At 40.2% G+C, this 288,358-nt stretch overlaps 11 protein-coding genes and 1 non-coding gene across 39 annotated transcripts; 3 read left to right on the plus strand and 9 right to left on the minus strand.

The window, feature by feature from the left end:
- Window positions 1-3,232: 3,232 nt before the first annotated feature.
- LOC131236704 (endoglucanase 3-like) lies at window positions 3,233-8,239 on the minus strand. Its single transcript, XM_058234071.1, has 6 exons — window positions 8,007-8,239; window positions 6,369-6,872; window positions 5,178-5,327; window positions 4,909-5,020; window positions 3,778-3,941; window positions 3,233-3,652 (listed from the first exon to the last, which is right to left on the minus strand). The coding sequence occupies exons 1-6, from the start codon at window positions 8,202-8,204 to the stop codon at window positions 3,323-3,325; spliced, it is 1,458 nt and encodes a 485-aa protein (XP_058090054.1). The 5' UTR covers window positions 8,205-8,239; the 3' UTR covers window positions 3,233-3,322.
- An 11,541-nt stretch (window positions 8,240-19,780) lies between these two features.
- On the plus strand, window positions 19,781-22,620 carry LOC131227702 (mannan endo-1,4-beta-mannosidase 5-like). Its single transcript, XM_058223506.1, has 5 exons — window positions 19,781-20,114; window positions 20,218-20,412; window positions 20,526-20,648; window positions 20,772-20,974; window positions 21,856-22,620. Exons 1-5 carry the CDS (start codon window positions 19,785-19,787, stop codon window positions 22,430-22,432), a joined length of 1,428 nt encoding a protein of 475 aa, XP_058079489.1. The 5' UTR covers window positions 19,781-19,784; the 3' UTR covers window positions 22,433-22,620.
- Window positions 22,621-24,903: 2,283 nt separating this feature from the next.
- TRNAS-AGA (transfer RNA serine (anticodon AGA)) lies at window positions 24,904-24,985 on the minus strand. Its single transcript has one exon. It is a non-coding gene; the product is annotated as a tRNA-Ser (tRNA).
- Window positions 24,986-28,093: 3,108 nt separating this feature from the next.
- On the minus strand, window positions 28,094-34,760 carry LOC131236705 (uncharacterized). Its single transcript, XM_058234072.1, has 2 exons — window positions 33,665-34,760; window positions 28,094-28,400 (listed from the first exon to the last, which is right to left on the minus strand). The coding sequence occupies exons 1-2, from the start codon at window positions 34,628-34,630 to the stop codon at window positions 28,266-28,268; spliced, it is 1,101 nt and encodes a 366-aa protein (XP_058090055.1). The 5' UTR covers window positions 34,631-34,760; the 3' UTR covers window positions 28,094-28,265.
- Window positions 34,761-56,753: 21,993 nt separating this feature from the next.
- LOC131236706 (probable protein phosphatase 2C 74) lies at window positions 56,754-63,818 on the minus strand. The gene is made up of 6 exons (XM_058234073.1): window positions 63,369-63,818; window positions 63,064-63,317; window positions 58,972-59,145; window positions 57,733-57,903; window positions 57,459-57,638; window positions 56,754-57,364 (listed from the first exon to the last, which is right to left on the minus strand). Exons 1-6 carry the CDS (start codon window positions 63,763-63,765, stop codon window positions 57,209-57,211), a joined length of 1,332 nt encoding a protein of 443 aa, XP_058090056.1. The 5' UTR covers window positions 63,766-63,818; the 3' UTR covers window positions 56,754-57,208.
- Window positions 63,819-84,697: 20,879 nt separating this feature from the next.
- On the plus strand, window positions 84,698-130,045 carry LOC131224422 (uncharacterized). The gene is made up of 8 exons (XM_058219882.1): window positions 84,698-84,724; window positions 96,374-96,674; window positions 96,908-96,960; window positions 98,426-98,518; window positions 98,613-98,836; window positions 121,473-121,539; window positions 129,257-129,367; window positions 129,720-130,045. Exons 1-8 carry the CDS (start codon window positions 84,698-84,700, stop codon window positions 129,741-129,743), a joined length of 900 nt encoding a protein of 299 aa, XP_058075865.1. The 3' UTR covers window positions 129,744-130,045.
- A 1,771-nt stretch (window positions 130,046-131,816) lies between these two features.
- Window positions 131,817-133,872, minus strand: LOC131224438 (mitogen-activated protein kinase kinase kinase 17-like). The gene has a single exon (XM_058219883.1). It carries the CDS (start codon window positions 132,873-132,875, stop codon window positions 131,817-131,819), a length of 1,059 nt encoding a protein of 352 aa, XP_058075866.1. The 5' UTR covers window positions 132,876-133,872.
- Window positions 133,873-136,054: 2,182 nt separating this feature from the next.
- Window positions 136,055-186,135, minus strand: LOC131236707 (phospholipase SGR2). Of its 16 annotated transcripts, none has more exons than XM_058234076.1 (22): window positions 185,700-186,132; window positions 185,168-185,532; window positions 184,547-184,647; window positions 183,895-184,086; window positions 183,547-183,702; window positions 181,019-181,090; window positions 180,785-180,937; window positions 179,623-179,673; window positions 173,893-174,063; window positions 170,027-170,176; window positions 153,412-153,477; window positions 152,711-153,310; window positions 148,937-149,036; window positions 148,703-148,824; window positions 148,116-148,188; window positions 143,506-143,608; window positions 141,011-141,104; window positions 140,863-140,925; window positions 137,413-137,461; window positions 137,219-137,319; window positions 136,693-136,739; window positions 136,055-136,544 (listed from the first exon to the last, which is right to left on the minus strand). In XM_058234076.1, the coding sequence occupies exons 2-22, from the start codon at window positions 185,448-185,450 to the stop codon at window positions 136,310-136,312; spliced, it is 2,982 nt and encodes a 993-aa protein (XP_058090059.1). In that variant the 5' UTR covers window positions 185,451-185,532; window positions 185,700-186,132; the 3' UTR covers window positions 136,055-136,309. The 16 variants fall into 16 exon arrangements, 10 of the variants coding, with proteins under 10 accessions (XP_058090059.1, XP_058090058.1, XP_058090060.1 ...); XM_058234075.1 differs by having other exon boundaries at window positions 185,168-185,595; XM_058234077.1 differs by having other exon boundaries at window positions 148,703-148,821; window positions 185,168-186,132.
- Window positions 186,136-198,249: 12,114 nt separating this feature from the next.
- LOC131224454 (uncharacterized) lies at window positions 198,250-200,120 on the plus strand. The gene is made up of 4 exons (XM_058219884.1): window positions 198,250-198,717; window positions 198,906-199,062; window positions 199,166-199,288; window positions 199,333-200,120. Exons 1-4 carry the CDS (start codon window positions 198,250-198,252, stop codon window positions 200,118-200,120), a joined length of 1,536 nt encoding a protein of 511 aa, XP_058075867.1.
- Window positions 200,121-207,726: 7,606 nt separating this feature from the next.
- LOC131236709 (tubulin-folding cofactor E) lies at window positions 207,727-230,998 on the minus strand. Of its 5 annotated transcripts, none has more exons than XM_058234085.1 (16): window positions 230,594-230,998; window positions 229,632-229,802; window positions 229,502-229,548; window positions 225,066-225,212; window positions 224,879-224,953; window positions 219,062-219,180; window positions 218,830-218,972; window positions 218,664-218,725; window positions 218,417-218,524; window positions 218,277-218,311; window positions 212,522-212,590; window positions 211,168-211,259; window positions 211,007-211,083; window positions 210,842-210,919; window positions 208,974-209,115; window positions 207,727-208,162 (listed from the first exon to the last, which is right to left on the minus strand). In XM_058234085.1, exons 1-15 carry the CDS (start codon window positions 230,949-230,951, stop codon window positions 209,017-209,019), a joined length of 1,680 nt encoding a protein of 559 aa, XP_058090068.1. In that variant the 5' UTR covers window positions 230,952-230,998; the 3' UTR covers window positions 207,727-208,162; window positions 208,974-209,016. The 5 variants fall into 5 exon arrangements, 3 of the variants coding, with proteins under 3 accessions (XP_058090068.1, XP_058090070.1, XP_058090069.1); XM_058234087.1 differs by having other exon boundaries at window positions 207,727-208,197; XM_058234086.1 differs by having other exon boundaries at window positions 207,727-208,241.
- An 11,891-nt stretch (window positions 230,999-242,889) lies between these two features.
- LOC131236710 (uncharacterized) lies at window positions 242,890-277,857 on the minus strand. Of its 9 annotated transcripts, none has more exons than XR_009166854.1 (21): window positions 277,768-277,848; window positions 275,622-275,682; window positions 274,042-274,152; window positions 269,834-269,890; window positions 269,627-269,700; window positions 263,565-263,664; window positions 263,294-263,364; window positions 263,022-263,122; window positions 260,963-261,066; window positions 260,779-260,832; window positions 260,496-260,551; window positions 260,274-260,312; window positions 260,011-260,155; window positions 258,465-258,646; window positions 258,318-258,385; window positions 254,288-254,360; window positions 254,157-254,218; window positions 253,143-254,070; window positions 252,550-252,840; window positions 251,048-251,622; window positions 242,890-243,401 (listed from the first exon to the last, which is right to left on the minus strand). XR_009166854.1 is itself a non-coding variant. In XM_058234088.1 (20 exons), the coding sequence occupies exons 2-20, from the start codon at window positions 275,673-275,675 to the stop codon at window positions 251,349-251,351; spliced, it is 2,844 nt and encodes a 947-aa protein (XP_058090071.1). In that variant the 5' UTR covers window positions 275,676-275,682; window positions 277,768-277,848; the 3' UTR covers window positions 250,895-251,348. The 9 variants fall into 9 exon arrangements, 6 of the variants coding, with proteins under 6 accessions (XP_058090071.1, XP_058090072.1, XP_058090073.1 ...); XR_009166853.1 differs by lacking the exon at window positions 242,890-243,401 and adding an exon at window positions 249,855-250,792; XR_009166852.1 differs by lacking the exon at window positions 242,890-243,401 and adding an exon at window positions 250,834-250,852.
- LOC131236712 (uncharacterized protein At2g29880-like) lies at window positions 243,620-245,627 on the minus strand. Its single transcript, XM_058234095.1, has 2 exons — window positions 244,659-245,627; window positions 243,620-244,543 (listed from the first exon to the last, which is right to left on the minus strand). The coding sequence occupies exons 1-2, from the start codon at window positions 244,932-244,934 to the stop codon at window positions 243,965-243,967; spliced, it is 855 nt and encodes a 284-aa protein (XP_058090078.1). The 5' UTR covers window positions 244,935-245,627; the 3' UTR covers window positions 243,620-243,964.
- Window positions 277,858-288,358: the final 10,501 nt, after the last annotated feature.

Below are 288,358 nucleotides of genomic sequence, written 5' to 3' on the forward strand. Positions count from 1 at the left end.
CTTTATTTGTGAGAGTGTACTTGCACTTGCGCCTTTTCGTTTTAAACCAGAGAGATGTATCCGTTCCGGTTGGTCGCACCTGTTGGGTTTAAACCCCACGGACCTAACCTTTTGTAAATGGTGCTTATGCACTGCTTCGAAGTCTATTTAAAAACTTCTGATTTATGTTTGCAAATACGAAAATTCCTTTTCTCATATAAAACTCTCTCTGATATTTCGTTTTTAAGAATTTTGATTGCTGAGTCAACTCAGCACTTTCAGGTTAAACTGCAAGTGGTTCGAGCCCATGTACAGTGAGTGTACCGCTGGGACCGGGTCATAGTCGTTGTATCCTGGAGGTCGATTGCTCTGGAAACCTGTTGCACTGGGGACGTTGTTCAAGGAGAGTAAATTCGATTTCAAGCCGAGTGACTCAATCACGCCTCGACTCAATTCAATAACCTTCTTTCTCAAAATTTTATTTTCTTTTTTGATTCTCGATTTTTTATACTCTATTTAATTCATCCAAATATTCCAACACTTCCTATATCGGATGGGCCGGTACAACCCCCGACCTGCATGCTTCACGACTCGACTCGAGACCCAACAATTCGATCTGAGTCTCGAGTCTACAAACAAACCATGTTCGGGTCTCATGAGTGCGCACATAAATACGTGCCCATGCATCCATACAAACTTATAATTGTAAAAAGGAAGCGATGGTTGCAACATATAAGTCATGGGCTCCATCCATGCATGGAAAGAGAAGATACATACATGCATGCATGCATGTGTAAGTGGAAATAGACATTAAAAAATGTCACCCAAGATCGAAGAAGATGAAATGGTGTTGAGATAAAACCTACATTATCCGAAGAGCCGTCATTGAGCCCGGAATCGGATCTCCATGATATGGTCTGGTTAGACGGAAGCTTTCCTGATCGTTGGCCTTCGAAGAAGATGATGGATTTCAAGAGTGCGTCCCGGTAGTCGGGGTGGCCGGAAACGCAAGCGGCGGTGAAAGAACAGATGAGGATCTGAAGAACTGCTCTCGGTCCCGGCGTCATTTTCCGGCTCATAATCATTGTTGCCGATGGTGATGGATGATTTGTGTTAGCTTTTCAAAGAAAGACAGAGAAGGTGAAGGTATATGAAGGTCAAAGGTGGTGAGAGAGAGAGAGAGAGGACCTGATGGCAACACGTGGCATGATGCTGTTGGATGACCGTTTCTTGCCTTGTTTAGCATTTGGTTTGTTACGATTAACAGCATACTCGGTTTTAGTGTGGGTCCCACCTGTAATGTGTATGTGGAAATTCAAACCGTGCCTCATCATTATCACCATACATCCCATGAATCATCCAGATCCAACACTGAGGTGGACCCACCACAGGAAGCTATGTAAGATCAATGCTCTAAAACATATACATTCACTTGTTGTGGCCTACCTGAGTTTTTGGAATTGCTTAAGGTTGCGTGTGTCCATTCATCCTAGTTGGTTGCACCTGATGAATGGGTCGGATCATGACCTATGAACAGACGGTGGACCCCACATTAAATCTTCAAATTTCTATGGTGGGCCTCCCTCGCTTTGTGTGGCCCACCTGAGTTGTGGATCATGATGTATTTTATGATCTTTTAGCGTGCGGGTATGGGTGCATGTGTTTGTGGGGTGGAGGGCTTATCACAGATGAGTTGGATGGCACTCGCACATCACGGTGGGCCTCACACAGCTCCAACTTATGGTAACTATCTCATGCTTGAACATCTGTGAAGGCCCAACTGAGTTGATGATTGTGATCTGGGATCTTGGGGTTAGGATGGGATGAGGCCGAGCACCTAATGACGTGTTAGATGGCATTTACATCACAGTGGGCCCCACACAGCTCGAACATATGATAATTATCACAAGCATGAACGTATGTGATCATTTCCCATTCATCAATCTTGAAATTCAGTCATAGGCCAAGCCCATTCATTCATCATAGACAACTGGGTGTGGACCCAACTCGGAATGGGCCCAATTAAAAACATGTTAAACATGGTAATCGGGCTGAAATTCCTGTCTCAAATCAACCTGCAGTAGTGGTGTCAATGGGTTGGGTGCTAGCCGGGTTGGGGTTAGCTCAAGCCAGGCCATTCACTAAACGGGCTAAGAATTATTGCCAAACCCAAAAGAACCACTTAAAATTTCATCAAACCAGACCCAGCCAATCCAATTCATGTTACTGTAAATAGGTCCTGCTCAGCTGATAGACTCAAGCTACCATGTGGCCCAATCAATTGATTAACCTATATCTGTGGGTTGGGGTCGAGTAGGGTTCAACCCAAACCTGACCCATTTCATTAAGTGGGTCATATTTCTAGCCCAAGACCGACCAACTGCCACACCTAACTTGTTGGTAGAGCTGGGAATTGAGTCCAGTCGGACTTGAGTTAGGGTTTATCCGACATGACCCGGTTTTGAAATAGACTTGACTCAAACATGAACCAACTCGGTAAAAAGTCCAGCATGGTTGACCCGATTCGAGTCCAGGTCTAGCCTGGACTAACCTGGACCAAGTCTAACCCAATCACAGATACAGAGTTCGGTCAAGTCAGCACCAAGTCAGGTTGGGTGCAGCGGGTATACGTGGGCTGAAATCACAGCTCAAAACCTAAGTGCTCATGACGGAATTGCACTTCTCCATCAGATACACCGCATCTTAGATCTAAAATGTCAAATCTTGAAAAAAAAAAATTCTTTGTAAGACTCAAGTTTTGGATTGAGTCATCTCAATAATGAGTCAGATTTTGGGTCAAGTTGAGTTGACTTACTGGGTGACCTGAACTCAACTCGATTTTAGTTCAGATTGAACAAAGCCTACACGGTTCAAATCGGCTCACCCGTTCAGTTACGGTCAAGTCAGGTCTGAACCAGCCGAATGAGTCAAGTCCTCCTGTGCCCAGTGCCCAATTCTACCTGTTGGTCTAAAGCCAAGCCCCAGTAGATCCCATAGAACATCGGGCCCAGTAGACACATGGGTCGTCCCAGACACAGCGGTCAAGCGATTTCCATATAGTCAATACCTGACCAAATGGAGTACAACACACGCTGGTCAGTGTGGCCAACCACATTCTCACAAAGTGTGGCCCACCAAACTGGTCAGTCCTTGTGCGGTGGTGGACCCCATCATCCAATCATTATCCTTACCGGGTGGTCATGAAATGCATACAGACAACTTAATGTGGACACAAATGTTAAATTCCTAGAAATTTAGATGCAAAACCATTATGGTTTTTCATTGATAGAGAAATGGTAGACAACAAAGCCAACACATTTCCAATTCAAATACAATTACATCATTAACCATAGCTCCCAACTAGGTATGCCAATGGGCCCACAAGTGCAGCGTTGATGTACGTGGCAGGCTCTGAATGGCTGTAATCAGTGCGGTCGTCCGAATATTTATCATTCTGATCTGGGCCCCCAACAACGGCCCCGGTCAAGATATTCGGGTTAGCTTTGCTTGTGTAGAAAAATGACTGGAAAGCTCCGTCGCAACCAAAGGCCTCCGGGTGACTGGACATCGAGGGAAGGGAAGATCCTCTGTGGTGAATCCGAGTAGGAAAGCGAGGCCCATATCCCACCATGTAGGACATCTGCAGGGGATTCTCCCCAAGAATGTAGTCCACCTAAGGAATGTCTCAGGGTTAGCCATGGAATAGAATATATATTCATATGGGCCTGGGCCATGTAATAGATACATGTTGTCCCTATATATCAAAGTATATATTAAGTTGGTTGAATCAAGAGTTACCTGTTTCTTGGCTAGGGTTCTGAGGACATTTGGGGTAACCAGAAGGCTACCACATCTGAAGGTCTGTCTAGATGACTGCATGTATTTTGCATAGGTTGAGAGAAGGAATGTTATGGATGTAACATATTGCAGATTGCTTTGGCCCATCTTGTACATTAGCCCCCCTGCAATTCAACCCCATCAACTTATAAATAATGAACCACATGTGGGAAAGATCAGAACCACTGATACCAACAACACAGACGGCACATCTTACCCATATGATCATTGGGGTTGGCCATACCTGGACTAAATAAATGAGCAGGTGAGAGAAATTGCCCTATGGTTTGAATTTTATGGACATGTGTGGTCCACCCAATGAATAAATTTGATTGGATGAGCTATGTCCCAAAATTCAGATCGGTGTGATTTTCTATGGTCGGGCCCAACTAAGGTAGACTCTCAGATGACCCGTTTAGATTTTGTACGCAAGTCAATGATAAGATAAGCATGCAAGAAAGTGAAAAACACGGTATTCCCGTCGTAAAGTGCAAGGAGCACCTGCCACAAAAGCACTGTGGGGGCACAACTTGACATCCATTCCATCCATCATTTCAGTCAGCTGATATTTTATTATAAGCCCAAAAATCAGATTGACCAATTACTCAATGATCCACAACACAGGAAATGGAGGGAACGGTGATGCCTACCATTGAAATCTTCCTAGGGCCCATCAGAATTTTAGGTCAGATTGATATTTGGTTTTTCCACTCATCTTAGTATGTTCACATTCCAAACAGTTTGGATGGAATAAAAACATCACGTTAGTCCAAGGAAGGTTTCAATGACGGGTCCCCATCCCTACTATTCCACGTGGTGTGGCCCACCTGAGTTTTGGATTTGCCTACGTCCCCACCTAACACGAGCTGCCAAGCTGCCGCAATTGGTGGACGGATTTGATGTTATAGTAAGCCGTACAAACTTCGGTGAGAGACATAACCAACTGGAATTGACAAATTTACCCTTACAGGGGTAATTTACTCCTCATTAGCATTTATTTTGAATGATTTTAACCATCTCTATAATGACCAGATAGCCTTTGTGATTATATGAAACTATGGTTTTAGTGGGTGTGAAAATATAATTTCTTACCAGGTGTGTATTGGGTAGTTGAAGAAGGAGAATTGGGTAGAATACTGCACATGAAATTCTCAGCTTGCAATCTGAACGGTTCAAATGCAGGGTCTTTGATGAGCAATGCTCGCTACACAGCAAAAGATGTGAATTTTACCATTAGTAATTGAGTCCCTTTTTTTAAAATGACCAAAATACCATTAGTATATCGGATTTCCATTTCCATTTCTTCTCATTGGATCATTGATGTTACTATGTTTGTGTGCCATTCAATCCCACTGACTTACCCTTGATAGAATAACTCGAGCACCGGCGAATTTGTTATCCCAGCTAAAGATGTCAGTCGAATCGTCTGCTCCAAGAGATTTCAAAAGACCGAAATAATAAGGATCGTTGGTTGCCCGTAAAAGCCATGAAGCTCCCCATAATAGCTCATCCTGTTTTATTTCAAAATCAGTTGTTGGATTAACAAATTTACGTAATGGGGTTATTATTGTAATTCAGCTCCATCTTATTGAGTAATAACCTTGAGCATATAGAAATATCAATGATGGGCATTACGGTCATTTACATAGAGAATAAATACTAATAACATGCAGACCAAGTACCAGAACTTGTGGTACTCCACCATCTTTCCTGCCAAAATTTCTCACTCGAGTAAAGACATCAGTGCCATGAAAAGGGTAGGCCCCACAATAAATACCATCAATAAGAGAAATCATGCAGTTTTGTATTAATGAACAACCATCAATCTGGCTCAACAAACAGGTCTAGTAGACCCACAAGTCATACTGATTTTCTGGAGGGTAGGAGTCCTTCATGTTGGGGCCTACCATTTTAATAGTACTGATAACCTACAAGAATCACCAACAGGCAAAGTTCCACTCCTTCCATCAACTTGCCTGGGGTCCATGATAAAGGTAGACAGCACCATTAATATAATTTTCCACGAAAATCGGGTTCGTCTATGCATGAGGTGACCAAATCATTGAAATCAATCAATGAAAAAGATCTAACCCAACATAAAAGGTGACCCACCTAGTGAATTTATCAGGCTTATATTCAAAATGGGAGCATGTAAGGTTTATAAGGCACCTCAATTGAAAATTCAACCATACTCATAAAAACTGCATGTCTACAGAAAAATGGTATGTTCGTTGAAAAGATAGTTTTAACGTATCTTCATCATTTCCTAAGCAATTATATACAAAACGATAGATGGGTAGCTGTAAAACTTAAATTCAACAAATAAAGATATACATTTCCACAGCTATACCTCTATCTATTTTGAAATAATTGGGGAGGGAAAGGTGTAGATATGTTAACGTATTACAAGTTGTGGGACCATTTAATGTAATGGTTTCTAATACTAAGGTTCCATTTAAATGATAGTTCAAAAATTAATATAAAAACTATATTTATATATAAAAAAAGGTACATATAGTATAATAAAGGATTTCCAGGAGCACATGTATTACCTTATATCCGGAATAAGAGCAATAGAAGGGACAGACAGCTGAGCCAAGCGAGTCACTGTAGGCTCCTCTATATCTAATTGCAAAATCCATCACCTTCTTTGAAGTGGTGAGCAGCACTTTTGAGTACGTTGGATCGACCTTCTGAAAAACCATAGATGCGGCGGCGAGTGCGGCGGCAGTCTCTGCAGCCACATCAGAGCCTGGTTTATCTGGAGAGACTGAGTAGACGGTTCGAGGAGTGTCCATGTCCTCTGCACGCTCCCAACAATGGTGATCGGCATTTGGGTCACCTACACCTACGTAGAGTTTTCCTGGAGTGGCTGTAGCGGCCTTAAGAAGGTAGTCCGTAGCCCAGCGGATTGCAGCCCTTGCATTACCGAGTTCTGGGCCCATGCGCTTGCCGTATTCGAGCACGCTCCATGATAACATAGTGGTGGTGAATGCCATAGGGAAGCCGAACTTCACATTGTCGCCGGCGTCGTAGTAACCACCGGACAGGTCCACCTATGGATGTAATTTTGAGAAGGCAATAGGGTTAGTTTGGTCCACTGAATTTGATAATTATATAAATAGTAGACAAGAGAAGGGGCCACCAAAGCATGGGGGGAGTAATTATGTGGTTTGACTGACTTGAAAACTCTGCATAATTGTTATTTGTTTAGTGCCTTTTAAAGTATAACTTATCTTGAGACTAGTTTCCCACGTGTGGGGCCCACGTGGTGATTGCTTGGGCTGATTTTTATGCAGGGGGTAATCTGTAGGTGGGTCTCAACTGATCATGGATTGGATGCCTTACACGTGTGAAGGTCAAGAAAACATGCTATAATTTTTTGTTTTTTTTTAAATAACCAAAATGCAAAACTGCCTAAAAAGACCAAAGCACCATTTCTTTCTAGTGCAGTCTAGTTTTCACATTCATCTACATGGATGAATGTGGGAATAGTTGCCAACTTCAGTAGCTGCATCAATCCGGTATCTCTTGGTCATGGGTCCACACCCAACTGAAAAATTCCTGGGCTGGCAGGCCAAAAAATGGAATTTTTGGACCATTGGTAATAACCAACGGTCCCCAATAGATGGACAGTCAGGTATGCTGGCAAAAAACAATCTCCCTAGTAACATGAAAGAACCATCCTTTTAGATCTAGTCCACTTGACCAGCTAAATAGCAGTTTACGACCGTACACCTGCTTAGACACTATCATAAATGGGCCATGGTTAAAAAGATATCCTGAATAGATGTTCCTAGCGCTTGGATTTGTGGCATTCAAATGTAAGTTAAAAAGCAATAAGAGGGAAAAATTTGTAATTCAAGGGAGAAGGCCAGAGCTAGCAATGGGCTTAGTACGGGCCAAGATAAAATGTCCAAGCCCATACAAAGTTGGGCCAGGTAGACCACCTCGCCTGCGACCACTCCTAATGATATTATCTCCCAAGTTAAGAATACCATTTAAGAATTTCAAAATCAAAATGATTAAAATACCCATATTTCTTTAAAACGAGCCCAACACCCTACCAGCTACAACCAAAACCAAACACAACACCGGTTCAACAAAGAAGATTCAATTTAGGAAAATAAAAACCAACCAATGTAAACACAATCATGGGTTGTAATGAGACGTGTATGGCATGAACATACGTGGGCAGTCGAGCCATCGGAGATCCCTGAGCTTGATCTCCAAGTCATTTTTTGGTTGGGTGGGAGTCTACCAGACCTTTGGCCTTGAAAGAAAAGAATCGATTTCGCCAAAGCATCACCATAGTTGGGGTGAGCCTGACCACAAACAGCAAGAAAGAATAAGAAGAAAAGGAAGAAGATGGAATTGAATGATGCCATTTCCACCCGAATATCTGTACGTCACTGAAATGGATTCATCTATGTCTTATATAGAGGAGGGAATACAAGGGAATCTCAATCACCTTCACGCAAAATTCGGCTTTTCTCATGCTATATTTATTGAATTTCTATAGACCTTTTTTTAAATATTTATATCCTTCTTGATTGATCGATACACCATTTTTTTCAAATTCTAGTAATGTGGTGGTATGAAGTTGGGTTTATTGTATTAACAAAATTAGAAAAATGGGTGTGTCTATCAATGGGGTTTGGGTGTAATTAGTGGCATCATTTTTTTTAAGTGTGGGAGTGTTTTGCGTGTTTCGTTTATACCCGACCGTTGGTTGCGGTCCGGATTGCCTGCGGTACCCTGTCGCTGAGGGAAGCGGATTGGCTGCTGTACCGCACACCAGCGATATGGCTAGTGTGGACACGTGTCGTGTGAAGACGAGCGTTGCAGCTCCTCGAGCTCCGAGTTGTACGAACGGTTCAAAGGAGATCAAAGTTACGTGGGCCCCAAAATGATGTATTTATTATATCCACACCGTTCATTCATTTTTTTGAGATCATTTTAGCATGATACCAAAAATGATTTATAGCCAAAGTTTAAATTGAACACACCAAAAATAGAAGTGGGGACAATGATTCTCACCGTTAAAACATTTGTAGGGCCCACCATAGCGTTTATTTTCCATCTAATCTGTTCATAATGTCACAGAGACCTAGATGAAGAGGAAAAAAATATATATCGATTAAAAACTTCTGTGACCCCAAAAGGGTTTTTCATTGGTAGAAGTTTAATCCCCCACAATTATTTGCAGTGTGGTCCACTTGATCTTTAGTTCTGTTTTACTTTTTCGGTTAAAGTCTTAGGACGAGTTCTCCAAACGAAAGGACGGTTGGGATCTAACACATAAATCATGATGGGACCTACAGAACTTGGTGACGTCAACACATCAGCCATTTCCCTGGTGTGCGGTACACCAGCCAATCCGCTTCCGTAGTGAGAGTTTTTGGCTCTAAAGCTAGGTGGGTCTACCATAATGTTTGTGAGGAATCCAACCCGTTTCATCCGTTTTTCAAGTAATGTTAGTATACGACCCCAAAAATGAGGCAGTGGACCGCACGACAGTAGAAGGTGGGCAGGGAAATTTCCTACGGTTGAGACCTCCCTGGGTCCCACCGTGATGTTTATTTTTCATCCAAACCGTTCATAAGGTCATTCCTACTGGATGATCTAAAAACAAAAATATTAGCCAGATCCAAAACTTCTGCGGGCCCACTAATGTTTCAACGGTGGACGTTCAATCCTCACTGTTTCCTGTCGTATGGTCTATGTGAGTTTTGGACTGCCTAAAGTTTGGTCCCATAACCTAACATGATGTGGAAAAACGGTTGGACAGCGTGGATTTCTCAAAAACATAACGGTGGGCCCCACCTAGCTTCCGAGCGCAGGAAAGCAATCCTTCTACGCTGCCTGCTTGCAAATGCCTCGTCTATGGGAAAAGGGAATTTTCTTTTTCTTTATTTTTTCTTTATTTTTTATAAAAAGGGAAGGAAATGGGACGTGAGACCAAACGGCTACTTTTTTTCCAAAGGGGGAGCGTTGATGGCGCGCTTTCAGCCTTGGATTATGCCAAGGAAACGGCGCCAAACTTTATTTTTATTGCAAGACTGCTTTTAGGGTTATGTTTGTCTCAGGAGATACTTATTCCTCCGCGATTACCGGTTGTTAACGCACAGCGATTTCACACATGTGAGAGATCTCGTACATACATCACGTGTCCCCTGGCACAAAAATAAAGCCAGTCGATTCATGACGTGGGACCCATGTAAGGGAAAAACGTGACTTCATCGATGGAACCGCCAGTGGTCACTGTTCCATATACCCGATCACGAAGCTATGTGATGGGACTCTTTTGTAGTGTAGCACACAGCACCTAGAAAGGCTACGTGGGCCCGACCATGACGTATGTGTTTTATCCAATCCGTCCATTCACTTTTACAGTTCATTTTAGAGAATGAGCTCAAAAATTAGGCAGATGCAAATCTCAGGTGGACCATACAACAGGAAACAGTAGTGATTGAATACCACCGTTAAAAACTTAACAGGGCCCACTGTAATGATTCCTTGCCTTCCAATATTTGGATTAGGTCACACGGACCTAGATTAAGGGAAACACAAGTATCAGCTTGATCCAAAACTTTTGTAGCTCCCGAGAAATTGGTAATGGTGGGCATTCAATCGCCACTGTCTCTTGTGGTGTGGTCCATCTGAGATTTGGGTGGGCTTCAGCGCTAAAATTGGTAGAAAAAATGGATGGACGGATTGGATAAGACACGTGCATTATGGTGGGGCTCATGTGGTGGGGCTCATATAGCTTTTCTAGCAGCACAGAGGCGCCAGTGTTGCGGACTACACCACGCAATCTGAGTCCTTATGGTGGCACCGGTCGGATGGGGACCCAATGATGTATTCACACCACCCAACCCATCCATCGGATCGGATGCATTACCTCAAAAAATCCCAAGGCCGAATGCTCAGATCAATCAAAACTGAAGTGGGCCATAAGGACGGAAACAAGTTGGGAGTGAGCGCCCATCAGTGATTAGAGTGGGGACCTACCATGTGGTATATGTAGAATCCAGTCCGTTCAGAGTCTAAAGGGTTTGGCTAAAAATTAGTCTGCTTAACCAGAGGAGAATATAGAGCCATTTGGCATTTTTGGATAATTTGAAGATGAGCTGCATTTGTAACAGGTCAAACGATTGTACCTGACCATTTGAGTTTTCTGTTTGTGTGTAAACGTGGGGCCAGTTTCTCAGGGACTGGGCTGGAATATTGGTGGTCCACCTACAAAATCTCTCAGAAGGAAATCCCAAATCCTAATTGTTGTTGTATAAATTATCTATGTTGGGTCCCACTATCTAAACCGTCTGATTACAATTTCTAAGTGTCCTCATACAAACCCTCACATCGCCAAAGTATGAAAATTTAATTCCAAGTAGAAACATTGAACCATAGATGCCCACAGGCCTTATCTATGGTATTAGTTATTACATAGAATTGAAGCGATGATCCATTAATTGGAACTTAAGCGGTGTTCAAGTGGGCCCAACCATGATCAAAGTCGACCATTTCCCAGGATGGGTCCACTGTGGATGGCATATGGCCCCAATAAGACTCTGATTAGCCGATCAAAGCCATTCAAATATGAGCCTGCAGCTGTCCATTCAACATCCACCACACGGCAATCTACAGTAAACTCCCACCGTCCATCGGTCTTTGTTGATAATAGATGGTTCACTTGGGGCACGTTAGGTATGAAAAGTCATAGCTCCGCGGAACTCGGAGAAATAGAATATCTTGACTTTGAGAATTCTGCCGTACTGATGATGCATCTTGGCTAAAATGCACCTGTTAGTTTCTCTGACCTATAAATAAATAAATAAAAGAGATGATGGATTTTTTTTAAAAACCTCTCTTGTAAGCAGGGATGGCAATTGATTAGATCTGCCCACACTGCTCAACTAGCCCATCCACTTTTTTATGTAGAGCGAGTCGCGGGCAATTTCATAACTAAGATGGATCATAAAAGGGTCGGTCTATGACAAAAGTGATTCAGACCGTCGGACCTTGAATCAGGCGTATCTCAAAATCTGGAATGAGTTATCGAGTGTAAAATATATGATTTTGGGGTAGAACGAGCTACTTTAGTCGACCAACCTGCAACCTCAGGTTGCGCAAGCTGAATTTGCAAAATACCCTTGGATCGACGATCATTTTCCTGTTTTAATTTCGTTTTTACTATAAATAGTAAGTTTTAGTTTGATTATAACTCTTCATCCGTCGGGCTTTAGGAGTTGCATCCAATGTGAAAAGAGCTTAGAATAATTAGGAGAACGGTTTGATGAAGCTAAATAGGACACTTACTATTTTTGGCCGAAAATCTTGTGCACTAGTAGATATCACGAACGTCTATAAATACTAAGTCGCGAATTCTAGGAGTTTCAGTTGTAGTTTGCTTCTGATTTCTCTCCCATTGCTTGGTATCTCTATTTAAAGGGTTGTGAACTCGTTTATTGGGATTAATTAATCAATTTTGAATTTATTAGAATTTATTTCTATTTTCTGCTTTCTTTTTTTGTGGGTTCGAGAAGTTTTTGTGAGGAGTCCAGAGAAGCTCCGTGGATTCATGGATTCGGAGTAGTTATCCTCTTGAGGAAGATGGCGATCAACCTCATCACGTTCATCCCAGCGTCACTTTTGAAGTGTTTTTGAGCCAAGCTAAATGGGTAGTGGGTTAGGCTCGGGCTAAAAATGTTTTCCATTTATACAAATGGGTTGGACTTGGGTTGAAGCCTACCTGACCCACCCATATAGGTTATCGATGGTTGGGCCAGATGATCTTACCCAACCTTAGCAACAACCCAAAACAAAATAAAGGGCAAAAAATAAGTATTGATGAACTGTCCATGTACTGACAAGGCTACATTGTATATAGCCTTAGCATTACACATGCACACCCACACACACACCCCAAATGGGCACTCAAACCATTAACCTCAATGTTAAAATGCACTATGTTTACCACTGAGCTATGAGTAATTGGAACCTCAATGTTGAGTCTAACCTATTAACAGTTAAAAAGGCCAGATTGAGTCAGGTTGCGTATATTGAGTTTAAGTGGGTTTGGTCAGATTACAGGGTAATGGATTGTTGATCAAGCTTGATCCGGCAACTTGGATTGTCTGGCTCGGTCCTGAGTTGAGCTGTGACCCAGGCCAAGTCAGGTGATCCTTGGTCTTGAGGAAATTAGGTGCTCGAAGATATTGTCCTATTTAAGTGAATGGAGTGGCAAGTTGGTCATTTTGTAATCAGAAACTAAGTGCTTCATAAGCAACACCATTTACAGATATTAAATTCATTTTCTTAGAAAGTTAGTTCCATGTCTTTGAAGTATCTCACAACGTTTCCAAGATTAGATTATAAAATATTGCCCTAAGATGCTAAAAAAATGAAGAGAAGATCACATACCATATGAGAAATGATATATGTATGAGGAAATTGCCATTCCAAGCCTTTTGGTTGAAAGAATATTCATTGAACTTAGTGAAAGATTGAATGGTTTGCTTCTTTTTATGCATTGATTGTAACAAGGGCTTCTTCTAATTTCAATAATTGCTATGCTTGCATACTACTTCCAAGATGCATGCTTCAACCATTGTACTCTTTTAAGTTAGAGAAAGCCTTTGATACTCTGGCTTAGTGGGATGGATGATATGCGGCCACTTATCAATTACTAAGAAACTTGGAGTGAGTGATTCAAATTAAACTGTGAAAATTAGGGTTTCAAATTTAGATGTAACATTAACTAAAAAAATTATGCTTATTTGATTATCTGAATATCAGATTGGTGGGCATTTATTGGACGGTTGGAAATGAAAAATATCTAATCATCCTATTAAGCAAACAAGTGTCCATGAATCAAAAGTTATGATCATTCAAACAATTTGATTTTGGAACCTTGACTCAGTGATATTGGGTTCTACAATTTATGCGGTTTAATTTAAGTTAATGCATGCCTTCCGTACTATATCTAGATGCCTGTGTATCAAGTGTCATACACTGCCAGAGGATTTTATAACTCCTCTTCAATTTATTAGGCTAAGCAATCTTGTATGAACTTGGGCTAAGTTCAATGGAATTTGCTTAGAAATAATCGAGCTAAGTCCACCTTATCAAGATAATTGGAATCCACTCCAATAGTTAGGGTTGGCGTGTTGAGAGGTCGCCCCCATAGATGTGTGATAGAGCGATTAGCGGTTTAGATGTGGCTGCGTGAGGTGATTGGGCCAGTTATGATTGACGGTCCACAAATGGCCAAGTGGAAAATGGAACGATCAGAACATAAAAGTTTTGGGTGCGTCTAAGAGGGTGGAAATTGCTCGCTGTTTTGACTGGGAATGAAGGTTTTTAGCAAGTTATTAAATACTCTGGCAGAGTGTGGTGGTTAATACTCAGACACTCAAAAGTTACACCCATGGACGAGATTCACTCAAATTAAATCACCCATGACATTTCATCATCCAAAAGTAACGTGGATTGAAAGATCCTAAGCTCTGATTAATGGGCAATTGTTTGTTGAACACAGACATGTCAGCAACTGCTGGCTTTTGTTTCTAACTCCCGTTTGTATGACACTGATCAGAGGGTTAGGAATGCCTAAACAGTATGACTTTTGAACTATGGTCCATCTACTATTTGATCTATCAAATAAACGGTTTACATTTAGTCCATGTATGCCACTTGGGAAGAAATGACGTGGAACTGCACTGCCTCTGGTGCTTACAGAGGCTCTGGATCCGGGAGGAAGCAACATGGCTTTATGACTCGGACAGTATGATGCACTCGTCCGAGTCTACTCAGAGTCAGTCAGACCTGATCGGGTTCAATACCATGAGTCATCCCTGACTCGGGCGAGCCAGGTTGATTGAGCCCCGACATGACTCAGGGCCAAACGAGTCGGGTCAAGTCCATGGGTCTGTAAACCATGAGACGAAGGCTCTGGGCTAAGTGCATGGAAACCTTCCCACACATATAGCTGTACTTAATTAGATTCATAGGCATTCACATCATCCATCTGGACCGTTCATTAGATACCATCCACTCTTCTTTTGGTACTGTTCAAATTGCAGTAATCAGATGGTCCTGAATGTCCGTGACTGGACATCTCTTCTAAGGATGATCTTGACCATCCATTTTTCAGGCCTCTGCAGTTTGTGTCATCTGGTCGGCATGAACTTTTTAATGCGGTCTATGGATAGTGGACTGGAGCTAATGGACTGCCAGGGCAGGTTCAACATCACTTCAAAAATATTGAATTTTAGTTATGAATTGCATGTAATGCACGTGAGGAATGAAATTTTGGAAATAAATGCTAGCTACATGTTTAGTGCCTGTTCGTTAGCCACTTGCTTCTAAGTAATAATTATTTTTTCTTTTAAATTCATATGAGCCGGTGGCGGGTTGCGTCCTGCCCCACCCGGATGGAAATCAGTCCAAGCACGGGCTCTATTGGGTTCACTGTAATGTATGGATTTTATATGCCGTTCATCTAATTTTTTCAGGTTGTTTTAGTGTCTTATAAGGCGAAAAATGAGGCAGATCCATGCTTAAACGGACATTCCATGGGAAGCAGCGGTGATAATGGTGACCACCGTTGAAACCTTCGTAGGGCCTATCATTATGCTTGTTTATCATTTAACAGTTAATAAAATCACATGGACCTGGATGAAGGGAAAATACAAATATCTGCTTGACCCAAAACTTCTAATGTCCTTAAGAAATTTTTTAATGGTGAGCATTCAATCCCCACTCTATGGTGGGCTTGAGCTTTTGATTTGCATCATTTTTAGGCTCCTAGCCAAATATAATCTTTCAAAATGTATGGACAGCATAGATGAAACCCATAAATCATGGTGGCCCTGCAGAGCCCTACTTGGATGGATTATCCTCCAGGTGGGGCATGACTCATTCTGCTGCCATCCTGCAGAGCCCCACTTTAATGTTTGTGTTTGATCCACACCATTCATTTATTTTTATCAGCTCATTTTAGGGCACAAGTCTAAAAACAAGGTAAATCCAAAGTGCATGTAAATCCAAAGTTCATGCAGACCACAACACATACTATAATTGAAATAGAACAATTACCGTTTGAAACTTTTTGGAGACCATGAAAGTTTTGGATCATGCTAATATTTTAATTTTTAGTTCATCAATTATTTCTAACCTTAAGAACAAGTATACACACCCATTTTAGTTTTTAATGGTGGACATCATTATTCGCATGTTTCTTGTGTTGTGGTCCACTTGAGCATACAATCTACTTCAGTTTTTTGTTTTGTAGTAAAATGAGCTGTAAAATGGATGCATGGATGGTGTGGATCAGAAACATATGGTGAGGCTCACAACTTTTACAAGGGCAACCTCGTCTATTACAGTTTTCCACTTTCGAGGCTGAAATACCTCCTGATTTTTCCTTCAATCCAAGCTGATATTAAAAATAATTATTATGATGTTTCCAGTAATGAGGTTCAGTTGATGTGGCAGGTGTAACCTACCTTAGTTTTGGTTGATGCTGCCTCCTCGCTCCATTGTTCCTTGTGGTGTGGCCCACTTGAGTTGCCAATCGATCAGGATTTTGGCTCTATGGCTTTGCAGTGAGTGGCGGAAGCAGATTGGGTAATGACCCCAACAGTATCCACTTATATGGTGGAAATCTTTCTGGCCCCACCTTAATGTTTGTGTTTTATCCCATCCATCCATTTGCCAACTCCCAAAAATGTGGTAGATCGGGCGGCTCAAGTAAACCACACCACAGGAATCATTGAATGTTTATTATTGAAAACTTCTTGAGAGCCCATAGCAATGTTTATTTGCCATTGAAACTACTCTTAAAACTGCATAAACATCTATTCATGGAAAATACAAAATTCGCTTGATTCAAAACTCCTGTGGCTTCTAAGAAGTTTTCAACATTGATAAATTAGAAAAAAGTAAAACGGTAAATAGTAACAAAGTCACTAGCCAAATACAACCATGATGCATGTGTTGTATCCATATTGTCCAACCATTTGTAGAGATCATTTTATAGCATTAGAAAGAGAATGAGATAGATCTAAATTTCAAATGGACCCACTACAGAAAACTGTGGGAGCATTCACACCCACCGTTGAAACATTTATAGGGCCCACCGTGATGTATTTTTGAGATCCGATCTATTCATAAGTTAACACAAACATAGACGAAGTGAAAACAAAATATCAGCTTGATCGGAAACTACTGTGGCGCCTAGGGAGTTTTGAACAATAGATGTCACTGTCCCCACTATTTTCTATAGCGGGGTCCACTTGAACTTTATATCTATCTCATTTTCTTTGTAATGTCATAAAATGGTCTCTACAAATGGTTAAACGGTATGGATACAACACATGCATCATGGTGGGTCTACAGAGCTTGGTGACATCACTTCATTAGCGATTTGGCTGCTGAACTTGTCATTAGTGCCTCAAGTTTGACCTGGACACGGCTTGGTTCATATTCACCATAACAATTTTATTTCATGATCCCAAAAATTGAAGTAGTACTAGATCTTACGTGGACCATACTATAGGAATCATTGGTGATTGAAAGCCTCACCGATAAAAAATTCCTAATGCCTACCTTAATTTTTCCTTGATGCATGTTTATTTCGTATCAGCTTCATCCAAAACTTTAATGGCCTACAATAAGTTTTTACTTGTCCGTCACCATCATGGTACACTTGAAATTTTCACATACTTCATTTTCGGTATAATGACTTAAAATGATACGTAGAAACAGATGGACGACGTTAAAATAAATATATCAATGTGGGGCCCACGGTAAGGACCGTACCGTCTTCGATGACGCCCGGGCCGCACGCTAGTCATAGGAGCATGTGATTGGTTTTGTCAAGCATGAAACTGTCATGAAATCTGCTGAGTCCCGTATCATGATAAAGTTCTGCCACGTGAGACATGCCGTAACTGTCGCCGTTCTTTCCCGCCAAGCATGCAAACGAGAAACGGAAAATCCGGCCTCGCTTCCACTTTTGCGGCCCCCACTGATAAGATTGCATCTTTACCATTCCACCCCTCGCTTTCAAAGTCTCATACGCCTACCTTTGATTTGGACCGTGTAGTTCACTTTTTTTCAGTAATCTGAGCCGTTGATCTGATGCTTCCACACATGGATGGAAGAGTTCTTGAAAATCTTCCAGTCTCATTCTTCCTAATGAGACAATGGAAGCTAAAACACAACAGTCATTGGAAAACAGTCCGGGATCAAAGCATCTGGATCCTCCACTTTGGGATTTATTCAAGCCATCCCCATCCATGTTGCATATGTCAGATTAACCGTCAGGATCACCGACTTACTGGGATCAGTGGTATATATGACTGAGATGCCCCAGGTCTTCAGATATTCGAAGATCATAGCCGTTCGATATTTCGTGTTTCTCAAGCTCTATGTTCTAGATCTTTCGTTAAGCATCCATTTGATATTGTAACATGGGACATTTCTGGGAATCCTTATCCACATTTCCAATGAATAGGATCGCCAAAGCATGGCCCACTTGTGCCACGTGTCATCATGCTGTTCATTTGACAGGCCTCACTTGTATGTGGCTGGCCTCAGACTGCATATCAATTAGGCCACATTTTCCATCCATTTTTTCAGATTATATCGAGCGATGAGTCTAAAATTAAAGTAGATCCAAACCTCAGGTGTAGCATGCTAAAGGAGAAAATGGTGATTAAATGCACCACCATTCAAAACTTAAGGACTCACATTAATGTTTCAATAATGCTTATTTGTCATCCAACCTATTGATAAGGTAACAAAAAAGTCCACGAGGGAAAAAATCAAGTATAGATCTCCTGTTTGTCTCAAATAGAAATGTTCTGTTTGATTGTATTTTGATTAGGCCATGTCATTACTGTCTACATCTAATGCAGTAAAATAAGGAATTTTTATTTGTGGCCCAATAATAATGTGGGAAAATGAAATGAAAAAAAATTCTGTGACAAGCAGAGGCTCCAAATTTAAAAAACAAAAAAAAGCTTACCCACTGGAAGCAAAAGTTTTTAAGTAGAAATTATCACCGTTTCCTAAAATATGGTTCACCTGAGATATGGATCTCCATTCCATAAAATGATCTATCAAAATGGATGGACTGCATGGATTTAGAATAAATACATCAAGGTAGGCCCCACCGTCTGGGTGAGGTGAGGCTTCACCTAAACGGCTCCCATTTCAGACCACCCACATGAGCCCACGTCAACACCCATCTATTTTTAGTGGATTACCTAATCGAGCCCACATCTACGTTGCCTTCTAATACACCAATCCCATGTTCACATCAACCACCACTTCATCAAACCATCTTTCCCATGCAAACTAATGATACGATATAGCCTTCCACATCATGATATGATACACGCCTCCTTCTAACCGTCCATGGGGAAGTGAATACGCTGGATCAGGACGGTTCACTTAGTGTGATCCTGATTAGATGGTCCATTGTTTTGAAAGATATACCAAAAGGAAAATCCTATCCATCCATTCTCTCACTTGTCCCTCCTAAATTGCATCCCTTGATCATCTTACTTCCTACGGCCTATTGGAAGGCCACAAATCTAATTTTTAGAAGAACCATCGCGGTGGATATTTTAACCAAGGGCCATTCATGGTAGTGTGCACTAGGCAGACTATCTTGATCACCGTACAACTGGTCGCATGGACGCTGAAAGGGGGCCATATCATGTCATGATAGAGATAGCGTATCGTATCATTTTCCCTCACGTGCAACCCATCATTTCCCATTGCCTAAAACCTCTACTAAATTTAGCTAACTTCCACAAATGTCCCCACCACACCGAAAGCTCTTCCAAATCAAGCAAAACCTTACTATTTCTAGCAACTTCTCTATCCATAATTCCCTATAAATAAACACCCAAACCCCATATGTGTGCCCCACACAAATCTCCTCTAACTCAATGGCTACATTTACTAGAATCAGCTACATTTGGGGTGTTTTTACTCTATTGGCTCTACTTTGTGAAGCTAAGGGTCCCCATCTTAGAGGCTTTGTTACAATAAAAAATACCCACTTTGTCGTGAATGGCTCTCCCTTTCTTTTCAATGGCTTCAATTCCTATTGGATGATGCATGTTGCATCTGATCCAAATGAACGGCACAAGATCACTGATGTGTTCCGCGAAGCGGCCACTGCGGGCCTCACCGTATGCCGGACGTGGGCCTTCAGCGATGGAGGTGATCGAGCTCTACAGATGTCGCCTGGGGTCTACGATGAATATATTTTCCAGGTTTGGGATACTGAATATATGAATTCCAGGTGCATTTTGATCATGTAATAATATGAATTATGAAATTTTGATTTTACTAATAATGTTACACTTAAAACAACAGGCACTAGATTTTGTCATTTCAGAGGCCCGAAAATACGGTATACATCTTATTTTGAGCTTTGTGAATAATTTCAATGACTATGGAGGAAGGCCACAGTATGTACAGTGGGCCAAAAATGCAGGTGCACCGATCCACGGTGACGATGATTTTTATACGAATCCAGTGGTGAAGAATTACTACAAGAATCATGTTAAGGTAAATTAAGAAAGCTAATCAATCATCCACGTGCATGGATCATACACATATATATAAATGCATGTACGTATGTGCGCGAGCTTTTGATCCAATACATACGTTTTGTGCTGCAGAGGGTTCTAACTAGGTTCAACACCATAACTAGAACATTGTACAAAGATGACCCCACGATCATGGCATGGGAGCTCATGAACGAACCGCGTTGCCAAGTGGACTACTCGGGAAGAACAGTGCATGTGAGTGTCATGGCCCATTTCGTACCAACGATCGAAATGTGTGCATGCATTTGATCTGTGCCGTTGGATTTCTATAAGCTTTTTACATAATTAATTAAAACTAATGTTAGTGTGCAAAAACAGGAATGGGTGGAAGAGATGGCCAAATATACAAAGTCTCTAGACAGGAAACACTTGCTTGAGATTGGGATGGAAGGTTTCTATGGGGATTCAATGCCAGAGAAGAAGATAAACAATCCTGGATATCAAGTTGGGACCGATTTTATAAGAAGTAATCTCATTAGAGAGATTGATTTTGCTACAATACATGCATATCCTGATATATGGTAAGTCTAGCTAATATCCCCATTTACACTAGAAAAGCTATGTTGGTATTTCATTTTATTTTTCATTGAATGCAAGAAGTGGACAGCTTTTTGCCACTAGGCGCACCATATATGGGTCATGACCCAAAAAAATATTGGCCATTAAGATGATACTAAACCTTCGAAACAGAGTGAAAATGGGATGTGGTCCTTTTTCTCAATTTGAGTGGTTAAGATTGTCTGATGGGCTTGATCTTTTCATGTGATGACCTGTATTTTGTTGCTCCGGGTAATTGAGAAAGTAGTAAATAAGTCTGTGGATTAAAATAACACGGGACATATATGTCATTGTGGAGTTCAATTCTCATTCGTTAAGGGTCATGGGAATGGCTCCTAGCCACTGTAAGGAGGGGATAAAGACCCTCTTTTACTTCCATTCTAATATATATATTGTATCTCTTATTTTATTGAATCATCTTCTCTATTGTATATAATATCAATAGTTGTGGACCTTTTTATCATTATAATTAGTCTATGTCAAAAGGATAAATTTATCATAAAAATATATTTGCTAATAAAAGAATAGTTGAAGTTTTGTCAATTGAAATGTAATATTTTTCACTTCTTTTAATGCATGTAGCTCACATTTACCTCTTCTCCATATATATAACCTATACAAAGTCATCTCATTAGAGAAATCATATGGTAAATGTTCTATGGGACCCATTTTGATGATTGTGTGACATCCCCTAAATACATTTATTGTTTAGGCTTATGTTAGGACTTTAATTAGCCCAAAAATTAGATAGTTTGCCAACTAAAGTCTCTCTCTCTCTCTCTCTCTCTCTCCTTGTTTCACTTGTGTCTAAATATTGCAAACATTGACATTCTACAATTTACAGGCTATCAGGACAAAGCGATGGCTCACAATTGGCATTCTTGCAACGGTGGATGGCAAGTCATTGGAGGGACTCGAAGAGTATACTAAAGAAGCCACTAGTTTTCGCTGAGTTTGGCAAATCGAAGAAAGACCCTAGCTTTACCATAAATGGTAGGAATGCATTCCTTAGCATCATTTATCAGAACATATACAACTTTGCCCGCAGCGGAGGAACCATCGCAGGTGGCTTAGTTTGGCAAATCATGGCAGAGGGGATGGATCCATACCATGATGGTTATGAGATTGTCCCTTCCTGGGATCCCGGCACAAATGCAGTTATTACAAGACAGTCCCACAAAATGTCAACTCTTGCCCATATAGTAAGTAGACCACACAATCATCTGTGGACTAGGCCTCATGGTGTGAAACATGGTCATAAGGTGAGCAAGACCCATGGTCACACACATGATCATGCACTACATGGGCCACACCATCATTCGTTGAGCGGGCCACATGGTCATTCTTCGAGGAGACCGCATGGTGGAACACATGGTCATTCATTGAGAAGGCATCACAAGGCGAGGAGGATGGCACCTTAGGGTTTTAGGGTTTAGCGTTTAGGGTTATTATACCATGCGTCTTTATTAATATGTTTTAAACTTCAAGTGAGAAAGATGGTTTCTTAGGGTTTAGGGTTCTGGATTTTTGTGATAGATGATTTTACGAATTTTCTTGAAATTGGAATGCATTGTATTAAATCTTTTAGCAAGTATCAATAAATTGTGATTTGTAGAAGAACCAAACACATAAAAAATTGTGATTAAGCATGGGAGTAAGGGACATGAATCTAAATGTGAAGATAGTTGGGGCTGTCATTTATCCTTATTTTCCATGCTCTTGGATTAACATTGCAAGTGGTGTCATGGTTCAATGACTTATTAACAAATATTAACCATTTGATAGATGGATTTTAATATTGACGATTAAAATTGCTTATGAAAAGATAAGTCCAATGAACAAGTTGATCCATCTATCTATCAGGGTCGATCATAGATTGCCTGTGATTTTAAGGAATGAATTTTGGTAGGCAACCACAGCTAACCATCCATGGCTTGGAAAAATGATGGCTAAAACGAATCATGCCAAATTAAGGAGGTGGATTGGATCATCTGACCAGTGTGATTTTTGCTTAGTGGACCATAAAAATGTGTATGGTTCGGGTTGATTGATTGGACTGTCCAAGTGAATGGATGCAACTAGGAACACTATAACTTATAACACACTAAGAGAAATGCAGCATCTCCCAGTTTTGAAACCACATGTAAAATAATGATTTATTGGCGATAATCATGGTAAAATATTGCAAGAAAAATGGAGTGATTGTGTGTTTGGTTGCACCAAATTTCATGAAATTTTTCATGAGTTAGGCTGATAAATCATGAAGTATCATGAAAGTTCATGATATTTGATGCAAACAAACGCCCTTACGTGTTGCAAGTTTGAAGCTATTGTTTGGATGAGAGAGAGAGAGAGAGAGAGAGAGAGAGAGAGAGAGAGAGAGAGCATTTTACAAAAACTTACCTACTTAAGCCGTCTCATTAATTTTAGTTATTATCATTAGAGTGCCTTGGATTGATTAAAGGAAAGGTTTGCGGCATGGGTGTGAAATCCACCCTGACCACCAAGTAAGTCACCTTATGTTAGGTGAATGGTACAAAAGTCACTCACTTCCATACTCCAGATGGACCTCTGATTGGAAACAGTGTATAGGGCAACTCTCACCCCTAAGTTGTTTTCCTTAATGGGGCAGATGATCATGGGTGGGCTTATTTTTTGGGCCTCAGGCTTAAATTTTAGTATGGCATCTATGCTTTGGAGCCAATTTCATAAAATCATCCTAATGAGCTCAGAAAAGGCAAGTGAAGATGTCTCTCTCCTGCATTAGCCCAGGGCAAAAAATGAAGCTGACCCATAATTCAGGTGGGCCATTCCAAAGAAGACATTTCGGAGAGAGACATCCACCCTCACAGTTTCCAGGCCTCATTGGGATGATTATAGAAATCCACTCTGATGCCACACAAAAAGTTAGTATGACCCCAAAATCAAAGCCTATCTGTAATTCAAGTGGGCCAAAGCAAGGGAAACAATTTGAAGATGAGTGTTATTTATATAGTGTTTCTAACCGTGCGGTCCACCCGAAGCAGGAATGGTGCTGAGTCTTAAGCTCTACACTTAATAGTAGGGGTGCACATCGAACCGGTGGAACTGACCAAATGGTCTGGTTTGGTCCGGTTTTATAGTGCACCGGTTTCGGTTCTGGTTCCGATTCCAAAAATCAAAGAACCGGTTCTCAATTTGAGGGTACATAGAATCAAACTGAACCGAACCGTGAATCGAACTATGGATCCAAACCATAGAACAAAATACCCTAAGTCCCAAACCAACCCCTATTCACACTAACCCGACCCTGCTACGGCTGTCTCCTCTCTCTCTCTCTCTCTCTCTCTCTCTCCATTCAATTGGGCTGTATTATTGCTACGGCTGTCCTCTCTCTCTCTCTTGCCATTCAATTGGGCTGTATTATTGCTACGGCTGTCCTCTCTCTCTCTCTCTCTCTCTCTCTTTCTTGCCATTCAATTGGGCTATATTATTGCTACGGCTGTCCTCTCTCTCTCTCTTGCTATTCAATTGGGCTGTATTATAAAAAGCTCACACTTGCCATTCAATTGGGCTGTATTATTGCTACGGCTGTCCTCTCTCTCTCTCTCTTGCTATTCAATTGGGCTGTATTATAAAAAGCTCACTCTCTCTCTTGCTATTCAATTGGGCTGTATTATAAAAAGCTCAGAACCATTGAACCGATCCAATTTTTACATTCTAGTTCCCTCATAGGGTGCTAACAGTCCGGTTGCAGTAACCAAACCGACCCGTTTAGACCCCTACTTAATAAGGGAATGACACACCTGATGGTAGGGTGGATTTCACATTAACATCAGGGACCCACCCAAGCTGGCTGACCCGCCGCTCGCATGTGCCCACCCGAACCGGGTTTACAAAAATCCACAAAAATCGTGGACGGCAGGATTCGAACCTGCGCGGGCAAAGCCCACATGATTTCTAGTCATGCCCGATAACCACTCCGGCACGTCCACCTCTCTCTGCCTATGGCTTTCAAAATTCTATATCTACACTGAGAAAGTGCATAACCAGATCTACACCGTTCAAACGGTGGGTCCACTATGGATGATCCATCATCCAACAATCGCATCAATCAAATGCTCTGAGTCCACGCTCTACGGAACATGGTCTACCACCGTTTGAACAAAGCGATGCTTTCCAATGCTCAAATGAGTCAAAAGGATCTGTTGGGCCCAGATTAAGGAGTGGTTAGATACAGTGCTCTTGCGGCCTAAGCATGGTTAGGACGCGTTGATGGTTTCATCTTAGATGGACGGTGTGGTTATTTGCTGTTGAAGTCACTCTTATATCATCCATCCATTGATCAGGGTGACGTGGTCCACTAGGCCTAGTCTGGGCCATCATAATAAGTACTCATATGGAATCATGTCCATGTTTGATTAATGAGGGATGCGATGAATCATGAGATGAGATCCAGAGCTTCTAGAGGCACATTGCGTGGCACTTATTCATCACACGGGCTCTACCATTGATTGGATGCTAGCCAAAAAATTTCCCTGATCAGATTATCCTGACCATCGAGAATGCCAGCACTGACTCCGCCAAAATTTGTATTGATCAGATTATCCGGACCATATCTTTTGACTGACCATTCATACACTGTCTATTAAAGTGCGACGACAGTCCCCATACGGTGTGATTTTTGGTCTATGGCCTATACCGTGTTGGAATTACCGAATGAATGGTTCTGATCTCATCATCCATGTATACGACGCATGCACAATAACATGGACGCACCATCCTCATATGCCTCCAGAGGCAGAGGCGTTGGTTGAGCTCCTGGAGGAGGTTCTTCGCTGCGTGAATGCTGACATCACAACAGGGTAGTGAGATCTGGGTCATTCATTATCTGGGGCCCATCATGAAATGCCGTGGCACAAAAGTTTAGACCGTACATTCACCGGCAGGGATTGAATATGGACGGTTAGTTGTCCACTCTTCTCACACAAGTGGCCCATCTGATGACACGGTCTGATTTATTTATTGACCAGGTCCAGCATTGTGGGCCACCTCATGCATGTGGCCCATCTGATGAAACTGGCCTGATTTATTAGCTAGGGTCAGCATTGTGACCCACCTCACACACGTGGGCCATCTAATGACAATGGCCTGATTGACTGCCCAGGGCCAGCATTGTGGGGTGCACCTGATGGTGTGGATCTCGTACCCGTACCACGTTGAATGTCTTGCGGAGAACCTCCACTCACGTACGCCAGACACTTGGAGGAAGATTAGCAAAGCATCGCCAGGACTTGAGTTTGTACAAGTTGGGCCCTTGGTTCACTGATCCTGGCCGCTGATATGCTGGGCCTCACCATGGATGAATCATTGCCCAAAAATCTCCAGCAATAGGAGAACTCGACCTCTTTGATTGGTGTCCTGCAAATTGGCTGGCTAAGAAAAGAAATACAGCAATCTAAGCATATTGCAAGATCCTAACCCTTCAATCAATGTCCTCCGAATGTACTGAATTGAAGAAAGGGAGCTGATCAGATGCGTACAATGGCATTGGGATGCGATTCATATCATTCACACAATACGGAAGTTATACGTGGATGATATCCAGATCATTCATCCCCACACGTTCCAACATTGGGTGGCCATCGTTTTAATTAAAACGAAGCTTTATTGGATTATCCAAACCATCTAATCCATGAAATTATGCCATTGTTAATCTATCTTTAGTTGGCATTTGTACCCCCAATGATTTAACAATCAGGACTGTCCGATCTTCTCTCTTTTTTTATGGCCCATTCATGGAACTGTTGAATAAACAGTCTGGATTTGGACTGGAAAGATTCGAGATTAAAGATAATCAACATCACCACCACCATCCAAACGCAAGAAACCCCATATCCTAGCCAGATAGATTGTTGGGTGGGTGGGTCCCAATAACCTCATAAACCTTTAAGGTCTATCCTTTTATTTCTTACCTATTGGTGTTATTTAGGGAGGTCTCACACACTAACTAGAGGGGCATTGACATTGTGAAGCTAGTAAATATTTGTCAATGTGAAATGGGTATGACATCCAACCCGTCCAAAAGGTTGACCCTGCCATAAGGAACGCCTGATGCAAGAATAAGACCGATCTGCTCATCATGTGGGCCACCATAAAAATCCAAGGAAAACGGAGGATCTGCTCCAAACGTCTGGTGCACCTGATGAGCAGAGATGTCTAATTTTTATGACAAACATTTTGACAGGTTACGTGCCATGCACACACGTCAAGTGTGCAACTATTGTTGGATCAAGAACATAAGGCCCTCTTGATCCTAGCCATTCATGGTGCAGATCCTAGGCATAATGGCCGTTACAGAGTAGTAAAGGCCATTACCGAAAAATGACTATAACGGGCAGTACAACCCCCATAACGGTCCACACGTTACGGGGTCACGGCCATTACAGAAAAAATGACCAGTAACAGCCGGTACATACCCCCGTATTGGTCCACTATAGGGCCAATACATTTATTTTTATTTTTATTTTTATTTTATTTTATTTTATTTTTGAGAGAGAGAGAGAGGGAGGGGATGTAATGGCCATTATGGAGGTTGTAAAAGCCATTACAACCCATATGGTAAAGGTAACGGTGGTGGCCGCGGCGACCACTGTTACTGTTACGAAATACCTTGATCCTGGGTAATTACCACAACCACCAGTTAGTCAAGCTTCCAATCAGAATCTTCTCCCACGAGTTATTATTATTTAATGTTATTTATTTTCTAAACAGCTAAAATTTGAGAATAAGAAGAGGATGAAAGGCCGGCGGCACCGTTACGATGGAGGATAAGAAGTCTGTGAAAAGGGATTAGCAATACCATTGCAAGCACAACAACAAATTAAAACTTGCGCAAAAACTGTTTCTGCAACATCATCATATAGACGAGCTGGTTTGTTTGCATTGTCAGATTGTCCAACGTCCCATGTTCGTCATTGTCCATGTCCCAATTTCATTAAAATGCTTGGTTGTAGAAGAGTATAGCAAATCAACTTTGGAAATTTACAAATCAACAACTCCAACTGGCGGAAAGGAAATCAACGGAATATAAATACAGAGTCTTGAAGAACACATGTTATTTAGCACAACATGTACCTACATGAAGGAAAGCTGTCGTGCACTGAAAGCAGATACCATATACATACATACATACATACATAAGGAAAGTGTGTGAGAGATGTTCTTGACTGACCTTGCCATCACGCATCTGTTTTTTGTGAGTGCCGTAACGTCTCATCTTAAACCCATTACAGGCCATGGGGTCACTCCCCCAACCGGCGGCAGTGATGCTCTGACAATGGGCGCTCGCTTCACCATTGAAAATGCTTCATTGAGACGCGCAGCACGAGTCATGAAGTGGGTCACCTTCTGCAGATTCACATTCATCAGCCAATAACATCAACATCATTATCTTAGGCCTTACTTGGTAAATGCCGAAAATTGAGTTAATCTCATTTTAGTTAACAGTAATTATGTACTAGAGATCAAGATCTCTAATAGATCATTGCTGATAATTAAATAAGATGGGACTCCTTTTTAGGCATCTCTGGTCTACTAAACATGGCCTTAGCCTCTCTCAGCAAATTGGGGTTGGCTTTTGAATGGTAGATTGGCAAAAGTTATTAAAATCTGCTGCCCACCAGACATCAACCTTCTTTTCTACCAACTCTCTGGCAATGGCAGAGGCTCACATTTACACCATTCACATGCCGAACATGGTCCCACCAAATAATGAACCCCAGCCCGACTATTACATGCACACCCAAAGATTGAGCAAGTAGGGTTGTGGTGGGGCAGTTGCCAATAAAACTGCTAAGCTCAAGGTACCCACACACATGACGGGTTGTGCTCGAGCAAGCAACCGATGCATGATTACTGACAAGATTCACATGTGAACACCATTAGGCCCCATACTAAACCTCAGCACCAGCTACTGCATTGGAAGTCACATGTAAACATATCCATACGAAAAATGCATTCACATATGTGGGCATGGTGTTATGAAAGCATGACAACTTGACCATTTGAAAGTATAAATCATGGAACAAACCATAATCATCTAATGGTAAAGCAGATTAAAATAATGGTGATTATCTGCCGCACATGATGGTGATTGTCTGATTGAAAGCAATGTTTAAAAACACAACTGAGCACTTGAGGACATTGACGGAAGTCAACTCTATAGGATCAAGACTTCAGTTTACTTTGAGCCCACTCAGTATTAGAATGGTCATCAAAATAATTCACACTCCCATCCACTTGTAGGACTGTCAATTGATACACGGATTCAAGGGTACCCAAAGGACCCAACTAGATTTAAACACCTGGATCCATTTTTTGGACCCATTTCAGGTCGTCCACCTTAGACCCAGTTAAGAATCAGGTTGGATTGGTAAAATAATCAAGTACCTGTCGGGTTCCCGACTACCCAGTTAATTTTAATATTTGATTATATTATATTACTATAACTTACCAATTAAAACTTAAGAGAACCCAAACCACCCGAATCTAACCTGGATGTGACCCAGCCAATCGAAGCTAGTACTCCTAATTCCCAACTCCCTACAGGTACCCAGACTACATCAGATTTGAGTTTGGAACCTCGAACGTCAACTCCAGGACCAAATACAACTCATTTAGGCAGGTCCAGCTGCAGGTACACCAGGACCCTGCACGTGGATAACCCTATCCTCTTGACAAGCTGGGTTTTTATTTTTTATTTTTTGGAAAATACAAGCAAAACATAACAATGAGATTTTCAAGCCCTACCCTGCCTTTTTTCCTTTTTTTTTGGATGATGACAGGGTGTCCCCACCCCTTTATAGCGAGACTATTCCCTGCGGATGCACGCAATCACCCGCCAATCTACCCTTTCTTTTAAACTTTTTAAATATTGGAATGGATTAGACCAAATGGAATCTCCACTCCAAACTCTTTCTATCCCTTGTTAAGTATTGGAATAGGTTAAAATAGACAATTATATAGTTTATTAGGTGTTATTTGTTAACTTGGGCTTAATTTTCAGGTTCTACCATTTCATAATGCCAACATAAGTTAATGCTCCAAAAGAAATAAAGAATGAAAGAAAGAAAGAAAAGAAAAAAAAGAAGAATGCGAACATAGATTGTTCTGTGCAGTATGATAGTTGTTTGACACAGGTCAACACAAGAAATTGTCTTTTAGAAGTATTTATGTTGAACTCTTCTTTTAATAGCAGATATTTAGAGCCCTTTTGGACAGGGAATCCTTCAAAATCAGGATTACCCCTTAATCCCAGTTTTGGCAAACCCTGTGAACTTCACGTCAGATTAGAGGCCATTAAGTGGCATGTCCCCCTGCATTATCACAATTTTCACACGTTCAATAACACAGGAGAAATCATCACTTAATGAGTGCAACTCTAACATGAATGCCATGGGCCCACCAAAATTGGAATTAAGGAAAAATCCCTATTTCGGAGTTTTCCTGCCCAAGGGACCCATAACTATCATTTGCATTAACTCAATTAACTACATCTAATCTCAACCAAGTCCCAAATCAAGTAGGATGACTGGTTGAGGTGGAATGATGTACCGACGCAACATATTAGTTAAACTCTAAAAAAGGCCACAATTTACAAGTATCATCATGTCAATAACAACTCCTATACTTTTAGTCTATGTTCCCCAAGTTGACGGTTTTGAATACACCAAAGTATCGAGTATGGCATATCCTCCAAAACCTGAAATTCTTGAAATATGGGTTGAAGCAATCAGGCCCTCTTCATGAGGGATCCTAAAGAGATTCAGGGTGGGACCCACATCCTCCAAAATCTGAAATTCTCAAAATATGGGTTGACGTAATGAGGCCCTCTTCATGAGGGAACCTAAAGAGATTCAGGGTGGGACCCATCTGATCCTACATGTTACATGTGTGGGTCCCGCACACTTCTGGGCCCTACTAATCACGCATGTTGACCTTGTGATGATAGATTTAGGGTTTTAATGTTCAGTCTTGTTTTTAATTCTATTTGGGCATTGGAATGACCAAAATACCCATCCTTATGGCAATTGTGGAATAATAATAAGCAATTGCAATTTGATCCCTTCCACAAGTTATTAGGATTCTCTTTGTTTAAGCCTACACAAGAGCCTTATTGGATGCGTGGCTTCATTATGCATTGGAGAATAAAAATTATGGCTTTGGCTTTGTCGTTATTAAATTCATCTCTAGTATTTAATTAGACACTTAGGATTCTACCACAACCATTATTTCCATTTCCTCTTTTGTTAAAATCTGGGTTTTCCTGGTTTTCGATTCAAAAACGACTCCAGGCTTCAAGATTGAAGAATTCAGATTGAAGAGATCAATTTTTCATGCCAAACAGCCTTTTACTTGCACCATTGGTGCAGCATGGACAGGTTTTATCTCATAAGTGCAATCATGTTGAAATATTTCCTAGAAAAAATATACATTAAAAAGCAAAGCTTGAAGCCCAATAGGTAATTTAGGGTATACTTCATTCTAAATTCCAAATAACTAGTAGGTATAGAGTTCAAAAGTGAGGAAGATTTAAAGCTCAAGCCTCAAGGAAGGAGGATCCATCATCCTTATTATCTGAGCTACTCCTTTTTACTCAAGCAACCACGTATCATAGATTTCAGAAATTAGAAGATGAATGATAATGTGAGAAGAAACCCAATATGCCTTGCCGAACAAATGTCAGAAATGAGAACGAAGAAACCTTGCCAATCGGCCATTAATACTGATCCCTATAATTGCATCAGTCTCCAAACATCAACTCGTGATGCATTCAAACAAAGTGCATATGTATACAAAAGTCATCAGAAATCCCGAATCATCTTGAATTTTTACATCAAATTAAAAAAAAAAAAATCTCAAATTATCTCAGAAGCAAAACAAAGTTTTCAGTTGAAATCATTTTCAGATGGGAGTCAACTGCTGTCATGAAATATCAGTTATCAAATCCAAAAAGAATCTCCATTCTAAAACCAAAAAAAAAAAAAAAAAAGGATCTGGCTGTCAATGGAGGAAAAGTCAGTCTTTAGGGAAAACGTACTGTTTTCCACCAGAATTTGAGAAATCTAGTTGAAACATTCCAGATCTAGATTATTTTTTTTCTTTGATATCCAGACAAATTTTATTATTACTACCCAGCATGGCTCATTACTGGCTCTAGTATCTTTCGTTGTATGTGAGAAAACTGACTCCTTTTTCATATGGAATCTCACATATCTGTCTGAAATCTTAAAGTGAGGGACATTGGTGCTACACAAACAAACACAGGCATCCACACACATCAATTAGAATTAAATGGAACCAGCAAAGACAGTCCAAGAGCAATGGATGTTTATGAAATGAGAAGAGAAGTACATGAGCCGCTGACCTTGAAGTGGAATCATTCAGAGTTCAAATGATGAAAGATCATTTTCATCATATAAGGTGGGAAAAAACATACTACAGCTCATCGAACATTCAGTCTGGGGAGGCGTGATGCTTAAAGAAGTAAAAGAGGAATGGAGAAGATAAAGTGACGTTCCGCTCACCTATTGCAATTTGCAACGGTCATGGCATGTAATCTGATTAAAGTAGTTAATATCTACACCAGACTTACCACCAGAAAATAAATATCTCAACTGCTTAATGATCGAAGTGTTATCACAGCAGCATATTTAGAGCTTTGCTACGCCCACATCCGTATACAAGTCATCTAATGCACACACCACCACATTCTTGCCCCACATGTTAAATATCCAAGCTATCCATCATGTGGACATCACTGTCTTGATGCAACTGCCGAAAAATAAAGGTTGTCCACTCAGTAGCTGTGCCATGATATTAGACATAAGTTGAAGGGTTAGAAAACTTCAGACAAAATTTTCACAGCCATACATTTGTTCAGTTAATTGTTACCCCACCTGACTAGCGACCAACTTGATTTATGGTATAGGGAATCTACATAGTGGTACCCTTAGTGCACCTGTCTTCCACGCAGGCATATGTGGTGGCGTGTTCATTAGCTGACTTGTACATGCCTATGAGCTCAGCAAAGCCCACATATTTATATTCAACAAACCCAACTCAAGGACCGAGATCACATCCAGCAGATAAACTATCTTTCAACTGATGAGCAAGATGATTAGAGCAAGTAAAAACCACACCATGAGCTTGATTTTGGACGCATGATTTAATTGAATTGTAATAACTAGTTCAACAGAGAGAAAATAACTAAATTGCAGCTACCTTCCATAGTATTCATAAAAGGAAGGAGCCTCAAATTACAGTCATATTCCTTCCAAGTCCAACTCGAAAGTATGATAACTGTAACTTGGAGCCTGCCCCTAGTATGAATACTGAGCAAGGAAATTGCAACTTTGTTATTTCCACTATATGCTGAATTAATTATTTCAATCCAATTCAATAGTGCATCCAAACACAAAACAATCACTCGATCGATTCTAGCAGTATCAGCATAACAAAAGATAAAAAGATAACAAAAAAATGCAAAGGCAGGATGTTCTATCACGCGCTGCACATTTTATAAAGATTAACGGAAAAGGAAGATTAGTAAAAAAATAAAAAATAAAATCGAAACACTCAATAAACATATTACCAGGTGGGTAGGAGCTCACCTTATCGTCGAGGCTAACCTTAAGTGGAATGCTCCGGCTCTTACGCTTCATCCTGTACAATCTCCGTCCCAGAATAACAAAGCCCATCACAGCTGCGGCGATGGAGAATGACCAAACAGGGCTAATCCGGAAAGCACAGAACTTCAGAAGCTCCAAAGGCAGCTTCCACCAAACCACCTTCTTCTTCTCCGCCTCAACCGATTTCACGTGGCTTGTAACAAGATTATCTGTTTCTCCACCTCCCTCTCCTTCAACAAACCCATCAGAATCCAACCTCTCTCCTTCCTCAACCTCCGCAACCCCACCAGACTCCGACCCATCTCCCATCTTGAGAAAATCACCAGAACCTAATTCAATTTCTTCATCCGTGCCCCTGAATTTGTCATCACCGCTCGAATCAGACCAAAATTCACTGGAATTAGTACGCTTGATTCCAATTCCCTCAAAACTCATTTCCCCTTTTCCCAAGAAGTCCTTGAATTTCAGAGTATCTGACCAAAAATCACCTGAGTTCTTCCTTGCAGCCCCAATCCCTTCGAAATCTACTTCTCTTCTCCCATCATCTCCACAATCCAGCTCGCCTTTTCCATCAAAATCCCCGAATTTCCGACCAACTGAACTGTCGCTGCCCGAATCCGACCAAAATTCACCCGAATTCCTGCATGACAGCTCGATTCCCCCAAAACCCACTTCCGATTTCGCACCACCTGCGTACCGAGGCTCTGATGCAGGATCAACCCAACTTGGATTATCCGATTCGACAGAACTCCCTTCTCGATCTCCCTCAGGGGCCTCCTTAGCGTATGAATTCTCGAGAGTGAAGTAATCCGACCTGATCGCACCTTCGGAATCCCCCTCAACTCCTTCAAAATCCCTGGAATTCTGAGACAAATAGGGCGTTTGAACGAGACCCATGTCGGTTTTTTGGAGCATTTCCCAATCCTGAAACTCTCCCGCTTCTGCCATGGCGATTTTGAGAGAGAAAATGAAGCTGCAGCACGCAGGAGAAAGAGTCTTGTCAGAGATACGAAGAAAGGAGGCAGAAAAGGAAAATTCTGCTCTGCTCTTGCCTGCCGAGAGAGAGAGAGAGAGAGAGAGAGCAGATGAGAAAAGCCAACAACTGTCAAACGAATGGAGAATAAGTGGCCATCTTCTCCTCCTGAGGACTCGAGGATTTGAACAGAATACTCGAGCTTTTGCTTGTGAAGGTGGGTCCCACCATTAACTGACCCATACCAACGGCCTATTGAGACCCATAAATTTCCTCCTCAGGATGATCCTCATCATTCATTTTATGGACCACAAATGGACGGTCAGAAAAAAATGTTGGATCCACATTCCACCCGAGAAAGGCCAAACACCGAGAGATTGGTAGTTATGAGCTCCTAGTGTAGGAGATTCTTCTATCGTGTTTGATCCAATATGTGGCCCAGAAAACCAATGGTCCGGATCACTAAATCATGGCCCGCTCATGTACAAACTGAAAACTCGAGTATTCTGTGCTCATCCTCGGGTGCGGGTATCAAATAATTCGTTCCTTCCCAGAGTGGAAAGGGCAGGTAATTTATCGCGGGAAATAATACCATAGAGCCGTCTCTATCAGCATAGAGTAATGTGGCATCGTCCACGTGGAAATTTGGACGGTGAATATGAACTTTCCACGAGGTGGTCTCTGAATTAGATTTTTTCAAAGCATTAAAATACGTTAAAATATAATCCTATCCATCAATATATTTCACCGTTATCTAATGAATGGCATATTTTATTTTTCAATTAAATGCAACTGATCGAAAGTTTTAAACATTATCTTTTTTCTGAAATTTCATACACAGTCCATCCAAGATACGTTTCACTAATTTTACGGTCAGGATCTTCTCTTTACCCTTCTAAGTTGACAATGAAATGGCAGCTCTATCAGTACCCTTTTTATTGTCCGGTGACGTATCACTTTTCTTATCGCGATCTATCGAGGATATGTTATTGAAAGAGGAAAAAACTTTGATACTCTTGCAGAGTTGGGTAGATGACACACAGGCACCTATAAATTTCACACATGGAATATAATAAATCCTAGTTAAATGGCCCAAGTTGTGGGTCCCTGTGTAGATGATTTATGGTGGAAAAAAATTACGCCTATTTGATTATCTGACTATAGGACTGGGGCACATTTATTGGACAATTGAAAATGAAAAATCCAACGGTCCTGTTTCAACCAACAAGTGTCCATGTCATGGAGATTAGTAACTCTCAATCAATGCTATCCTTGACTGTCATTTGGAAACAGTTGATTTCCATAATTTAGTCGGCTCAGTTTGATTTACGATATTCCAAGTGTAAAATTTATCAGTGTCTGCGTATCAAGCGATCGAAGCTGCCGGAGTATCAAGTAATCCCCTTCCTTTTATTTATAGAAGTGTGTTGCGTCCGAACTCCGATCAGACAATAAGCCGTCCGACCAGAGCTTCTCTAGGGCCCACCATGATGTATCTGTTTATCTATGCCGTCCATCCATTTTAACAGATCATTTTAAGGTATGATTCCAAAAATTAATTAAATAAAACTATCAAATGGACCACACCAAATAGTGAGCGTAGGTTGCATTAAGTGCATAAAGCGTTAAATGCAAGAGTTATCTATGGTGTGGTCTATTTTATTTTGTATCTTCTAATTTTCATACATTCAAAATATCTGAAAAAATGGATGGACGGAATGGATGAACAGATACATCAATATGGGACCCACAGGAGCTATGATCGGACGGCTTATTGTCCGACCGGGTTCGGACACAATCCGCTTCGCTCTTTTGCACGGTTTTATTTTATCGCGAGTGCTGATGCTGACGACATCTAAAGCGGATGAAAAATCGACAGATACCTGAAAAGGACCGAATCACCCGTGTAGCTGAGGTATCGAGGAATTACATCATAACACGGAAGAGATCTAATCCATACGCGTGGGAAGTGGATTGGCTGGTGTACCGCACACTACCAACCTTGTTGGTGTGTTGACGTCACCAAGTTATGTGGGTTCCATCTTGAGGTATGTCTTATATCCAAACCGTCCTTCCATTTTGTGAGCTCGTCGTGAGGCTTGATCCAGAAAATAAGACAGATCCAAAGATCAAGTGGACCGCACTGCAAAAAGCAGTGGGAGATTAAATGTCTACCATTGAAACCCTTTCGGGGGTCACAGAAGTTTTGGATCAGTACGATATTTGTTTTTCCTAGTCATTCAGGTCTTTATGACATCATGAGCAGATTAAATGAAAAATAAACATTATGTGGCCCTGTGAATGTTTTAATGGTGAGAGTCATCGTCTCCACTGCTATTTGTGGTGTGGTTCACTTGAGATTTGCATATGCATTTTCTATCTCATGATCTAAAATGATCTCGTCAAATGGATGAACGGTGTGGATATAGTAAATAGATTATTTTGGGGCCCATGTAACTTTGATCTCTCTGAACCGTTCGAATAACTAGGAGATCAAGCAGCTCGTTTGACGCTCCTGGAGCTCCTGTACAAACGGTTCAAAGGATATCAAAGAGAAAATTACCACTGTAGACTCCACCTTTAATCTAGCGTCTTTTATGAAGAATTCAAAACTTACCTTTTCAACTTAGACCTTACACGTACGGGCAGAGCATTTGAAGAGGAAAATATCCCTGCTTACGGCTCCAGTGGCTACGGTTATAATTCGTAGCCATAGGTCTAAGGAATCGACGTAACACTTTCCAAGGCAGAGATATTTTCGTCCTCAAATGCTCTGTCCGTACGTACAAGGTCTAAGTTGGGAAGATAAGTTTCGTATTCTCCAAAAAAAAAAGAAAAAAACGCTGGATAAAAGGTGGGTTCTACGGTGGTAATTTTTACTTTCAGACTCATTTGGGCCCCACTTTCAATGGTAGACGTTTAATCCCCCAATGCTTTTTTCAGTGGTCCAGTTGATCTTTAGATCTGTCTTATTTTCGGCTCAAACCTTACAATGAGCTCACCGAATGGATGAACAGTTTGGATATAACGCATACCTCATTATGGGACCCACAGAACTTGCTGACGTCAGCCACCTAGATAGCTGGTGTACACCAGCCAATCCACTTCCATACGCGTGTGGACACGTGGCATAACTTCTCGGATCCATGTTGGCCCACTGTACATGGGTCAGACCCCAAAATCACTCCAAAATAAAGGGTCGGAGTTAATCTAGTTCACTTGGACGGTTAAAATGTATAGTGCCATCCATCCAAATTTAAGATAATGTCCATTCATGAGAACTAGGATCGTCCAATCAGTCTGATATTGGGGTGATTCTCCACAGTTTAGACGGTTTGGATTGAGGTGCATGTCACTGAAATTACTCCATCCTATATTGGCCAAACCCAAGAATCTCACAAATCGGACAAACCTAACCATTAGCTTGAAAATTTTAGCTTCCATGGCTCACATCATTGCACATAAAAGCATTGTTCTCCATCTATAGTATGACTCACCGGATCCATGTTCTTGATTACCGAACCATGGCCCCAACTTGTTAGAAACGGAAGGCTTGTAAGCTTTGGATCTACTTCAATTTGAGGCCCATGCCCTAAAATGAGTTGGAAAAAATGAATGAAAGGCTGGGAAAAAACACATAAATCATCGTGGGGCCCATAAAGCTTTGACACCAGCTACCTGGTTGGGTCACCAGCCACACTGCGCCCCATGTTAACCGCGACGGGGTTAGGTATTAGCCCGTCTGTCCCGAGCTGGAAATAGGCTAGGCCCACCGTGATTTATTTGTTAATCATGACCGTCTATTCATTTTTTATTTTTTTTTATCATTTTATGATAAAAACCAAAAAAAAATAAAAAAGAAAAGAAAAGAAAAAACATCAGCTCGATCCAAAACTTGTGCAGCTCTTAAGAAGTTTTTGAAAGCAGGAGTTTAGTTTACACTGTGTGGTCCCCTTGAAACTTGAATTTACCTCATTTTTTAGCAGTCATCTAAATCTCCCAGAGTCAAAGTAGTGGCACTTGTTTGTTAAAGTGGGGTCAGCGTAGGTGGTGGGAACCCTGTGGGGGCCACTGTAATAATGTATGTGACTGCATCCACGCCGTCCATCCATATTAAAAGCTCATTTTAAAGCATGATCTAAAAATTGAAGCAGATCCAAATACGAAATGGGCCATAGTACAGGAAACAATAGTAATTGACCATTAAAAACTTCTTGTCAGCCACGTAAGGTTTGTATCATGATGATATTTATGTGACCTCTTCATCTAGGTGTTTGCAACCTTATCACTGAGGTGGAATCCAGGAAGTTTTTAATGGTAGGGATTTAATCATGACTATTTCATGTGGTGTGGTTCTCCTAATATTTGGGTCAGCTCATTTTAAGGCATGATCCCAAAAATGAAACTGTTAAAATAGTTGGACGGTGTAGATTTAAGTCAAATACAGCATTGTGAGCCCCACAGTTACGGGTCCTTCCACCTATGCGGATTCGCGGATCCACCGAAGCCACGCCCGTTGAAAGTAGAGCCAATGGTGCCTTTTTTTTTTTCTTATTTTTGTTTCAATACGTCTACTTGCGTGTACATGTGTGTCTCAACAACATGTACGGAGGGTTCGCTGGATTTCAGGGAGCAACTGATGAACAATCCAAAGGTGAAACATGGTGTGACATGTGTGACTCGCAGTTGCTACCGACCCAATTCCGTGATGGTTTGAATTGGAAAAGCTCCGTGGACCCACCATGCTGTATGCATTTTATCCTACCCGACCATCCATTTTGCTGGCTCATTTTCAGGCATAAGCTCAACAATGAGGCATATTCAAGTCTTAGTGGTAAGAGTGCACACAGGTTGGGTCAGTCCGGCTCTGGAAAGAAAATAGAATCGAACTGTTTCTAACAATTTTAGGATATTCGGAACCGGAACCGGAACCGGACATTAGCGCCCTAGAACTGAACCGGAACTGGACTATTAAAACTGGTTCGGTTCCACAGTTATAGGCTTTTTATAATCCTATTTTATAATCTAGCCTATTTCCATTCGTATTGTGATCCATTTGATGAATGGTTTGGATATTGTATAAGGTGTGCAAAAATACATTTATGGAAACAATCCAATAGTGCATTGTAAACCATAAATCATGAGTCAAATATGGAAACAATCAAAGAGTTCCTGGTTTGATTCCAAGTTCAGTTTTAGGTTCGGTTCCACGGTTCAGTTCCGTGGTTCAGATCCACAGATGGGTTCTACAGGTCGGATCACTGTTCTGTTCGGTTCTACATATCTCAAAACCGAGAACCGAACTGATATAATCAGTTCTTTGATATTTGGAACCGGAACTGAAACCGAAACCAGTGCATTCTAGAATCAGACCAAACTAGACTGTTTGATCAGTTCCGATCTAGTTCCATGGTTCTACCGGTTCGATGTGCACCCTTACACGGTGGGACTGCACCACAAGAAACAATGGTGATTGAATGCCCATAGTTAAAAACTTGCTAACCCTTTCTATGATGTTTCTTTGGCATCCAACTTGTTAATTAAGTCACATAGACCTAGAAATACCTCGTTTCAACACTTGAGGTCTTGGTATAGATCCCTAGCAGGGGTGGCTAACGTGGAGTGTGTGTACTGACATGGGTATGTACTAACAAGCTAACCCCAAAAAAAAAAAAAAAAAAATCGCACAGACCTGGATGAAAGGAAAACACAAATATAAGCTTAATTCAAAACATTTGCAGCGCTAGAAGTTCTTAATGGTGGCATTCTATGATCACTGTTTCTTATGGTGTGGTCCACTTGAAATTTGGATCTACCTCATTTTTGGACTCATGCTTTAAAATAAACTGTAAAATTTTATGGACAAAATAAATAAAACATATACATCATGGCAGGGTCCGCAAAGCTTTTCCAACAGAAAGTGCCTACTATAGGGGTCGCTTACGAATTCAAATCCGAATCCGAATCTGAGTCTAGTTGACAAATGTAACACTCATACTACGGAAAAAGGTAGGCTCAATAGATAATTGTGAGCAAAATAGAGCATATCCGTCCATCAGGTGGAGATCAATCATTTTGAACCACTTATCATAAAGGGAACACTAAATGGACAGTCCGGATTGTAACGTGTACCTCCTATGTTGTGTTTTTTAGAATTAAAATAAATTTTTAAAATAAAAGTTATTTTTAGAAAGTAAATAAATATATTAATTATTTAAACTTTCCATAAATAGTGTGTATAGCCGGTCAGTAAGAGAAGAGGTTTTTTGCTTATGTAACCATAGTTCAAATCTCCTCAAAGGTTGTAGGGCTGCTTAAGCGCACTTAGCACACAAGGAGCTAAGAGAAACTTAGTCTTTTTGGCACTCAGTTCAAACTTTTTGGGTCATGGCACCCTAATGTTTTATTACTTTTTTTGTTGATTGAGAGTAATTATGACATGATTATACATGTGGCACCTATGTCATGTGTCGCTTATATTGATACAGTTTTTCCTATTGGATAACTGCTTCTATCTGAATGGGTACAAAAACAACTATCATAGTACAAAGAATCATGTCGTTTCATGGAAGACAATTAGTTGTTGTGAATGGGTATGGATTTTTTGAAGAAGCACTTTAGCACCGCTTCAGAAAAAAATACATAACCTTTCAATTGATATAAATCTTGGATACTATAATGTAGAAGAAGATACTCTTAATCCTTAAGATTATATCATCTTCTTTGCGATTACTATTGATTTGATCTCTTGCTGAGTTTTTTCTGAATGTCTTCAGGCATATCAGTGTCAAAACTAAAGATCTATTCAACACTTAAATGTACAAATTTTCGTGTTAAAAATCTGATTGAGAGTTCATTATATCCTGAATACAATTTGCAGATTTCCTTCGTTTGCATTTGCTAGAACTTCCAAAAAAAAGACAGCAAATTTATCTTGAGAAATTGACTATTCAAGTTAAGCCTTGAACCTGATAAATCTAATCATTTCGTTATCATTTTCTTCTAATCCGCCGTTGTGTACAAGAAACACTTATATATCTAACATCCAGTTTTTCATTCAAATCAATGGTGGGAAAGGAAAACAGTTAATGGTCAACATCAAATTGCTGGAAAGTAAAGATGTCTCGTTATGCATATGATCTTGAAAACATTCCTCATCCATAACGAGGCCCACTAGCTGGACAGCTCAGAATGATGAATTACCCTTTGCACGTGTTATGTAATGGGATAGCTCTACCGTATTATCTCCTCCTGAAGATTCATGGGACGCACATAAAATCTGGCCTCTGGACTTACAGATCACCTGACTATGGTTGGAAAATGGAACCCACTTAACTATTTCAGAAACCAGAACATCTCTACCTGTATCCATCTTCACACCTTCAAAAATGTGCAACGGTTTTTTTATTTCCCTTCTTGGTAAAGGCTAGATGTGGATTTTTCTCATACTGCATGTTGAGAATTCAACGGTTGGATGGTCATGTAACTTGTAATCAACGAGTCCTATTGTATTTGATGCGGTGCAACAAATGACCTCTAGAGAGCTTTCTCTATGTATCATATATGTTTCCACACACGGCAAATTCTTCAAAATTATCTAATCCTGTGATGTGTCACATGGAGTAATGCCACATGGTGTGGTTTGATTATGAGCAATTAGTGTGTAGAGTATGATATAGGTGGAGAAAGGAGGGAAGAGAGAGGGACCTGATGGAAAAGGTGTGGTAAGAGATGGAGAGAGAGGAAATGGGCCATGTTGGTTTCAATGGTGGTCATCCCATCCCATCGTTTCTAGTTCTATGGTTCGTTTGAGCTTTGGATCTGCCTTATTTTGAATTAAAAACCTTGTGTGTTGAAAATTGATGAATGGACTGAATATCATGAGAACATGATGGTGGGCTTATAGGGCTTTTTGTTGTCTCAGCGAGGAGTTTCGCCAGGGGTAGCTATACATGAAGGGAGAGAAGTGCAATAGTGAAACTAGCTGGATTTGGAACCCCTGGATTTGAAATCCTGCTGTTATATTTGGCACCCAGGATTCAAAATCCATATAATCCAAAAGTAACCATGTATAGTGTATTTATAGGGGTTTGATTTTAATTACAAAATTTGCTAGGAACTTAATATAGCCTCTCCTTTTCTTTGTGTATAAGTATGTTTAGAGCTGTACACGAGCAGACTAAGGCTCGAGTACTCGCTCGACTCGACTCGGAATACTCGACTCGTACTCAACTCGTGTGATTTTGAGCCGAGTACGAGCGGGTTTATAAGGCTCGTTTAGAAAACGAGTAGAGTACGAGTTGAGAAGTACTCAGACTCGGTACTCGACTCGTGTACCGGTATATATAACACGCTTTAAAAAAAAACCCTACTCGTCTGGGTCGTTTTCAAACAGCGCCCGTTCAAAAACGAAAACCCCCTTCCCTCTCTCTCTCTCTCTCTCTCTCTCTCTCTCTCTCTCTCTCTCTCCCCCAGCGACCGGCCGGCCGTCCCTCTTCTTCCCTCTCTCTCTCTCTCACTCCTCCCCTGTCCCCTGTCCGGCCGTCCCTCTTCTTCCCTCTCTCTCTCTCGTCCCTGTGGCCTGTCCGGTGCCCTGCACCGCTGGTCCGCTGCACGCAAAGGGTGGAGATACTCGTCCGTCGTCCCTGCCCTGCACGCTCGTCCCTGCCCTACTCATCCGTCGTCCTTGCCCTGCACGCTCGTCCCTGCCCTACTCGTCCGCAAAGAGTATGAGTCCCTAATCCTTATCCATACTTTCTTTTTCTTTTTATTATTGTATGCCTAATGTGATTCAAATCTGCCCAATTTTTTGCCATGAGAAAGGCCCACAATCTGTCCATTTTGGACAGCGAGGATGGCCTTAAATCTGTCCAATTTTTGGACTGTTAGACGGCCCACAAATTTGTCCAAAATATGGACCTTGGATGGCCTTAAATCTGGCCAATTTCTGCTCGTACTCGAACTCACCTCAAAAACTTGGACTCTACTCGACTCGTTTTCTACTCATACTCGGCTTGTACTCGGGCGAGTAGAGTACGAGCAAGGAGTCCATGCTCGTTGGCCGAGTAGAGTCGAGTACGAGCATGATCGGGCATTAAGAGCCGAGTACGAGTAGTGTGATACTCGGCTCGACTCGACTCGTGTACAGCTCTACATATCATTCATTGAAATATATACTTTGCCCGCAAATGATGAAATTACAGGTCTCGGATGGGCCACAAGCACAAAATCACATCCGAGTGACTAAGCAACCATTTTTAACCGTCGATTTACATGGACAATGTTTGGACGGCATAGATCATTGTATTAAAGTAATTATACTGATGCAATTGACAATCTGATTGTTTTGGAATGTCATTAGTGGGCTACGTGTCTAATAGATTAATAGCCTAGTGACACACATATTACACATGTAACTCAATCTTGGAAGGATTTATATATAATCCAAGCTTTCGTTTTGGATTTAGAACCCTTTCTTTGAGGGGATTTGAAACCCAGGTTACTTTATGTGCCAAATATACTAGGGGATTTGAAATCCCCTCGAACCATTGTGCCAAATGATCCCTTAAGATAAGCTATTATACCTCAAGTTATCTTAGTTATTAAGAAGATGAATGTATTCGGTAAACAACAAACTTACCAACATCTTCTCTTTCGTCTGTCCTTAGGAAGCGGATTGCGTACTGAGTAAACTCTGTGGAATTTACCATGATCTATGTATTTTATCCACTCCGTCCATCTATTTTATTAGATACTTTTATAACACGGTTCCAAAATTTAAGGATATCCAAATCTCAAATGCACCACACCACATGAAACAGTGTGAATTGAACTTATACCGTTGCATAATTCTTGATGTCACAGAATTTTTATATTAATCTTATATTTGTTTTTTTCCCTTCATCCATGTCTTTGTGATATTATTAACAGCTTGGATGACAAATAGACATCACTGTAGGGCCTAGGAAGGTTTCAACGGTGGAAATCATTATTCCCACTGTTTCCTGTGGTATGATCCACTTGAGAGTTGGATATGCTTCAACTTTGGGCTCAACGCCTTAAATGAGCTGAAAAAACGTATGGACGGTGTGGATAAACCACTTATTTTCACGGTGGGCCCAACAGAGTTTACTCAGTACGATAAGAGCGTACTGAGTAACTCAGTACGCAATCCGATTCCCTATCCTTATGGCTCTCTTGAAGGTAACTTATGAAAGCAAAAAAACTAAAAATAAATAATTAAAGTAATTAGGTACTTTTGAGTAAAATATAACTTATAACTAATCATAAAACAAACTTACTTACCTGAAATAAGTCACTTACCTACTATTGTAAGTAAAAGAAATAACTTATTTAGTGGTATTCGAGCCCATTTGGATACTACCAAATAAGTTACTTTTCAACTGATATAAAGTAATTAAGTTATTTTTTTCACTTAGGTTAGTTTTGTAAGTATTATTATAAAAGTAATTTATTAGTTAAAAGCTACTTATCTTAATAAGTTTTTTTTTTAACTTTTTTACTTTTTTCACTCTCATGGTACATGTCTAAGGAAGGTCACTCTCACAATCCATATCCAAGATGGGCCTCCATGATAGATGACCTCATGTATAAATATGGCTCAAATGGATGGTCCACATCAAAGGTCGGCTCATAATGATAAAAGGCCGACATCTAAAGCGAGCTGATATGATAGACAACCCACTTTAAAGGTGAGGCCTACATGGTAGATGATCCATATCAAAGGTGGGGTCCGCATAATGGGCATTGGACATTAAAGTTGGGCCCCACATGATGGATGACCCATATTGAGGTGGCCCCACATGATGGACGATCCATATCAAAGATCAACCCCTAATAATGAATGACCCATATCCAAGGCAAGCTCTGAAGGATGGGCGACCCATATAAAAGGTGGGGCACATATGATGAATAGTCCACATCAAAGTTGGGCTCCACATAATGGGCAATTAATAATGGTATGCCTCACATGATGAATGGTTCACTTCAATGTGAGCTCCACATGATGGATGGTCCACATCAAAGGCCCACACTAATTATGAGTAGCCCATATTGAAGGCAAGTTCCGCATGATGGATGGCCGACATCAGAGGTGGGGCCACCTCAATATGGATCATCAATCATGTGGGGCCCAACATCAATGTCCATTGCCCATTATGTGGAGCTCGCCTTTATGTAAACCATCTATCATGCAAGCCCCACCTTCGAAGTAGGTCGTCCATTATGCATGCCCACTTTGGATATGGGTTATTTCTCAGTATGGGCTTACCTTTAATATGGACCATCCATTACATGGGCCCGCATTGATATGGGTTCATCCAACATGTGGGACCCACTTTTGATGTGGATCATCTATCATGTTAGCCACACCTTTGATGGGGAGGGTCCGATATGTGGGGCCATGTTTGATATTGACCAAGAGAGCTCTTTTAACATGGATACAAAGAAAGGAAAGTGAAAAAATAATAACTACAAAAGCTAAAACTAAAAAACTTATTGAAATAAGTAACTTTTGGCACATAAGTTACTTTTACAATAATGTATACTAAACTAACTTAAGTGCAAAAAAAGAGTAAATAAGTTAAAACCTAACTTATTTGGTGGTATGCCCTTAAATCTATTTTAAAACCCAAAGTTATAACTCTTCCACTGATTAATTACATAGATAAAATTGTCATAGATACTTACCTTATATATAAATAAAAATTGGACTTGATTATCAAAACTAATTTTTGTCTTAATTTCGGTTTATGATGTGGCCACGGATGAAGCCTTTGAGTTTCCCAGTTTCCTGCGTCTGTGGTCCTGGTTTCCTCACCTCCAAAAGAGAAGAACTTTGATACTCTTTAGAGTGTGACGGATGGTACGCAATCATACAAAAGTTTCACACATGCCACCTTAAACTATATAGGCTTGGATAGTGGGGCCCACTTTTTAGATGGTTTATAAAACACTTAACTGGTCGATTACTTGATATCTAATGGACCTAAACATGAAAAATAATCATTGGCTTTGAATTTTTAGAAGAGATTTCTCATTATTATTAATAGTAATTTAGGGGGTGTTTGGAGCATGGTATTGGGAAGGATTAGGTGGGATGAGATTAGAAAAACCTAATTATTATGTATGGCAGCAATTGTCCCCTGTCACTATGGGATAAGCTAAGCTTAACTCCATGCTATGTTTGTAATACAGTGGTACATTGAATGGATATACTCAGTATCATTTCAAACTATTGAGAATAACACATGTTATATCTAAATAGTTCATCTGTTTTGTAACCTCATTTTATGGCATGAGCCTAAAAACGAGGCAGATCCAAAACTTATGTAGTCCCAAAGAAGTTTTCAACGGTAGGTATTCAATGCCCACTGCTTTCTATGGTGGGGTCCACTTGAGCTTTAGATCTATCTGACTTTTTGGCCCATGCTCTAAAATGATTTCAAAAAATGGGTGGACAGTGTAGATATAGCCCACACATTATGGTGGGACCTATACAACTTGTTAACATTGAGTGGAATTGGCACAAGACCAATGCAATTCCATCTAATCTAATTCCAAGCTTTTTCATTTTTCACGATGAGAGGAATCGGCACTTGGCCAAATGCAATTCCATCCCACCTAATCCCATCTAATACAATGGGCCAAACGCCTCCTTAGGGCTTGTTTGCCCGGGCAGATCCCTTGATATTAGGTGGGATGAGATCAATTTTAAGGCAATGATGGTGGTATCAAGGGATTGTCTTAAGATCCATGGGATTGCTTATATTCGTTACAAGTTCATTGGGTCCGTTTGGCCCGCCGTGCATATCTCAAGATTTTACTTTCCAATCCATCCAACCAAGGGATAGGATCAATTTTAAGGTAATGATGGTGACGTCAGTGGATTGTCTTAGGATCCATGGGATTGCTCATTTCCCGAGACAAGTTCACCGGATCTGTTTGGCTGGTCCTGCCTATCCCAGAATATTGCCGATCCCATCCCTCCTAATACCGTGGGATCTGCCTGGCCAAACAGGCCCTTAGGTTATGAGCTATCTACGGCGGCTTCCATGAGTTAGACGGTTCAATTTGAGTTACATATATGCACGTGAACAAATGCAAGCGCCTGCATATTATCCATCATACTCTGCCAGAGTATCAATTAACTCCACAAAAGTCAGGGTTGTTGAGGCTTGAGAGTTTGGGCCTACAACTATTTATAGCTGTAGTATCTGATCACGTTGATTTGTCCTTTCATTTTCAACCAAGTGGGAGGTTTTGAGTTTGGACGGTTGGATCCGGAAGGGATGTTTACGTTCGACGGCTAAAATGCGGGAGGTGGTTTGGTGAATCCAAACCGTCCATGTAGTGAAACATTACCATTGACGGTGGTTTCCTACCACAAACAATAGTATGGATTACATTATCCATATGAACAGAAGCCTTTAAATGGAGGGTCAACGTGAAAATGGATTCAACCGAAGAAATTCATCAGTTCGATGTGATTTTCAACCTAGCGCCACTCACTTTACCACTAGAGGCAGAGATCGGATCCAGGACGCGGATTTCCCGCGAAAGCATTCCGCAGGAAAGTATGCTGGGTGGGGCGCACCGCCATGTTTGTGGGAAATCTACACCGTTCATTCGTTTTTTGAGATCAATTTAAGCTAAGAGAAAAAAAAAAGGAGGTGATACAAAACTCAAGTAGGCCACACGAGAGGGAAATTTGGGGAAAGAAATGCCTACCGTTGAAACCTTTCTGGGCTCCACCTTGATGTTTATGTACCATCCAAACCGATCCACCTCCGTCACTTGTATGTGTCCCTTCCTGATCCAGTAGATCATAGTGGGCCCCTTTGTACTAACTCCCTGGCCATTTTTATTTAATAGGAAGGAGGAATTTATGACGTTGGGCCACCTTCTAAAACGTTATCGACTTTGGGAGCTATTTATAGCCCGCTATCCATTTTTATTTAATAGGGAAGAGGAATTTAAGACGTTGGATGGTGATCCACTTTGGCAGCTATTTATACCCATGCAGCGTATGAGGCTTGATACTCAGGCCCAAAATCAGATTGGTTGAGCAAATGGTAACTTCTGGAGTTTGAGCTGGGGGACAGCTTGACTCGACTTGGATCAAACCGAGCTCAAATCGTGTGCATATGAAACAAATATCATTTTTTTTCTTAATTTTTATGTTCCTTAATCTTTAAACCTATTGCTTTTGTTTTACAAACAGTGGGCGAAGGTCAGCCTAACTCTAGCCCTAGTTCACACTTCACTGTTAGCACCGCCACTAGGGAATCAATACCAAGACCTCAGTGTTGAAACTAGGTATATTTCACTTAGTTTACCACTTGAGCCATGGATCAGCTGTATGCTGCATTTGTAGTTATACAATCAAATAGGCATAAAATTTGGTTCGTGGTACATCTAAAATTGGACCGAACATTTAAATATAGTTTAATCTTAATTACTCATATACCACGTGCACAATGTCTAAGTGCCTGCGTATCACCATCACCCTATGCAAGAGTATCAAAGTTTATCAACTTAGTCTGCGTGAGTTAAAGCACTTTAAGTGTTTCGAACAACCTAACACGTGGTGGTCATCTGTCTCTCTCTCTGGCATGACATCTACGTTAATAGTTAGGTGGGGCCCAACGTAAATAATGCCCTGACCCATAGCTCATGTTAGTCCTCTCATCTTGTGGAACTCGGATTGCGTCCTACCCCGCCGTCTCCGGCTGGGAACGGGCAGGAGCTTTGAGTGGCCACCGTGATGCACTGGTCTTATCCACACCGTCCACCCATTCTTCCGTGTCGTTTCATGATATAACATCAAAATTTAGGCATATCCAAGGCTCAGGTGGATCACACCACAGGAAGCAGTAGTGATAATGGTTCTAACCGTTGAACACTTTTTTAGCACCCACCGTGATGTTTATTTTCCATTTAACCTGTTCATAAAGTTACATAGACTTGATGAAGAGAAAACTCAAATATCAGCTTCATCCAAAACTTATGTGGCCTTTAGAAAATATCAACAGTAGGAATTTAATCTCTATTGTGTATTCCACATCTGTCTTGGATCTGCCTCAACTTTCAGCTTATATCCTAAATGTTGGGGGCCTTGCACAAAACCTTAGGATCTAGCCTCCCAAAACAAATCAGAATTATGGGATAATAAAGCAATAAAATAAATCAAAGCATAAACCATACCACACAAGAGATTTTTACGTAGAAAACCCTCAAAGAGGTAAAAATCATAGGACCTAGTCTAAATCAACAATCCACTATAAAGTAGAACGTTACAACCTTCTTCACTCACGTAGAAGTAGATAAATAATAAAAGAATAGAAGAAAAATGGAGAGATCTAACTAATTACGAGGACGTAAAAGCGCTGAGATATCGAGTGCACAATAGATCACCTATATGAGCACAATCTCCCTTACACAAGCTTCCTCTCTCTTTTTCTCTATCTCTCTTTCTCTCTCTCACATTTGATAGCTTTAATCTCTTTAGTAAACCCTTGCAAAGCTTTAGAAAACTCTCTTACATTGCTTAGAAAGGCCCTAAGCACCCCTATTTATAGTTTAGGAAACTCCCTTTCGCACCCCTTGCGAAAGGGCCTCAGATTTCCGTAGTTCGTGCAAGATCTAGACTCAAATCTGTGTAGCCTCGACTGGTTAAGCAGGCTGCTCGACTGGTCGAGACTATTCACTCGACCTGTCGAGTCAAGCCCTCGATTGGTCGAGCACTGTTCACTGAGCTCGCTGGACTTTGAGTCGAGTGACCCTCGACTAGTCAAGCACTGTTCACTCGACCGGTCGAGCAGTCCACTCGATTGGTCGAGCAACACAGTGAAACACTCCAATTTTCAACCGCCTGCACTATCCCTCCTCTGAACTGAGGAGGAAAACCCCATCAAATCTCCCCCTTTCCGACTAAGGAGGGATTCACTTTCTTCAAGCCAGCCTGGTTTCTACAAACCTCAAACTTACCCTTGAGCAAAGCCTTGGTCATCATGTCTGACCCATTATCGTCTGTATGGACCTTCTCAAGTTGTAACACCTTTTGTTCTAAAGTATCCCTGATCCAGTGATACCGAATCTCTATGGGCTTCAACTTGCAATACTGACTTGGATTCTTACTCAAGTGTATAGTACTTTGACTATCGCAATAGACCACGTGTTGCTCCTGCTTCAGGCTAAATTCATGTAGGAACCTTTTCATTCAAAGCATCTCTTTACATGCCTCTGTGACTGTAATGTATTCGGCCTCTGTTGTCAACAATGCTATGACCTTCTGTAGCTTGCTCTGCCAAGAAACCGCTCCCCCCACAAATGTGAACATGAACCCCGATGTAGACTTCCTGGAGTCTGTGTCGCCTGCCATATCTACATCTGTGTAGCCCTCTAACACAGGTTTTTCGTCACCATAGTATAGGCTCAACCTGGATGAGCCTCTTAGATACCGCAGTATCCATTTCACCGTTGCTTAATGCTCTTTGCTAGGATTGGCAAGATACCGGTTGACAACACCAACCGCATATGTTATGTCTAGGCATGTACACACCATAACATACATTAAACTTCCTACTGCTGACGTGTAGGGTATCTTCTACATCTCTTCCACCTCTGTCTTCGTCCTGGGACACTGCCTGTCGCTCAATCTGAAGTGACAATCCAGTGGAGTACTGACCGGCTTCGCTGCATTCATATTAAACCGCTCTAGGACTTTCTCAATATACCCCTCTTGTGACAGCCAAAGCTTCCTGCTGCTTCTGTCACGAGTTATCTTCATGCCTAAGATCTGTTTAGCCAGGTCCAAGTCTTTCATCGCAAACGACTTGCCCAGCTCCTGTTTCAACCTGTCGATCTTCTTGATGTCTTTTCCCATGATGAGTATATCATCAACGTATAATGGCAAAACTAAGAAATCACCATCTAAAAATTTACGCGTGAACACACAGTGATCCGACTCCGTTTTGTCATACCCATGCTTCAACATAAACGAGTCGAACTTCTTGTACCATTGTCGTGGAGCTTGTTTCAGCCCATACAAGCTCTTCCTCAGCCTACACACCATATGCTCTTTGCCCTTGACTTCGAACCCCTCTGGTTGGTGCATGTAGATCTCTTCTTCCAGCTCACCATGGAGAAAAGTAGTTTTAACATTTAACTGCTCTATCTCTAGATCCATGCTAATCGCCAACCCAAGCAACACCCGTATGGATGTTATCTTCACCACTGGTGAGAATATTTTCTCGAAGTCTATGCCTTTCCTCTGACCAAACCCATTCACCACAAGTCTGGCTTTGAACCTCGTTTGTGAATTCTTCTTCTCAACCTTCTTTCCGAACACCCACTTGTTGCTCAAAGCTTTCTTGCCCTTAGGCAATTTCACCATTTCATAGGTGTGGTTATTATGCAAAGATTTCATATCTTCTTGCACAGCTTTCAACCACTCCCCCTTATGCTCCTCGACTATGACCTCAGAATAATCTTCTGGCTCTCCCCCATCAATGAGCATAATGTACTCATGCGGCGAGTATCTCTTGGACAGCTGTCCGTCCCTAGATGATTTCCTCACCTATGCCTCAAGAAGTGGATCAAGTGGGGGCTGCTCCCCTGGTCCATCTTCTAAAGGAACTCCCTTGTCCTCTACACCTTGTTGTACTCTCCCGTCATCAGACACTACGGGAGGAATAATCGGATCTGTCCTCTAACTCACCTGAACTAGGCTGGTTCTTCTCTGACTTACCAATTTCTTCTATATAGTGATCTTCAAAGAAAACCACATTTCTGCTCCTCACGAGTTTCTTTTCGGTCGAATTCCACAATCTGTAACCGAACTTTTCATCACCGTACCCCAAGAATACACACTACATGATCTTCATATCGAGCTTGGACCTCTCGTCCTTTGGTACGTGAACAGATGCCCTGCATCCAAACACCCTGAGATGACTGTACAATGGATCATGTCCGGTTCACACCTTCTCAGGCACTTCTCCATTCAACGGGGCTAATGAAGACCTGTTTATCAGATACACTGCTGTATACATTGCTTTTCCTCAGAACGTCTTGGGCAATTTCGTATGGGATAACATGTATCTGATTCTCTCTACAATGGTGCGATTCATTCGCTCAGCTACATCATTATGTTGGGGGGTCTTGGGAACCGTCTATTCATGTCGTATATCCAGGGACTTACAATACTCATAAAAGTCGCCAATGTATTCACTACCATTGTCAGTGCGGATGCACTTCAATGATCTGCCTATCTCTCTCTCGACCATAGCATGAAATAATTTAAATACACCAAAGACCTCGTCCTTAGATTTCAAAGCATAAACTCAAACCTTCTTAGATGCATCATCTATAAAAGTGACAAAATACAATGCCCCACCCAAGATTTTTATCCTCATAGGACCACAAACATCAGAATAAACAAAATCTAATGCATGCACTTTATTAATAAGAGAAACAGTTTTAACAAATGAAACTCTATACTATTTTCCTGATAAACAATTAATACAAGTTTTGAGAGGTATACATGCCACGTCTGTAAGGAGCCGCTTCCTCGCTAGTACCTGAAGCCCTTTTCCACTCATGTGACCTAAATGCCTGTGCCACATGTCAATAGTTGAATCTTCCACTACGTTCAACCCACCCTTGCACACACTGACACTTGCCTTGTAAAAGATGCAACAATTCTTTCCTCAGACTGCAATCAACGAACCCTTGATGAGCTTCCAGCGCCCACAAGCAAACCGGCTTTCATAGCCATCATTATTCAACCTTCCCGTCGACATCAAGTTGAAGCGAAGGTCTGGGATATGCCTCACATCCCTGAGAACCAATGTGCAGCCCACATCGGTCTTCACACAAATATCATCGACCCCTGCGATCTTCGATACGTCATAATTTTTCATCTTCATGGTCCCATAGTCACCTAACTTATAGCTTGTGAAGAAGTCTCTACGTGGAGTCACATGAAAAGAGGCTCCCGAGTCAATCACCCAGTCAGTATCTTAACTCGTAGCCGTAAGACATATTGTGATCCGCTGAAAGAATAACTACAATGTCGCCATCAGAAGCGACCGTAGTAGAGTCTGATTCATCTTCCTTCTCCTTTCATTTTCCTTTCTTGTCGTTCTTATTCTTACGACATTCATGCTTATAGTGGTCATTCTTGCCACAATTCCAGCATTCAACATCTTTCCTAGTACTCGACTTGTCTCTTGATTTATCTCGAACCTTCCTGCCCTTCCTGTTCTTTCCTCTCTCCCGTTCTTGTGTCACAAGGGCCTCTTGCTGAGTAGACCCCTAAGACTTCCTCCTTGTCTCCTCATTAAAGAGACAGCTAGTTACCTGTTTCATGAATATCTTTCTGTCTGGCGCGGAGTTACTTAGAGACATCACCAATGTCTCCCAACTGTCAGGCAACGAACTAAGCAATAGTAAAGTCTGCAATTCATCATCCAAGACCATCTTCATAGCTGAGAGCTGGTTCACTATATTGCTGACCTTATTCATGTGCTCGGCCACAGAATCAACATCTTTGAACTTAAGATTCACAAGTCGTCTAATCAGAAAAATCTTATTACCGGCTGTCTTCCTCTCATACAGCCCTTGTAATTTCCATTATAAGCTAGCGGCTGAGGTCTCTGTAGACACATGGTGGAATACAGAATCGTCCAACCATTGTCTAATAAACTCCACCACCTTTCAGTCCATCTTCTTCCAATCATCATCATACATATTCTTAAATTTTGTTGATATGCCTAAAATTGGAAAATATAAGTCTTTGTAATAAAGGAAGACATCCATTTTAGCCTTCCATATGGTCCAGTTAGAACCGTTGAGGCTGATCATCCTTGATGAGCCACCTTCCATAATTCAAAACTGATCCTACCCGTTCAATGAACTTAGCTTTGATACCACTTTTTTAGGGGCCTTGCACAAAACCTTGGGATCTAGCATCCCAAAACAAATCAGAATTATGAAATAATAAAGCAATGAAATAAATCAAAGCATAAATCACACCACACAAGAGATTTTTACGTGGAAAACCCTCAAAGAGGTAAAACCTACGGGACCTAGTCCATATCAACAATCCACTATAAAGTAGAACGTTACAACCTTCTTCACTCACGCAGGAGTGGATAAACAATAAGAGAATAGAAGAAAAACGGAGAGATTTAACCGATTACGAGGACGTTGAAGCGCTGAGATATCGAGTACACAATAGATCACTTATATGAGCATAACCTCCCTTCCACAAGCTTCCTCTCTCTCTTTCTCTCTCTCTCTCTTACACCTTTGATAGCCCTAAACCCTTTAGCAAACCATTGCAAAGATTTAGGGAACCCTTTTGCATTGCTTAGAAAAGTCATAGGCACCCCTATTTATAGTTTAGGAAACTCCCTTTCGCACCCCTTGCGAAAGGGCCTCGGATTTCCGCAGTCCGCACAAGATCCGGACTCAAATCTACGTAAGCTCAGCTGGTTGAGCCGAGTCCTCGATCGGTTGAGCTCCTCTCTCGACTAGTCAACCACCTCGGAGAAAATACATCAATTGGTCGCTGGACTTTAAGTCGAACCCCACTCGACTGGTCGAGCGTCACCCACAACCGGTCGAGCAGCCCACTCGACCGATCGAGCAACGCGATGAACTACTCTGAATTTTCAACTCGCTACACCGTATCTCCCCTGAACTGAGGAGGAAACCCCATCACTAAAACAATAGAAAGTGTGGATAAGACCCATACATCGGAATAGGACGCAATCCACGTCCTCATCTTGTTAGCTATATTCAATGAGAGAAGCTGATTGGCATGAGACCCAATACAATTCCAGCTAATCTAATTCAAAGCTTTTCCATTCTTCCCAAGCATGGAGTGAAATTAGCGCGGGAACAAATACAATTCTATCCCACTTAATCCCATCTGATACCATGCGCCAAACGCCGGCCAGATCTGTATGAGGCCCGCAGTAATGAATCTGCTTACGCCATTCATTTCTTTTCTGTGTTATGTATAGTATGCGCCCAGAAATAGGAGGCGGAACAGGTTCGGTAGCTAGACGTAACCAGGTTACGTGGGCTTAATATAATGTATGTGTTATATCCACACCGTACATCCATTTGGAGATATCATTTTAGGGCATGAGCTAAAGAATTAGACAGATCCAAAGCTTTAGTGGACCCACCACAGAAAATAATGAGGAGATTGATGCCTACTGTTGAAACCTTTCTAAGGCCCACCATGATGTTTATTTGAAATCCAACCTGTTCACAAGTTACAAAAGATATGAAAGAAGGGAAAACACATATATCAGCTTGATCGAAAAACTTTCATAACTTTTAAAAGTTTTTAATTGTGGCCGTTACTCTCCCCATTATTTTCTATGGCGGGTCTACTGGAGCTTTAGATTTGACTCATTCTTTTTCTCTTGACCTAAAATGATCTCTTTAAATGGATGGACGGCGGTGGATACAAAATATACATGATGGTGGAGCCCACCAAACTTGGTGACATAGAGTATTCTACTCAACCTGTCAGTAGCTAATCCGCGTCCCAAAAAATGAGATATATCCGGCGCTCAAATAATAAATTTAGGCAGCATTAAATGCACAAAGTAAAGTTTCAAAATGTGAGAGTCCAGCGTTGGATCTACCTCACGGTCCTGATGAGTCGAATGACCTGAATTTTGAAAAAGAACATGTTTACATGGAGCCCCTACTGACACATGGTCTGGATCTCACACAAGCATACCTTTTCAATTGGTACCCTCTAAAATAATAGCATGCGGCAGAGGAGCTTTCATGAACTCGCACCCATCATCCGGGCGCTGTTGCAGGTGGGCCATGATCCAATCGATAACTGTGAAGTGAATGTGAACCTTTGAATTTTTATTTTTTTTTTCTAACTGTAAATATCAATGCTCTGAATTTCAGCATGAGCTTGCAATATGGCCCATCCGCTAGTAGTGCCCGAAGATGGACAGCTCTGATCGGTCTAGATTTGATTTGGACCTAGTAATTTTTGAAAAACTCAGTCTGGGCCCATCCATTGGCAGCTAACCAAGATCAAGCTAAATAAAGGGTTTTTCATTAAATAAAAATATACATGCTATGAAATAAAATTTTACTTGTTGTTGGAACCTTTTAATTGCATCCTTGTCCAAAATGCACCAGCTTTCTTCTACCACTGCCCCATGATTTAGATCTCCTAACCCTTTTATCAAAGGCGTGTCATCTCTTTACACAATCCGAGCCGTTCATCTACAAAGTCTCACTATAGATAGGCCATAATGCAAAAAAAAAACATCACTGATCAAAGATCCTTACCATACATAGCAAGGTAAGCTACAACAAATTAAGGCACAGATCTCAACATATGTAAGAACAAGAACAATCGCGAGTCAGTGGATTTTGCAATGTGGGTCATCCACAATGGGGCCTACTTAATGAACAGCCTAGATTGCCATTTGGAAGGGCAGAAGGGGCCACCCTAGTAAAAACTCATGTTTGAACTGTAACATTCAACCACCCATATGTGTGAAATGTTGTAGGTGGACCACAATCACTGTTATATCATCCTCACTGCCTCTACCCCAAGAAAGATCCACAAGCTTCTTGCATGATTCAATGGAGTTCTTGTTTCTCAAGACCACATCAACAGCCTCTTGATTAGTGACCTGATTTTCCCAAACTAATGAAAATTAGAGGTATTGTAACATTTAAACGAATTTCTCTAATTGAAATAAAACAAAATATTAGAATTAATCATACCTTCTCCCATAACCCATCAGAAGCCATAATTAAAAACTCGCAATCGGATGTTAATCGAATCTTATTAGTTTCCGGTTCCGAAATTATCCATTCTTTCATATGCATGTCGCCGATCGCTCTCGAAACTGCCAGTGAGCCTTGAACTCTCCATACTCCCTTGCAACATGCCACATACCCTCCCTATAACAGAATTTGAGTACAATGTATGTGATTTTCAAACTCTACTAGAAACTTGTTGCGTAAAAAACATTAACATTGATTACTTAAAGCTCACCGTTCTTTCGATTCGCAGCCGTTCATCTTCTCTTCCGGCACTGTGGTCGTTCGTTAGGGCTTCAGCTATGCCCTTCCTACTCAAAATCACTCTACAATCACCCACATTTGCTACATTTAGCTCCCCATCCTTCAAAATCACAGTAGCTACACAAGCCCCACTGCCTAGTGCCTGTTAATGACAAATCCCATCAATGCATATATATAAATCACACAATCTTTTCTTTGGTGGGTCAGATGGGATCGAACCAATGATGCCAAAACTGCAGCCATTGGTTCAAGCCACTGGCTCACAAAGCTCGATCACAAGATGTAATAAGTAGAAATTGCATACATGTAAGCCAATCTAGAGCATCCAAATCATGGACCCGAATGTGGATGGAGCATGGCCTTAAATGACATCTATTGTTGTTTGTCTTAAATCCCTAAACAATAGGGTCTATCAATGCTATTGAGTAGAGGACGATGTGATCGACAATTGCTTGATGCCTTAGGAAAATTTTGAAAGAAATTCATGTTGGTTGCTAGGATGTTTTGGTGTTAACACTCAACGTAATCGAAAGTATTCGATGCCATCGACATACTGTCGATGCCATCGAAGTCCCATTGAAGTCTCATCGAGCAGGCACAGAGTTGCGTAGGTGCGAAATTTGTTTCTTATTTCAGTTGTAATACTTTATATATTAGGTGTAATCGGAATTTGAAAGTATGTGAGGGCTTTCTAAATCGTTCCTAAAGGTTTTAAGGGCATAGATAGGGCTTGTGAAGTGGATTTGAGGCTTTTTCGAACTGGTAATGTTCTACCTCTTATAATTTTTACTTTTATAGTGCATACTTGTCGTTTTGTGCCATAATTTTTTTCCCCACAAAGATTTTTCTATATAAAATTTGAATTATGTGTGTTTGAACTTTGTGCAATTGTGTATACTTTACTTGATTCATTTATGTGTGCTTCTGCAATTCCCCAACATTTATAAGTCAGTCCTCACCAGCCAATTGATGAATATTGAGTGTCCATCTAAAAAACTTGGTATGAGTGATCCAATTTAAAAAGGGAATGTGTGTTCAAACTATGCTCCAACTAGAATGGGCCCACCAATACCGTGGACGGACCATAACCCGCATTCATACATATATAGCACGTGTAGAGTGGATGAATTTTAGAATAGGACCAACATTCTTTTAATATTAAACATCTAGTAAACATTTCAAGATGCATTTGATTCAAGTTATATTATACCTTACTAAGAAAATTCTTGTCTGTAGTAAGGTAGCCTGCCCTAATTGCTTCCTCGAGCTGGCTGTCTCCCCTCTCAGTCTCTCCAAGAGCTGCTATAATGTTTTTTCCCAGCTTTTCAGTAACATAGTCTACGGCAGCACGGCCTCCGTGACCATCAAACACACCAAAATATGCCTGGTACAAAACACACAAGATACTTAGGGCACGTTTGGATGATAAGTTACTTAATATAAGTAACTTATGACTCGATTAAGTAATGGTTTCTACCTAACCAGCAGATAAATACATTTTTAAAACACCTTAACAGAAAGCCTCATATTGAGTTAGGTAATGCCATAGGGCCCCACTTTAATATGTGTGTGTGTGTTTGATATCAACTCTATTCATATGTTTTGTTAGCTCATTTTAAAGTTTTGGCCCAATAATGAGCTCGATTCAAATCTAAGGTCCACTGCACCACGGGAAATAGTGGTAATTAATGCTCACCATTAAAAACCGCCGAAGGCCCGCTAGCTGTAATATTTATTTTCCATCCAACCTATTGATAAGGTCACATAGACTAAGATGAAGGGAAACACAAATACCAGCTTGCTCCAAAACTTTTGTGGCCAGAAGAAGTTTTTAATGGTGGGCGTTCATTGACGATGTTTCCTATGGTGTGGTCCACCTGAGAGTTGGATTTGCTTCATTTTTGGGCCACGCCCTAAAATAAACTAGCAAAATGGATGGAAGGCATGGATATGCAACACAAACACCAAGGTGGGTCCACAATCACACCCTGACTCAACAGGTTACTTCCCCGTTGGTCTTCTGGCTAGAGGTGGATTGGTGGGTGAACCTAATTCCACGTGTGTAGGTTGATCATGATGCTTCTTAGAAATCCAACCTGTCCATCCATCTTTCTAGGTTATGTTAAGAAGTGAGCCAAAAATTGAGACAGATCCAAAGCTCTTTGGGCCACATTGAAGGAAACAATGGAGATTAAACGACCACCATTGAAATCTTCCCGGGGCCTACTATTTTGATTATACGACATCATATGTCATAAAGTTATTCCTACACCCATAAAATCATATGAAGAAACCGGTGCATGGCTGTACCTTTCAAAAAATTAATGTAGGCCGTGACTATTTCAACAGTGGAAGTTCAATACCATGGTTTCAAGTAATGTGGGCCACTTGAGTGTTAGATCTGTCTCGTATTTGGGCCCACAGCCTACAATGAGCTGACAAAAATGGTGGACAGGGTGGATTTCTCAAAAAGATCAAGGTGGGAATTCTAGTTTTTTTAGCTCCTTCTGTCCAATGCAGTGGTTCAATAACACTGTTTCAAGTTGCTTGGTTTATTTGAGTTTCTGATCTTCATTATATTTTGTTCCACCCATTAAAATCAGCTTAAAAAATTGGTGGACGGGTTGGATTATCAGAAACATCGTGGCGGGCCACACAACAATGGATGCAGTTCAATGGTGAGCATTCAATACCACTGATGAAAGTCATGTGGATCACTTAGTAATGGATCTAAAACATATTTGGGTCCACCTTCTAAAATGAGATGAATAAAAGTATCAACAGTGTACATTTCTCAAAAACATCAAGGATGGATTTTGCAACATGGCACATCCATTCATGACAATTAGAGCACACTGCTCACAATAACGATGGTTTTAGTTACTTTTCATAAGTTAAAAAGCAATAAAAATAATTTAAGAAAATAAGTTATTTTATTGAATAAACTACTTATTTAAAATGATCAATCAAACTAAATTAAGACATTTTCTTTAATAAACTACTTATTTAAAATTATTAATCAAACTAGCTTAATTAAGAAAATTACTTATTGACTTCCATAAGTTTTACATATATATTCTGGTATCCAAACGGGCCTGTAATATCCTTCTCCAAAAGCTGAAATTCCAACGGTATAGTTTTTAAATTAAGAAAAAGGTATTGTAGTCTGCGGACTACCAAGTAGTCTCCAAGTTGGGTCATCCAATTGGATGATCGGAACCGTTGAAGAGTTAGATCCAACCATGAATAGGCCACAGGCAGAGAATCAGTTATGGACTGATGAAGCATAAAATGGTTAGTTGTTTGCGTTTAAGTTCCATTCGTTTATGTTTAGGATACTCTTTATAAACAGAGGACCATCATGACCTATGGATGAGGACTACCTCCTGAAGTGGCTCCTTCACTGATCCACATAGCCCGGTTGGAGGACTTGCCATTTCACTTCAGTAGTCCCAGGATCACCTTCCTTTCTACCCTCGGTTTTAACACCATACTTGTTTGATAGTTTTGTAATTTTTACATAATGGAATGTTTTTCTACTTTGGGTTATGAAAGAGTGCAACCTCATACTTCTGTGTTACCAAAAGTAGTAAAAAAAAAACAAGTTGCATCTATCAAAAGGAAATGGATTGTGTACTGAGTGAGTAAACTGTGTGAGGTTCACCATTATTTATATATTTTATCCCCTCCGTCCAGCCATTTTACCAGATAATTTTAGTGCTTGAGTCCAAAAATGAAGCATATCTAAAAATTAAATGGACCACACCATAGGAAACATCATAAATTGAACATCTACTGTTGAAAATTTATTGAGAGCCACGGAAGTTTTGGATCAAGCTTATATTTGTGTTTTCCCTTCATCAATATTTGTATGATCTTATGAATAGGTTGGATGACAAGAAACATCACTGTGGGGCTCATAAAGGTTTCAGCGTTGGAAATCATTATTTCCACTGTTTCCTGTGGTATGATTCACTTGAGGATATGCTTAAATTTTGTATTCAACCTTTGATGTGGTCCATCCACCATGCAGGGCCCACCTTTGATGTGGTCCATCCATCATTAGGGGCCGACCTTTAGGGCCTGTTTGGCCAGGCGAATCCCATGGGATTAGGAGGGATGGGATGGATTTTAAGGTAATGATGGTGGTGTTAGTGGATTGGTTTAAGATCCATGGGATTGCTATATCCCGGGACAAGTTCACTGGGTCTGTTTGGCATGCCCGGCATATCCCGGGATTTTACCTTCCAATCCGTCCAACCAAACATGTCCCAGGCACGATTGAACGAGATTGGGCAGGATGGGATTGTTTTAAGATCCATGGGATTGCTTATATCCCAGGACAAGTTCACCGAGTCTGTTTGGCTCGTCATGCATATCCTGGGATATCGCGATCCCATCCCTCTTAATACCGTCGGATCAGTCTGGCCAAACAGGCCCTGAGTAACCTAGTACGCATTCTGATTTCCTGTAAAACGTCGATGTGTGGCATCTTGTTTAGCATAAAATCGTCTGGAATATATATCATCAATTCAGACCATCTATTTTCTCATGCAATCATGTACAAGCCATGGTGCAAAATTGATACCAATCGGATGATGTAAGCACCTTATTAATAGCATGGAAAAGGGACAGTTGAACGGATAAACAACATAGGTCTAATCATCCTCTTTAAAATAATTCCACTTTGTATTGTTTATGATCTTAAACTAGCACTTTAATTGGTTTGATGACTCTAATGATAAGATCTATAACTAACAAAAAGCAAACGGTTAAAACAAATTGATCCGAGCATGAACTGAAACATTTTAGAGCTACAAGGATAGTTATTGAATCATTAATGCCGTGTAAAAACATTCCTCCTAGAGTAATTGATAAAATAAAGAGGTACTCTGTGTGAATCACTCACATATTCTTCTAAATTATATGTACCCACAAGGTTAATTTGGAAAACCAACATAGATATGCAAGAACAGACCATATTTATTGGAAACATTTTTCTAATGAATTCCCTAAGAACTTCTTATAATAAATAGAATATACAGAATTGTGATCAGTCAGATATTGCAAAGCCCCGGTATTCATAGAGTTATGATCATTCAACCAGTATGTTTCAAGCACCATGGCTTTCTTCCAATGATACTAAAAAATGAACTGTCTGAATTAATGATTGGGCATCCCCATGAATAAATTGAAAGCTTTAGAGAATAAGGTGAGAAAAATTGGCAAAACCCATATATGCATACACGTACACATATAAATATATAAATATATATGCACATATAATTGAATATGCTCTTACCTGCTTAGAGTCTCCATGAATATTGGTTATGACTTCATAGCCATCTTCCATCACCATTCTTCTTCCTCTCTTACTTGCAACATAATAATCTTTCCCTTCAACCAGACATTCCTTCTCTGCCAAATCCAATCCCACTTGATCGAAAATAAAATCTGGTTGACATTGCGGTATGATGATTCTAGCCGGCCTTTTCCGTGCATTGCTCGACACTTTAACTTCTCCTCCTTTGCATGTGCCCATAGAATTCAATCCTTCTACCACTGGAACACTGGATTTCTCTAGTAGGATCGGACTCTTTATAAAACTTATGTCTTTATCAATGAAATTCTGCCGCCGAAAGTGCGAATTCTCTTGTGGGTTTTCCTCAATATCAAAGATGGTGGCTTTCGTTGTTAAATCTTGCGGCTGGAAACGTAAATTCTGTAATGGGTACTTCCCAGATGCGAAAACAAGACCTTCCGGAACTGGCACTTGACACTTAGAATGTGAATTCCCTTGCAGGCATTTCTCAGACGCAGAGATACAATGCTTTAGAGCGGAATCTGGGGACTGAAGATGCATCCATGGTAAAGAAGGAGATGAAGAAGGAAGAGGAGAACTAGAGCTTAGAGTCATGGAGATGATCTTTCTAAGCATTTGAGGAAAGCGTAAAAGGAAAGAAATAAGAGAGAGATTCCATGGAAACTCAGTCATGTCTATCATCTTTGAATTCTTTGCTTTGTTGAAATTGGCTTTTAGATACTTCCACACTAATGCTATGGTCAGGGGGTTTTTGTAGGATTGCGAAGGGTGGAAGGAGTGTTATCATCTAATGAGACATGGATGCATGAGAACTTAAACAGACTACACTTTCTTTCCCACCAACCTGTCCCTTTTTTATAACATCTGAACCGTTCAAAAGTGGGAAACACCATAAAGTTGAAACTAAAATAAGAATTTCATCAAACAGCCTAAATCACTAAAATAAATGAACAGCCAATGGTCCGACTATTGTATTTCTGTAGCCCTATCAACGTTGGATCGTTCCAATTTTTGTTCCAGATGATCCTAATTAGATGGACCACCATTTTAACGGATCAGATTTTCCAAAATATCAATACATCACTAGAAAATAAAAAGTTGTATATTAAAATTTCCATACACGCTTTACGTGAATATTTCACGGATGTAACGTGATCATGTCATTATTTTGACTAGTCAACCTAAATATCTAAATGACACCGAACAGTTTCTTAATCGTAAAAAGTAGAACTTGAATATAGTCTGGCAGAGTACCATACAAAATACACATGCATGACCCTAATCTGGCATACATTTACTTTAATCGGAAATTTACACATCATGGGCCCCGCTTGTGAGTGGGGCATAACATAAAGATCATACAGATCAGACAGTTGAAAGTGAATTTGACTGTTCTTGGAGAATATCAGCCGTTGATCATTTTTTAGCCGTATATTTGATGATGACTAATTTAAGGCTGTGATCAAACCGCTCTGGAATAATGTGGTATCAGTGGTGGAGCCCATGACATGGAAGGCCTGGATTGAGCTACATGCAAGACATGATCACTCAAAATGCATGTACGTACGGCCTACAACACTCATCCGTGTATGATATAATTCCTTTTGTAGACAACACGCAACGGTGTTGGAAGCGTTCAATGCGGAGAAAGGGATTGCGAGGAAACGCCCAGGAAGTCCATTCTCATCGCCGATTATTTACCAATTGGTTTAACATGATTGTGGTTACCCCGAGAAAAACTTTGATACTCTGTCAGAGTGTGATAGTTGGTACGCAGGCACTGCCAAACTGCGAATATGAAATATCAGAAACTTAAGTTAAACCGTTAACATCGTGGGCCCCAGTTTAGATGGCTCTGAGGTTGAAAATTACACTGACTTAATTTTCTAATTTATTCGAACCAAGATATTTAATGGATGGTCGAAATGAAAAATCATAAACGGTCCAATTTTGACCAAAAAAAAAATCATTAATCAGAGGCTAAGATCGTTTGATCAATCTGAGTTTCAGAAAACTGGACGGCTTAAATTGAGTTAATGCATTCTACATGTCAACCATCGAATGACTCCCTTGTTAGAATTAATCACAGGATACAAGTACTAAAAGCATGCTGATCAAGCAATCCTGACCACCCAATAGATGCTAAAAATAATATAGTAAGCGTTCTAAACTCCAAGGGAAAAATCCTATGGTCACGATTATCTTCTCACTGTAATTTCTAGGGGTTTGGATGGTCTGAAATGACGTATTGAAAAGTGACCATCATTAGAAGAAACAAAAGAAAAAAAAATAAAAATAAAAATAAAAATCTCTCTTATGGCATTTGGTATTGGGCGGTTGCTGAGAAAAGAGGGGGCCAAAAAAAAGACTTTGATACTGTGGCGCAGTGGGACCTTTCATACGCATGCCTTCAGAACTCGTACGCTTGGTGTATACGTTGCTCAAACTAAACCGTCCAAATTGTGGGCCACATGTTAGATGAATTACAAACCATCAACTAGACAGAACTAGCGTCTTAACTAGTATATTTATGGACATCTGATGGACGGTTAAAATGAAATCTAGGCAAAATTTTGAAGCCAACACGAAAATTGTCCATCAATCATAGGCTTGGGCCGTCGAATCAATCTGATTTTGGGGTTAAGACCCATCTAAAGTAGTAATCAAGACCGTCTAATACGAGTTAATTGGTGCCATTTGTACAATTCCTTAGTACATGCGTATGAACCATCGGACTTCCAGAGCATCAAATAAACCTCCCCATTCTAGCGTGCAATAGCCGCTAGAAAGCATCGTTTTAGGAATAATATGACCGGAATCCGAGGATATGTACACTGTACTTTAGGCTTTGAGTTTGTGCAGGTGGGCCCATGGTTTAGTTATCCAGACCATTGATCTGTCAGAGGATGGACGTTCCTTCTTTTAAAAAAATCTCTTGGATTGGAAAATCATGGCCTCTATTCTCTGTGCTTTTGTAAGTTGCATTTCTCTTCTTGTTTGATTATTTGGTAGGACATGAATTAAAGGTTAAAACTGTTCATTCAAATTGATTTTCAGCCCACGGTTCATCTGGGAAAGGGCCCAACAAACCGTTGATCCGGATCACTTATCCATGCATGGGACCCACTTTTACAACTGAAAACCCAAATATTATGCTACTACAATTGGGTAGGATCATGTAACACCTCTCGTTCGTTGCCTAACTTCTCTTTCGGCTGATTAAGATAGGCAATTAGACTAGTTTTGAGATCATAAAGATTATAAAAAGGGGAGTTATTTGATACTCTAACAGCGTATGATCCTCGTTGCGGGTGCATTTGGAAGTATAACACATGCCACGTATTAATTCAAATTAAATTGACTAAATTATGGAACTATTTGAGCTAAGTTATAGTCCAAAAAATTAAATTGGTTTAACGATGCAAACCTCTGAATTATAGGCACTTATTTGTAGAAATAAAGATCATTGGATATTTTTTATTCTTTTTCATCTAATAAATGCCCCCCAATATGATAGCTAGATAATAAAATCTTTTTTTGTTTATAATATCTAAACTAGTAGCTATAATTTAAACAATTTAATTTTAATTACTTATATGTCATTTGTTGAAATTTATATTCTTGTAGTTGTTATTTTAGTTGAATAAATTATATTTTTTCTTCATTAATGCTTTGTGTATCTCTCATTATTATTATAAATATATAGAATAGATATAATTGGAATGTATTGTTAGCGACTCCGTCAAGGTCTCTGTATCTCTAGAAAATGAAGTAGATTTGAAATACATTGGCAAGGCCTAATTTGTATAATTCTTCATGGACCTAAAATATTTGATTGGTGGTTGAGTTAGAATAGCTTAATCGAGGGGCTACTGTATATAGTATGGTTGTTATGTGTGTGATGATATTCTATCATGGGCTAGTGTCCTCACACATGTATAGGTGTGTACGTGTATGCACATTAACTGCAGTAGAAATTATCTAAGTTAAATTTAATTGTTTAATATTAGCTTGTACTTATTATGCTTATTTTTAGACTAGAGAGAATTTAATTTCCTAAAAAAAATTTAATTGATTACTTTGATTTATTGATATTTGAGCTTATTAGATAGATTATGATAAGTTAGGTGGTCGAATATATCTAACGAATACTAAAATTCTCATTGAATGATCTGCAGCCCTAATGAGTTTTGTCCAATATTAAGATTGAAATAATTGAACAATATGATTCTTTAAATGAATTTTGTAAATTGTTGAGTACTTAATTGATTTCAAAATTATCATATACATTGTTTTATAGAAGTATATGTATATAATAACATTATGGTTGTGGGATATGGTGAGCTTAAGATAATAAGCCTTAAAATCTACATAGAAGTATATGTATATGATAACATATAAGACTGGATAATCACGTATATCCATGCAGTTTATACATGAAAATAGCCAAACTTGAAAAGGTTTGATTAGGTCAAAAGTTTTGAGTGATTATGCAATCACATTATGAGTGTTGCATAGGCAACCTATAAAGATAAGAGATCTATTTATAATAGAAAAGCTTAATAGTAAAAGTTTACAAGTTTATAAATGTTGAAAAGCATCTTAGTAAGTCTCATAAAATTCCACACCACCAAAAAACTTTCTTTATGCATAAAGTAGAAGCCTAAAAGTATATCTAATTTAATTTGTTTCTTCCATGCTTAAATACCTTCAACATATATATATATATATAGACACACACACACACACACACACACACAACAAATGTTGCTAAGATTTTAAACATCTCACAATAATATCATGAGAAATACACTTTTATAGTATTATTTTGATGTCATTGCAAGATTTTTGCAAATTTTAAAATATCAAGGTCTTATCACGATGTTATTGCCATATTAACTCAAAATTAGTAAAAATATTAAGGAATTTGCTATATTAACAAATATTTGAATTTTAAATTTATTTAATAATTTAAAATAAGTATTTTTGGCAAGATTTTCTCGACATTTGAAATCTCCGGATACTTTCCAGCGACAAATTTCTACCACAACGAGGACAGTTCCTCGCATCACTTCTACTATATTGGAAAATGGTATAACCCTAACAACTGACAAAATGAAAGAATGTGCAATCAATCCGATTGGACCAACCGATCTCCATCTCATGTATGGGCCAATGTTCAAAAATTATACTGATTGAATGTTTCTAACTATATATATATATATATATATATATATATATATATATATATATATATATATATATATATATATATGATTGCTCCCAACTTTTCCTAACCGTCCAAAGGTGGCCATGGAATGTATAAGTATGAAGTTGTACTAGGATAAATCTATATGACTTGTCCCGGAGGTGACCCACTAATTGGGTGGTCGAGATTCTTTGCCTAAGTAGTGCACCGACCAAGTACTTGTACGGTTGATATTATTTACTAAATGATATTGGACGCACACTTGATCCAATTCTAGTAATTTTCATCGTGTAATCGCCGATGTTGTGACGACTAATCGCGAGTAAAAGGCAAAGGAGAGTTATTTGATACTCTGGCCGCATAGAACGCGTGATACGCAAGCACTTTGAAATGATATACGTGGCATGCATTAACTTTAAAAAAACGTATAAACTATGGAAACGACTAGATCAAAGATATAGTCCCTAACCTCTGATTCATGGCACTTGTTGAAAAATCACCATTGGATATTTTTCGTTTTTACTTTTAATAAACGTTCGCTAATCTGATGGTCGAGTAATAAAATAACGGTAATTTTTTGTTTATAACACGGATGAACTGATACCCATTGTTTGAACGGTTTAATTTGAATTAAATGTATCTCACATAATCAATTTTTAAGTGCTTGAGTATCATCCATCACACTCCACCAGAGTATCAAAGTTTTTCTCAAAGGAAATATATTCTAGAACGATGACGTAGTTCCAGGGGGTTTCTGTCACTTTCGATCTATTCGTTTGGGTGGCTGACGTGGCACGTGCCGTTACCGCAAACTAGTTTGACGCCCGTATAATGGCATAAGAGAGGTCGGTTTGACCATTGGTTGCATGGCCGGCCCGGCAGATGAACCGGTCACCGACATTTGATTAGTTTCACCTGTGCCTCTTATGGTGATCTAGAAACTTCTTTTCGGTTGCGGATTGAGTAGTCTAAACCTATGTCGGCATTGTCTGTTACTGGAAAAGATCCATGGGCCTCAACATGATGTGATTATCCACATTGTCTATGTATTTTTCAGGATAATTTTATGATATGAGCGCAAAAAAGCATATCTAAATCTTTGGTGGACCGACAAGAAACAGTAGTGATTCAACACCCACCATTAGAAATGTTTATTTGTCATTTAGTATATTAATTAAGTTATGAATGGAGGGAAAATGCAAATATCAACTTCATCCAAAACTTTCATAACTCAAGAAGTTTTGAATGGTGGGCATCTAATGGCTAATACTTCCTATGGTGTGGCCTCTGATATTTTAATCCGACTCACTTTCAGAATAGTGAATCGCATACTTAAATTTAATGTGGACCATTGTGATGTGTGTGTCTTATCCACACCCTCTACTCATTTTATCACCTCATTTTATAGCGTGAAATATCGTAAATTAGACTTCTACCATTGAAAATTTCCCTACAGGTAAAAGATGTTCTGGAGGAAGTTTTCAGTCATATAAGTCTAATTTGTATGGCAAATAAATATCATGGTTTTAATGGTGAATGTTGTTATTTTTCTTTTTCTTTTTTGTTTTTGGTGTGGTCTACTTGTGCTTTTTATATGCTTCAATTTTGGATTCCACTGATCATAAATTGAGCTGGTAAAAGAGATGAATGGCGTGCATAAGACAACCCACGGAATTTATTTGATACACTATAAAATACTGAGTTACTTAGTATGCAATTCGCTTCTTAATTTTGGATTTGTGCCCTAACTTAAATTCAGAGGTAAAATGGATGGACAACATAGATAAAACGCATACATCATTGTGGCTTTGTGGAGATTTTCTAGCAGCACATTGTACTGATGTCAGTGTTCCATGCTACATTAGGCAAATCCCCGATCCTTCTTTTCCTTAGATATTCGATTGGCTCCCCTGGCCAACCCCCTGTCTAATATGTTGGTTTGATCTTCGAAAATAGATTTCCAACCCAGTCATCTTAGCCATCCAAGTTCAAATATGAACTTTGAACAGTGTGTTTCTTCACCGGACAATTTGCAGGGAGCTTTGAGCCACATGCATCTACAGACATGCCAGCACATGCGCCATCATGTCACATAGGTACAAGTTCCAAGCCATCAAATGCAGGGAGCAGATTCGGTGAGGCCCAAAAAACAATGGTCTAATTGAATGCCCACTGTCAAAAACTTCGTATGGACTACAAAAGTTAGAGGTAGATTTTGTAGACAACACCCTCAGCAGTGGTGTGTGATGCTTTGGGTGTTGTGGGGATCACCATGACATGTACGTTTTATATTCATACTATGTATCTGTTTTCCAAGCTCATTTTAGGGAATGAAGTCAAAAATTAACTAGATTTGAAGTTCAAGTGGACCACACTACTGAAAACCATGGTGATTGAATGCCCACTATAAAACAAAATATTTGAATTTAGTAGATATTTGTATTTTCAGTTCATCTAGGTTTGTCTGAACTTATTAATAGGTTGGATGGAAAATAAACATTATGACAAGCCCTTGGAAGGTTTCAAAGATGGGCGTCATTGTCCCCACTTTTTGTGTGGTGTGGTCCACCTGAGCTTTGGTTCTGGTTCATTTTTGGATTCGTATCTTAAATTGAGCGGGTAAAATAGATGGACACCGTGGATATAAAATACATACATTAGGGTATGCCCCAAAGCACCCAATACATCATGCACACTGTTGAGGTGGGGCAACACCACCTAATCCATGTCCACAAAAGTTTCCTTTGAAGTGGATATTTGTGTTTTGCCTTTATCGAGGTAGGTCCGTGTGAACTTATGAACAGGTTCGATGGGAAATAAGTATTATGGTGGGCCTACAAAGTCAAATGATGAGTGTTCAATCGCCATGGTTTACTGTAGTGAGTTCACCTTAATTAGATTTGTATCAACTTCATATTTTGGCTCATGCCCTAAAATATACTGGCAACACGAATCTACAGCATGGTGGGCCATGGTCACAATCTCACAGAAGTTGTGTTTCCCAGCCTCACTGAATCCGCCCTATCAAATGCAGGGATAATACTATGTAGTTTGGCTCACCAGTCAAGTGGACCACAGTTACACTCTGATCCATAGTTCAAGTGATAGAATGAGTGAAGATACCGACGTTTCAACATTGAGGTCTTGGCACCCTGGTGGAGTGGCAAACAGTGGAGTGTGAACTGACAGTGGGGTGCGTGCTACCAGGTTAAACTAAAAGAAATAAATAAAATAAAATGTGGGACCACAGTTTATAAAAGGCATATGCCACCGGGAGGGTAAGTTTTTAGTATAAACCCGATGGAGCACCTACTTTTTTTTACTTTGACCCGGACAAAACCTACTAAATCAAAGTAACCTCTACCCATACAGATGAACCCATGAATATGAAAATACCTCCACTTTTCCAGCTGCTTTACCCTAAACGCTAAGGGTATTTTTGTCCATAACCCTATTTCTGTATCTTAAAAATGTCCGTAAGTAGCATAAGGTTTTGAGTGTCAAAAAAAAAGACAGTACGGAAGAGTCTACAGTGCTAATTTTTTCACTGAACATCTATACAGTCAAAACCACCCGATGGACGGGTTGGATTTTGCACCGAGATGCCAAGCTGCACGTGTGGTAGCGTGTGCACGAGCTGCCTTCTACACGCGAGTGGTCAAAACCAATCTCCTTGAGAAAAGCTTTTATACTCGGGAAGAGTACGATGGATGATATGCGGGCAATAAAAGCAATTCAAATTAAACCGTTCAAATTATACGTATCAGTTTAGATGTATCACGAGCCAGAAAATTAAAATTATTTGACCACGTGACTGTCAGATTAGTAGACATTGATTGGACAGTTAACACCGAAAAATATCGACCTGACATGTTTCAACCAACAAGAAACAAAAGGCCACGAATGAGGGTTTAGATTGCGGTAGAAATCTGATTTTGATTTCAGATGACGTACCCCACGTATACAATTTGTGGGTGCCTGCGCATCAGGCGTGATCAAATACGCTGCCAGAGTATTAAACAGCTACCCGAGCTCATTTGAAAGCTCTTGAAAAAACGGTCAGGATCTTTCCAGTTCGAGCAACTTCTGGCCATGGGCCATCTCAGGTGGGGCCGGTAGGCCCGTCATTTGTGTTGGATTTCATGCACTTACACACTATTTTCATGGCATAATTATTTGTGAATTTTCCTCTTAAACAAACGCCTTTCCAAAGTCATTATTAGTAATTATTTATTCCAATTTACATTTGTAATTGAAAAAACAAACACCCTTAGGAATCTTTATATTTTTTTAGACTTGAATTTCTAGGAAGGAAGATATTTTTCCATATTAGAGCTTAAGAGGTGAAAGAAATATGTCAAACAAAAGTCTTACACCCATCTTATGTACTTAAAGCCCTAATATGGAGACTAATTGTTGGACATACGCCAATGGGGCCCACTTGTGAGCAATCACTAGTGGGTGGGTCCCATGCATTTAGGCCTCTTCCAGCCTTTTCTTTTCATTTTTTTTTAACACACCCCACACACTCACACTAGTGGAATTTCACCACCTATGGCATCTTCTTTTCGGTTGGTTTTTAAATTCAAAATTGAATTTGATTTTAGACGGAGAGATGGGAATAAAATCAAATAACTTCTGGTGTCATTCAAACTTGAGACGATCTAAACCATAGATCGTAATTCGGGGCCATCTATATCGTTGAATCAGAGAGGTGAATAGACACATCTGCTCCAGTAGTAAATAGGCGGCCGCTGGATTTGGAGCGTTAATCTTCGACTTCGTGAGAATTCCATATCGTGTAGACCATCAGATATTGAGGCTCACACTTCTGCATTTTTTTCACTAATTACCACTTCTCTTAAGTTATGATGGTAATGAGGTATACTAAATTACATTGCTCCCTCCAATCAAGTAGATCTAAAGTGGGAGATTTAAGGTTGTAAATTATAATCCTTCGTAATAAAATGACACCTCATCAAAAACTCGACAGGTCGACACAAAATAATTTATTTCATTCTCTAACCACTTGTCCCATATCGTTGATTTGATCACACTCAATCAAACATGTTTGGTTCCATATATGCACTTATACAAATTTCAATGCTCTAATTATAACACACTCATCTACTTTTGAAATTGAATAGATTTTATCTTAACAAACTTGATCTATTGAAGCTCATTGAAAATATTAATATAATAATATATAAATATATATTTTTTTAAATGCTTGCAATAAAATTTGACCATAAATTCAATCTAACGCCTTAGATAAGTCTTTTATAGGGGGTATTTAGGGCTTCTAATCATTTACCCTTCTCTTTATAATATCATCTTATACGAGGAGGAGTTTGAATTTCAGGAGTACATGTAAGAATGGTGCATCTCCACTCTAAACCTTGATATATCCCACTATGAAGAAAAATCGTAAAAATACTTTTTTCATGCATATTCTGACAATCCAATCCTTCTACTATCATGACCGTCCACTAGATATCTCTATTCAATGATGATCAAATAGTGTACTATCAGATCTAGGTCATCGTGTCATCATTAAATGCAACCAAAAATGTTTTATCGATTATAATAAATTTCAATGGTTGAAAAGATTTGAAAACCAGTTAAAAACCTTTTAAGTATTAGGCTCAGTAATAAAATCACTTGATTAGTGTTGATCTGATTAAAATCTAGCCATATATATGCCCCTAAGTAAATCTAATAGATTCCTTATTGGCCTTTGCAAGAACTAATAGATTATAATGGAAGAACCCAACTACGTCTACTTTTAATGTCTTTGTATTAATCTTGTAAGAAGAGCTAAAATCAATCAATCAGAATCAAAAACCTTGCATATTATCAAGTTTAAGAGTTGATAGTCTTTTATGCACCATTAAGTTCACAATCACATTGATCATAGTATAAGCTAATCGGCCCCTCAAACCCATGACTTGATGTCGATTCAACAAATGTAAGTATCCAAAGGTCCACCATCAATCCTATATCATGGAACGCATACACTCCTATGTGGGTTAAAGGAAAAGGCACACCAACATCAAGTTGGTCATGATGGTGGAGAGTGCCCATCCTCACCCATTTGAGTCCACTCGCATAGGATAACCATACATCTCATAATATGATGCTTATAAGTGTGTCGTTAGTACATGTGTCAATTATAATATACTGGGGTACTAAGATTCATAGACCACAACTATTCTTAATAAAAAATCATAATGTCCAATCTCAAATTCCGAAGCACATTTTAAGAAATCGATGCTCTATATAATTTAACACATTATTTTAAACATTACATTGAATGAATGCTTATTTATTATAGTGTAATTTTTATGAAATTGTGGTTGTCATCGTTTGAAATTTAATCACAACTTTAAATTTGGAGTTGAGTTTAGCCAACTTCGGCACCGAATTTCAAGGCGTAATCGTTGAGATGGAAAAATGCCTCGAAATACATGAAAAGGTACTAACGAGAATTTTATTCTTGTTAGTTCCCAAAAAATGCACCTATCAACCAAGACAACTCTTATAACTCGATAGACCTTGAAAGGCACAAAAAGTTATAACATAAGCATTGGTCTATAATATAAAAGTGTAGCTTGTTTCCCTCATTTATCATGACTCCTCATGCCCAATAGAGGCCAGGGGAGATGGTAAGAGGTGAATAAGTGGGTTTAAGAGTGAGGGTATTTGGGTAAGAAGTGTGCTCATAGAGGTTTTACGGGAGATCTCCCTTCACTACACCATAAAGGTTGCCAGCTTCAAGAAAGAAAAAGAGAGAAAATTACAAGGAAAGAAAAGGCCCGCTAAAGTTTACGAGTAGGGTTAAGGTTGGAAATGCAAGATCATCTCTTTGAGATAAGAGTATCGAGCCTCCCATTCTCTTTCTCACATCTCAAATTAAGTTACATTTTAGTTCACACATTTTGTCTTCAATTTCTATTACTGATGTTTTCTTTTTCTTACTTATTTTTTATTTTAGGGTTTGTCCACTTAGACCATAGATGTAGGCCTGTTTGTTAACACTGAATTTTTTTTCACTTAATGCGGAATTTGGAAAGCATTCTATTTAATGGTGTTTGTTAACGCCGAACAAAGAAAGCACTCTCTAATTTTATGCTAACTTTTTTCGACAAACAAGGTCTAACTTAACAGTGAATCTAGAACGCACTCCACCAAATCTTTAAAAAATTCCAATATTGACATTAGTAAGAGAGATTTTCTTCTTTACTAATACACAACTAAACTTTTAATGCACCGCCCTTCTCTAGGCCCACTATAATTTATGTGTAACATCCATACCGCCTATCAATTTTTCTATATCATTCTAGAGCATGATCCCATAAAATAAGCACACCCAACGCTTAAGTCAGCCATATCACATAAAGTTGTGGGAATGGAATGGCTAACGTTAAAACCTTTTTGAAGTCCACATTGGAGCTTATTTGTCATCTAAACTCTTTATAAGGTCACACAAACATGTATTAAGGAAAAATACAAAAATCAGCTTGATTAGATCCTCACCTGGCCTCAAGAAGTTTTCAATGATAGGCACCCAATTCTCACGGTTTCTTGTAGTGTGCCCACTTAAGTCTTAGATCTACGTTATTTTTTGTGTTAATTTCTAAAGTGATATGAAAAAAATGGATTAACGGTGTGGATAAAATATATACATCACGGTAGGCCCCACAAAGCTCCTTTATAGGACCGTCTGTCTCTGGCTCGATTAGGGTGGAAACGGAGTGGCTAGTGTACCTGACGTAGGTACGTATCGTGCGAATACAAAGCTGCCGTACCAACAATTCAAAAGGATATTAAAGTTTCATGGCCCCAAAATGATGTATGTATCATATCCACACCATTCTGAGATCATTTTAGAGAATGGTACCAAAAATTATTCATATCCAAATCTTAAATGGACCATACCAGAAATAGCAGTGGGATGATAATTCTCACCGTTAAAACATTCATAGGGCCCACCATAGTGTTTATTTTCCATCCAATCTATTCATAAGGTCACAAAGACCTGGATGAAGAGGAAAAACAAATATCATATTAATCCAAAACTTCTGTGACCCTGGAAAGGGTTTCAATGGTAGACGATCAATCCCCCACAACTTTTTACAGTATGGTCCACTTGATCATTGGATATGTCTTAGTTTTCAGTTCAAGTTTAGGATGAGGTCTCCAAATGGAAGAACGGTTGGGATATAACACATACCTTATGATGGGAGCACGTCAACCCACCATCTCGATTGGCTATGTGTGGTACACCAGGCCTCCGGCTGGTGGGCGCAGCACGCAATTCCTATCTGGGGAGCAGATTAGGTGAGACCCTTGATCCACCGAGGTGGGTGGGATACCTGACTGTGGGGCCCACTGTGATGTTATGACTACATCCACACCCTTCATCGGTATTGAAAGCTCATTTCAGGGCATTGTAATAAAAAAAATTTATGCGAATCTAAATATCAAGTAGACCATAACATAGAAAACGGTGATGATTATCCATTAATGGGCCATGAAAGTTCTGTGCCATATGAGATTTGGATCATCTTCATTTTTGGGATAATTCCTTAAAATGATATGGAAAAATGAATGAATGGCATGAATAAAACACATACATTAAAAATTTATCATGGGCTACAAAAGCTTAGGATTAACATGATATTTATGTGGTCTCTTCATCAGGGTCTTTTTCACCATATCAACGGGTTAGATAGCAAATAAACATTCCAGAATCTATGAAAATTTTAATGTAGAAATTCAATTACAATTATTTTATATGGGTAAATATGTCAAATGATAATATTTCAAATATTCTCAACATTGCTCTAGATTCACTGCTACTTTTCCAACTTTAGATTCAAACTTCGAACTTTAAATTTAACCCATAGTCACTCTTGTAGAACCCTTTGAATTCCTAAAAAAATCAAAATAACGTAAAGACCAGACCCCAACACTATATATGAGAGAGTGCCTAACTCGTTCATTTTCGGCCACTGGGGCCCTTACGTAGAGTCTTCGCCAATAGACTAATTGTAGGAGTCATTTGAGTCGAAAGATCTTTTGTTCTTTCATTCCTTAAGAGATTATACAATTTCTATTTGACCATAAATTTTAATATTTCATATTGGTTAATGATGACTCTAAGTTAATTGCATTATCATATTTGAGTCAATAGTGCACCCCAATAGCATCCAACATCAAGAAGAAAACTAAGAGCGTGTAACACTTGCTCGCGGGGTAGCATTTATAGTCCACTCCATCCATCCATTTACACCAAATATGTAAGACATGAGGTAAAACATGAAGCAAATCCACAGCTCAAATGGGTCACACCACAAGAAACAATAAGGACAAAGACGACCACCGTAAAAGCCTTCTTAGCACCCACTGTGATTTTTATATGCCACCCAACCCATTCAAAAGGTGACTCCAATGGGGATGAGGGGAAAACATAAATATCAACTTGAGCTTAAAATTTTGTGGCCTCCAAGAAATTTCAGAGGTGGATGTTCAATCCCTACTATTTCTTATAGTGGGATCAACTTAATATTTGGATTTAATTCATGCTTGAGCTTATGTCTTAAAATGACATGATGAAATGGATGGACATAGTAGATAAAACACAAATCATGGTGGGCCCACCAACCCTCAGCTGCAAGGATTCAGAGACCCCTCCAGATCTCAGCATTGGTTGGTGATGGAAAAGCTTTGTGGGCCCTACCATGATGTATGTTTTCCATCCATGTTGTCCATCCATTTTTTCCGGCTCATTTTAGGGCATGAGCCAAAAAATGAGGTAGATCTAAATCTCGGGTGGATCACACAACATGAAATAGTGGTGATTGAACACCCACAATTAAAAAGTTCTTAGGGCCACTATAATGTTTATTTGCCATCCAACATGTTGATTAGGTCACCTAGATGAAGGAAAAACACAAATATCAGCTTGATCCAAAACTTTTATGGCCCCCAAATAGCTTTTAATGGTGGGTGTTCAATCACCACAATTTCCTATGGTGTTGTTCACTTGAGATTTGATTCTATCTCATTTTTGGGACAATGCCCTAAAATGAGGTGGCAAAAATGAATGGATGGCATTGTTAAAACACATACATCATTGTGGGGAGGCATCATTGACGTCGGTACTAGAGGGTCACTATCGAATCCTAGTCCTGTAGGCAGGTTACTAGAGGGTCACTTTCGAATCCTAGTCCTGTAGGCAATTCATGCCCCGACCGGGTTAGGTGCTGCCCCACCTCACCCAAGCCAGTGCAACCCTCATCGTGAAGCTCTTTTTTTTTTTCTTAGGTTGTTAGTACACCCCACTGTCAGTTGACACTTCACTGTTAGCCACCCCCTTATCGTGAAGCTCACACTGATGTATGTGTTATATATCCATATGATCTTTTCCAAGTCATTTTAGGATACAAGCCTAAAAAATGAAACATATCCAAATCTCAAGTGGACCATACAATAGGAAACAATGATGATTGAATGCCTCACCATTAAAAACTTCATAAGGCCCACCATAATGTTTACTTGCCATGCAGTCAGCTGATAAGGTCATATAAACCTGGATGAAGAGAAAAAACAAATATCATCTTGATCCAAAACATTCGTGGCCCACAATAAGTTTTTAATGGTCAATCACTCTCCTAAGGTATGGTCCACCTGAGATTTGGATTTGTTTCATTTTTTGGCTATTGCCCTAAAATGATCTAGAAAAACTGATGGGCAACTTGGATATTGAATACATCCATCAAGGTGGGCCCATGGTAAGGGCCGCACCTAATATGCTCCTATGCACCTGGCCTCACCAAAGATGGCATGGCTCTTGTGTGGGGCCCACCTTGATGTATGTATTCTATATCTACACCATCCATCTATTTTTTAGAAATCATTTTAGGACATGAGCCCAAAAATGAAGCAAATATGAATCTCAAGTGAACAATATTATAGGAAACAATGGTGATTGAACGACTCACCATTAAAAACTTCCTAGGGTCCACCTGAGTGTTTATTTGGCATCCAACATATTGAAAAGGTCACATAAACCTGGATGAAGGGAAAAAACAAATATTAGCTTGATCTAAAACTTATTATCAAAACTTTTGTGACATATGATAATAAGTTTTTAATGGTCAATCACCATTGTCTCATACAATATGATACACTTGAGATTTGGATGGACAACATGGATGTTGAATACATATATCAAGGTGGGCCCCAAGGCCACACCATCTTGGGTGAGTCTGGGTTGCACGGCCTCAGTGCGACCCTTACTGCAGGGCCCACCTTGATGTATGTATTTGATATCCACTTTGTCCATCCGTTTTGACAAATTATTTTAGGGCATAATCCAAAAAAATGAAATAGATCCAAAACTAAGGCAGACCATACTATTAGAAACATTGGTGAACAAATGGCCTACGTTTAAAAATTTCCTATGACCCATCGTAATGTTTCGGTAATGTTTATTTGCCATCCAACTGGTTGATGAGGTCACACTAATCCAGATGATGGGAAAAAACAAATATCAGCTTGATTTAAAACTTTTGTGGCCTACAGGAAGTTTTTTACGGTCAATCACCACTATTTCCTATACAAGGTATTCCGTATGTGTAATAGCCGTAGTAATGGTCACTATTATTATTGATATGGGTGTAATGGCCGTTATAAGTCCTATAATAGTTGAAATTTTTTCTTGCTTGAAAAATTCTGATTTTTTTTATTTTATTGTTTTACAGATTTTAGATTGATTTAAATATTTCAAATATGTATTTATTTATTGTTTTGAACAAGTTGATGCCAGTGTAACGGGCTACTCTTTTTTTAGAGTGTTGTATCAGGTTGTCTGGCAATTTTATGAACATATATAGTTATATGTCTCTAATATTTACACATCATAATCAAACATTAACACTAGAAATAAAAAACCGTATAAAATGCTACTTTTTTAATTTTTAAAAACAATGCCCCTTGGAGCTTCCATTCACTTAAATCGCTTCAATATACTGTTTTAATATTAAAAACTATAGTAAGATTGTCAAAATATGCTGTAAAATAATATAAAAAAAATTATAGAATGAGAAAATTGAAAAAATGAAGAGAAAAATGGATTTAAATAGAAATAAATGACATTTTTTTCCGGTCTTTACAGTATTGACAGTTGTGATGCCCCATAATAACCGCATAATGATCAATACAGTCCCAAAAAACTAACTGCCCCATTGAATCCCATACCGCATAACAGTAATGACCGTTACCTATGTGTATTGACTTCTATGGCCATTTCATAATAAACACAAAACACCTTATTTTTATATCATAATGTAGCTTAGATTTGGATATGTTTATTTTTAGTCTCATGCCCTTAAATAATATAGAAAAGCAGATGAACGACATGGACGTAGCATACACGCATCAATGCGAGCCTAACGGTAACGGTCTGATGGTCTTGGGTGAGGTCCAGCCACACCTAATCGGCTCCCGTTCGAAAAATGGGATAATGTGGGCATTGTATGGCACAAAGATATACTTATGCCGAAGCTATGTGGGGACACAAAGATGTTCTTGACAAATCTCCTCCGTCCATCTATTTTTAAAGGCTACAATAATATAGGAAACTAAAAATTAGGCATATCCAAAACTGACGTGGGACACACCACATAAAATAGCGGGGATTGAATGATTGGGGGTGATAGAAGTTTTGATCAGGATGATATTTGTTCCTATAGTTTATCTTATTGGTAATAACCATATGAACGATCTGGATGGAATATACACATAACGGTCAGTTCCAGGAAGGTTTCAACGGTGGATGTTTCCGTTCCCATTGTTTCATTTGTGGTGGCCCACATGAGCTTTGAATTTGCCTGATTTAAAAAAATTTAACCTATTGTGAGATTTAAAAACAGATGGATGAAGTGGATTTATCATGTGCATCTATGTGGGCCCACATAGCCCTGGGGACATGGATTTCGAAAGTTCTTGCGTTGGGATTGTAGATGGGTCCCAACGTGATGTTTCTGATAAATCCACACCATCTATCCATTTTGGGAGGTTATTTTAGAACATGTGACCAAAAATGAGGTGTATCCAAAAGCCAAGTGGGCCGTATGAGATGAAACAATGTAGATTCAGTGACCACCGTTTGAAACATTCTTATGGCCACAAAGTTTTATATCAGGTGAAGTTTCTGGTGATTTCACTACATCCGAGTGGGAATAGGGGTGTACATCAGGCTGAACCGAGTTGAACTGGGCTCAACCCAGTTCGCCCCGGTCACCAGCCAAACCAGCCCGAACTTGGCCCGGCCCGGTCACCGAGCCAACACATCCAGCCTAAATCCAGCCTGGTAAGCAATCGGGCGAGTTCGGGCCGAGTTCGGGCTAGTTTTGGACCCACGATTTGGACGGCCTTGATTTTTTGACTCTGCTCCATCTACTCCATAGGAAGAGCTTTGGCAGGTAACTTGAACGACCTTGATTTTTGGGAAGGGCTTTTGTCATAGATTTTTTGGACTTTGCTCCATCTATAAAGGGACCCACGATTTGGACGGCCTGGATTGTTGTAAATGGTTAGGGTAACTGGGTAAGAATTTAGGAAAAAGTATAATATATATAGGCAAAGTCGGGCCAAGTCGAGTTGGGTTTTGGGCCGAACTGGAACCTATCCAAACTCGACTTGAACTCAGTTTCAGGCTGAAGAAAATGGCCCGTCCCGACCTGAACTTAGCTCCAGGTCAGGCCGAGTCAAACTTTTTCGGGCCGAGTCGAGTGAGTTAATGGGGCTAGCCCGGTTCGTGTACAACCCTAAGTGGGAATGACCTTATAAAAGGTTTGGATGACATATAAATATCAAGGTAGATCCTAGGAAAGTTTCAACAGTAAGAAACTCTTTCCCCAGTTTCCCCTCTCGTCCGGTCCACTTGAGTCTTAGATCCACCTAATTATTGGTCTCATATTCGAGCTCCCACAACGGATGGACAGTGTGGATTTCTCAAAAACATTATTGGGGGCCCCCACCTAACATCCTAGCGCAGGAACTTACTGCAAAAGGCTTTCGCAGGAAGTTCCTGCGCTGGGATGCTAGATGGGTCCCAACGGGATATTTGTGATAAATCCACAACGTCCATCCGTTTTGGGAGGTTATTTTAGAACATGCGACCAAAAATGAGGTGTATCCAAAAGCCAAGTGGGCCGTATGAGAGGAAACAATGTAGATTCAGTGACCACCGTTTGAAACATTCCTATGGCCACAAAGTTTGATATCTGGTGAAGTTTCTGGTGATTTCATTACATCCGAGTGGGAATGACCTTATAAAAGGTTTGGATAACATATAAATATCAAGGTAGATCCCAAGAAAGTTTCAACGGTAGGAAACTCTTTCCCCAAATTCCCCTCTTGTTCGGTCCACTTGAGTCTTAGATCTACCTAATTATTGGTCTCATATTTTAAAATGAGCTCCCACAACGGATGGAGGGTATGAATTTCTCAAAAACATCATTGTGGTCCCCACCTAACATCCCAGCGCAGGAACTTACTGCAAAAGGCTTTCGCAGGAAGTTCTTGTGTTGGAATGCTAGATGGGTCCCAACGTGATGTTTATGATAAATCCACACCATCCATCTATTTTGGAAGGTTATTTTAGAACATGCAATAAAAAATGAGGTGTATCCAAAAGCCAAGTGGGCTGTACGAGAGGAAATAGTGTAGATTCAATGACCATCATTTGAAACATTCCTATGTCCACAAAGTTTGATATCCGGTAAAGTTTATGGTGATTTCACTACATCCGAGTGGGAATGACCTTATAAAAGGTTTGGATGACATATAAATATCAAGGTAGATTCCAGGAAAGTTTCAACGGTAGGAAACTCTTTCCCCAGTTTCCTCTCTCGTTCAGTCCACTTGAGTCTTAGATCCACCTAATTATTGGTCTCATATTCTAAAATGAGCTCCCATGATGGATGGACAGTGTGGATTTTTCAAAACCATCATTTTGGCCCCACCTAACATCCAGTGCAGAAACTTACTGCAAAAGGCTTTTGCTGGGATGCTATATGCGTCTCAACGTGATGCCCACATCGTCCATCCATTTTGGGAGGTTATTTTAGAACATGCTACCAAAAATGAGGTGTATCCAAAAGCTAAGTGAGCTGTGTGAGAGTAAGCATTGTAGATACAGTGACCACCGTTTGAAACATTCCCATGTCCACTAAGTTTGATATCAGGAATAGTATACATGTGAAATCCACCCTAGGTGATTGTTGGGGACAAAAATACAAGTCCGAAGACTCGGACTTAATGCCTCGAGACTCGGACTTAATACCTCGGGTCACCGAAGGATGTGTCAAATCCGAGGCATGGTTCGCTAAACCGAGACAACGGTTGAGTCGGTTCGGACGACTTATCAGCGTTCCGGGCATGTGTCGGGCGGACCACCTTACAAGACCGACCGTCGCTAGGTCAGATCTCATCCCGGATATCTTGGGATAAGATCTCCGACCCCGAAGCTCACGGGATCGGATGACGGCTCAAGATGGGCACGATCCTATCTCCGTGATACCAGGAGAAGATCCCGCGCTCAATATCAGGAGGACCCCAGCAGCTATAAAAGGAGGACCCCTGTCACCTTGAGAGGTACGAAACAAATTCCCTCTAAAAAAACCTTTCAATACTTTGAGACCCCGAGTCCAGGCCTGACTTTGGCATCGGAGGGTCCCCTGATCGAGTCAGGGTCTCCTTTGTCCTCTTTCTGTGCAGGCATACAAGGGTCAAAGGAGGACGAACCAGACATTTGCATCAACAGTTTGGCGCCGTCTGTGGGAACGTGCAAAAAGCCATCTCGTATCTCTATACTGAGTCCAATGGTGATGACTAGAAGGACGGTCCCAGAGGAAGATTTAAATGGGATTGAAGGACCGGTGGGTCCAGTCGCGGCCCCCGCGGCCCAGAACCCACCTAACAACCGCCAACGAGGAGCGACCCGGACAAGCAACAATCAGCGGGATCGCGACGATGGCCGGTTGGATAAGGAGGTTCAAGAAATCCGGTCTGATATGAATATGATGAAGCAGATGCTGGAACGAATGTATCAGCAACAAATGCAGCCGCTCCCTCATCCTCAAGGGGAGACGGCACGGGCTCCAGCTACGGCTACGGCGGTTGATCCTCAACCTCCCGCGCCGCAGTCTGTCCGCCCAAGCCAACCCCAAGGCGGATCAGAACCATCTCCGGCGCAGTCAGCCCCCCGACTGATCTTCGGCACGAAATAGAGCGAAGAAGGCGCAATCGCCCTTCCATGGAAGGCACGGTAGAAAGCAGCGAACCGACATTCAAAATTTCAAAAAAGAAGTGCGGGAAGAGATGGCAAAAGAGATGGCGGACATAAAGCACGGCAGGAATGTATAACCGGGTCCGAAGCGAAGGCATCCCCCTTTGTGGACTCGTTGAAGGCCCGATTGCCCGAGAGGTTTCGATTACCTCAAATCACTCCTTTCACCTGCAAGACCGACCCGACGGAGCATATCGGTGCTTCAGAACCTATATGGAACTTCACGACGCCTCGGATGCGAATGTGTCGGGCCTTTTCTCTTACATTGATCGATGTAGCTCGACCGTGGTTCAAACAGTTGAAAGTCCATCAGTTCATTCGTTGAGTTGAGCGACGCCTTCCTCACCAACTTCATCGGAAAGAAGAAATTGAAGCCCCCGGCACATCTGAATAAAGAAGAATCGGGAGAGCTATTGAAAGATTACATCAGCGTTTTAATTTCGAATCCCTTCAAGTTCGAAAACATTCGGAAGAAACGGCCCTCAATGCGCTCATGCAAGGAGTTAGGGATAAGCCATTCTTGGCATCTCTAGACAAAACTCCGCCCGATACACTGGCAGAGTTTATGGCCCGATCCGATAAATATGCCAACGCCGAGGAAGCGCGAATCCTGCGTGAAACAAAAACCTTGGCCAAAGAGTCGGCCAAAAAAGAGGCCGACTCGGCCGGAGGGAGGAAACGCAAAGAGGATCAAGCGCGTGACGAGCGAAGGTCAGGAAAACGGCCGGATCAAAGATTTTCCACATATACTCCCCTGAATAAGACTCGGGAAGAGGTACTGATGGAAATAAAAAACGAAGGCTTTGTTAGCTGGCCCAGTAAGCTCAGGAGTAATCCTAATCGGCGGGACAAGGATAAGTACTGCCATTATCACCGCGATCACGGGCATAACACAAGTGATTGCCGTCACTTAAAAGAAGAGATCGAACGACTCATAAAAGACGGCCGACTCAGAGAACATATGGTCAAAGCTGGGGCAGCTGAGGCGCGCCCGACCGAGAGTCAGCCCATGGAAGAAATCCGGACGATTATCGGCGGTCCACAATGTGGGGGCGACTCAAACAACGCGCGAAGGAATCATGCACGAAAGCTTAGTCAGCCTCAGTCCGAGCTCATGATTATTGATCGGCCATCAAAGGAAAAGAAAAGAGAAAAATATTGCATATCGTTCACTGAGGAAGACGCCCGAGGTATCCATCACCCCCACGATGATGCGTTGATCGTCTCCTTGGCGATCGCTAACCGAAAAGTGTTCCGAATACTCGTCGATACAGGATCATCTGCAGACGTATTGTTTACTGGGGCGTTCGACAAAATGGGGATCGAACGATCCACGTTACGCCGGTTCGGACCCCATTGATCGGTTTTTCCGGAGGATAAGTATTGCCCGAGGGGACTGTCTCATTACCACTCACTGCTGGCACTGCCCCACATCAGACGACGATGATGGTTGACTTGGTCGTCGATCAACCCTCGGTATACAACGCGATACTCGGCCGACCTTCATTGAGTCTCCTCCAGGCCGTGGTATCCACATACCATCTTACAATGAAATTCCCGACCGAGTCAGGAGTCGGAATTGTCAAGGGAGACTAGCAAGACATGATAGCTGTAAAAGGAGCCGCCGACAAGAATCCGACCAACATATTAACAATCGAATCATTGGACCCTCGGGGCGAGAATTATGAACGAGGACAGCCGGTCGAAGATCTTGTCTCAATCCCCTTAGTCGAAACAGATGAATCCAAGACAGTACGAATTGGCTCATCTCTGCAATCCCCTTTGAGAGAAAAGCTGATCGCCCTGCTCCGAAGGCACGCCGACGTATTTGCTTGGAGTCATGAAGATATGCAAGGGATCGACCCTTCCGTGGTGACTCACCGACTTAACGTCGATCCGTCATATCGACCGATCCGACAGAAGCGACGACCGCTCGGCCCCGAACGATACGCCATCATTGAGAAAGAAGTCAACAAACTACTCCAGGCTAATTTCATAGAAGAAATACACTATCCAGAGTGGGTCGCAAATGTCGTGCTTGTAAAGAAGTCCAACGGGAAGTGGCGAGTCTGTATTGACTATACCGACTTAAATAAAGCCTGCCCCAAAGATAGCTTTCCGCTTCCGAGGATAGACCTGTAGATAGTACAGCCTGACATGAGCTCCTTAGCTTCATGGATGCTTATTCGGATATAATCAAATTGTAATGCATCAAACAGGATAAATCAAAAACTACCTTTGTCACCGACAAAGGCCTTTATTGTTATTGAGTGATGCCATTTGGGTTAAGAATGCCGGCGCGACTTATCAAAGGTTAGTTAACAAAATCTTTGCTCGGCTTATAGTAGAACCATGGAAGTATACATCGACGACATGCTCGTCAAAAGCAACACGGCAGATCATGTGAATGATTTGGAAGAAATGTTTCTAATCCTCCGCGGAAGTTCCTGATGAAGATAAATAAAAGTAAATTTGCTTTTGGAGTAGGCTCAGGTAAATTCCTCGGTTTCTTGGTCAGTCAGAGAGGAATAGAGGCAAACCATGAGAAGATAAAGGCTCTGATTGATATGGAATCCCCCAAAACCATTAAGGACGTCCAAAGGTTGACCGGACGAGTCGCAGCACTTAATCGGTTCCTGTCCAGAGCAACGGATAAGTGTCTCCCTTTCTTCAAACAATTGAAAGGAAGACAAGCGATGGGTTGGACGGAAGAGTGTGAAGCAGCATTCCAGCAATTAAAATCATATCTCGGTTCTGCACCTCTCTTATCAAAACCCGAACCGGGGGAGTCGTTGCTCCTCTACCTAGCGGTATCCGAGGCAGCGGTGAGCTCGGCTTTGATACGAGAATCCGAAGAAAAGCAACTGCCGGTTTACTACGTCAGCAAAGCGTTATTGCCAGCAGAAACGAGATACCCAAGCTTGGAAAAAGTGGCCATGGCTTTAATAACTTCCTCTCGCCGACTCAGGCCGTATTTTCATGCCCATACCATCATCGTGATGACCGATCTTCCGCTCGGTGCTGCAGAAACCAGAAGCTTCCGGCCGACTCACCAAATGGGCTATCGAGCTGAGTGAGTTTGATATTCAATACCGACCAAAGGCAACAATCAAAGGGCAAGCCGTAGCTGATTTTATCGCCGAGGGAACGTCTTCAACCGAACTTTCAGTAAATGATACACCGAAGGACGGTGCAGTTCCGACCTCGACCGCTCCCCCTTGCCCTATTCCGTGGAATCTGTATGTCGACGGTTCTTCCAACTCGAAGGCCAGTGGGGCTGGGGTTGTGCTTGAAACCCCCGATCATACCTATATACAGTACGCCTTACGACTTGGGTTCCAAGCGTCGAACAATACGGCGGAATATGAAGCGTTGTTACTCGGCCTCCGACTCGCCGCTAGCATGGAAGTCACGCACCTAAGTGTTTTCAGCGACTCTCAGTTGGTTGTTAACCAAGTTACCGGTGTATACCAGACACGGAAAGACCGGCTAAGGGCTTACATGGAGAAAGCGAAAGAACTTATCAACGGATTTCAATTCTGTCGTGTGACTCGGATCCCTCGCACGGAAAACAGCAAAGCCGATTTGCTAGCGAAGCTCGCCTCGGCCAAAGAAGATGAAATACCCAGGTCCGTCCCTGTCGAATACGTTGACAAGCCAAGCATAGATGAGCCAATTAGCGAGGCTGTCAATACAATCGACTCGGAACCTTCCTGGATTGATCCAATCCGCCAATACCTTAACGAAGGAAAGTTGCCCGAGGATCGGGCCGAGGCTCGACGAATTAAGATTCGAGCCTCCCGTTATACCATATTCAACGGAACCCTCTACAAGAAAGGTTACTACGCCCCGTTGCTGCGGTGCCTCAAACCCAGCGAGGCAAACTATGTGTTACGGGAAATGAATCTGCGGAAACCACTCTGGAGGGCGATCCCTCGCCTACAAGGTCCTACGACAGGGATACTACTGGCCCACTATCCAACACGACGCTCGCGAGCTCGTTCAAAAATGCGACAGATGCCAACGGTTCGCGGCAATTCCGAGGCAAGCGCCCGAAGCACTAACGCCGATGACCGGTCCCTGGCCTTTCGCACAGTGGGGCATCGACATCATAGGACCGCTCCCTATGGGAAAAGGTCAGACCAAGTTTGCTGTGGTGGCGGTTGACTATTTCACGAAGTGGGCCGAGGCAGAACCATTAGCTAAAATAACCGAGCAGAGAATTTGTATGGAAAAACATTATCTGCCGATTCGGGGTACCCCGTACCATCGTTACAGACAATGGAAGGCAATTTGATAACAGAAGCTTTCGCGGGATGTGCGACAACCTCGGAATCAGAAACGTTTATTCTTCGCCTCATCATCCTCAAACCAACGGACAAGTTGAGGCGGTTAATAAGATTATCAAGCAACATCTTCGGACCAAGCTTGGCCGAGCCAAAGGAGCGTGGGCCGAAGAGCTCCCGAAAATTCTTTGGGCCTACCGAACCACCGCTCGAACAGCCACAGGGGAGACCCCATTTTCACTAGCCTATGGCTCGGAAGCCGTCACTCCCGTTGAAATCGGATTACCGTCGGCTCGGATCACCACGTTCAGTGCAGAAGCAAACGAAGAACTCCTTGCACTCGGACTTGACCTTCTGGACGAACAAAGAGAAGTGGCACGGCTGCGCACGGAGGCGCGGCAGCGACAAGTGGCTCGGTTCTACAACACCCGAGTTAGGATTAGAAGATTTCGAATGGGGGACATGGTTCTTCGAAAAGTGTTTTCTAACACCAAGGAATTTGGTTCGGGTACATTGGGACCCAACTGGGAAGGACCCTACATCGTCTCGGGCACCATTAGACCGGGAACGTATCAGCTAGAAGACCTAAACGGACAACCGTTGCCCCACCCTTGGAACGCTGAACACCTCAAAGTCTACTATCCCTAGTTCTGTCTTCAACGATTAAAGACTCTGGGAGATCTTTATGCCTACTTCAAAAATCATGGAACTTAAACTGAACTTCCTCTGATATAATTTTCAAAGAGATGAAAGGTATATGAATTAGAATGAATTTCATCACCAAACCATGCCCAGGAGACAAAGTAAATAACAGAATTAAACTAATTACCAACCAACCAACAATGTATGAAGATCGAGAAGGGTATTGTTATCCTACCATGCCCATGGAACAATGATGAACAACAGGGCTTCCTGACTTCATAACATAACAAGGGGAAAGAAATACTCAAAGCCATTGCAAACCCATTGTAATTTCAGTCACAACGGACCATTAAAGACTAAGAAAAATATTTCTTTAATAATTAACTAAAATCATATTCAGTGTATGAATTAAAAGCACAAAATATAATCTCCCATCTCGCTACAGGCTTCACCTCTTAGCCCTAGCTAAGAGGTTCAGCCACACACAGGCATGATGCGGCTGGACCCCTTAAACAAAGTAAAATAAAAATAAAAAGAAAAAGAAATAAACAGAAAAAAATACTAAACTCCACCACTTTTTCTCTTGTTCAATCGTCCAAGCCAAACCGTTGCTCACGTGCCACCCCTTCTTCTTTCTTTCTTTCCTTTTCTTATAGGTAAAGCAGGCCCTGGAGAGGTGTGCTGCCGTCCGTAATTGAGTTGGAGTTGGTTTCGCTTGAGTTTACGCAGCTGAGTTTGTATGCGTAGACAAAGCGCAAAACGACTTGTGTTTGGAGTGTATTTGCGGCATGATATCGACCTACCCATCAATTCTGAAATCTTGGCTAGGGTATTGGCCTCCCTGTGTCTCTTCTGGACGGTCCGGATCACATATTCGACCATGAGCAAGATCGCACAATGGCCCAACAGCGGCCGATTTTCTCGGACGCAGGCCTGCGAATTTTCTTGCGCTGTGAAGTGCAGTGGGCCCATGATCGCTGTCGGAGGAGAAATCTACGTCGTCCATTGATTTCCCCTCGAAAAACCGGTTGGGAATGGTCAGTTTTGGACTGATTTAGGTGTGGCCCACAGAATTTTCTCCCTACCGTTCGTCCTGCGTTTGGACTGTTAAAATCCGATCCATGCTTTTTTCAGGAAAAACTCCACCTAGGGGAGGGTCACGCCCTCCCTCTGGACTCAATGGTCGGTTCAGATGAACGATCTGGATGAAAGGTGGGCCCCACTACATGAGATCAGCGGACGCTGGTGCGTCCGCTAGTTGTCCGTGCTCTAGAAGGAGAGGGAGACGGGTCTCCGTCGTTGACTGGGAGACTCTGGTCCAGTGCACAGCGGGCGTACGCCTGCCGTGTGCACAGGCCATGTAAAGTGGGCCCCACCTTGATGTTTTATAGAAATCTGCTCCGTCCATCTGACTTCTCATCTACTTTAAGGAGATGAGACCAAAATCAAGGTATATCCAGAGATCAGGTGGGCCCCAAATCGCTGTTCTATGGGCTGATCTAACTATTGGGCCACTTCCATAGTGATCTGAGGGCTGAAATTTGACGTGTACGGTTAATTTGTGGTTCTTAGGCCATTTATGAAGTTTCAAGCCCAACGAATGGTGGGAACCCTGTGATCTAGCATTCTGGACCAATTTCGGGCCACTTGAGCTTCAGTTTTTCGATTTTCTCAAGTCTCTGGCATGTAAATTCGTCGATCTCAGTCCCTTGGAGTCCGTCCCTTGCCTTGGTGCATTCTGAATGTTAATTCCATGCTTTTAGCATCCCGATCCAGTCCCAGCTTACATCCCGCAACAAAAACACGATTAAAATGAGCTATTAAACGGTACCATGTTCATAAATCTAGGCAACACTGGGTTCGATATGCAATATTTGACCCTCAACAGTGAGTCTCAACGATGCATTAATTAAACCTAAAATTTAGGGTGTAAAGGTATGAATTATCCTACAAAATCCTCACAATATGGTGGGTTATACAACACATCAAGGTGGGCCCACGAAGCAGGCTGGATGGCCTTATGGGCCACTCCCAGCCGCACTACGGTCAGATCAAATGTCCGTTGGGTCTAAAATTTTGTAAGGTGACACTTTTGTGGGTGGACCAAACCCTTAAAAATTTTCAAGATTTTTGGACACCAAAAATAATTTAATTAATTTAAATAAAACAATCTGTCTAGAAGATCAAACTGACCTGGACGTCCCAACGTGGTGGGCCAGTCCGGCCTTTGCCACGGTGTGCATAGGGGTCTAATGGCCCCAAAAATTTGTAGGTGGGTCCCACCATGGGTAGGTCACATCTCTGTAAATTTTATAATTTTTAGAGACCCTAAAATATTTTAATCAATTTTAGAATTCCAACCGTCAAGGGTGGAATGCTGCTGGAAAAATAGATGTCCACTGTCCTGAATTTGGGTCATCCAAATGGGTGGGTTCTGGGCCTCCAAAATTCCTGAAATTTGGGCCCAAGGTCCCTCATCAAGCTTAAAACAAGTTGGGACCTAGAAATATGGCCCACCTTCTGAGAAAATATTTTTAAAATTTTATTTTTATGGAACTATGCTGCTGGACTGCACAGCAGGAATTTCTGGCAGCCCACTATGTTGGATGCCCAAATGGGGTCCATTGGCCTTAAAATTTTGCAGATAGGTCCTACCATGGATGGGACACCTTTCTGAAAAATTTTAAAAATTTTGAGTTAATATAAGTATTTTATTTAATTCATATAAAATATGGACAGCAAGGTCCAAATTTTATTTTTCTGCTGCAGCAATGCTGCTATCCCCTAATGGGGTGGGCCCTGGATGTCCAAAAATTGAGGAAATTAAATTTAAACATTCTTTTATATATGTAGTAAAGGTGGGGTTCACCAAAGTGTCCCACCTGATCAGAAACTATTTTAAAATTTTACATTTCCAAATTACAACCTTGTCGGAATTACAGTAGAAAACCCCGCAAGTACCCATATTGGCCCACCCTTTTGGGGACCCAAATGAGGTCAATTGGGGCTGAAATTTGGCATGCTTATAGGTGGGATACCCATATTCAAAAATCGTATTTCACTTGTTATACAATTCCCACCAAAAGCCCCAAATCGTGGCCTTAAGTCGGCCCAAATATCTGTCCAGACAGATTTGGACAACAACATGTAATAGAAAGAATTAAAATATAAACATTGTTTTCCATGGGATTTAACCCCAGGAATTTGTGTGGTGGACCACCCCAGTGGGCCCCACAAATGTCCAGACCTTCCCCATCATCAAATACCCTTTGCATGTGTCCCATTTAGGTGGATTTTGGGGCCACATGTCTAAGGATGGACCGCTATGGGCGTCCAAGCTCCATGGTTGGTCTGGATTTTTGTTGGCCTACAAGGTGGGCCACACATGCAAGATCAGAATTCTATCATTAGAAAAATAAAGAATCGGCCACAAGAAGAGGGGCTCCGCCACATTGAGGCCCTCCCCTTCATCAATCACACCATACATTCCTTCTATTCATATGTTACAACAAAGATCCACCACATGCATGTCCTAGATTCAAGATCAATGGTTGGGATGCCATCCCAACCATGATTCTAAGGTCTAGATGACCTATCATGCCATGGAATCCAAGTAATCCTCCATAATGGGGGCCCATAGAGGGAAAACTCCATGCATGGGCATGCATGCATCAAATAGGCCATTTGGCCACAACTAAGGGATGATGTAGGATCTCCACCATTGATTGGTGGGTCCTACACTTCCCATAAAAAAAAAGAGATCTAAGAACATGAAAATAAAAATCCTAAATTCTAGGAACACACTCACCTTAGATTGCTCCAAACTTGGACCTCCTGGCTCCTAGTGCACCAAGGGATCCATATCAATGGGTGAGATTGGATTTAGATGGTTAAATTTAGAGGATTAAAGGGGAAATGAGGCTGGAATGGAGGGAGGATGGGATAGAATAATGGAGGGAAATTGCTAGGGAAGAAGAGAAGAGAGAGAGAAATGAGAGGAAAAGAGAGAGAAACTTCTTTTAAGCTAAGTAATCATTACTTTCTTACCTTGGTTAGAGAGGAGAGATGATTGTAAGTAGGGAGTTACAACCAAAATTGTAGGTTTAATAGGTTATAGTAGGCATGTGGGTGGTGTTTGGGTGGTGGTAGTGTAGGTTATGAAAATTTTAGGTGGTGTTGGGTAGTGTGTGTTGAAACTGTGCATTAGGGATTGGACCATATAGGAAAATTTGCACATCACTCCTAGGTGGGTCATGCGATCATGATCAAGGACTATAACATGAGATACACACAACTTATGATCTATACATCGGATGGACACATAAGACGCGTCGTTGGAACCGCAACGATGATGCGATCAGAATGGCATAGTTTTCACATCGATCCGAGTCGGGTCTACGTGACCGAACTCAAGGATGACCACAAACACTACTCGAAGGTCGCGGGTCGCTGAAATTTGACCGGTAGGACCGTGGGACCCAAATAAACGAAATGCATACTCACACACACACATGCATACATGCGAACTCGGGTCGGGTCTCAATGATGATCAAGTAGTGTACTATCAGATCTAGGTCATCGTGTCATCATTAAATGCAACCAAAAATGTTTTATCGATTATAATAAATTTCAATGGTTGAAAAGATTTGAAAACCAGTTAAAAACCTTTTAAGTATTAGGCTCAGTAATAAAATCACTTGATTAGTGTTGATCTGATTAAAATCTAGCCATATATATGCCCCTAAGTAAATCTAATAGATTCCTTATTGGCCTTTGCAAGAACTAATAGATTATAATGGAAGAACCCAACTGTCTACTTTTAATGTCTTTGTATTGATCTTGTAAGAAGAGCTAAAATCAATCAATCATAATCAAAAACCTTGCATATTATCAAGTTTAAGAGTTGATAGTCTTTTATGCACCATTAAGTTCACGATCACATTGATCATAGTATAAGCTAATCGGCCCCTCAAACCCATGACTTGATGTCAATTCAACAAATGTAAGTATCCAAAGGTCCACCATCAATCCTATATCATGGAACGCATACACTCCTATGTGGGTTAAAGGAAAAGGCACACCAACATCAAGTTGGTCATGATGGTGGAGAGTGCCCATCCTCACCCATTTGAGTCCACTCGCATAGGATAACCATACATCTCATAATATGATGCTTATAAGTGTGTCCTTAGTACATGTGTCAATTATAATATATTGGGGTACTAAGATTCATAGACCACAACTATTCTTAATAAAAAATCATAATGTCTAATCTCAAATTCCGAAGCACATTTTAAGAAATCGATGCTCTATATAATTTAACACATTATTTTAAACATTACATTGAATGAATGCTTATTTATTATAGTGTAATTTTTATGAAATTGCGGTTGTCATCGTTTGAAATTTAATCACAACTTTAAATTTGGAGTTGAGTTTGGCCAACTTCGGCACCGAATTTTGAGGCGTAACCGTTGAGATGGAAAAATGCCTCGAAATACATGAAAAGGTACTAACGAGAATTTTATTCTTGTTAGTCCCCAAAAAATGCACCTATCAACCAAGACAACTCTTATAACTCGATAGACCTTAAAAGGCACAAAAAGTTATAACATAAGCACTGGTCTATAATATAAAAGTGTAGCTTGTTTCCCTCATTTATCATGACTCCTCATGCCCAATAGAGGCCAGGGGAGATGGTAAGAGGTGAATAAGTGGGTTTAAGAGTGAGGGTATTTGGGTAAGAAGTGTGCTCATAGAGGTTTTACGGGAGATCTCCCTTCACTACACCATAAAGGTTGCCAGCTTCAAGAAAGAAAAAGAGAGAAAATTACAAGGAAAGAAAAGGCTCACTAAAGTTTACGAGTAGGGTTAAGGTTGGGAATGCAAGATCATCTCTTTGAGATAAGAGTATCGAGCCTCCCATTCTCTTTCTCACATCTCAAATTAAGTTACATTTTAGTTTACACATTTTGTCTTCAATTTCTATTACTGTTGTTTTCTTTTTCTTACTTATTTTTTATTTTGGGGTTTGTCCACTTAGACCATAGATGTAGGCCTGTTTGTTAACACTGAATTTTTTTTCACTTAATGCCCAGTGGGGAAAGTATTTCATTATTTTATTCCCAAAATTTTTGGTGAAGGAGGTCTAGCTTAACAGTGAATCCTAAAAGGGCTCTGCAAATATATTTTTTAATCCAATATTATCCTGTACAGAACAAATATTTTATTGTTTACATAATAAACAACCCAACTTTTAATCGTGTGACACTTTTCTGGGCCCACCGTGATTTATGTGTTACATGCACGGTGTCCATCAACTTTTTTATATCATTCTAAAGCACGATCCCAACAAAACATGTACTTCCAAAGTTGAAGTCAACCATCACACAAAAAGTAGTGGGAATGGAACGACTACCTCTAAAACTTTCCTAAGGTCCATCATGAGGTTATTTTCCATCTAACCTCTTCATAAGGTCATATAGACCTAGATGAAGGGAAAACACAAAAATCAGCTTGATCAGAGCCTTCTGTGTCGATAAGAAGTTTTTAATGGTAGACACCCAATTCCCATTGTTTCCTATAGTGTTGCCTACATGAGCCTTATAAACGGCCTGGATTTTTGGATTATTCCCTAAAATGATATGGAAAAATGGATGGACGGTGTGGATAAAACATACACATAACAATATACCCCACATAGCCCTAGACAGGACTGTTGTCTCTAGCTAGATCCTGACGGGGGTAGTGCTGAATCCCCACAGGGAAGAGGATTGTGTGGTGTGACACAAGCCAACTTTTAGACACAAGCGCTTTCATGTCTTCAAGCCGTGCTCTTCTCTCAAAGAATCCAAGAAAAAGACCCTCCAAAAGGCCTCCTTCATCCCCCAAAACCTCAGATTCAATAACCCCAAGAACGACGACGATGCCAACGACCAATCTGATGGCGGCTCCGAAGGGGAGACCGCCGTTAAAGGGACCATCTTGGCAGGCCTTCTGCTTGTCGGCGTCGTTGGAGGATTCGGATGGGCTGGGTACATTTACAAGGATCAGATTAACGCATTCTTGACGCAGTTATCGGGCTTCATCGAAGGTAGTTCCTGTCTCAGTTTCAAAGATCCGTCTGGGATTTCTTGAGAAATTTGGGCGGTTTTAGTTGAATTTCTGTTTGATTTCAAAATTTCGGCACTTTTTGGATTTGGGTTTATTCGGAAAGTTCTTCTTTCATAAATGAGAAATGGTTTTTGGGATTTATGTTGTTTTGGAATGAATTCTGATTGGGTGGTTTGGAATGTATGCTGGTGGTTCTGTTCTTTCCTCAAACAGGTTATGGGCCAGCTGGATATGCTTTATTTGTAGCTGTTTATGCCGGATTGGAGGTGAGATCTACATCTCAAAATCCGGTGCATTAATTTGGTTTGCAGCTCCCTTTAGCGTCAGCATTGTACCTTTTTAATAAACTCGGTGTCATACTATACTCTTATGTGCTATATTTTAAGGGCCTAACATCCCACAATCTGCAAACTGGAGCAAACTAAGTAGCTATTTCAAGCCATTCCTCTCTTTAACTTGACTGCAAATTTAGCTAGTTTCTGATCCTTTAGAGCAAGCGCACTGTGAAAAATGGATTACTGCGGCTTGGATGTAATGAAGTAGTTGGGTTTATTGGATCCTCTATCTCTGGTCCATATCAATGTCGATAGTGTTTCAGGTTGGGTTTGAAATGCTGTCTATATAATGATATGGGTTTAGAGCTGAAAAGGCAGAAAACTGAGGCCTGCAAAATGCGTCCTTTTGTTTCCCACGCTACGCCAAATGCAGAGAAGAAAGGTATCGTACAGCCCGCATAAATATCTGGTCATCTCCCAGTTTGGGTATATCTAGATGTTTGTTAGCTCCTCTCTCTCTCTCTCTCTCTCTCGCACAAATCAATGTTGATGGTATTTCAGGTTGGAATCACCATGCTGTTAATATTGATTTGGAGCAGAAAAGGGAGAAACTTGAAGCCGGCAATTTTATTTATTTATTTCAGTGCTGCATCATCAGAATACCATCCAATCCGTAGAAACATCTGGTATATACCTGGTTTTGGGTATGATCAGATGGGATCTAAAAACGTGTGCAGATTTATATTGCTATGTTGCAGACTAATAGTAGTTGATAAATTAAGGTTGCATTTGGAAGAACTTGCGATCTTTAGTCTATAAAGTGGAGATGACCAAATTGTATTTTCCTTCCCTTTGCTCCAAGTTGCCATTGCATTACTTTCAAGTTGGAGCTGAAAGAAACATGATTGTGATGTGAGGGCTACTTCCTCATTATTAATACTGGATACATCTTCAATTGTTTTTACCTGTAATTAAATTGGATTTTACATATTCAATTCACTTGTGCTTCCAAATGCAGCCTGGCACGTTCATTTTGCAGACGTGGTGGCATTTGGTGCATCCTGCAAAATTCAGATGGCTGGATTCACCAAATGCTCCCGTGCACAATCTCCAAAAATGATAATGTAATAATAGCGGGTTGGACCTGTAATCATGGCATTCTTGTTTTTTGTGGTGGACACATTGGTCTGCCCGTGTTTTTAGGTGCATCCAACTCGCCCAAAACTTTTAGCACTCTCTTGCATTGTCCAACAACTAGTAAGGATATGACTCTTTTTTGGTTATGAAATCCAGAACAATAGGAGAGGTTTTATCACCAGGCCTCCAATAATTTTGAAATCTGTGGGTAGAGTGGAAGACAGTTATTCCAGCATGCTTCTATTCTTTCATTCATTCAAAAAGAAGAAGAAGTGTTTCTTGTGCTCGCTATAACCTTGAATCATTCCCATTGTTGTAGGTCCTTGCAATTCCAGCTATTCCATTAACCATGTCGGCTGGTCTTCTCTTTGGCACTGTTACTGGAACTATAATAGTTTCTATCAGTGGAACGGTAAGATGGTCTTGTGTTATGGACTCCCTTCATCTTTGGTTCTGTTTTGTCATCAATTACAGGTACTAATGTTCTTGAGGCTCCCTTTTCTCAGGTGGCAGCAACTGTTGCCTTTCTTATTGCAAGATATTTTGCCCGTGAACGTATTCTGAAATTGGTCGAAGGAAACAAGAAATTTCTAGCCGTTGATAAAGCGATTGGAGAGAATGGTTTCAGAGTTGTCACCCTTCTGCGTTTGAGCCCTTTACTTCCGTTTTCTCTTGGCAACTATCTGTATGGATTGACATCAGTGAAGCTTGTACCCTATGTGTTGGGCAGGTATGTTTCTGAGCCTTTGATTATGCATCCCAATCCGAGTGCAGTTGTGGTGATCACTGGTGTTTATAGTCTGCAACTATTGCTACACACTTGAGCCATAAGTTGTTTGCTTCATTCTGCTTCTTATTATACACATGCCGTTTTAGATGTGCTTCATTCTTGGAAGAAACAGCAGGTGTGGCCTCAAAGTTGCAATTGCTGGTGAATGCAACTAGTTTTGATATTAGATTTTTATTGGTTTAATGTTGGATTGATGAAGGGTAGGTAATCAAGTAAGGGTGCATTAGGTGTTTTTTTTTTTCCATTCCTTTTCTTGCTCCACTTTTAGTGGCTGATTGGATATGCTCCCCCTCAGCATTGAGTTATTAATGGATAGTTCTCATTCTTAATCAAGTACAAATTTCAGCAGAAAAGGTCGGAAAATGAAGCCTTCCTAATATGTTGAGATTTAAAGCAGGATACCGAACTTAAAGAGGCATCATGGTTCTAACTCTGAGTCCTGACTTAGTCCAAATTGGGTCCTGACTCAGTCCAAATTCATCCACAACTGGGATAGTAACAACATATTGGTCTGACTCAGAGGTCCAACTCTGAGTCCTATTAATTGCGCCGATCAACTCAAAAAAGGAATAGGTTGATGGAATACATACACCATAGCGGACCCCACATGCAAACCTATTGTTGATGTTCCCTCTCCATTGTTCCATGTGGTAGCAGGTGGAACAAGATCCTTACCATTGATAATCTCCGTAAGTGAGGTTTAATACTAGTCAATGCATGCTTCCTTTGTTTGATGGATAGTGAGTTGGTCGGCCATTTATTTCTGCATTGTCCCTTCGCGAGGGGAATTTGGGATAAAATCTTCCTTTTATTTGGGGTTTCTTGGGTGCTGCCAAAATCTATATCTGATTTCTTCCGAGCATGGCAAGGAGGAGTGGGTAAAACAGGGATGAAAGTGTGATACTACCATTGCTTGCGGGATTATGGTTGATATGTCAAGAGAGGAATTCTCGATGTTTCAACCAGTAGGGTACTGTAGCAGGAGTCTTTGCTAAGGCAAAATACCATTGAATGGGCTAGGATTTGCCTTGCAATGCAGGACAGCCCTTTAGCTACAGAGGGTTGGGGAAAACTTGTAATTGTAAATATAAAATGAATAACCAGTAGGGAGATGTATATAGTTGTATATAGTTCTTTTTTCTACCTTTCTTGCTTTTTAGTTTCAACTGTATTTTAGCTGGCTATTCTGCCTTTTGAATAAAGTTTCTGTTCTCTCTTAAAAGAAAAAATAGAAATAAAAAACTGTTCCATGTGGCATGGTTCACATGAGATGTTCATCGAGCTTTTTTTGACCAGAGCCTAGGGTCTAGTGGCATACTAGATGGACGGAGTGGATGTTAAACACACAACATGATGTGCCCACAGAGATTGGGTGTTGTACCCAATGCCTACAAGGCTACAATACTTGTTGCAAATGGGAGGGAGGGAGGGAGGGAGTTTTGATGATTTGAACCCTCCCTCTCCTCAATTTATAAAAGTTTTCGCAGTGTGTGATGGTCCATATACATGCACTAAGAGATTGTACACATGATGTGTACCTCAAACTGTGCACATTACTGATCCAATTGTGGATGGAGTTTAAACCAAAACTTATACTAAGAAGATGACTGTAACCATCTAATTTTGCACTTAAAATTTTGACCACTAGCTATTTTACTTTTGGCTATCAATTTGATAGCCATCAATGGATGCTTAGGTTGCTTTGATCAGTGTGATTCTAGTAATATGCTCCATCCATGATGTGCCCGACAATTTTGATGATCTGTATAGCTGTACATGGGTAGTATGTGTGAGGAAGATGAGTCACCATCATTTTCATAATGGTGGTGAAACTATAATAGGAGTCTCACCCCACGCTTTCACATTAAGTGGACTGCGACCCCTCAATGGTTTGAGAAGAACTTTGATACTCTTTGAGATTACCACAGTTGGTATGCGGGCACTAAGAACTTTCACATTTTGTGCACATGTAACTTAAAATAAACCTTATAAATTCAGTGTCTCGAGTTAGTTGGATTCTAAATCGAAAATAGGACTGATTTAATCTTCTAAATGGTTGATTGGCGAATATTCAATGGATGTTAAAAATGAAAAGTACTGAAGGTTCTGAATTTTACAAACAAGTGCCTATCAATCAAAGGTTAGGATGGTTCAACTGATCTTAATTATGAATGATGGTCTACAGCGGATCCCATAGTTTGAGCAGTATAATTTGAGTTAGTGTATGCTATGTACCATTTTTTAGTGGCTGTATATCAACCATCAACCTTGTCTGAGTATCTAGTTACTCCCCTTCTGTAATTCGGAGAGAGGTATTCTCATTTTTTTAAAAATTATTTTTGAAAATATTAATCTTTTGATTATTTTCTAATTTCGTTTTGCAACTTGTCACATATTGGATGGCAATATGACTCAGTCCCATACTCAGATAAGTTGCAGACTGAAACCAATAATTAAATCCTTGCCCTAAGGTACGCACCATCACAGGGAATCACACAGCCCTGAATTCAGCCAACCACTTCAAAATATTGTGGAACAGTTCTACTGAAGAAGCCAAACCATCACCATTTTTGGCGCTGCATCCAAAGAGGCCATAAAAGTTGAAATGACTGCATATTTTGTTGTCGTTTCTACTGTGGACCTTAGTTTTACAAAGCATGATTGGGAAGTTGTATAAAATAATCCAAAATATGTATATATACATTTACTGCAATATCTTCAGCCTCGCCCCCAATCCAGCCATCCAAGTTGCAAGTTGCTACTATTTCTCGGCCAGCAATATCATGTGGAATGTAGCCTGCGGAAGAAACCTCCAAGATTGGGAAATTGATGAATATGTGGGGCTCCTTGAACTTATTTACAGGGGTTCGCCAGATTCTCAATCTCAAGACAGATTAATATGGAAGCTTGACAAGTCCATCAAGTTCACTGTTAAATCTCTTAACTCCTTTGTAGACCACGACCTGCCTCCAAATGACGATCACCCGCCCTTCCATATTTAGAGCTCCTCGGTTCCTCCTAAATTCTCTTCTTTTGGTTGGGATCAAGAAAATCCTTACAGTGGATAACTTGAGAAAAAGGGGGATGTCCATAGTTAACGTGTGCCTCTGTTGTATGAAGAATGAAGAATCCGTCGATCATCTTCTCCTCTCTTGCCCTTTTATCTCTCGGATTTGGGCTGAATTCCTCCGCTTTAACATTCAATGGTGTGCTTTCTTAGCTCAGTGTCCCATCTCATTAAAACTTGGCATGGGGTTAGATTGGGCAGGCACAAGATGCACTTGTGGAGAATGGCAATTGTTGCTATTTGGTGGTTAGTTTGGGAAGAAACGGTAGATGTTTCACGGATACCTCAAACTCAGAATTGATTATTGCTAGTAAGGCTAAGCGGTTATTGATAGAGTGGGCTGTGTATGTTGTGGGTCTTAAGGATTGTGATTTTCTTTTTCTTGGAGTCTAGCTGAGATTGCTCCCTCGGCGATCTCTCTCCTCTCCTTCTTTTGTATCCCTTTCTTTTCTAATATATATTGTGACTTAAAAAAAAAAAACATTTATTGCAATACAGAAAATCTTGATGTTGTATTTACATATATATGATGATTTGAAGAGCACATGCATGTGCAGTACAGCTCATGTAATCCATCCATTGGGTTGGTCCGATGATGTACATGTTTTCCCGAGGGAGGGAGGTCTCTAGCCCTCATTTTAGAATGTATTTTTATCTTGAAAATATTCAAATCATTCTATTCCTAATTGAATGTACATTGTACTTAATTTTTAGGTAATCACATATCTCTGATGTTTCTGTTAGAGAGACAAGTTGTATTCTGCTTCATAATATCTTATGGAAGCCTTGTGCTGGCACCGCCACCAATGGTTGGGAAGTTCCGGTTCAGGATAATAGGGCAATGCAATTATACATTTTTGAAGGTCTCTTGCACATCAAGTGAGGTTATTTGCATTAGTATTCCATCAGAACTCTAGAGTTAAGCACGCTTTTGGATGAGAGTTGTGCTAGCCGCTAGGATGGGCGAACTCCTGGGAAGTCCTCATGCTGCACCCCCTCCTACCTGCACACACGCATGTGCACACACACAGAGATTGTCTCATGTTATCAATAACTAAAAAATGACCGTCTTGTGTTAGGAATCAGTTTTGCTGTTAGAGATTACTTGCTGCTTAGTGCTACATGTCACAGATTGCAATTTAGCATATTGAAGACCTCATTAAGCTATCTTAATCTATCTAGTATATGGTTGCTTGCTGCTTAGTGCTATATGAGTAGCTGACATGGGTTGCCATTTAGCGTATCAAAAGCCTATAATAAGCTGTCTTAACCTATCAAGTAACCATTGCAAGTAGTGTTTTCATTGTCGACGAGAAATCGATAATATCGCCGATATTATCGGTGTCGCTAAACTGGCTATACCGAAACCCCAAATTTTCGTTTCTCTTCCTAATGTCGATGAAATATCGGCGATATTTTCGATTTTATCAAAAAAAATAGCTACCGTTCTCCCTATTATTCGAAAAAATTGAAATTAATATAAAAAATTTCTTACCTTTTTTTTCTCGAGATCTACCTGCGGAAGTGGCTTTCGGTTGGATTTAGTGGCCCAATCGCTGTTGACAACTCCAAATTTTTCGAGATACGAAAACCCTTAAAAACAACCCCTTTTTTTTTTTTTTTTTCTTCGAAGAGAAAATACTTGAAAGAGAACCTGATTTCGCCGAGGTTTACTGGGATTTGGGTTCGGATTTGAAAAAGAAAAAGATAAATTTCTGGAGAGATTTTCGGATTTTTTACGGAAAAAGATTGAAATCACATCGTCATTGCAGGTTTTCCAGAGAAGACGAGAGACTTTCGTAAAAACGAAAGCTCTCTCGCTCTTAACTATTAAAGTTTTAAGGGAGTGGATTCCGTGCGACTCAAGCTTTACTGAAGATGGTGCAACCCTCACAGTGGGGCCCACCTTGATGTATTCCTAATAAATCCATGCCATCCATACGTTTTTCTAGGTCATTTTAGGATACAAGCCCAAAAGTAAAGTAGATCTTACTCTTAGGTGGACCATATTCTAAGAAAAGGTGTTTGTTAAACCTCCACCATTAAAAACTTCCTAGGGCCCATTGTAATGTTTTTCTAATGTTTATATGTCATCCAACCTATTGATGAGGTCACATAAACTTGGATGAAGAGAAAAACACAAATATCAGGTTGATCCAAAACTTTTGTGACCCATGAAAAGGTTTTAACGGTCAATCCCCACTGTTTCTTATGTGATGGTCTACCTAAGATTTGAATCTACTTTAGTTTGACTCATATCCTAAAATGAATTGTAAAAATGAATAGATGGCATGGATATACAATAAATACATCAAGGTGGGCCCCACCGTAAGTGTTGCACGGCACCTAATCCTATCGGCTCCCGCCTTACAACCCAAAACCTACAGTGAGGGTGGGATTCCGTAGGGCCCACCTCAATGTATGCATCGCATCGTCCATCTATTTTTACAGATTATTTTAGGGAATTGCCCTAAAAATGAAGGAGATACAAATCTCAAGTTGACCACACCAAAAGAAATAGTGGTCATTGAACGACCACCAATGAAATTTTCCTAGGCTCCACTGTAATGTTTATTGACCATCCAACCTGTTGATAAGTTCATACTAATGGATCACCATTTAACTTTACTTTTGAAGTTTATCTAAAATGTGAGTTTTCCACCATTTAAAAGTATGGGTCACCACGGTTTTGAATCGAAATAAAACTAATAATTTAGGTAACTTCTAAGTTACTTTTATAGTGTGAGTTTCAAACCATGTAATAAAACTGGTTCATCACTACTTTACGGATAAAAATTACAAATAAAAGAAAACTAAAAAAATAAATCGGATGAGATGGTTAGGGTAGCGGATTAGGTGCGTGCAAGCCTAGGGCATGAGCCCAAAAATGAAGATCCAATTCTCATATGGACCATACAACAACGGTGATTGAATGCCATACCATTAAAAACTTCCTAGGGCCCACCTTAATGTTTCCATAAGGTTTATTTGCCATACAACCTGTTGCTAAGGTCACAGAAACACGGATGAAGGGAAAATGGAAATATCAACTTGATCCAAAACTTTTGTGGCCCATTTACGGTCAGTCACCATTATTTCCCATGATAAGGTCCACTTGAGAATTGGATCCACTTCATTTTAGGCTCATGCCCTAAAAGAATCTTGTAAAACATGTGGATATAGAATATATAAATGAAGGTGGGGGCCATTGTCTTAGGTAAGGTCGAGGCTGCACCTAATCCACTCCCAATGGTTGGATGCATGGATGGAATGGAATGGGATGGGATGGGATGGATGGATTGGATGGGATGGATGATTGGATGGAATGATTAAATGGTTGGATGGATATATGGAATGGATGGATGGATGTTTGATGATTTGATGCGATGTTTGGATGGTTGCAGTGTTAAAATTATCGGCGATATTATCGAAATATCTTTGATAATATCGATGTCGCTGCACTAGCAACACTGAAACCCCAAATTTTCGTTTCTCTCCTGAATATCGGCGAAATATCGGTGAAATTTTCGTTATCGTCGATAATTTGGATTATCGCCGAGAATATCACCTGTAGCCTTGTGTTATTAAGTAAAAATTGGAAAAAAAAAAACAAAAAAAAGAAGAAGATTTGATTTTGGTATTACCTAGTTAATCGGAACTCGGAAGAATAGGATTTGACATCAATTGATAGCTCCCTCTTCGACAGAGGTAAGAAAAATCTCAAAATTTCCCTTTGATGTCACAAGATGGATGATTTTGGCAAAAAATTTGGAATTTTGGGAGATTTCTTCCCGATTCGGTATGGATTTAGGGTTTTGAAACCCTCGATAAAAAATCCCCCTTTATGAGATGGGAGAGTTTTCAATGCAAACGAAATCCTCCTTTCAAAAATCCCTCTTTCTTTGGCGAAATTCCCTCTGCAAATCGATTTTCTAAAGCTTCGTTGAAGCGGATTGCATACTGATATATTCAGTACGCTTTGTCGTACTGAGTAAACTCTCTTGGGCCCACCTTGAATGTATGTGGTTTATCCATGCCGTCCATCCTTTTTTCCAACTCATTTAGGGGCTAAGCCCAAAATTGAAGCATATCCAAAGCTCCAGTGGACCACACCACAAGCAATAGTGAGAATAGTGATTTCCATCGTTGAAACCTTCCTAGGGCCCACATTAATGTTTATTTGTCATCAAACCTTTTCACGAGGATACAAAGGCACGGATGTAGGGATAACACAAATATCAACTTGATCAATCTTAATTTCCCTCTCATACCCGAACAGTCGACAGATACTAGCTCCATCCTATCCTCTCCTATCCCTTTCGATGCTCTTATCCTACATCCGGCGCCTTATGAAGAGCCGCTTTGATACGAAGCTCATCATCAGCTGAAGCATCTCCTCTTGCAACCCCATTTTAGTTAGAGGAAGATGATTTCGGGACCTGACAATTCCGAATTCGACCAAGGCTCCTTCCAATCTGAAAATCCGCCATCTCAGATGTCTATTCCTTCCTCTCCTGCTTCTTCAGTTTGTCACTGGTTTGATCACGGGCTCCTTGATCTGTTCCAAGAACACCCAGATATAGAGGTTCTCGAGGTGCAACCTCTCCAATCTAGAGGGGGAGCTGTTTCGTCCATTGTTGAAGACGCTTCCAAGCAGTTGAAAGGGTCTATAAGCGTAGAACTAATAGAGAAGATCTCGAATAAGAAATGGATTAAAGATGCCATGGGACACGTGGGCAGAGCTTCAGGGCTATCTTTTGGAGATTGCTCGGAGGATTTTATAGCGTTATTCCAATGTGTTGAGGCCAGTGGAAGACCTCTTGTAGAGCAGAAATCACCAAAGGTTCGAAGAGCATCGCTGAGCTCCAGCAGGAATAGGCAGAGTCATCGCAGCAATAGGGGATTGCAAAGCTTACTAATAGGGCAGGGATATCCTCTCACCCTTGCTAAGAGGATCTCCACCCAGGGTACACGGAAAAGTTAAATTTCCAAATGAAGCTGATTTCTTGGAATGTGCGGGGGGTGGGGTCCAAACGTAAAAGAAGCATCATTAAGGACACTTGTAGAAAATACAATCCAGACATCATTTGCCTCCAGGAAACCAAATGTTTCGGCTTCAGCGATTGGCTGATGGGTACTCTCTGGAGGGCTGTAGATGTGAATTGGGTGGCTAAAGACTCAACGGGCACAGCAGGAGGGATTCTAGTAGCTTTGAGGCCGTCAATTTAGCAGAACCTCAATAGCTGGACTGGTAATTTTTCTGTTTTGGTCATTCTCCAGCATATAAATTCTAGCTTCGCTTGCTTGTTTTCCTCTGTCTATGGGCCAATTCAAGATGGGGATAGAAAATCTTTCTGGGAAGAGCTATCTCGCTCCAAGCAGAATTCCGTGGGCGCGTGTTGCATTGTCGGGGACTTTAATGTCATCAGGTCAATCCAGGAAAAATCGCATGGCAGATCGTCTACTCCTGCCATGAAGGCTTTTTCTGATTGGATCGAAGAAGAGGAGCTCGTGGATTTACCCCCCCTCCTTGGGGCTAGATTCACTTGGTCTAATGGAAGATAATCCCCAACTATATGCAGGCTGGACAGGTTTCTAGTCTCAACCAAATGGATAGATCAGTTCCCTCTAACTTCTCAATCTATGCTCCCTAGGACAACGTCCGATCACAGTCCAATTATCCTTGATGTAGCTGAGCAAAACTGGGGGCCTAAACCTTTTCGTTTTGATTTATCGTGGCTCAAAATCAAAGGTTTTGCTAGAAAGTTCGCTGACTGGTGGGAAGGCTTCAAGGTGGAAGGTTTCGCTGACTTCAGGTTGTCTGCCAAGCTGAAGATGTTGAAGAAAGTTCTAAAAGAGTGGAACCGGAGTGAAATCCAAAATAGAGATCACGATTCAGATAAGCTTCTTGCTGAGTTATCAGCCTTAGACGTGCATATGGATTCTGACAGGCTTTCTTCAGATTCGCAGGCCAGAAGGGTACAACTATCCAAGAAATCGCTGATAAAATCCTTCAAAAAGAAATTTCTTGGAAACAAAAGGCTTGTTTGAAATGGTTGAAGGAAGGCGATAGAAATACTCATTTTTTCCACATGATGGCTAACTGGCACGCGTCTAATAACAGAATCAGCAGCATTTTGGCGGACGGGATTCGCATAGAGGATAAGGACGAAATTTTTGGCGCTATGATTTCATATTTCTTCTCTCTTCTCAATGGAAAAGAATGGCGCAGACCTAAACTCGATGGCATCCAATTCAACGTCATCCCGGAGGAGGAGGTGTCTTCTCTTGAAGCCCCCTTTTCGGAAGAAGAGATCAAACGGGCTATTGACTCCTTGGGGGCTGATAAGACCCTTGGCCTGGATGGTTTCCCCATTGCTTTTTATGCTCATTTTTGGGAGGTGATCAAAGCGGATGTCTTACACTACTTCCAGGAGTTCCATAAAACAGGGAGGATCTCTAACACCATTGGGGCAACTTTTATTGCCTTGATCCCTAAGCTCTCAGGTGCCGCATCTTCAAAAGATTTCAGACCAATTAGTTTGTTGGGGGGGCCCCTACAAGCTTTTGGCAAAGGTTTTGGCTACACGTCTGGCAAAGGTTATGGGGAATCTCATCTCAGAAAATCAGTGTGCTTTCATTACAGGTAGGCAGATAGCAGATGCAGCCCTATGTGCCAATGAAATTTTGGATGCTAGCGCCAGATCGGGCCGGAAGTATATTGTGTGCAAGTTAGATATCGAAAAAGCTTACGACCACGTCGACTGGGACTTCCTGCAGTATTTGCTAAAGTGAATGAGGTTCGGGGACAAATGGAGAGCTTGGATGAAAGCATGTACTGGTTCAGCCCATTTTTCTATCTTATTAAATGAGTCTCCTAAGGGTTTCTTCAAAAGCAATAGAGGTCTTAGGCAGGGAGATCCTCTTTTCCCTTTCTTATTTCTCCTGGTGGGTGAGGCCTTGTCTAGAATGCTTTCGAAGGGGCAAGAAGAATCATCATAACTGAGAAAATCATAAAGGAAACATGCAATGGAGCGGGCCATCACTACAACCATGGAGTATGAAATTCAATTACTACTTAGGTTGGATCCGGCGAGGGATGAGACCTTCCGATCTTGCATGGTCACACCCAATCGATCAATGAAGATCACTAGTCTGAAGAACCAAGAAGTTTCTCGGATTAGGGATTTGAGAATTTGAGGGTTTAGGGTTTAGATTGGTTCTCAAGATTTTGATCGAAGAAGGATTAGCTAAAACTGGAAAATAGAAGAAAGAAAATTATTACCTTGAAGAAGTTGGAGGGGCACAAGAAGAAATTAGAAGAAGAAGATCAAGGGAAGAGAAGAAGCACCATTAGAGAAAAGAGAGGAAGGAGGCAACCAGAGGGTTTGCTTTTCATTAATCAATAGTTGAAATTCGTGTTTAGGGCTTTAGCCCACTTAAATAAGCAAATAAAGACATAAAATTACTAAAATACCCCTAAAATAAGCAAATAAAGACATAAAATTATTAAAAGACCCCTAACTAAGTCAAAAACACGCAAATAACATAAGTACGAGAAAGTTTGGGCGCTTTTGGGCGCTCAGTCTTCTTTCTCCAATCTTCCTTCACATGTGTCTTCCCTGAGTGGGGTCTTCTATGTGTCCCATCACATGTGAAAGGTCTTCAGCTCCTCAATAGTCGTCTATCCACAAGGACGACACTTGTGGTTAGCGCTTTCTTCGTTGGTACACCTTGAATGCACTTGTGTCCGCATAAATTCTCCTCGGGTGAGAAAAACTTGACTCCGACGAGTTGAAAATTTTGTAGCGCTCAAGTAGATCTGGATCAATACCCTGCAATGCGTCGCCCGACAGCCACGTAGATTCAGATGATGGTTTGTTTTTCCACTTGACAAGATACCTTTGGAAACCTCCATCTCTCGTGGATACTATCTCGTCATCCAAGATTTCCTCAATTGCTTCTTTATGGGTAATGGGTGGAGGAGGGGGTGGAAGGGGTTGGGTAGCAAACTCAGAAAAAGGCCATGAAAGGGACGATGTATCAATAATGGGAGTATGGGCACGGACTAGATCTTCCACATTAAAAGTTGGATTAATGCTCATTTCAGGTGGAAGGTCAACCCGATACGTATTGGACCCAACCTTTTATAATATCTTGAATGGTCCAGCACTACGCGCTTGTAATTTCTTTGCAGATCCTTGAGAGAATCGCTCTGGCCTTATTCGCACCATTACATAGTCTTCTTCTTGAAATTTTTGCACTCTACGATGAGAATCAGCTGAAACTTTATAATCATCATTGCTCTTATTTAACCGCTGTCTAATATGTGTATGCAAATCATGAATATGGCGTGCGAATGCATCGACTGACTCAGAAGACCTTTGGGTAACAGACATAGGTAAGAGATCTATGGGCATTCTAGGTTTATAACCACTTACAATTTCAAAAGGACTCAACCCTGTAGATCTATTAACTGACCCATTATAAGCAAGTTCAGCAGTTGGTAAAATTAGGTCCCAAGTCTTAACATGTTCACCCACTAGATAACGTAGAAGATTTTCAAGGCTACGGTTTACCACTTCAGTTTGACCATCTGTTTGTGGGTGGTAAGCAGTAGAAAATTGCAAACGAGTTCCCATAATGTGCCACAGTGTCTTCCAAAAATAGCTAGTAAATCGAACATCACGATCAGACACTATGGTTTTAGGTAACCCATGGAGACGCACCACACCATCAAAAAAGATACGAGCAACATGAGACGCATCTGACGTCTTCGAACATGGGAGGAAATGCGCCATTTTAGAAAAACGGTCCACAACGACAAAAATGGAATCGTGCTTTTTAATAGTCTTGGGAAGCCCGAGCACGAAGTCCATACTAATGTCCTGCCACGGAGCATGTGGCACTGGCAATGGCGTGTACAGCCCGGTATTTTGCTTTCTCTTTGCCAGCTGACATGTTCGACACTGCCCTAAAACTTTGGCTACGTCTCGCTTGAGGCTTGGCCAATAGAAACGATCTTCCACGAGGGCAATGGTCTTATCATGACCAAAATGGCCAGCTATCCCTCCTGAATGAAGCTCCCAGATGAGGAATTCACGAAGGGACATACGGGGAATACAAAGTCTGTCTCCCTTGAAAAGAAAGCCATCTTTAAGAACATATTCACCCATAATATGCTGGTCACTAGAAAGTGACGCGTAAGTACCCCCAAAGTCAGGACATATGGGGTATTCATCTTTCAGTTGCTCAAATCCGACTACCTCTACACTCAAGGAGTTGAGCAACGCCACTCTCCTACTAAGGGCATCCGCTGGTTTGTTTTCAATCCCGGCCTTGTGTTTCAAAACAAACGAATATTCCTGAAGAAACGCTACCCATTTGGCATGCCTTGGGTTGAGTTTCTTTTGAGAATGCAAATATCTCAAAGCCTCGTGGTCAGAAAATAAAACGAATTCTTGCGGTAGGAGGTAGTGTCGCCAATGTCTCAGGGATTGCACTACCGCATAAAATTCTTTGTCGTAAGTGGAGTATTTTTGTTTTGCCTCATTCAGTTTTTCACCGAAATAGGCCACAGGGTGTCCTTCTTGACTCAACACTCCACCTATACCGACACAAGACGCATCGCACGCTACTAAAAAGACTGTAGAAAAGTCAGGTAGACGCATGACAGGAGCTTCCACCATCTTGCCCTTAATTTCTTTAAAAGCCTTGACGGCGGCTTTAGACCACACGAACTCTCCCTTTTTCATGCACTCAGCAATGGGAGCCATGATCGTGCTAAAACCCCTAATGAACCGACGATAAAAAGTTGCTAGGCCGTGAAAACTTCGCACCTCATGAATGTTTCTTGGTTCTGGCCACTCAACTATGGCCCTGAATTTTTCGGGGTCTGCGCGCATCCCTTCAGATGACACTATAAATCCTCAGAACACAACTTGGCTAGACATGAATGTACATTTCTTAAGATTAGCGTACAACTTTTCCTTCCTAAGGACACTATAGACCTTCTTTAAATGTTCAAGGTGTGATTCCTTAGTGGTACTATAAATAAGAATATCGTCAAAGTACACCACTAGGAATTTTTTCATGAACGGCCTTAAAGCTTGTGTCATCACCCCCATGTGTTGGGTGCGTTAGTCAAGCCGAAGGGCATGACCAACCACTCATACAGCCCATCTTTCGTTTTAAACGCCGTCTTCCACTCATCTCCTGGGCGTATACGGATTTGGTGATATCCACTCTTGAGGTCTATCTTAGAGAATATAGTGGACCTGGCCAACATGTCAAGCATATCATCAAGTCTAGGTATAGGGAACCTATACTTGACAGTAATTTTGTTTATGGCACAGTTGTCCACACACATGCGCCACGTGCCGTCTTTCTTTGGCGTCAACAATGCAGGCACGGCACACGGGCTCATACTCTCTTGAATGAAACCATTTTGCAGAAGCTCATCAACTTGCTGTTTCAACTCTGCATGCGCTGCAGGGTTCATCCTGTAGTGAGGAAGGTTCGGTAGAGTAGACCCTGGGACAAGATCAATGGCATTCTGTATGTCCCTCATAGGTGGCAACTCATTCGGTAAGTCTTCAGGAAATACATCACTGTATTCCTTCAGGACCGAGGTCACCTCACAAGGCAACTCTGATGGAACCTTAGGTGTAATTTCTCTAGCCACAAGGGCATACACCATAGAATCCTCCTTAGCCTCTTTTTCAAACTCTCTTGCGCTGATTATATGTAAAGACTTAGGTTTGGATTTCCCCATTTCTCTAGGCTCACTTGCCTTCTCATCCTTCTTCTTCCCTAGTGTATTCTCAGGTGGCATGGGATTAAGTTTGATCTTTTTACCATTATACATAAAAGTACACGCATTCGAACGGCCAAAGATCGTGACATCATTATCGAATAGCCACGGTCTACCTAGGATAACATGTCCCACATCCATAGGTAAAACATCACACCACAGGGACTCTTTGTATGACCCAAACTCGATGGGGACTAGACATTGCTGGGTGACAGGTAGGGATGTCTTGTCAACCCAAAAAACTTTATACGGGTCTGGATGAGGTGTGGATTTCAGTTTTAAGCGATCTAAGGTGCTAGTGAAAATCACATTCTCACAACTTCCACTATCCACTATCACCTTAGAATTCTTTTCACCATACTTGGCAATAGTGTAGAAGATAGTGCTTCGACGCCAGTCAGCACTACTTCTAGACTGAGCTAACACACGCCTGACTACTGCAAGCGTTGCGTCTCCATCCACTTCTTCTTCATCAGTAAGTCCTCCTTCAGGGTGATACTCTTCAACTTCATAATCACCCTGGTCATCTCCACCTTCGTGGGACTCACCTATAACTAAGGCTCTCCCACGACTCTTCGTAGGACACTGATTAGACATGTGGCCAAGGTTGCCACACTCATAGCACCTCACTTGGCTCATGTTACTAGGACCGGCACCAAGAACCCCTTTGCCCTTGTCCTCCCTAGGCCTAGGCGGAATGGTTGCTTGTGCCCTAGGTTGACTACCAATATTAGGTCTAGTTCCTTGGGAACTAGATCTAGCACTGGAGTCTCGGGACTCAAAACAACGAACGACAGGAGCCTTCAGTTATTGCTCTAACTCCTGCACGACTTGATATGCTTCATCTAAGTCTGTTAAGGGCCGAGTAATAAGCTCGCGCTGAAGATCCGCACAAAGGCCCGTCTTGAAACGCGAGAGCGTTACTAGAGGGTATTCTCGAATATCACATCGCATCACATACTCTTCAAATTTAGCGATGTAGTCAGCGGCAGGCATTGACCCTTGGCGTAAGGATTGCCATTGGTCAAGGAGTTTCTGACAGTATGAGAGAGGAATGTACTTCTCCTTCAACTTCTCTTTCATCTCATACCAATGTGTGATAGGGGCTCTACCAACTCTCTCTATCTTACGCTCGGTGTTGGTTCAGAAGAGCTTGGCTTGACCCACAAGCTTTATCTTAGCAAACCGCATTTGACGGTTTTCCGACATGCCATACCACTCAAAGTAGTGGTCCATGTCAGTAACCTAGTCAAGGAATGCCTTGGGATCCAAGCGTCCATCAAAACTCGGGGCCTCAACTCTCACACTCTTCATCGCACGCTCATCTGGATCATAACGGTCTTGATAACCACATGTGGCTCGTGCCTCTCGCACCACACCACGACCGTTACCACGATCTCTATCCTCACTACCACCACGTGTGGCAGCACGTTCTTCAGTGATTCCTTCCACTTGGGAGTGCGCATCTTCCCCTACAGCGGGGTTTTCCTTTTGGGACGCCTCTAGTTGCTCCACCTTAGTCATGGTAGTGGTAATTTGGTTCTCAAGGCGGGCAAACTCACGCCTTTGACCCGCTTCTAGGGCGGTTATCTTTTGTATCAATTGAGCAAGTTGCTCAGATAACTGCTCGTTATTCATGGTAGGTTGAAGTCCGAAACCTCTACTTCTTCTCGTGGGCATACAATGAAGACTTGAACCAAACTCTACCTAACTAGACTACTAGGTGTTATGACTTTCAAGATGAATGCAATGAATGCAAAACTACTATGAACTGACACAATTAAGTTGAAATAGGAAACAACTCAAATCTGAAAATTTTCCAGATTAGGAACTTTCTAAAATTAGAAAGCTTCTAAAATTGAAAACTTTCTAAACCTGGAACTTTCCAAGTTAAACATAAAAAAAAAAAAAAAAAAAAAAAAATCAAAACCCTAATTTGATAACTCGATCTAGACAAAAACCATGCAAGCCTAGGCTTTGATACCAAATTTGACGCAGGACAGCCCTAATTATGATGCATGCTCATGGAGATAATTAAACAGCGGAAATAAAAGGAATAAATGATCTAAAATTCTAACAGTAATCATCATAACTAAGAAAATCATAAAGGAAACATGCAATGGAGCGGGCCATCACTACAACCATGGAGTATGGAATTCAATTACTACTTAGGTTGGATCCGGCGAGGGATGAGACCTCCCGATCTTGCATGGTCACACCCAATCGATCAATGAAGATCACTAGTCCGAAGAACCAAGAAGTTTCTCGGATTAGGGATTTGAGAATTTGGGGATTTAGGGTTTAGATCGGTTCTCAAGATTTTGATCGAAGAAGGATTAGCTAAAACTGAAAAATAGAAGGAAGAAAATTATTACCTTGAAGAAGTTGGAGGGACCCAAGAAGAAATTAGAAGAAGATCAAGGGAAGAGAAGAAGCACCATTAGAGAGAAGAGAGGAAGGAGGCAACCAAAGGGTTTGCTTTTCATTAATCAATAGTTGAAATTCGTGTTTAGGGCTTTACCCCACTTAAATAAGCAAATAAAGACATAAAATTACTAAAAGACCCCTAACTAAGTCAAAAACGCACAAATAACATAAGTACAGGAAAGTTTGGGCGCTTTTGGGCGCTCGGTCTTCTTTCTCCAATCTTCCTTTACATGTGTCTTCCCTGAGTGGGGTCTTCTATATGTCCCATCGCATGTGAAAGGTCTTTAGCTCCTCAATAGTCGCCTATCTATAAGGACGACACTTGTGGTTGACGCTTTCTTCGTTGGTACACCTTGAATGCGCTTGTGTCCGCATCAGCTTTATTACACTTTCTTATTTCTCCTGGCGGGTGAGGCCTTGTCTAGAATGCTTTCGAAGGGGCAAGAAGAGGGCCTCCTAGGCGGGATCGAAATCAATGGGTTGTCTCGACCAGTGTTTGAAATAGCGGTAGCGTGTTGCGTAGTGTTCAACCCTCTGTAGCGTGTAGCAAAATAGCGTAGCGTGTAGCGTAAGCTACACAATACTTCTATTTTTTAATAAAAAAAGAAAAGAAAAATATGATAAATATTAAATAGTAAGAAAAAAATAAAATATATAAAAGTCACATTCTTAAAAAAAAACATGCATTACAGTGGACCCCACGCATGTGGGCCATGCCATACACACACCATAGTGGACCCACACATGTGGGCCATGCCATACACCACAGTGGACCCCACACATGTGGGCCATGCCATACACACACCATAGTGGACCCGCGCATGTGGGCCATGCCATACACACACCATAGTGGACCTCACGCATGTGGGCCATGGCCGCGCATGTGGGTCATGGCATAAAACACCACAGAGGACCCCCACACATGTGGGCCGTGGCATAGAACACTATAGTGGACCCCATGCATGTGTCCCACTTGATGGTTGGATGAGTCAAATCCATGCCATAGACACCACAACCCCCATAAAAAGAAAAAAAAATTGAAAAAAAATGAAAAAATAGCACAACATTTCAGTATAAATAAAAATAAAACTCATTAACAATGATTAAAGGGCTAAAACATACCTTGAATAGAGATTTAATCAACTAAAAATTGATTTTTGGGAGTTACGTGTCCGCGTGGCTGCGAAAAGAGGGATACGCGATTTCTCACTTGTTTGGGCTTCAATGCTCCTGAAATTCCAGCGAGATGATGCTCTTGTAATTCCAATTGAACTCTAAAAATCGGATTTGAGAAAGGGCTCTTCGAAATCTTGGAATCAAAGCTTCAAAAATGGGGAACCTGCGGCTGCTGCGGCACTGCAATAGGGCTGTTCGAAAGCCCTAATACGATTGTTTTAAGTTTAAAAAAAAAGACTTATAATATGAGTCTAACACCACCTACTCAAAAGAAAAGATGGCCAGTCACCACCATTTAAAAACAAGTTTTTAACTAAAATGACTTTTATTTTAAAATTCTTACGGTAGTCTTAAGGCTTACGCTATATACGCTACACGCTACTTATGTGTAGCGTACGCTACAGCCCTGATAGCGTACGCTACTGCGTATTTACGCTATTCTGCTTGCTACGTAGCGTTTTTTGTACGCTACGCTACGTAGCATACGCTACACGCTACGCTACCACGCTATTTAATACACTGGTCTTGACCAATCACGCACATCCAATATGCTAACGATTCCCTCATTTTTTTGAAGCCATGACTGAGAAGGTGATCAACTTGGGTACTACTATTCGTTGCTTTCAAGCTATCTCCGGTCTGAAGGTGAACATGGTGAAGTCCAAGATTTTCGGGATCAACATGGAGAAAGTGGAGGTCGAAAACTTTGCTAGATCCCTTGGCTGTACTGCGGATTCTCTGCCGTCTTCCTTCGTGGGTTTACAGTTGTGCGTCGGAAAGCCTCCTATTTCTTCTTGGGACAAAGTCATTGGCAGATTTCAATCGCTTCTTTCAAGATGGAAGAGCTGTTATTTGTCTCTAGGTGGTCGTCTCACGCTAATCAAAGCCGCTGTTTCAAATCTCCCAATTTATTTCATGTCTCTTCTGAAATGCCCGACAACGGTTAGGAAGTCGATCGACAAATTGAGAAGGGATTTTTTATGGCAAGGAAAGGAAATAGGCAAGAAATTTCATCTTCTAAAGTGGCAGGAGGTCTGTTTACAGCTGTCGAATGGGGGAGCGGGGGTGAAAGATCTCAAAGACATGAACAAGGCCCTTCTTGGTAAGTGGATTTGGAGGTTTGGGATTGAAGAAGGCAGCCTTTGGCGATCCATTATCAAGGGTAAATATGACAGCCCTTCCGACGGTTGGATGGTGAAAGATTCTCCGGCCCACAAAGTCACTCATATATGGCAAGAAATTATGAAAATGAAAAAGGAAGTTATCCCTAACATTGGCTTTCTGCTCGGCAATGGTGCTAAAATTAAATTCTGGGAAGATATCTGGATCGGAGATCAGAAGCTTAAACTCTAGTTCCCTCTCTCCTATCGGATCGCCACGTCCAAAAATGCCTACGTTGCTGATTTTCTTTACGAAGCCGGGGGAAAAATTGTTTAGAATGTTTCTTGCAGAAGAAGACTTGAAGATTGGGAAATCTTGGATTACACAGGGCTCCTGGAATGTCTCTATTCTACAAATCTCTCTCTCCTCCGAAGATGAATTTTATTGGATACCGGAAAAATCGTCTTGTTTTTCAGTTTGCTCCCTATACATCCAGTTGCGCAACAAGGAACCTGACCCGGATTACAATTTATCTTTTATATGGAAATACGACGCCCCCCCGAAAATTCTTGTGTTTGCTTGGCTGGCAGAGAAAAAGAAAATTCTAACTATAGACAACTTGAGGAAGAAAGGTATGGTCCTTCCCAATATTTGTCTTTGCTGTATGCGATCGGAAGAGTCCGTTGATCACCTTCTGCTTCACTGTCAATTCGTTTAATCCATTTGGGCCGACATCTTGATCAACTTCAATATGGCTTGGTGCTTCCTGGGAGAAGTTAACCATTTCCTTCTTGCTTGGCATGGGATGTATTTTGGTAAGACGAAAACCACCATCTAGCGGATGGCGGTCCTGGCAGTCTGGTGGTCAGTTTGGGGGGAAAGAAACAATAGATGCTTCAGAAATTTATCCAATTTGGCCGGGATAGTAGCGACGTGGGTCAAGCGTCTAATCATCTTTTGGGCTTCGAATGTTAAGGATCTATCGGGCTTTGATTTCTTCTTCCTTGGAGTGTAATTTGAGGCCTGCTTTCTCAGCAGCCTCTCTTTTGTTTTTTCTTTCCTTTTAATGAAATCCTTTCATCTTTCACAAAAAAAATAAAAATAAAATTATGTGGCCTCGAAGAAGTTTCAATGGCAGGCATTCATTCACAATGTTTCATGTGGTGTGGATCCTTACTCTTGCTCGGGTGGTAGACTCTCAGGAGTTTCAACACCTGGTTAAGGGTTCGAGTATCCATAGGTGGTGAAATCCCACTGCGGCGTGAGTGTGTGTAAAAAAAAAAAAAGACGTTAAAAAAAAATGTTTCCTGTGGTGTGGTCCACATAAGCTTCTGATATGCTCAACTCTTTGTACATTTCCATAAAATTTCTTTCTAAAAAGGATGAACGGTTTGGATAAGACATCCAAATCATGGTGGGGCCCACATAATTTACAAAGTACACTCCCGTATACTCAATAGGCAATCTATTTATTAAGGGAAGTGGATTAGGTGTTACGCGAGTAATACTTTAGTGGGTGTTACCCTTAATGTACAAGGCCACGTTGATGCATTTTTCGTATATCCACACTGTCCATCAGTTTTTACAGATCATTTTATGAATTGATGTGCAATCTCAAGTAGATCCAAAGATGAAAGCCCCCAAGAAGTTTTCAATGGTAGACGTTCAGTCCTCACTGCTTTCTGTGGTATGGTCCACTTGAGATTCAAATTTGACTCATTTTTTGGCCAATGCCTGAAAATGATCTTGTGAAATGAATGGATGGTGTGGATATAACACATGCATCATGGTGGGGCTAACAAAACTTGGTAACATCACACACCAAGTAGGTCTGTGGTTTGGCACACCATGCAATCTGCCTCCTGGAGTGGTACTTTGGTGAGACACTGGACCAACGATTTGAGTGGGAGCCTTACGTAGGGCTTACCTCTATGCATCATTGTATATCCATGCCGTCCATCTGTTTTTCCACATTATATTAGGGCATGGTCTAAAAAATGAAGCAAATATAATTTTCATGCAGACCATACCATAGGAAACAATGGTCATTGGCCATTAAAAATATTATGTGGGCCACAAAAGTTTTGGATCAAACGGGTGTTTGTTTTTCTATCCAGGTCTGTTTGACCTTAACAATAGGTTGATAATCAACAAACATCACGGTGGACCCTAGGGAGGTTTTAATGGTGGACGTTCAGTGACCATTGTTTGTTGTGGTATGGTCCACCTGAAATTGCTTCTTCATTTATTGGACCACACCCTAATTGAAGCTGGAAAAACAGATGGACAACATGGATATACAATGCATGCATCAAGGTGGGCTCTACGGTTAGGGTCCCACTCACATCGTTGTTCCAGGACGACTTTAATGGATCTTTGAGGTGCTGCTTTAATGGATCTTTGGATCCACTAAAGTGGGTGGAATCCTTGACCGTGGGGCCCACTGTGACGCATGTGCCTTATGTCTACTCCATCCATCTATTTTTAAAACTCATTTTAGGGCATGCTCCAAAACATAAGTAGATCCCAATCGTAGGTGGACCATAATATGGAAAACAATGGTAATCGACCAATAAAACTTCTCACAGGCCACGAAAGTTTTGGATTAAGCATATATTTGTGTGGTCGCTTCATCTATGTCTTTGTGACCTTGTTAATTAATTGAATGGCAAAAAAACATTCCGGTGGACCCCATGAAGTTTTCATTGGTGGCAATTTAATCACAATGGTTTGTTTCATGTGGTATAGTCCACTAAAGATCTGGATCTTGTTCATTTTTCAGTTCATGACTTAACAGGAGCTGTCATATTTGATGGACGGTGTGGATATAAGGCACATACATCACAGTGGGCCCCACAATTATTTAATGCATTTTTTGTATTTTTTTAAAAATTTTAAAAATGAAAATATATGTATTTAGGCATGTCCTGAAGTTTTACTGAAAAATTCCAACATTTTCCTCATGTTGTTTTCCCTTTTCCCCCAGTTATTGGCGATATTATCGGCGATAAAGATATTATATCTTTATCTCCGGCCAGCGAAACAAGTAGCGACACCGACAATTCGAACACTGGATGGTTGGATGGATGTTTGGATGTTTGGATGATTGGATGATTTGATGGCATGGATGGATGGGATGGTTGGATGGTTGGATTATTGGATGGATGGGATGGTTGGATTATTGGATGGATGGGATGGTTGGATGGTTGGATTATTGGATGGATGGATGATGGATATTTTGATGGATAGGGATGGATGGATGAATGTTTGGATGTTTAGATGATTTGATGGGATGGATGGATGGATGGGATGGTTGGATGGATAGATGAATGTTTGGATTATTAGATGGGATGGTTGGATGGATATTTGGATGATTGGATGAGATGGTTGGATTGTTGGATGGATAAATGGGATGGATGGTTGGATCATCATGCATATGTATTTTGTTTATAAATTATATGCTTATTTATGCATGGCTGTAAAATGTATGAATGCATTCTGCTTGTTGATTGGTTTAATGAGATTTGAGTGATTGTTGTGCTACTATTGGACTGATTTCTTACGAAAACACATGCTTTTAGGCCCTAATTAAATGGAAACTTATTATGTATGCATTCTTTTTATAATTTTTTGATTCTGAATATGCAAATATGTGTATTTAGGCATCTCTTGAAATTTCATTGAAAAATCCACCATTTTCCCATGTTTTCCCCGCATTTCCAGTTATCGGTGATAACGATATTATATCTTTATCTCCAGCCAACGAAACTTGTAGCGATACCGACAACTCGAACACTGATTGCAAGTGGTTTCCCTTTAAAAGTATGAATATTAATTTTGATCAATGCGTCAGCTCATAGATTGATGACCTGCCTATATGATCGGTACTGGCCAATCATTCAAATTACAGTATATATGGGTAGAAATTGAAACTTTCCTACTTCTCGAAGATTCAACTGTTGAGTGTTGATGCCATGAATTTTTGGTTGCAGTTGGTTGGGGATGCTTCCAGGAACATGGGCTTATGTCAGTGCTGGTGCATTTGGGCGAGCAATCATAGTAAGCTTCAATTTTTTCATTTCCTTTTCTGTTGCAATAGATTCTGATGCATTGCTTCTGAAATGTATGGATGTTAATGTTGATGCAAGCATAAAACACCTTTTTGATGACTTCTGTTTCACATGTAGTGGCATTTGTTATCCCTTCTTGAAATTCTTCGCTTATGAGCAACTCTTCTTATCTCTGTTTTTTTTTTTTTTTTGGAAAGATGATGCAATTTATTAGTGCCAACGGCCAAGAAAACAAAAGACAACAGAAAACAAAAGAAAACAAGAAAAAGAAAGGGACACAAATACACATCCTAGCCCACAACCTTCAAGGGACCCAGTACCTGCTATACAACAAAGCCCTATTGAAAACCCCGAAACTCGACTCACTCTGATTGCAGAAACAGCTGGAATTCCTTTCTCCCCAGATAGCCCACAAAACTGCTAAGAGAGCCACCCTCCATTTCCGATTGCCTACACACCCACCTCCACCAGCATGCCATGAGCAAAAGAGGCTGTTGATGGAATGCGACTTGTTCAAGAAACCTTTGACCACCCGAGAATCAAAGACCAAACCTCCAAGGAGAAAAGGGCAGTGGATACAAAGATGGTCCACTGATACTTATCTGTTTTCTGTTACGTTCCTGACTAATATGCACAGACAACCACCATCCTGCGAAACATCCTGGAACCTGAGTTGTTAGTAGTTTTTCCCTGTAAAATTCTGGCTTTCCTGACAAATACTTTAGAATTTAACATGTGAATATTTTATACAGTACAGGTGCTCTTAAAGTATCTCATTAGTAGTCAAAAGTTATTACTGCTTTGAAAGCTGTTATGAATATCCATTGCTGAATTATTTGACATTATTATCTTTGTAAATGCTCAGGTCCACAGTATCTAATGCTGGGTTCCTGTAAATTAATTTTGCATTGAGTCATCATCCTCATGATCCCCATCAGAACCTTGTCCTAACTTTTTGGGGTCAGCTTTACAAATCCCGTTTTCCCAATCATTCCTAAGGCCCTATCTTTAGTGAACAAGAATTCATATTCCTTCTCACCACCACAAGGCCAAGTCTTTTGATTCAGGCTGATTCGGGCCCACGATCCATGGGCCAGCCCCAGGCCTGTTAAGCCCAAGCCCAACAGTTGGCCAATCAACAAGGAAGCTCAAGCCTCCTATTTAGGTAGTTAGCTAGCGAAATCAATCAGCTAGCTAAGAATAATCTAGTAAAACATTTTTAATGCATTCTTATATCTTTTTATCTCTTGTCCATATTTGTAATAAGTCATTTGTTGTCGATGATATTGTGTGTTTTCCTTTTATGTACGTTTCAAAAGCCTATATAAGGGCCTGCGATGAGTAGTATGAAGGCACCTTTGAATTGAATGAAAATTTCTAGCTTGTTTCTTTCTACTTCGTGTGGTTCTCGTGTTTAGATTGAAGGTGCCTACGCTTGGGCGGATCTTTCCCATCAGCCGATTGCGCCATCTTTTTAGGTCTCCCTCTCATCCTCTTTTCAGGACGTTCAACCCTAATCAAAGTTCCCCATCTTCCCAGAGTTGTCTCTGGTCTTTGTTGAACATGATGGAGCCATCTCAATCTTCTTTCTATCACTTTCATTTCTCATTTTGACTACTACTGGGCTGCATTGAACAGCCTCATTTCTAATTCTGTTATTCCTTAGTCTTCTTGCACGTCCATCTCAACATCCTCATCTTTGCAACACTCGTTCCCCGCTTTGAATCTTATCAATATTTGTGGTTGGCCTCTCTATGGTAAGTTATAAACATGCTGCTTCCTAGTAAGAAATAAATGAACCTGTTTGGTTATTTATCTAGTCTAAGGCCCTGTTTGGATGACATTCTAGAAATTGGTTTATGAAAACTTCACTATGTGAAAACACAGTTTTGAGAGTGCAGTTCTCGAAAACTCACTTTATCTGGAAATGCTGTTTGGTGACTACCTGTTTTTTTTTTTCCTTATATTGTTGTTTGGATGGAGTTACCAACGCTTGCTCACCTTTAAACCTATAATTTTGCATATTCCTAAAATTTCATTAGTAGGACCAAACTTCCATTACAAGGCCAGGCACGTTTGTCTTTCCAATTTGAAAAATGTTTGGGGCATTGCACATCTATTGTCCTAAAATCTTCTAATCTGAAAGAGTTTTGGAAGTGGCATATACTTTTCCATGCTTCAGTTAGTTCAAGAAAGTAATACAGTGACATTCCACGTTCAACCGAAAGTATGCTAACCCTGAGTGAATCTCTTCCACTTGCACTTTACAAGCAACACGTGCTAATATGGCATGTGTGTAGAATGTCTGTTAGTTACATAAGAGATTGCTTAGCCCCCTTTGCTTTTTTTTTTTTTTTTTGAAAATGGAAAAAAAAATCTATTATAGCTTGTTACATTACATGATTAATTAATACAAGTGATCAGATTTTATTTAAAATTTTTTTTTTTTTTTTAAAGGGTGAGAAAATGGAAAAAATTCTACAAAATCATGAAAAACTGTTTAATTAATACAAGTGATCAGATTTTATTTTAATTTTTACCCATTTTATTATAGCTTGTTACATTACATGATTGTATTTACATCTAAATAACTATTAGACCATCTACAACAATCAACAAGTGAACTAACAAGTAACAACTTACTAAAAACTACAAATATAGAAATTTTATTGATGAGTTGATGTAGCAAAACTACAAACTACAAACAAAAGCAGTAAAAAAACTACAAAGTTACAAATATAATTACAATTTTCAAACTACAAATTAGTTACAATTACAACTTACAAATTCGAAAATTAAAAATTACAAATAGGTTACTATGCTAATACTATACACATTAATTCCTAATCCATTGTGGCACAACATAATCACCACCATCATTGTCATCATCGTTGTCATCAGAGTCATCCCCTTCTTTGACATATACTTCATCTTCTTTTGTTTCTTCGTCATCGGTTCGCAGTAGTTGTCCAACCACATCCAATGGTTGATCTTAATTATCAGTTTTTTTTAATCTCCTCAATCTCATCTATTTCTTGGCCTTGATTGCTACTAGGCCTTGTGCTTGCCCCTCTTCTCTGCATTTGATTTGAGAACTTTATCCAGGTGCTAATCTAAATGTGGCATCTTCTACTTAGGCCCATGGTAGGTCCTTGCCTGCAAATATCAGGTCTGTCTCTACACGCCACTCACTATTTGTCTTCAAATCACATAGGTAGATGAGATCATAGAAATCGGGCTTTTCTCGCCTAGCTTGGAATCGTTTTTAGTCATATTGGACAAAGACCATGTCATTTAGCTTCTTTTATTCAAAACGATCCCTTTTTTTATGTGAATCTATATACCATTTCAATTGAAAGTGAATTAGCGAATACTATCAGATACATACTTTTAAGTTTTAATATTCACTCTAAAGTCTAAATTTAACATTTGAGGAGTGAATTGAAAAACCTATGACTTGAATGTACTCAACTTGCGCTCACAAGTGTTTGCAAAACTTATAAGGCCGATAATTTTCATGGCCAACTTCTTGGGTGCTAGATCCTTCTCGTTCGGGTCCACTTCAGACATTGACCACCGGTCAACTATGCAAACAACAATTAATGTAAGTTAGACCTTGTAGATCGTAAGAAATTATTTCTGAGTTAGAGCGACTTGCTAAGATATTCATACTTGCAATTTTATAGTTCTATGCCCGATGACTATGTCTCTTTAGAAAATCCCTACACTTTTTATGTATACGTCTAGTAGAGTAGAAATCCTATCCCGTTCATCTTTATCTAGAACCATTCTCTTCAAAACATCAAGAAAGTCTACCATATGCGTCGCTTCTGCCTCATTTCGATTGGCGAAATTGAAGAATATAACCAGATTAAGGATGTAGACAGCCGAATACAATGGAGATGACACTAGTTGTCTCATCTCTTATCTATAATATATAATATGGGCCTATAATCATGTTCATTATAATTAAAGTGGCCCATAAATTTGTTTATAGCCTTCTGCATAGCATCATAGATGTATCCTATTGGTGACTTCTCATCTGTCTACCTATCTTACACGCCTACCAAGAGATTTGATGATTTTAATGCCTTTAGCACTTGTGTCCAAAGTGATTGCAAAATAATAGTTTGTTGGACTACCTTTCCTTCGGTCTTCTTTGACTAAGGCCCATATTCCAATTGGCCTACACTGCAAAGCGTTCCAAGTTATATATATTTTTTCACACAATATTTGTAGTGTTAAAAAGGCTGTTGTGAATCGGGTGATTGTTGGACGAAACAAATTACGATTGACCGACACCATAAATCTTTTTAAGTTTTTTTTTTTTTTTTTCATACAACCTTTGTAGTGTTAAAAAAAGGCTGCTGTGATTCGGGTGATGATTAGATGAAATAAATTACAACTAATTTGTTTTCTCATATGGAGTAGAAGGGCATGTTTATACATAAATACAATTATTCTTTTAGCCCTGGCAATCACTTTAATATATATAACTTACTTATATCTTCTAACATCAAATGTATACAACGTGCCACGCATGGAGTCCAAAATAAATGACAGCCATTTTTCATAAGTAGGTGACTGATGGCTATATAAGAGGCTATGTTGTCTGTGATAACTTGGACAACATATTCTTCTCCAATTTCCGCAACTACAAATCTAATAATTTAAATAAATATTATGCCATGTGGTAATTGGTCATAATTCCAGTTAGGCAATTAACGAGAAAGTTAATGAACGTCCCACTGGATCTATCGGTCCATCCATCGACCATTAATGTGCATTTATAGATTTTCCACGCCTCTTTGTATTTGGCGATATAGTTTCTAGTAAATTCAACCTCATTTTGAGGCAAGTTTCCCTTCATAATGCGAAAGTTTGCTAGTCCAAGTCCAAATTGACTTGTTTTTTCAACCATAACTTTAAAGCTCTTCAATTTAACAGCGTTGAAAGCAACACTGGCTAACTGCTTATCAATGTACTAAATTGTGGTTTTCATATCTTTATTCTTATATAAATTTTCAAGTATTGTTTGAGTGGCTCAGTTTCCTTTTCCCCTTTGGTCAACTACTTCCTCGGGATGTGATCTATACCACTTATCCATTGGCCCATGCCAATTAGATCCTTTGGGTGCTGGTGGTCTAGATCGCCTTGTGGACATAGGTGTATCATTATCGATATCAACAACATAAACATGTACACCAATATCCTCATAAGCTTTACATTCCATGAGTTCAGTACCGAACTGTCATGCCTTTTTGAACATGTTTGTCCACATACTCCATGATTTCCTTTTGAATTTTTGTAGTAACATTGGGACATACTCTTGCATTTGATCTTGGTGTTGCTTGTGCCAGCCTATGCTACCAGCACTTACATCCCTGGCCATTATACTTCAGTTTTAAAAAAGAAGATTGGGAAGAAGACATGATGAGAGATGAAGATTAGAGTCTAGTCTACTTCTAGGTACCCAAGTCTAGTTGTCTAATCTAATAGAAGCGAGGAAGACTTGTCATTTTATAGGATCTCCCATTCGTCAAAAAGGCCGTTCCTTTGCTCATACGTTTTGAAGCTTGCTTGCTGGTTCTGAGCAAAGTAGGAGTGACATTCAAAAAGAGAATGCTATGTACGTAAATGCCTCAATCTGAACTCCGAGCACTAAATTGTGATGTAGCCTTGTAGGAGCCTTGAAGACTTGGTTGGTACTTGGTAGTAAAATGGTAGAGTAGTTGATAACTTGTCTTGATATACTTTTGTCTTGTACTCTTGTTTGAAAAAATTATAAAAACTTACACAAGTAACACAATCAAACTTGAAAAAGATAAGCAATATATTGAGATTTGAGTCTAATGGGGAAGATTAACGTGGATAAAGGCGGCTATGTCAAATCTCCTAGTTTACTATATATCGTTATTCAAATGTCCAAAGATGGTTACTAATCGTTTGGAGAAAATTAGGTGAGGTTTCCTATGGCAAGGAGAATAGGATAAAAAGAAATTTCATTTAATGAAATGGAAATAGGTGTGCAAGCCTTTCGAAGAAAGTGGAGCCGGAATAGGAAGTATGGAAGTGATGAATAATGTGCTTTTGGGGGAATCGCTATGGTGTCTTGGTGAGGAGGATGCTTTTCTGTGGAAACAACTCATACAAAAAATATGGCTTAGAGGATGGAGGTAGGCGGATAAGAGAGTCCTCTTTATATAAAGCTTCGGGGGTTTGGAAAACAATAGCAGGTTTGAGAGGGAAGTTTAAGGAAGTGGTGGGTTTCTCGTTGGGGGATGGAAGGAGTATCCATTTTGGGTGGACGTTTGGATGGGAGATAAGCCTCTTCAAGAGGAATTTCGTAGTTTGGCTAGGATTTCGGTGGATAAGAATACACCGGTTGCCTGGTTGTTTTTCTAGACATGGGAATGAGGTGATTTGGGCTCCACTGTACAAGAAACTTGTTGGAAGATGAAGAAGAAGCAATGATTGAATTGTTGGAAATGCTTCAAAACATTATGCAATCAGTGGGAGAGTGGAACTCTATGATATGGGTACAAAATAAATCAGAGAAATTCTCAGTCAAATCATTCTATAACTTTATGGTTGGGTCTTCATCAAAAAAGGAATATAGTCACATAGCCCTGGTGTGGTTTTATAGGTCCCCTCATAAAGTAGCGGCTTTGGCTTGGTTTGTGGGAAGGAAGAAGGTGTTAACGGTTGATAATCTTCGAAAGCGAGGGATGAAGATAACCAATATATGTTTGTCAGGCATGCCAGATGAAGAGACAGTGGACCATCTTTTCCTTCATTGTCCTTTCGGTAGAGAAGTATGGGAGAATTCTTTTGCAGAATTTGAAACTATGGGATGGGGGAGGAATTGACAAGGAAGGGAATGTTCGATGAAGATGTCCTTGTTGGATGGAATTTGGGCTGTATGGGAGGAACGGAATAGATGTTTTTGGAATCGAAGAAGTTGGGCAATTGATGTTTTCAAAAAGGCGATGGTGAATGTAAAGGAACAGGAATCTGCTTAAAGCAATAAGGTAGTTTTTTTTATAAAAATTTTTAAATTTAAATTATTTATATTGTTTTGGTCTTTTTTCCTTTTTTCATGTTGTATTCTTTTGGCTTTGACCTTGCAATAATAAATCATTGCACACACACAGAGAGGCCCTAATAAGATAATTGCTTTTATGGACTAAACTACTTTTATGGACAATAAGCATGGTCCAAACACTCCTAAACTACTTTTATGGACTAAACATTGAACGCCATTTAACGCGCCACCCAAATAGGCCCTAATAAAATAATTGCTTTACCCTTTCAGAAGAAGGAACAGAAAAGCATGGTCCACTTCATGTGCTCGATGATCCAAACAAGGATTGATCTATTCCTTGCTTTCTATTCAGAGCTTAAAATGGGCAAGTGGGAATTCTTAACAGATAATATCCTGCTGCACCACTGCTTTGCCGCTTGCAGAGAACTGACAGCAAGCAAACAACCACCCTACCTACCCTCCCACCACACACACACCACCAAACACCCACCACCACCATCATTACCCACCCAAAATGATGCACACAAACTTCTTCGCTTCTGCTAATAATTTGGAGTTTTGTCCGTCTTGGGCTTCTGTCATGCACTACTAGTTTTCCTGATTTTATCAATATGTTGGATGTCCCCTAAGTGAGGTATTGGGTTTCTTTTTAACTTCTCAGCAAGAAGAATCAGATGTGGGTTTACCAGGAGGAAATGGTCAGTTACTGACACTGGGCCTAGGCCTCTTAGTTACAGCATTGGCTGCAACTTATGTCACGCGAATTGCAAAGGTAATGTCCCTATCGAAATTTCATTCACAAAAAATTAGTTGTCACCATCTCTCACCATGTGTTCAGACACCAGTTTGCTGTTATGACAGAGTTCCTGTGTCATCTCCCCTTTAAAATAGCAGTCCAATGTAAGCATAAAATGATCTAGTCCTTCCAGCTCAGACAACACCTTGAGACCAACCCTGATACTTGGGATTATTTGGGGTGATAGTCTTTTTATTTTGGTCCTTTGGCTTACTGGTGCTCAATAAAAATGAGTACGACAGCTGAATTCTGTGCCCAGGCTTCTCAAAACATGAGTGCGGCACCTGATGCTTAATGTCAACTTACCATACAACCATCCATGTTGCAGGATGCTATCAAAGACATCGAGTAGACATCCAGACAAAGATATGCCTGAAATTTCGATTGTGAAGACAGCCTAATAAAGGTAAAATGTGAAATAGATGGGTATGTCGGTCTTGTAAAAATTAATGATCATCATTTACATGTATCTTGATAGAATTTGGTTGATTTTAAGGTGTAATATCTGCAATTTGTATCAGTGGCTAGTCCTTGTTTTCTGTAAATCAGCCAAAGCATTGGATGTTGTGGTTTTAGTGGCACAATTATTCTATCTGCGGTGCCAATATGATTGATCAAATCCAAAGAAGAGTAGCAGCCAAAATTTTCTGACAACTCTAGTTCATTTTGCTTGAATAATCTTAACTTGCTGAGATGTCCTTTGTGTCGTCTTCTTGAGTTTATGCAATCATGATTCAAATTATCACCAACATAAGCATGATAAGGGAAAAGCCCGATTCAAAATATTAGGACATCTTGATTTTCTCTGGGGACCAACATTCACGAACTTCTTTTGAAGTTTCGATTGCTTTCTTTCTTTTTACTTTGGACTTAAGTTGGAACTAAGAACTTCCATGGAAAGGATGGGAAAGCTAAAGATCATGAATGAACCAACCAGTGAAGAAAGATGCTAACACAGCCAAGCAACAGAGCTGGGTCTGACTCAGCCAACAGGACAAGCCAACTCAACTTGCTGAATTACCATTTTCCAATGTTTTTTCTTTTTCTCCTTCAGCCTATGAGCCTACGAGTCTCAACTTCAGGTGATTCTCTTGACCTGTCACCCAAGTGTGCTGTGATCCTTGGGGCTGAATTGAGTTGATTGAGAGAAGGAAACTCAGTGAAGCAACTCTGGAGTAGTGAAATTCGGTTGGAGTGGGAAGGGAAGGAAGGAAGATTACAAAATGAAGCATAAAATTAAAAAGAACAAAAAATAACAAGAAAAAGGATAAGAAATTTGGTAAGCCCCCCCACTTGCATGTTCAAGGCTTCCCAACTAGACACCACTGCAACAAATGTTGCCAGATCTTAAAAATCTCACAATATTCTCCTGAAAAATAAACCAAACAACATTATCACATTATGTCTCACCAATTTTTATTTTCTTTGATTTTATTGTGATTTTTTTTTTCCGATATTATGAGAAAATTATTAAAATTTTTAACTAGTTCATCATATACTTATATATAAGAAACATAAAGTTATTTATTAATTTATAGTAAATACTTTTTAAATTTTGATTATGATTTTCCTGATGTAGCCCTCAAAATTAAAAAATCTCCCTAGAAATTCCTGAACCAAGAAATTCTGGAGAATGAGATTTGCCACTATCCTACACGCCACCATATGTACGCACATGGCACACAGGTGTGAAATCCTTGCTGTCCACCAGGTGGTTTCCATCATGTTTAGATGCCCTGGCCCAAATATCAGGCTCCTCAACTCATCATGTGGACGGCAATGCTAGCAATAAATAGATGGCTTAGAAAAAAGTTCGCCAATTTTTTGCCCCTAGCCAACCATTTTTTTCATGAACTGTTGCCCATGTGATCGATGTGTGGGCCTGATTTTTGTACCAAGGTGCCTCTACGATGTGACCCACCTGATGGATGACTTGGATATTTCACCCATGTACCACATGGGGCTCATGTGGTTGGCTGTAGATTGGATGGCTTGTACACACGTCTAGGCTTAGGGAAAAATAAAATAAAATCTGAAACGTTCAAAGAAAGCTATTGAAATGGATTATAGTCCAAGTATTTATATAAATCTGGAAATATAGTGCCGTGAGCATGAAAATGGGTTCTTGCGTGTTTCTTCTCCATTTTGCAGTTTTCCCGCCCTTGTAAGCATTTTATAGCATATGGAAGTGCAGTGCAGCTATTATGTGTTAAATGCAGCTTTTGATGGATGTAATATAATAATCAGTAATTGCTATTCCATATCAATTTGAAATCCTTTCTATCTGGAGAGAATAGAAAAGTGCCTCCAGCGAAGGAAAGATATGAACAGTCCACTTCTCTAACATTAGCCTAAATAATGTACATTCAAGACCCTCTTCTGTCAATCTACAGTTTCCTAAAGCCTTGTACGTGTTTGAAAGCCTTCAACCTGATCTAACGTCAACCCACTCTGATGCTGCAATATCGATCTGTGTTTGGTGCTTTGTCATCTGCCTCTCTTCTTTTGTGCACCTTTTCAAGAATGGCATACGTGCTGGAAGCTCTTCTGCAATTGGAGATTCGGATCCATCTGATTCCCATCCTCGGTCATCGAGTACACTTGTTGGTGAGTAGGCATACTCCTTTGATGAATACTTTCCAGATGTGTTCCCAGAAACAAAAGGATGGCTAAGCAATTCTTCGCTGCTCCACCTTGATGTTGGGTTCCTTTGCAAGCATTTCCTCAAGAAGTCCAACCCTTCTGCAGAAAAGTTGGGTGGTAATTGAGGGGTTTCATCGCTGCATGCAATCTTATAGACAGCTGCCATTGGGTTTGAGACCTCGTCACCCCAAGGACTCCCAGTGGCCATTTCAATAACCGTGCATCCCAGAGACCAGATGTCGGAAGCAAAGTCTAGCCCTTCATTTCTCAGGACTTCAGGTGCCATCCACAGGGGAGTGCCGCACATGGATTGCCAGAAGTTCTTTGAATTTGTGTTGGCTTTTGAAGAATTCAGCCTCTTGGCGCCACCAAAATCTGCCAGCCTGATGTCTCCAGATGAGCCCAAGAGCACATTCTTGCATTTGAGATCACAATGCACAATCCTGCTCCTGTGCAAGTATGCAAGCCCATGGAGGATCCCACGGGTGTACGACCGGATGACGGACTCATCAAGAGCACCACCGAACTTCTTTGTGATGTCGGACAGGCTGCCCCCAGCCATGAATTCCATGAAGAGGTTGAATGTCTGCTCGCCATTTGCTTCATCTGAAACATCATGCCCAAGGTACCGGACGATGTATGGCGAATTGAGGTTCTTTAGGATGTCTGCCTCATTCTCCAGTGATTGAAACCCTGACCCGGATGAAGCAGATTTGACAGCGAAGAGCTCGCCATTGGATTTGTTCATGGCCAAGTTGACAGTGCCGAAGGATCCAGACCCAACTGCATTCCCCTTTACCCACTCCATTTGTCGAAGAGAGTTCGAATATTTTCCCGCCATTTTTGGATTCCTTGTTAAAGATTGAGAAGAAGAGCAGAAAGGTGGGTGGTGGTCTTCTTATGTTTGATGGAGAATCCAACCAGAAACCAGGTTATTTGTCTTTCTGAATGCTTACAGATTCTGTCAACGAGATTTTTAAAAGAGGGGTGAAAACAGAATTTTAAGTACCCACAACCAAAAAACCAGAGATATGTGCAAGATTGAAACTGCCGACGATAAAAACTACGTGCTCAGTCTCTCTAAATTACCTAGAAGGGAAATCCGCTGTGAAGAATGGATTACTGAGATTTCGTGGAGGAGATGATGAAAAATAACGGATTTGAATAGTCACAGGAAAAACAGAGAGACTGAAATTATTTGCGCAACGGTAAAAGGAAAAGATTTCTTTCTTTTCCTTTTCTTTTTAAAAAGAGTTTTTACCCTTAATGTATCGTACGCATAATAGAAGCAGTTTCTGGAATCCTTACCCATCCAATTGCAGAAGGTTTTTTCATGCGTAATGTAGAGGATGGTCGGAAAGAGAGCGATTTTCCAGCACCGGAAAACCGCCCCTCTCCAAAGAATCCTGAAAAGGTTTTCCTTTCCCAAATCTGTTTTACTCTGGTTCCTGGTTGTGTTGGAAGGAGGAGGGAATTGGATAGGAATGGTGCTTTTATACGGAGAAAGACGAGGAAAACCGTTGCAGAGATCCTGATTTTGTGTGGAGCTCTTGGAGTGTGATTGGATAGAGATGGATGGGGTGAATGGGTGTTTGCCACGTGTAGCGTCCTTTTGTGTGGTGGTTGTGATTTGTGGAGGGATGAAACGGGTGGGTGGTATGTGAACGTGAGGTTGTTTTGGTCGTTACAGAATATAGGGGCAGTTTAGTTATTTTAAGTTCAGCAGGACCTGTTCCTGGCCGTTAATGATTCCATGGTAGTTCCACTTGGACGCGGATTGCCTTTCGCATTAATTAAGTTCCTCCAATGAGAAGCTAGGTGGGCCCCACCGTGGATGTCTGTGAAAAATCCACCGGAGTAATTTTATTTTATTTTATTTCAGCTTTCAATAATGTAGCTCTGTTTCTTTGAAAATGGTCCGTACACTTGGACTACTGTTTTGTGGACCAATGATAGAGAGATTAGGATGTCCAAAACATTCCAGATCAACGGTTTGGATCACCAAATATATATAATTTCCAAGAGCTATAAGCCTATAAAGTCATGGCAAATGTCACACGTTATATCTGACTTTCATCTATTGCTCTTTAACGTGGAACTATGGATGGGACGTGGGGCCTACCGCCTACCCCACAGTTCCAACCAATCACTGACGTCCAATGGTAAAAAGTCCTCCAACAAAACTTGGATAAAGTCATCAGATTATCTGAAACAAAGCTTAAGCCGATCCACTCTTCTGATGGACCACAACTGAACAACCGAGTATTGGGTCAGGTCGTTGGCTATTCGTTAATTCCAACAGTGGGGCCAAAGGCTTAATTGTGGCCCACCTGATGACTGTATGGGCTTCGATTGTCCACCAGGTGATCTTCCTAACAGGATCCACCTTTTTGCACGGCTTGGATTTCTTTCATAAGTGACACATGGTAATTAAAAAATGGTGCAGCATTACAATTTGCATGCTTAACATATTCTACAATAAAGAAACATGTAAATTAGAACATCCGAGCCGTCAGAAAGATGGGCTACACCCTGAAGTTCACCAAGAGCAAAAAATTAGAACATTACACTCATCAGGTGGGCCACAAACGGATTGAGTTAGATATCAGCCGTCCATTGATTTCAGTGGTGTGGCCCGCCTTAGGAATGGAGGTGATGTTTATGATGCGGACCCAACTTTTTTTTTAACGGCTTGGATGTCATACACAAATGACAGGGGGCGGAAAAGAAATATGTAACGGATCAAAACCATCTCTTGTGGTTAAAAGTTAAAACTGTAATATCACTATGAGGTGAGGGTCCTTTGGTGGTTTAAACGTTAAGGCAGTTGAGGGAAGAGTGGCATCGGCTAATTCTCGTGCGGATGGGAAGAAATGCAGTATGCATGGCTCCCACTGTGCGTGTGATTTCCCCGCCGTTCATTTGTGAGGCACATCCGATGAATGGGTCATAGACCAAAACTCACGGACGCGGATTACCTGCTAAAAAGCAGTTCCTGCAACGGAAGCTAGGTGGGGCCCACCATGATGTTTGTGAGAAATCCACTCCTTTGTTTTTCAGATCATGTTAGGACAGGCCCAAAAAAATGAGGCAGATCCAAAACTAAAAAAGAGTGGCCGACACGACAGGACAGGAAACTGTGAGGATTGAACGTCCACCGTCAAAGCATTCATGGGAACACAAGTTTTGGATCAGGCAAATATTTGTGTGTTTTCAGTTCATCCCAGCAGGAATGATGAACTTAAGAACGGTACGGATGGCATATATAAATATCACGGTGGATGTTTTAAAGGCAGGCATTTACCCAACATCACTTTTTCCTGTCCGCCAGCCCACCCGAGTGGCCGATTTCTGACAAACATCACGCTCACGACTGGATCCTCTTGTCAATCGTTGGATCAAAGATGCATTCAGGTAAGAAGAGGATCAAGCGAGATCTGGATCCTTCATCCATTGGGCCCTACCTCAGCGCTTGATCAAGCCTCTCTCCACGGTGACCGTCTGGGTTGAGTACATGTATGTCATGATGAGGACAAACATGAGAGAGAGAGAGAGAGAGAGAGAGAGAGAGAGAGAGAGAGAGAGATGATCCAGTGATCACCACAATCCCCACAGGATATTAGCTGAAACGCACATTTTGTGGCCCACTTTGCAAACCTTCTACAGACGCTTCTGATGGTCTGATGGAAGCCACTCTAATGGGATCATAATCGATCCTTAACAAGGGCCAAACAGAAGCACTTGATTCTACTATTTTTCCAAGTGATCTCGACTGTCCATTTTATACACATTATTAATAGGATGCTTAGAAATTTCTCTGATGGGTGTGAGTTTTACGCAGTAACCCATGAAATTCTAGATTGGGCTGTCCAAGTACACCCAACGCAACTAGGAGCACCATAACTTAACAGTGCTCTGAGAACATTGGATTGTTTCTCCATATAAGAAGCCACGTAAAGGGGAAAAAAACAGAAAAAAAAAAAAAAAAAAAGAGGAGGAAGAAGAAGTGGAAGCCAAGGGTGCAACTTCTAACATTTTCATATGCATATATTTTCATTAGGTATGTTAGATATACATGAATATCCCTCGACCCTTATGTATATACATTATCTTTCAGGATATCATTCTACTTTTTTTTTTTTTTTTGAAATATAGCGTTTGTCTACCCAAAGAAGCAAGAGAAAAGAAAGCGAGCTTAGTTACAGGGAAGAAGGAAAGGGGAAGGATGCAACATAAGCTACATTCACTCTGTTAAGCAGAAGAGCTTTGACATTGTTAGGGACTCTGCACGACCTTTTTGGCTTTCCTCGAAAACTCCCTGATCAATGCCTTGTCAGAGAATGTCAATGGAAGATCTTCATCAATGGCATCACTCTGGTAAATTGGCCCAGCAGGTCTTCTGTGATTACCCGAGCTACCTGGACTGTTGGGTTGTTCGGGCTCTTCAGGTATATTGCGGTATAAGTGTTTGAGTATGAAAAGTGCAGTGTCAGGATCCCGCCAATAATTTCTGCATGTCCAATCGCATTTGATCTAGTTCAGTTTCAGGTTTGGTAGCTAGTCCAGTTTCATAAACATTGCATAATACTCGCTAGTTGTATAACATTGACAAGAAGAAATAACTTGTTAAAAAAAAAGATATGGATATGGATACTTACGTGTGTGCCCCTATAGCTGAGATGTATGCATGCTCAAACGTTTTGTCCTGCACAGTGAATTAAGGAAACTCAAGTAGATGAGATAAATAACAATATTTGCAAAATACTATACACTATGCAACTATAGAGATGCAAAAATTGCATTAGCTAACAGTCCAAATTCATCGAAAAATGAGTCCCTAGAAATTTGGCTACCCAGTCCAATCAATTCATTGGGACAATGTTCATGGTCCTTTCTTGAGACCTGCAACTGAGGCCACAGGCCTGATCTGGCCTAATGAAAGAGAGCCATGAGCACCTGTCAGATGCAGGCCCTGTAGTGAAAAGCAAAAAAGATTCCCTCAGGTGAATCACATTTTTGCCATTTTCACTGCAGGACCCACATCCAATAGGCGCACAAGGAGTGATTCCATCGGATATGAAATACTAATGCCGTTAGCTGTTCAAAGACATTGGGGTCCGATATGAAATAATAATTCAGTTAGCTGTTCAAAGACATTGGCACTAAGTTCATAGAGTTGCTCACTTGAAGCATGTGATCAATTTGACCATCTTCACTTCCAGTTAATCTTTCCATCATGATGGAACCGTACGTTCTTTCCTCTACTACTTTGACATCCTCTATGGCTTTCATATATAACATACACGAAGTCAACAATGAATTCAAATGGAAGGTATGAACAAAATAATAGGTGTAACAACATGTCACTGTCCACTTACCTTCCATCTTTTCCTTCTTTCTTGATTGAAACACACTGAGCATTTTGACCTGATGAAATAGCCTCGCGGTTAGGAAATACGACTACACAATAGATTGAAAATACAACTACACAATAGATTGAAGACCGAAGCACTAAGTACCTTAAAACATATGTTGGCAGGAAAAAGAAAGTGCATAGTTGGAATTTGAAATATAGGGAACCAAGGGCTCATATGCTATTTGATCCAATGGACAAGCAAACTACTTATACATGTACTGTCTAAAGCAACATTTGCTAATACCAACTATCACACCCATACCACAAACTCCATCCTTTATGTTCAAAAGTATCTTTGAAGCCATCTCAACATGCCACTTTTAAGAAATGGATATATATAGTTTGATGGGTATTGGCACTGGCACAATGCCGAATCATGGATAAATGTCTTGATACAAATTCCCAGTAGAATAGTTATTCTTAATAGTACAAAAATTATCCAGTAAACTAATACAACTTGTTGTCTTTTCCAAATAAACCTTTTTTTTTTTCATTCTGAAAGGTGACAATGATCTCGTATAGAAAAAGAAGAAAGGGACACTTCCAATCAAGGTAATGTATAAGTGTCATGCACACAGATTGCATTGACCACCATTTTTGGCCAAAACACAAACCTCTGAGTTTAAATTAAGTAAGACCAATGTTTTCAGTATCAATGATATCAGCTGATATATCCTACGGTATATTGTGCATCCCACTTGTGTGATATGAAACACACAGGTGGTGTCTAAATTTTTTTGTATCGTACAATATATCACATGATATCACAGATATCGCGTATCAACGATATCTATCGATATCGACAGATATCACATGGAAAGTCCAAGTCTGAGGGCAGAAAAAAACCATCCAAACCCTTTTGATCAGCGGTCAATTGGCCTTCATCTCAGAGTATTAAGGAGTGTTTGATAAAATCATCCCTACATACACTTTAATTTTGGGATTTGGAGGACGATGGGCCAATTTGCAAAAAATTAGAAAATTTCCCAAAATTTCTCAAATCAGAGAGGACGAGTACTGTACCAACATTATGTCAGCGAGTATTTCAACGGTATCATTCTATTATTACCTGGGCATAGTATTCTAGGTTTGTAGAGCAGCAGTCTATGCCCAGCCCTGTCGAGACGGAGATGATGATTTTGAGCCACCACAAAGCTCTATGTAGGTTTGAACCACAACCACAGACATTATTCACAAGTATATTTCTAGTTTTCTACTTCTTTTTCTTTTGAAGGTATTGCTTGTGTCTCCATACATGTCTTCTTACATTTATAAATTATATGAATTGATTTTGAATATACTTGCATCAGTTCAGTTATACATCGCGTAGATTAGGACCCCACACAAAGGAAACCTATGTGCACTTGTTGTTTATGATGTTTTGATTTCTAAGTGTGTATTGATGTCTTTTTTAACAATTCCTAAAGTTCCATTGAAAAATTTGACCAATTTCCCAATGTTTTCCCATGTTTCCCAACAACAACGATACATTACGCGATACAACGATACATCCCATGTGATAACTAATATGTATCCGTATCCCAAAGTTGTGATACATTACGCGATAACGATACAGAAAACATTGAGTAAGACTGAGTACCAACAAGCCCATCATCACGTTCACACTGAAGTAATTTTCTGTGGGTGCAACCTAAATCAAGAGACCGATGATGGGCACCTTTTTGAATCCCCTTTGATGAAAAACCTGTCCAAGGATCCAAACTTCGCCAAAGATAGCTGCAAACCAGTTTTAGTGCCTCCAACTCAGCCCAACCAGAATCGCCCATCCCTGACAGACCCAAGAACACAAGCATGCTTCTCCCTCCATTGTTTGTGAATATTCCCCCCACTCCTGATCAAAATAAACCTATATAATAGAACCACACACCAGTACAGATTTTATTTCCTAAATCTCTTTGTATTTACATTTAGTGGTAAGCAATTACTGCATATCCAAATATTGTCAACTTGATTTTCCAAGTAGACACATCAATTATCCAACAAGTTCAATCCCAACACTGACATGTGTGGCTGCATCCATGTTAGATACCTTCAAACTAACCGATGTGTTCTTCATGCTAATTTATACTGTGAACCTCCAAATGTAGCTAAAAGTTTCTAAAGAATTAGAACTTAGATGTGGACTTCTTCTTCCTTTCAAGTGTTTGGTAAGCATATATGTCTCATTGTATAATGAGCAGTGATTGTAGTATCAGTATCGTTACATGTTTCGCTAGTTGGGGATACGGAAACATGTATTGGTATCGCAGATATTATCCTTGATACCTGGAAATGTATAGCTGATTGTGGGAAACATTGAGAAAGCAAGAGGAAATGGTGGAATTTCTCAATGCAAATTCAGGAGATGATAAAAAACAAATATTTGCATATTTAGGAATCAAATAATTGCAAAATAAAATAAAAATGCATATATAGTAAATTTCTCTTTAATTTGGGGCAATGATACTTTAGGAGATGCTAAAATGCACATATTTGCATATTTAAGAATAAAATAATTGCGAAAACGGTGTATATTTGTATATTTTGGAATCAAATAATAAGTTTCCCTTTAATGGGGTATAAAAGCATGTATCGTTGACTCGGGGAAACATTGGGGCAACATGTGGAAAATGGTGGATCAATCCATCCATGCATGCACTTACATACGTACAACACACATGCATGATCCATCCATGCATACATGCATGCACGCATATACACACATGCAAACACACATTTCATCACACAACCATGCACCCATAAAAAAATGGAATGAAATTTTTTTTTGGTGATATTATTGAAATATCGCCGAGCGACACCTGGAATTTATAGAGTAAAAAATAAACATTGGTGGAATTTCTGAACTATCAGCGGTATCGGTATCGCCGAGCTGGTGATACGCATAATATCGAGGATACTCCAAACAATGATCACAAGTTTTTTTTTTTTTTGAAGGATTATTTTGAACATTTTCACCTTTCCAAAATTTATTATGGGAAGAGACCAAAAATCACGTCACTGTCAGCTGATTCGACACTAAATGTCATATCACAAAGGAAAATTTTGTAGAATGGAGTAAATTTGTTTAAAATTATAACATAATGCATAATGGAGGAGAACTGCAGATTTCCACTTTCTACCCAAACCAGCTCTTCACGTCCAGGCCAAACATAGTCTCTTTATCCCAAAACAGGGGAACAGCGTTAAGATAGTAGCTGGCACAATTTTACGATGAGGAAACATGGGTAGATTGTCAATTTTCCAATGACTAGGACAATCTAATCATGAAGTGTTACAAATTTTCAAAACAAAACAATCAGGCGTAATCAGTGTAATTTCCGGAAAAATACAGAGTCAGAAAATAATATTTAGTTTTTCAAAGTTGAATATGGAAGTTGAATATGGAGCATACCTTCACTGAGCTTAAGTTACTAACAACAGCTTGGGATCGTGCAGCTAGATCTTCAGCGAACTCCTGCACCACATAGGAGTCACATTTTAAATATAGTTAAAATAATACCTTCTTGCCAAGAATCACTATTAAGAACAAAAGACTCTACCTGAAAGCCGATGTGCAGTCTCTTTCCACCCCTGTGGTAAGGTATAATAACGGGCCGTTTGCTGATATATTCTTTACAGACAAGTGGTTCTACTCTGTATGAAAGCCCACCCTAGATTCATATAATGTGTTCTCACTTTTCATATCCAAAAGAGACCATAGTGTTTTAACAAATTTTGTGTGTGCTCGCATGTGGGAATGATTCGGTAACATCGACAATGCTGGAAGAGCTGTGTATATGCCATCCAACCTGTCCATCATGTGTGGCCCTACCCCCAGACCAATCTAATAATCGGATAGGCCACCTGAACAATGGAAAAACACACAAACCTACAAATTCACATGGTGTGGTGCACATGATAATTGGACTGGCTTCATATTTGTGGCATCCCATCATCATGGTGGGGCACACCCAATGCACGGATTGTTGGTTGTGTATGCACGCTTTAAACCCAATTGGATATTAGTTTATTGGAATTGGGTCATTAGTGACCCCTTTGATGAATGGAACTTGATCATTAGTGGCTTGCTTATATCCTCTCTTATTAATTTATGCGATGTATATTTTAAAATGGGTTAAAGGGATTCCTTTGGGTTTTTCTATAGTGGGCCCATGGGGAAAGAATGAAGTGGAGACAACAGCCTAGATGGTGATTGGAGAGTTGGGGTACCACTATTCTTGAGTATCCTAAATGCCATAACCGCTCTAGCGGGTGTGGGCAACACAGGACGAGTTGATATGGTTATTCCATATGATGTAGAGCTTACAATGAGTTGGGATGGATTAATCTCCACCATCAGCCACCTTGTGGCCAATGAACTTCTCCACGTGGAAGTGCAAACACCATTGGATGACAAGTACAGTAATTTAATTGATCGGATGTTTGTATTGGCAGATCATATCAAGACTCCTAACTAAGAGACTTACAGATATGTGCGGATTGACTTGATCATGCGGTAACTTTGGTTGATCCTTAGACCTGTGGTTGGATGAGAACTTCATGATTCTACTGTGGTGGGCCTTGACACATTTTCTTTTTGTTACATTTGTAGCCAACACACAGATGTGATTAGGCACACATCATGATACAGTTGAAGCCTTAGTACACTAAAAAGGGATCCACTAGTCTCACGGACTAAATTGTGATTAGATCTTGATAATCGGACTGTCAATCAAGTGTTTTACTGCTAGCCAATACTCTTAAATTGTTTAAAGAGATTTCTTGATTGGTTTTAACTGTTAAATCCTTTTGATTTTATCATACACGTGTTTCTATCAAACTTGATGGGCATTCAATGGTTAGGTTGTTTTGTTGTCCACCACTTGTGTTGGCATGGGACTTTGACCAAGGGTGGACATCACTGATAGTGAAGGGAGTTGGGCCAATTGGAGTGTATAGGAAGGCAGATTTACAGGCTTTTGATAATGTAAGGCATACCGAATCCTGTGGAGGTGCAGAGTACCATACATGATGCTCCCTTGAAACCCTAAATACATGGTGCTCCTCTTTAAATAGATTTTATCCCTAAAGAGGAGAAGAGAGAGAGCCTTGGGCGTCACCACCCCCTCCTCGGACATCCAGAGAGGAGAGGAAAGAAAAAGAAGAGAAAAGGGACAGAAGGAGGAGAAATCTTCTCCCTATCTTTGGGTGGTCCATCGCAGATGGCTCTTATTAGATCTTTTAATCATATCCCTATAATGTGATTAGAAGGTAGTTTTCTCATCTCCTTCACTAGAGAGAGATCGGAGAGAGGCCTTCTTCTTTGGAGGAACGGCGGCACCGGATCTACGCTTTTAGAGTTGATAATGAAGGTATAATCCTGAGCAGTCGTTTTCAATCCTATCATGTGCGCACGGCATCCAACTCGTCTAAAAGGTTCCCCAGGGTGAGGATCACCTAGTGGAAAGTAAGCCCAATCCACTCATCAGGTGGAGCCACACCCGTGTTCTTTTTATTTTATCAACAGCTATCTACTGTTTTCTATGGTGCTGTCCACCTGATGAGTGGATCAGGCTGATTTTTGCACAAGGTAGTCTTCATGGTGGGGTCAACAGCAGTTATATATAGGCCCACACATGGCAATATGGAAGTATGTGACATTCCAACCATGCATCAGTAGGACCCTTCTGTGTAAATAACCTGGCCGAAAATCAGCCCGGTGCACTTACAAGGTGGGAAACACATGTATGTTGAATGTGAACCCTTAGGAGCTCTCTTAAACCTCTTAGTGTTCATATACAAATGTGTCCCACCTCGTGAGTTGATCAGCTTTTTTTTCTTCACCAGGTCATCTGCATAATGACACCTACCCGATGCGTGGTTCAGATGTCACACAGTGCCAGCTTCACAAAAGTGGACATGCATAGAGGTGCATGTGGGCCTATAGCAAATATAACACAGCTATAGCACCATTGAAGAGTACAGTTAGAGAAGCTGGTGACGAATGGAGAAGCACATTAATACGTGAAGTTAAAATACAGTGACATGGACAGACCTATATGCCACAGGATCAAATGGATGAAAAATATTAAACATTTGCCGACAAGCTGGCATCTCTTCACTAATCCTTTCATCTTGCCAATACTCTTGCCCTTTGCCTAAAAATAGAGAGGGAGAGAAGATTTCAAAGAGAACGATAGCCAATGTGTTTAAATGTGCTGGATGAGAAAGAGATATGTTAAGGGCATGTTTGGATTGAGGGTGATCTAGGGGAAACATTCAATTTATGTCAACAACATATTTGTACTTGCTTGGAAAGCAGAGAATGTCGCAATAAACTGCTTGCCTTTCCCTTTCCAACCTCCACAAGGGAGAAAAAACTTCTCTAAAAAGTGAAATGGTGGCAAAATAGATTTTAATCTAATGTGACATTTTAAATGGCAAAGTTGGAGGGAAAAGAGATATCCCTTTTTGGGATTACAATCCAAACACGAAAATGCAAAGGGAAAGCATTATCCAGTACTTTTCAGATGCAAAACAAACAAGTGTAAAGGGTTTACTGATCCTGGTGCTGATGAAATTTGCTATCTGCTTGTGTCACAATTTTGCTTTCCCTCACATTCCCCTAGTTTACCCCCAATCAAAACATGCCCTAAAATTCTCAAAAGAGAAACTTTCATGTAACAAATAGGGAGGCCAGTTTACTGAGCGTAACAATGAAATAATATATAGAAGAGCATAAATATCTATACGTAGATTCTAAAAAGAAATAGACAAGATAAATAAAGCTGTAAGCATGTTTCTACCAGAAGCAGGCAGCAGCTAAAAAGCTGCGTAGAAGGTTCTCTTGAACTATTGAGGACGAGAGTTACCAACTGATAGAATTGTTACTGGGTTGAACACATAAGAATTACGGAAAGAATGATTATGATGAGGAAAAAATATCATTTATTTTGTATGTTCATGTCTATGGAACCCTGTGGATCAAAACCAACACATTGTTCAGACTGTTGGCAATCCCACTGAGAAGAACTCAGTAGTTTTCATGGCTCAGCTCCCACTTACAGTCTTTGATATTTTGAGCAATTTGTAGTGAAGTTAATGTAACAGTCCAATCATACTGCTACCTCATAGAAACTTCATGAACTACATTTGTTGCTCAAACACTTAACCAAGAGCAACATGAAGCATGAATTCGTAAAGAAGAGGGTGTTAATTGCATAAGTAGCTCCAGGATGGCATTAGCGTAAATATAATGTAGCAACACAATGGTAAAATATGTTGGGATAAGGTCTAGATGATGATGAGCATAATTGTAAATTATATTAAAGAGGCGTAAATGTAACTAGCTAATTTCTGAGATCTCTAGAATCCCCTAGGTTTTCTAGAATCTTCCTAGATGCAAGTCTCTTTATTCTATTCAAGACATCAGATAAGGTATCTAATTATTCAATGTGCAAACTCACACTAGAAGGCACGCCCTCACCATGTAGGCAATGCTGACCATTTCACTTGCGGTAGAACGAATCAAAGTTCTTGTAAGGCTACCACTTCTTCCAACTGGCAATATTGTATTTACAGAAATAGCCCTACTTAATGTTTTTTTTTAAAAAAAAAAACTAAAATACCTCTAAAACCAGAATAAAACGTAAAGCAAAGCTCAGAAAAAGCTCCAAACCGTCAAATAAACCAAATCCTAATAAAGTCAAATAAAAACTAAGACACTTAAGTCCTAAAGTGTCCGCGATCGAGGTGGGCCATGATCAAAAGTGGTCAAACGGCCTGATATGCGATCCAATGGTCCGATCAACGTGTGCACTCGATCCAACAGTCCGGACTCCTCAAGATTGTAGTCCACATGCATTTCCTAGTGTAATCTTCGAAGATGCATCAAATGCATGTGGGGTCTTCAAAACGGTCCACTCGGGCCCACGTAGGGTCATCCATCCAGAGGGAAACTGGTGATGATCTCCCCCTCTGATAGACCCTGAATGGTGCTTTGATGTCTTCATCACCTTGCATGACCAACTTGCAGACATTTTCACTAAAGCGCTACTGAAGGATCGTTATCAGTGGCTAAAGAGCAAGTTGAGTGCCTCATCTCTAGGAACCCTCACTTCGAGGGGGAGTATTAGGATAAGTTTGCCTAGAGAGCACTATTGTAGATATACTATAGTGGCATAATTGTAAATATGTTGAAGTCACACAAGTGTTAGTAAGCAATAACTAATTTTTCGAGATTTCTAGATTTCACTTGAGTTTTCTAGAATCTTACGACATGTGGCCTTAGAGGTCCATACACCCATATTGCATTCATTCTTGAAGAGATAAAAGTCTCTCTATTCTATTTCAGATGAAACAACAACAAAAAGTTTAGGCATCTAAGGATCATATGAATTTTGGAGGTAGATGTGGCGCCCTAAGTAGAATATCCATGTATTTACAATACTGTTGGGAACTCAAATGCCCAATCCCAAACGAGACCTCCAATGCAAGCATTTCTTGACAAGTGGACCAGGACAGCCAGCATGTGTAGAATATTTGCCATTTGGCTGATCACACAGCATTTATATGTTCAATCAGTGGCACGATTCTGGTCTATGTGCTGCTGCCAAGTATGATTAATTATGAATTCCACAATCCAGCAATGCTGATTACGTCGAGTATGTACAACCAATTAACTAGAGCAACCGGAGATTGCACCTACCATTTGAACTTTCCTTTCCTAGAAATTTTGGGGCATTATTAATGGTGGAGATGAACTGCTGCAGCAAATACAGCAATATATTAATAAATCATATTCTTTATCAAAAACAAAATCTGAAACTTTGAATTATTAGCATCGGCATCACCTCGTTACAGTTAGTTGGGTTCAGCTTCCCCAATCCCATTTTGCCAATCATTCCAATATAAGGCCCTAACCTCAGTAAGTGACAAGCCTTTGTATCTCTCCTCACCACCTTGATTCGAGTCCTTTACGTGATGAGGACATCGTGCACACGCACGCCCCGCACGCCGTCCGCACGTGCACGCATACCACCCCCCCTACGCACGTATGTACGAAGGAGGGCCTCACCGTCGATCTGGCTCGATGACGACGTCCAGGGAGGGCCTCCTAGCTAGAAGACGAAGTTTTGATTCAAAAGAGTGGACCCGATAGTCAAGAAAAGCCCATCATGGGATCTCATGATTGTGGTCCACTAGTCGGATTGATTTCATATTTTAAGTTTTGTTTATTCATGTTATTTAGAACATCGTGAACGCTTTAGATTTCTTTGTTTGGTTTTTATTTTAGTTTCTTTCATCGCCAAGTAATAGGTTGCGCACATGGCGCGAGTTTTGGGATATAGGGTTTTCCCTATAAGTAGGCACCCCTTGTAGTTCTTTTGAGTTATTCAAGCTTAATAAAAATTCCTGCTTTATTTTTCTGCTCTCTTAGTGAGTTGTGGAAGAATTCAAAAGTGCGTGCGAAGCCCTCCCTTTTCGAAAGGCTAACTACTGTGGTGCGAAGCCACATTGATCCTGATTCACCCCCATCCTCCATCATCTCTCTTCTTTCATCTTCTAACACCATCTGTGCTTTAAATTCGTCTTTTGTTACAACAGTTTTCTTCTTTACAATAGAATCCTAGATTTTGGCCCTGCAGGAGGGCTAAAGCTTCAGCGGAGCACCACGCACAAGCCGTAGCTCGGATCGACCCGAAACTTCGCGGTTTTGGAGCACACCCCTAGCCGACTAGGGCCAAGGAGAGCTTTTCCGCAATCGACGCCCCCTCGCATGTGTGGCTAGGTACCTGCGCACGTGCGAGCGCCCCAGGCCCGCTGTCCATACGCGGGAACAGTCTTTTAGATCAGGTTTTCGTCCTTTTTTACCCTCTCATACCTGTTTTTCATAAACCCTAACCTTAGATTGTGTTTTCCCTAATTTATTTGCCCCTTTTCACCCTAGGGTTCCTTGAATTGAAATTGGGGAATCTCTTGGATTATGGACTGATTCTTATACATGTGTGGTTGATTTCTATTTCCCTTTGAGCATTGTTTGGTCCATAATTTTTATTGATCTAGTCCTAGCCCTTGTAGGCCTGGACCCGTACAGATTCCCCTTTGCTTGAATGTTTGGACTTTTGTGTGGGATGTGGAATTTTATGTTATTGTTTCTGAATTAGTATGATCTAAGCCTGACATCTTGCATATCGTATTCCAATTTCATGTCCTGCATAATTAGGTCTCTCCCATCTTCTTTTCAGACCCTATTAACCCTAATAAAAAATTCTGTTCTCATTGGAGTAGTTTCCCGCCTTTTTACTTGACTGAACCATCCAATCTACAGTCCATGACTCTCTGTTATTGCAAATCACAAACATCTAGATTATTGTACTCTAGAAAGCCTATTCTTCTCTTGGGAAAACACAATGGTTGTGAACGATCACCTACCTAAAGAAGGTGGTGCCTTTGTGTCATAGCATGTCTAAGGAAAAGGATTGAGCATGGAGTCTTATCACATCAAACTAATCCACAAATTTCTCAAATAAAATACATGCAATTATTTTCGTATCGCAGTACAAACAAAAAAGAAACATTTATTGCTTTTGTAACTATAAATGGGCAGGATCTGAAAATAAAGGATAAAAAACATCAGAGTACGAGTTTTGCACGAAGAATTACCAATCCCAATACGAATGTTGCGAAGAGCCAAAAAGACTCCGAGGGGTGATCCAACAGCAAAGAAAGTGTCAGCCTGACAATACAAAAAATTTGATAGTAAACAAGGCAACAAGATAGTATCAGCAAGGGTATCAAAACCCACTCCATATACAACATAAACATAGGCTATAAGATTAAGGGTCCATTTAGGTAGGGGATCCTACAAAATTGGAATTCAGCATAATCATGTCTTTGGTAGGACCGAAACCCTCCAGGTCAGATTCATAGCACTAAAACCATCCTTTCTCCACACAAATGCAATTAGTGGCGTTTCAGGTTTTTTCTAAAATTTTGGTAATCCCATTTGTGGGGAGGAAAGCGTGATTTAATGGCAATAAATCTAACGTGAAGGGCGTGCCTACCAATATCAAGATTATGCTTAATCACGATTTTGTAGGATCGCCTACACAAATGGACAATAAAATGATGCCTCATTTTGAGTACAGGAGCTAACTTATGCATGTCACGGGAGGGCTAACTTATCACCATAGAATAAGGTGATATAGTAAGCACCAAAGAAAAGAATAAAAATTGAATGGAAAAATTACCTTGAACTCAAGCTTAGTGTATTTGATATGAGGCGTGTAACTCTTCCTTGAATCATCTTCTTTTGGAGAGGGCTTCCCTGGAACAGACTGCCTTGGAGCACCACTGTCCACCTTGTCACCTTCTAACCAGACACATGGCAAGCTCCAGTAAAATCATATGATCCAGGCTCATGTTGAAGATACAAGCACCCAAGCAGTTAAAAATATAGTATCACTGGTGAAATGCACACTTACCTTGATGAAATTCCAGACTGCTATCTTGCTTTCCACCAGACAAGATCAAAGAATTATCTCTTGATTCTAGTTCTGCTATTCTTGCTTTAAGGGCATTTACCTGTGGAAGTAATAAATTCACTAAATCTGCAATAATAATAATAATAATAAGAAGAAGAAGAAGAAGAAGAAGAAGAAGAAGAAGAGAGAGAGAGAGAGAGAGAGAGAGACCACCAAAGTGATCAGCTAACCCTTTTGAAAATAAAATATTGTAAAAAGCATGAAAGAAAAGACAAACATACCCTATTTGAACCTCACATTCACACACTTTAACAATGTATAGGACTCAGTTTATTGCATTTATACTGAAATTTGCATTAACCTAAGAAATTCAAGGTGACGCTAATATATATTTATATACAGAGAGAGAGAGAGAGAGAGAGAGAGAGAGAGAGAGAGGAATGCTCAGCTGCGCACGAGTTCTCATGAGGACTTTTTGACAATTCAATTGTTGGTGATATGATCCCAAATCTGAACCATCCACATGATGCAGCACCCCAAGAAACCCTCAGGGCCCAACTTTTACCCCGATCCATCCAAAACTCTGGTGGGCCATGGCAAAAGGAAATAATTTTCACCCTTGATTTGCCTCTCTTTTGTCATGGCCCACCAGAGTTTTAGATTAGGGTAAAAAGTTGGGCCCTAAAGGTTTCATGGGGTGATGCATCGGACGGTTAAGATTTTGGGCTCATATTACCAGAAATGAATAGTAATGATCTCCAGGGAACCAGTTCTCATGAGAACTTTTTGAGAACTAATCTCACATGATGTGTATATGCAATTCGAACGGTCAACTAGTTGAGTCTCCTCATGAAACCCCTATAGCCCAAAAGTTAGCCCGATCCAAAAATCTGGTGGGCCTTAGTGAAGTGAGAGGCAAATCAAGAGAGGAAATTCCCTCTCACTTTGCTATGGCCCACCAGATTTCTGGATCAGGCTAACTTTTGGGCCTTGGGGGTTTCATGAGGTGATCCATCTAGTGGACCATTCGGATTTTGTGCTCATATCAAATATCAAAAAGTGCTCAGGAGTTCTCAAGAGAACCGGTTCCTAGTTGAGCATTTCACACACACACACACACACACACACACATATTGAAGATTGCAAATACTATTAAGGCCAAAAGGCACCAAAGAAAAAATAGAAAACTATACAAACAAAAAAGAAGAAGAAAACAAGAAAAGAACAAAAGAAAAGCAAAAGAAACTTAGGAAACTATACAACTCAAAACATGGACTGAGCCCTGAAAAGACTTAAGGGGCTAGGCATGCTGAACTCAAAGCCCAATCAGCAACATCTTTAAGGATAAGCGCTAAGACACTAGCCGAGGTTGAGAGTGAATCCTGGAATGTTCGAAAGTTTTGTTCCCTCCAGATGACCCAAAAGGTTGCAAGAATGAGAAGGCGCTAGCAAGATTTTATGGAGGCCCCACCATGGCCCCCATGCCAAGTGAAGAGAAAACCACAAACCGAGGAGGGCACCTCCCAGGTGACACTCAAATATCTTTACTTAAATTCCTGAAAACTATTTTAAAAAAGGGGAGTCCCTGGAATACACAAGCCACAATTAGCAGACAACAATGTTGTCATATGGGATTGCATAAGCAATTAGGTATCAATGTTGGCATATGTGGTCGCACAGAGAAGTATGCAACCGCATAAGCCATAGTTATATGGTCATGTGATTGTGTACATAGTATGCGATGGTGGCGTAACCTCCCAACAGTTAGATTTCTGACCGTTGGGACCTTATAAAAAAATAAAAAAATAAAAAATAAAAAAACTTCATTCTCTCACTTTTTACCAATAAAAAGGCACTCCCACCCCCTATTTTCACAATTCTATTACTCTCTCTCTCTCTCTCTCTCTCTCTCTCTCTCTCTCACTCTAATACTCGCATCTCTCTAGTCTCTTAACTCTCTTACACTATTACTGTCGTTCTCTCTTAAAAAGATATCAATAAAATTTATATGTTGTTTGTTTTTCTTCACATTTTTAGTCTATGCATTCATTTGAGTAGTTGTTAGTTGACTTTTTAAAATATAACAATTCCCTTCACTTGTAGTATTTTTACATAAATTTTCATAAATAAAAAAAAAATTCATTTTTCCTTGAATTTTCCTCCTCTTTTTTTTCTCAAAAAATAAAAAAATAAAAAAATTTGGGATGTTTATCACCACATATGTGATTATGCCATCACATAAGCACATAAACCCTTGGGTTGCACGGGATCGTTTATGCCTTTTGACAACATTGGTAGACATACGATTATGAAAGGCTACAACACATATGAAGCCAGTTTTCAAACATAACATTCTAGCCTACATTTAGGAAATGCATGAATTATCAATATGAGCATTCTACGTAATAGTCCAAGAAGTGTTGAACTCCTATTTCCAGTTTTCAAGCATAACATTCTAGCCTACATTTAGGAAGTGCACGAATTATCAATATAAGCATTCTGCGTAATAGTCCAAGAAGTGTTGAACTCCTATTTCCAGTTGATACCCCCCCCCCCCCCCCTCTTTTTAAATAATGGATTCTAGGGGTTCCATTGTGTCCATGATTTTTTTTTTTTTTATTTTTCGTTCTTTTCAAGAGAAACGTAGTGTGATATACACCCATAGAGATTAAGCACCGACTTGTGCACTTCAAGCTGCTAGGATCATAGGACAATGAGGCATATGGAGGCAAAATTTTGAGGTTTTACTACTAGTAGGACAGGTTTTTGTATTTCCTAACTAAAGATGAGTACATTACTCTTTATTTTATTTGATGCTTTAATCAATGATGCATGAAGGACTTCATTGTGACTTAGTAGATTATCAATATATATTGTGTATTCTGAAAACCTTCACTTCACTTTTCTGATCAATGAGAATTATTGTCCTCTTTCAAGGCTCCACCACTCTTCACATTTGCAACTTAATAATGCAGGTTTTGCACCCTAACTGAGTTGGCGATCATATGCAATATGCCAAACTAGAGAACGGACAACATCCACCACTCCCCAGGGATCACTCCTAAGTCGAGTCGACTTTTACATTCCATCAACTCGTTTTGTTTTCCATCAAATTTCTGATTCTCCCTATTTTCTTCTGCTCTAAGCCTGTCACAGACCAAGTTCTCCTTTAAGCATGCCCTGATTCGTATTCGATTCCAACTTCACTTATATCCCATGCAAAAATGAGCCGAGCATTTCTTTTTCTTTTTCTTTTTTTTCCAATCTATTCACTTATATTCCCTTCCTATATCCTTTGTGTTTCCTTGGTATATGATAATCAAAGGAATCTTTCGAGTATATTTCCCATCTTTCTATGGATTGTAAGTAGAAAGTAGGTAAAATCTGTTCTCAGTATGATAGGAATCCGGGTTCATATCTTCTCAATATAGAACAGCAGTGAAGGAGAAAATCATGACAAAATTTCCTTTTAAAAAAAGAAAAAGAAAAAAAGAAGAAGACCACCCCGAACAGTTGCACATTCCTTCATTTTATTTTATTTTTTTGATCCTTTTTGGTCCAATAAGATGATTGATAGAGACAATATGCTTGCTAATCTAGAAAGATGAAATCTACAGAACTTAACAAACACGTTGCAGTGAATCACAATAAATTAAGGTAAAAAACAGCATCGAGATAGTAGCTTATTGTGTTTTTTTTTTTTTGGAGAGGTGATGGTAGCTTATTGTTCATATCAACAAAATAAAAAAGTTAATTATTACTAGTCATCCCTACCTCTTCCATCAACAAAGTGATTAGCTTGTCTCTGTCACTGATATCTTCAGATGTATCTTCAACCAACGTATCGCCATCACCATCTGGAACTTGACTACTTACATTTGTACCCTCATCCAGACTCTTTCCATCTTGAGAAAACATGTTGCTGGAACCCTTAGCCAATTTTTGGGCATCTTCCTCAAATGATGACGCATCATTTGATTCATTGGACTCCACAATCTGTTGGAAATATGCATTAGCTTCTTCAGGACTTGGATTGCCAAATGTCTTTGAGGGGTCTCCTTCCACATCTGATGTGGGAGAAGGATATTCAGTGAAGGAATGATCTTCAGTGTTTTCTTCCTGAACAATCTTATTCGAGTGTGGACTCAAATTCTCTCCATCCACACCGCCCAGCAATTCATTTGAAGTTTCACCATTCTCCCTAAGATTTTTGTTTTCTGATTGTGTAGATTGATTGGCTGCATCGACTGATTCTTCATTTTTCACACATTCCGTGTACAGGCACTGCATAGGAAATGGAGAGAACAAGCTCTCTTGGTGGCAGAGAATATCATAAGAAAGAACACTTCCCAATGAATGGCCATAGATGGAAACCTGCAAATCAGTTGCATGTCTTGACAATCTTCAAACAAAATCATTGTTACTGCAAATAAACAGAGAGTATTGCAAAGAAATAGCGGTGCCAAAATAGATACCTTCCCATCATAGCCTGGATTCCTCTTGATAAATTTCATGTATAACATGTTTAACTGGTTGGAAACCTGAAAACAAAGAATCATCCCTCAGTCCTGATGACGCGATGTTACGATGTCACTTAATAAGTCTTGCTACCTCATAAGCCCAAAGATATAACAATCCCATTAATGTTCTTGATAAAGTATAAGAATTACACAGTAGATTCCACATTGAAAAATGAAAATTAGATTTGTATGCCTACAAGAACAAGGAAGATATAAAGCAGAATCTGGAAGAAGAAATGGTCATTGCTTGCATACACATCAAGAATGCCATTTAAGCAGGATTCAGATGGTAAAAGCACCTTGCCACGGGGTGGAGATATGTCTCAGATCTATCATGTTATACTGGTCTTGGTCACAGAGGCCGAGAATTCCGATCATCATGAGCCATCTATCAGCTTTCATGTGAAAGAGTGCTGTAGTGGCAAGATCAGAGACAGATCAAGCAGGTGACCTAGGACACTAAGGACAAAAAAACCTACATTTTTTCCTGAATCCTGATAGATACTGAAATTATTTCGTAATGGAGAAAAGATACAAGGCAGAGATTTCCTTATACATAAGGAAGGTACAGCAGCTGCTTCTTTGGCAGGACCATCAGCTACTTCATTGGCCTCAATTTAAATGGTTAAATTCAATACATATAGCCCAGTAAACAGTTGGCACAAATGCTATCCATCGCTATTTTCAATGACTCCACTATTCAGGACTTCAGAATGTATCCTTCTTGAAAAGCATACCACCTCTGAGGCAGGTACTGAACACACCATGGGCCAATAGCATCCAACACTACCCAAAATACCCAATTAGAGATGAGCAAAATTGTATGGTTTTATTTGGTTCAATTGCATGGCTCAGAAGGGTCATTTAGCCCTTTCACAGTGGTGGTTGGTTCTGGTATTTGTTCATTGGTGTTTCTATAAACAGCAGTTCAGTCTCTTCCTATAACAGCAGATTAATAGAATACTATTCTGCATTTCGAAGATTTCATGTTATGATGATAGGGTTTGCGGACCAGAGTTCCATCTCAAGAAATCACACATCATCCTCCGCACATTGATACCATCTATTTTGAAGACATTTCAAGCATCTCTGATGTTGTCTTCCCATATCTTGCCCACCATTGGAAGTAAACATGAATTTAAATTTAATAGATATTATAAAATCATGTTTCCAGCCTCCCAGATGGTACAAGACTACAACGATGTTGTTATTGTTGATTATGATTTTTTTTTTCTTTTGAAGAAGGAAATGAAAATTTCATTAAGAGAAGTGGCGAGATAGTGCACCAAACTACACACCAAGCAAAAGAGGAAAATCAAAATCCATGGGGGTCTTAACACGTGAAGCCCAATCCCTTACAAATAACTATGCTTTGTTGAAAACCTTCCTTTCGGTATAGACAGAATTACAAAAAGAGCCTCCACACGCATCCATCATTCTTCCCAAAGCCGACATTGTGCTAAGCCCATAGTAGTTCGTGACCTCAGGCATCACCCATGATAAGTTGAAGATCCTAAAGAGCCTTGCCCACAACTTGCCAGTGAGTGGACAATGCAAAAACAGGTGATCAACTGACACTGCATCCCCCAAGCACATGACACAAACGCTGGGCAAAACCATTGACATTTTTGAAGGTTGTTAATGGGCAACACCCTCATTCTGCTGACAAGCCATGCGAAGGCCACTACCTTTGTAGGGGCATTGTAGTGCCACACGGAATCCATGGGCATCCTCCCTCTTTCCTCTCTAGGGGACCTGAGCATCGGATAAGATGACTGAACTGAAAACCGACCCAATTTGACTCTTAACCATATCATCTTGTCCCAACCCCCCATGATTGGGAATAAGCCTTGGAGATGATTTTGAAGCAATACAAACTTCCCAATTTCCTCCTCGGTCAGGTTCCTACAACAAGGAGGCATCCACACCACCACATCTTAAGAACTTGAGAAACAAGTAGAAATCGAGATTTGACTGTGTAGAGAGAGCCACACTAAAGCTGGATAGACCAACTAAAGAGTGGTATCGCCCACCCACACATTGATCCAAAATCAAATTCTCTCCCATTGCCAAGGGAGAACTTGATTCCTTCTTCAATCTTTTGCTTTAAGCTTAACAACCCCCTCTAATCCCTATTGCCCGATATAAGGAAGAATCTCTCTCATCCAAAAGGAGTCCTCAACCCCCGAATCTCCAAAGCCACTTTTCTAGCAACGGAAGATTTCCCATCTCCAAGTCAAGATGTGGAGAGGAAGGACCCCGCATAACAACTGAATAAATCCACCACTCTCTTTACCTCATGTTATGAGGTTCAAATTCCTAACATCCCACTCCTTTTTTATCTTTTTTTTTTTTTTTTGAAAGATAACAAAATTTACTAAGAGACCCACCAAAGCAGAAACAAGGTAGGAAAAGAATACAACCCAAAGCGATAGACCTGATATCGGTTTGAAGCATGAGATAATCATAGATGTGCGGAATCGGTAACGAATCGGCCGATAGGCCCGATACGTGATGGTAACGGTTGATACCGTTACGTGATATGGGGTCGAAATAGTGACCCCTAGGAAAAGCAACTCAAATTGGCCGTTATGGGGCTGCACCGGTCAGGCGCATGACTAGTTTTTTAGCCTTTATATTTTGCATTTTTATTCCATTTTTTGCCACTTTTGAGTTCCAAAATTGTTCATAAATTATTGTACTGCAAATTCCAACCATTCTTAACTTGGATTTTAGGATCAAAACAAGTTATTGCAAGGATTTGGGTGAATCGATGCGCTGTGGGCCATTTTCCGAAAAAAATCATATATATATATATATATATATATATATATTTTTTAAAGGTAAGAATTTATTTAAAAAGGCGGCAAGAGCCACCCAACCAACTATACCAACTCTGGTCCATAAATACAATTTTGATTTTTTTTAGTTTTTAAAAAATCTCTGTTTTTATGTTTGAATATGATGTGTTATTCAAATTAGAACATATCAATGTGCTTTTTACGAATGACACATGTGATTTCCGCTTTTATTTTTGGTAATATTTTTATTTCCAAACTAGTTTCAATCGATTTTCAAAAATTAGAAAAAATTAAAAATTTTCCATCTTTTTCTAGTTTAATGGTTGAATATGATGTGTTATTCATAGTAAAACATATTAATGTGATTTTTACAAATTATAGATGCAATTTTCTTTTTTTTTTCTTTTTTTTTGTATTTATTTTTTATTTTCAAACTATTTTGAACTGATTTTAAAAAATTAGGAAAAATCGTTTTTTTTTTCAATCTTTTTTCTGGTTTAATGGTTAAATATGATGTGTTATTCATAGTAGAACATATCAATTTGATTTTTACAGATTATAGATGCGATTTTCTATTTTTTTGTATTTTTTAAATTTTCGGCTGATTTTTAAAAATTAGGAAAAAAAAATTCAATCTTTTTTCTGGTTTAATGGTTGAATATGATGTGTTATTCATTGTAGAACATATCAATATGTTTTTTACAAATTACGGATGTGATTTTATATTTTTTTGTATTTTTTTATTTTCAGACCATTTTTAGTCTATTTTTAAAAGGTAGGAAAAATTAAAAAATTTCAATCTTTTTCTATTTTAATGGTTGAATATGATATGTTATTCATAGTAGAACATATCAATGTGCTTTTTACATATTATGGATGTGGTTTTTTTTTTTTTTTTTTGTTTTTTGTTTTTTTTTTTTAATACTATTTTTGACCGATTTTTAAAAATTAGGAAAAATTAATCATTTTTTTTTTGTTTAATGGTTGAATATGATGTGTTATTCATATTAGAACATATCAATGTTCTTTTTACAGATTATATACACGATTTTCTTTGTTTTTTTTTTTTTTTTTTTTTTTTTTTTGTATTTTGATATTTTCGAACTATTTTTGGTCGATTTTCAAAAATTAAGAAATGTGTTTTATTTTTATTTTTTTTTTCTGTTTTGATGATTGAATAAGATGTGGTACTAACATACGATCACATGATGTGCTTGAATGTCATTATTGATTCAATTTTTTATTTTATTTTATTTTATTTTTAATTTTCATATTAGTGACTTTATGTTTACATTTTCTTATTTTAGGTAGGTTTTGAAGCTTCGTAGGGTTTAATACTTAATTTCTTCTTTATTAAGTAGATTTAGAAGTTAGAACTTTATTTCATTAATCTATTTACATTTGGTTATAAGTTTCGAGATTTAATTAAATCATTCTCCTATAAAAACTGTATTTAGACTTGAATCAAGTAGACTCTCACATAGGTCATATCTAGTTAAGAAAATGTTTGGCCAACAAGGAAGCGAGGATATTGGATAGCAACAGTGTTAGAGGGTAGGTGGTAGTAGGCACCAAATGAAGTGCAACTGTTGTGATAGGCCTAATAACTGGTGGAATTACACGACTCAAACAACATTTGGCACATCGAAAGGGTCACGTTATGGGATGAACCAGAGTGCCAAAAGAGATAATAATCATGATGCAAGCCAATTTGGATAAGTCGAAGGGGAAACGAATTGTTATGTAAAAGAAGAAAGATGATATTCTGGAAGCATCCTGACAGGAGGTGTTTGATTCTGAATATATGCGCGTTCATGATGAAGATGTTATTAATTCTAATGAAGATTCAGATCGGGAAGTAACTATAGTTAGGAGAGAGCTTGTGCCATGCTCATGAAGAGGAAGAACGTCGGTGCATGTTTGGTACGAGGGGTTCTATATGTGATAGGGGGGAATGTAGCTGCAAGTGTAGTTGCATTTGCAAGTGGGGGTAGGTTGAGTGGATTATGGCGTATGTTTGGTAGCCGACGGGAAACATCTTCACGTGATGCTCTTGTGAATATAGACGTGGAAGAAGCAAATGGGCCCGGGAGACACTCTGTTGATCCGATCCTGTTTAGGAAAGAATCAACTAAACAAAAAAAAGATAAAACAAATGTGGAGTAAAACTTCCATTGAAAAGCTAGGTAGGGTAGCAACAAAGTTATATATACATGCCAACATATCCCCTAATACAACCAATTCTCCATATTGGCAGGTGGTAATTGATGCAACAACAGAAGCAGTCGAAGGAATTAAAGCTCCCACAGCTAGGAAATTAGGGGAAAAAGGACAGATGCAGAGTATGCAGATGTGAAAGCACACGTGCCTACTTTTAAACCCATATGGCATGCTAGAGGATGCACAATCATGTGCGATGGTTAGATTGGCCCAACCAAATACAACATGATCAACTTCATAGTGTGCTACTACTTGGGAACGGTGTACCATAAGTCAGTTGATGCATTGGATTAAAAAAAAGGCTACTTATATTTTTTCCCTAATGGATAAAGTGGTAGAAGAGACTGGAGAGGAGAATGTGGTGCAAATTGTGATAGATAACGAAGCAACATATAAGGCTGCATGACAAAAGCTGATGATAAAGAGACCACATATATTTTGGTCACCATGTGCTGCCCACTATATTGATCTTATATTGGAAGATTCGGGAAGAAGAAGAGTGTTAAGGAAATGGTCGAAAGGGCAAGAGAAGCGATGACATTTATTTACAACAATAATCAAGTAGTCACAATAATGAGGAGGTTCAAGAAGGGACAAGAGTTGATTAGTCCTGCGACGACTAGATTTTGTAACTAACTTTATAGCCCTGGAGAGTTTGTACCTGCATGGGGGAGAGTTGAGTGAGATGTTTGCTTCCCAAGTTGGCTCAACACAACATGGGGAGAAGACATCAAGGACATCGGCCAAGGTTGTGAAGACTATAATGGACAACAAAAATTGAAAGAGGATCTAAAAGATCCTAAAGGTGATGGAACCACTAATGAGGGTACTCCGTCTTCTTGAAACCGACGAAGCACTAACCATGGGCTTCCTCTTCAATATCATGGATAAGGTGAAGATGACAATTAAACGTGACAGTACAAGTTAAGTCTTACTGGAAGATGATTGACAAGAGATGGACAAAACAAGTCCATCAGGATCTTCATGCAACAAGTTACTATCTAAATCCTAGGCACAGATATGCTCAGTCATTTTTTACAAATGATAAGGTTCATGTCGGGCCAAAGAATATGATAAAGATATTAAAGCCCGACTTGGATATTCAAATAAGGGCGTTGAAGATACATTTGGAAATCGTCAGGTTAGCTTTGGAGATGCTCTTGCACAATATGCAGTTTCTAGGTTACAATCGGCCGAATGGTGGATGGATTTCAGAGAGAGTGTGAAGGCTCTCTAAAAAATTACAGTAAAAGTTTTGAGCCAGACAACATTTTCCTCTGGCTGCAAAAGAAACTTGAGTTGTTTTGCACTTATTCATTCGAAGGATATGAATAGATTGCAGACTAGGATGTTGGATATACTTGTCTTCATGCACTACAACATGAGGCTAAGAATGCGGCAACATTATATGAGCATTACCGCAACCACTAGTGACACGGACTACTGTCCAATAAACTTGGACGATATTTATGATGAGGACGACCCACTTCAACCTTAGAATTAAGGGAAAACAGATGGAAGAGGATGGTGAAAAATTGGAAGTGAATGACCCAATAATACGCACGACAGATGAGTACGATTAGTAGTAGCAACGAGAACGAGACAGATGATCATGATGGTGGTGGTGGTGATGCACCTGATGTTGGTCCCACTTTTGGTGTTGCTTGGCATACCATATAGCCATCTACAAATCGCGAGGCCGATGAGCATTGACGGGATACATGAGGTCGGATTTATAAGTCCACCGAGTCATGATACAGCCAACGGGAGGAGGCTGGCTCCAGTGGTGCACCGGGAGGACCGGATCATCAACAAGCTTATGGTCCCAGGCATTATGGATATTCTTACAGCTAATGGGATTATACAGAACCTGTTTCGTCACATTCATGTTACAGCTCTCCTAATCCACATGTTCCATATGATTACAGATATTCAAATCCAAATTTAGGTTATTCGTCATCGACATTCTTAATCTCAACAGCCCAAGTACGGGCACTAATATGGCTATTCAACGAGCACTAGTGGATATTTATACTCGGGGTTGGAGTCGTTACCTACTCAGGATCAATCATCTTCTAATTTCGTTGACCTAATCTTTCCCTTTGGTATTGGATATTATGAATATGCAACACCTATTCCACAGCCGCAACCTGATGATGACGAGAACATGGAGGTCGAACAACCACAACAAAGCATATTTTCGTTTTGGTGATGACTCGAGAGTTTTATTAAGGTAAAGATATTTTTTTAAACATTATTTACATTTAAGGTAAGTATTTCTATACCCATTACCAACACAAGCCGAACTTGTGCTTAAAATTACTTCCCTGACAACCAATCAAGTAATCCTCAATCAAGTTGTAGGGGAGTAAATCAGACACTACTATTTAAAAAATAAATTAATTAAATTAAAAAAAAAAAATCTTGAGGATGTCAGGACAAGAATCACCGGATAGGAGAAGTTCTGACATGTTAAAGACTTCAAATAAAATGAACATTGTAATTTATGCAAGTCCTCAAGTATGCAATGTACAGTAAATTATGAAAAATAATATAAAACACCTACACATGTGAGATATTTTGATATTACATTCATTCTAATATATCTATCACTGATGTTAGATAGTTAGAAAATTAAATCTATGACTTTTGCAATCAATTCTAGGTTGTCAGGTTCATAAATTTATTAGACAACCCGATACAACTTTCTCACCAAAGAGTGAACCGTTACACCACCATAAACATATTCAAAATTATAAATGAATGCAAATTTGGAATATTACAATTTTTTGGATTTAATGGTTTTTTTTTTTTTTTTGGTGGGGGGGGGGGGGGGGGGGGTTTGTCAGAAAAAAAAAAGACCGTTACCGCAACAGATCACCTTGTGCTCAACTTATCAACCATTCCTAAATCCACCTAGCAGAATAATATGTCATCAACAAATTGCAAATTAGATATCGGATGGCCTAGCCTAGCAACACTAAAGCCTTGAAAAAGGCCAGACTCTTTAACCTTTTCCCAACATTTTGCCCAAGGCTTTGGCCACAACTAGAAATAAGAAGGGAGAAAAGGGGTCACCCTGGTGAATTCCTCGTGATCTTTTGAAGGAGCCTTTGGTGATCTATTGACTAGAACTAGGAATGTAGTCGAGCAGACGCACTTCCTTATCAACCCTCTCCATTTTAAACCACACCCTAGCCTTCCTAATATGTAATCCAAAAAGTTCGAATCCATATGGTTGAATGCATTGCCTTTCTGACCTTCCTTATATATGAAATCAATACACTCACGTGCAATGAGGGCATAGTCCAAGATCTGTCTTCCTGCTGTAAACGTTCTTTGGCTTGTGGAAACGATGCTTGGTAGAACAACACAAAATCTGGTAGCTAATATTTTAGCCAAAATTTTTTAAGGACTCCCAAGCAGACTGATCGGTCTGAAGTCCTTTAGGTTTTCCACTCCCATCACCTTGGGGATAATCACAATGAAAGACGCCCCTGACTTTGCCGATAGCCTTCCTCTCTCAAAGAATTCCACCATCGATCTGGCTCGATGACAACGTCCAGGGAGGGTCTCTTAGCTAGAAGTCAAGTTTTGGTTCAGAAAAGTGGCCCGATAGTCAAGAAAAGCCCACCATGGGATCTCATGATCGTGGCCCCCCACTCGTCGAATTGATTTTATATTTTAGGTTTTGCTTATTGTTATTATTTAGAACATCGTGAACACATTAGATTTCCTTGTTTGGTTTTTATTTTAGTTTACTTCATTGCCAAGTAATAGGTGTCGCACATGGTGCGAGTTTTAGAGTATAGGATTTTTCCTATAAATATGCACTCCTTGTAGTTCTTTTGATTCATTGAAGTTAATAAAAAAAAATTCTGCTTTATTTTTTTTGCTCTCTTCGTGAGTTGTGGAAGAATTCAAAAGTGGATGCGAAGCCCTCCCTTTTCGAAGGGCTAACTACCGTAGTGCAAAGCCACACCGACCCCGATTCACCCCCATCCTCCATCATCTTTTTTTTCATCTTTCCCCACCATCCATAATTCGAATTCGTCCCTTTTGTTGCATCAGATTTTTTTTTTTATTACAGTAGGTTTCCAGATTTCGGCCCGCAAGTGAGCTGAAACTTCGGCGGAGCACCACGCACAAACCGTATATCGGATCGAGCTGAGATTTGAGAGTTTTAGAGTTCATCCCTGGCCGACCAGGGCCAAGGTGGCTTTTTTGAATAGTGGGCCCCACACACGTGCAATCGGGATCACATGCACGTCCGTCCGGGCCATCGTTGTTATCCACACGTGGGATCATCTTTTGACTCAGGTTTTTATCATCTTTTATCCTCTCATAGCCGTTTTTCATGAATCCTAACCCTCTATTACATGATCCCTAATTAATTTACCCTTTTTTATCACCTCCGGGTTCCTTAAATTGAAATTAGGGAATCCCTTGGATTAGGGACTGATTTTTATGCATGAGTAGTTGATTTTATTTCCCTTTGACATCGTTTTGCTTATAATTTTATTGGTCCAGTCCCAACTTATGTCGGCTTGGACCCACATAGATTCCCCTTTAATTGAATGTTTGGATTTTCATGTGGGATGTGGAATTTGTGTGATTGTTTCTGAATTGGTGTGATCTAAGCCTGAAATCTTGCATATCATATTTAATTTTCCATGTCCTGCATCAAATTTGGTATCAGAGCCTAGGGTTCTTGTAGGGGAATTCACCATATATTTACGGTGTAGTTTGAGTCCTTCATGCATTCAGTCCATCATATATAGCTGAATTTTAGTAACAGTGTGTAGTCTCCTTCATATAGAGTCTCGTAGGGTCATTTAGTTTTTAGACACATAGTTGTCATAGAAGGTCTTTAGGTTGAGCAAGTCAGTATATGCCCACACGTACGGGTAGCGGTTTCGGTTTGCACCCTACACTAAACATGGAACAATTGCAAGAGTCACTAAACAAGATATCTCAGACGTTGGAGTCTATGATTAAGCGCTTGGAAATGGACCAATGCTATGAACAGCTTGATGTACGCATTACCCGACTAAAGACCATCGCTAGGACAAACCCCACCATTGGGGTAGATGTCCAATCTCAAGCAGGTGGCCTGGAGGATATACCAATGAATGGAGTTGGTCAAGGAATCAATTATGGGTGTGCACCCGGACACTCACCCCATGAGAGACATAAAGACCACTATTTTGAGGGGTACAACATGTGTGGCCTTGTGGCTGGAGAGAGTGCACCAGCGGCTAGTGTAGAGTTATCCACTGAGGCCATTCCGGTAATGGATGAGTTACGTGATATCTTTCCTGATGATCTACCGGATGAGTCCCCTAGGAAGGATATAGAGCACACCAGAATATGGGACATCGTAATACCTACAACCGAGTTCACGTTGAATAAGTTCGTCAATAGGTCCATAGGTCTAAGTCCTTATGAAGTCGTTACTGATTATAAACCTAGGAAACTTATTGATCTTGTCCCTATGTTACTGTCCCATAGGCCGTCAGAGTCTGCAGAGTCTTTTGCGCATCACATTCATTCATGGCATCAAGAAATCAAGTAGAAGATCATGACTAATAATGAACATTGCACATTTTATACAGACCAGTATAAATGTTTCAAAGGATTCAATATTGGGGACTCTGTGATGGTCTGCATCAGGCCCGAGCGGTATCCTTTGAGGGCCGTTCGTAAGTTACACGCGTGTAGCGCTGGACCCATCAAAAGTATAAAACGAAACGGTCTCAATGTGTATGAGATAGATCTTCCACCTTCCATGGGAATTAGTTTCACATCCGATGTGGAGGATTTAGTTACTTTTCAGAGGACCACTGATACTTTGTCTGGCCCTTCGCCCACCCATCCTAATTCCTCATATTTATCCCTTGAACCATGGCCCCTTTCCAACCCATTTTTCCAACCTCTACCTCCCATATCTACTTTTCCTAACCTTTCTTCCCAGCCTCTACCTCCCATACCTACCCTTCTCGACCCATTTTCCCAGCCTCTACGTCTCATACCTACCCGTCCCAACCCATTTTTCCGGCCTCTACCTCCCATATCTACCCTTCCCAACCCATTTTTTCAGCCTCTACATCCCATACCTATCCGTCCCAACCCATGTTCCCAGCCTCTACCTCCCATACCTACCCATCCCGACCCATCCTCCCAGCCTCTACCTCCCATACCTATCCTTCCCGACTCATTTTCCCAGCCTCTATCTCACATACCTAACCTTCACACACCCAAAAAGGAAATAGAGGATATCCAGGACCATCAGATAGTTTCAACGTCGGACGACGGGTTTCAGAAGTACGTGGTTAAATAGAAGTCACGCCCAGCTTCAGGTAGCACGTGGCTCACTGAGGAGGAGCTTCAGAGACTTGATCCTGACATCCTGGAGCGGTTCAGGAGTTTTATTTCGCCAGTGGCGAAATCTTTGCAGCCGGGGAGAATTGATGGGGACATCACGCGCACTCACGCCGCCCCCCCTACGCACGTACGTACGTAGGAGGACCCCACCATCGATCTGGCTCGATGACGACGTCCAGGGAGGGCCTCCTAGTTAGAAGTCAAGTTTTGGTTCAGAAAAGTGGCCCGATAGTCAAGAAAAGCCCACCATGGGATCTCATGATCGTGGCCCACTCGTCGGATTGGTTTTATATTTTAGGTTTTGCTTATTGTTATTATTTAGAACATCGTGAACGCTTTAGATTTCCTTGTTTGGTTTTTATTTTAGTTTACTTCATCGCCAAGTAATAGGTGTCGCACATGGTGCGAGTTTTTGGGTATAGGGTTCTCCCTATAAATAGGCACCCCTTGTAGTTCTTTTCATTCATTGAAGTTAATAAAAAATTTCTGCTTTATTTTTCTGCTCTCTTCGTGAGTTGTGGAAGAATTCAAAAGTGGGTGCGAAGCCCTCCCTTTTCGAAGGGCTAACTACCATGGTGCGAAGCCACATCGATCCCAATTCACCCCCATCTTCCATCATCTTTTTTTCCATCTTCCCCACTATCCATACTTCGAATTTGTCCTTTTGTTGCATCGATTTCTTCATTGAAGCAGTTTTCCAGATTTCGGCCCAGGGCTGAAACTTCGTCGGAGCACCACGCACAAACCGTACATCGGATCGAGCCGAGATTTGGCGGTTTTGGAGTCCATCCCTGGCCACCCAGGGCCCGTCCGTTTTTCAATAGTGGGCCCCACACACCAACTTAGTCCGTATCAGTATCGGTTGGCGTAACGGTGCCCTCCAAAACCGATACGGATACGGGGGTGTAACGGCGGAAAATTTTTTTTGCCAAAAAAATATGAAAAAATATGGATTAAATCCGGAATATTTTAAGCATTCCAAATATGCATTCATTTATAAATTGGAACATGTTTATGATGGTGTAACGGTCTACTCTTTGGTGAGAAGTTGTATCGGACTGTCTAATTAATTTTTGAACCAGGTAACCTGAATTTGACTACAAAATTCATATATTTAATTTTCTAACTATCTACTATCAATGATAGATATTAGAATGAATGTAATATGAAAATATCTTACATTTAGGTGTTTGCAATTATTTTTGAGGGCCAAAATTCATGCGTAAATAGAAAAAATATAAAATGGTACCCCAAATATGTAAAATGCACATTAACATGTTCTACTATGATTAACACATCATATGGCATCATTAAAACAGCAAAAGAATCATTAAAAATGATTTTTCGAATTTTCAAAAAAAGGGCCGAAATAAATGCGTAAATAGAAAAAAATAAAAAATATATATAAAATGGCACCCCAAATATGTAAAATGCACATTAACATGTTCTACTATGATTAACACATCATATGGCATCATTAAAACAGCAAAAGAATCGTTAAAAAATGATTTTTCGAATTTTCAAAAAAAGGGCGAAATAAATGCGTAAATAGAAAAAATATAAAAAAATATAAAATGGCACCCCAAATCTGTAAAATGCATATTAACATGTTCTACTATGATTAACACATCATATGACATCATTAAAACAGCAAAAGAATCCATAAAAAATGATTTTTTGAAATTTCAAAAAAAGGGCCAAAATAAATGCGTAAAGAGAAAAAAATATTAAAAATATATAAAATGGAACCCCAAATCTGTAAAATGCACATTAACATGTTATAATATGATTAACACATCATATGACATCATTAAAACAGCAAAAGAATCATTTAAAAATGTTTTTTCTAATTTTCAAAAAAAGGGCCAAAATAAATGCGTAAATAGAAAAAAATATTAAAAATATAAAATGGCACCCCAAATCTGTAAAATGCACATTAACATGTTCTACTATGATTAATACATCAAATGGCATGATTAAAACAGCAAAACAACCATTAAAAACTGATTTTTCGAATTTTAAAAAAGGGGCCAAAATTCATGCGTAAATAGAAAAAATATTAAAAAATTATTAAATGGCACCCCAAATCTGTAAAATGCACATTAACATGTTCTACTATGATTAACACATCATATGAGATGATTAAAACAGCAAAATATATTAAAAAAGTATAAATACCTATTTTTGACGAATTTCAAAATGACCCACCGAGCTTTGATTCAAAAAATCTATAATATAATGTGTTTTTCTATCAAATACCTAGCTAAGGTTGGTCGAAATTAGTAGTAGAAGGACTTAGAAACAGTTTGGAAGCAAGAGATTTCAAAAAAGGGCAAAAACAGAGCTAAAAAAGTTACCGTTTCGGGCCCGTTACGGGCCCGTAACGGCCCGTTACGCCCGTAACGGCCCGTTACGCCGTATCGGTCCCGTATCGGCCGATACGGGTACAAAATCGAATCGGCCGTTTCGGCCGAAACGGGTAACGGTTCGCACCGTTACGTTACGTATCGGCCGATACGGCCGATACGTAACCGATTTGGCATTCCATGCCACACACGTGCGGTCGGGATCACACGCACGTCCGTCTGGGCCATAGTTGCTGTCCACACGGGATCATCTTTTGGCTCAGGTTTTTATCCTCTTTTATCCTGTCATAGCCGTTTTTTATGAATCCTAACCCTATATTACATGATCCCTAATTAATTTGCCCCTTTTATCACCTTAGGGTTCCTTGAATTGAAATTAGAGAATCCCTTGGATTAGGGCTGATTTTTATGCATGAGTAGTTGATTTTATTTCCCTTTGACATTGTTTGGCTTATAATTTTATTGGTCCAGTCTTAGCTTGTGTCGGCTTGGACCCACATAGATTCCCCTTTAATTGAATGTTTGGATTTTCATATGGGATGTGGAATTTGTGTGATTGTTTCTGAATTGGTGTGATCTAAGCCTGCAATCTTACATATCACCTTGGGGATAATCACAATGAAAGACGCCCCTGACTTTGCCGATAGCCTTCCTCTCTCAAAGAATTCCACCATAAATCCCATCACGTCCACTTTCAGAAAACACCTCGAGCGAATCTACCTCCACATGAGAGAGGCGCGTGAACTCCAAGTTGTCCAAATTCAGCCTCTTCCATCCTTCATTGGAAAGCAACCTTTTGTAAAACTAAACCACTGCATTTCACACTTGATCCTTCTTCTATTCTTGTTCCATCCACCACCACACTGTTTTTTATTTCTTCTAGCCTGGGCCACAATGCTAAGTCACGTAGTTCTCGACCTCTGTCTCAAATTAATTTTCTCCTTTATGCGACCGATATAGCCTCAGGTGAGCTTCGCCCTTATTATGATGTTGCAAGCCTTATTAGGCCAATATTATTTATCTACCTTTTCTTTTTGTGCTTATTTATTTCCAAATGCCTCTTTTTTCTCTGTACTTTTTTGTTGGAAGGGTCTTCCTTAGATTCTTCCATCCCCATTTTGGTTTGAGCAACTTTTCATTCCATGCAATATCTCATTCTTTACTTACCCCGCAAACACAACTAAGGGCTTGTTTGGCCAGCTGCATTAGGGAGGATTACGTGGGATTGAATTAGAAAAATCAATGGTTCAAACTTCATGCATGTTTGGTTATTAGCTTTGGTGGTATTGGTTCAAGACTTTGGAAACTGAACCGGATAGAAATTTGAATTCTCCCGGTTCCGCTGGATTTACAACTACCGGAGTGAATCCAGCATGGATTTAAGGAGAAGAAAAAGTTGGTATGTTGCACGGTGGTGTATGGGCATCACGAAGTTTCATGGGGCCCGCTATGATATATGTATTATATCCATACCGTCCATCCATTTTGAGAGATCATATTAATCCATAAACCCAAAAATGAGATAGATACAAAGATCAAGTGGACCACACCACATAAAGTAGCGAGGATAATGATTCCCATCGTTGAAACCTTCCTAAGGCCCATCATGATGTTTATTTGTCATCTAAGATGTTCATAAGGTCACACAGACTTGGGTGAAGGTAAAAAACAAATATCAGACTGATTCTAAACTTCTGTGGCCCGCTAGAAGTTTTCAATGGTAGATGTTAAATCTTACTAGTTTATGTAGTGTGGTCCACTTAAGATTCTGATATGCTTCATTTTTGGGCCCATGCCCTAAAATGATCTCGTAAAATGGATAGACGGTGTGGATGTAATACTTACATCACTGTGGGCCCCATAAAATGTGGTGACGTAAACATAAATGCAGTGCGTCTTCATCACCATCCACGGCATCTCATCCATCGCAGCTGGTGGGTTTTCACCATTGCTAGCCAAACACGATAACCATCGTCGTCCCGGGATATTCCAACTTATCCAAACAGACCGTCAAAAGTGTCCCAGGATATTGCAATACCGTGGAACTCCAACCCATCCACTGACAACATCATCATTACCTTAAAACTAGTTCCATCCCTTCTAATCCCACCTAATGCAACCGGCCAAACACGCCCTAAATGCATAACATGGTGTCTACCTACAATACTGTCCAACTGTATCCTTTCTTCTTTTTTTAAAGGCATTGCCCAACTGTATTCCGGATCCATTCAGCCAGCCCAAGTGGTCACTCCTATTCCAGAATTGCTGGTGCTTCAGGACCTCTCCCACTAGCAGTTAGTACTACCATAACCACATCAAATCCAACCTTAGCTCCACCGATTGTCTATATTTTCAGCCTTTTCCATTTCTAGAAATGTTTACTGTCATTAATCTATTATGAAAATCCTAAGCACCCTTTAAGTTCCAATTTTTTTAAATAAATACATATTTTAGACTTTCCAATATTATTTAAACACACCCTTCCCATCTCTTTCTCAGATGTTGCACAACCAAAGGCTTAACAATTCAAGCAAATTTAATATTGTCAAGAAGAACTATAATGCAGTTGATATAAATACAAGTTCTTTTCAGTTCAAAATAATACAATAAGCGAAACCACAACCGTAGTTTAGGGTTAACAGGAAAAAGATAATAATAAGAAGAAGAAGCAAAATGTGGTGTTCATATATTTGAAGGCTCCATCTGCATGTCTACTTTGGCATCCAAACAAGTAATAACAGTGATACATAGATGAAAATAAATGAGTAATAAAAAGTTTCAAGATGAAACATGAAGTACCGAGTTGATTATATCCTGGCAGTAGATGGGGCTCATGTAGTATAATACATCGTGGACAGTAGCACTCAACGTTACACGCAAGCCCCGAACACCATCCAAAGTAATCTTTTCAACTGCACTTTCACCACTAAGCTTCAACCCTCTTCTCCACTAAAATACAAACAATGTATGAGAAACTATACTGCAAATTAAACGAACTGAATAAGATAGCGTCAATGTCTTGAGAAAAGTCCATAGTTAATGCATGATATAAGAATGAAAATCAAGTTGATGATATAAGATGGACATTTTTCAAGATATAGATAGATAGAGAAAGAGAGAGAGCATAGAAGATGCACTCTTGACCACAAGCAGACAACACAAGGGCGTTCTTTATGATACGTGTGGAATATAATTTGGAAATAACTTACAAAAAGATATAAAAGAAAAACATGCAAGTTGATCAAAGCAGGTGAAGGCATACAACAAGGTATGCCAAAATGGTTACGTAACTATAACGGTGGTAACTGTAACACGCTACAGGACTGAATTGGCCATAACAGCCATTATAGAAAAAATGGCCCGTAATGGCCCCGTCACGGTCTGAAACGGGGCCAGGATATATTATTTTTTTTAATAAAAAGAAAAAGAAAAAGAGAGGCTATAATGGTAGTTACGGCCCATATCGTAACGGTAACAGTAGTGGCCATTATGGCCACCATTACTGTTATAGAATTACCATGCATACAAGCTAAAATGGACAAGCTTTGAGAAACAAAACTGCTAAAGGAAAATTTGTTGCATCAATAGGTAGTAAAGAGGTATAAATTTCCTCCAATTTTCATATCACATTCCCTAAAACTACAAAATGCAGACCTTTCAAAAACAAAACTGTCCGCTTATGTTCCTCACTTCCATCATGTATAGCTATCAACTTTTTTATGGATCTCAGATTAGAAAATTGTAGTATCGGTATCGTTACATGTATTGCTGACCGGGGACACAGAAACATGTATCACTATCGCCGATACCTGGAAATGTATCGCTGACCAAGGGAAACATTGGGGAAACATGAGATAAATGGTGGATTTTTTTCATTGAAACTTCAGAAAATGCTAAAATACACATTTATATATTTATGAATAAAAAATTGGAAAAAAATCATATATTATAAGTTACCATTTAATAGGAGCATGAAGCATGTGTTGTCATACTCCCTAGTATTTGTGTCATGTGTATGAGGGATGCCAAGTCGGTGGATCATTCATTCCTTCATTGCCCATCTGTGAGGAAGATATGGGAGTGCCTCATTTCAAATCTCAATATCTATTGGGTGATCCCGGGTTCGATGCCAGAATTTTTTGTTACATGGCACAATGGAGTGGGAAAATATGGGAAGGTGGCGTGGCAGTTGGTGGCTATAGCGGTCTTATGGACTATATGGGGTGAGAGGAACAATCGTTGTTTTGAGAATAAATCTGGGTGGTCGATTGGGCCTCTAGGTTTAAGGATGTGGATGCTTATGTCCTTATTGTCCTTTTGGGTTTGTAATTGTTTTGTTTTTTGCTTTGTATTATTTTCCACCCCAAACCTTCATTTTGAGGTGGCTTTTCAATAAAAGTTGTTACCTTTCAAAAAAGGAAAACGAAGAAGAAGAAGAAGCATGTGTTGTCGTAGAAAATCAGTGCAATTTTAACCAAAATGAGTTCATTTCATAGCAATAATATAATTAGGAACACAACAATCACTTAAAGTTGTTCCTAAATAATAATAATAACAATTCATAGATCCATCTATGCATGCATGCATGCATACATATATACATCCATATCTGCATATCCATCAATACATACATACGTTAATACATCCATCCATCCCTACATACATTTTTTTTGGAATAAATAATTTAATCAACAGCCAAAAAGGCAACGACAACAACAACAACCAAAGAAAAAGACAAGAAAAATACATTAGGGGCTACTGCCTCCCATCCCCCAAAGGGATAGAAAAAAAATCCCCAATCAGCAGATGAACCTTCCAAACAATGGAGGAAAGGGAATTGCTGCTACTCAAACATCCGCCATTCCTTCCCAGCCAAGATATGACAAGCTCATTTATCAACCTCAGACATCACCCATGCCATGTTGAACAAAGGACTCCATCCCCCACACCCTTGGCAAAGGGTACATTAATACATCCATCTATGCATACAAACATGCATCCATCCATCCGTGCATACATACATACATGTAGATATACATGATCTACTCATCCATCCACACACACACACACACTATCCATCCATCCATGCATGCATGCATGCGCTAATACATCCATCCATCGATGCATACATACATACATCTCTCCATCCATTCATGCATGCATACACTAATACACCCATTCATGCATGCGTACAAACATGGATCCATGATCCATCCATACATGCATACATAAAAATGAAATAAAATAATTACTTTTTAGAAGCAGACATTTTTTATATATATAATTTTTTGATTTTTCGAAAACTGAATTTTTTTTTAATTAAAAATAGCAACACATCATTTATCAACATTTACCATAAATAGAAAAAAAATTAATACGTTTTCCATGAAACAGTGCCATTGTTTCTTGGTACTATTGTTTTTTAAATAAAATAGTTTTTTTTTTCAAATAATTAATTTTTTTTCAAAAATGGAAGTGGTCAGAATCCACTCCCCAACCAGATCCCCAAAAAATTTCCTTAAAAAATCAAATTTTCTATGTTTTATTTTTGTAGTATTTACACATAGTTTCCCCGTTCTCGATTCCCCCCTCTTCCCCCCCCCCCCCCCACCAAATGGGGATTCGACTAAAAAAAACTGGAGAGAGAGAAGTCAAAATCCACTCTCCAATCAGATCCCTAAAAAAATCCTCCTCTTTTTTTTGTAATTTTTTTCCTATTTTCGCAATTCTGGCCCACCGACCTTCAGATCTGCAATTTTTGCCCCAAATGGATTCGATTCACAAGAAATAAAGAAGAGGTGAACCCCCCCCCCCCCCCCCCACAAAACACACACACACACACACAAAACAAATTCAAATGACTTCATTCTTTTTTCTTTATTTTTTTGAATTATGCCTGAATGATTTCACAAATGGATGGGATGTCGAGTTGTATCGGTGATACGACACCGGAATTTATATACGTGAGAACGTTATGATATATTGGAAGTACCAACACAGTGGCGATATATCGCTGACACCTGGAAATTTTGAAATAAATGATGTTATCAGTATCGCTGAGGTGGCGATGCTGATAATATCACCGAAACTTGGATCACTGTGACCAACATATTAAAACATGTGAGTTCATGTGTCCAATAAATGCTCATGTAGCTACAAGCAGCTGAAGAGAATACCTAAAGAGCAATGTAATTTCAAGAGCATGTAAGCTAACTTCTTAGTGATTAATATAAAATTGAATGCCAGTTGGAATTTGAAGAAAATTTTATACCAATTAAAACATGTGGAACTTACAAACAATATGATTTGAAATGCTATCTAGTATCTAAAATTAATGTACTGCGAAAGAATTGTTTAGATAGGAATACCATTTTTTTTCCTTCTTTTTTTTTTTTTTTTTCCTTTTCCTTTTTACATCTTTATCTTTTGCTTTCTTCAATCAATTAAAATAAAATTTTAAAATGTGAAATATAACAAAAGAAGACACAAAGCACAAAAAAAAGGCATGAAGTATAGAACTATTGTTACATCTTCTCCAAATATTACAATAGGCAAGGGTAAAATGCATACAAATTGACGCAAAAATATCTTTCCATGCCTGTAATACATAATAATATTGGAAAACAGGTGATTATAAATATAATGCAGAAGGATTTTTCATTTACCTGGCAAGGAATAAAGAGAACCCTCTGGGTGTTGCGTTGGTATGAAGTTAGGTGTCGTTCAGCAAGACTTGCCGTGATATGGCGAAAATCACTAACATCATCAACCAAATTGGCTTTCTCCAACCTCTGACCAATACCATGAACCATAAAAACTAGATGGCGAACTGGAACCTGTGAAAACAATAGGTGGTTAAAATGATGTCCAACTCCAAAACAACTAGCTTCAGCATTGTGAGAGTTTAAAACAATCCAAAAGAACAAGAATAACTTGAATTGCACTAAAGGTTGAAACAGCAGCCCCTCAAATTTTGTTCAATCAAATAAAGCAATTTTGTGGCTAGAGCTAGAAGCGTACAAGAAGTAATCTCATTCTTTTTTCACAAATGAATAATGTAGAACATTTCATGAAAATATATATATGCTTAGTTATAAACATGTGAACTTCCCTTTCAGTATGAACTCATGTATCTTCTTCAATTTTTTAGCCTACTAGGTGCGACCAAAAAGAAAAAGAAAAAAACAAAAACAAGGTGATCAAAGCTATAGCCATGTCATCAACTCATCAGCCCATCTAAAGGGTGCCCAATTTATTAGAGAAATCAAAGTCATACTAGAAAGGGACACTGTGGGATGTAAAATGTCTTGAAAGAAATGATAGGGTGTACATCAAGGAAGCAAAAGACGGAAGACTTGAAAAAGGCGAGTGTAGATCAGATGCAACTTATCCCTAATTATTGAGTGACATCAGGCTGAGAGTTACCACCACAGTGGCACATTTAGGATGTATCTATTTTTATGCCCAGAATCTGCTAGAAACATATTTGAGAGATTCCACATCAAGAAACTGGAAAGCAGTTGGAACATTAGAAGAATATGATAATATGACTAATGCTGGTTGATTGAATTAGAACTAACTTTCATGGCCTGAAGGAGGGAGCAGGAGTGTGTGCAGGAGCCAGGAGAAGTGGCAACAGAAGCAAAGACACTAAGCACTCTTATAACCTGGAGTGTCTAGGATTTACGAGCTCCCAAAAAGGGAGAGGCACCCTAACAAGAATATCTGTGCAGCAAGAAGCTAGGAGACTGATCATTTTGTCAGGGCATCCTCATGCTCGTCATTTAAACTCTTTGCTTTTTTGGTAATTAAATGGCATGCCACAGAATCTGACTGTTCCGATAACACAACCAATGTGATTCTTGAAAAGCACATGTACTCTTAAGGCCCAGATACTTGATGGTCAGATCCATGATTCAGCCCTTTTGTTATATTCCAAGGCAGGCTGTGTATTTTGTTGGACCCTGATCAGACGCTTAGGATTGTCTAATGAAGGTGGTTCTTAAGAGATCAACAAGTGTAGGTGGGTCCCTCAAACCCTTTCTATAGGCCATTTTTCCAGGGGTTGTTATATAACTTCCAAGTAATCTAAATTTTGTAAAATTTTGCAAAATTTTGCAAAACTAAAAAATAATGAAACAAGATATGCTGAAATTTGAAAAGTATTAAACGAAAATTTCACAAAATCTTGTTAACAAGACATCCAAATGCAGCCAGTGACAATTGCGGCAGCCGGTCCCGACTCCCCAGCTCCGCTCAGGTGAAGGAAGGTTGATGTCAAGTGGGCAGGCAGCTGTCAAACCCACCAATCAATCATGAGAATTTCTTGCTTTAAAAAAAAAAAAAAAGACAATGAAGCTTTTATTAAAGGATGCCAAAGGCGCTCAAAGATACAGAAGGAAACCTAAAGACAACTAAAAGATACAATCTATGGGAATTTTCAGATTGTAAGCCCACTCTTCAACGAAGCTCTTACCCCACCCCGAAACATAAGAGAAGCAACTGCTCTTATCCCTAAAGCAACAGTTACTTATTTTTCCCAAATAGACCAATGCCCAGCCAACAGACAAAGCTGCCATAAGATCTTTCCATCCTTGCCAAAACCACCCCTGTGCCACAAGAAGAAAAGGGCCTCAACAGTTCCCGGCATCACCCAAGGAATCTTGAAAACCTCTAAGAAGCCTTCCTAAAATGGCCGTTGCAAACGGGCAAAGAAAACAAGTCACCAGGAACACATATTTGGGATGATCAAGGACCTCTTTTCAACGTTGTCAATGGTAAGCACCCGACTCTTACTCACCAACCACACAAACACCCCAATCTTTGGAGGAGTGCCATTGCTCCACACGAACTCCGAAGGGGAAGGGTCTGAAACCAAACCCTGAGAGAAAACTATAAAAAGACTAGACAGAAAACTTGCTTGATTTCTAAAGAGACCATACCAGAGAATCATCCTCCTTAGGGCGAAGGTAAACTCCATGGACAATAGCCAACGTACCAACAAATTCTTCCAACTCCTCTTTTGACAAATGTCTTCTAAAAGAAGGTGTCCACATCAACTTGGAGCATCCAACCAAAAACAGCTAGCCACCGAAGAATTACTATTCGACGCTAGCCAATCTAGAAAACTCTGAACAAAGAAGTCTATTGCCAATCTAGACGTCATCCCAAAAAAACACCCTATATAAGGATGATCTCTTGACCCACCAACCCCTCACTTGGAACACCGTACTTAGCCACGAACCATCTTCTTTGATCCCAAACCTCCAAAGCTAATTACCAACAATGCCCTATTTAGAATCTCCAATCTTCTTATCCCAACCCTATCCTCATGGACTGACTTGCACACCTCCCCCCACTTCAAAAGGAGAAATTTATGAGAAGTAGAAGACCCTTGCCATAAGAAATCCCACCTCAATTTATCGAGATGCTCCACCACTGTTATTGGACATTTGAATAGGGACTTGAAATACATAGGCATATTAGACAAAACTCATGGTGTGCAGTAACGGCCGTTACGTAAAGCATTATGGTCACTTTTTTATCGAAAAACCAAACCCCGAAAACTTGTATCCGCCCTGTCATGGACTGTTACAGAGCCATTACGGCCTTTACAGGTGGCATAACAGGCTGTAACGGCCTTTACGATTCATTTTTTTTTTCCGTAATGGCTATTATGACCTTTACGATCCCGTAACATGTAACGGTTTCCACTATTACCTTTACATAACAGCCTTTATAGTCCCATAACAGCCATTACAGCACACAACAAGGTAATGGTGGCAACCGTTACACGTTACAAGGTCGTAATGGCCATTATGGAAAAAAAAAAAAAAAAAAAAAAAGAACCCGTAACAACTATTACGGGGCAGTTACAGGTTTTTTGTTTTTTTCCAATAATTAAAATAAAATAAATAAATAAATAAAAAGAGTAATGACCATTACAGCCCATATCGTAAAAGATAACGGTAGTGGCCATTACGGCCACCATTACAGAATAGCTTGACAAAGCTGCTTTGATCAAGGTAATTCTCCCCCCAAGAGATAAATACCTGCTCTTCCATCTGGATAACTTAGCTTTTACTTTTTTGATAACTCTATCTCAAAGGTGCTTTGGTGGCGTAACAATACAAATAGGGAGGCCAAGGTATGAGGTAGGAAAAGAGCCAACCCGACACCTGAAAAACCTTTGCAAGCCGACCCAACTCCTCCTTGGGAATTCTTATCCTCAAGGTTTCTCTCTTTAAAACATTGACTCTCAAACCCGACGCCACTTTAAAACATTTAATGATCTTCCTTACATTGACCAGCATATTGTCCTCAACTTTGCTAAAAATAATCGTATCATCAACAAACTTCAAGTGAGAAATCCGAAGACCTCCCATCCCCACCTCAAAACCTTTGAATAAGCCAACTTCCCAACCTTTACCAAGCATCCTACTCAAAAATTCACCACCACAAAAAGATAAGGGGAAAGTAGATCCCCCTAACAAAGGCCTCTCGATGCATCGAAAAAACCTTTAGGAGACCCGTTAACCACGAATGATAACTTAGCCGAGTGAATGCAAGATCTAATCCAACTTTTCCACTAAACCCCACATCCCAAACTATCTAGCGTATAATCCAAAAGAGTCCCACTCTACATGGCCATAGGCCTTTTCAATAGCTAACTTGCAAACCATCCCCTTTTTTTCCTTTCCCTATGGTACGCATTAATACATTCATTCGCCACAAGTGCACAATCGACCATCTGCCTTCCTTCGATGAAAGCATTTTGGGTCTTGAATGTAACACCAGATAAAACCTTTTGGAATTTGGTTAGTAGAATCTTAGTGAAAATTTTATAGGGACTTCCTATCAAACTTATAGGTCTAAAATCCTTTAAACTCTCAGCACCTTCCTTAGGAACAATAGCAATAAAACAGTTCCCCAACTCTGTTGCAAACCGACCTCCCCTAAAAAATTCCTTGACAAATAGCACCACATCTTCACTCATCACGCTCCAAAACTCTTGGAAGAAAGCCAAACAGAAGCCATCTGGGCCCAACACTTTATCACGACCAAGATCGAACACCGCCAATTTGACTTTACTCACTTGAATCGGTCTTTCCAAATCTTCTGCCTCCAAGAGGGATAGGCGATTGAAGGTCAAGTTGTTTAGGCGCGGTCTTGACCAACCACCACTATATAAGAGATCCCTATAATAGTTAACAATAACGTCGCAAACTTGCTCCGTCAACTCTAGACCCATTCACCATCACGCTATGTACATGGTTCGCTCTAGCTTGAGTACTAGCAATGCTATGGAAAAAGCTTGCTATTCTTGTCCCCTTCTTTTAACCATGCCGCTCTAGAATGCTACTTTCATTTAATTTTGTCTTCCTTTAGACCTCTTGTTGTATTCAACCATAGGAGACTCCCTTGCCACCCTATCGTCATCTGATAATTCCCCTCTGTCCTCCTTGATATCACAGAGAATCTCGTCCAGCTCCTCCTCCCTTTTGCTCCACACCTCTCTCCTCCACACAATGATTTTTCTTCTGTTTAAAGGGAATATGTAAAGATAGTCCCAAATAGCTACACAAGGCTATGATGACAATGATGATGAAATGGCATGCTTGATTGTGGAACTCTAATATTATTATTGGGCTTCTTATTTGTCCAGATTGTGGAACTTATCTTTGGTTTTCATGAAATTTGGGGTACCGCCTCTAAGTTCAAGCATTTTGTTTACTCATGTTAGCAGAGAAGCTAATGAAGTTGCCACCTCGCTTGCAAGAGAAGGGGTTAGCCACTAGGTTATTTGTTCTTTCCTCATTTCTTGATTTTTCTCCTTTTCTTTTATCAATAAAGAGGTACATTAATTCTAAAAAGTAATGAGATGGTGAGCGACGCCTAGCCTGTCTACAGGAACACGAGTTAAAATATGAGATTGGGCTAGTGTAGCAAGAAGAGGAAAATGGACGAATATTTTACAAGAATTTTGAAATTTAATGCCATCGATGTTCAAATTATCCAAAAGTTTACTGATTTGATCGTTACAAAAGTGAATACCCAAATATATGCTTAAAAGGAAAAGAGTTCGTTCTAAATAAATATGTACACTAACAGCAAAAATAAAAGACAGCTTAAAACATTATTTGACCCATTCTGAATTCTCCATGCATCTTGACAAGTAAAGCATAATCATATTAAAGTTGACAGACAAATAGAATTTTTTTTGAAAGGTACAGACAAATAGAAATAGGGGAGGATGATTCATAAAATAAATATTAAAAAAAAATAAAGTAGAAATAAAAGACTCAACAGCTTCAATAGATCACATTGAAGATAAAAAAGAAATCACATGAACCAGTTAGCTAATGAATATTAGTAGTCAATGCCAAAGCGCAAACCTGGGAACAGTAATCATCCATTTCCTCCTCTTTCTGTTGCCGTAATTCATCCTGAAAAAACAAGATGATTGTCTGAGGGAAGGATGATTAATATTCAATGGACAACTGACGGTCTCGAGCAACAAGTACTCAGGTGAATTTGATACATGTAAAAAGCCTCCACAATTTCAAACAGCATCCTGTAAGATGCTTGCACAAAAATTGCACAAAATAAATAATTCCATTTTTATCTAAAACTTACCAAAGCCCATTCAATAAAACTATCAGGATGGATTCTAAACCTAAACACAGCAAACAATTTCTAACATAGAAAGCTGGAATCTCCTAGTTCTTTTTCAAGAATGAAAAGATGCTTCTAGCTCTTAAAAAGGTGGAAACCACAAGGGAGCAGGACAGAGTTGAATAATTGAAAAAGAAACAAAAAGAAAATAAATATTGGGTAGGTTTCAATTCGTCAAGTTCTACAATCTTATGTTTTGTCCTTCTGGGGCTGGATTTTTCTGTTCTGTCCTTTCCTTGTTTTTTTGGAAGATTGGGGCTGGAATAAATTTGATTCCCAGGAAACCCAAATAAACACACAACACAAACTGTTCCCCTTCTGTAGTAACACTTGTCAAATTCAAATTTGTACCTAACAACTGTGTTGGCCGTTTAGGGCGCATTTGGCTGCACCAAATATCTTGAAATATCATAACATTTCATGATTAGTCAGTCTATTTTGGTGCAAAATTTCATGGCATTTCATGAAATTTGATGCAATCAAACATGCCCTTAATCTATTTATGCACCAGAAACTCTTTATGAAACAATAGAATAAGCTGGCCTAGGGTCATTTCAGGAAGAGTCCATCTTACTTCTCTGATCTTCAAAAAAAATAGTTATTTGCCAAGTTGGATGCATATGTTTTGAATAGGAACTCAAGACTGGAAAAGGAGGACATTAAGTAATTAATAGAAGGAGTGGGGGCGAATGAATAAATCAAGAGCACAAATAATCCCAAGTGGATGCATAGAATAGCACCAATTTTGAAGTCGAACCGAAGATCCCGTGTTACAATGTAAGGTGATTGTCGGAAATATTATTTTAGCCATGCATAACATAGAGAAAAAGGAACATACATATGCTCATGGAAAAAAAAGTCATCCTACAGCAGAAAACAAACCTGGGTTGGTTTTAAAGATCCAGATGTAGAAAATCCACGCCTCACTTTAACCCGATTTCCTCTCAAACCAATAACATTAGAAAATCCAGAGGTATCAACGCCCAACCATGCCTCCCAAGTATCATCTTCTCCTGTGAAAAGAGCATGCAAACCCTAAACGGGCCCAAATGCCTTCAGCAACAGCAACATTGTAATTAATAGACTTATCCGTCATCTCAAGAGAAACACATATACCTGGGTAGTGCCTTGTAAATCAATACGGGCAGCAAATAGCCCCGATGGTTGAAATGTCCTACGATGCCAAACCTGGGTATCCATCATTTAAGAATCAGACCACTTAAATGGCCATCATTTAATAAATCTCCATCACTTAAAAAAAATAATAATAATAAATAAATAAAATTAAACTATGAGATTTTCAGACATCCCATCATCACAGCCTCATCCCAACAATTTGTTGTCAGCTAAACTATGAGATTTTTAGCGAGCACGAAGAATAATACTATTGATACTCAGAAAGTATAAAAAAATGTCTTAAAAGAAATCAGAATAAAAAGAAATTTGAAATAATTGACTTGCAGGTGGGGAAAGAACCCCTCAACACAGTTGGTCCCTAGATACTAAGTTCCAAAACCACACTCCCTTCCATCCATGCTTCAAACTGTTGTTGAGAGAGGGCAAGGGTAAATTTAGTGCAGAAGTATAATAAAATGTGGTCTATGACCCATATTTCAGATCATAGACTTTGTCCATCCATAGTGGATCCAACATGGTAGTCCCTTAATCCATGCTAGGAGATCAGAATCATGGCACGCACATCATATCCAGTAGCATTTCCATGAGCACAAGCACATAATTAGGGGCAATTGCCAATGCGTTCAGATTCCAGAACCTTGTAAGAAGCATCATACCACATCTCCACATAATAAAAGGTAGCATGTCTGTTCATTACATCCACTTCATGCCTGGTAAAAGTCTATGAGATCCATGGTGCTCATTATGAGGGCCCTTTTCAGGAAGTTGCTAATCAATTGGGTAGAAAGGGAGAAGGATGAATGATCTTGTGAGAGAAAAGGCAAACATTCATTTCATCGGTACTCTCTTTGGAAGAAAATCCTTTCTCCGAGAGTTGAAGGATTTTGTTGGTGTTTTAAGAATGTAAAAATATGGACCATAGCCCTCACCAGTGACAGTAGTCACACTCACAAATAGAGTTGCAGCTTAGGTTGGGTCAAGATGAACCAGATTGGCCCAACCCAAACTTCATGTCAAGGTGGATTGAGGTTAGGCTTGGGGACCCAACCTGAACCTGACTTCATATGTAGTACATAGCATAAGAGCTATGACTACCATGCATGATATAAATGTAAAATCATGGCTATATGAAAAATAGGGTTCGTGATTGGAACCATCCATGCTTTGGACTCTACGCTATATAGGGTTCATGATCCTTCTTTTTTTTCTTCTAATGAACTATATGGTTCATGATCAGAGTTGTCCATGCATAGAAAATATAGTTCATGATCTGAACCGACTTGGGTCCACATCTTGATTGGTCCGATGATCAGAAACATCCAAACTAACGATTAAGGTCAATGCAATTCTCTAATGGCCAAACTAACGAGAATATGGATGGATACAATCATGGGAACATTGACAATGCAATTCTCTAATTGCCAAACTAATGAGAATATGGATGGATACAATCATGGGACCATCACAGCATGTCGGCCTCATTAGGTGGCAACACACACTGAATCAGTGGACCTTGAGGCGCGTTCAGAAGCAAAACAAACTCATGCGATGTGGAGAATTCGCTATTCAATGAGCACCCTCATGTTAGGGGGCAGAACACGTGTCAAAGATCCATTTAATGGGTGGTAGGTTTTCTATGACATAGACTTCATGTTATTGGTGATGGGTGGTGGAGTTATTATTTATGACTTGTTTTGTCTTTCGAATGGAATCTCTAGACATTAGTGAGTTTTTTTAATCTATATTTTTTTATTTAATTTGTTTACGACTGATGATTGCAAACTTTATTTTGCTAATGTTACTTTGGTAGTTACATGTATTACTTTAGTAGTATTATTTGATGGTGAGATGTTTCAGTTGATGTGTTTGTTTATTAGTTGCACATGTTAACCCGACCCAACCCTATCTAACTAGACCCAAACAGAATTACTTTGGGTTGAGTATTCAATAACTTGGGTTGGCTAGCTTGGTTGGGTCTAGGGTAGGGTTGGGCCTTGGGCCGACTCACCAACTCTTGAGGTTTGTTGGACTGGGATTGACACTCAACCTGACCAACCCGCCTGAGTTGGACCCTCAGTCACTCACAGGGGCCACTTAGGTGAAGTTAGTGATGATGATCCACCATCACTCAGGTCATTAACAGTGGCTTCTGCCATGCCCTCTCAGCAGCAGCAAACTCACAATCAAAGCACTGTTTGTTTGTTTGTTTGCTTTTTTCTTTTTCTTTTTGAGAAGTAATAAATTTAATTCAAAAAAAAAAAAAGATTCAAAACCAACTGGCTTCCAAGTGTGCTATGTAAATCACATGCATGAAAGTGTGAATTTAAAGTTATGAGGGGAAAAAGCTATACACTGCATGGGAGAATATTGTAAACAATAGCTAGCTGGGATAAGGCTCTAATGGTTATGACAATGACAACAATGATAAGACGGTATGGGAGAAATATTGATGATATACAGGCAGGACATGACAAATAGAAGATGGTAGACATTTTGCTCCATCATACCTGACTTCGGTATGCAAACTCCAATTGCTCAGCAATATCTTCACGCATGGGAAGCCAGTCGAGACCATTTTTACGAGCAAACCAGTGACCCCTTAAGACACGTCGGTTTTCCCCATTCCAATAAACAGGAAAGCAGTGTCGCTTAGCCAAATCTACCTGCAGTTGCCGATTGCTTCAGTTTCAGAAAGAATTAACCTCTAAGGGCCTGTTTGACGCCTAAAAATGAGTTCATTTCATTTTAGTTGATCATAAATTTAGAGATCACATGTTGGTTATCAAGATTATATTTAATAATTACCAAACAGAAATATGATCTATGATACATAATTATGATGTCAGCATAAGTACCTCATAGAGTCCTCCCTTAACAGGGACACCAACTCTCTCTTCGTCATATAATTGAGTTGATTTATTAGCTTCAGAAGAAGTCGATTTTGGTTGCGCATCTGAAGTAACACCAGAATTCGTATTAGAACCACTTGGACCTTCACTGCACTCTGCATACTCTTTCCACCAGACAGAAAGCAGTTCTTCCTCCCTCTATAGAGATACACAGTCAACAAATGAAATGAGATACTGCTGTCTACTCTGCTTGATTTATAAAGTACTTCATGCCATGCATGTCCAGAACTCAACGAGAAACCTTGAACTCATCCAATCATTCAAGAACAGATAACAATTTAAATCATATGCCAATGCATTCAGAAATGCAATGCTTAGTCCTACTTCCATATACACGTGCTCAAGCTTCCAACCGAAGTAAATACATGGTAGTCAAATGACAATATCAATATCAGGTATACATATATGAAATGCATTTTGGCATAACAGTAAAATTGAAACTGGTCATGAACAGAAAGCATGACATCCATGACAGCATGCACATGTAAAAAACTTTCACTTGGCCTAACCATGTGATAATGTATCTAGCCATAACAAGACCTCATGAACAATCCCAAAAACCAACATGAACACCTCAAAAATAGCAAGTGGGTGCAACCTGCAAGAAGGAAGCTTCTAACGCAAGAGAATCTCTCATACTGAAACGAAAATACTTGCTCTTTCCAACTATCTCTGCTCGAGGAATTGAGGCTGCCAGCTCTGTACAAATTTAGCAGAAAGCCATCAGGATATAAAGATAGAATTACTATGTGAAGCTCAATCAAAAGAAGCAGCACCTTTTTTTTTCTTTCAACCCATCAATTGTACAGGTGGGGCACACCTGTGGGTAAAAACTATTCATCTGGTGTGTCCTGTCATGGAACGGGCCCTGCCCCAATATCATCTCTCTCAGATTATCCTAGCCACCCAATTGGTAGTTGCAAGTGGACTATACAGCCAACCATTCTCATTAATCAGACGTGTGGATAATCCAATCGGAAGACTTTGGAGTATCTCCCATCAAAGATGGGGTCCAACATAGATCACTAAAAGGTGGCCACCAATTTCAAGTTTTTCAGTTCAACCAAGTCATGGAGCACAAAAAGCCAGAGACAGACAGACAGAGATAGATAGATTGATAGACAGACATAGAGAGAGAGAGAGAGAGAGAGAGAGAGAGAGAGAGAGAGAGAGAGAGAGAAGGTAGTCTCGTAGCACAATTACAGGTCGCAGAACTCACCATTCTCAGCGAGAGGGACTTTGCAGAAATACCACCGAATGTCCTCCCCATCTAACGAGCTCTTTGTCTGCGCAAGATATTTCTGTCGACCTTTACACTGCTCAATCACATCCTCCAACCTAGCAATGTTTGTAGGCGTGTTTTTTAATAACTCTGACAATGCCTCTTCAGCAGGAAAAGAACCCGCCCCTTCTGAAACTGCAACAATAGCTTCCCCCTGGCATTCTCCGTCATTTTTACCCATACTAGACGAGACGCCAGAGTTTGCCTCGGAATTCTCCATACAGACGATTCTGAAGCACTTTCATGCAGAATTGGAGCGGAAGAACTTGGCAGCCACTCTATAAATTGGCGAATACGATGAACTGAAATCCACTCCAGGTGAAATTTGTGTCAATTCTGTCTTACCCAAATGAGAATTGGAGATTCTACAAAAACCCAAATTTCAGTAGACTTTGGAAGATTTCTGCAACAGCCCAGATTTTAAAAATAGCTAAAGAGCGACCCAAATGTGACATGTGGAGATACTTACCAAACAAAGCTCACTTGGTGTTTTTCAAATCGAATAAAAAGGCACTGGGAATGCCAGTTAGAATGGAATTTGCAATAAATTCCGCAAAAAGCCAAATGAGAGAACAGCCGAAGACCGATCCAGAAGCAGGCGTTCAGAAATTTTATTAGCCGCGAGAAAATGGTGGGTGCGCTTCTGATCGAAGAAATGAAGGACTTAGAACGGAGATTTGATTAAATTTTTTGACGAATTTTGCGAAACCCAAACGGAAAAGAAAAGTTACAGCGAGATTCCAAAACCATCTACGTAAAAGAATCAAAAGCCTTTTGGAATCGAAGAAAACAAACCAAGAACCCAAATTTCAGTGAGTTCTTTCAAGGATTTGGAAATCTCGACGAAGAAAGAAGAAGGTCGGTGAAGGGAGAGAGAGAGAGAGCGAGGTGTCGCGTGGAATGTCTGGTAAAACAGCTGCGCGAGAGCGTGCCAGATGAACGGCGGTTAGGTTGAACGGAGCTGGCTCGCGCGCGTGAGTTTGAAGCTTTTCCTCGCGTGACGATCGCCAGCATAGCCGATGTGTGGGGGGAGCGGATTAGGTGCGGCCCTTAACGTGGGGCCCACCTGGACGTATGTTTTCTATATCCACGCCGTCCATCCGTTTTTCATATCATTTTAGGCATGACCCAAAAATGAAGAAGATCCAAATCTGAGGTGGACCATACCATAAAAACAGTAGTGACTGACCATTAAAAGCGTGTTGTAGGCCACGAAAGTTTTGGATCAAGATGATATTTGTTTTTTCCATTTATCCAAATTTTTGTGACTTTATCCATAGGTTGGATAGCAAATAAACATGAGGGAGACGTTACTGTAGACCCTGAGAAGTTTTTAACGGTGGGGCATTCAATCACCCACTGTTTCTTCTAGTATGGTTCCCCTGAGATTTGGATCTGATTCAGTTTTAAGTTCATTCACTAAAATGATCTATAAAAATGTATGAACAGTGTGGATATAGCATACATACATCAATGTGGCCCCACTTTAAGGGTGCACCTTCGTCGATGAGGCGGGGCCTTCTTGGATATGAGGCGGGGGCCGCAATGCACGTGGTCCGCGATCAGGTGCGAAAAACAGCTGGATTGCTCGGAAAAGATCAGGAAATTTTAGTGTGACGTGTGTTTATGTTTAATGTGAAACGTTGATCTTGCGATTCCCTCGTCTGCTTGGGGCCCAACTGATATGCTGACACGTTTCTTGGATGGACCCACAGGGTGAATGACACTGATCGATTTCACAAAATCTACCAGGTTGGAACTGACTCGGATTGCGAATAACCCTGCCAGTCTCGTGCTCAGAGCAGGCTGAGGTTCTAGGGGCCACCAAAATGTATGGATTTATTCACACTGTCCATCTACGTTTCCATATCATTTTATGGAACGAGTCAAATGAGGGACGCCGATTAGCTACTGACAGGTTTAGCAGTGAGAGTAGCCACTGAAGTGACGTCACCAACTTCTGTGGCCCCACCTTGAGGTATGTTTTGTATCAACATGGTCCATCCATATGGAGAGATCATATTAGAGCATGATCCAAAGAATTATTTAGATTCAAAGATCCAGTGGACCCCACTTAAGGAAAACAGTGAGGAGAGTGATGGTCACCATTGAAAAGTTTTAAGGGCAGCAAAAGTTTTAGATCAAGTTTATATTTGTGTTTTCCTTTATTTTGTGTCTATGTTCTCTTGTAAATAAGTTGGATTTCAAATAACCATTGTGGTGGGCGTTAGGAAGGTTTTAACACTAGACGTCACTCTCCCCACTGTTTTCTGTGGTGGGTTCACTATTACTCTTGATCTGCCTCATTCATTGTCCCCTGCACTAAAATAATCTCGTCAAATGGATGGACGGTGTGGATATAACACGTATATCTTGGTGGTCTCCATGTAACCCAGTGATGTCACTTCAATGGTGAGTCTAGCTGCTAAACCTGCTGGTAGCTAATCAGCGTCCAAAAATAAGGTAGATAAAGGCTCAAGTGGACCACACCACGGGAAGCAGGGGTTATTACCCACTGGCTACTGCAGGAAACTTCTTAGGCCCCAACCTAATGGTAATTTGTCATCCAACCTGTTCACAACGTCCTGTGTTCCAATGATGCTTGAATCAACCTCATTTTTGGGATTGAATTCTAAACTAATATGATAAAATGGATGGACACAATGGATAAACCAATACGTCACGGTGGGACCTTCAGAGGCCCTGTCTGTTCCGGGCAGGGCTAGTACCCAATCCGCGTGCAAATGGAACCAGGGACGCCAGAAATACTTCCATCACACGCGAGGGGTGTGCTGCACCTGCCCGGATAGACTCGGTCCAAGTAGGGGCTCAATGGGGCCCACCATGATGAATGAGTTTTATCCGTGCCTTTCATCTATTTTTCCAATAGACCAGTGCTAAGGGAAAAACAAATATTAGATGATCAAAACTTCTGTAGCACCAAGCTCCCAAGAAGTTTTTAATGGCGTGCGTTGAATCATCACGTGGTCCACTTAGGCCTTGCATCTGCCTATTTTTGGAGACAGCGTGAGTAAAAGTCATTCGTCACGGGGGTCCACAGAGCCCTTGCCTGGGAAACGTATTGGCTACTCCCCCTGTGGTCAGTGATCTGTAGGCCCCACCATGATGTATTTGTTTCATCCATGCCGTCCATCTATTTTTTTAGATCATTTAATGATATAAAGCTAAAAATGATGTATATCCCAATTTAAATTGGATCACATTACAGGAAAAAGTGTTGAATGAGTGTCGACAGTTAAAAACCGTTTGGGGCCATAAAAGTTTTGGATCAAGCTGATTTTTTATTTTTCCCATCATCTAGGCCTGTATGACCTAATCAACAGATTAGATGTCAAATAAACAGTACAGTGGGCCTTAGGAGGATTTTAATGGTGGATATCCAATCAATATTGTTTTCCTGTGGTGTGGTTAATCTGAGATTTATATCTCTCTCATTTTTAGAATTAAGCCCTTAAATGATATTTTAAAATGGATAAATGGAATGTATAAAACACATATATGGTGGTGGAGCCCACAGAGCACCGACCACCAGCCACGGGGCTGGTGGCAGGGGGAGTAGCCAATCCGTTTCCCCTTGCCTGGGCCGAGTTAGGGGCAGGAGATAATCCACTTTCGTTTCCCCCGTGTCTAACATGCGTTGACGGTTAGTTGGCAGTCGGTAGCATCTGTCAGTCCTGTTCGAGATGGGAGCGGGTTAGGCGCAGCCCGGGCCTCCCCTAAGACGGTGTGGCTTTTATCACGAGGCCACCTTTCAGTATTTATTTTATATCCATTTTAAGGCGGAGAATGAAAAAGATTCAAATATCAAGTCAACCATAAAATTAAACACCCCATCATAATATTTTGTTATATATATATATATATATATATATATATATATATATATATATATATATATGTGTGTGTGTGTGTGTGTGTGTGTGTGAAAAGGTACTATGCGCTCGACCTCACGATGAGCTCCCGTAAGGTTGAGCTATGTGGGCCCCACCGTGATGCGTGTCGACCATCAACACCGTGCATTTGATGGGTCCCCTCTAAATTATGGGATATCCCAAAAATCAGCTGTATACGGAACTCAAGTCGGCCATATCATCTAAAATCAGGTGAAGACACCGTTAAAACATATAAAAGCACTTGGTGGGGCCCACCTGAGTTTTGAATGTTGCTGAAACTTGGTCTGAATCCTTATTGAAGTGGGACACATATAATGGATGGGCTGGATTTGCAAACCACATCTCGTTGGGCCCAAAAAATGATTATAAATGTTTTAATGGTGCACGGCCCCTCCCCACTTTTAAACGTGACGTGGCCCAAACAAGTCACGGATTGACTTGATTTATGAGAGCTAGGCCCATGATAGAATGGTGCATTTGACTGATGGGGTAGATTTTCGAAACACATCGCGGTGGGGCCCACACAGCTCAACCTCATGGGACAGACTCGTGAGGTCGAGCGCATAGTACCTTTTCCCTATATATATATATATATATATATATATATATATAGAGAGAGAGAGAGAGAGAGAGAGAGAGAGAGAGAGAGAGAGAGTGTGTGTGTGTGTGTGTGTGTGTAGTGGTCTCCTACGCACCGTCCCTAGGATATTTTTGTACACACCAAGGTAGGCTTTCTTAGCCAGATGGACTAGGGTTGGCCCATTATGATGTATTCGTGAAATCCACCCCGACCATTAAGTCCGTGAGAGAAATTAAGCTGTGAGACTCCAACATCAAGTTGATATTTGATTCATGAGGGCTACTCGAAGGGAAACAGTGGGAGAGGGGGACGGCTACTGTTGACTTTGTACAGGGTCCACTGTGATGTTTATCTATAATTCTGTAACGCCCTGAAAATCGGGGGTCGAGTAAAAGTCCAACTCCCGAGTTCCAACGCATCACTTATGCAACATATTTAATGATGATTAAATGTTGTCTGTATTAATGCATAAAACATGAATAAAATTAAGCCAAACTAGCAAAACATAATCCACGGACAGTTGTAATACGCAAGCGGAAGACTAAAATAAATATGTATAACTTGATAAACTAGTTTAGGTCCTCAAAGTATATATGCATTGTCAGGTCAATAATTTTATATATTGTTTCAAAATACAAAATATAAAAAATGTAACAGTCCACTACAAGTATAACCCTGAAGCTCTGACGATTCAGAACGGTCTACGAGAACCCGCCTGAATACTTCATATATGAGAATGCATCCTCATCGTTCTTAAAGTCCGGCTCCGCCTCGCAGGCTACGCCATCATCTGAACCTACAACAGGGTCTGGTTGGTGTTCAAGACACCGTCCCGTAATGTGGGAGTGAGTGACCAACTCAGTGGAATAATAAAGCAAATGTTAACATGTTATTAATTCAGTCAAGCAGTAATGATAAAGCAATACAATCGAACATCCCTAAGTACTCTGATTAATGCAGAAATGGTATGTATAAATGATGCATGATTTTGCCTGCACTCCCTTAGCGATCTTCATCTAACGATCGCGCATATCAGTCACTTCCTCGTGCTCTCTACGCATCGCCAAACGGCACATGCAATGTGGTGCATGAATATGATTACCAAGTTCTTATTAGTCCTTTTCATACAACAAGATTGGGAAGCTAAGGTACCTCCCTTCTATCAATTCTCAAACGATGATCCATTCTAGGGTCGTCAATCCTAGTAAATCTCATACGATGTTACGGTTCTAGGTCACTGCAAAAGGCTCGTCACCTTATCAGTGCAGGCCTAGTGTACTCTTGTTGCTATGTAAGGGCTCGTCGCCTCTACACAGTCTTAGCGTACGCTCGAGGTCACTACAAAGGGCTCGTCACCTTATCAGTGTAGGCCGACAGCTCGAATACAGTGTCACATACCACCATATTCGGCTCACGAGACTGTGTTGCTCACTGGACACTACGGGGAGGCTCGTCACCCCAGCGTAAGCCGACAGCTCGACCACGGTATCCCATACTACCATGCCCGGCTCATGAGTCTTAGCGGATCGATGTATTAAGATTTAAAGAGATTTCACTGGTGAGTTTGGTACCCTAGATTTAAGCAGTAGCGTCCATACATGGTGAACATACATCGGGTCAATTGGGTTACTTGACGAGCTCGACTAGCACGAGCGCACATCGAATTGATCGACATGAAGTGCATGAGTACTCTGTATGGCCTAACCACTGTCGACAACCGAAGTACGGCTCGAGCTCATCGAACACGTCCTGTGGGCGAAAACAACCTCAGCCACCAAATCAAAACCTGTTACCGATTGCCTCGACATTTCATAGTCTCAACCACACTCAGTACCAATAAGAGTTCATGTGAGATAATCAAGCAGGAAGTAATTCAAATCCTACAACCATTTAAGCATTTTATGAAATACAATATAAACATGAATTCACACATATGTATTTCATAAGTAATCAGACAATATAATATAAGGTACATAGATGGATTTATACACATAGTTAAGGTAGTTGAGAACCTTATCTCAACGCCCATATACAATACAATTCACTAATTACTTGCTCATACCGACAATTTATCAAACACTTATACTACACCTATCGACATACATGACATATGTTGATTTTTTTAACATATACTTGGACAAATCCTTCCGACAAGGAGTTGTCATATACACCATCATCATGCACTTACATTCCATAGCCACGGTAAGTACAAATCATGATTTCATATTCATCCAGTTATTTCAACAAACACTTAAATTACACCCTTCAACATACATAATGTACATCGGTCATAACATGTATTTGGGTGGATCCTTTCGCTAAGGAGTTGTTACAAATGCAACTATCTCGTATCCAAGACAGATAATCATGGCAAACATGAATCCCAATTCTACATGCATTCAATCATTTCAACAAATACTTAAAATACACTAGTCAATATAGTTCATATATATCTGAGACGCGAAACAAACGACGCATTTGGCATGTGAAATAGCACCCACATCAGTAATAAACCATTAACCGACATTGAAAGCCTTGAAAACCATAACCAATATGTTTATAGTCCGCACCTTTCGCCAGTAGACTCGTAACAAACTCAGTTTTAAAGTTAAGTCTTTGTCTACGGCAGATTGGCAACCTATATCATAAATTAGGTTAGCTATTTCATAACTTAAACTATCTGAAACCCTAAAACAGATTAGGGTTAGGTTTTCTTACATAAGAACGGAATTGGAATCGCTTGTATAGCGATACAGGAGTGGTGGTTGAGTGCGTGGAATAGCAGGATCGAATCCCAGTAAGAATCTCTAACTTTCACTCTCACTTTCTCTCTTTTCTCTCCTCTCTCCCCTAGGGTTTCTCAAATTCATATGGGGTGAGAGAGAGAGGGTTTAAGGTCCTTATATAGGCCCAGGTTTGATGGGAATGGCCCCAGGGCCAAGGTATACTTAGGTTATATCCAAATACGGACTGTTCCGGTCTAATGGAGCACTTCTGGTAGCTCCTTTTCCACGTGCGATCGAACTTAAGCTCCCTGACCATGGATCTAGGTCATGCTGAGTTTTCGTTCTGATCGAATTTACAGATCAGCTGTGGTAGACCAGTTTCAGTTCAACGGTCACGATCACTCGATCAGGGCCACAAGTACATCGACATGTGTGGAATATTTCTCCTGATCTGAGGGTATATTTGGGTCAGATTCTGACGGTCTGAATCCTTATATTTGACCCGCAAGTGATACGACTCAGATTACTTAAATTTAAATTTTATTTCTAAATATTTTCACGTTTCTCACACACTTCGCTCTGGGCTCAAGTTATGCATCTTTAGACACAATTAGGACTTGATTTCCAAGGGGGTTGTCAAGTCCAATAATGCGGTCATATCTGTATAGTTTCGCGGTCATCAGACTTTTGATGTGCGGTTTAGGTCCGATACAGAGTTTTGGTGTGCTCCCGAGAGCAACCGGGTTTAAGGATGGATTCTAGATTTCAGGGTAATGTAGCGTCAATGATACTGCACGTTTTGGGTCTTGCAGATCATATTTAAAGTGATTAGTGCTAATTTCACAAGCACTCTAGTTTAGCACTTGCTAATATTACCTAATTTCTAAAGATTTTGGTCCTGGGTAATTTCTGCCTGAGGTGGTACTTGGGTCTTTGTATGGGTTTTTCCGAGACGTTACAAATTCATTCCAAACATTATCTACCTTATAAAAATTCATGTATGAGGACCAAATTTTATGCCCATAAGTGATTTATGTGAGCTACACCAAGTTAAAAGTTTGGATGGTGGACATCTCATGCATTGTTTGTGCATATGTGGTTAGCATAAATTATGAATGTCTTATGTTTGATCCATATGGCTATATTTTCCTCATGTACCATATGATTGGAGTTGATTTCACATGCACATCATGATTGGGCCATATCCAGCCCTCCCACCTTGTTTTCTCACCCGTCTCATGCATGTTGATTGCAAGTGGCAACCTATACTGGACTGTTGAAACTACAATGTGGGCCCACCATGATACATGCATGATCCAGATTGTCCATCCACTTTTCGATATCATTTAAGGGTATCAGACTAAACTTGAGTAAGATCCAATTCTCAGGTAGGCTATGTAAAAATCCAATGATATGCATCCTCTCCTACTTTTCCTCGGTGTGGCCCACTTAAATCATGAACCTGCATAGTTTATCAACTTTTTGGTTAACTTTTCATTACAAACTTAATCATCAAAATGGCTTTCATGAACGCATCACAACGAGACCTGACCCCAGCCCAGCATGTAAGCAAGCCTGCTTTGGTGCATATGAAAGTCTCCTGCGGGACGGTGCGCAGGAGACCACCACTCTATATGTGTGTGTGTCTGTGTGTGTGTCTGTGTGTGATTCCAATTATCATTGTTTGTTTCCTATGGTTTGGTCCATTTGAGAATTAGATCCGAAAGCTAGATGGATGGCGTGGATATAGAATACATACATGAATGTGGGCTCACGGTAAAGCCCCCGCCATCTTAGGAGCGGAGGGGCGCACTTAATATGCTCCCAATCAAGATGTGTAGAGGCAACCCTCAAGATGTGTAGCGGCAATCCTGTGTTTGGCTTTCAACAGCTGGGGTTGGGTTGGATCCTGTGCTGAGCTAATCAAGTTCAAGTCTTTCCCCATCGGGGTCCCTTCAGGTGTAGGTCTAATTCTTAATGCCCTAACCGGATTCAATGGGATTTGGGTACCCATCCGGGCCTTTAGATCTCGATTTGAAGTTGGGTTTAGAAAAGACGAGAGCATTTACATGGTTGGGTCCATCCAATAGATGAATTCGCTTACATTTGTATGGCTTAAGGAATCTCTTTAACATCGTCAATGTATATTAAATACATATTGTTATGGGAAAATCTGAGCAGAATTCAATAAAGGCCAACTTATAGAAGTAGATGAGTATAGCCTCGGCATAATAGCACTACATCCGAGCCAAACACACTTCTGAACTACGATTCCAAAACTAGGGTTATAGAAGAGAGCCAGATTAGACCACACTAATGTCTAGAGCTCTCATCCGAAGAACTACAACCTTGGGTCTGGAACTCTCATTCGAAGAACTACAACCCTGGGTTTGGAACTCTCATCCGAAGAACTATGGCCCTGGACCTCAGTTCTGAAGTCTGACATCGGTCCAGGACTCAGAAGAAGGCATCACACGTTCGACCCGTAGGCTAGAATCGAGAACTAGTACTCGGGGCTGATATGAGGCATCCGAGATCCAAACAAAACTAATTCACTCATGGGCTCGGAGGGTCGTGGGCTAAGGTCGACTCGGACGCATACGTTGCCGAGAATCATGCTAAAGGAATAACCCCAGTAAGAAATGATTGGAGAGTTGCCCTGTGCACAATCTAATGGTAACGGTCAATATCAGCGCACGCGCAGCGCCCGCTTGATGGAAGAGATCATGCCAAGATTGACGGCCACGTCCCCTTTGGTCTACAGGTATAAATAGGAAATGAATCCATTAGAACAGGCATGCAACATTTGGCTCTCTAACCCTCAGCTACACTACTTAGACCCAGATTCCTAGCCTGACTTTGGCATCGGAAGGTCTCCTGCTCTAGCCAGGGTCTCCTTTTTCCTTCTCTTGTATAGGCTCACAGGACTCGAAGCTAGCCGTCGCGGCACAGTTGGAGAAGCCAGATTTTTACATCAACATTTTGGCGCCGTCTGTGGAAAGTAACATAACGAAAAGACTTGATAGCCCAACAAGAAGATGGTTAGAGAAAAGAAGAAAGCGCTCCCAATAGCAACTATGGAACCAGAGCTAAACGGGCAACCACGCTCATCTTCATGGCTCCATGCTGAGTCAGCCCCAACGGGTCTGTCTCAACGGTCCCAAAACCGAGGAGGCAAATATAAAGCCTTGCAGAACCAGGTGCAAGTATTAACGGATGAGATCAATCGGATGAAGCAACAATAGGGGCAGCAGCCACCTCTCAACTAGGAAGAGGTCACCACAACAGCAGAGGAAGAGCCAACACTCATAAGCTTGTTGGCCAGAGCATCCCAAAACTTGTCTGCTTGAGCCTCGAACCCTCCACGAAACACAACGACTCAAGCCTAGACCTATGTATTTTTGACCTCAGCGTTAGCCTCGATCGACCTTCGTCGTGAATTGGAGAGGAGAAGAAAGGGGCAAAACGCCGGAGGTCGAGGCTACTCGAGAAACTGTTGCTGAAAACCGAGATCCATGGGAAGCCCAGCTTGATGAACTCTGAAACCAAATCAAGACTCTACAGCGGAACCAACAGGCCCCCGCTCCAACCGTAGTAGAAGCGATGATGGAAGAAACTAAACCTCCATTCACCAGTAATATTATGAGCCCGACAATGCCTCCAAGGTTCAGGATGCTCCCTATCATTCAGTACTGAGGATCCGGGGACCCGACAGAGCACGTGGAGTCTTATTGCTCGTGGATGCAAATTCAGTTAGCGTCGAGGCGATGATGTGTAGACCTTTCTCAATAACCCTCACTGGGGCCGCCAGGAATTGGTATCGATAGTTGAAGACGAGGTCGATCAGCACCTTCGCCGAGCTCAGTAGATCGTTCTTGACGCAATTCATAATCGGAAAGAAGAGTCAGAAACCATTAACCCACTTACTTACCCTCAAGCAAAAGAGCGAGAGTTGTTGAAAGACCACCTCTCGCTTCAACAAAGAGGCTTTGCAAGTGGATGAATACTCCGACAAGATGGCACTATCTGCAATGATCAACGGACTTAAGGAAGGGAGATTCCTCTTCTCGATAGGGAAGAAGCTGTCGACTACTCTTGGCGAGCTCATCAACCGCGCCTAGAAGTATACAAAAGCTAAAGAGTTCTTCAGCTCACGCAAGAGCAACCAAACCTCGAAGCAATTGTCTAAAGAGAAAAGGCGAAAGGATGAAGTGCCACAACAAGCAAACAAAAAGAGGTCGAACAACAATGCCTCCCAAGATCGGAGGCCGAGCAGGAGGCTCGAAAGCAAGTTCAGCTCGTACACTCCCCTTAACACGTCTTTGGAGCAAATCCTTCTGGATATCCAAGACCAGAGGCTACTGCATTGGCTAAGTTGCATGAAGACGAAGGCTGGACAACGGGATAAACGCAAGTATTGCCACTTCCATCGTGATCATGGGCACAACACCAGCGATTACGTCGACTTAAAGGAAGAAATTGAGACCCTCATTCGAAAGGGTCACTTGCGTCAATATGTGAAGGAAGAGAAATAAGCCCGGAAGGATGACCAGCCGAGCAGAGCTGCAGACAAAGTTACGGAGATCCGAACAATCTATGACGGTCCGTTCGGAGGCAGTGACTCGAAACGGGCTCGTAAAGCCTATTCCAGAAGCACCAACCCCAAGCACTACGTCTACTTCATCCAAGGAAAGATTTCCGAGTAAGTCCGTGCAGCCTTGCATTTACAGAGGACGACGCACCGGGAATTCAGCATCCCCATGACGATGCTTTGGCGATCGCGATAACGATAGCCAACCACAAGGTCTATTGCATCCTGGTCAACACCGGGAACTCGGCCGATATATTGTACTAGGAGGCGTTCGATAAAATGGGGATAAACAGGTCGCGTCTCCGACCTGTGAAGACACTGCTGCACGGATTCACGGGCGATAAGGTGACCTCTGAGGGCACGATTTCTCTCCCAATCAAAGCAGGAGAATGACAGAACCAGGTGACCCTGCTAGTGGACTTCCTAGTGATAAATGTACCCTCAGCCCACAACGTCATCATTGGGCGACCGTCCCTTAATGCCATGAGAGCGGTCATGTCCACATACCATTTGATGATGAAGTTCCCTGCCGAAGGAGGAGTCGGTTATGTCCGACGAGATCAGCGAGAAGCTCGGAGGTGCTATTCGATAACAGTTAGGAAGGGCTCAGCGAAGCAAACCCTCACAATAAATGCACTCGACCCTAGAGCAGACACTTCTGCGGAGAGTTCCCCCACTGAGGATTTAGAGATCATTCCACTCGATGACTTTGACCCGAGTAAAACGGTTCAGTTCGGATCGTCGTTGAATGCCGAGCAGCGAAGCAAGATGCTGACCTTCCTGCAACAGCACAAAGACGTCTTCACATGGTCTCACCAAGACATACTAGGTATCTCTCTGGAGGTCATGGTCCACAAGCTAAATGTAGACCCAGAACACAAGCTAGTGAAGCAAAAAAGGAGGACTTTTGAGCCTAAAAGGTCACGACAATAGCCGACGAGGTTTCTAAACTCCTCGGCACTGGTTTCATCGAAGAAGTCCATTACTTGGACTAGATCGCAAATGTGGTCCTTGTAAAGAAAGAAAATAGGAAATAGCGGGTTTGCGTGGATTATTGGGACTTGAATAAGGCGTGCCCCAAGGATAACTTCCTCCTACCTCGGATTGACCAGTTGGTTGACAGCATGGCTGGGCACGAGCTTCTCACTTTTATGATCGCATACTCTTGTTACAACTAGATAGCGATATATCCTCCAAATAGACAAAAGATGAGCTTTGTCACTGACAATGGGCTCTACTGTTACTGGGTCATGCACTTCGGCCTGAAGAACGCTGGTGCAACATACCAGAGGCTGGTTAACCAGATGTTTGCCCGACAGATCGGTCGAACCATGGAGGTCTACGTCGATGACATGCTCGTAAAGAGCGTCAAAGCATCCGACCACATCGCGGACCTCGGAAAGACCTTCTCGATCCTGCGAGAGTATCAAATAAAGCTGAACCCAACCAAGTGTGCCTTTGGTGTGGGATCGAGTAAATTTCTCAGTTTCCAAGTTAGTCAAAGGGATATTGAGGCAAATCCTGACAAGATTAGAGCTCTGCTCGACATGAGCTCGCCCCAGACAATGGAGGAGATCCAATGCTTCACTGGAAGAGTCGCCGCACTCGGTCGCTTTATATCCAGAGCCATCGACAAGTGTCTCCCCTTCTTCCAACAACTGAAGGGTCACAAGAAGGTAGAATGAACCTCTGACTGTGAGCAGGCCTTTCAGTGGTTGAAGCTATACCTAGGGTCCACGTCGTTGTTATCCAAGCTCGAAGAGGGAGAGCCCTTGTTTCTCTACTTGGCGGTTTACACCTCAGCTGTCAGCTCGGTACTTATCCGAGAAATTGAGAGCAAACAATGCCCTGTTTATTACACCAGCAAGGTTATGGTTCCAGCCAATACCAGATATCTAAGTATGGAGAAACTGGCCTTCAGTCTGGTCATCTCTACTCAGAGGTTGCGCTCATACTTCCAAGCACATTCCATTATCGTCCTCACAGATTCACCTTTCCGATAGGTGCTGCAGAAGCCAGAAGTGTCTGGGCGTCTAACCAAGTGGGCAGTGGAACTCGGAGAGTTCGATATTCAATATTGACCGAGGATTGCGATCAAAGGCCAAGCTGTGGCTCATTTCATAGCTAAATTCACTGCTTCTAGTCGTGGGATCGGAGACACCAATCCAGAGGCATCATCAAATTTGGAAGCAGCATTAGTCATTCCTCCAGCACCTCCTCTCCTCAAGAGCATCGAGGCAGAGGCAGGTGATAGATGGACCCTATTCGTAAATGGGTCATCTAATTCAAAGCGAGGAGGAGAGGGATCGTTCTAGTCGCGCCCGACGCGACCATCATTTTGTACGCGATCAGGCTCAGTTTCAAGGCATCTAACAATGTGGTAGAGTATGAAGCCCTATTGGCCATACTCAGACTAGCAGCTAATCTGGGAGTCCGGCTCCTTAATGTGCGGTGCGATTCCCAGCTTGTTGTGAATCAAGTATCTGTCGAGTACGAGGCCAAGGAAGCAAGGATAATAGCTTACTTGGTCAAAGTTCGAAAGTTGTCAGAGAAATTCAGGGACTGCGTCATCAGTCAAATACCGAGGGTTAAAAACTCTTTAGTCGATGCCCTCGCAAAGCTTGCCTCAACAACCGAGGGGCAAATCTCGAGGATCGTTCTAGTAGAGATTCTTGATAATCCGAGTATAAATCGAGCCGATCAAGAAATGGTCAATCCAGTGCAAGTGCCTACGACTTGGATGGATCCCATCGTCAGATACCTCACCACCGGCGAGGTCCCAGAAGATGGGCTGGAGGCTCAGCGTCTGAAAGTCAGGGCAACGCGTTATGTGATCCTGAATGACACATTGTACAAAAAAGGATACTCCCAGCCATACTTAAGATGCCTTCGTCTGGACGAAGCGAAGTACGTGATCCGAGAAGTCCACGAAGGAATCTGCGAAAATCATTCCGGTGGCTGTGCCTTGGCTCAGAAAGTACTTCACCAAGCGTACCTCTGGCCAACGATTCGAGAGGATTTCAAGAGCTTTGTTCAGAGATGCGACAAATGTCAAAGATTCGATGCCATCCCGAGGTAACCTACAGAAGATCTGACCCCCATGAGTGGACCATAGTCATTCACCCAGTGGGGGATCTACATCATCGGCCCTCTGCCTCGCGGAAAGGGGCAGACTAATGTCATAATTGTGGCAGACTACTTCACCAAATGGGTCGAAGCCTAGCGCCTGTGGCGAAGATCACCGAGCAGAAGGTGACGGACTTTATGTGGAAAAACATTATATGTCGATTTGGAATTCTGGGCACCATTATGTCCGATAATGGGAAGCAATTCAACAACGACAGGTTTATAGGCATGTGTCAAGGGCTCGGTATTGCCAACGCATACTCATTGCCTCGGCATCCGTAGTCCAATGGATAGGTAGAAGCTGTGAATAAAGTTACCAAGCATCATCTAAAAAAATTGAAAAAAGCCAAGGGCAACTAGGCCGAAGAGATCCCATTTGTCCTTTAGGCGTATCGGACCACGACTCAGTCATCTACGGGGGAAACCCCTTTCTCTCTGTCTTATGGCTCGGAGGCAGTCGTCCGAGATAGGGCTCTCCACTGCGCGAGTGAGGAACTATCAGGAGGAGCAGAATGACAAGTAGATCACGACAAACCTTGATTAACTTGAAGAAGTACGAGACATTGTCAAACTCCAAGTTGCATCTCAACATTAACAAGTTGCTCGTTTTTATAACTCTAGAGTCAAGACGAGGAGATTTCAACGAGGAGATCAGGTCCTTCGTCACGTATTCCAGAACACTACAGAACCCAGAGTAGGGTCCCTGGGACCGAACTGGGAGGGACCCTTCCGAGTGGTCGGCTCGGCTACGCTAGGATCATACCGCCTAGAAGACTTGGAGGGACGTCCGTTACCCCATCCCTGGAATGCCGAACACTTGAAGATCTACTACCTATGAAGGGGGAAAGCCATGTATGGGTCGGATATACTTGTCATCTCAGCTCTTAATAAAAGATTGTCTATTTTCTACTTTAGATTGTCTACTAAAGGATCACCTTGCCATCTGAGTATGCTACGAAGGATCGTTTCTCATGTGCAAGAATGAAATCCTTCGATGAACTGACCCCTTAAAGAAGAGGTCGGCTCGTCATTTGACAATTCGACAAATTCGATAAAAGCAATCCATCATCCAAAGAAATCATCATTCAGAAATTGAAAGTTAAAAGTTATAAAAGCATTCATTGTCTTTCACCAAAAAGAAAAAAGGAAAAACATATCATTCCCTCTGAGAAGAGGGATCAGCTGCTGAGCTGGGGAGTTGAGCATTGGGGGCCTCCTCGGCCTGGGCGGTAGCTGGAGCCTCTTCAACCTCGATGACAAGAGCTTCCTCGGCATTATTCGTGGCTTGGGAGTCAAGGTCAATATCGGGATGGAGACCCCGAACATCGGACAAGCATGCATTATAGGTGATATTGTAGGCATAGTAGTATAGCCAATCTAACTCCTTGGATCTTTCCGATGAAGTCTTGAATTCTTCAACCGCTACAGTAGCCTGCGATGCAACCGAGGCTTCAAGTTTAGCATGTTGCTTAGCCATGTCCTCGGCAACCTCACGCCTCGTCACCCCGACCTCAGCTAAAAGGCGTGCATTATCTGCCTCCACACGCTCGATGAGAGCCTTCAAACGCTCAATAAGGGCCTTCATGCTCGCCAGCTTGGACTCGGAAGCATCCAAGCGGGTTTGGAGCTCGTTGACCTCGCCCTGAAGCATCAGCTCCCTCAGTTGACCCTCCCCCACGATACCTTTTAACTTCTCCTACTCATCAGTCGAGGCCTTTAGAAGCCCTTCGAGCTCGGCCTTATCCTTCTCAAGATGAATCACCGCCCTCAGCTTATCCCAAACCGCAATAAACATCGGCAACGCTTGGAATAGTGCAGAGTTCGAAACTACAAGCAACAATTAGAGTCAACATATCCACTTCGAAAACTTACCGTATAACAGACCAAGGCGTAGTCATTGACAAATGAATCGGGAAAGCGGGAGAGGGTATTGGCAATGGATGCCTTAGGTGCATGTTTAGCCGCCCACTCGGTCAGCAGCGACATATGGTAATCGGGCGGGAACACCTCTGATCCCGAAGGAGTAGGATCAGCTGCTCTCCTCACGCTGCTAGCCTCAGAGGCTTGAGGCTTGGCCTTAGGTGTGGCGGTATTCCCGACTAGGGCGTCTATCCGGCCGGTCAGGAATTCAACCTCAGTGGCCGTGAGGCTGATGTTGACGTGGACAGGTTCACCAGAAGCTTCCCTATCTTGGAAGAGGCCCGCGTTGGCCGTCTCTCCGACTACCTCATTCTCAATCCCAAACAAATGAGACAGAATAGCTGGTTGAGCCTTGAGGGCTGAGGCCGGAGCTATTGCAGGCTCGACCGCAACTGAGACAGTCTCCACGGCGGGTGTGGTTCTTCTCTTTGTGGTTGTGGTTGTAATCTTTACCCTCGGCTCGGTAGCTATCACCACATCCATAGGAGGGCGCGACATCACCGGCCTCTTTTTTTGGAGCCCGATGCCTCAACCATACCTGTCCAAGAAGAGATCGACTCAGATACAACTACAAAGAGGATCATTAAAAGAAGAAGTCATGATGCTTACTCAGAGCGATGGGGTGGGATTTGAATCTGCAAAATCCAGACAACAAGATATTATCTGGACTGATAATATCGTGTTAGACACGTTGGTCTTCCTTGAGCACCCGAGCCCTAGCGATCTGGACTCTGAGGAAGGGAGTAATGTCAGGAATCCCTTTCGGGAAAACTGTAAGCAAAAAATAAGTCAGAACGGAGGACGAACTAGAGGCATGAAATACAGTACAAATCAAGAATGACTTGACCTGGATTGGAGAATTTGGTGAGAACCCGTAGGTTGCCAAGTTCAGCGTCGGGCACCTCCCACTCCCTCGAGGCCTAAAACGACTTGTCTTTCCAATCTTTATTGGAGGTAGGGAGTTTGGTTATCAGGCCCGGGGTGCAATGGGGCCTAGCTGAGAAATAGTACCAATACGGCTCAGACTTGTCGTGTTTGGCTTGGTACATAGCCAGGAACTCGTTTGGCGTCAGGGGTTGGTTCTTCAGCTGGTGCCAGAGAATGAAAGAGGAGACCAAAATTCGCAAGGCGTTCGGAGCCAACTGACTAGGAGCCAATTTCAAACTTGTGGTCACATCCCCTTTGGTGCACTGAAGGGCGCAGACGAATATTGTGATGTCCCCATCAGCAGGGACACCTGGGGTGTCAAGGGGAGAAGGAGCCCGAATATGCACCAAGTTAGGAATTTGGTACTCGGCGAGGAGATGAGCCATCTGAGACTTGATTAGAACTGAGCCCTTGGGAACTATCGCTTCAGATCTGCCTCCCGAAGGCCCGACTTTAGCTTTTACTGCTGGATCCCGAGGTACCCTCGTTGATCCTGTGCCTCGACTTTTGACGCTCGGGCCCGCAATCTTCTTAATTGAAGGATAGAGTGGTACTGCTTCCAAGGGACCCTCGGAGTTTGCACGCTCGAAGTCTGAAGTCTCCGGTTTGGAATCCTCATTCATTGCTCGGACCTCTTAGATGTCGTCCGAGCCGTTTGACATAGTGTTCTAAAAAGAAATGAAAAAGGAGTTTGGGAAAAGAAAACTCATAAAGGACGGCCCTCCAGAAAACTTCTTGCTGCGCAATCTCTTAGGGAAAGTGGAACACAAGGAATACAAATAAAGAGGTAGGAGAGCTCAAATGAGGACTGGGAGGGGTTTATATAGCCACTGCCAGCCGGGCACAATCATGGCAGACAACTGTCTCCGAAGCTGAAGCGGCTCAGTCTCGAACTTGATTGAACATGTGAAAGTAAGCAATTCGTCCGGGCCGACTCCCTCCAAGCCGAACGCCATTAGTACTAAACAACATTTATTGCATAGGCAGCCCCTCACCTCCCAATGGACACGTGGCATCATCTTACTCATCTCGCTGATTCGAATCCTCAACCGACGCCACGCGTTTGCCATCCAGCGGTCAGAACTCAAAAAGCTGTAACCGCTATATAGCATGCGGATCCCAAATTGTAATCATCACGACGATTCGTTTCGGCTTAGCCGACCCGCTATCATGATTAAGGCGGCAGTTCATTTTCCCAGCAATTACTTCCTGAATCCGAGCTCGGACTTAAAGAGTAGGGGACTTTTGTTATGAAAAAATCTGAGCCGAATTCAATAAAGGCCGACTTGTAGAAGTGGATGAGTATAGCCTCGACATAATAGCACTACATCTGAGCTGAACGCACTTCCGAACTACGATTCCAAAACTAGGGTTATAGAAGAGAGCCAGATTGGACCACACTAACGTCTGGAACTCTCATCTGAAGAACTACAGGCCTGGGTATGGAACTCTCATCCGAAGAACTACGGCCCTGGACCTTAGACCTGAACTCTGACATCAGTCCAAGACTCAGAAGAAGGCATCACACGTCCGACCCGTAGGCCGGAATCGGAGAACTAGTACTTGGGGTTGATATAAGTCATCCGAGATCCGAACAAAACGAATTCGCTCATGGGCTCGGAGGGCCGTGGGCTAAGGTCGACTCGGACGCATACATGGCTGAGAATCATGTTAAAGGAATAACCCTAGTAAGGCATGATTGGAGAGTTGCCATGTGCACGATCTAATGGTAATGGTCGATATCAACGCACGCGCAGCGCCCGCTTAATGGAAGAGATCGTGCCGAGATTGATGGCTACGTCCCCTTTAGTCCACATGTATAAATAGGAGATGAATCTATTGGAACAGGTACGCAACATTTGACTCTTTAAACCCCCAGCTACACTACTTAAACTTAGATTCCTAGCTTGACTTTGGCATCGGAGGGTCCCTCGCTCTAGCCAGGGTCTCCTTTTTCCTTCTCTTGTGTAGGCTCACAAGACTCGGAGCTAGCCATTAGGGCTCAGAGCTAGCCGTCGGGCACAGTTGGAGAAGCCAGATTTTTGCATCAACGTATATAATTGGACTATAAAAAACCAATTGGACCCAACCCCTGTTTGGAGATACCTAACCTATGCCAGTTTCAATTACATCTATCACACCAATGTGACTGAACATGATTTTTAACCAGGGTTTAAAATGTATAACCCGAACCTAACTCGACTCTGAAAAGATAGGATATGGACCCATTAGAATCACGTCAGATCCATCGGTCACGCACAGCTATGGGTAACCATTCATTCCAGTGTGATTGGATTCTGTTTGACAGCCCAAGGACTCGGAGCATATCTTTTGTTGTTTCCACTGCTTGAATTGATTGTTGCAGCCATGAAGAAACAACAGACAAATCCCAACTATGGATATGTAAGGGCTAGAACTGCTAAGGCCATTCCATCCAACGTAAGCATCTAGATAATCTGAAATGTGACATGGCATACTCCAAAGCTCTAAGAAATGCATGAAAAGGAGAATCGGACTAATCCTGAAATAAGTGATCCAAAAATAGATTTAACTCAAGAGTTTTAGGGTATGTCTAACCAAAGATTATACCCACCCAATGATAAAATCCTACAAACGAAACAAGAACAGCTTGACTGGATGATAAATATCATGTAGAGCATTGTCTAGCGTGACCAAAAAAGATGGACCTACAGCAAATAACATGGGTGTTTTGTATTGTTTCCAACCTCACCACATGGTAGCGATCCAACTGAATATTTTGATTCTTGTGGGACAGCTATGATCATGGTGGCTGCAGTGAAGTAGCCCTCTCATGACGCCAACCTATGGCATCCAATCATGAAAATATTTTGAATGGATCATTGCCTGAAAATTACAGAGGGGACAGATTTCAGTTTGCGCTTGTGGAAACTCAGGATCGCCAGTATCTGTGGCCCCATTGCAGCACACATGCTGAGATGGCCCCCCTATCATACTATCCACGTTTCAGATAGCCGACATCCTACATTTTTATTTTTATTTTCTTCTGAATGATGTACTCCAAAAAAGCAACGGTTGTGAATCAAGATCATCATCAAAGAAAGGTGATATTTGATTAGATAGCTTAGTTATGGTAGTACTGAGAACATGGTTGTTTTTGGAACGTACCATCTCATCAAAATCTGGGGGCATATGCTATGAATGCTGATTTGCAAGGTGTGCAAAATGAACTGGAGCGGATGATCCTATGGTAGCCATAAAAAAGTGGACCTATCCATCTCCCTTCCTAAACATACGTGGGCTATCCACAACCACAGCTGTTCCGAGAAGTGGCTTCAATGAAGTGTGGGATCAAAGCCCCTGAGTTCCCATACAAAAACTCCACAACGGAGTAGGGGTTTGTTGCAGATGGCACAACACCTGTAGCACCTGCCCCCTGGTCGAGTGAAATATTGGTTATGCTCAACCATCCCCTGTTTATGCTCAACAAGGTTATTATGGACACCACCCATCTTCTAAAACAATGGCTACAAAGGCCCTACTGATACAGGTTACAACAGCATGCCTGCACCAGTAAGTGAACAGGCGGGCAACATGCATCGGCACAACCTGGATATGGCCACTATTAGTCAGATCAGATGTTTTGTCCACACCACTCAAAACTGATAGCTTGGAAGTTGCTCCATGAGCCGCAGGTGCGTCTGGCAGACTTCAATATCCAAGTTTACTAGTCATCTCTTTTTTTCCTTGACAATGCAACAAGCTTCATACTTTTGCAACGGGCAGATGCAGATATGGTGCATTGTTGGCAAACCTGATCTGAACTGCAACATTTTTTATTTTTTTTACACACCACGTGGGCACCGATCCCATGATCTCAGTGTTGAAACAAAATCTGTCTACCACTAAGCCAGAACCAATCTGAACTCTTACATATAATCAATTTGAATGTTTTTTTTTTTTTTTTTTTTTACAGTGCATAATGCCTGCATGACATAGTTTTATGTGCTGTGTTCTGCTTCTTTGAAGGAAGCCGGAGACAATGACAACCAAAGTGATGAACATTGTCCACGAGGCATCTTTGTAGGTCCCTGGTGGATTTTCATTGCTAATTTGACTATGGTGTACTGTTTCGTCCATGGGTAGTGGCTAGCCAATGTGGCATTACAGGATATCATATGAGTACCATGTGAAAATGAGCATATCGTTCAATAATGCAAGTGACATGTGTTTCTTGTGCATCCAAGGCTGTTGTGTGGCTGTGATGGTAGACATGAATTTGTTTGTTGATGCGCCGTCAGTCTCCCCCCCAATTCTCTAAAGATCCATATGCATCAAGTAAATATATATATATATATATTTAAAAAAAAAAAAAACAATAATAACAACAAATGTTTGACAAATATTAACCATTTGATAAATGGTCTTCAAGTATGGGCAGACAACATTTTTTTTACACAAACAGACCCAATCAGCAATTTGATCCATCTGTTTGTTAGGGCCTGTATTGCTCATGATTCTAAAGAATCACTTTTGATAGGCAATTGTAACAATCCCCTCCATTGCATGGAAAAAGGATGGCCATAGAAAATAAGGCCAAATTGAGGATGAATTGGATCATTCTACTAGTGCAATTTTTGCAGGGTAGCCTATGAAATGTGTTTCAGACTTAACGGATGGCTCAGATCAATCGATTGGATTGTTTAAGGGTCCCAATGCAACTAGGGGCACTATAACTTTAAGTAGTGCTTTGAGAGCACTGGAGAATTTCTGTACTATAAATGTTACAAGAAAGTATCCAAATACAAAATACTGTTTACCAATGTTGGCACCCCACAATTCCGGCATCCAACATCAAAATCTTCGTTTGCCTCACAGACTGCTCAGACATGGTAGAGAAAAAACAAAAAAAAAACCAGCGTGGAAAACATGGGCGGAAAAGCTTAAATTGCTCCCTTTTGCTAGGGTTATGTAAAAGCTAGACTTTGCAAATGCATGCAGCAGGCCATGTTTGTAGGTGATACAGGAATACAGGTACCTTATGTCTAAAACACGTTCATTTTATCGAGGGGGTTGAGTAGAAACTAGAAGACTCCACATCCTAACTTAATATCAGCCATCTGACCTCCAGGAACATCAGGGATCCAACCTCTCTCATTCTCCGAAGTTCTGTAAAGAATGTCATGCGCAAAACAGTCACAGCACTGAGCACCAGAAAAATAACCAAGATCGACAGTGCCCACGATTCCTGGACAATCAATATCATCACTGTACTGTCCAATACTTGGGGGTCGTTTGGCACTGTGGATTGGAGGGGATTGGAGGGGGTTTCAAATCCCCTTGGTTGTTTGGCAGCATCAGCATAAAGCAACTGGGGATTGCCAATCCAGGGGGTTTCCAATCCCCTCTTTGAGGGGGTTTGTAATCCACGGTGAGAGCTTGGATTACACCTAAAATCATTTCAATAGTTGCAGGTGTAAATGTATGTCATTGTACACTATCATTCTATTGGGCACGTGGCCCACTAATGATGATCAGCACCGTCCAAACATTGTCCATATTAATCAACGATTAAAAATCGTAGGTTAGTCACTCAGACATGATCTTGTGCTTGCGGTCCATCCCAGACTTGGAATTTCATCATTTTCAGGCAAAGCATATATTTCAGCAGGCTTATCACAACCATAGTGTCAAAAATTATATATCTCACTAATTAGGGATATTAAAGTTGATTTAGTAATTAAATTCAAACCCCCGTAAATATACCATGTATAGGTATTCTTGAATTAAAGTTGATTCACACTCCAGGGTGCCAAACACACCAGGAGGATTGCCAATCCAGGGGGTTTCCAATCCTGGGGGTTGCGAATCCAGGGGGTTCCAAATCCATGCTCCCAAACAGGCCCTTATCTATTTATCGTAGAAGGTGAACCTGGTATCATGGAGTGGCCCATATAGCATCTTAGGTTCTATTGATTACCTTGCTCAGGCCATGCCCCCTTGACCATCGAAGGTTAAAATGGCTAGCTCTCTTCATCCACTAGAATGGTAGATCCTGTGCCAATGCCAAGCTCTGTCAAAGATGCCATTTCATCATCAAGCAACAGTGGAAGTGGGGAACCCTGTAAAACAGAATTATACAATGTAACCAACCATCCAGACTGCATCAACATTTCTCAAGATCTGCAATAACTTGTAGCATCTTCAGCTAAAGTATCAACAGCCAGCAGTTTCCTATAAAGACTCTACCCATCGGACATGCAGTCTTTTAGTTGGTGGAAAACAGTCATTTTGAGTCAAGGTTGTACGTTAACTTAACATACAATGTTTTTTTTTTCCGCTCAGGTGTCACTTCAGTGGAAACATCCAATCCATGAAATGGTGGATCATACAATGAAGAACCAAGATGGAACATCATTAGGCAGGCCACACACATACATTGCCTTAGACCATCAGCTGTGCATTGATTTCAACAGTGTAGCCTGCCTGAAGAAGGGACCATCCTGGTTTTTGTCCCAGGTGATCTTTATGATGGGGCCCATCTTTTCATGGCTCAGGTGTTATACACAAGTGACATGTCAGTGGAAAATAAAAACCGTGTATGTCAACGTACAACATCATATATGATCATTTCTCTTTTCTAAATGTTTTTAAAGATGCATCCCAGTCAATTCAAAGCACTAGAAACCACAGTTAGTTTGTACCTATCAGTGGGGATCAATCTCCAAATGAAAATCAGTGATGAAAGCAGGCATTGCAGTACTGGTTATGAATTACCATTCCTTCCTCGTTGGTACTGAGTTACAGATTATTATTATTATTATTATTTTATTTTATTTTGTAAAAGATTAATCAATATATTAAAAGAGCCAAAAGCAAAAATTTACAGCAAAAGCAACCCATCTCATCCTTCGTTTGTCACTTAAAATAGTAATCATACCTTCCAACAAAATAGTGATCATTCCATATGTTTTAGAATCACAATCATTTGGAGAAAGGACTGGTTATTAAGGGAATAACCTTAACCACATATATAGCTTCATGCGGCCAGGATATGTGCTGGGACCTGGGGCAGACCTGAGTCAACTTGAATGATCACTCGCTAGTCCCCAGATCAAGCAAACACTGATATGTCTGGGCTTCGGAAAAACTGGGCCTGGTCTGCTAGGCCAACCAGGGACTTGTTTGGCTCTAGGTCGGAATGAGTCAAGCAGATCACGCTTATAAGCATAAAATTCCATTTTCAAAAGTATGACTAGCATTCTGGGCAGTAAATTAAAGCCAAGGGAAGGAAACTAACTTTTAGAAATCCTAGATTGCAATCCAAAGTTCTAGGTCGGAATGAGTCAAGCAGATCATGCTTATAAGCATAAAATTCCATTTTCAAAAGTATGACTAGCAATCTGGGCAGTAAATTAAAGACAAGGGAAGGAGACTCGCCTTCAGAAATCCTAGATTGCAATCCTAAGCTCTACACCCAACAAAGAAGAAGAATAAGATAGGATAAGGAGACCGGCAGAGTCACAGGAAAACGCAACCATTGGCCAATTGAGTTTGGGAACCGAAGCGTGCTCTAAACTATCTTTTCTTTCCTTTTGTTGCAGTATTATTTATGTACTCTTCGTGTCGTTTTAATGCTCCTCTCCCTCTTTTCTGTGAATCACGTGATGGGTTCAGGCAATCAGAAACCAGTATATTAGTGGGTCCTGAGCCTCCGAGTCTCCCCTGCAGTGGGGATGCCCAAGATGGCTAACAGTCGCTACCATGTTTTAATGTACCTTCTCAACTCTGTTTAATGACCCATCTCTGGGGTTATCAGGAGTACAAATTGACGTAGTAAATGCATACCTCCTCTTGAAGAAACAATTTCGGTTTGATGGATTTCAGCTTGAAGAAGCTCTCGCAAAGAGCCTTTAACTTGCCAACCTAACACAAATTTTACAATATTTACAAGCTATTTTCCAGTATTAAACATGTATTCATGCAAAAAGGTGGGAAACTGGTGAGGCATACTGTAGTAGCGGCTGGCAATTTCTTTATAATAGGTGGTTTTTCTCCGATGGATGCTCCAACACATTTCAGAGTAATAGCTGCATCAAACAAAAGTAAATTATCAGCATGTTAATGCCCAATATGCAAAAGCAGTAATTTTCCATTATTTTTTTATTTCATACAAAGAAGTCCAGAAGCCATTTTCTGAGGGCCTGACTTTCCAGCAGATGGCTTCTCATCCTCAATCCCGTGCAGTTCTTTAAGCTCAGTAAATCTGGACCAGAATTTCACTGCTGAGTAAGAGAAGACAAAAGTTTGGTAGCATATTAACAGTGCATTGAAAGTTGCAGCATCTAGTGATTGAGATCACTGATAGTGTGGGTAAGAGATGTGGCATTGATAACAAAGTGCAATTAATTTGCTTTAACAAGGCTTCTTCAATGGCATTCTTTCTGTTTTCTTCATCATCATCATCTAAGCCTTATCCCAACCTCTCATATTGTTCAGATTCATGTTGGCAGTTATGGCATAAGTTTGACGCCGGGTGCCAACCTGACGCAATCCTCCTTAATCCGGGCTGGGGACAAGCAGTGAGATTGAGAGCATAAAAATCCCATAGGTGCAATGTAATAAAACTTCCATCTGTTCATTCATTGCTCCTTTCCTCGCATGATCTGGTCCAGTATTCTTCGATCCATGGGTGTCAGTTGGGTCATGCCTGGTTCGGTTGAAGGCCTGTTCCAAGCTTGGTACCATGGAGGCGGGGTCTGCTAGGAGCTTCGAAGTGGAGGATCGCGTTGCTGGCCAGTTTTTGGTCTATTTGGCTTGAGAGATAATCGTCGCTTCCACAACCTTAAGGATTCTATAGTTGGGGTCTGTAATCAGGTGGCTATGTATATCATGGAGTGGGCTCCCAAGGGTGTGTGCAGGTTGGTTTTTTCTTTGTTCTTTTCTGGTTGTTTTCTGTTTTCTCTGTTTTGTTTCTGTTCTCCTTTGGTGATAAATTGCCTCATCTTTCAAAAAATAATAAAAATTGTAAGAGACTATTACATAGGTTGATTACAATCAGGCCATATCTAATAGTCTATTACAGAGGTTGATTGCAAGTAACGAGTTTCTTTCCACATACTTGATCTCCAAAACTAAAATCTTGGCTCCATCTTAACCTACTCCAGGCTTGTCAAGTGATTTGAAGCACTAACTAATTGCAGAAGATAAATGGGAATTGAATTAACCAAAAGAAAAAAGATACAGCATCAAAGAGAAACAACACAAGGGAAGGACACAGAGGAGTCATCAGTCCCGAATAACTCGCTAACTATTTGCAGTTAATTGCCAGTCCTATTAAACATGGTTTGGTTGATCATGTGGCTTAACTGAGCATGGTCTGTGATAGAGTGCAATGGCATAACAGGATTTGTGTAGCTGACCCCAATTAGTTGGGATGAGGCTTAGTTGATGATGATGATGTGGTTGATCAAAACCAAATGCAAACAGATTTTGAGACTTGAGACTGTGATTGGATTTTGAGATTACCTTGGATGTAGCCGCTTAATCTCCTCTGGGTTGTCAGATTGCAACTTAGACAAAACAAGACGGACATACCTGCAATACAACTGCTTGGTCACACATCATGAAAGTTGGGGGGGGGGGGGTGAATATGTTGTTCAACAATGAAAGCAACAGGTTTGCCATTCTGCATTAGGAAATCTAGCAGGACAGCCTACTCAAACAGTTAAAAGGACGTTAAAATTTACCTCTTTGCATCATTTTAAAGTTCCCATTTTGTATGGTCCCATTAGTAGTTCCTGTCCACTTGTCCTCTAGTTCGCTATCTCATAGTTTTATCTTTCCTTTTAACAGCTTTAACTTCGCATACTACATCAAGATATGGATAGGAAACGTCTAAGGGAGCTTACAGTAGCAGAAAAAAAAAAAAAAAAACCTTTTGCTTGCCCCTTGGTTGTCTACTATAAACCCTAAGACCCAAATCCAAATGGTACCTTTTTCTCTCATGTGATTCTAAGCATATAAGGACACCATGGTTTGAGCAAACCAATGTTTTCTTCCCTTTTTTTTTTTTTTTTTGTTTGCCCTTTTCTTCTTCTTCTTCTTTAAAAAAAGAAAAGGAAAGAAAAGAAAATAACACATTTTTTATTAAGCAAAAACTTTAAGCAACAGAGAGCCAAATGACCCACTCCCTCAGCCAAGCCATCTCTTTCATGACATGAGTAAACAGTATGTTCAGTCTTGAGGCGAGAGGATCTAATTTCGTCGAATACAAAGCAACAACCATCATTCCGATGCTTTCTTTTGCCCACTTTATGATATTGGATAAACATCTTCCCACTATAAGTTTATAACCCTTCCCTGAAACTCTCTATCAAGGATGCAAAGAGCCTCCCTTAGTGGGACAGGGCTTCTGCCACGTGAACTACTTCTTGCAGAATAAAGCCCGAATAAGGAATGAAGATTTGACCCTTTTCATCCCCTAATATCCTCTTTCTTTTTTTAAAGTTCCTCCCTATATCTGACACGGGATGCCACCAAAGGCGCCATCAGAATCTGATTTCTACCACCAACTGAATTTTCCTTGGATGGAGCACTCATGATGACATTAAACCGTCACTATGTACGTCCTTCAAGTGGAAATGCCCCATAAAACCAGCGAGTTGAGGGTGTATAGACCAGTTTTTGCTTGCAGAGGACCCTAGCATAGCTGCTAATCTAGATGTATGTTTGTTACCTCTTTCACTTAATTTATCAGCAACTTGCTTTATGCACATGTAGCAACTAGCAAATGTGTAGGGGACCAGAACCAATCACCAGGTAGGCTATTTTTTGGATGGGACAATACCACAAAAACCACACCAATCTGAAAATCCTAACCATTCTAATTGTCATAGGAAGTCAATGGAAGTTCATTTGACTGTCCATTTTTTCCTTTAAAAATTATATAAGAAAAAAAATTCCTCCAATCGAAGGGTTAGAATTGTCCAATAGTAGTGAGTTTTTAATGTAGGGGTATTTTCACACCAGCCTCTAGTGGGGTGGCTTATCAAATGCAAGGGCACACTTGGGGTGGGCAACCCGTATGAGGCGGGTGGCTCGTGTGAGGCGGAACCCATGTGATGTGGGGCCCACGAGGGGGTTTCGGCCAAGGACCTAACCCATGGGATGTGGGGCTTGGGCTATGAGAGAAAGGGATTGATTCGCCACGCTCTATCAGTTCGAGCTTTTAGAGCAAGTGGTTAGTTGTCCTGCATCAGTTTTGGGATATGGCCCACCCAAGTTAGGGCTTCCTAATGAGGTTCGGAATTCACACGTTTGCCACATTTGCAAAAGATGAGCCTCTTTTTTTTTAATCTTTTTTTTAAAAGGTAAAGATAAGCAATTGATAAGTTAAGCTAAACAAAACGACAAACATCCTAGGTTTTTATTTTCTAAAGTTGGATCTTAAAATAACGGGAGGCCATTTCTTTTTATCAACAGACCTAGATCCGTCAAAACAAGAAAGAATGTATTAGCCAAGAATTTAACCAAGTCACATTCTTATTTCAGGTAAAATAGATCCTAAAACAAATGCATGATTATAAGGCTGGCAATGTGATTTACCATCCTCTTTACGCACAGCAGAGGCTTGGGTCACAACGTCTAGTTGATGCACATGGGAAATCAGAAAGGTCAATGCCAACAACAACAATCACCACCAGTGTTCGCAATGTTGATACCATCAGCCGATATTATCAGTATCATGATCCAACGATACAAAACCCCCAGAAATTCGAAAAAATACTGAAAATTTGACAAATTTCTGTGTATCGTGCGATATATCACAAGATATCGCAAAATTTCGTGAGATGGCGGCGATATTTGCGATATATTAGCCAATAATCCCGAACATTACGGATTTTCACTCAATTTTAAATGCGATATTGTAGCCACCTACCACAAATCGTTATAGCCAACTACCTCATACCCGTGATGTCGATAAATACGCGCGCTGACATAAAGCGATGTCTCTTCCCATCCACAAATTCTACCAATTAAAAAAATATAGAAAATAAAAATAAAAATCTCTTACCTTTGTGATCTTCTTGAAGGAGTCACTTTCGACAGTATTTGGTGGGTCGCGGTCGACATTGCCGGATCATGTAAGAAAATGAAAATCCCTAAAACCCTTTTTTTCTTTGAAGGAAATTAATTTGGAAGGAAACCAATTTTCCGCCAAGAAAGATGGGATTTGCCAAAAAAAATAAAAATAAAGGAATTTCGAGAGAATTTTAGGTTCTAATTTCGGACGAGAATTTGGGAACAATTGCAAACTTGCTACATCTTTAACAAAGAAGAAGAGAGTCTTCTCTCAAACTTTCTTCTCTTAAGTTAGGAGCAGACTAGTTGTTACGCGAACAACAACTTAGTGGCTGTTAACCCTATTGTGTGGGGCCTATCTTGATGAATGCGTTTCATATCCACGCCGCTCATTAGTTTTTTTTTTCGATCATTTAAGGATGATATCCTAAAATGTAAGCAGATCCAAATCTTGGGTGGGCCTTAGGAAGTTTTTAATGATGATCGTTCAATCATCATTGTTTCATGTGGTGTGGTCCACCTAAGATTTTGATGTGCTTAATGTTTGGGACCACGTCCTAAAATGGGATGGAAAAACGAATGGATGGATTAGATATATAGAATATCATCAAGGTGGGCCCTACAATAAGGTTAACACCCGCTAAGCTATTACCTGAGAATCACCTAATCTGCGCCCCTTAAGGGAGAGTGGATTTGATGTGGCCCTTTCGGTGGGGCCCATATTGATGTATTTATTATATATCCATGTCATCCATCCATTTGGAGAGATCATTTTTTTGTTATGAGACAAAGGATGAGGCAAATCCAAAGTTCAAGTGGACCCCACCACAGAAAACAATGGGGATTGAATACTTACCATTAGAAACTTCTTTAGGGCCACAAAAGTTTTTGATGAAGTTGATATTTGTGCTTTCTCTTCGTCCATAATGTATGAACTTATGAACAGGTTGGATCGCAAAAAAAATAACATAGTGGCCCCCCCAGAAATGGTTTCAAGTTTCAACGATGGGCATTATTGCCCCCACTGTTTTCTATGGTGGGGTCCACTTGAGCTTTGGATCGGCTTCATTATGTGGCTCATGCTAGGTGGGGTCCACCGTGATGTTTGTGAGAAATCCACCCCGTTTATCCATTTTGAGAGCTCATTTTAGGACATGCGACTAAATTTGAGGCGAATCCAAAACACAAGTGGGCCACATAAGAGGGAAAATTGGGGAAAGGGTTTCTTACTGTTGAAACCTTCCTAGACTCCACCTTTAATGTTTATATGCCATTCAAACCGTTTATAAGGTCATTCCCAGTGGGATAAGTGAAAGCACAAAATATTTAGCATGGTACGAAACTTGTGGCCATACGAATGTTTCAACGATGGTCACTAAATCCCCACTATTTCCTCTCGTGCAGCTAAGTTGAGTTTTGGATTTGCTTCATTTTTAGTCGCATATCCTAAAATGAGCTCTCGAAATGGATGAATGGGGTGGATTTCCCACAAACATCATAGTGGGCTGCACCCATCATCCCAGCGCAGGAACTTCCTAAATCTGTGGGACCCTACTGATGGTGCTAGTAACGAGGTGGCTGGATGGTGCTTTGTAGGCCCCACCATGATGTGCGTGTTATATCCATGCCATTGATTTATTTTTTTCAAATTATTTTAGGGTAAGATCCCAAAAATGAGGCAAATCCAAATCTCCAGTGGACCACATAATGAAAACCGTTGTGATTGAACGCCCATCATTAAAAACTTCCTAGGGCCTACCATAATGTGTATTTGCCATCTAAGCTTTTGACTAGGTCACAAAGACCTGGATGAAGTAAAAACACAAATATCAGCTTCATACAAAAGTATTGTGGCCCCTAAAAAGTTTTTAATGGTGGTCATTCAATCACCACCTTTTCCTGTGGTGTGACCTGGGATTTAGATTTGCCTTATTTTTGGGCTCCTTCCCTAAAATGATCTGGCAAAATGGATGGACGGCATGGATAAAACACATATATCATGGTGGAGCGCACAAAGCACCGTTCAACAGCAAGTCGCTACTCGCATCCACATTTTGTTGCACAAGGAGATGTGGGAAGTTTATCAATACGGTCACATTATTGATATGTATGTATTACAATTTCTACTTCTTCTTTTTTTATCTTTTGAATGAATTTATTGTGTTTTTATACATGTCTTGATACAATAATAAATCTTATGCATTCAATTTTAATATAATTGCATGAGTTCAGTTAGTCAGCACATAGTTTAGGACCCTTTATAAAGGAAACCTATTATGTGCACTTTTTTTGAGATGTTATGATTTAAGAGTGTGTATTAAGGTCTTTTTTTAACAATACCTTAAGTTTCACTGAAAAATTCAACCATTTTCCCAATGTCTCCCCATGTTTCCCAAAAAGTGCGATAAATTACCCGATACGAACAATATATCCCGTGCGATAATTGATACGTATCTGTAACCCAGGGGTGCGATACATAACACAATACTGATATTTAGAACATTGATCACCGCCTCTCTGAGGCCTAATGATAAAATGAAAATAATTTCCCTTTACCTCCTCACAATTGTAAAGAAAGTGATTAGATAGAGGAGAGAGAACATCCCCTTTGCAAATGTTCCAAAGCCTCCATAGCTCAAGGAAGGGGGTTCAGGAGTCCAACTCAAACTTAATAAAGTAAACCAATATTTATGGCTTAAGGAACAACAGAATAACAAGTGGGTGTTCTTCAACTCTTAGCTCTTCTTACACACCCTACATCTGGAACCACACCTTTAAAGAAGAAACCCAAGTGAGGATCACCACCCTTAGTGCAGCAGTTGGTGGCCACATCAATGTGTTTTTTCTGTTGATATATAAAAATTCTATGAAGATAAAATAATAAGTTATCAGTTTTGCCCTTATTGCATCTCATGTTCTAGAATGAAACTGATGAGATATGTCTACAACCTAGTTATATTAAACATGCTTTGTGCTTCTATGAATATTAGGGACAATCTAACAGCAAATACATAATGTAATACTAGCAACCATACAACAGGTGTATCACACACACACACGAAAAAGGGAATCCTTCATGCAAAACCAAACGCTCATACTGACAGCTGACATCACAAAATCAGTGCAGATCATTCAATCCCAAGGGACTAATTATGCAAATATAAAATAAGAAAAGTTAATCAAAGAAATGCCAACTCACCGAATCTCAGATTCCTTACGCTCACGCAGGCTTACCTAGAGGTATATAATATAGAGCACGGATTACATAAGAAACAAACTTCAGCAATGAATGACATTAGAAAACAAATTTCAGCAATGAACCAAGTCTACATCCTCTACCTCACTCCCATTCAGTATTTGGACTTTTGCCAAACGAGCAATTGAAACAAATCGTGGGATACCACCTTTTCCTGGATCAGCTACTGGATTATCAGAAAGCCTAACATCCTTCACACAAATGTGAGAGACAGGGTTGTAAGAATAGAAGCCAACAGTTAGTATGCATGGATACATGAGGCGGGCAAAGTGTCCAGAAATGTAATTGAAATTTGTTGTGTTAGGAAATGCTTCAAAGAAATGATCTCACCTTCAAACTAGGGAAAAAATTCAGTGAATCTACAGATTCCAAATCCTCAATCTTATTGCCTCCTGAAGCATGTAATGGATTAATGAGATACCAAAACAACTCATTGGCTAGACAAAATCAAGAAAGCATGGGAAACTTTTTGTGAAAGTTGTACAAGTTATTGTACCTAGGAGAAGGCATTGCAAATTTTCAAAAGGCTTGATGCCTTTTCCTTGCATTTCGTTACCAGTCAGAGAATCACATCTTGGAATACATTTGGGGTAAAATATGTGCTTCAAATTGTTCTTGTTCAAATGAAGCTGCTGCAAGCTGAACCAGCACCCACATCAAAGCAGTTCAATGGTTTTATTGGGACATGTAACTGCAACTTGTCAGTTTCTAACAAGAAATATTCTTGCCTTCTTAGCTGAGAAAACTTTACGATTTCATCCCACATGTCTATGCAGTTATCTTCCAAATTTAAAAGCCGCAGCAAATCAAAGCCTTCAACATATGTGCCTGCTGCAGAAGGCTCAGGCTGTGGGAAATATATGCTCCCAAATCAGTCATGCATTCAGTTGGGTAGTTTAAGAGAGGTAGCACGCTAGTAGCAAGACCAGAAAGAAAGAATGAAAAAGAAAAGAAAAAAGAAAGACAAAATCAATTCAAAGCTAGATCAATCCAAATCCAGCTTAATTAGAAACTATAAAACTTGTGAAATTAGGAATAAAATATGTATGGCTGCATGAACAGATTCTCTTTCAGGTTTGCATGTCTATGGTCACTCGAGCACAATATCAGATAGTGGCTTTCTGCTATTCTTACATTTAGGCTGATGCCACTTCTAGTTTAACCTAAGCTAGACAAATAATAATAATAATAATAATAATAATAATGAGGACCTTAGCAAGGATGGACAGATTGACACTTGTTAGCAATGTTTTCTGCATCGTTATCGCGTAGGGCCTGTTTGATTTTCAAATTACAATGTAAATATATTGTAAAATAGCCATCATTACTTACACTTGTAATTACGGCTCCTACCCCAAGGCTGATGTTGACGAGTTCAGTGTTTTGGTACAAAACAGAGGTTGGAAAACTGATGAGGACATCGTGCACACGCACGCCCGCACACCACAACCCCTACGCACGTACATACGCAGAAGGAGGACCCCACCATCGATCTGGCTTGATGACGACATCCAGGGAGGGCCTCCTAGTTAGAAGACAAGTTTTGGTTCAAAAAAAATGGGCCCGATAGTCAAGAAAAGCCCATCATGGGATCTCATGATCGTGGCCCACTCGTCGGATTGATTTCATATTTTAGGTTTTGCTTATTGTTATTATTTAGAACATTGTGAACGCTTTAGATTTCTCTGTTTGATTTTTATTTTAGTTTACTTCATCGCCAATTAATAGGTTACGCACATGGTGCGAGTTTTGGGGTATAGGATTTTCCCTAAAAATAGACACCCCTTATAGTTCTTTTAATTCATTGAAGTAAATAAAAAAATTCCAGCTTTATTTTTCTGCTCTCTTCGTGAGTTGTGGAAGAATTCAAAAGTGGGTGCGAAGCCCTCCTTTTTCAAAGGGCTAACTACCGTGGTGCGAAGCCACATTAATCCCGATTCACCCCCATCCTCCGTCATTTTTTTCCATCTTCCCCCAGCATCCGTACTTCGAATTCGTCCATTTTGTTGCATCAGATTTCTTCATTACAGCAGGTTTCCAGATTTCGGCCCGCAGGCGAGCTGAAACTTTGGCGGAGTACCACACTCAGACCAGAGCTCGGATCGACGTCAGATTTGGGGGTTTTGCAGCCCAAGCCTGGCCGACCGAGGCCTAGCAATCCGTTTTTGGATTCCGTCCCCCACCATACGTGCGGCTAGCCTCAGGCGCATGTGCGCCCGCACTTGGCTCGCTATCCACACGCAGGGCCTGTCTCGAGTTCAGGTTTCTTCCTAGTTTCCTCTCTTTTATACATAATTTCATAAATCCTGACCCTATATTACATTATCCCTAATTGATTTGCCCCTTTTCTCATCTTAGGGTTCCTTAAATTGAAATTGGGAAATCCCTTAGATTAGGGACTGATTCTTATGCATGTGTGGTTGATTTCTATTTTCTTTTGAGTATTGTTTGGTTCATAATTTTCATTGATCCAGCCCTAACGTGTGTAGGCCTGCATCCGCATAGATTCCCCTTTAATTGAATGTTTGGATTTTCATGTGAGATGTGGAATTTGTGTGATTGTTTCTGAATTGGTGTGATCTAAGCCTGAAATCTTGCATATCATATTTAAATTCACGTCCTGCATCAAAAACATTTTGGGCGCAAAAACTGTGGGCCCCACCGTGATGTATATGTCATATCCATGCCATTCCACTTGTTTCGTCAGCTCATTGTAGGGCATGAGCCCAAAAATGAGGCAGATCCAAAATTCAAGTGAACCACACCATAGTAAACAGTGGGAATTGAACGCTTACCGCTGATAACTTCTTGGGGGCCACAGAAGTTTTAGATCAAGCTGATTTTTATGTTTTCCCTTTATCCATGTTTGTATGATCTTATGAACAGGTTGGATGACAAATAAACATCATTGTAGGCCCTACGAAGGTTTTAGCTTTCAACGGTTGAGGTCCATTAGTATCATTATTTCATGTGGTGTGGTCCACTTGAGTTTTGGATTTGCCTCATTTTTGGATTCATGCCCTAAAATGAGCTTGTGGAACGGATGAACGGCGTGGATATGGCATGTTCATCACAGTGGGTCCCACAACTTTTTAGCATGTAGAAACACGTGGAGTTCACGTGGGATTCACACGATTTTCGAGACAACAATTTCACGTTCAACCGAACAAGGGTGAGAAATAATGATGGCCCATTTGCAGCCATTTACAATGTAATTAGGAAAATTAAACAGGCCCGTACTGTATTGCACCCTTGAGATACGAATACATATCAATCATCGCACGAGATATATTAGTTGTATCGTGTAATTTATTGTTGTTGTTGGGAAACATCCAGAAACATTGGGAAATTGATCGAATTTTTTAATGAAACTTCAAGGATTGTTTTAAAAAAAACACCAATACACACTTAGAAATTTTTGTATATTAAAATAAAAAAAATCACAAAAAACAAGTGCACATAATAAGCTTTATTTGTATAGGGTCCTAATCTATGTGCTATCTGACTAAACTGATGTAACTATATTCAAAGTCAATTCATAAAATTTATAAAGAAGACATGTATGAAACACAAGCATACATTCAAAAGCAAAAGAATAGGTAGAAAACTAGAAATATACCTATAGATTTCATATATATATATATATACACACACACACATTTTCTACTTATCTTTTAATTAAAAATTATTTTTTCTGAAAAATCTCCAAATTGCCAAGATTGTGTACATCGGGTTATATACATGTTTGATTTTATGTTTGGACACGATTGTGACCAATTTGGGAAATTTTGAAAATAATTTGATTTTTCTCCAATTCTCCTCAACTCAGCCCATTTCCCCCAAATCTTAACATCAAAGCTCAAAATTCATAAATTTCCATGCAAAACATGAAGAATCATGGATTTCTTACAACTTGACACTATTTACAACATATAAAAAAATTTGAATCAAAACTTAAAAAAAATACACACCTTTTAGAATCCAGCCCCAAGAAGCTTCCAATCATGATTTCTAAGAAATTTCGAAGATTTTCTTCCAACAAACTAGAGTGGACTGGTCAAAATCCCCTTACAATGTCCTAGGAAGACTCCTTTGCAAAAAAAATAATAAACCATTTTTGTGAAATTTGAGGATTTTCCAGACAAAACAACACTGGTTTCCTTTTATCCCCTTGCACTCGGTATCTATATATTGCCCAATACATTAAGAATTTATAAAGTGGGAGTGCGGACGTATCGTACGATATTGTGATATCCACGATATATTGCGATATCGTGCAATATATTGCACAATACCATGAAAAATGGATATTAAAGCTGGGTCTCGCATCGCTCAACTAGGATAACAGATCTATTGTGGAATATATCAGTGATGTCACAAGATACTAAAAACATTGCTTGATAGGATCAGCTTTGAACCTGCCTACTAGGTAGCCCATGTTCCTCCTTGTACATTCTATATCAGTATATTTATTTGATGCCCGCAGCTTGGGCTCAAAAAACCAGACCTGGATATATTTGCAACCAGGTACAACCAGTAAAGCTAAAACTACACTGTAAAAGCATGCTCATAATATAAAATATGTCTAAGTACATACTTTAGTTACCAGTTACCATTCATACTTGCCCTCTAACTGAATAGTCCGTCAAACACTCTTTTTTTTTACTGGTAACAGAATTAAATGATATCACCCGAAGATTAAAACAGCCAGAGGCCAACAAACATGCAGCCTAAAAATGTGGTGTTATGTTCCTTCCACAAAAACCACAACACTGCACACCCCCAGTTCCAAGCTTGCACAAGGACATCAATGGATCAAGGCATAGTCCAGTTCATGCTGAAAACAGCCAAGATCATCCTCCACAAAGCTCAGGCAAAATCTTGTTTTTTATTTTTACTTTTTAAAAGAAAAGAAAAGAAAGGAAAAAATAAAAAACTGAGGTAAAATAACAATGAATGAAAAAGTGATCTACTGAGTCGGCATTCTTTAGACAAAAGATACAACCATGCTGATAATCATTTAAGCAGAGCTTACCAACCAAAAAAAAAGAGTCAGAACTGTTGCAGATACCTAAGAATTACATAGAAGTAAATTGTCAGGATCTTCAAAGATACCTAAGATCATTCACCCTCCCCTAGAAATGCTGGGGACAAACTACGGTGATCCCAAAGAAACATACACCATTCTGCATCTGCTTCTACAACTCCTGTCTGCCGATCGATTATAATGGGCTGCATAACATAGAGCAATGTTCCTCCTCAAACTTGAGCAACCCCGCTGCATCTTGCAACTTGGAAGTCACTAGCTATGAATCAACCATTCCAGTTGAAGGTTAATGCAGAGAGGTTGAACGATTGGTGTTTAGTCATCAAGGGAGGTTCTTGCTCTCTGTTTATGAGAATATCATCGACTTTTTGATCCATTAATTGATTATCACTTGTAAACTTTTGAGAAGGATATGAAGGTTCGTTCACCTACTGAGGATGGGGCCTTAGGAATGATTGGAAAACTGGATTTCTAAAGCCAACCCAAATAGCTGGGACATGGCTATGATTATAATGATAATAATGATGACAACGATCATGTGTGAACTTGTGTTTGCATATTTTCTGTTGCTAAATCTTCTGTCTTCTTTTTTTTCTTCTTCTTCTTCTTCTTCTTCTTCTTTTTTTTTGAATTTTCTAGAATTATGTTAACATGTTTTGATAAAATCAATACCTTGATCATCCAAGTCCAGAATAGATTTCACTCAATCACCCACCAAGTAGGAGTGAAGTTCCCATTTTTCAAAACCTGAATTTTAGCAGGTGTCTTGGGTCTAGGATTGGCATGGAAGGGAACTTCCCGCCTTGGCATATAGAGACAAAAAAGTACAAGAATTTTTATCTCTCAATTGAAATGTTTTAAGTTGGAATTATAATATCTTTACATCCTCAGAGTACAAAAGCACAAAAGCATCTCTATGAGCCATTATTGTAGTATTCTTCTTCCTTCCACCACCAACCCGTGCCCTCCAACACCCATCAGTTGCAAATCTATCAGAAAATTCTCCATCAAAATTCTTTTCTCTAAATAGAAAAATAATATGATAATTCAAAATTTCTTACTATACTTAACTCTTAAATTCTCCCTCCCTATCCACATTTCTTGTCAAGATTGGTAAGCATGAAAACTCAATGGTCTTTCCTCTACTTCGCCACATTCTCTATTATTGGATTTTTGTTATTCTTGATTGTCCACATTTATTGTTGCATCATCTGTTCTGCAATAATTGCCCTTTTGAATGTAAACATAGTTTAACCACTGACAGTGAAAAGAAAAGTTTGTGGACTTTCACACCCCAAAAAAAAAGGCTTCAATCTTTGTCCTTTTTTTCTTTCATTATTCTGCAAAGAATGAACCCAAGAACTTGTGCTGGTTGGAGTGCAACATTGGCAGAAGGTTTCTTGAGACTTTGAAGACAACACCCTTTAAAAAAATTTGAAATTCTTTAACAAGTCAAATTGTAAGAAAACTGTAAAAGGAAGATGATCTCGTTGCAAACCATTATTGTCCTCAAATTATTTTCCATTAAATGGAGCTCCTCAACTGCCGGAAGTGAGTGTTTAAGTATTTCAACCTGTCCCAATCAAATATTCACAGTTATTATTTTGAAAGAAGTACACAAAAAAAAAAATAATAATAATAAATAAAATAAAATAAAATGCACAATTGGAGATAAAACTGAGTACCTGATCCCATGTCATGCCACAATTGTTGAGAACCAAAATGCGTATGTTCTTCAGTAAAGGGAGATCAGTTATATCATGGGTCATCACATTGTTACTAAGATTTAGAACTTCAAGAGCTGCCAACTCCTCACAGATGGCACCAACATCCTGCCAGAAAACTCAACAGTTTTTAAGCTAATTATTTATTTTGGTTTGTGCATAAAATTATCATTGCCAACAAGTTTGTAGAACAGTTTGGAGATGCCCAAAACATGTTCTACTTCAACTAGCTGGTGTATAGTATAAACATATCATAAAGGAGCAAGCTCTTCAAGCGAAATAATAATCGCAGTTCCTGACACACTGCAAAAAATATCTAGAAAACTAGGGCCGTGTTTGGCTCATGGCCATTTCAGGAATTGAGAATAATAATTTGTAATTTTGGAATTTCCTTTCTCTGTAGAATTTCCAAATTTTGAAAAATGGGGCTCTTTTCTTCAGTATTGCAGAGCTTTTTTCTCATCCACATGGGCACCAATTCATGATTTTTGGAAATTCCAATAATAGCAAAAATCCTAGAAGCTAGGAATTATTTTTTACAGGGCTTGAACTAAAAAATAAATTTAGAAAATTATGTACTAGTTACAAACTATGTGCATCAAATTACATATTGGTGGAAAGAATTTGATGCAGGACGGATAGCCTAAACTATAATGACGCGAATGAATTAATAAACGGATTATTAGAGTAAATTAAAATATAAAATATTGCCAATCTATCACAAATCTAAAGAAATCAAATACCCAGCTATGCTCAAATTCAAGGCCACATCACAATCCCGTAGATGGATCTTAAGATTATCGATTGGAAGCGGCCCAATGGAAGGTAGAACTTCCATCTAGCATAGGATTCGATCTAAAATATGAGGATTTACTTGTGCTTTGTTAGGGTTTGAAATTCTAGGTTTACTGAATTTGTGAGATCAGGATTTGGAATTCTAGGTTCTAGGGTTATGTGGTTTTAACGGGGAATAAACATGGACCAAAAAGAGGGAAAGAATGAGGGGAATGGGGTTGGCCGTATGGACAGTCTACAGACAGAGGGGGTGGTCTGTACGGTTGTACGGTTGGGTAGGGTTTAGGTCTAGAGCATGGTGTGCCATAAAGGCCGTTACGTAAAGGTAACGGTGGCAACCGTTACACGTTACAGGGTCGTAATGGCCATAACAGCCGTTATGAAAAAAAAATGACATGTAATTGCCGTTAACAGCACGTTACATCCCCTATAAAGGCCATAATAGCCCCGTAATGGTCTATTACGAGACATATACAGGTTTTTCATACTTTTTAATTAACATTACAGGGCAGATATAAGTTTTTCAGAGGTTTTTTCAATAAATAAAAAAATAAAAAAGAGAGACCGTAACGGCTATTACGGGGCCATAACAGTTGTTATGCCCCATATCGTAAAGGTAATGGTGGTGGCCGTTACGGCCACCGTTACTGTTACGGAACACCTTGGTCTAGAGTGACTTGGGGATGGGATTTGGGAGGAAACAAAAGAAGAAGAAAAATATAGAGGGAAGAAGTGAAAAGCATACCTTGAAGAGAAGAAAAGATGGGGGGGAGAAGATAGTTGGAATGACTCCATAGCTTCACACCAAACTCCAATCACATGACGAATTTTGCACCAAAACAAAACAAGAAGAAAATTTCATTCAATAGCCAATAATCCCCTAAGCTTCACACGTCCAAGCCTTATATACTCTATTTGGGGTGTATTTACAAAAAACGCCCTTAATACTATAAAATGTCCAAAACACCCCTAATATCAACTAATTCTTAAAATAAACCAAAATAATCCAATTAACTAAACAAAATAACTAAAACTAGTGTCATCGATCAAGATGACCCAACAATCAAAATGGTCCAATGGTCAAGATGGCCCATCGTGTGAAATCTAACGGTTTGTTGGATGTATCCAATTGATCCAACGGTCCAATACTCTCAACTAAGCAACCTGCATGTATCTTTCCAGTGTGGGGTCTTCAAAGATATATAATCATGCATGTGGGGTCTTCAACGTGGCTAGGAACTAGAATTGCACCCACTGGGCTCCATGTAAGGATCACCTAGCCATAAAGAAACTAGAGCAACTCTCCTCGTCCTCTGATAAACTCTAAAAGGTGCTTAGATGTCCTCATCAGAAATTTAAGCATGACATGGCATGGAGAGTTCTGCAAGTATTATTAAGGGTAAAACACTAGCTTCAATTAGATTTGAGGAGATTCTACATAGTTTACACTACTAGCACAACATAACCTTAAAAATTCAACAGTAGGAAGGTAAATAAGTTTAGGGTGGGGGAAGGGGACTCTATGCATCTCTGGTTGGATGAGGCGTGTGGGAAGATGTCTAGTAAGAATATAAGGTACAGTGTAAGCCAAAAGCAAGAGTCTATTCAAGAAGGGACTTGGAAGAGCTTTCTTCCAGCTGAATGAGATGCTAGCTTGGGTTAATAGGAGATCAGTTGGGAATGAGCTGGTTTAGATGCATGCACAACTCAGGTTTGTTCTCTATTCAAACCCTGCAGGTTATTTGTGGATGTGGTCTATTGTGGCACCGAGAAATTTTCCTTGCATTGTTGGTTGTGAGAGGTAAGATTCATACTACATATCAGTTGGAAAAATGAGGAGGAAATTGCCTTCGATCTCTCAATTGATTGTTGTTATTGTTGTATGTCAACATGTGTGGAGATGCATTTGTGCTCTTTTCAATCAGCAATGTCCACCTTCATCATCGGTTGTAGGTATAGGCTATGGTACAAAATTACAAAGGGTAATATGAGGGCTTAGTCATTATGTTTCAACATTTTGAGTTTTGATTGGCTTCTGACTGGGCTAAAATCTGAGGCAACAACTTGATCTAGAGATGACCCTCACGTCCTTCAATCCTGGGGACTGCTCTACCATGTTTAATTTTGATAGGCCCAACATATGCAATTTGGATCATCCGAGTAAATGTTTATGCCTACAACTTGCAGAATTGATTCTATAACTTGTAGGATTTAGTCTAGTCTATGATGATTTGATGCAGCAAAAAGATGAAAGATAACTAGATAGAATCACTCTACCATTCCGATGGCAGTGGCATCACACCAATGGTTCTAAACATCTAATGGCATCGCACCAAAGATTAAGAATTTCCACTGTGGGAAAGAAGAAGAAACACTCCATTCCCTATTCAAAACATGCATCAGCTACTTTCTTAAATATGGCCTTCAAAGTATTTATATATTACAAAATACAAAAGTTAAAGATCTAAAGAAATCTTAACACGAATAGACTAACCATGACATAATAAAATCCGTAAAGAATTTGACACTTGGACTTGCTACTAAAATTCTAAAACAAGAGAGCAGATAATTGTTCAAAAAATTCTACATCTGAGAGGGAAATAAGAATACTGTAAACTAGGAAATATCCAAATTCATCATCAAGTTCAAGCCACGCGTGTGCTCCACTGACACGCGTGGTAGACCATACAAACCAATCGGACCATTGATTGGGTCCATATATCATCCAACCCCTGATCTCGTCCAGATCCGTGGTCTAATCAATTTGAAGATATGAAATGGTCCAGATTAGTTAAATGGTGCAAATCTTTAATCCGGATAGTTGGATCAGTCCAATACATGATACGGGAGAAACCAGATCTTGATCATCGACAATCTACCAAAAAGGGGGCTTTGACTTCCTAACACCTGCCCTCTTTGTTTGAAGGCGGAGGAGTTGGTTGACCACATGTTTATAATATTCACTGCCCTTTTTCCTCATTTATTTGGCCCAGCATCTTTCGGTTGGCCAATCTGTTTGGCTCACTGGTGGGGATGGATGCATGAGAAAATCAAGATGGAAGGTTGCTTTGCTGGCTTCTATGTGGGCTGTTTGGCTTCAAAGGAATAATAGGTGTTTCCGTAATGTTTAGTTATCATTTTGAGGGTGTTTTTAGCAGGGTAGTCATGTATATAAGGGAGTGGGCTCCCTGAGTGTTTTTTCAGTCCGGGTTCAGGTTGTCTCTAGGGTGTGGTTCCCCTGATTGTATAGTTTGTGCTTATCTTTCTCCTTTTGGCTTGCTGGCCCTAATAATATTTTCATCTTTCAAAAAAAAAAAGGAATAGCAGACAGGTTACATTGAGATTCTTAGTATAATTATATAATTTGCATGTTCCCTTTAAAATAAAAAAAAAAAAATCCAGACTTGACAGATAACTTAGTCTGGTACATAAATTAAATGCATGACTTGTAATAAATCAGAGGAATTTATCTGGAATCAACATACCACATAAATAAATAAATAAATAAAACTTTTCAAACTGAGTTAGCATATTACACACATGCTCCTTTAAAAGGTTATTAAAAGCAAAGCAATTTACAGCATCCTTGAAAGATGACATACTTTCCATTCTGTAAGCAAGTTTCCCGTCAAATCGAGCAACTTAAGATCTGCAATGGAAACAAAATACAAAGTAATTACAATGCTAATGTACCGTTCACTACTACTAAAAAAAAAAAGGAATTCAGCTTACTTGGGACAGCAGCCTTGATCTGCTGTGGAGACCCAGTCGAGCTAATGCCTAAATAAGAAAGTGACACGCCGAGCAACTCCTCGAATCGGTTTAGCTTTTCTTGAAGTTTATCTTTCCCCACAAGTTGAATGGCAACTCTATTATTTCTAGCTGAGAGGACATACATTTCGTCTGCAACATAATAAACATGGAAACAGAATTTTCAACATGAATTCCAATTGCTATATACCCATCTAAAGATACACTTCAGTCGGCAAAAATTGAACTAGTTAGGCCTCTAGGATTGCCCAAACACACTGATTTCTTAGCTATGGTACATCCATGTGGTGGCGGGATTTTCATCATGGATCCGTAATTTTTAGGTGGGTAGGCCACACCAAGGGAAACAATTGGGAAAAAGCCGCCCACCCTTGATTTTTTTTTTTTTTCCGGGGCCCACCATGCTTTAGTATAGGGCATACACTCGGTCATTATTTATATGTTCCACCCAATTTTAGGCCCAGGGCCCAAAAATCAGACTGATTGGTGATTCAAGTGGGCCACACTAACGGAAACAGTTAAGAGATGACGCCCACCCTTTCTTCTATGGGCCGCACCGTGATGTGTATGTCACATCCACTCCGCCGATCAGATGTGTCACTCCACATCAGGCCCAGGGCCCAAAAATCAGGCATATCCAAGATTCAGGCGGGCTACAACAAGGGAAACAGTTTGGAGCATTGGCGTTCCCCTGTGCACTGTTTACTTTGGTGTGGCCCGCCTGAATCACGGACTGATTTTTAGCCCTCGGCCAAAAACTTGGTGATGCATCTTATGGTCGGCATGGATTTCACAAACGCATCATATATGTGTGTGTGCATTTTTTTCATCTTTATAACATAAAAAATCCCACATTCAATCTCCCAGAGAGAGAGAGAGAGAGAGAGACAGAGGAGGAGGAGGAGGAGGAGGAAGAAACATGCCCTCTTCTTCTTTGGTGGAATTGCCTCGGTAACGGAAATTGAGAGCATCCAGCAACGAGATCCCGCCGCTCAAGTTCTGGGGCCGGACAAACGAACCCGATTTCTCGCCGTGCGCCATGAAATACCGGATGCCGTTAAGGGACCCATCGTGCTTACCATCGCAATTGTCCCAATCAACACCGACCCAAATGCCCGAATAGCCTTCAACGGGCCCGATGTACTTGACGGTGCCGGTTCTGCGAGGATCGCCGGCGATGTGGACTCTCTGGTCGATTTTAAACGAGGGTTTCTCATTAGAAGAGATGGGTTCTACTGCATTTGTAGCGGAGATGTGGAGAATCTCAGGAGTGTCTGGCATTTTACTGAACAGAGAAGCTCGGATGGATCTTGAGAGAGAGAGGGGGGTTGGGGGGAGGGGGGGCGGCTATCAGTAAAGAAGGAGAAATTTATGACTGCGGACCCCACCTTTTATCCAGTGGTTTTATGAAACAATACGAACTTAACATAATAACTTAGACATCAACGTGCGGCTAGGCATTTTTCAGCTGAAAATTTTCACTTTCAACCCCCTTCCTTTCCTCACTCCGCTTCCACTAAGAAAGACAAAAAAAACCCGTTTTCTGTGGGCCCCTTCCTTATCAGCATTGTATTGCATCATCTCCATACATCATCATATTGTCATCTTCTCAAAATGGCAGGTCTAGTGAAGAAAGTGAAGAAAGCACACGCCACAAGTATATTTTAATATATTGTTGTTGGATGAACATGATTGTGGGGCGTAGAAAGTGAAATTGGATTGCATACTGAGTTACTCAATAAGCTCATATTGTATCGAGTAAACTTAGTTGGGCCCACCTTGAATGCATGTAGTATACCCACGAGAAACGGTGGGGATAATGATTTCCACCTAATTGAAGGGGTTGAGCCCCAAATGTAGGTAGTGCATCCGTTTTTCCATCTAAACTCAGCTAGACCCACCTTGAATGTATGCAGTGCATCTGTTTTTCCATCTAAACTCAGTTGGGCCCACCTTGAATGTATGTAGTGCATCCATTTTTCCATCTAATTTAAGGGGTTGAGTCCCAAATTGAAGCATATGAAAAGATCAAGTGGATCATACCATGGGAAACAGTGGGGATAATGATTTCCAACGTCCAAATTATACTAGGCCAAGCAGTGATGCTTGCCCCACTAAATTCCATGCTTGCCTCAATGAATTTTATGTTTGCCCCGCTCAATTTCATGTTTTTTCCGCTGAAATTCAAGTTTGCTTAGCTCAATTTTATGTTTGTCCCGCTGAATGTCATACTTGCCCCGCTTAAATTTACAGTTTGTCCCACTCAATTTTCAGTTTGCACCGCTAAATTTCATGTTTGTCCCGCTCAATTTCATGCTTGCCCCGCTCAATTTGAAGTTTCCCCCACTGAATTTCATGTTTGCCCCGCTGAATTTCATGCTTGCCCTGCTCAATTTGAAGTTTGCCCTGATCAATTTCATGCTTGCCCCACTCTATTTCAAGTTTGTCCTGCTGAATTTCATGCTTGCCCAGCTCAATTTCATGTTTTCCCACTAAAATTCAAGTTTGCCCCACTGAATATCTTGTTTGCCCCACTCAATTTCATGCTTGCCTCGCTCTAATTTGCAGTTTTCCCTGGCCCCGCTCAATCTCATGCTTGCCTTGCTCAATTTCAAGTTTGCCCCGCTCAATTTCAGGACAAAAATACCCCTCCTGTATCACTATGTTTCTTTTACTATCCTTTCCACTACTGCTTTCACTGCCGTTTCTTGCACCCTTTTTTCTCACTCCGTTTCCAGTAAGAAATACAAAAAACCCATTTTTTGGACCCACCTTCCTTATCAGCATTTTGTCTTCTTCTGAAAATAGTCGGTCCAATGAAGAAAGCACGCACCATAGGTATATTTTAAACTCAGTTGGGCCCACATTGAATATATGTAGTATATCTACGCCGTCCATCCGTTTTTCCATCTAATTTAAGGGGTTGAGCCCCAAATTGAAGCATATCAAAAGATCAAGAGGATCATACCATGGGAAACAGTGCGGATGATGATTTCCACCGTTGAAACCATAGTAGGCCCAACAGTGATGTTTGTTTGTTATCAAACCTGTTCATAAGATCATACAGACATGGATTAATAGAAAACACAATTATAAGCTTGATTTAAAGCTTCTGTGGCCTCTAAGAAATTTTCAACAGTAGAAGTTCAATTTAAAATTTTCATGTGGTGTGGTTCATTTGAACATTAGATATGTTTAGATTTTTGGGCTCAAGCCATGAAATTATCTATTAAGTTTGCCTTGCTGATTTTCTAGTTTCCGTCACTCAATTTCCAGTTTGCCCCGCTCAATATTCAGTTTGCCCCGCTTAATTTCATGTTTGCCCCGCTTAATTTCATGTTTCCCCTGCTGAATTTCATGTTTCCCTCGCTGAAATTCAAGTTTGCCCCGCTGAATTTCATGTTTCCCCCGCTGAAATTCAAGTTTGCCCCGCTCAATTTCAAATTTGCCCCGTTGAATTTCATGTTTGCCCCGTTGAATTTCATGCTTGCCCCACTCAATTTCATGTTTGCCCTACTCAATTTCTAGTTTGCCCAGCTCAATTTCATGTTTGCCCCACTCAAATTCCAGTTTGCCCTGCTCAATTTCATATTTACCCCGCTCAATTTCATGTTTGCCCTGATCGAATTTCAGTTTGCCTTGCTCAATTTCATGTTTGCCCCGCTTAAATATCAATTTGTCCTGCTCAATTTCATGTTTGCCCCACTTAATTTTCAGTTTGGCCTGCTAAATTTCATGCTTGTCGCGTTGAATTTTATGCTTGCCTTGCTCAATTTCATGTTTGCCCCGCTAAATCACGCTTGCCCCGCTCAAATTTCAGCTTGCCCCGCTCAATTTCATGTTGGCCTCGCTCAATTTTCAGTTTGCCCCACTGAATTTCATGTTTCCCGCGCTGAAGAGATTCTCAAAGAGAAAATAACCAAGTTGCCCTTCTAGACTGCATCTGGCGATGGAATTCGATTAATAGAGAAGGAAAAACTCTTTATAACAGATGACCTACAATTGAAGAAATTTGTACGAGGTTTATAGTTATTTTGGAGTGCAGAAAATTTTCAAGTCTAAGTGACTTTTCAGTCCGAGTTCTTTTTCTAATCACGATAGCCTTGGAAGGGTTGATTGCAAAAGGGCTAATTAAAACTATATTAAGTTATCTTGCTGGTCCTCAAATCATTATGCCAGTAAAAGAGAGGCACACGACTGCATTCCTTTGGCCTTTAGTTTTAAAGCTTGCTGTTCAACTAAAAACCTGCTCAATTTTTAGTTTGCCCCACTGAATTTGATGTACACTCCACTCAATTTCAAGCTAGGCTCGCTCTATTTTCAGTTTTCCTCGCTCCCTTTCATGATAGGCTCGCTCAATTTTTAGTTTTCCTTGCTCCCTTTCATGATAGGCTCACTCAATTTTCAATTTTCCTCGCTCCCTCTCATGCTAGGCTCACTCTATTTTCTGTTTTCCTTGCTCCCTCTCATGCTAGGCTCGCTCTATTTTTAGTTTTCCTTGCTCCCTCTCATGCTAGGCTCGCCCAATTTTCATTTTCTCTCGCTCAATTTCAAGCTACTTAGATAATATTGATAGTATTTGATCATCTCTGACGCAATAGATCCTTATTGCATCATAAAAGCATGAATGCTCACTACGGTACCCACAAAACAATCCCTATGTACTGTAAATTCCTTTCATTTGGCTTGACGTATCCCTTCTTTCACTTCTAACGAAATTGTTGTCTTTCATTAGATATTGGAGATTGGATTGACAAACACATTAACCACTGTTCAAAACACATCAACCAAAAAGAATCTTCTCAAAGGCTAACTTGAAATGATGTTTACTTGTCACTAACTTATGTTGGTTTAAGGTATTTGGCTTTTGGAGCATATTTGGATACCCCGAAATAAGTTACTTTGTATACCTACAGCAGTAGATAAGTAGCTTATTCGAGATAAGTAAGCTTGGTTTAAGATCAATCATAAGTAACTTTTTTACTTAAAGTTACTTAATCACTTCAACTTAAGAAGTAGAAACCAAGATAAGCTACTTAACGCATAGGTAGCTTATATCATTTTACTTACAATCCAAACTCCCCAGTATCAACACTATTTCCCTAAATTTTATTTCATATAATTAAGAAGTTGGTAATATCCAAACATGAAATTGAGGAAACCCACTTGTCTTAAGGTTTGACTGTGAAACAGGATACAATGTTCATCTACCATAGCTCAAGTATGCTGTACCAACTAGCCACTCATGTGCATAAACATGGTATGCATTCATGCCAATCAGCTCACTCAAATTAGGGCCCCTATTGTGGATGGAGGATGACCCTAAAAATAAAAAACAAAAAAATAAAAATACCCTAAATTTGAAAAAAGTGCTCCTCGATATTATCTAGAACTCTTCGATATTATCGACATGTAAACCTTGATATATCGACTCATTGTCGATAATATTGAGCCAATACAATCCCTTATACGAAACATTTTGTTGTCGAATCTCATATATGGTCGATTATATCAATGATAAGTCATCGGTAATATCGAGTCTGGATCGATAGTATCGATAACTAATGATTTATGTCCACTGAATTTCATGTTTGCCCCGCTCAATTTTCAATTTTTCCCGCTAAATTTCATGTTTCCCCCGCTGAATTTCATTATTTGCCCTGCTGAATTTCATGTCTCCCCTGCTCAATTTCATATTTGCCCCGCTCAATGTCTAGGTTCCCTCCCTCAATTTCTAGCTTGCCTTACTAAAATTTCATGCCTGTCTTGCTCAATTTTCATGCTTGCCTCAAGCAATTCCATGACAAACAGCGTCGTTGAATTTAACGAGCACCACACGAAGTCATTCGTAACTTTGAAGCCTTGATCCATATAAGCTTAATTCATTACTTACTCTTTGTTTCCTAAAGAACAATATCATTCTCATCTATTATGGAACATGAGTACTCGGTCCTCTATTATTTAATCAAGTTCTGTATTATGGCAAGTTTACACGTACAGTTTTCAGTTTGCCCCGCTGAAATTCATGTTTACCCCGCTAAATTTTCAGTTTGCCCCGCTGAAATTCATGTTTACCCCGCTAAATTTTCAGTTTGCCCTGCTCAATTTCATGTTTGCCTTGCTCAATTTCATGTTTGCCCCGCTGAAATTCATGCTTGCCCCGCTCAATTTTCAGTTTGCCCTGCTGAAGTTCATGTTTGCCCCGCTCAACTGAAGAAAATATTTATGGAAGCTAGCGAAGATGGTAGTTTATTTGTTTGGTGCCCGCAGTCCATCTTACTGACCATTGATTCAAGTAAATTGTATGATGTTTATAGTAATCTTGGAGTTCAGAATAATTTTAAGTCTGTGCATTTCAGTCCAAGTTCATTCTCTAATCACGATAGCCTTGGGATGGTTGATTCGAGGGATCGGTTGAATGCAAAAGGGCTGATTAAAACTATATTGGGTTATCTTACTGGTCCTGAAATCATTATGCCAGCAAGATAACCCAATATAGTTTTAATCGGCTCTTTTGCAATCAACCCATCTCTCGGATCAACCCTCTCAAAGCTATCGTGATTAGAGAAAGAACTCGGACTGAAATGCATATATTTGAAAATTTCCTCCACTACAAGATTACTGTAAACCTTGCACAATTTACTTGAAAATTTTCTTCAGTTGTTAGTCATCTAGTATAAAAGAGTTTGTCATTCTCTACTAACTAAACATAAAACACGAACTCAATAACAATTTTTCAGCCTATGAATCTTGTGTATATGTAGAAAAGCAACATAAGTGGTTAATGCTTTTAATCGTTCAATGTCCAACTACTATAAATTTTTCAACCTCATCTGCTACCATATATTAGAACTAAGGTCATTAATGACAATTTCCACATCAATTATTTGGGACTTTCAATAACTAGAATCTCTTCTAGATATCTACTTGCCAAGGCTAGAGAATCAGATACTGGTATTGTATTTTGCATTTCGAAGATGAGCAAAGTGTCGGAACTATGCGTATCCGTAGCAACTACCTTAATTCCAAACTACCAAATAGTGGGATTTTCCTAAGTTTTACCTATTAGTTGTATGGTTCAGTTGTAGAGGCAATGAATGATATTAACCTACCATTTATTAACAACAAAATTTGAAAATTTTCATATACTAAAGTTGATTAGCTAATTTCCATCCTTTTAGACTTCTACGGACCGATATGACTACAAGTAAATGTCCTAAAATCCTTTTTGAGGTTCGATTGATCTTATTTTGAACTTCATTAGTGATGCAAGAAAGTTTGGTTATCCAATGGGATACCACGTGTGGTCCCTTAGCTGGTAGATTGAAGAACAAGAGGATTTCATGTTTGCCCCACTGAATTTCATGTTTTCCCCGCTGAAATACATGTTTCCCCAGCTGAATTTTGTGTTTGCCCTACTTAATTTCATATTTGCCCCACTTAATTTCATGTTTGCCCCGCTGAAATTCATGTTTGCCCCACTGAATTTCATATTTGCCTCGCTGAATTTCATGTTTCCCTTGCTGAATTTTTAGGTTGCCTCACTCAATTTCTAGGTTGCCTCGCTCAATTTCAAGTTTTCCCCACTAAATTTCTAGTTTGCCTCGCTGAATTTCATATTTGCCCCGCTGCATTTCATGTTTGCCCCGCTGAATTTCAAATTTCACGTTTGCCCCGCTCAATTTCGTGTTTGCCCCGCTGAAATTCATGTTTGCCCCACTCAATTTCTAGGTTGCCTCGCTGAATCTTTAGGTTGTCTCGCTTATTTTCTAGGTTGCCTCGCTGAATTTCTAGGTTCCCTCGTTAAATTTGTAGGTTGCCTCGCACAATTTGTAGTTTGACTCGCTGAATTTCTAAGTTGCCTCACTCAATTTGTAGTTTGCCTCGCTCAATTCCTAAGTTGCCTCGCTCAATTTGTAGTTTGCCTCGCTTAAATCCGAAGTTGCCTCGCTGAATTTTTAGTTTGCTTCGCTGAATTTTTAGTTTGCTTCGCTGAATTTGTAGTTTGCCTAGCTCAATTCCTAGTTTGCTTCTCTAAATTTGTAGTTTGCCTAGCTCAATTCCTAGGTTGCCTCGTTGAATTTTTAGGTTCCCTTGCTGAATTTCTAAATTGTCTCACTCAATTTTTAGTTTGCCTTACTCAAATCCTAGGTTGCCTTGCTCAATTTGTAGTTTGCCTCATTGAATATTTACGTTGCCCCGCTCAATATCTAGGTTGCCTTGCTCAATTCCTAAGTTGCCTCACTGAATTTCTAGGTTCTCTCGCTTAATTTGTAGTTTGCCTCGCTCAATTTCTACATTGCCTCGCTCATTTCCCAAAATTTCCCGTTGAATTTGTACGTTGCCTTGTTCAATTTGTATTTTGCCTCGTTCAATTCAAGGTTTCCTTGCTCAATTTCTACGTTGTCTCGCTCAAGTCCTAGGTTACCTCCCTCAATTTTAAAAGGCATTCCAAAGTTGAAGTAATAATCACTGTTCACTAAGACAAGTTTTCATCATATAGCCAAATCTTTTTGACAAACACAGTTGAGTTGGTAAAAAAAACGACTCAAAATATTGGTAAGATTACCATACATTCTTGTTTTGATATTAATCCAAATGGTAACACATCAGCAATTTTCTCAAATACAAGAGGTTCTCACGAGTTGAATTCTTTTCTATAGAAAATCAAACAATAAAAGCCATCTTCAAATGAAAGTTAGTGCCTTAATATTTGGTGAGCCATAAAAATGAAGATCATTTGGCTGTTTTGTAAAGCCAACAATACTATGTCATCTTAAAGAATTGCATCTTTTTATTTTATTTATTATTATTTTTACCTTCTTTCCATTAGGCCATGTTTGGAAACCATGAATTCAGTGCCAAACAGTAGAAAAAGAAAATAGATTTCCTTTGATGTGACCATTTGTTTTTATTTTTTTTTGTTACACCCAAATCCATAGCTTAACTGGTAGACTAAGTGGAGATACCTTGTTTCAACACTTGAGGTCTTGGCATTGATCCCTAGTGGGGGTGGCTAACATGGAGTGTGTGTACTGACATGGGTGTGCACTAACAAGCTAACCCAAATATTAATATATATATATATATATATTATTTATTTTGTTTAGATAGCAAGCTACCTATAGCTACGGTTATAATCCGTAGCTATAGGGCTACCGCGAGATTCGGTGACCTTACTGGACAGGGCAACGAGTGGCGGGGGCGTAGCCAATTCGGTGAGCCCGCCCCGTTTCGGTTCTAGAGCTACGGATATATAGCTACGTTTTAATCCGTAGCTATAGAGGGCAGCCACTTTACACCAGCTTACTTAAATCAGGGGTATTTACGTCCTCAAATTAGCTTTCCGCACGTGCAGGTCTAAGTTGGTACGTTAAGTTTGGTTTGCTTCAATAAAACCGCTGGATAAAAGGTGGGATACACAGTTGTAAATTTCTCAGTTAGAAGCTCCGGTCCAGAGACACTGGAGTCTGGACACGAGCCCATGGCTCGGCGTTCCGTGCCGTTTGGAAAAGGTGGTCATTTGATACTCTGGCAGAGTCGACGCTTCATACGCAGGCACCCAGTAACTGTACACGACGCATACATTTACCTCAAACTGTACAGCCCCAAAATTAGATTGATTGAACAATCCTAACCTCTGATTCGTTACAGTATTTTTTTTAACAAAATAAAAATAAAAATAGGAACATTGGATTTTATTTTATTTTAAACCGCCAATGCGGTAGTTAGAAAATCAAATAAGTGTGGTTTTTGGTTCATGGTGCATCTAGAGTAGGACCATAATTTGAATTATTTGTATGCAGGCCCACGTATCATTCATCACTCACAAAGTATATACGCCGTCCCCGGTGAGGACACCAGATCAACCATCTGAGTCACGCGTCATCTGTACGGTGTTCTGATGATCGCCGACCATCTGCTTTTTTTTTTTTAATTTTATATATAAAAAAGCTGCTCTCAGACTATTTAACCATTTGAGGCTGCATGCTTGCCTACGTTGCACACGTGTATAAAATACAGGCTATTCTTCAGGGGAAGCCCATTGTGTACGTGCCCTGCTCAGCAGGTCACGTGTGTACAGCGAGCGTCTACCGAGCTGGTCTTTTTAACACACACACAGAGAGAGAGAGAGAGAGAGAGAGAGAGAAGAAAATTGTCCACTAATTCATGATGGCCGCAACTATGAGGCACCTTCGTGGAGGTCAATGAAGCGTGGTCTCTATGCACACGTGTAATTGTAAACATGCATAGTGATCGTGACCGTTGATCTGCTCCACCACCCAGATGACAGGATGAAATTTTCAATAATTCATGAACTCCGAGCCAAGTGTGGACCGCTGCTCCTTGGATTGAGGATTCCTTCTGAAGATACTAATTCAAGCACGCAAGTTTTGTCACACGTGCAGTATCAAGCTTTGTTTGATCCTGCGTCAGGGTGTGAGTCATCTGATTCGGGCGGAATCTGAACTATTTTCACTATTGGAATAGGATTGGATGCTACCAAGTCTGAGTTGATTTGGACAACTTACATTAGGATCGGACCAACCACAGGTTACTTTGGAGAAAGGCTGTGATGAGACCGTAAATAAATTTTACCCATGGAACACCATGGGACCAACCTAGCATAAATTTTAAATTTTGGCTTAGTTGAATGGTAAGATCTTGTATCACTTCCCTTTCAAATTAGGGTTTTGTATATGTTTCGATAAGATTTGACAACATTAGATTCGATATTGTAGATACAGACACATGGCAGTTATAAAATCTTCACAATGTGTACTAAATATATAGAGGACAACTCATTAATGATCAAGCCTTTGAAGAGGCATGCTACTCGTGTGACTTGAGGATAAAAAGTAATGTTGGGGTTACATGGCATGATCGATAACCAATCTTTATGATAAAGACGCATACGATGAAGGCAAAGCACGAGTAATTAAAAGCAACCACCATTTTATAACTAATAATATACAATGTCGCCACGTAGCAGCGATTACTCTCACGATGTTGTCAGGAAGTGTATAAATAGCAAATGAGAATGCAAAATAAATGATTTAAAAAAAAACATTCAATCAATCAAACCCAATATAACTCAAATCTAGTGCAACACTACTTATCATGTGGGATATTTATTAGCTCCATTGCTCATCAATGTGGAAACCCTTATCTTATAGGAGTAGTTCAATCCGTCCCCAACTTAGTCATAATCTACTGTAGTTCCCTTCTATATGCGCCAATGTGCCGGATATGAAGGAATACCATAAACCATAATGCATTGGGTCGAAAGATCTTGGAATTTCTTATTCCTTACTCATCAGCGCGTTGCTTTGGTTAAGCACCACATTGCTTTCAGCCATGATAGTGATCTCGTGTTAGTGGTAGGTTTCACTTTTCCATCTCTATCTCCAATTTCCGCTTTATCTAACATTTGTTGTACCTTCGAAAGTCATTTCCAAGACAAAAAAGAACTCATGGGAGAAAAGGCCCTAACATTCCCAAATCGTCTAATAAGCATACTCGACGGTTGATATAATAAACAATTGGTCTTCCGACCAATTAAATACACACTGCTCTATCTCAATGCCAAGAGTCAGTGGCTTTCGACTTGAATCAGACTGCAAATTAGTTTTGACACACACGCAAACTACATATATGCACCACATGGTCAATTTTTAGACCAACAATATCATTTCCCCATCAAATAAATGAGGAATTATAAGACAATCTGGTTTTCAATTTTGATAAACGGGGCCTCTAGTTCATTGATCCTAGACGATGGTCTTCTGAGCCCAGCATCGATGGATGATGAACCCAAAAGAAAACTCCTTCGTATGGCAATCCTAACCTTTCAATTTCTGGCCCATGTATAGAAAAGCAGAAAAGAGAACTAGAGGAATAGCACAGACCACATTTAACTGAAAGGGGTTGAGATAGGAGGCTAGCGTCTTTAAATATGGAAGAGTTTCAAGTAATGGTCCATCCATGGTGAGAAACAACAAATGAATGGTATGGATCACTGAACCACAACCCCACTTGTCAAATATAAATCCCCATAGACAATGCCTAACCTAAGCCTGCCTAAGATCCTATGGGGCTGTTTGGACGGTGGGATTAAAGGGATTAGGTGGGATGGGTTTTTAAAAAGGTAATAATTAGCTTTGTCAGAGAATTGTCTCAATACCATGGGTTTTCTAATTCCATCGGCTCCCGTGCCATGGCGTTTGGATGGCATGAGAATGAAAAGTTTTTACAACTCATATTCCACATGATGTTTAGATGGGAGGTTTAGATGGCTGCGTTTTAACTCCCATCGCATAGGATATTTGGATGGGAGGTTTAGATGGCTGCATTTTAACTCCCATCGCATACGATGTTTGGATGGGAGGTTTTCTACAACTCCCATACCGTACGTATGTAGGAATGTGGTGTGTATATATTTGTATATAGATATAATTGTTGGGGCTATGTGGGGCCCATAGAGAAGGGCGTGACAAAGACACTCCGTTCATCTTTTTTCAAATCTGACAATCGGTCAGGACATTAAAACTCAGGTGGGCCACACAAAATGAAATACTAGGAACAAAAACATCCATCGTTGAAAGCTTCTTGAAGCTGACAATGATGTTTATAGGAAATCCGAACCATTCATAAGGTTATTTCACTCAAATAAACGGTAGGCATAAATATCAATCTTTCAAAACGAATGGACAGAGTGGATTTGTCACGCCCATCTCTAAGGGCCTCATGCCAGCCCGGGCACAGGAATATCACTTACACGAGGTCACAGTCGATCCACTTCCCGGACAAGCCAAAATATGGTAGATCCATCTTTTCGGAGTACAAATGGGAGCGAGATGTTAGATCACAGCCGTCTATCTAATGACCGATGGACCGTGTTTTAGAAATCATGGCATCTGAGATCCCGTCCAGTGAATACCTCCAAATCCACTTTATGAATATTTGACCATTAACAAATTTCATCTCAACTGGTAGATTTGCATCTATAGATGGAGATGGAATTCTCCACGAGCTGATTGGATCTCACACACGTGCTCAACGTCTCTGTTCCTGTAGCGAGTGCACTTTTGATTAGTATCCTACGTGCCAAGCATGTGTGGCATATCACTTTTTGAGACAATGAGTTTGGTGCAGCCTATTAAAAGGAATTCAACCGATACACTATTAAACATGCTTTATACATTACCATTTTCCAACTTTCAAAAGCTAAATATATCTCCATGCAGATGTAATTACTAGTTATGAAAAAGTCCATAAGTAATTATGTTACAGTCCATAGCATATTCAGCGCAGTGACATGAGCTGAATAAAAAGAACCAAAATAAAATTTTCGAATATGAACTTTACAATGATCGCCGCATCATGGTTTCCATTTTCTTCATCACATTCTCTGTGTGCGTTAGTGACACCTGTGGTTGGTGAAGTACAGGTCGGTTTTGAGGACTGACGTAGTTGATGACTGGTGCGATTCTCATTGCAATGCTCACTACCTTTCAGCACTGGACTCTCCCGGCCGTCTGGAATTTCATCTCCTGGTACGTTTGGGGAGCCACTTCTCCAAGCTAACCAATCTATAGATGCTTCTGCAACGGAACTATAACCGTAGAAATGTGCCCTGGAATAGCCATCCACCTGTGCACGACACTCTTCCTAATCATAATATATTCTGGGTCTGCGACCAATGAATACAACATATACCTTCTTAGCCATCTGCACATTAACAGCACGATGCAAGCAAATATCAGGATATTTATAACAACCTGATTATGATTGTATATATTTGTATCTAGATATTGATCGGAATAAATCATATAACTGGCTATATTACATTTATTAGAGCACCCGACTATTCTTTGGGATTTTAAGAACATACCTTTCCCTGATGATAATTGGGACACCTGTAAAAGATATAATGTGTACATGTTGCATTAAAAAACAATGACATGTGCGTGAACAAATAATATACATTGCGTTATGCATATTTAAAACGATATTTCAGATTGAGCTAAATATCAAGCATCCATGCACATCATAAAGCCAAACCGTAAATAGTTCAAGGATTATAGTTATTACATGTCCCCAACATCCAAACCAAATATAAAAGTCGATAGTTTAAATGTTTCATCTTCCAAGCTATCTCCACAGAAGGTACCTGTCAAGAGCATAAGACACTAGCACAAGCGTCTACCAAGCATGCATCATATATAAAACATCTAAAGTCATGGATCTGCACTACCAACGTTTTTCTGAGAATTGTGGAGAATTTGTTTTAATCATTCCATGCGGCGTTCCACTCGGAGACTAACAAAGAAAGAAGCGAGTTGTTTGTCCCTTGAGAGGAGCTGCCCAACTTCGATAAACTCGGCGTTGGTCAACCCCTCTACCTCTTCAAGGATGTCCAACACTTTAGTGGTACGATTCACTTCTTCTCCAAGACCAAAATTACTCATGGCTTCGGTAACGTGAGTTAGAGATATCCCGAGTACGTCACAAGGACGAGTACGACACAGCCGCTTCGAAGTAGTACTACCGCCAGTTTTATTCCCAGAATCAGGTGTACGTTTAGGTGTACTTCGACCAGACTGATTTTCCCGAGACTGATTGTCAGAAAATCGCGATTTCATCGCCGAGTCCCCTAAATTGTTCGCGAATAGATCCACACTATCTTTCAAATCCTCATCCTCATCTGACCATATTTGATTTAAATCTCGTTGGACACGTGACGAGGATGCAGCCAAATTCCTACTGCCTTGTGCGTATCTACCAATCGCCTGATCATCACTGACGATGACAACTAAATCATCCATCCTCTCGATCCGCTTTCCTCGGAGTCTTTCAGTTCGTGAATGACACTACAAAAAGATTATGGGTAGATGAGTAACCACCATTCTCATTGTAATACAGATAATACAAGTATTGACGACATTTTAATAAGGACATATCAAACAATCCAAAGTTATGTCTTACCCTTGGATAGGCTTCCCATACTTCGTCTGGCGCGGTTACAACCTTTCGTTCGTTATCCCAACCGAAGCCGCTAGCAGCGAGCATATCTTTCACATCATTATAGCATTTCTTGTGATATTTCATACGGTTTACGACGTTTGACCAATTCACGCATACATGAGTTTCTTTAGAAACTTGCTCAACCGCAGCTTGGTATGCTTCCCTTTTAAACCCATTGTCTGCTTTGCGTCCTAGGGCAATCTGTTCTAGCAACGTGTTCAACAAAACTTGATCCATTGCATTGGTCCACTTTATTTTCTGAGCTCAGTAAGATGGCTCGACAAGTGATCTAGCGGGTTTTGCATGAGGCGAACATCGCGTTGGAGGAGTCAGAGTTTTAATGGGAGATTGTGTAGGAGTCGCAGCAGGACTAGACCACATATCCGATATATGGCCTATAAGTAATAAATAAAAAATATGAGAACATGTGACATATGACTCACTTGAATACTTTAAAATGTGAAATTTAATCATTTCGTTCATATTCTCAAAATAGATTTCACATTCCAACATTAAAGATTTCATTTTCAATAGAGCACGATTGAAAGACTTCTACTACATTGCTTTTAAATATAAGATACAAGAAAAATATCAGTTCCTACTATTGCAGAGTGAGTCTACTCAAATTCGTTGGGCGATTGAATCACGTAGTGTAGACCACGAATCTTTTTACCGCTGAGTAACCTGTACCACCCAGTGCCTCTCGTCATTTGCTGAAGCCTCATATGGTGATGGATTGCTTTCCACATCTTCCATATGTATACCAGCACCACCTACATATTGGTCTGAATCACGTTCACCCAATATGAAGTTATGGAGCACCGCACATGCAACTACAATTTTCACTTGCGTTTTCAGAGGATATTGCACCGCCGTTTTCAAGATTGGAAAGCGACCTTTTAATACTCCAAATGTACGCTCAATCACATTTTGAAGTTGTGCACATTTATAGTTGAATAACTCTTTATAATTTGTGATAATTTGCGGGTGATCTCTCAGTACGATATTCTTGGAGGTGGTATCTGACACCACGGTATGGAGCCATAAAGCTCGGAGAATGCGCGTATCCTACATCAATGATATAGTATTTTCCTACAAATACTTATCGTAGTATTTGAAAGTAATTATCATAGAAAAATATACAAAAGAGCTTTGTCATAATTGTAAGGGTTACCGTTTGGGACATTTAAGGGATCATCAGATCATGTGAGTGTTATGTAACACCCATGCGTCTGAAGCAGAACCCTCCCAGCCGGATAAAATGTGTATAAATTTCATATCAAATCCACATGCACCAAGCACGTTTTGGTATAAGAAACCTTTTCTCTTACGGAAACTAGCTTAGTGGGTCGTTTGTACATGGACAGGAATGTGGGTACCATCTATTACATCAATGTAATTCTAAAATTACATGGTCCAAACTAATTTTATTAGTTAATGTTACATAACTAAATGACCATTATTCAATTTTCAAAGATACATAGTTTAAACTTATACCTAAAAGTATGTTGACCAAAATGGATTTGATTGAATCTCGACAGGGATTTCAGCAGTTGCCTGTTGAACGTACGTAGGATAGAGAGACATAATTGCATTAAGAACCCGGTTGAAGTGACGACTGATGGTTTCACCTAAACATATAAACCGGTGTTCAATTACCCGATTACGCACGCTATGTCCTACTGTGTGTAGGAATATCACCAATTGCTCTTCCAAGCTAACGTGTTGTGTATCACGTAAAAAAGTCTTCTCACGTAAATCATTATATAACCGGAAAAAATTTGCTCGCGTCATCCGCAGCTGAGTAATACAATCCCTATCAGAGGTACGAATAATAGAATTGATGAACCTCACCCGATCATCATCTCCTATATGAGTTGGCCGATTAAACATATACGTTTGGCAATATTCCCCAACGGCAGCGACGCAAGCAACCGTGACAAGAATCACGATATAACGGCCCAGTTCATCCACGTTCAGGTTATCCATTTCCTAAAAATTCACACCAAACATGAAATCAATCTTCCTCATATTATTCGTTTCATGAATTCGTGTGATGTAATCATAGTTAATGTTGTTACGAAGTTGGATAAGAGTATGGAGTGAGCTTGACTTAATAACTTTCACTGGTAATGACAGCCATGGAACACTAGTGGTTCCGCATTGAAGATTGGGATTTTAAGAAAACTGCGCTATTTTGGTGATAACCACCATACTCAATATTGAAGATTAGATTTTCATCTAAGATGTTAATTAACCATGAAGTGGGTCATGTTAGTCTCAATCCATAAGCTGATCTTGGATCTCAATCCAAAGATTAAACTAATGATCTGGACCATTATATTTATGATATATTTCAATCAAACTATTGATCAAGAGTCTAATCACCTATTTAAAAAATTTTATTTTAAGAAATTATGTAAAATCCACTCGACCAAACTACCTAATTATATATCGATCTGGATCATTAGATCCGAATTGTGATATAAAAAATAGGTCTTAGAAACTCTTAATTTCTTTTGTATATATGGAATGCCATGAGACTTCTACATGACATGAGATAGTGAGGATTGAACGTCCTATTGAAAGATTTCTGGGGCTAAAAAATTTCTTTTCTATATATGGAATGGAGCATCTATTTTTCTGGATCATGTTAGGACAAGGGCTAAAAAATGAAGGAGATCAAAAACTCAAGTGAGCTGCATGACAGGAGATAGTGAGGATTGAACGTCCTATTGAAAGATTTATGGGGCCATAAAAGATTTGGGTTAAGCTAATATTTTTTTTTTCCTGTTCAACCTAGAAGGAATGAACTTATGAACAGTGTGGATGGCATATAAACATCATAAATGTACTTATGAATGGTGTGGATGGGTCCCACAAAAGTAGACCTACTAATTCAAGAACTGTTTTATGAGGAGAAAATATGGAATATTAACAGTTAACTATAAACTACCATCAAATTAATAGCCATAAATAGTTTCAAAAATAATTCTTCAATAATCAACACACAAAACAACTCTAAAAAATCACAATTTTAATTTTATTTTATTTTATTATTATTATTTTTTTTATAATGGAATGTTCTTTATCAGCCATGTATATTTAAGCTTTGGCTAAATATTGAGAAACTTGATGGTCTTATTTGATACTCTAGCTGGATGCAAGCACATATAAACTCAAATAAAACAATCTACATTGTGGAACTCACAGTCATTGAGTCACAAAATTAGAATGGTTGAACAATCCTAACCTCTGATTCTTACACACTTGTTTGATGAAATAAGACCATTGAATATTTTTCATTTTTAACCATCAAGTAAATATGTTGTGCATCTTTCATCAGACCCATTCATTAGGTGTGACTCCCCAGAAAAGTAGCCTGAAATTTAGGGGTAGACATTTCCCTAACCGTTTTTTCCTGTGTGCCACTCACCTGAGTTTTGGATATGTTTGTGCCATGTCCTTACATGATCCAGCATAACTGTGGAATAAGTAGATTTGTCACAAACATCCAATGAGCCCCACTTAAGTTCCTATGACAGGAAGTTCCTTTGGAAAAGCCTTTCTCTGGCAAACCAGCATACATGGGAAAAGGGGCAGCTGATTTCCTGCCATACAAAAAGCTCTTAAAGGCCCCAAAATTAGTATAGGATCCTAGATTTATCAGCAGTATTGATGGGTTCTCTTCATATAAATCATTCCACAGAACCAATGTAACATATTGCTGAGATTTCAAAATTCTCGAGATATGGTTAAAAATCTCAGTTGTTTAAATTTTTCACGAAATTATTGCAATTTTAACGTTAAAATATTTAGAGGCTGACATAATTCAGTTTATAGTTTAAGATCCATTTTTAAAACTATTTGATAATCTATATATTAAAAATAAATGTTTTTTTCTTCATCTAACTATGCCACATAAAAAGATATAGAAAACCCCAAACAAAGCTGAAAATTATAAATTTTCTGATATATTTTAACAGTAAATAATTGAGTTTTCTTCATTGAACATGTCATTCAAGACATAAAAAATAAAAAATCAGCTCTTATGGTTAATGGGATTTCTTCTTCATATTAAAAAGTTCAGATTCAGGAAAAGGGTCTTCCAATAAGTTATCAACTAATGGTGAAAAAGAAAATCTTATTTTCTTAATTAATTGCTGCAAAATTCGAGATAAGAAATATCATGAAGTAAGAAAGTGAAAGAAGGAGAAATAAAAAATTAGCTCTTATGGTTACTCTCTCAAAACAAGAACTCAGCAAATAGTCCCCTAATCCCTGCATAAGGCAATGTGAAATTCGCTGATGAGAACCCAGGAAACCTCAATAGACGAAAACATAACGACAGATTATTTTGCAAAATCTCAATCACATTTGAGATGTCTGAACTTGGTTTTGCATTTAGGGAAGAGCTACAATGTTTGCTTCTTTCACACTCATGACATGGCTTGCAAACTAGAAATTCGAGTTCATGAGAAGTAAAAACGAGCTCTCCATTTATTGTTAGTCCTACACCAGCTCCACATATCTGCCAGCTCTGCCCACTAAGCTACTGTAATGGCTTTGGTTACAGGAAAGTAGAAAGAAATTGAATTATATAAGAAGATCATGAAGACTTGGGTGTGTACACCTACAAAGAGTTGTGAGTTAGCTTAACATACAACCTGCCTCATTTGCCAAACCCATCACATGGGTAGGACATTTGGCCTTTCCAGCAAGTGAACCCTGAAGGAAGGGTAACTGAACCAGGTTAGTCCATTCATTAGGTGGGACAACTTCTATGAAACGGTACTGCATGGTTGAATCAGAAAGGCCAACTGTTTGATCCGACATACTTGTGTATCTCATCTGGCGAGTGGACCGACCTGATTTTTAGACCATTTGATCATCATGATTGGGCCCATCTTTTGCATACCTACAGTGTCTTGCACGTATGACAGGTTGGCACGTGCGACACTACTTGTATGTTAACCTAGCCTAAAGTCACTCTAAAGCTAATCATGATTTACCCAAAGCTAAGTTAATCAATTTAGGCCACAAAATGAACATATCCCTTTGCTGCCATGAGAGAACCGTATTTTCAATTCAAGTTCTTGTTAAGTTTCAACAAAAAAAATAAAAAATAAAAAATAAATGGGTTGTATGGATGTAAGAATCACTTAATCAAATTTGCTCTTATGTATATTACATATCCCTATATAAAATGCCAGTGTATATCGTAAACAGAAATTTAAAAATTCCAATCAATTCAACATTTACCCCAAATACAACCATTTTCAGAACGCAAATTTCCATTCAAATCAGCATTTCCCCCCCTCTTTCACAACCATTTTCAAAATGCAAAATCATCTACATACAACATACTGAGATTTGAGGATTCCCTTGATTGAGTTCGGGTAGCTGGCTACACCACCTACCGATCGTCCACTTCCCACCTATTAGTAGGAAGGGTTTGCAGAAAAGGGTCAATGGACGGAAAGGGGTAATGAAAATAAAAACTGAGAGAAGAAGGAAAAGGGATTCCTTACAGAGAAGATGAGATGGTCCGGAAGTCCCTCTTCCCCACCTCCATTTTTATAGCCGTTAACCCCTACCAGCGTCACTAGGGAAGAATAATGTCGGCCATCAGCCCAAGACGGAGATGGCAGGGTCGGCGCAAGATTTCCGAGGCGGGATTAGGTGGGATTTGCTTCCATCCCTCCAATCCTTTGCAATCCCGTGCATCTGAAGTCGATCCTCTTCAATGCCGGCACGATATCCAAGAAATCCCATCAATTCCACCTTGAGCCCGTCGCCAAACAGCCGGTGCCTGGAAGAGTGGGATTTCGAAACCCACTCCCACTTACGCCCACCTAATCCCACCGCCCAAACACGCCCCATAATCCCTCAAATCAATAACCAACGACGACCTCAGACACTAAACTGGTGTTAAAAGACTCGGTGACTCAACCTTGTAGTGTTGAGTCATGACTCACCTGGTTTGGGGCTGAATAGGCCCGACTCAGGTGAGTCAACTCGGACGAGTTGCACCAGACTCAGGCAAGTCTTAAGACCAAACAATAAACCCAAAGACAACTTGAATTGCGCAAGTCCTTCAACAGAATCACAAGGCTACGTCAATCATTTTGGAGAATGGAATGTTAAGCTTCAACCTTATTTGCAGAAGAAATTAGAAAGATAATATCACTGTCCAATTGCAAACAAGAAACAAACTTTTTATTGATAATAATATTGGAAAACAAGATTTCAGAACACCTATCTTCTGCAACTGCAATAATAAATGTTTATACACAAAGTGAATTGCAATTATTAGTCTAACACAGTGGAAATAACCACAGTGCAATTACCTTACAGTTCATATTGAGTATCTTGCTTCAAATTGCAACCCAGCTACTCTCAAGTTGGATGTGAAAGAAAACATGACTGCAATTTCACAAATACCTGGAAACAACATTTTGTCACCTCTTATTAAGGCAAATGTTTCCAATCCAATCTGCTCACATATCCAAACACAGCCTGAAATTTGTTGCTAATATCAAATATCTTCTTGAATCACCAAGAATGCTTCTAGAAACTTCATGATCTCTCTATTTTTAAAATTTTGCTTTTGAGAGGCCTGAAGCTTCCAGAGGCTTCTAGAAGTCTGGATCAGATCCGCAGCCTCCTGCAAGTGCAATCATAAAGAGCCCCAAGGAAGCTTCTATGAGCTTCTTCCTCTGGCAATCTTAGAAACCGTGCGACCCTGGAGAATCCTGCATGGGGTTTAAATGATGGATTTTCCTCTGTAACTGGTCTTGGCTCCTTGAAGAGCTTTGGTGGCGACAACGCCCATTGCATTGCCCAAATAGCCAGAGGGCGCATGTAACATAGCGATCTGTACTCACCATCTGTGTTCCATCCTTCTGGAGTTTGAAAAGAATACCTGCATTGTGAGTAGAAATGAGTTGATTGCTTCGTAAAAAGGACTCCATTTCTAACACTTATTGATATGGAAATTCAAGGTTCCAAACAGCCTTTCTGGTACCATTTTAGGGGAATGAGCTTGTATACGGGACGCACCTGCATTTTACTGCATATTCTATATAATATTATCTAATCACAATTGAATTTGACCTCATGGGTGGGGGCCCTACCAATCACTCAAGGTATGGATGGGACATCAGCTTGTTACTGCGACACTCGCAGCCATGAAACTTCGTGCCTTTACATTCTGTGGAAGTCATAAAAACATGATTGTGGGTTGAACCATGGATCTTTTTCCATGGGCTCTGGATAAGGAATGAAGATTTCCGCACTTTTTGGGAGAAAGTTCTCAATTTTTGACCATTGAGCTATCCACATTTCATGAAACTAAAACAAACAGGTTATTTAGGATTCTTTTTCACAGATTTCTATTTTCATAGATTTCTTCTGATATAATGCTTTCCTTTCCAAATCTACTTTTTTGGTTCCACCTATCCAAACAGGCCCTTGAAATTTGTACTGTAATTTATTCAATTTTAACAAGACTATAAGCCAGCACAGAAAACATGTCAAAAATTCAGGAAAATGGCAGTTTTTTCCTTATTACCTAATGACTAGAAATACATTAAGAATACAATCATCAGTGCAAATGCAAGAACTGGTCTTGGGTTTAAGGATTCTGGCCAGAAAGGCATCATACTTTGGTATCCTCACCAGACTGAGAGGCATCATATTGAACAGGAGGATTTTCCTTTTCCACCCAAAGCATCTTTCCTCATTCATGGAAGAGGAATGTGGCATTTCCATGTAATTGCAGGTTGACTGTATTCTAGAATTTTAATTTCCTAATTTGACCTACTAAAAGTGAAGAAAAACCAGGACTCACCCAAGCCCTTCTTGGGACCAGGCGGCTTCATAGATTCCACGTGCGGTTCTAAATGCTGTTTCCACCATGCCTTCATGGATCATACCAGCAGCAACAGAATATGTCACTCCTGACCAGATCTCTCTTGACTGCATTGCTGTTTTGTCAACACTTCCATCAGGTCGCATACCATTCACCGCCCCTAGCTTTCCATCCTTCACCTTTAAAACGTTGAAATTGTAAACCTTTGTTAGTGCGCTTTTTGCTTGGTCGTCATCAACAATCGGCAAAAGACCACATGCCCTCGCATACCTGCAAGTGGCTATCCATCAAATCAAAGTAATAATGCAGGGAACTTCCATATGAGTGAATTCTGAGATAAATAGGAAATGTCCTCCTAGTATTCCAACTGGAATTTAAACACAAATTGGAGAGAGAATGTTTCTTGTATTGAATTCTTTCTAAAAAATCGTAAACATGAAATATCCCTATTCCCTAAAAAAAAAAAAAAAAAAAAAGTAAAGACAAAGTATCATTTCTTTTGACATTCCATTTAATGGTAGCATGTTCCTAATGGCATAGAACAAGGAAAGAAGCAACCCCTCGAAACATACCATTGTCCAGCTAACTGATCAGCCTGAATAGACGAACTTGAAGATCCGCCGCTGTCATCATAATTGAAATAAGAGCCATTCCACAACTTCTTGTATACAGTCTTTGCCATTTGAAACTTGGCCCAAAAATAATCCCCGGAAGCCTTGTCACCCACTAGGTGTGCCATTTCTGAAGCAGCCTGCAAAGCTGCCACCCAAAGCCCACCAGTATATGCACTCACACCACTCACTGACCATGCATCATAAGTCTGATCAGGAAAACCTTCGTTTTCAATCATTCCATCTCCATCCTTATCAAACTGTTCCATGTATGCCATTGCCGTATAAACTGAAGGCCAAACAGCCTGGGCAAATGACTTATCACCAGTTGAAACAACGTCTCTGTAAACTTGGAGAACGAATTTAGGATTCAAGTCTTTCCATCTGTTTGTGTCATAAAGGTTGTAAGCATTTACTTCGAACCATGGGTCATTTTGTCCAAGATCATGAGGAACAGCACCAAGAACCTTTCTTGGCACCAACTTGCAATCGGATATGATTTCCATTTTCCCAGGATCATGCATCATAACTGCCACCGCAAAGTCTCTTTGGATGCTCAGTTCGAGTTTTGGGAATAGCATGAGCAACGCAAATGATGAATAGAAATGGACATCATAAGTGTTACACATGTGATATTCAATCCCTTCAAGATAGAGGAACTGACCAATGTTTTCCTCTCCTTCTTGAAGCAATGATGTTCCAATAGCAGAAGCTGATGTGGCTGGACTGTGTATTTCCTCAAGTACAGATGTCATCCTGTCAAGGATATCAACAGCAGTATCATTTTGAGGGAGGATAAAGGAAGAGTTTTTATTATCCGAAGTGGGCTTATCAAGGGAGAACTTTCTCTCTCCAATGGTTACTAGATTCTGAACTGGTGCCAACCCATCTGCCAAATAGAAAATTTAAGTGTAAATTCACTGGGCCAAACAACATTGTTTATAAAGTAGATCTGAGCTGTGAGCTCCCAAATACCTGTCCAAACCGTCCCTCCGGCATTAAGGAAGTAGAGCTCATTGAAGAGAGTAATACGATACCTGCAGAGAACCTTCACAAAATATCACGTCTATAAGATGATAAGCTGGAATGCAGTAGGGGATTCTCACCATTCTGGAAGATTTTTGTCCTGCAGAAGAGGTCTTTGCCATGCTTCAATCTGGGACTCCCAATTTCCATGCTCTATATTTCAAAGGAATTAAAAAATAAATAAATTACAAACAAATCAATGCATTCACCTTGATGACAATTCATAGTATATAGTTTTAAAGTTCTTGTTTAAACACAAAGCTGAACTACTTCTTGTTTAGAGGTGGCTTCTAAAGCTGCATACTTAATGTATCGAGTGTCTTGAGTGATGTGCCTTACATATTAGACAATGAGTCCATCAAATGCCCAGCGTTCGAATCTGCATACCATACATTACCTAGATACTTCAAAACAAGGTTTCTTATACATGTAAACACTATACTCATGATGCATTCACAGACGATCAATTTGGTAAATGATGGCAAATTTTTCATGTTTTTTTATTTTTTATTTTTTTATTTACATTTTGCTACTGTATACTTTAGGAAGCATTGACAGGCATGCCTTTCTAAATTACCAACAATAGTTTTTTTTTTTTTTCGCCTTCCATACGGCAACATATTTAGGACACATCATGCTAATGCATGACATAAAGAGGAAGGTGCAAAGCAGAGCTTCCAAAGGTAACCAGGTAAAGTTTGGAGGGTTATTCTTATACATAAAAAGTGTATGATAAGACATTTTTATAGCTCCTATTTTCATGAACATAGGAAACATATCCTGTCCCACAAAGTAGCCAAGTCAGAAATAGCAATCCCACCAAAAACCAGGCTTAGAAACTCTATGACTTGACTCAGACCTTGAAGAAGAGGTGTGGGCATCGCATGCCCTACAGGCTATGGGTAACAGTGAGCTGAGTGCAAGTTCTTAAACTTATGTGGACACTTATGGCACTCCCGCTACTAAATACCTTGCTGGGAAATGAAATGATATTACCATGTCAAAGAATGCCTTTGACATGGCATGCTTTCCTCATGAAGCATCTCAGTTGGCTGAGTGTAGTTCTCATTGTTCAGACTTTAACGGTGCATATTAGATACATAGGTATTTGGTCCATCAACTTTACTAATACTTTTGCAAGGGGTGATTCAGGTGACTAAATTTACGAACTTCAAAGCAGCAGGATCCTAACTTTGGATATAGTTTACGAGCTCTTCCTAGCATCAAGAATTCTGTGAGTTTTTTAGCCCTATGTTCTAGGCTGGAAATCAAGTTGGTAAGAATATTGTCAGGAGTTTTCAAAATCAAACATGTTTTTGGGGTTTTACCTAAGCTACTTTGCAAAATGCTCTAGATTTCAAAAGATTCCTCCTATTGTTTTTAAAATGAATTTCCTACCAAGTCTGCAAGTGGCACAGTGGTTAGAAGGGGCAGCTTTGTTACCAAATACCATAGTTCAAATCCTAGTTAAGATGGTGCAAGATCCATCTGCACATGCACGCACCACGTGACGTGTGGTCAGTGGTCTGTAGGCAGCTCGGGCACCTGTGGTGCACTTTGTACTTCACACATAAGTATCACTAAGAGAAGCATGAGGAGTCTTCTTAAACTTTTCACAAATCAATCGAGCCATGGTCCGAGGCGGGGGGTGATTGGGTTTGACTGGGTTGACCAACTGGATGACATGGTGCAATGCTTGGGTGGTGGTTACATGGACTATTGGGTGACGTGGTGATTTCTGGGTGGTGATTAAGTGCACCAACAGACTTGGTGATGTGGCAGGAAGACTTGACTGTTTGACCCACAGTCAAAGTATTCGCCTGGGTTGGAAAAGTTCTTTGAAAAGTCACATGATTGTTCAGAATCAAGGTGTTTTGTATCCGTTACGATACGCCCCGTAAAGGCCGATACGTATAGGTAACGGCCATGACCATTACACGAATGAGGGTGAAACGGGGCAGATGATTTTTTTGGACTGTATCGGCTGATACGGTGGCTAGGGGTGTACAGAACCGAGTTAGCTCGGTTAGCTCACTCGACTCGACTCGACTCGACTCGAAAAAGCTCGATTCGACTTGGTTCGAAGCTGAGTTTGAGCCAAGTCGAGCTGATTGTTTGAGCTCGAAAAAATTTCAAACTGAGCTCGACTCGACTCGGATCGAACCCAACTCGGATCGAACCAGTTCGGTGGATTGAACCAGTTCGGTGACTCGGTTGCTTTGATATTGATGTTGCTCACCAAGTGTTTGATGAAATGACTCAACGAAGTGTGGCTGGTGGCAAGGTATGTATATGAAACAAATACCCTTTTTTTCTTGATTTTTATGTTACTTAGAAGGTGTTTGATGAAATACCTGTAAAACCACTACTGTTGTTTTACATCCAGTGAGATTTTGAAGGTGCAGTCCACGTGTTTGTGAAAATGCTGCACAGGCGAGCTGGCCAGTTAGGCTCGAGGACTAAGCCGAGCCGAGTTCGAGCTGGGGTCAACAAGTGGCCGAGCCGAGTTCGAGCTGGGGTCAACAAGTGGCCGAGCCGAGTCTAGCTATGCCAAGCTCGACTCGGTTCAACTCGTGTACACCTCTAATGGTGGCCATAAAGGCCGTTACGGGGCATAATGATTGTTACTACCATAACGGTAAAAAAAATGACCACTTTTTTCTATTTAAATCCATTTTTCTCCTCAGTTTTTCATTTTTCTCATTCCAAAAACTCTCCTAGATCATTTTACAATAGATTTCGACTACTAAGATTAAAACTGTAGATTAAAGTGATTTGAGCAAATAGAAGCTCCAAGGGCCATTTTTTTCAAAAAATTGAAAAGGTAATATATATATGCCTTTTTTCTGATTTCTAGTTCTAGTGCTTGATTGTGGTGTAAATATTAAAGGCATACAATCATGTTCACAAATTCACTAGGTAGCCCGATACAACACTCTCACCAAAGAGTTGACCATAACACTACCATAAACATGTTCAAAAATAAAATAAAAAAAATGAATACATATTTCCAATATTTATATTATTCTGGATTTTCTAGATATTTTTTCAGAATTTTTTGAGAAAAAGAAAATTTTCAACCGTTATGGGGGTCATAACGGTCGTTACGCCCCCATATCAGCCGTAATGGCCAATACCTGTATCGGTAATGGTGGTGACTGTTACGGCCACTGTTACTGATATGGAACACCTTGTTCGGAATGGGCATAGAACACAGCCTGAAATTCACTAAAGCCTCTACAAATAGAGGTTCAAGGCGGTGTCGGTTGGGTTGTCTACCCAATTCCAAATTCCATTCTCTCTAAAAATCCATATTCCAAAATTAGTTTTTTGCTCTCAAATTTCTGCTACTTTATTCACTGTTTAGACTATTATTCTATTCTGTCATAAAAAAAGAAAAGAAAAGAGAGTCATGGTTTCTAAGCCTATTCATCGCTGAAGGTGTTCAGGGTCAATCAACCAACACTGCTAGCTGCAGATCAACATAGAGATTGAGATTCATTACATCCTGGGGACAGATTTCCAGGAATCCAGAATGCAGACTTAGATTTAATCCATAGTGGGGGGTAAATAGCATCTTGAGGAAAGTGGCTCCATAAGACTTGAGGACACTTTCATTTGTTGTTCAGTCTACCAGTCCGCATGCCTAACAAGTACCAGTTTGAAAGTTCAGTTGTGCATGTGTCCAGACTTTGACAACTGTATGGTTTAGTTAAAATGTATATGGATTTTCATCCTATTCTTTAGTTCTCACTGAGCCAAGATATAGACAAAAGGTCTGTCTTGTACGAGTTCTAGAACATTACAGCTAGTAAGGATTTGATATATATGCATTTGCAATGACTTATTCCATTTTCTTCCTGATTTGCAGGCTGAAAACAAATAATTGGTGAGTTACATGATGTCCCACATACAAAGTGAGTCCAGAACCCCATTATTATTATTATTATTATTATTATTTAAGAGGTAAGCTGGGATCAAATTCATGACTTTGAGGTAGTGACACCTGCCCAATTGATTTTAGTTAGAGAAAATCATCCTATTTCTAAGGAGGGGATGGTATGTGATGTCATCATCGAACTGCAGATGTTTGTGTTTAGATAAACTAACCAAGAATAGCATCATGTACAAGATTTGCTGCTGCATCACCATGAGTGCCATAAAATTTGGTATAGCGCCTGCAATTAAAATTTTCAATTATCAATGCATGACCCAATTTATGATTAGCTTTGCGCACTCAAGGATTGGGTCACTCACCTGTGATAGGTCTTTCCACCGGGAAATTTTATTTCAGGGCAATCCCATGCCAATGAAAATGTAACAGTCCGGACTGTCTGAGACGGGACAGTAACAGAAGCTGCTATGGCTGCTCCAATAGATGATCCAGGTGCTGATGGCATTGATCTTTCCGTGCAATCAAGTTGGTCAAAGGAGCCATGCTATTAGAATAAAGAGGGATATCAAGCTAGGTAGACACCAACGATTAAGAGAGAGAGAGAGAGAGAGAGAGAGAGAGAGAGAGAGAGAGAGGTCAATCTTTTAATAGAAATTCCAGATGAAGTATATCAGAATAGATTTGGTAATACCTTTCTCTTGTTTATATGTGTTTTTGCAACTGGAACATATCTTTATCTTCTAACTATTTTGATCTATAACTTGTTTGTCCTTTGGAGTGTTCATGTATCACTTGGGCCTTGGGTTGGTACTGAATGAGATTGTGTTGGCATGCAATTTGCAAGTGTCGACAATGTGATCCTCTTCCATGGCGTGTTCTAGATCTTAAGTAAAATAGAAAGGTTGACATCCAGTGGGTAGTGAACCGTAAAACTTTTTCCAATCTATCATTTAAAAGCCAACACCAAATTGCCAGGAGAAAGGCTAAGATGTTGACGACGACGATGTAGATAGCTTACAGAAAATAAATTACAATTGTTACCATTAACATTATGGGTATACAAAGACCTTTCAAGTTCATTTATTTTCAATTTCAAAAATCTGATTTTAGATTTCATGATATACAGAATAACTACTGCCGCTACTATCCCTAACTAAAAGGTTTCACCAGAGCTGAAACTCCAAATGTCCCTCATACCTATAAAACTATAGAAGAGAAATTGAGCCTGTCCTAATGTTGGTGGCCTCAATCATACAACATTGAGGTTAGGAGTTCAGAATTCATGGTTACCTATAAAAAAAGAAACAAAGGAATACTTAAACCACCTAATGTAAATCCGCACAGAGTTTTTCTATCAAACTTACAAAGAATAACCGAACGAAGAATATATGATTTTTTGCACAGCAATCTTAGAAACTCTGAAAATTCTAGGCACTCATCCTGGACATGGACCTTCTTGCCAAAGAATGCATAAAACATCCCTTCCCTTGTCTGGGTTAATACAGAACAATCCAAACAACTGTAGAGATGAACCCAACATACAAAAATTTGAAAGGAAACAGGTACTTCCTGACATACCAGGGTGTGGCACCGTTTCAGCACACAAGGTGCCAAAGAATCACATAGATAAAAACAAGTCCTGGGTCTAAATACGACATCAAAAGCACGTCCCAACCACAATGCAGCATTGAAATATGCAGCTGATCAATAAAGATTAAAGTTGGGGGATTCACCTCCAAGTCATACTTTGAAAATGGTGACATTGCAGATAAACAACTCGTGTAAATAATGGTTTCAGTGTTCCCAATTCAAAATCACATGCAGGACTAATCTTGACATGCAAAAGGAGAAAAGACTGAAACACAACTGTATCATGAACATTTAAAGAACAGAGATGGATCATCAAACCTCTTTAATTTCATGCCACATGTCTCTTGCTGAAAAACCCTGACAATCTCCAGATATCAAGAAACAAGGACATTCAGAAACATGAACGTCTTGAGTTTCTTGTGCTGCTATGGCAAATGTTATGGGCGATAGTCCATTTGCAGTTCTGCATGGATGTATACAATGGCATTAGAAGCTTCCAGGAATTACACCAGTTCCCTTTCAAGCATTTTATAAACAATCAAACAGATTATTAAGGAACTAAATTAAGGGAAAGGACTTGCTTGTGATGCAAAAGAACTCCACGAACTCCATCCTTCATCCTATAAAGAGTTATAAATGTTACATGTTAGAATCATCATAAGCACAAGTACTAAAACAACTATAATATGGCAATGGATGGATCCAAACTGTTAAGCCTACATGACACCCATAGACAAAAATAATAATGATAAGTACAAAATAAAAAGAAAAGAAAGAGAAGAAAAAAGAGACCAAATTCTTACACTAATTTTGAATTGCTATGATTACCAGAAAATTCAGAATTCCCGCCTACAGAATTCTGCATGGATAAAGAATAAAGAGACAAGGTGAAGTTGTACTAGTTACTCTCATGAAGACTAAAGAATGTCAGTTCTCTAAATCGCAATATGCACATAGACAAGAACCAGTTTGCATTCTGGTATGATTTGAATGAACGCACCATCCACAGTATTCATAGATCAACCACTGAGATGCATCCAGGGAAAATTCAAACCGGATGAAAATCCACTTAAAATTTTAACTTACCGCCCATGTGAAAAGCAAGGTGACATCTGCAGCAGCCTTTGCCAAATTGGTTAGCTGGAATATCATCAAGCAACTTCTTAGCAACATCATCATCATCAACCAACTTCTTAGCAACAAAGAAATCAATATTCGTGAGTGAATCACAATTATCTGGAAAGAAAAAAGTTTCTTTGAGACCTCATACCGTGTATGTAAATACTGCTACAGGGAAGCTGCTCTCCTTATAATTGTGGGGAATAAATGGAGAAATCTGACGGCAGATTATTTTAAGTTCTGGGTCAGGTTCACCTGCTTAAGAAAGGAGGGGAAAAATCAAAATTTGCATGCAAGATAAACAATCTGTAACAACAACTGGTTCCCTAGCTTGCTTGCATGGTTCTGAGTATCCCCGATATTATTGATAATATCCCTGATATTATCGATATCTCAAGCTCAGCGATACCAATAACACGGGTAGCATAAGAATTTCCAGGTATCAGTGATATATCACTAAGTATTGCTAATGTATCGATATCGCCAATATTTTCAACCATGCAAATTCTAGGTGTCACTCGTATTGCCAATGTATCGGCAAATTTTCGATAATATTGCCAGTATATCGATATTGCCAAAATTTTGTTTATTAAAAATATTTTCATTTCAATTTTTTATGGGTGCATGGTTGTATGATGAAATGCATGTTTGTATGTGAGTATATGTAAGCATGCATGGATAGATGAATGGATCATGAATGTACGTATGTATGCATGCATGCATGGATGGATGTATCATGGCTGTATGTATGTAAGGGTGTACATCGAGTCAAATCGAGTCGAGCTGGCCTTAGCTCAACTTGGCTCGGCCACTAGCTGACCTCAGCTCGAACTCGGCTCGGCTCGGTCCTCGAGCCTGACTGGCCAGCTCAACTTGGTTCGGTCAGCAGATCGGGCAAGCTCAGGCCAAGTTCACCATTGAGGCATTTCCTCAAACACCTGGACTGCACCCCTAAACAGAAGCAATGGTTTTACAGGTATTTTATCAAACACCTTCTAAACAACATAAAAACCAAGAAAACCTAATAAAAAAAGGGTATTTATTTCATGTACATACCTTCCTTGCCACCGACCACACTTCGTTGAGTCATTTTATCAAAACACTTGGTGAGCAACATCAATGGCAAAGTAACCGAGTCACCAAACTGGTTCGATCCGAGTTTGATTTGAGCTGGATTCGATCCGAGTCGAGTCGAGCTGGGGCTTGCTCGAACTCATTTTCGAGCTCAAAAAATCAGCTCGACTCGGCTTGAACTCAGCTTCGAACCGAGTCGAATTGAGCTTTTTCGAGTCGAGTCAAGCGAGCTAACCGAGCTAGCTCGGTTTGTGTACACCTCTATATGTATGTATGCATGCATGCATGGATGGATGGATAATGGATGTATGTATGTATGCATGCATACATGGATGGATGGATAATGGATGTATGTATGTATGCATGCATGTATGCATAGATGGATGGATGTATATGTGTGCGCGCATCCATGGGTGGATGGACAGATGGATGGGTCACGCATGTGGGTGTATATGCGTTTATCATTATTTTTATGTATTTATGTATGAATGTATGTATGCATCCATGGATGGTTGGATGGATGGATGGATCATGCATGTGTGTTTGTATGTATGCATGTGCATGCATGGTGGATGGATTGTTGGATGGTTGGATGGATTGTTAGATGGTTAGATGAATGGATTGTTGGCACCATCATTTTCCCATGTTTACCCAATGTTTCCCTAAGTCAAAGATATGTGCTTTTAGGCCCCCATTAAAGGGAAACTTATTATTTATTCCTAAATATGCAAATATGCTGGTTTTTCGCTATTATGTTATTCTTAAATATGCAAATATGTGCATTTTAGCATCTCCTAAAGTATCATTGAAAAATTTCACCATGTTCCCTATGTTTCTCCAATGTTTCCTTGAGTTAGGGTTACATGCTCTTAGACCCCCATTAAACACAAACTTATTTTGTATGCATCTTTTCTGCAATTATTTGATTCCTAAATATGCAAATATGTGTATTTTAGCATCTCCTGAAGTTCCATTGAGAAATTCCACCGTTTTCCCTATGTTTCCCCAAATTTCCCTTAGTTGGTGATGCATTTCCGGGTATCAGCGATATCAATAGATGTTTCCATATCCCCAGCCGGCCAGTGATACATGTAGCGATACCGATACTATGAACACTGCTTGCTTGTAACAATTACCCTCGTGTATAGTCCAAGCCCTAGGAAACAATGCATGATAAGTTGAATGTTGCCCGCTTAGTTTCCAGTCCCAGGATCCGATGCCTGAAATGGCACATCGTCTGCACAAACACATAATTTGGAATAAGAGTTACTATAAAATTCTGGATGATCTGAATGCTTAGACACTGTAGATCATGTCTCCGTTGGACTCACAAGCCATCAAATTAATTTCCCATAAATATGAGAGTGGTGTCTTGTAGTACCAATAAACCAAGAAAGGAATTGCTTACTTGAGCATCTCTGGACTCCCTGGTGACAACACAGTAGAATATTTTTTACCATCTGGACGTGAAATAAAAACCTATGAAAGGAAATAACGCACAGTACTGAGAAACTAGAATTTTGTTAGATCTTAGAAGTGAAATTATGTCATAGATTATGATGATAAGTTCAATATTTTATGCATAAAAAAATTTGAAATCCTTTTTCCTTCTTTCTTGGTTAGTAAACATCAAATGCATTCATTTGCAAAAGAAAAGAACAAATAAGCATCTAACTTACAGAAAATTGATTTGCTAAGACAGGTTTTTCTTCACAGATTTCAGGGAATAGTTGCCAGCGCTGAAAATCACCTCTGTAGCTTCTTCCAATACTCCCTGCACTGAAGGTTGAATTATCCACACTATGAGGAACTTTACAAAATACTATTAACTGTTACTTGAAATGAGACAAGCTTATTCTCTCTGTTGTTCCTGGTAGTTACCTGGTTCATGGGCAGTTTGAGATGATAATTCACAGTTAGCAACATTCCAGGTGAAATTAAGAGTAGCCTAAGTAACTATATCAGTTCACTGTTCGTGGGAAGTTCAAGGAGTTATTGTAATCAGTGTTTTCAGCATCAGTATCGATGCATGTATCGCAACCTTGGGATATTGAGACATTTCAAGTATCGCATGGGAAATATTGCATAATGTCTCGATGTTTTTGGGAAACATTGGAAAATTAATCGAATTTTTCAATGGAACTTCAGGGGAAATACACACTTAGAACTCAAAATATCACAAAAAAAAAAGACATGATAAGTTTTCTTTGTATAGGATCCTAAACTATGCGTTGTCTAACATAAGTGATGCAACTATATTCAAAATCAGTTCATATAATTTAAATCACATGCATGAAAATATAACCAATACATTCAAAAGCTAAATCTGTCCTACAATGTACAATACATTAAAAATATATTTTTCAAATTATTTTTTATAATAAATAAATAAATAAATAAATTTATTTTTGAAAATAAATAAATGAGTATGGCTGATATTAAGATCAGCATACACTCATAAATCCATAAATATCAGGCATAAACAATGTGATGAGGACATCACGTCACGTTCACCCTGGCGTACGTATTAGAGGAGGAGGCGGGCTGCACCAATTTCCCTGTGGTTAGGCGAGTACCTGTGATCAGTTCCTTGTGGTTAGGCGAGTACCCGTGATCGTGCTGAAGACCCCATGTGCATGTGCGAGCATCTGGAAGACCCCGCACTGGGAAGATGCACATGGGATGCTTTATGGAGAGATCCAGACCGCTGGATTAGAGGGACATGACGATCGGGCCGTTGGATCGCATGAATCACATGATCGGGCCATTGATCATGGATACATCAGTTTTTTAGATTTTATCATCTTTTAAGATTTAGTTTGATTATTTTATGTTTGGACACCTTTGTGAGTGATTTAGTAGATTCTCTTTAGACTAGGGCCATTTTTATTAAAATTTCATAAGACACGGTGTTTTTTTATAATTAGTGAAACTTTCTAAAGCTATAAAAAGAGGGTGGGCATGTTGACTCTCTCCCTCATTGGATTTTATGATTAAAAAAAAAGAGAGAAAAAGATCTTGCTTTCTTCTTCTTCTTTCACCTTCATGCGATTTGAAGATACTTCCATACGATTTGAAAGGGAGATTGGTGCAAGGCTAATCTTCATTAACGGACGTGCGAGGTCTCCATCTATCCCCACACCATCATCTCTTTTTCCCTCCATCAAGGTATTTTCTTTAAGTTCTTCGATTCTTCTAACCTAAGCCTTCATCTTCTCCTAAACCCCTTTCTTCCATTCCCGAAACCCTAACCCTAAATCTAAAATCCCAACTTTCCTACTTTCCCAAATCCTAATTTTTATCCTAGGTTGTATTAGGTTTTCTACTTTGAAATAGACTATACCCTATGCTAATTGGATGTCCCTATATCCATTAGATTCTAGTTTCTTTTTATTTAATGATCTTGTGTGATGATGTTGGTAACTTAGGTTAGGATTATGCATGAAATTCTTTTGGTTTTCATGAGATTCGTGATGATTATGGCAATGCTTGTGTTTTTTTTTTTTTTTGGTTAATTGTTTTAATTCTACTACTTGATCTCACATGTTCTTTGGTTCATGCATCAATCTTACATCACAATGTTTTCCATATCCTTATCACACAATGTATCAAACCCTTGGAATATGGATATATATTGTGTAACTTATCGCTATTGTTGGGAAACATGAGAAAAGATTGGGAAATTGGTTGAATTTTTCAATGGAACTTCAGGGATTGTTAAAAAAGACACCAATACAAGGGATTGTTAAAAAAGACACCAATACAAACTTAGAAATAAAAAAAAATCAGAAAAAAACAAGTACACATAATAGGTTTCCTTTGTATAGGTCCTAATCATGCGTCGTCTGACTAAACTAATGCAACTATATTCATAGTCAATTCATAAAATTTATAAATGTAAGAAGTTACAATATATCTTGTATCCCACGTATGCTATACAAAATGCATAGGTAGTGCCGATATATCCCACATGTTTGATCCAGTGAGCATTTTCAATTTCTGATCTTTTTTTTTTTTTCCTAATTACGTTAAATCAATGTCAAATGGTTATAAACCATTGGTTCTTCATGTTTTGCATGAAAAAAACATGGAGTTAGAGCTTTGGTTTTGATATCCATTGGTTCTTCATGTTCTCCATGTTTTTTTCAAAATTTTCCTTCAACCAACTATCAATTAAGACTAATTTCGAATATTGATGAGTATTTGATGAAATGATCATCACACACACTTTAATTTCAAATTTTGAGTGTAGGTGGTCCGATTTGGGAAAATTTTGAAAAATTTCCAATTTCTCCCAAACTACTTGCAATGTTGCACTCCAAACATGAAATCAAGCATGCTTGAGGGATGATCTACTAATTTGTTAACTCCTTGTCAATTTTTGGAAAATAAAAATCATTTTTAATTAAAAATTTATTAAAATATTTTTTCTCGAAATTTCCCTTCAACCAGCTATCGAATGAGAATAATTTCAAAGTATTTAGAAGTGTTTGATGAAATGATCATCACATACACTCAGTGTTTTAAATATCGACGATATCGACCAATATATCCCACGATACATCTTGTATCCCACCTGTGTGATATGAAACGGACAAGTAGTGCCGATATATCCCACACGTTCAATCCAGTGCACATTTTCAATTTCCGATCCCTTTTTTTGTTGACATTATGTTAAATCAGTGTCAAATGGTTATAAATCCATTAGTTCGTCATGTTTTGCATGAAAAATCATGGAGTTTGAGCTTTGATTTCGATATCCATTGGTTCTTCATGTTTTTCATGTTTTTTTTTTCAAAATTTTACTTCAACCAGCTATCAATTAAGACTAATTTCGAAGTGTTTAGGGGTATTTGATGAAATGATCATCACATACACTATAATTCAAAATTTGAGTGTAGGTTGTCCAATTTGGGGGAAATTTCTTCCAAATTGCTTGCAGTGTTGCACTCCAAACATGAAATCAAGCATGTATGAGGGCTGATCTACTAATTTGTTAAGACTAATATCGAAGTGTTTAGGGGTAATTTGATGAAATGATCATCACATACATTTTAATTTGAAATTTAAGTGTAGGTGGTCCAATTTGGGGGAAATTTCTCCCAAATTGCTTGCAATGTTGCACTCCAAACATGAAATCAAGCATGTATGAGGGTTGATCTACTAATTTGTTAAGTCCTTGTCAAATTTCAAAAAATAAAAATCATTTTTTAATTAAAAATTACATATATATATATATTGAAATTTCTCTTCAACCTGTTGTCAATTGAGACTAATTTCGAAGTATTTAGGAATGTTTGATGAAATGATCATCGCATGCACTCTAAATGTTATGCATTCAATTTGAATATAGTTGCATTAGTTTAGTTAGACAACATATAGCTTAGGACCCTATACAAAGGAAACCTATAATGAGCACTTCTTTTTTGAGTGTTATGATTTAATAGTATGTATTAAGGTCTTTTTTAACAATCCCTGAAGTTTCATTGAAAAATTCAACCATTTTCCCAATATTTCCCCATGTTTCCCAAAAAGTGCGATAAATTACCCGATACCAACGATATATCCTGTGAGATAACCGATACGTATCTGTATCCCAAGGATGTGATTAGCAACGCGATACTGATATTTCGAACACTGCATGCACTCTAAATGTTATGCATTCAATTTGAATATAGTTACATTATTCCAGCCATACAGTGCATAGCTTAGGACCCTATACAAAGGAAACCTATTATGTGCACTTCTTTTTTTTGAGATGTTATGATTTAAAAGTGTGTATTAAGGTCTTTTTTAACAATTCCTAAACTGTCATTGAAAAAAATCAACAATTTACCCCATGTTTCCCAAAAAGTGCGATAAATTACCCAATACAAATGATATATCCCATGCGATAACTGATACGTATCTGTATCCCAAGGATACATAACGCGATACCAATATTTCGAACACTAATCGCAAGATACATTAACAATCAATACAACACACGAAACATTAAGAATTTATGGATATAATATATATCACACGATATCGCAATATCATGCGATATATTACACGATACCATGAAAAACAGATATTAAAATCAGGTTTTGTATCAACTATCGCCCAGCTGGGATAACTGATATATCGTGGGATATATCAGTGATATCGCGAGATACTGAAAACATTAGGTGTGAATAACACTTAAAAAATATTTATTTATTTTTATATTTTAATAAAAATAATTATTTTCAAAATTTTCAAAAATTTTCATCAATCTGTAAATCAACCTCCAAGCACTCTCACATGATTTTTCCACACTCTAATTGCAAGTTAATTGGTGAAATCAGGAAATTTTTGGATTTTTTCCAAATTCAAAAATATATTCAAAAATCGAAAGTCAAATCCATGACTGAGCATGCAAAACATGCAAAATTATGGATTACTAACTTCATTCCACATATTCTAGGCAATTTAAACAAGAGAGCACTTTAAATTAGCAAAAACTTACCAATTGAGTTTCTAGTACCACACGCTCTCCAACCTCAATTTCAAAACCCAAATTCCCTTCTCTCCAAAAAATGAAAAGGATTGGTTGAAATCGCCTTAACTATGTAATATCAATAATTTTTTTTTTAGAGATAATAGGTTTTTTATTGATTTTTGGCAAAATTTCCAAATTTTTTGGAAGGAGACCGACACAAATGCCATGTTAACGATATCGGGGATAACTTATAACAGTGATTATGGTTATTCTACAGAAGATAAACTTCATAGGAAACTCTTAAATGAAATAAGAATGCCAATGAAAGTATGATAGACAAAGATTCTTCTTATTGCAGTTTCCTATGCCAAATGATGTTATTGTCTTGAATCTTATGAGCTTAATCTTATAATAAACGGCAAAATACACAAAATCATGCCAAAATTCTAATCTAATGCCATTTTACAACCATAGGGCTGATAACCTTAGTTTTCTCATTTATTAGATGTCAGTATACAAAATTGGTTCTCTTGTGTAACAAAGAAGCACAAGTTTCTTCAAGATGAATTTCCAAGCAAATGGTTAACATGCTGTTCTTTCTGACCTTGGCCTATGTAGGATTTGATTAAGGTTACGGAAATTCCAGTTAACTGTTTAAGTAGCATAGAGCAATTTCAAACCAAGGACCACTGAAAGACCATAATATGTGCCATCTGTATGTAGATCACTCAATTCTATGCACATAAGGGCCTGTTTGGAACGTTTGGAAAAGATGGGAAGGATTAGATTAATCCAGGTATCATATCATTCAGTCCTAGCTGGAGATAATGGCAAGATTTCTGGTGAATTTCGAAATACATTACATTTGTGGGCCCCATGTTGATGCATGTGTTTTATCCCTGCCATCTATCCATATGGGCCCTTTACACGTGACAATTGAGTTACATATGCATACACATGACCGGCATCAATTGTGAAATTTGGTCAGTTGATTACAATTCCATGGTCTACCCAACACACATTTCACTTAATATAGTGTTTTTCCCTCCCAAACATGAGATTGGACTGTCAAAATACCAAGGTATTTCCAGACATATAATCGTTGTGCAATAGTGGTGTTAATTCCACCTAGTGCAATTCGATGGCATTTAATCCCACGTTCCAAACGGGCCCCAAGACTACCAAATGTGTGATTCCACAGGTTTTCTAGCAATTACAACAATGGAAGGAAGTTCAAAAGGCAATGAACATAGAATTTTGATCAGAATAGAGGCCTACCCCATTCCCCCTAAGGGGACGCCAATAGAAGATGTATTTATGATGCGTTTATTGAAAGGATCGATTGTTGCCACCTGAAAGAAGAAGGATGCAAAATAAAGGTAAATTTTATAACATAAAATTAGTAGGATTTTAATATGATTGGATGATATTTTTTGTTATGACTAAACCAATACTAAATCAGTTCAGGATAAGAAAAGCATTCACCCGTCCTTTCGTGGCTTCTTCTTTGCAATGACGCCATAGTCGGAAACCAATATGAGCCTTCAATAAATTCAGGTAACCAAATTAGATATTTTTGTATGAGTACCAAAAAGTGCCACTTAATTGAATAAATATGCACAACTATGTATAGGTTGAGCCTCATGTCCAAGTTGTTGCAACCAATGCCACAGTACTGAGGCTATTCACATTGCTCATCCACCATCTATGTGTGTGTACATTTGTGTGTAATTCTGCCTGGTAGCATTTGCACCAGCTAGTGCCCATCCTGTTAAAAGAGGGTTGAGGACCTCAAGGTCTGGTAGGCAGCCAGTTGTCAAACTTTTGCTCGCATGAGAATGAATCTAGTTCAAATTTTTATTAGGATTCATAAACTTGGCACAAAGTAGCCAGGACAAGGAATTGATAAAAATGATGATGAAGATGACTTCTTCTTTTTTACGAACAATGATGAAGATACATTTATGTGTGCACATTCGCACATGTAAACCAATTAGGCAACCAAAAAAGTTCTCTTAGGCACTCCAACTACCTAGGAAAGGAGACTCAGATCAACACAACTATAAAAAAATAAAAAGAATTTAGAGCAGTCATAAAAAAATGATATTAGAGCTCCAAAACCTTTCAAACTTTCCCTCGCCCCTTTATAGAAAAAAGGAGAAAACAACATGGTCAAATAATGTAGCTGATGCACTTCTTTTGTATACAACACCCCTCCCACCTGTTAATAAGGTCCTCAATAACCAATTAACTTCTGAAATAGCTGCCCATATTTTTATATTATGCCAACTACATCAATAATAAGAAAGAAAAAAAAAAAAAGCACCTAAGGTACTAGCACTAATCAATTGGCATTAAATTGAGTTGTTCTGATAAAAACTTAAAGATGAACATGATGAGAAAATTTCATGATGTCTTGTAATTATTATAAATAGATATTGAAGCAAAAATCATCAATCTGGCAATGCTACAATGGCAAGAGGGATCAGAATGAAAAGAACTTTTTCTATTCCTTCCTAACCAAAAAAATGATGGATAGTTACATTATGCAGGTCAAATTCCAAAGGTCAAGCTCTAGTATTGCGAAAATCAATCTTACAAAATACCTTCTAGGTAAATAATGAAAGGTAGGGAAATTATATTATTATACTCATAGACAACTATTTTTCCCTCATAAGATACGTACACAAAGATAATTCCCATAGAATGCAGTTCGAAAAAGCTTGCTGGTCTAACATAGTACTCATTGTGAATGTGAATAAATGGAGACTGTGGCTTGATTTTTGCCCTACTGATGCAGGAGCTGGACTGTTGTTGAAATGCAAAAATAGTTTTTCGTCTTTCAGCAAACCATGACTGGAAAGTGGAAATATATTTTTTTTTCTGCTTTCAAGCAACACCTTTGATGGGGTTTCGAGATTTCCACAAATTCTTGTTTTGTTGCATTATTTTGGTCATTTTCTCTTGGTTGTCATTTGTTAGGTACGTAGTTATGAATAATCTTGAGTTAGTTAGGGATTTTCGTGATTACCACAATAATCACATGATTAGTTAAAGGTTAGCTAGGATTGTTGAAAAAAGATGCCATTTCAGATATTTAGGAGTTTTTTTTTTGGGGGCATTTTTGTAATGAAATTGATTCTCTTCCAAGTATGCGTGCATGTAGAGAGAGAGCGCGCACGGGGGATGGGGAGGAGGGGGCATCCCCTTCTCTTGTTCATGTTGAGATTGGTATCAATTGCCACTCGAGACGCTAGCTCATCACCCGATCTTGCTGGATTCCGACTTCCATGCTAGAGCCATTCATTGGATATGGATTCCTCGCAATAAAAGGACACATCGTGGATTCGATGCATGCCTCTCTCTGAATCAAGTGATATTGGAGTACGATTTGTTCCCTGAGTTTTCGTTAGATTACTAGATACACAACAAGAACGATGTAGAGAGATGATTGCATATCCCATACCACGCGTCAATGAATTGCCAGATCAGTACCTCTCTCGTCAGCAATCCAAGATCTCATCACCTCTTTCATCTTTTCCGTCACAAATATCTACCACACAGTCCATACCCTCCCTATTTTACCCATTTTCTAGCTAATTTATACCAAACTTATCGCCAATACATTTCTTTGGTTCCCTGTGTTTGGAGCCATGGATGGCTCAAATTCAACCCGAAATCAAAGAGATCAAGTCCGTAAGGCTGCAAATCAAGGAATTAGCACAACACATCAAGCTCAAAAGAAACAATAGCACTTAGCGCATATCCCCAAGTGCATTGCAGGGTTTGGTAACTGAAGAGCAGGTGTTGCTGGTCCCGATTCTAACAGCCCATGCGGTAGTTCGCTAATTATTGCATATAAATGGGTGGAAGAAATCAACCCCCTAGATGATGCAGCAATGCCAAAACTTTCAAGCATATGTTTATGGGCAACACATGTTGAAGGGTTGTTCCTTAAAAAAATATGATCTTTGACAAAGACTCCATTGAATATCATGACATTGAGGGAGATCCAATCTACTGACTCCATTGAATATCATGACATTGAGGGAGATCCAATCTACTACTACTACGATGATGATGCGAGCTAATATATAGTAGTGACGATGAGATTTCAAACCTTCATAAAAGCCTTCTAAATACAAGCTGGAAGAGCTTGCCATATGGGTGGGTAACTTTGATGAAGATCCAAATAAATTTATCATGATCGACAGTAAGGACAGTTGGACACTGCCTTGCAAACATTTACCAATATATATGAGCCTAGGGTAACTGCTTTGGTCCAAGTTACGAGATACCAACGTTGATTGGCTTTTACACAAGTTATGATTTATGACTACCAATGTATCTTTGTTAGTGAGGACACCAATCATACATGGGAGGACTTCTTCTGAAAGTTTAGACTTCTAAGCCTGTATTTATGAGCCATGAGACTCTTATGTAGAATCATTTGAGCCACGGTTATATTTCTCCATCCATCTCTACAAAGGTCCCAATCATGGTCCATTGAATGACAGATTTCAGAAGATTCAATTGGGGGCTGGGGGCGGGGATGTGGAGCCCTTTGTTATGGGCCTCATAGGCCACATCCGGACACCCTCTACGCACTTGAGCACAAAGGCAAGAGAGGAAGAAATTGCCAACTTGGTGGTGAGTTCTCTCCAACCAGGGGAGTGTGAGGCAAGAGTTGAGAGCATTGTTGAAATGCAAAAATATTTTTTCCACTTTTCAGCAACCCATGATTAGGAAGCAGAAATCATTTTTCGTCTTTCCAGCAACACCTTTGAAGGGGTTTTGGGATTTCCATAAATTCTTGTTTTGTGGGGCTATTTTGGTGAATTTCTTTTGGTTGTCAGCTTTAATTGGGGAGTCATAAAGGATGTTGTGTCAGTTAGGGGATTAGTTGTGATTAGCACACAAATGACATGATTAGGTAGAGGTTAGCCAGGGTTATTGTATAATACTCTGTTTGGTGATTGTGAGGGAGTTTTTGGCATTTTTGCAATAAAGTTGATCATCTTCCAAGTAAGGAAAGAGAAGAGGACGAAAGAGAATCCCCTTCTCTTATACTTGTTGAGATTGGGATCGATCGACGCTCGAGATACTCATGGATCACCCAATCTTGAAGGATTCTGATGGTCCATGATGCAGCTGCTAGCCGGGTTCAGATTCCTTGCCACGGAAAGCTGCAACATGGATTTGGATTGCTTGCCACAGAAGGCGCAATGTGGATTTGGATCCCTTGACATGGAAAGCGGCAGCACGGCTTCGGCATGTTCCTATTACATGCATGCCCTAAGCCACAAGCTGCCAATGGATCTATTCTTAAGCCACAATCTGAAGCAAACCGCAGGAAAAGGACACCACCTATGAAATGTTACCTTGCTTGTCTAAGAAAGTAAAAGGCAGGTTTATTTGTTTCTTTATCCATCCATCAGAAAAGTTTCTTCTTTCTTAGTACTAATCATAACTGACAAAGTTCAGTTTCAACTCACTCAAAATCTATAACGTAGAAAAATCACAAACAGGAGGGTCCTTACAATTGTAAGTAAATCTCATATTTCTTGTCAACCAACTAATAACTAGCATTAAACGTGATAACAAGGAGATAGAATCAGACATTATATACCACATAAATCATTTTCAGTAGCAACCTGAGCAACAAATATCACTGAAGTATAACAAACAAGTACCATTTGCAGCTTCTCAAGCATAGTCAGGGTGAATTCTGAAGGAACATTTCCTTCACTATTTATTTTCCGTTGCCAAGTCAATTGTGCAGGTTGCCCAGGGCCTACCTTAACCTATAAACGATCAAGGAAGATTGAATCAGACAAAAGCTTGAAGCTTTGTTGAAGCATGAAATGTTGGGTGTACAAATGAAATTGAAGAGCACGTATTGAAAGTCAAAGGACAAAAAAAAACTTGCATGGCATATGAAAAGAAGATTCTTTAAAATGTTAACACCACTGTGGACACCAGCTTATGGCATCCCTCCTCCCATCAGTTGATCCTAAGTCCTAACCATCTGATTTGGCCCCCAGTCAATGTGGACTCTTCCATTTCCGTCAAATTTATAGGATCATCCGATATAAGATATGAGGAAAAAGAAAAAAGAAAAAATGTCTCATAATGAGACCAGCCAGATCAATGGCTTCGGTTACAGAAATGTGGGTCCCCATGTACCACTGTTGGATCAAGCAGGAAAAAAAAATTTATGTACTCTCAATCAGGCATCATATGATGTCTTTGCTGCCATATTTTATCTGCAGAATACCTCTACTTCTAATGTGCTATGTGAGAAGTGAGAACATGTAGAATCCACTAGGTTTTGTGGGGCGTTCTGCAAATTGTGGTTGTGATTGTTCATGACTTTCTATCCCAATGCAACCAAATTAAATTCAAGATGATCCTCAAGACTCATGGCTGACTTTTGTAGCTACATCTCCACCTAAGTAATGTTGTAGCCTTGGAGGCTTAGTACTCCGTTCTCTACTATCAGACTAGACCATTTCAAGTGCCTTTCAAGACCTTAAAAACCCCACATTTACATATGGAGAGAGTGCCTTTTATACATCACAGTGGGGTCCGCGACATATGGGAGAGAGAGAGAGAGAGAGAGAGAGAGAGAGAGAGAGAGAGAGAGAGAGAGAGAGAGAGAGAGAGAGAGAGAGAGAGAGAGAGAGAGAGAGAGAGAGAGAGAGAGAGAGAGAGAGAGAGAGAGAGAGAGAGAGAGAGGAAGAGAGAGAGAGAGAGAGAGAGAGAGAGAGAGAGAAAAAAAGAGAGAGAGAGAGAGAGAGAGAGAGAGAGAGAGAGAGAGAGAGAGAGAGAAAGAGAGAGAGAGAGATCAACGACCATAGGGGAGGGTTCCGACACTATCATAGAGACATGTTGGCAACCATGGCCACCAATTAATGTGAAAATGGAAATCAAGGTTGGTGAAATGTTTCCATTATGCCAAAACAAATAAATTTAAAAAAAGAAAAAAAGAAAAGAAAAAATGTTTTAGTTGTCATTCTAAAGATAGGAAACCAAGGAATGGCAATAACAAGGTCAGTATCAATGTAGTGATTTTGTTTCCATCAGCAACTACTTTTTATTTGACTTCTAAAATTAGGGTGTCCTGGTTTATCACAATAGTCCAAGCAGAGAGTTATCCAAGAAAAGTTTTATGAGGACAGCCACTAACAGATTTTAAAAGGAAGAACATCATCCAAAAGGAGAAAAAAAGATGACCATCTCTCTTTAAAATATAATCACACAAAGAGAATACCGATTGAACATCAGCCTTATCATTTTCAACTTCATGAAAACCATTCTCCACCATCTTGGCTCTGCAGTGAATGTGTTAAGACAATAAAAATCAGATCAAATTTGTAATTCAACCATTTAAGTATAAAGACCAATAAGTCGAACATGAAAACAGTGATGATTTAAAACATGTGCAAAATGCCACATCATTGAGAAGATGCAACAATTCAATATCTTTGCGATATTTACTACTAGAGCTTCATTTCAGGAAATCAAACTGACAAATGTTAGGAAAGAAATTTAATAACTATCAAGTATCAAGACTAAGATAGAGCTCATAGGCCTCAGTATTTAAAGCCTGCTGTGGGCATTGAACACTGACTAGGACTAGAAGACCACAAGAGCATTGAGAAATTTTGGTTCTTTTTTGTTCAAGTTTATTCCATATTTGTTCAAGTGTCCAAAATAGGCCTCAAAGCAATCTGGCATATTAGGAAGGACAAAAGAGAGAATAATATCTGGTTCCCATGACACCCCAATAGCATCTGCCAGACATAGAATCCTCAAACCAAAGGCAAACAAGTTGGTTTTTACATTAGACTCTATAGTGAGCAGTGAAGGATAGGAAAGCCAAAGCAGGGTGTTGTCAATTTGTGATTATGTTTTGTGGAAATCTTAATGAAGATGTGTACTAAAAGATTAGACAATACAAATTGCTAAAAAGAAAGAGATTACATGTCAAAACCATAAGCAAAATGGGATGTGAAGAAAGATTAATAATGATGATATAGTAATTCTACGTACCTTTCTGAGATTAAAGGAATATGGCGCAAAAAAAAAAAAAAAGAAACAAAAAGAAGGTGAATATATCATGAGGTGGTGTTTAGCATAAATTTCATATTTTTCTCGGCCTTCTTTACCTTAATTTCATAAAAGTAGAGAGTTTCACATGGACGTTATCACAAAGATGAATCTAGATGAAGAAAAAAAAGCAAAAACTAGAAACCAAATAATTGCCCAAGGAGTGCTAGCAACACATCGACATTGATCATCCAAGGTACAAGCCCATTGTGGACAGAGCATAACCAAAAATAGCATTGATCATATGATCCTCGCCATCTGATTTGTGGCAAGATGTTTAAAAGAACTCATCAAAGTCTGAAGTCGATGGGCATATGAAACGGTTAAGATAGCCTGAGTCTGATCCATTTGAATTTAGACTATGCTTCATCCATAATGGGGCCAATTACTTGGATGGACTGGATTGATCTAAACTATGCTATGTTTACTGTGAATGGGTTGCTTATGCATGCTTCCTTATGGTGTAGAGAACTCACAATATATAGTCTAGCCCTCCATTGCCAATTTGCAATGCTTGGAAAAATATCAGAAGAAATACAACCAGTACAACATGCTCAAACTGGGCATGTGGCCAAGCTATCCATGATCTAGACCGCTCATCAGGCAGATCTACCATTGTGAATGGACCATGGTCGCCTAGTCATATGTACTGAATGATCTAACCCGTCCAACTGGTTGGAGTTTTCACTTTCAATACTGACACTGCCAGTGTTCTTTCCTACACACTGTCAATTTGTTGATGTTGATCAAAATGTTAAGATCACCATATCAACGACATCTTCCCATAGTGAATGACACACAGTGGGACCCAGTTGAAGGACGGTCTAGATTAAGGACCGCTGTTCCATTTGTCCGTTTCAGTGCAGTGCACCCGATAAGGAAACTTTGTTGAACTAATTTTCCTTACGCGGGGATAAAAATTGTATAATCTACCAAAAAAAAAAAATCCATATTCATGCCTAATTTCCAAATCGATTAAAAAAAAAATCGAGATAAAATTGCAGCAAAAAAAAAAAACCGAAATTTCAGTGCAAGAAAGAAATCCGAAGATATAACATATTAGAACTTCCGCATTGACCATCGAAGCAAACCAAAATTTTCCATGAAAATCAGTATACCAATCGAGATAAGAAAACGCGATTACAATTCTGATAATCTACCACGGATTCAGTTTCTGGAATGAAATTTTCACGTCGATCTTCGGAAAAAGGGACAAGATTTGGATTTGGTTCCAGAGAACGAACTGAAATTTCGCATTGAAGTTTGAATGCGGATAGAAATTTTAGAAGCGAAGGGAAAACCCGAACCTGCAAATATCGCTTTCCGAGAGAGAGAGATATATATTAATCCGGGAAAACTATTGCTACTAGCTATTGGTTATTGCTCGAAAGTTCTCCCGGGGCCCGTATAAATAGACATTTCAACTTTCAAACGGCTCCAGAATCCCGGATGCGACTTAGCTGCGGATCCGGCGATGTGGGAGAGACCCTGATCGTCGGGCCCACCCCGATGTATGTGTTGTATATCTACTCCGTCCATCCGTTTTGCCAACTCATTTTAGCGGTAATCTGATAAATGAAGTAGGTACAAATCTCAGGTGGACCACACCACAGGAAACAGTGGTCCTTGAACGCTCACCATAAAAAAAACTTTGTAAGATATACCGTAATGTTTATTTGCCATTGTTGGCTCCCACCCACGTCGCTAGAAGGCAGCGTCTTGGACTACAGTGGTAGTCCGCCATGTTAAAAAAAGGTGGTGATTCATCATATCCATATGGTACACGAGAAAGACTATCCAGGCCGTCCAAATAACACTGACGAACATGGATGATGCACCATGGGTAAAAATATTCATTGATCTAACGATGGTAATCATTTAATTGATGTCTATCAAATGGATGGTTGTAAGCAAATCAATGACTGGTCCATATTCGATGGGCAAAATCAGATGGTTACTATTATTTGATCGATTTTATTCTTTTATTTTGTCAGCCATATGATTGGTTCAGTGATTTAGACAGTCTGGATCAACGCACAACTCTAACATGCGTGCTCCGAATGAGTCACCACCATTTTAAAAACATATTGAACCAGCGCAGGAGAGCATCCCTTCTCAAACTTCAACCACCGATGATAGGGAAACCGAATTTGGTGAGGCCGGTGAAACACCGAGGTTGACTGGGACGGTGATTAGTTACTTACCGGTTGTTGAGTAGCGAGATTAGCCAAGCAACGTCCCCGAGTTCTATGGGGGTATGTGTTGTATACACGCCGTCCATTTATTTAGAGAGACTATTTTAAGGCTTAAGCAAAAAAAAATGATGCAGATCCAAAGCTCATGTTATACTAATCGGTGTTTAATTCCCTGATGTTTTCTAGTATGGGTCTACCTGGTCTTTATTTGAAATTCAATATGTTCATAGGTAAACACAAACATTAACTAAGGAAAAACACAAATATCAACGTGATCCGGAACTTGTGGGACCCCAAGAAATTTCTACTAATCGGTGTTTAATTCCCTGATGTTTTCTAGTATGGGTCTATTTGGTCTTTGAATCTGTATCTTTTTTTTTGCTTCGTGTCTTAAAATAATCTCTCAAAATGGATGGAGGATAGGGATACAACACATACATTAGGCGGCGGTGGAGCCCATAGAACTTGGTGACGTCACTTTGATAGTGAAATTGGTTGACGTTGTTAGTAGCTATTCCGCGTTCGGTTGGTGAGGCCGGTGAAACACCAAGTCCGTGAGCCTTTCATTAGTCTAGCCTACGTGTGATGCCGGTCGAGCTGGAAGCGGCTTCGGTGGATACTTGACTATGCCTCCCCATGATGTATGTGTTGAATATCATCTTCCATACGTTTCGAGAGCTCATTTTACTGCACGGTCTCAAAAATTAAGTATATTCATGTCTAATGCGGACAATACCACACGAAGCAGTGGTAATTGACCATTAAAAATTTACTAGAGGCCACAAAAATTTTAGATCAAGCTGATATTTGTACGGTTCCTTCAACCAGGTCTTTGTGACCTTATCAGTAGGTTGGATGATAAATAAACATTCTGGTGGTCTCCAAGAATTTTTTAATGGTGGGTATTCAATCAGCAATATTTCCTCTTGTGTGTTCCAATTGAAATTTGGCTTTGTTTGAATTTGGGATGGTTCCCTAAAATTTGTTGAAAATTTGGATGGACGGCCTGGATGTAAGGAATATGTATCAAGGTTAGCCCCACAATTAGGGATTCTGTGGATCCGCGTATACACCGAAGCCACGCCCTCGAGTCGTGTTAATCGGGCGCGGTTTTGGGTGTATCGGGGCGCGGTGTGGTTGGATCCCCGGATCGACCAAGTTCCATGGATCTATCACTGTGACGTATGTCCTTTATATCCGTGCAATCCATCCATTTTGATAGCTCATTACGGGGCATGATCTCTGTTTTATTTATTATTATTATTTTTTATTTGGCTAGCTTGTTAGCATACTCCACTGTCAGTTGACACTTCACTGTTAGCCACCCCCACGAGGGATCGATATCAGTACTTCGGGTGTTGAAACGATTATCTTTCACTCGGTCTACCACTTGAGCTATGGCCAAAAATGAAGCAAATCCAAATCTTAGGTCAGGTATACCGCAGGAAACATCTGTGATTGAATCCCCACCATTAAAACTTCATTAAGGGACATCCCGCTGGATGAAGAGACCACACAAATATCAGCTCCAAAACTCTTGTGGCGATGACAAGTTTTTAATAGTCAATTACCACTGTTTCCTGTATTATAGTCCACTTGAGATTTGGATCATGTCCTAAAATGAGTTTTAGAAATGGATGGACGGTGTGGATGTGAGGCACATACATCATAGTTGGCCCTATGATTAGGGATCCAACTCGCAAGGATGGCTTTAGGGATCCACAAAGACGTGTCCATTTTACCCGACCTTGAACCAGAAAATGAGGCAGATCTATGCTTAAGTGTACCCTTTATTATTATTACTATTTTTTAATAACCCACACACCACAATAGGTACTCAAAAGAGTCAAAGCCACCACGGTATGTATTCCAATCCAGGCCCATTGAAAATCCAGGCCCATTGAAAAAAACTACTACTTGTGTCTTCCTTTCATCCTGGCCTATTTTACCTAATGAACGGGTTGGATGGCATATAAACATTTCAGTAGACCCTAAGAAGGTTTCAACCGTCAGTGTCATTATCACGGTTGCTTCCTATCGTGTGGTCTACATAAGCATCAGATTTACCTCATCTTTTGAGATCATGCCTTACAATGATCTAAAAATAAATAAAAATAAAATGAATGGACAGCATGACTAAAACACACATCACACTGGCCCTAGGCAGCCCATTGCCTGGACTGACTAATGTAGCACTGTTATTTATGTGTTTTATCTGTGCTATTCATTTAATTTTTCAACTCATTTTATGTCATGAGCCAAAAAATAATGCAGATGCAAATCTCACCATGGAAAATAGTAGTGATTGGACACCCACTACTGCTTAAGGGCGTAAAAGTTTTAGATTAAGTTGATACCTATAATTTTCCTTCAACCATTCACATGTGACCTAATCAACAGGTGAGATGACAGATAAATATTACAGTAGATTCTATGAATTTTTCAATCACCACCATTTTTTGTAGTGTTGTACACTCGTGCTTTGGATCTACTCCATTTTCTTAACTCATGTTTTAGAACGTGCTGCAAAAGTGAACCTCAGGCGAGCATAAAGCAAATATATCATAGTGCGGCCGATGTAGCTTTTCCAGCTTTACATGGTACCGATGTGCCATGCTGAATAAACTCTGTTGGTCCCCATGAAGTATGTATCCTCCATGTCATCCATTCAAATTTTCCACTCATTTTAGATCATGACCCTAAAATTGAAGTGGACTACATCATAGGAAACAGTGGGAATTGGCATGATCCAATAATCAAAGTGGACCATACCATGGGAAATAGTAGAAATTAAACACCTATGGTTGAAAACTTCTTAGGAGATACGAATGTTCTTAGATAAAGTTGATGTTTGTGTTTTCTCTTCATCCATGCCCATACGACCTTATGTTCAGGCTAGATAACAAATAAAAACCATGGTAGATACTAACTCTTTCCTATGGACCGGTTCACCTGATCTTTATATATATTTTAATTTTAAAATCATGCCCTAAAAAGAACTGATAAAAGGGATGGTTTGGTCGATAGGAAGGAGACACATACATTACAATGGACTGAATTACTCGGTAAGCAATCTGTGTCGTGGACATCTATGACAACGACAGGTGGCCGATCAAAGTATAGTCCTCGTAAAATCAATACCATTTTTTGTCTTAATCATGATTATTTTGAGCCATGAATCAATTTAATTTCTCAATGTTCACATCATCCAGGCGAGTCACACATGATTAACGGGTCTGGTGAAAGATAAACACCATGGCGTCACACGCACAAACCTTTGGGTGGCATCCCATCCCCTTTTTTCCTGTGGTGTAATCTCCCTGAGATGTGGATTTTATTTCTTTTTTATTATTTTTGACTCAAGGGCTAGCACCGAAAAGCGCACCCGATGGACGGAGTGGATTTCATACGTGCAACTTGGTGGGGCCCAAAGAGATTGGGTGTGGTGTAGACTGGTCCGGACGGATACGATACGGAGGAGCCGAGAGAACGTTAGGTGAGAAATTTACCACTGTAGACGATACCTTTTATCCAACGGTTTTTATGAAGGAATACAAACTTAAGTTACCAACTTAGACAAGCACGTGCGGATATCGAATTTGAGGACAAAAATACCCCTCCTTTTCACTTTCACTGCGAAGACGAGCGCTGACGCTCCTCCAACTGACGGTTGTGCGAGCGGCTTAAAAGAGATCTAGCAGTCGACCCCGACAGCGTCACATGTCATTGAATCGGGGTCGACCGGGTTAGTGGCACAATGACTCGGGGTCAACTGGGTCAGCGGGATGTGACTTTTTTTTTTTTTTTGGGGTTAACTTATTAGTACATGCCCATGTTCATACACGCACTCCAAAATGAGTTACTCGATGTGCCATATATGAATTTGAGACAGGAAAATCTATTCTATCCAAATATCCTAATTATTTCGTAAAATTCTATTAGGTTAATAGTCTAAAACCCATTTTATTTATACTTTTGTTTTTTATTATAAGTTTTAGTTTAATTATAGCTCTTCATCCCCTGAGCTTTAGAAGTTGTGTTCAACATGAAAAGTACTAGAAAATTTGAAAAATAAAGTAGTAAAAGGTAAGATTGAGACTTAGGGAATGAGTTTTGAAAGCTTGAGAAGATAATGAGGTGATGATTTGAAAGTGAAAATGGTAAAAAGGAGTAGAAATAGGGTAAAAATGAAGTAGAAATAGTCCTAGGTAAGAATGCAGTAGCTATGCATAGTATATTTATGGGGCTTTGAATTTAATTATTAAATCAATTTTAATATATTTAATTAGGTATGTATATAATGTTTGACATAATGCTCATAATAATCCCATTAAAATATATATTTTACCTCAAAATGATGAAATTTCAAGTCTTAGATATGCCACAAGCACATGATCACATCCGAGGCAACATAGAAATTGAGCGAGGCAACTTAGAAATTGAGCAAGGGAAGCTAGGAATTGAGCGAGGGAAGCTAGAAATTGAGCGAAGGAACCTATAAATTCAGCGAGGCAACCTATAAATTGAGCGAGGGAACCTAAAAATTCAGCGAGACAACCTAAATACTGAGTGAGGGGACCTAGAAATTGATTGAGGGATCCTAAAAATTGAGTGAGGCAACTTAGGAATTGAGCGACGCAATGTAGGAATTGAGCGAGGCAACCTACAAATTGAGCGAGGGAACCTAGGAATTAAGCGAAGGAACGTAGAAATTCAGCGAGGCAACCTACGAATTGAGCAAGGCAACCTAAAAAATGAGCAAGGGAACTTAGGAATTAAGCGAGGGAACGTAGAAATTCAGCGAGGCAACCTACAAATTGAGCGAGGAACCTAAAAATTGAGCGAGGGAATCTAGAAATTGAGCAAGGCAACCTAAGAATTGAGCGAGGGAACCTAAGAATTGAGAGAAGAAACTTGAGTTGGTGCGGACAACCACCGGGAAGATTGTCACGCCCTAAACCCGGAAATCGGATTCGCAGGAACCCCGATCGCCGAATCCGGTGCCGACAGCCTCCGTAGTACCCCATTCTCTGTTCCTAGCGTCCATACGCCAGATTCCGATCCTGGGATCCTACAAGGAGGATTTTTTTGTGTACATTTAACTCGTAATAAGCATAACCACAAGATTACCCAATTCACAAAGGCAACATCATTATCACATACCCACTAATATAATCATTTGAGTACAATGCTGAAAGGGAAATACATATATCGAAATCAAAGCTCCAGAAGACAACTACATGCTCCAAGCTCAACGCTGCTGCAACCTAATGCCACCTGCACACATCTATCGTGCATAAGCTTATAAAAAGCTTAGAGGGTGGTGAAAGTGTGTGTATAAGGTAAGTGCCAAATTTTTAATACAATGCTAACATCATATAATACCAGAATTACTGGTAATCCATAAATCGCACAATCTCAGAATAAGCAGAAATACTGACAAGATCATAAGTCATACGATAGCAGAGAAAGCGGAAATACGGACAAGCCCTCAATCATACAATATCAGAATAATGAGAAAACATGCTATTAGGCCCATAAATATTATCAGCCTTATCCAGGCTATGCGATGCAAAATAAACCAATATCATATACTGACGAAGCAATGTAGATCAACTATATAAATGAGGAGTCAAAGAGAGCCAAATATCAGATACCGAGGGTACAATGCAATATGTAAATCCTGCTAAGTCCGTCTAGGCTATAAAAATGTAGAAACATAGTAACTTGAAATGCTAAGTACTGCGGATGCAATATAATATACGGTGTGAATGTAATGACCATGCTGGAGTGTGAAGTCGAGATGATAGTACGTGATATCGCAGACTACGGGGTCCACCACAAAGGACTTCTATCCAAACCAGTCCTATACCTAAATTTGGATAGTCAGACTCAATGTGGTAAACTTCTAATCTCAGGTTAGTCGCGCGCCCAACCGAAATCTTGGTCATGCAAAGGTACACGTAACAAATAGTTACGCACCACCAGCCCGAGTGGATAGTGAAGGAATGAATGAATGAATATGCAATTCCTGCTCAATAAATCCACATATCAGTACGGTTACTCTCTGAAAAATCACCGGGGTCTATTACACTACAAACCAGATTGCCGCCCCATCGCGCGCAACCAGGTGAGTGGAAGAGACCTCACTATCCGCCTGCCAATATTGGGCCCGACTTGTCGATAGCGGACCCATTCCTCGAGCTGGTTAGACTCAGCCTAGCATTGTCCCCTCCTCTCCGGTAGGTAAGGCCATACCCCCTTCCAACCGACCACGACACAATGGGAGACGCGGCCTAAGGGTATATAGCCCTCATGCGCTCATGCATCCACTTAGTTTAGACGTTGGAGCAACCTCTAGAACCAAGAGGGTTTAAGGACTTTCACCCATGGATATCTATAGCACCCCATGTAGAACAGATTTCCGGTGTCCCATTTGGCCATCTACGAAATACCTGTGGAGACTACGACCCTGATGTCGGTAGGGCGTATAGTAACCACAACACATAATGCAAGATGCACGAGTCATACAATCCAGTCATGCATCAATCCTGCATATGCCGTCTAATCATGTGAGACAAATCTCCGCCTATCAGGAAGTCTCATAACAACATGCCCAAGTCATATGCAATGGTCAACCACATCTCATAACAAACATGCAGATGATGCGTATGGGCATGTATCGTGATGTTATGCTGGCACATACTCATGAATCGGTATCAACAATCGGCATCGACAATCGACCTCGACAATGTAGACATTTAACCAACATTACCCCCAAGGAATGACCCCCATAAAGCCCAATATATAGTGGACCCATGACCTCACACGAGGGCCAAATATACAACACTATGGTCCTCATTCAAGAGTTAATATACATCATGATGGGCCTTTCACATGGGCCTAACATACATCACAAAGGGCTCCATCGCCTGGCCCTCAAATGCATCACAATGGGCCTTATCACATAGGCCTCATATACATCACGTTGGGCCTTAAACACGAGCTGAATACACATCACAAGGACCTTAAATACGGGCCGTATATACATCACATTGGGCCTCAAATACTGGTCGCATATACATCTCATTGGGCCTCGACAATCGGAATCGGCCTCTACAATCAGAATTGGTATCGACAATCGGAATCGGAATCGGCCTCGATAATTGACCTTGACAATCGGAATCGGAATCGGCCTCAACAATCGGCCTCGACGATCGATCGATAATCAGAATCGACAAATCAGTCACGTCAATCAGAATTAGCAATTGGTCACGACAATCAGAATTGATCGATAATCAGAATCGACAAATCAGTCACATCAATCGGTATCGGCAATTGGTCATGATAATCGGAATCAATCGATAATCAGAATCAGCAAATCGGTCATGTTAATCGGTATCGGCAATCGGTCATAACAATCAGAATTAATCGAAAATCAGAATCGACAAATCGGTCATGTCAATCGGTAGCGGCAATCGAAATCAATCGATAATCAGAATCAGCAAATCGGTATCGGCAATCGGTCATGACAATCGGAATCAATCGATAATCAGAATCGGCAAATTGGTCATGACAATCAGAATCAATCAATGATCAGAATTAGCAAATCGGTCATGTCCATCGGAATCGGCAATCGGTCACAACAATAGTAATCAATTGATAATTAGAATCGGTAAATCGGTTACGATATGGGCCTACGAAGGCCTAAGGGAAGGTCACAATGATGTGACATCTAACCATCATTGTCCATCAATGTGGACATCTAACCAACATTGCTCCCAAGGAGTAGCCACATAAGGGATTCATACGCAAGTTGGCCACACATACATCACATCGACCTCGCCCATGGGCCTCAAATACATCACAATGAGGCCACAACCCATGAACCTCGAATACACAATAGGTGGGCCCTACACATGGGTCTCGTATGCATCAAAAGGGCCACACATGGGTCTTATACGCATCAAATGGGTCACGCGTCATGGGCCTAATACACATCATAATGGGCCTCATGTACATCAAGTCGGGCCTCATCATATGGGCCTCATATATGCCAAGTGGGCCGCATCAATAGGCCACACTAATGGGCCTTATACACATCAAGTGTGCTGCATCAATGGGCCGCACTAATGGGCCTCATAGATGGGGTACAAATACATCAAGGTGGGCCTGACGGATGGGTTCAAAATACATTCAGGTGGGCCACACAGATGGGAGCTTGGTTTCCATCTAAAATCATTTCAATAGTTGCAGGGGCAACATGTGTATAACTGTACTTATCATTTTATAGGGTACACGGCCCACCAATGACTATCAGCATTGTCTAAACATTATCCAAGTAAATCAGCACCATCCGAACACTAGACAATACCATCCAAATATTGTTCAACACCGTCCCAAACATTGTCCAGCACCGTCCAGATTATAATGGACGGTGTGGATGAAACAATACATCATGGTGTGGTCCATGCCGTGGACAGATGGACAGCATGGATATAAGACACATGCATCAAGGCGGCCCATGTCCACCATCCAAATAGGTCCCGTGCCGTCCAGCACTATCTGGACGGTGTGGATTAAATCCACGCATCACGTGCACCCCATAGATGGGTCTCACATGGGGTCCAACACATACATATATGTATACCCTATAAAATAATATTATATTATTATTTTATATACTGTAAGGTGGGTGGAAGGTGTAATACACAACACATTGTATGCATGGATGAAACGCATACATCTAGTGGGCCCCAGCTCCACACGTGCAGCACGTGTGGAGTGGGTCCCACACGGACGGTGTGGATGCATGACACATACCTCGTGCAGACCCAAAGAATCTGCAGGCGCTGCAACAGCAGCTAAATAGCTGGTATACGGTACTTCAATCAACCTGCTTCACAGCAGGTGGGTCCACCATAAGATGGATGGAACGAGGGAAGCTAGAAATTGAGGGATGCAACCTAGAAATTCAACGAGGCAACATAAGAATTGAGCGAGGCAACCTAAGAGTTGAGCGAGGCAACGTAGGAATTCAGCAAGGCAACCTAAGAATCAAGAGAGGGAACCTAAAAATTAAGCGAGGGAACCTAGAAATTCAGTGAGGTAACCTATAAATTGAGCGAGGCAACCTAGGAATTGAGCGAGGCAATATAGAAATTGAGCGAGAGAAGATAGAAATTGAGCGAGGGACTTTAAAATTCAGTGAGACAACTTATGATTTGAGCGAGGCAACCTAGGAATTGAATGAGGGAAGCTAGAAATTGAGCGAGGCAACCTAGAAATTCAGCGAGGCAACCTAGGAATTGAACGAGATAACCTACAAATTGAGCGAGGGAAGCTAGTAATTGAGCGAGGCAACCTACAAATTAAACGAGGCAACCTACGAATCGTAAGCCCCGTATCCTAGACCGTACCGTTCTATAGGCTTCCGCGGTCTTCCCGGTCGAAGTTCGGCAACCTTCGACCCTTAATCGATATTTGCGTGCGACCCTGATTCTCATGCCGTCAACCCGAGTCGACTCAACCCAGTACTTGTACCTTAGCGACCGCGTCGTCGCCGCGGTTCCGATGCCGCGACTTGCGCGCCGAGGCGATACCCTGGTTGGGAGATGTGGGCCAGCGTTCGGTGCGAGGAAAATGCCGCACGTGCGAATTTTGAGGGAATCTCTACAAGGTGTCACATCAATCAATCAATCCA

This window comes from Magnolia sinica, chromosome 2, assembly GCF_029962835.1.
Source record: "Magnolia sinica isolate HGM2019 chromosome 2, MsV1, whole genome shotgun sequence".
In the NCBI taxonomy this organism is placed as follows: domain Eukaryota; kingdom Viridiplantae; phylum Streptophyta; class Magnoliopsida; order Magnoliales; family Magnoliaceae; genus Magnolia; species Magnolia sinica.

Excerpts from the sequence above, each read along its gene's own strand:
- LOC131227702 (XM_058223506.1), top strand. The coding sequence starts at position 19,785 with ATGGCTACATTTACTAGAATCAGCTACATTTGGGGTGTTTTTACTCTA. Across the intron at positions 20,413-20,525 it reads ACTACAAGAATCATGTTAAG|AGGGTTCTAACTAGGTTCAA; the intron begins GTAAATTAAGAA and ends TTTGTGCTGCAG. Across the intron at positions 20,975-21,855 it reads CATGCATATCCTGATATATG|GCTATCAGGACAAAGCGATG; the intron begins GTAAGTCTAGCT and ends TACAATTTACAG.
- LOC131224422 (XM_058219882.1), top strand. The coding sequence starts at position 84,698 with ATGGCGGACATAAAGCACGGCAGGAAT. Across the intron at positions 98,519-98,612 it reads TAGTTTCTATCAGTGGAACG|GTGGCAGCAACTGTTGCCTT; the intron begins GTAAGATGGTCT and ends CCCTTTTCTCAG. Across the intron at positions 121,540-129,256 it reads CATTTGGGCGAGCAATCATA|CAAGAAGAATCAGATGTGGG; the intron begins GTAAGCTTCAAT and ends TTAACTTCTCAG.
- LOC131224454 (XM_058219884.1), top strand. The coding sequence starts at position 198,250 with ATGAGCTTTGTCACTGACAATGGGCTCTACTGTTACTGGGTCATGCAC. Across the intron at positions 198,718-198,905 it reads AACTGAAGGGTCACAAGAAG|CAAGGTTATGGTTCCAGCCA; the intron begins GTAGAATGAACC and ends TTATTACACCAG. Across the intron at positions 199,289-199,332 it reads GAGCATCGAGGCAGAGGCAG|CGAGGAGGAGAGGGATCGTT; the intron begins GTGATAGATGGA and ends TCTAATTCAAAG.
- LOC131236705 (XM_058234072.1), bottom strand. The coding sequence starts at position 34,630 with ATGGCAGAAGCGGGAGAGTTTCAGGATTGGGAAATGCTCCAAAAAACC. Across the intron at positions 28,401-33,664 it reads AGGTTAGCCTCGACGATAAG|AAGGTGACCCACTTCATGAC; the intron begins GTGAGCTCCTAC and ends GTGAATCTGCAG.
- LOC131236712 (XM_058234095.1), bottom strand. The coding sequence starts at position 244,934 with ATGGATCAAGTTTTGTTGAACACGTTGCTAGAACAGATTGCCCTAGGA. Across the intron at positions 244,544-244,658 it reads TATGGGAAGCCTATCCAAGG|TGTCATTCACGAACTGAAAG; the intron begins GTAAGACATAAC and ends ATCTTTTTGTAG.
- LOC131224438 (XM_058219883.1), bottom strand. The coding sequence starts at position 132,875 with ATGGCGGGAAAATATTCGAACTCTCTTCGACAAATGGAGTGGGTAAAG.
- LOC131236710 (XM_058234088.1), bottom strand. The coding sequence starts at position 275,675 with ATGGTGGAGAATGGTTTTCATGAAGTTGAAAATGATAAGGCTGATGTT. Across the intron at positions 263,123-263,293 it reads GGGAGTCCAGAGATGCTCAA|ACGATGTGCCATTTCAGGCA; the intron begins GTAAGCAATTCC and ends GTGTTTGTGCAG. Across the intron at positions 251,623-252,549 it reads TGGTCCCAAGAAGGGCTTGG|GTATTCTTTTCAAACTCCAG; the intron begins GTGAGTCCTGGT and ends CTCACAATGCAG.
- LOC131236704 (XM_058234071.1), bottom strand. The coding sequence starts at position 8,204 with ATGGCATCATTCAATTCCATCTTCTTCCTTTTCTTCTTATTCTTTCTT. Across the intron at positions 5,328-6,368 it reads GCTCTTATTCCGGATATAAG|GATGAGCTATTATGGGGAGC; the intron begins GTAATACATGTG and ends GAAATAAAACAG. Across the intron at positions 3,653-3,777 it reads GAACCCTAGCCAAGAAACAG|GTGGACTACATTCTTGGGGA; the intron begins GTAACTCTTGAT and ends GACATTCCTTAG.
- LOC131236707 (XM_058234076.1), bottom strand. The coding sequence starts at position 185,450 with ATGGAGAATTCCGAGGCAAACTCTGGCGTCTCGTCTAGTATGGGTAAA. Across the intron at positions 180,938-181,018 it reads ATTTACAAGGCACTACCCAG|GGTTTGCATGCTCTTTTCAC; the intron begins GTATATGTGTTT and ends GGGCCCGTTTAG. Across the intron at positions 148,825-148,936 it reads CAGTCTGGAATTTCATCAAG|AAGGTGACAAGGTGGACAGT; the intron begins GTAAGTGTGCAT and ends GTGTCTGGTTAG.
- LOC131236706 (XM_058234073.1), bottom strand. The coding sequence starts at position 63,765 with ATGATAGACATGACTGAGTTTCCATGGAATCTCTCTCTTATTTCTTTC. Across the intron at positions 63,318-63,368 it reads TTTCATTGATAAAGACATAA|AAGGATTGAATTCTATGGGC; the intron begins GTTTTATAAAGA and ends TTCCAGTGGTAG. Across the intron at positions 59,146-63,063 it reads TTCATGGAGACTCTAAGCAG|GCATATTTTGGTGTGTTTGA; the intron begins GTAAGAGCATAT and ends GTTTTGTACCAG.
- LOC131236709 (XM_058234085.1), bottom strand. The coding sequence starts at position 230,951 with ATGCCAGACACTCCTGAGATTCTCCACATCTCCGCTACAAATGCAGTA. Across the intron at positions 229,549-229,631 it reads GATCAAGGCTGCTGTCCCAA|ATCTTAAGTTGCTCGATTTG; the intron begins GTAAGCTGAATT and ends TTTCCATTGCAG. Across the intron at positions 218,525-218,663 it reads ATTTTTTCCCTAGTTTGAAG|GATGTTAGGCTTTCTGATAA; the intron begins GTGAGATCATTT and ends ATTTGTGTGAAG.